Consider the following 288,358-nt stretch of genomic DNA (forward strand, 5'->3'; position numbering starts at 1 on the left):
AGTCTTGGAACACGGTATTTCACAAATTTTAACCTCAGCCATTTGGTAGAGGACATTGATATCTACTACATTCTATTGAAACATGTGATGCAGTTAAAGGGTTAATTTGTTGATGCCATTTCAAATACAAAAAAAAAAAAAAAAAAATTCTAAAGTTATCTTCCTTAGACTCAAACTGATAGCAAATCTCTACAACTTGGTATAAATTTAATTAAACATCTAAAATACAGTTTCCTGATGGAGTGGTGTAGAGGAGGCTTTTCTTAAAAAGAAGATCTGAATGTTCCGTTAATTTGGCCACACTGTGCAGCCCTACTGTCAACTAGCTGAAAAGTTTGAATATGAATTTACATCTACATTTAAAAAAAAATGCTTGAAGTGGCAGGGGGTTAAGAGGGCTGTAGTTATGGGGCCTCAGGGGGAGAAAAGACTGTTTGCTTGTTTTTTGCTTTTTAGCCATGCTAATGCTCTCCAGAAGCATTTACTGAAAAAAAATGTCTGAAGGACCTAAATGACATGTTGAGATGCTGAAGAGCTTCTCTTGTTTATGTCTATGACACATCCCTGGTTCTCAAGACCAGACACCTAAGTGGCTCTACTCTACTCTTTTCTACTCTGCTATTTTACTCTTCCTTTTTAGATATTTACCTCCACCAAGGAGGTTATGTTTTCGGTCACGTTTGTTTGTTTTTCTGTCTATTTGTCAGCAGGATAACTCAAAAGGTTTTGAACAGATTTTGATGACATTGTGTGGAGTGGTTGGAAATGACAAGAGGAACAAGTGGTTAAATTTTAGTGGTGATCCGGATCACGATCCGGATCCAGGAATTTTTTAATGAATTCTTCACCATTGTGGGATAGGGGTAATTTTGACATTCTAGTTTCTAACTCCACAAAAACAAGGCAGAAAGGCTTGAAAAACATTAGGGTGTAACATAGTCAAATGTTCTATCAAACAACAAAGTTTGGTGATGATCGGATCCGGATTCCGGATCTGGTGATCCAGAATATGCAAAAATATAGGAAAAATAGAAAATGTGTCAGAGGTGACAAATGTAGCTGAATCTGTACTGATTCAGTAAGGTGTCATCAGATTTGATGTAGCTTCAAATGTTATGGAGCTAGATCCAGAAGAAAACCGCCATTACCGAAAAATCGTTTTTATACAGTAAGTTTTGAACTAATAAAGACATAAAAGCACACCCGTCGCTACGGGCGGGCCCTAGGGAGCAGTGCCCGCCCACTGATATGCTTGGGCCCGCCCCGGCCCGCCCACCCAAGCCAGATCACAGTCACAGATCTCAAATAAATAGATAAATAAAATCCTAATTTCATTTTATTGTACTTGCTTTGGGTTAAAACGGCCAGTGTTGCATAATCACTAAGACATTAAATATATTAAAACCGTGTGAGTTTGTTGGAAAGTTTGTCTACGTATGTAATCGGGTCAGTGTTGCCTAGCAACAATCAGTTACCGCGTTTATGGGGGAAGTGAAGTGTGAGTTTTTCCAGCAGACAGCAGCTAGTTTTGTGCTTTCCTAAATATGGATATACGTAACTGGTTTAAAACCTCAACATCGGTAACTTCGGATAAACCAACACATGATGCCGTTGGCAAAGAAAACCCTGGATCCATTTCTACCTCCGTGGATCCTGCACTGACACAGGGTGGACGAAAGAGAGGACAGCGCTGGCACTCTACTCAAAGTAGGTCCAAATTATTATTGTGTGTGTGTGTATCAGAGGCGATTGCTCTAAGACTGCAGGGGAAGCTCAGCTTCTCCTAAAATGTCAAAAATAAGTGATCAAATATATACTGTTGTGTGTACATGTCACTGACTAAATATGCGCTACAACGCGCTCAACTTTTGTTCAGAATCACCTTATTACTGGTAACGACGCGGCTTTCCTCTCACTCAAACCCGCAGCTTCACAGTGCTTTAAACAGTGGAGCGTCCACAGACTTCAATAGCGAAGCAAAGACTACAGCGAAACGAGACAAGTCATTGGATAAATGCTGGGCTTTGTCCCGCCCATCGGACGCTCAGCGTGTCTGGGGTCTATGGGGCAGTGGGCGGGCCTCGGCTGGCCCGGACGCTCAGCTTCTGCATGATGATTGGATGATCTGTCTGAGGCGAATGAGCGAATCAGCGATCTTTTGGTGTAAACATCCGTGGGAGCATTTTTTAATTTTCATTCTGTTCTGAGTTGAACCGGAGACTTTCGTAATCCTCTTAGCGGGATTTTCTTTGTTAAAAACGATTAGCGACAAATCGAGCTTCTGTTTCTGGTGGGTTTTTTTTGTAGCTGCTTGTGTTTGGAGACTGACTTCTATCACTCTTTCTGACTTCTATCGCAGTTTCTGTTCCTACCGAGCAGCGGGTGCTGCTGAGCTCCTCCACCGTCACAAAGCGCTCACAGGCGGACACACTTCACACGAGCCTCCCCCCAGTCCCAGCTAGCGAGCTAGCTAGGTAGCAAGCTGCACATAATGGCAGACAATTTGAATGTTGTGGACCAGATTTTGGCAAAGCCATTTGATAATCTTCCTTAACAAAGAAAAACTTAAGAGTTAAACAGCAGGACAGATCAACTCCTCAGATTAATTTGGTGCAAAAGGTGGGAAAAGTAACAGGTCCTTTCAGCTGTCCTGGTATGACAGTGAGCTGGCTGACTGGAAGTGCTGTAACAAATAAAATGTACTGTTTCTTGAAAAGGAACGGAGGGTAGAATTTACGTATAAATAAACCGACACATTTTGTTATGTAGGCCGAAATTGAGCTTCCCCTCCTTGAAAGACAAGCATTCGCCACTCGTGTGAGTGTGTGTGATGGCAATTGGTACTACTGCTACCCCTCTGTTGGTTGCTTTGAAAAGTTTTTTTTTTAAGTTTGAGATGCTGGTTGTCGTCTAATACGTCATGTGCACACTCGGTGGTGGTGGTGGCGGTGTGTGTGTGTGTTGGCAGTTGGTAGCTACCCCTCTATTGTGAGGGATTAGGGCTGCGTGAATAGTAAAAATAAGCAAAAATAAGCTATTAGTAGTGGTGCCCACCTGGTGGATTTCATAAGCCCCCCTTAAGACTGAGATCTGGCAACAGGACTGCATAAAAGTGATTCCAAGTTCTAGTGGTATGTTTTCATGGTCAAGGATGTCAAATATAAAGGAACGAAAAGTGTATGTATCATAGTTTTGGTTGTAACACTGAATTGTTGAATAGATCACTGTGCCAAGGAGGGAATCTCTTTAGGGTCAGTGACCCTATGGCCTTGTTTAGAGAAGTGTTTCATAAATGTTAAAAAAAAATCATATATTTGCACTTTAGTTGAATAATAAAATGAATTTTATCTCTTGTTTTTGTCTATATGCACATGCAATATCAATATCAGTGCTCAGATGACAGTAGCTTCTGGAAAAGGTGCAAGTTGCAATAAACTGTGATGCCAAGCGCTAAGGATACATGCTATCCAGTCACAGCAGATGAAACTTTTTTTACTACTGAGCAAACATCATTGTTAGACTTTTTTTAGGTTCAATGATTCCACGGCGTGTAGATGTTATGGCGTCAGTGACCCCATAGCCTTGGCAGAGGTTTGCACTCTCTGAGTGCTTCTAGTTAGATATACCTTTCAATCAATCAATCAATCAATCAATTTTTTTATATAGCGCCAAATCACACCAAACAGTTGCCCCAAGGCGCTTTATATTGTAAGGCAAGGCCATACAATAATTATGTAAAACCCCAACGGTCAAAACGACCCCCTGTGAGCAAGCACTTGGCTACAGTGGGAAGGAAAAACTCCCTTTTAACAGGAAGAAACCTCCAGCAGAACCAGGCTCAGGGAGGGGCAGTCTTCTGCTGGGACTGGTTGGGGCTGAGGGAGAGAACCAGGAAAAAGACATGCTGTGGAGGGGAGCAGAGATCGATCACTAATGATTAAATGCAGAGTGGTGCATACAGAGCAAAAAGAGAAAGAAACAGTGCATCATGGGAACCCCCCAGCAGTCTACGTCTATAGCAGCATAACTAAGGGATGGTTCAGGGTCACCTGATCCAGCCCTAACTATAAGCTTTAGCAAAAAGGAAAGTTTTAAGCCTAATCTTAAAAGTAGAGAGGGTGTCTGTCTCCCTGATCTGAATTGGGAGCTGGTTCCACAGGAGAGGAGCCTGAAAGCTGAAGGCTCTGCCTCCCATTCTACTCTTACAAACCCTAGGAACTACAAGTAAGCCTGCAGTCTGAGAGCGAAGCGCTCTATTGGGGTGATATGGTACTACGAGGTCCCTAAGATAAGATGGGACCTGATTATTCAAAACCTTATAAGTAAGAAGACGAATTTTAAATTCTATTCTAGAATTAACAGGAAGCCAATGAAGAGAGGCCAATATGGGTGAGATATGCTCTCTCCTTCCAGTCCCCGTCAGTACTCTAGCTGCAGCATTTTGAATTAACTGAAGGCTTTTTAGGGAACTTTTAGGACAACCTGATAATAATGAATTACAATAGTCCAGCCTAGAGGAAATAAATGCATGAATTAGTTTTTCAGCATCACTCTGAGACAAGACCTTTCTAATTTTAGAGATATTGCGTAAATGCAAAAAAGCAGTCCTACATATTTGTTTAATATGCGCTTTGAATGACATATCCTGATCAAAAATGACTCCAAGATTTCTCACAGTATTACTAGAGGTCAGGGTAATGCCATCCAGAGTAAGGATCTGGTTAGACACCATGTTTCTAAGATTTGTGGGGCCAAGTACAATAACTTCAGTTTTATCTGAGTTTAAAAGCAGGAAATTAGAGGTCATCCATGTCTTTATGTCTGTAAGACAATCCTGCAGTTTAGCTAATTGGTGTGTGTCCTCTGGCTTCATGGATAGATAAAGCTGGGTATCATCTGCGTAACAATGAAAATTTAAGCAATACCGTCTAATAATACTGCCTAAGGGAAGCATATATAAAGTGAATAAAATTGGTCCTAGCACAGAACCTTGTGGAACTCCATAATTAACTTTAGTCTGTGAAGAAGATTCCCCATTTACATGAACAAATTGTAATCTATTAGACAAATATGATTCAAACCACCGCAGCGCAGTGCCTTTAATACCTATGGCATGCTCTAATCTCTGTAATAAAATTTTATGGTCAACAGTATCAAAAGCAGCACTGAGGTCTAACAGAACAAGCACAGAGATGAGTCCACTGTCCGAGGCCATAAGAAGATCATTTGTAACCTTCACTAATGCTGTTTCTGTACTATGATGAATTCTAAAACCTGACTGAAACTCTTCAAATAGACCATTCCTCTGCAGATGATCAGTTAGCTGTTTTACAACTACCCTTTCAAGAATTTTTGAGAGAAAAGGAAGGTTGGAGATTGGCCTATAATTAGCTAAGATAGCTGGGTCAAGTGATGGCTTTTTAAGTAATGGTTTAATTACTGCCACCTTAAAAGCCTGTGGTACATAGCCAACTAACAAAGATAGATTGATCATATTTAAGATCGAAGCATTAAATAATGGTAGGGCTTCCTTGAGCAGCCTGGTAGGAATGGGGTCTAATAAACATGTTGATGGTTTGGATGAAGTAACTAATGAAAATAACTCAGACAGAACAATCGGAGAGAAAGAGTCTAACCAAATACCGGCATCACTGAAAGCAGCCAAAGATAACGATACGTCTTTGGGATGGTTATGAGTAATTTTTTCTCTAATAGTTAAAATTTTGTTAGCAAAGAAAGTCATGAAGTCATTACTAGTTAAAGTTAATGGAATACTCAGCTCAATAGAGCTCTGACTCTTTGTCAGCCTGGCTACAGTGCTGAAAAGAAACCTGGGGTTGTTCTTATTTTCTTCAATTAGTGATGAGTAGAAAGATGTCCTAGCTTTACGGAGGGCTTTTTTTATAGAGCAACAGACTCTTTTTCCAGGCTAAGTGAAGATCTTCTAAATTAGTGAGACGCCATTTCCTCTCCAACTTACGGGTTATCTGCTTTAAGCTACGAGTTTGTGAGTTATACCACGGAGTCAGACACTTCTGATTTAAAGCTCTCTTTTTCAGAGGAGCTACAGCATCCAAAGTTGTCTTCAATGAGGATGTAAAACTACTGACGAGATACTCTATCTCCCTTACAGAGTTTAGGTAGCTACTCTGCACTGTGTTGTTATATGGCATCAGAGAACATAAAGGAATCATATCCTTAAACCTAGTTACAGCGCTTTCTGAAAGACTTCTAGTGTAATGAAACTTCTTCCCTACTGCTGGGTAGTCCATCAGAGTAAATGTAAATGTTATTAAGAAATGATCAGACAGAAGGGAGTTTTCAGGGAATACTGTTAAGTCTTCTATTTCCATACCATAAGTCAGAACAAGATCTAAGATATGATTAAAGTGTTGGGTGGACTCATTTACTTTTTGAGCAAAGCCAATAGAGTCTAATAATAGATTAAATGCAGTGTTGAGGCTGTCATTCTCAGCATCTGTGTGGATGTTAAAATCGCCCACTATAATTATCTTATCTGAACTAAGCACTAAGTCAGACAAAAGGTCTGAAAATTCACAGAGAAACTCACAGTAACGACCAGGTGGATGATAGATAATAACAAATAAAACTGGTTTTTGGGACTTCCAATTTGGATGGACAAGACTAAGAGTCAAGCTTTCAAATGAATTAAAGCTCTGTCTGGGTTTTTGATTAATTAATAAGCTGGAATGGAAGATTGCTGCTAATCCTCCGCCCCGGCCCGTGCTACGAGCATTCTGACAGTTAGTGTGACTCGGGGGTGTTGACTCATTTAAACTAACATATTCATCCTGCTGTAACCAGGTTTCTGTTAGGCAGAATAAATCAATATGTTGATCAATTATTATATCATTTACCAACAGGGACTTAGAAGAGAGAGACCTAATGTTTAATAGACCACATTTAACTGTTTTAGTCTGTGGTGCAGTTGAAGGTGCTATATTATTTTTTCTTTTTGAATTTTTATGCTTAAATAGATTTTTGCTGGTTATTGGTGGTCTGGGAGCAGGCACCGTCTCTACGGGGATGGGGTAATGAGGGGATGGCAGGGGGAGAGAAGCTGCAGAGAGGTGTGTAAGACTACAACTCTGCTTCCTGGTCCCAACCCTGGATAGTCACGGTTTGGAGGATTTAAGAAAATTGGCCAGATTTCTAGAAATGAGAGCTGCTCCATCCAAAGTGGGATGGATGCCGTCTCTCCTAACAAGACCAGGTTTTCCCCAGAAGCTTTGCCAATTATCTATGAAGCCCACCTCATTTTTTGGACACCACTCAGACAGCCAGCAATTCAAGGAGAACATGCGGCTAAACATGTCACTCCCGGTCTGATTGGGGAGGGGCCCAGAGAAAACTACAGAGTCCGACATTGTTTTTGCAAAGTTACACACCGATTCAATGTTAATTTTAGTGACCTCCGATTGGCGTAACCGGGTGTCATTACTGCCGACGTGAATTACAATCTTACCAAATTTACGCTTAGCCTTAGCCAGCAGTTTCAAATTTCCTTCAATGTCGCCTGCTCTGGCCCCCGGAAGACAATTGACTATGGTTGCTGGTGTCGCTAACTTCACATTTCTCAAAACAGAGTCGCCAATAACCAGAGTTTGATCCTCGGCGGGTGTGTCGTCGAGTGGGGAAAAACGGTTAGAGATGTGAACGGGTTGGCGGTGTACACGGGGCTTCTGTTTAGGGCTACGCTTCCTCCTCACAGTCACCCAGTCAGCCTGCTTTCCCGGCTGCTCGGGATCTGCCAGGGGGGAACTAACGGCGGCTAAGCTACCTTGGTCCGCACCGACTACAGGGGCCTGGCTAGCTGTAGAATTTTCCACGGTGCGGAGCCGAGTCTCCAATTCGCCCAGCCTGGCCTCCAAAGCTACGAATAAGCTACACTTATTACAAGTACCGTTACTGCTAAAGGAGGCCGAGGAATAACTAAACATTTCACACCCAGAGCAGAAAAGTGCGGGAGAGACAGGAGAAGCCGCCATGCTAAATCGGCTAAGAGCTAGTAGCTACGCTAAGCTAGCGGATTCCTAAAACACGCAAAGTGAATAATGTGTAAATAATTTAGAGGTGATTCAGCAGAAGGAGTGCTTTAGTTAAGGCACGTAAAGATTACACTGGGAAACAAATCGTAATCTAGATAACTAGATCAATCTAACTGCGCAGATTAAACAGCTAACAGATACAGAAAAACACCGCTGTGCTCCGGAACAGGAAGTGATACAATACCGCAGTGAGAGCCAACCACCAGTAGAGGCAAGCAAGAGCAAGTTTGTATACTGGCATAGTTCCACCTTAGAATTGGAATATATAAGATATACCTTACTGAATTTTCATATACATGTTAAATTTGCAATAATAAAAAAAAAAAACTTTTTTCACATTATCATTATGGGGTATTGTTTATAGAATTTTAAGGGAAAAATGAATTTCATCCATTTTGGAATAAGGCGAAATGTGGAAAAAGTGAAGCGCTGTGAATACTCTCTGGATGCACTGTATGCTCTCTAATCTGTCAGTAAGGTAACTTACTTGGAAAAACCCAACATCCACGCATGTCCACAATGATTTGGACCACTGTGATTTCATTTGTTCCTGCTGTGAGAGTAGATTGAGAACCAAACAGGACGTGGTTCAGCTGGAGATTGGTGGCTTTAATTTAAATGTTCATATCCAGTTACCTATGGCTCTAACTGTGTTAAGTTTTACACAGCAGTACAACCATTTAATTTCAGTTGAGAAAACAGTGACACACTTACACCATCAACCAAACCTCTGACCCGAGACTTTATAACAAACAGGAACCAAAAATACAGAAACTGAACTTGGATCCGTTTAATGACAGAAAAGAAAACAGTGACACACTTTCTTATTTTATTTTATTCATTTTTTTTTTAAAGGAGACATTCTTCGATTGTGAGCAGTCTTGAGTTCTTCCTCAGCTGAACTGCGATTGGCTGCTGGTGATGAGCGCGGCGGCGAGCGTTTCAATGAAACGGTGAACATCACTGAAGGAGTTGTAGAGCGGGACCGGAGCGACGCGCAGCACGTTGGGCTCCCGCAGGTCACACTGAACAACAACACAACGGTAGTCAGTGTCAGCGACGAAAACACACACAAAACCCACACGGTGACTTTAAACAATCAGCCTGTCAATCTAACAACCCTTACCAAAAAATAGTACTGATAAGTATATAAAAAGTAAACTAGAAGTATACTTGAAACATACTTGCATATACTACTTTTTGGTAAGGGAAGGAATATTAATAATGATCATGATAACCCCGCCCCCTGCCCAGCTGATTCCAGTTTTATTTTTCACTGACATGAAGAAATAATATTTCCTCAGTGTTTATTTATAATACTGGCTCCCACAAGTGAAAGAGATTTTTCCTTTATTGATCAATCTGTTGATCTTTAGGGTCCCTTCACACACAGTGCGAATTTGGTTGAACTGCGCATTAAGTGCGCATGAAGCAGGAATGCAAACACTGTAATTTCGTAGTTGCTTCCAACACCTTGTACACCTGTTGCTACAACTATTTGCACACACCAGTGGCTGAAAGACAGAGTGTGTGCTGTGCGAGTCCATCGAATCCTCTTGCGGCAGGTGCCGGCCAAATTCCAGGTGACGCACACAAACATCTAACACTGTTCGTTTGGCACTTAGAAAATGTGTGGCCAGTCGCACTGTTAATACGACAACAGTCTGCAAACAATCATTGTCGTACTCGCAGTGAAATTTGTCTAAGTTCCCCACGAGTGTGGCTTTGGTGTGTGCGCTGAACTGACAGGAGGTGTGGCGATGACAGAAGCAGGAGTGGAGATCTGTCATTCTGGACATCCCAGCTGGACAGTACTGTGTTTGGACAGACATGGACTAACAACTGACCACTGTGACGCGCGTGTGTGTGTTTGCTGTCATCAAGTGGACAAAAATAAAAACATATATCACGGCTCGCACATGGACAGGCTGCCCCCAGGTTGAAACGGACAGTCAGATCATAGCACGCAGCAGGCGATCTGACTGTCACGTCACCCACGTGAGCTCTCTTCCACGTGACGCGGTGTCCTGCAATGCACTGTCCACAAGACGTGTCAGCAAGACGCGCGGGAGCCAGCAGGACACACGCCAGCACATGTGGACATGCAGGGGCATTGGACTGGGGGGGTAAAGGGTACTATGTACAAAGGGCCCAGAGCATGGGGGGGGGGGGGGGGCACAAAAAACTGGCATTAAATACATTTTTGTGTTGCATGTTATTAATGTCCATACAATTCATGTTGTAAAAGAATATAATTAGAATGAATGTATAAATGTTGCAAAACATAATTCTGCTCTAACAATAATACTGAAAGATCTCTGAGGGCCCTTCCACCCCTGCACACTTGTACAATGGTTTAGTACAGGCGCACAGGCGACATTCTGCTTCCCCCCTCACACACACACACATCCCAAACGGGATCTCACAGAAAGAGGAGGTGTTTAGTAGAGCTGAAACAACTAATCGATTTAATCGATTATTAAAATAGTTGACAACTAAATTAGTCATCAATTAGTTGTTAAATAACTTTGTTTTACCGCAAATGTTTTTTATCTTCCATATAAATCAACTGTTTCTGCAGCGTGGCTTTGCTTTGAACCTTGAACCAATCGAAGCAGTGATTCGCATATCGAAGCAGTGATTCGCATATCGAAGCAGTGATTCGATCTGGTGCTTTGTTGATTCAGTGTTTTATTTTGCTTAATCTTAATATTTCCCCACTAAAACCCCAAGGAGCATATGTCTGTGAGTAACATTTACCATTTTATGTTAATCTGACCTGTTATGGTCTTCTGAAACAGTTGATAGATCTATTTTATAACTTAAAAATGGGACTGATGCTAACGCGTTAGCATGTCTATGGCGTTTTCAATGTTGAAGTTAGCATTAAGCTGCTGCAGCTGTCAGCACATTTGTTTTCTGTATAATAATTCATGGCTCAGCGTTTGTTGTCGTAAAAGAGTCAAATGTATTACAAATTGTAATATTTTATTCATTTATTTTTATTTATATATCAATAATAATAATAGAAACAACAACAACAATAATAGTAATATAACTATTAATGCCACAATATAGTTTTAGAGAAACTGACAAAAAGAATCTGATAAAACAAAACAGAAAAGATTAAACCAACTAACAATGAACATAAATAAATATAGAAATAACTGTTTCCTGTGAATACCGAGTGACTCTTAAACCGCCACTTCATCCCTGTTTTATTTTTGCTCAAAATGTAAATGAGTCCACCCACCACTTTAATCATACCTTAGATCTTGTTCTGACTTATGGTATGGAAACTGAAGACTTAACAGTATTCCCTGAAAACCCCCTTCTGTCTGATCATTTCCTAATAACATTTACATTTACGTTAATGGACTACCCAGCAGTGGGGAATAAGTTTCATTACAGTAGAAGTCTTTCAGAAACTAGGTTTAAGGATATGATTCCTTCTTTATGTTCTCCAATGCCATATACCAACACAGGATAACACCAACACCTCCCTCAGCCGCAACCAGTCCCAGCAGAAGACTGCCCCTCCCTGAGCCTGGTTCTGCTGGAGGTTTCTTCCTGTTAAAAGGGAGTTTTTCCTTCCCACTGTCGCCAAGTGCTTGCTCACAGGGGGTCGTTTTGACCGTTGGGGTTTTTACGTAATTATTGTATGGCTTTGCCTTACAATATAAAGCGCCTTGGGGCAACTGTTTGTTGTGATTTGGTGCTATATAAATAAAATTGATTTGATTTGATTTATTAAGTTTAATGACAATTTGTTTCGGTCAAACCACATCTAAGTTGTTTTTTTACACAAGAAAAAAAAAAAGCAGTAAACTGCACATTTGTGTCTTTTTTCATGAAAATAATAATCATAATATAACATATTACACTTTCGTCAGGCCTTTAAAATACTTTTGTGGACTCTTGCTGTAATAACTCCCGGTCCCCAATCGGACCGGGAGTGACATGTTTAGCCGCATGTTCTCCTTGAATTGCTGGCTGTCTGAGTGGTGTCCAAAAAATGAGGTGGGCTTCATAGATAGATAGATTGGCAAAGCTTCTGGGGAAAACCTGGTCTTGTTAGGAGAGACGGCATCCATCCCACTTTGGATGAAGCAGCTCTCATTTCTAGAAATCTGGCCAATTTTATTAAACCCTCCAAACCGTGACTATCCAGGGTTGGGACCAGGAAGCAGAGTTGTAGTCTTACACACCTCTCTGCAGCTTCTCTCCCCCTGCCATCCCCCCAATACCCCATCCCCGTAGAGACGGTGCCTGCTCCAAGACCACCAACAACCAGTAAAAATCTATTTAAGCATAAAAATTCAAAAAGAAAAAATAATATAGCACCTTCAACTGCACCACAGACTAAAACAGTTAAATGTGGTCTATTAAACATTAGGTCTCTCTCTTCTAAGTCCCTGTTAGTAAATGATATAATAATTGATCAACATATTGATTTATTCTGCCTTACAGAAACCTGGTTACAGCAGGATGAATATGTTAGTTTAAATGAGTCAACATCCCCGAGTCACACTAACTGTCAGAATGCTCGTAGCACGGGCCGAGGGGGAGGATTAGCAGCAATCTTCCACTCCAGCTTATTAATTAATCAAAAACCCAGACAGCGCTTTAATTCATTTGAAATTGGAGTCATTTTTGATCAGGATATGTTCTTGAATGCGCATATTAAGCAAATATATAGGACTGCTTTTTTACATTTGCGCAGTATCTCTAAAATTAGAAAGGTCTTGTCTCAGAGTGATGCTGAAAAACTAATTCATGCATTTATTTCCTCTAGGCTGGACTATTGTAATTCATTATTATCAGGTTGTCCTAAAAGTTCTCTGAAAAGCCTTCAGTTAATTCAAAATGCTGCAGTTAGAGTACTGACGGGGACTAGAAGGAGAGAGCATATTTCACCCATATTGGCCTCTCTTCATTGGCTTCCTGTTAATTCTAGAACAGAATTTAAAATTATTCTTCTTACTTATAAGGTTTTGAATAATCAGGTCCCATCTTATCTTGTATGCACCACTCTGCATTTAATCATTAGTGATTGATCTCTGCTCTCTTCCACAGCATGTCTTTTTCCTGGTTCTCTCCCTCAGCCCCAACCAGTCCCAGCAGAAGACTGCCCGTCCCTGAGCCTGGTTCTGCTGGAGGTTTCTTCCTGTTAAAAGGGAGTTTTTCCTTCCCACTGTCGCCAAGTGCTTGCTCATAGGGGGTCGTTTTGACCGTTGGGGTTTTTCTGTGATTATTGTATGGCTTTTGCCTTACAATATAAAGCGCCTTGGGGCAACTGTTGTTGTGATTTGGCGCTATATAAATAAAATTGATTTGATTTGATTTAATATGTTGTCGGTGGTTGAGATAGTTGCTGTAGGCATCTAAACCTGATGGAAATCTCTCTGTGGTGTGCCGGTGATGTATGTATGTGCAAAATAAAACAAAACACTACTCCAGGTATGTTTTTGACGAGAATACTACAAGGTGAAACATTGATGTTGTGTGACAAAGGCCTTTTAATAATAACTCACAGAAATAATGGCAAAACTCACATGTAAGAAAAAAAAACCCCCAAAACGATTAATCGAAAAAATAATCGACCGATGAACTGATTAGTAAAATAATCGTTAGCTGCAGCCCTAGTGTTTAGGCTGAAATAAAATATGTCTTTCCTAAAAACTCAAAGTCTGGATTTCAACAAAGAAGAGAAAAAAGGACAGGGAAAGAAAACTAAATGAGGGAAAGCAGCTGCTAACCAAATTCTTTGGTAGAGAGGTGAGCTTGAAAGCTAGTTATTGAGTTGGTCTGGGGGACCAAATTGCACCATTTTGTAGAAAAATGGTGAAATTTGGTGCATTCCTGTGCATTTTAACAGACGGGAATGCACCAAATTGCACCATTTTTCTAGAAAATGGTGCAATTTGGTCCCCCAGACCCCCCAACTCAATATTGCTCCCCCAACTTTAAAAAGGGTTCTAACTCCCAGGTGTGATCTAAGGTATACATGCTTTAGACCTGGTTTGACTACACATTAGAAATTTGGTGTTTGCGTTAATAAAAAAGAACAGTGGGGGGGGGGGGGGGGTCTTCAATATGGCTAGTACCGAGGGCCCAGAATTTGGTGCTATGCCCCTGTGGACATGAATGACAAGTGAACTGCTTCTCATTCATATGATTTCATGACTGTACCTCAGTGACCATGGGGGCCCTAAACCTACCATCCCTGGTTCTCTACTCTACTCTTTTCTACTCTCCTATTTTATGCTTCCTTTTTAGATATTTAGATATACCTTTGTATACTGGCATAGTTCCACCTTAGAACTGGAATATAATATATAAGATATACCTTACTAAATTTTAATGGGTCATCTACAGAGGAACAGACGGCTCATATTTGTATTGCTCGCTTGATGAGAGGGATTTAATACAATACAGTGTTTTATATGGTGTGTCATTTAGATTTTTTTTTTAATACATATGTGCTTCCTGATATGAGGCAGTGTTGAGCTCCTTTTACAGGACAGTGATGGTAGCTTACTTTGATAAAGTTTCTGGCTGCAGTCAGAGCTTTTGGAAGGCATGGGTTCGAATCCTGTGGGTGACATGTATTTTCTTTTCTTTGTTTTCAGCAACTACGCGATCGCATGGACGAACTGTCGCACCAGCATCATGCACGCCTGCCTGTCAGTGCGATGTTTGGTGGTGCATTCATACCAGCTGCTCCGACGGGTGTCGCCCTGGAGTTGTTCATATTGGCAGTATGTGTGAAGGGGCCTTTACAGTTGACTGATTAACCTCCTGAATCCTGATCAGGTTCTGGATATTCTCTTGTGCCGTGTTTTTATTTACTGTGGTCCCATTTTTCACTCCACCTAAAAGTCCTGCACCTCCATGCAAACAGCACCATCACAATTCAATTAAATAGAACTCAAAAAATGTATTTTGTGCATCATAACAGTTACAATGTAACAAATCATTTATTTGACAAAACGTTTTACAAGTGCTGAAAGTGTAAGAAATATTCAGGGGGAAACGTGGCTCCACAGGCAGCAAATTATCTGTTCTCTGTCCGTCTGTCTGTCTCTTCTCTGTCTCTTGTCTTCTACTGTCTGCTGTTCAGTTGAAGAGTTGCTGATTTTTTTTTTACTGTTGGTCTCATCTGAGGCTGTCAAAGTTTCATGTTGCGGTGGAGGAGTGGTGCCAAACCAGCTTCCAGATCCGGAACCCAAATGGAAGGAGAAACAAAAGACTAATATCTGTATTTTAGCTGAAATTGGGTTAATTTTCATATTTAGTGTTTGCTCATGATTAGTTTCTTCAAGTGGTAAAAATCGGAAGACTGATGATAAGTTTTGGCCGCGGACACGTGATGTAATTTTGTGATTTACTTTTCCCTCTGAATAGAAAACATGACTTTTCAAACCCACCAGCAGGTTCCTGGGGTTCAGAGGATTAAAACCGGTTTCAGCAGTTAATCACTTTGACTAAAAACCCCATTTAAAAGCTGCTTAACAGCATTTTAATCCTTCTGTCCTCCCTGTAGAAATGTTTTTAAACCATTTTTTAGTTTCACCACTGAACTGAGATTTTATTCCACTAAAATCATTCTGGGTTGAGTCCAGTGTTGTATAGTAACAAAGTAAAAATAGTTCACTACTGTACTTAAGTATGTTTTGGGAGACTTTGTACTTGAGTTTTTTTAATTCAGCTTACTTTCACTTTTACGTCACTACATTTCCGACCTAATTGCATACTTCTACTCCGATACATTTTCTATGCGCCAGCCGTTACTCGTTACAAAAACACACACACACACACACACACAGAGAGAGAGAGACACCACTGATTACTAGTGACTGCAACGAAGTCAGCCGATTTGTCATGAGGCATGTCCGGTAGGTTTGTTTTTTGCAGTTCCGCACCTTGTTTGTCAGGAAAAATGATAATTTCTCTGCATTGATTACAGACCTGCATGTGGGTCTGTAATCAGCTTTTCTGCGCGCGGCTTTGCTTTGGAACCAATCGAAGCAGTGATTCGGAGATCAAAGTAGTGTTTCAATCTACGATTCGTGGATTCATTGTTTAATTCGCGCTTTAATCCTAATTTTCACACTAAAAACCCTTGAAGAGCATATGTCTGTGAGTAATATTTAATACTTTTATGTTAAAACTGACCTGTTATGGTCTTCTGAGAACAGTTGATGATGTATTTTATAACTTATGACCAATGCTGAACGTTTAGCATGTCTATGGCGTTTTCAATGTTAAAGTTAGCATTAAGCTGTTTCGCATCAACACGTTGTGTGTTTTTTCTGTATAATTAATGGCTCAGCGTTTGTTGTCGTTAAAATAGTCAAATTGTACTTTTTTTAAATTTATTTTATTCATATATTAATAATAGCAAAAAACAATAATAGTCTACTAATAAGACAATAATAGTCAATAATAATAGACTAATAATGTTACAATACAATTTTAGAGAAAAGAGACAAAAATACCTAATGAAACAAAACACAACAGAAAAGATAAAACCATGTAACAATGAAATAAATAAATACATATAGAAATAAATAAGTTTTTCCTGTGAACACCTCGTGAGTAGCCTACTCTTGTTTAGGTTTTGAAACCTTGTTTCTGAAGTGTTTTTGTGTGATGTGCACAATTTTCAGTATTTTGACTATATACTGACCAGTCATTTACAAGCCTAGATAAAACTTTTATTAAAAAATCAGTCCGTTTTGATTATTAAAATTTACTTGTACTTTACTTTCAGGTAGGGGTGGTGGCCAAGTGGTTAATGCACTTGTGTTTCAGTGCGGTAGGTTCCCGGATCGAATCCCACCCTACCACATTTCTCCATGTAATGTGGAGTTGCGTCAGAAGGGTATCCCGGCGTAAAATTTGGTGCCAATTCAACATGCAGATCCACCTTGGATTTGCTGTGGCAACCCCGAGTACAACAAGGGAGCAGCCGAAAGGACTTACTTACTTGTACTTTTACTTTCAATACTTGAGTACATTTTAGTTGTACATTACTTGCCATACTTAAGTACAATAAATACTAGATACTTTAAAGACTTTTGAGTAGCATTTCAATCAGTGACTTGAACTTCTACCAAAGTCATTTTTAAATGGGTATCTGTACTTTTACTTAAGTGCGATTTTCCGGTACGTTATACAACACTGGTTGAGTCCCTTTAAAATGAGTCACAATCACTTTCCCTTAAAGGATCAAAAGATAGCAACTTGGCCACAGTTCAAGACTTATCTTTTATTTTGTCAGTAAATGATTTATATATGATGAAAATCGAATAGTTTTCTGCTGATAACCAACAGACGTCTTTGACAGAGGTTTTTGCCGGCGTTGATTTCAGATTCTGCTTTTACAGATTATTTGTTTTTTTTTTTTTGTACAGAATCTGTTTAAATGTGCAGGTTCTTTGTGCGGTTGATACTTACAGTCACGCCCCCTTTTCTTCAGTCCGGGAAGACTTTCCTGATGGGGATGGAGAAGGACAGTGAGAGCTGGCAGCCCTCTCTGCTGGGGGTCAGACGGGGTCACAATGTGGACGTGGGGTTTGTCCGGTTCGGGCCGGGTCCTCCAGTACTGCTGCTGGATCAGATACTCCAGGTAACCCGTCAGGAGGAGCGACTTCCTGCGTAAAGCCGCCATGCTGGTCTTTTGAAACACCTGTGAGATTGACGGGGATCATCTTTGTGTTTTGGATGCAAAACCAACAAATAAAAATGACCCAAAAGCTGTTACAATGAAAGACAAACTGGCTCTTAGGAGGACTGAGATGTAAAAATTTTGTTGGAGAAAACGTTTGAAAGCACTTTTCCACAAAAAAAGCTCTTTATCTTGAGCTCGCATTCAGATAACAGAGTGAAATATTCAGCAGCCAGAACAACAGTCAGAGCGGCAGGCCAACATGAATGAACACAAATTTTTGTGATGTCATTAAAGTGAGGATGTTCAACAAAAAAGAACAAAAGCTTGGAGGCAGAATTGGAGATGCTCAGAAACTTTAAGAAGTTGAACGTAAGAATCAACAAGTTTCTGCAAATAACGTTTCTCCTCATTTTTTCATGCAGCCGTTGAGGACTGAAAACACGTGGCCTTTGAGCTGCAGTACCTCTAAGCTGGCCTGCCGGGGCACACTAGCAGGATGGGCTGGTTGGACAGTCTGAAGCCGCTCACCATCCCGGCTGCAGCTCCATCACTGAAAACGGACAGAAGATCTGTGAACGACACCGAAACCGATAGCGGTGAAATGTTCTAACATAACGTCAAAACTCTACCAGGAAACATTCTGCCCTCGTCTCACACATTAACACGTCAACTAAAACTACAACCACAAGTCAGAAAAGGCTGCAGCGACATGGGAAAATGCTAATTAAATAAAACAGTGAGACATCCGCTTCCGGTCGTATGGAGTAAGCAGCGCGACAGACCAGCTCCTCGCAAAACTGATAAAAAACTAAAATTTCCAGACCAGATATCGTCAAATGACGTAAGACATAACACTACTGAAGCGAAAATTACTCCCAGGAAAACGGCAGTATACTCAGACGAGTCTAGAAGTCGAGTCACACACCTCCACCGGAGAAAAAAACCCGAAACCAGCTAAAGCTAACGCCACAGGGCTAACAGAGGAAAGCCTGTATCGCCGGGCACTTTACGCACCGAACTGAGAATGGAGTTAAAGCCTACAGGGATACCCATGCAGTCTTGTTATTAACCGAGATGGAAGGATTTGTGAAGAAATACGTGAAGATATCTCATCTTTGCGAGAGACCACCAGGCGGACATTAAAGCTATGCGTGACGAGCTAACCGAGAAAGTGAGAATTATTCCCAACACAAGCGGAAGCGGCAAATACACAGAAGAACGTGGAACAATCTCTCAGCGACACTTCTGACAGGCTTACGGCTCTCGAGAGCTCATACCGGTCACTTGCCGCTGACAGCAAGAAACTGCAGGAAAAGTGGATCGATTTGGAAAACAGAAGTCGCCGGCAGAACATCAGGATATTAAACATTCTGGAGGGTGCTGAAAACAACAAACCGACCGACTTTACGTCCAGGTTCCTCTCTAAAGTTCTGGGTGAAGAAAACTTTAATAGCCCCATTGTTGTTGACCGAGCACACAGAAGCCTTGTCCCAAAACCGCGCAACGATGAACAACCCCGACCCATAATTGCTCGTCTTCACTACTACTCAGACAAAAAAAAATCATGCCGCTGTCCCGGAACAGAGGCAAGCTGCTTTATGAGGAGTCCCAGGTCCACATCTTCCGTGATATGAGCCCAGAGGTAGGACAACAAGCAGTGTTCAATCACATGAAAGCCAAACTACGCAACTTCGGAAACCTGTACCGAATGCTTTTCCTTGCACGGCTCGTGATCACGATGGGCGGTGCCAAAACAACGTTCAACGACCCAAGGGCAGCAGAAAAAACCTGGAGGACAACATGCCATCATCCCGATGAGAGGACGACTGAAAGTTAACAACAACAAAGAGACACTCGTTATGGCTTACGCGGACTGAGTTACAAACTAAGTTGGTTCCACTCCTCCAGCCAATCCAAAGGAGTCGGTATCGGGTTATTTGGTCACTTGACTTTTAGTCAGGATTCTGACATTTTGCTGACTGGCTGAGACACACTGCTCTCTGATTGGTTGTAGCCTTTGTTTGCAACGTAGCACTGCTACCACAGTCTCTGGAGGAGTGGAACCAACTTACGTTTTCGGCGGTTACGCCACAGCCCATCACAGAGCATGGTGTGATAGCCAATAGTGGCCGACGTATCAGATGAACCAATCACAGCCATGTTTTCAAAACATGCTACCAGTCTCTTTGTATAAGAGACTGTGGTACCAGTGCTAAGTTACAAACTTTCTATCAGGTACCCTAAATATGTCAATCAATCAATCAATTTTTTATATAGCGCCAAATCACAACAAACAGTTGCCCCAAGGCGCTTTATATTGTAAGGCAAGGCCATACAATAATTATGTAAACCCCAACGGTCAAAACGACCCCCTGTGAGCAAGCACTTGGCTACAGTGGGAAGGAAAAACTCCCTTTTAACAGGAAGAAACCTCCAGCAGAACCAGGCTCAGGGAGGGGCAGTCTTCTGCTGGGACTGGTTGGGGCTGAGGAGAGAACCAGGAAAAAGACATGCTGTGGAGGGGAGCAGAGATCGATCACTAATGATTAAATGCAGAGTGGTGCATACAGAGCAAAAAGAGAAAGAAACAGTGCATCATGGGAACCCCCCAGCAGTCTACGTCTATAGTAGCATAACTAAGGGATGGTTTAGGGTCACCTGATCCAGCCCTAACTATAAGCTTTAGCAAAAGGAAAGTTTTAAGCCTAATCTTAAAAGTAAGAGGGTGTCTGTCTCCCTGATCTGAATTGGGAGCTGGTTCCACAGGAGAGGAGACTGAAAGCTGAAGGCTCTGCCTCCCATTCTACTCTTACAAACCCTAGGAACTACAAGTAAGCCTGGAGTCTGAGAGCGAAGCGCTCTATTGGGGTGATATGGTACTACGAGGTCCCTAAGATAAGATGGGACCTGATTATTCAAAACCTTATAAGTAAGAAGAAGAATTTTAAATTCTATTCTAGAATTAACAGGAAGCCAATGAAGAGAGGCCAATATGGGTGAGATATGCTCTCTCCTTTTAGTCCCCGTCAGTACTCTAGCTGCAGCATTTTGAATTAACTGAAGGCTTTTTAGGGAACTTTTAGGACAACCTGATAATAATGAATTACAATAGTCCAGCCTAGAGGAATAATTGCATGAATTAGTTTTTCAGCATCACTCTGAGACAAGACCTTTCTGATTTTAGAGATATTGCGTAAATGCAAAAAAGCAGTCCTACATATTTGTTTAATATGCGCTTTGAATGACATATCCTGATCAAAAATGACTCCAAGATTTCTCACAGTATTACTAGAGGTCAGGGTAATGCCATCCAGAGTAAGGATCTGGTTAAACTCAGATTTATCTGAGTTTAAAAGCAGGAAATTAGAGGTCATCCATGTCTTTATGTCTGTAAGACAATCCTGCAGTTTAGCTAATTGGTGTGTGTCCTCTGGCTTCATGGATAGATAAAGCTGGGTATCATCTGCGTAACAATGAATATGTGAATTCATCTTTCTTTTTTATTATTTTATTTTCTTGTTTTATTTATGTATTCCAAAAAAGGGGGATATCCGTTTTATATTAAACATGCGTGAGGACCAAAATATAGTTAAAATGGTCTGGAAAGGAAAAAAAAAAGTTTAGTAGCTTAGTGGTAAGTTAAATGTTCATGGACAAGCACCTCTCTGAGTTTAGACACTTTTTGCTTCGGTTGAAGCACTTTCTCTGTGCTAGTACTGGCAGAGTAGTTAGTTTAGGGGAGCACAGGGAGGGAAGTGAGACGGTAGGGTTCAGGGGTTTTGGTCTTAGTTCATATTTTTTGTCCTGCACTTCTACAGAGTATAACTTTTACTTTGACTGGAGGCTGTCTAAAAATACAAGCTGGAGTACTTTCTTATTTTTCCAACTAAATGATCATGGCTAATGTGTCACCCAAAGGACAGGCAGTGATGGAGCTGGTAAGGATGCCTCCAGGGCGCCTCTCAAGGAAGGTGTTCCGGGCACGTCCATGTGGGAGGAGACCCCGGGGAAGACCCAGGACTAGGTGGAGAGATTATATCTCCACACTGGCCTGGGAACGCCTCGGGATCTCCCAGTCAGAGGTGGTCAGTGTGGCACGGGAAAGGGAAGTCTGGGGTCCCCTGTTGGAGCTGTTGCCCCCACGACCTGCACCCAGAAAAGCAGTTGAAGAAGAGTGATGATGAGGGGCTAATGTGTCAAAAACAAGTGGGCGTCAAAACCTGGTTAAGATTATCTCATGGAATTGCAAAGGTCTCAATAGTGCGATTAAACGTGGGAATATACTGACTCATCTTAAAAATCTAGAAATGGATATTGGGTTTCTACAAGAAACTCACTTGAGAGAGCAAGACCATAAAAGGCTACAGACCAAATGGATTGGTCAAGTGTATCACTCAAATTTCTCAGTAAAAAGTAGAGGTGCAGCTATTGTTATTAGAAAGATGATTCCTTTTATAACATCAAAAGTAGTATCTGACATCATTGTTACAGGCAAGTTGTACAATAAACCTAGCTAGTATATATGCTCCCAATACAGACGACGAGACTTTTATTACTTGTTATTACTGCAATACCTAATATGGACTCTCAGTTGATTATTGGCAGAGATTTCAATCAGGTATTAGACCCTATAATGGATAGATCCTCACAAAAACCATTTACCAAATCTGCTAATGCCATTCACAGATTTATAAATAACTATAAACTGCTCGACCCATTTAGATCCTTGTCTCTCAATACAACAAAATATTCATGTTTCTCGCCAGTTCATCACTCATTTTCTAGAATAGATTTCTTCCTGATAGATTACTCATTTTTAACAAATGTCAGACACTGCGATTATGAAGCAATTGTTTTATCTGACCATAGTCCAATGTCACTCCATTCAGAGTTGGGACATAGCCCACCAACTAAAAAATGGAGGTTTAACAACATGCTGCTATCAGATAGTACAGTAGTAAATGAATTGCAAAATCAAATTAGGATATTTCTCCAGACAAATGATGATCCAGAGATCAAGAGGTCCACCCTGTGGGAAACATATAAAGCATACCTGAGAGGCCAGATCATTTCTCTAAGCTGCCTGAAAAATAAGCAACATAGGCAAAAGCAATCAAAGATCACCCAAGAACTTATAGAAATTGAGATTATGCCATCTCCCCGACCTTATGCGTAGCCAAGGGTGGGCCTGGATGGGCCTGGGCCCGCCCACTTGTCAGCCAGGCCCACCCCATCCAATGAGAAGGCTGAGTTGACATTCGACAGTCACCTGTCGTTGCCTCATTGTATTCCTATGATATGGTATTGCATTAGCACTGAGCGACAATTAATAATTTTGTCAAAAAATCTGGTTCATCTTCTGTGATTTTTATTAATTCATTTTCAGAGTACAGTGGTCCCTCGCGATAACGCAGTTAACGTTTCGCGGCCTCGCAGTTTCGCTGATTTTTTAGTGCAATTTTGCATGCATTTTTTTTTAAACGGCGCATTGTGTTCTGCGTCCTTATCAGGCGGGCCATTTGCGGCACCGGTCGGCATCACCGATTGCTCTCACTGCCTCCGATGCGCTTTCTGCAGGCTCAGTAAATGCAGCTGCAGGCCACCTCCTCCTGTCTGCTGTGCGGAATTGCGCCAAATCTGGCAACAGGTCCAGAGATACGCTCGCTGTTTTGATCCGGATGTTGAGCGCAGACGCAGAGCTCCGTGGCCACCGAGAGAGGACTTGGATTCTTTGCGGGTCCCACATCCGTACCTCCAGGCAGTGAGCGAAGGGAGAGCACGCGCATTGTGTTCTGTGTGTGTCTGTTTATAATCTTCTCGCACAGAAGAAAAAGAGAGTGTTGACACAGGAGAGAAAAGTGAGAAAATGTTAATGCCTGTTTGAGAAAAGTGTGTAGTGAGGGGTTTACAGCCTTAAAACATCTATAATAATTGTAAAAATAGCGCTGACTACTTCGCGGATTTTGTTTATCGCGGGTTATTTTTGAACGTAATCCCGATAAACGAGGGACCACATTTTTCCTCAAATAAATAGTCTTCTGCGGGCCTCCATCACAATGCCAATAACAACATGCACCATCGAACGGCTGTTTTCTACTGTTAATGGATAAAACATCCACCACAACATCCATGTTGACTCACAGACTGAATGCACTTCCCTTGAAAGAAAACTGAGTGAATCGTTGGACTGTGATGACGTGATAAGAGAGTTCAACAAAAACCCCGTCGTCTCCTGCTGGAGCATTAAAAGGATTCATCAAATGTAAGTGTAACCATTAATTACTTTTTCTTCTAAATAGGCCTAATTGTTATTATTATATTGCAACTGCCACGAATCATGTTGGTGTCCGTTCTGATGGTTTTTAATTTGGCCGCCGAGCCAACCTGTTTTCATGTTGCGGATATATTTGAATTTTTTTTTAAAGGACTTTACATGACTAAGCATTGCGTTGCTGCTTGCATTGTCCATGGGGTGCTTGTGTCTGACACTTTGCATCTGTATAACTGTGCACACAGCGTCTCATTTTTGAAACAATGCCTTATTTAAATACCTATTGACGTTTTGGGTTTAGGCCGAGCCAAGTAGGCTACCAGACTTGCACTGAATGTGTGTGTGTGTGTGTGGGCGCTGCACTGCAGCTTGCATTATCCATGAAGAGTACTTGTGTCTGACGTGTCGCGTCTGTGTGCTCACTTTGCCAGTGCTGTAGGCTAAGTGATAACGTTGCTTGCGATGTCCAAACAAGGCACACTTTTTCAAACAGTGTATTATAATACCTACACCTTACCTACAACCCCAAAGGTTGGGCCCGTCTGATTTTTTCTGGGCCCACCCATTTTGTGATTTCTGCCTACGCCCCTGTCCCCGACACCAGATTTATACAAAAAGAATCAGTCTTTACAGACAGAACTCACTATGCACAGTAGAAACAACAAAATTGTTGACACAACTAAAACATAAACATTATGAATATGGAGAAAAAAACGGGTAGACTACTAGCTCAACAAATTAAAGAAGAAGCAACGTCCAGATTACGAACAGATAATGGACAGGTAGCAACAAATCCCGAAATAATAAACAAAACCTTTAGAAATTTCTATTTTTAGCTGTACTCCTCAGAATCAAAAAAATGATCCAGATTTAATAGAACAATTTTTGCAAACCTTCAAATACCCTCTATAAGTTTCGAAAATAAAAAATATTAGACCAGCCAATTTCAGTAGAGGAAGTTAAACAAGCTATCCTGAATATGCAAAATTGTAAATGCCCTGGCCCTGACAGGTACAGCGCTGAATTCTATAAGGCATTTATAGATCAGACTGCCCCTCTTCTCCTAAATGTTTATAATGAGTTACTGACAACAGGTGCTCTGCCCCCAACGCTATATGATGTAAGCATTTCTCTAATCCATAAAACTGGTAAGGATCCACTAAATCCAGGCTCATATAGACTCATAAGTCTGCTGAACATAGATAATGAAATACTAGCAAAAATCTTGGCCATGCGGTTAGAAACAGTCCTTCCAACGGTTGTATCACCAGATCAAACTGGATTTGTTAAAGACAGAGCTATTTTTCAACATCAGGTGACTGTTTAACATTATCTCTACTCAAAGTTCAAATAAAAAAGTGTCAGAAATACTGCTGTCCTTGGATACCAAGGTCAATGCCCCCCCCCCCCCAAAAAAAAGTTGGGACGGGGAAATATAGGGTTTCTAACAGTGTTGTATAAAGTACCGGAAAATCACACTTAAGTAAAAGTACAGATACCCATTAAAAAAATGACTTTGGTCAAGTCACCGATTGAAATGCTACTCAAGTAAAAGTCTTAAAGTATCTAGTATTTATTGTACTTAAGTATGACAAGTAATGTACAACTAAATGTACTCAAGTATTGAAAGTAAAAGTACAAGTAAATGTTAATCAAAAACGGACTGATTTTTTTTTTTATTACAAAGTTTAATCGGCTTGTAAATGACTGGTATATTAGTCAAAATACTGAAAATTGTGCACATCACACAAAAACACTTCAGAAACAATGTTTCAAAACCTAAACGAGTAGGCTACTCACTAGGTGTTCACAGGAAACACATTTATTTCTATATGTATTTATTTATTTTCATTGTTACATGGTTTTATCTTTTCTGTTGTGTTTTGTTTCATTAGGTTCTTTTTGTCTCTTTCTCTAAAATTGTATTGTAACATTATTAGTATATTATTACTGACTATTATTGTCTATTATGTGGACTATTATTGTCGTTGCTATATGAATAAAAATAAATTAAAAAAATTACAATTTGACTGTTTTACGACAACGAACACTGAGCCATTAATTAAACAGAAAACAAATCAACACAAACGTGCTGATGCGAACAGCTTAATGCTAACTTTAACATTGAAAACGCCATAGACATGATAATGTGTTTTTAAGTTATAAAATACATCTATCAACTGTTTCAGAAGACCATAACAGGTCGGTTTAACATAAAAATATTAAATATTACTCACAGACATATGCTCTTCAGGGTTTTAGCGGGAAAAATTAGGATAAAACGAAATTAAACAATGAATCCACGAATCGCGAATCACTGCTTCGATTGGTTCAAGGTTCAAAGCAAAGCCGCGCTGCAGAAAAGCTGATTACAGACCTGCAGCGGGTCTGTAATTAATTTAGAGAAATGATCATTTTCCTGACAAACACCCCCCAAGTGCGCAACTGCAAAAAAGCCTACCAGACATGTCTCATGACAAATCGGCCTGACTTTGTTGCAGTCACTCGTCTCTGGGTGAAAACACCACAACTTTTTTCGTGTGTGTGTGTGTTTTTTTTTTGTAACGAGTAACGGCATCGTGCATAGAAAATGTATCGGAGTACAAGTATGCAATTAAGGTCGGACATGTAGTGAAGTAAAAGTGAAAGTAAGTCTCCCAAAACGTACTTAAGTACAGTAGTGAAGTATTTTTACTTCATTACTATACAACACTGGTTTGTAATGAGGTAAAAATAAATGGCCAACAAATAATTCATGTTATTTCAAACAGGTGATTGTAATCATGATTTGGTATAAAAGCAGCATCCAAGAAACCCTGAGTCTCTGAGGCACAAACATAGACAGAAGATCTCCAGTTTGTCAACAAATGCATGAGAAAATTACAGAAAAAAAACAATGTACCTCTGAGAAAGATTGGAATCAGCGATCTTTTGGTGTAAACATCCGTGGGAGCATTTTTTAATTTTCATTCTGTTCTGAGTTGAACCGGAGACTTTCGTAATCCTCTTAGCGGGATTTTCTTTGTTAAAAACGATTAGCGACAAATCGAGCTTCTGTTCTGGTGGGTTTTTTTGTAGCTGCTTGTGTTTGGAGACTGACTTCTATCACTCTTTCTGACTTCTATCGCAGTTTCTGTCCTACCGAGCAGCGGGTGCTGCTGAGCTCCTCCACCGTCACAAAGCGCTCACAGGCGGACACACTTCACACGAGCCTCCCCCCAGTCCCAGCTAGCGAGCTAGCTAGGTAGCAAGCTGCACATAATGGCAGACAATTTGAATGTTGTGGACCAGATTTTGGCAAAGCCATTTGATAATCTTCCTTAACAAGAAAAACTTAAGAGTTAAACAGCAGGACAGATCAACTCCTCAGATTAATTTGGTGCAAAAGGTGGGAAAAGTAACAGGTCCTTTCAGCTGTCCTGGTATGACAGTGAGCTGGCTGACTGGAAGTGCTGTAACAAATAAAATGTACTGTTTCTTGAAAAGGAACGGAGGGTAGAATTTACGTATAAATAAACCGACACATTTTGTTATGTAGGCCGAAATTGAGCTTCCCCTCCTTGAAAGACAAGCATTCGCCACTCGTGTGAGTGTGTGTGATGGCAATTGGTACTACTGCTACCCCTCTGTTGGTTGCTTTGAAAAGTTTTTTTTTAAGTTTGAGATGCTGGTTGTCGTCTAATACGTCATGTGCACACTCGGTGGTGGTGGTGGCGGTGTGTGTGTGTGTTGGCAGTTGGTAGCTACCCCTCTATTGTGAGGGATTAGGGCTGCGTGAATAGTAAAAATAAGCAAAAATAAGCTATTATAGTGGTGCCCACCTGGTGGATTTCATAAGCCCCCCTTAAGACTGAGATCTGGCAACAGGACTGCATAAAAGTGATTCCAAGTTCTAGTGGTATGTTTTCATGGTCAAGGATGTCAAATATAAAGGAACGAAAAGTGTATGTATCATAGTTTTGGTTGTAACACTGAATTGTTGAATAGATCACTGTGCCAAGGAGGGAATCTCTTAGGGTCAGTGACCCTATGGCCTTGTTTAGAGAAGTGTTTCATAAATGTTAAAAAAAAATCATATATTTGCACTTTAGTTGAATAATAAAATGAATTTTATCTCTTGTTTTTGTCTATATGCACATGCAATATCAATATCAGTGCTCAGATGACAGTAGCTTCTGGAAAAGGTGCAAGTTGCAATAAACATGCCAAGCGCTAAGGATACATGCTATCCAGTCACAGCAGATGAAACTTTTTTTACTACTGAGCAAACATCATTGTTAGACTTTTTTTAGGTTCAATGATTCCACGGCGTGTAGATGTTATGGCGTCAGTGACCCCATAGCCTTGGCAGAGGTTTGCACTCTCTGAGTGCTTCTAGTTAGATATACCTTTCAATCAATCAATCAATCAATCAATTTTTTTATTAGCGCCAAATCACACCAAACAGTTGCCCCAAGGCGCTTTATATTGTAAGGCAAGGCCATACAATAATTATGTAAAACCCCAACGGTCAAAACGACCCCCTGTGAGCAAGCACTTGGCTACAGTGGGAAGGAAAAACTCCCTTTTAACAGGAAGAAACCTCCAGCAGAACCAGGCTCAGGGAGGGCAGTCTTCTGCTGGGACTGGTTGGGGCTGAGGAGAGAACCAGGAAAAAGACATGCTGTGGAGGGGAGCAGAGATCGATCACTAATGATTAAATGCAGAGTGGTGCATACAGAGCAAAAAGAGAAAGAAACAGTGCATCATGGGAACCCCCCAGCAGTCTACGTCTATAGCAGCATAACTAAGGGATGGTTCAGGGTCACCTGATCCAGCCCTAACTATAAGCTTTAGCAAAAAAAGTTTTAAGCCTAATCTTAAAAGTAGAGAGGGTGTCTGTCTCCCTGATCTGAATTGGGAGCTGGTTCCACAGGAGAGGAGCCTGAAAGCTGAAGGCTCTGCCTCCCATTCTACTCTTACAAACCCTAGGAACTACAAGTAAGCCTGCAGTCTGAGAGCGAAGCGCTCTATTGGGGTGATATGGTACTACGAGGTCCCTAAGATAAGATGGGACCTGATTATTCAAACCTTATAAGTAAGAAGACGAATTTTAAATTCTATTCTAGAATTAACAGGAAGCCAATGAAGAGAGGCCAATAGGGTGAGATATGCTCTCTCCTTCCAGTCCCCGTCAGTACTCTAGCTGCAGCATTTGAATTAACTGAAGGCTTTTTAGGGAACTTTTAGGACAACCTGATAATAATTAAACAATAGTCCAGCCTAGAGGAAATAAATGCATGAATTAGTTTTTCAGCATCACTCTGAGACAAGACCTTTCTAATTTTAGAGATATTGCGTAATGCAAAAAAGCAGTCCTACATATTTTTTTAATATGCGCTTGAATGACATATCCTGATCAAAAATGACTCCAAGATTCTCACAGTATTACTAGAGGTCAGGGTAATGCATCCAGAGTAAGGATCTGGTTAGACACCATGTTTCTAAGATTTGTGGGGCCAAGTACAATAACTTCAGTTTTATCTGAGTTTAAAAGCAGGAAATTAGAGGTCATCCATGTCTTTATGTCTGTAGACAATCCTGCAGTTTAGCTAATTGGTGTGTGTCCTCTGGCTTCATGGATAGATAAAGCTGGGTATCATCTGCGTAACAATGAAAATTTAAGCAATACCGTCTAATAATACTGCCTAAGGGAAGCATATATAAAGTGAATAAAATTGGTCCTAGCACAGAACCTTGTGGAACTCCATAATTAACTTTAGTCTGTGAAGAATTCCCCATTTACATGAACAAATTGTAATCTATTAGACAAATATGATTCAAACCACCGCAGCGCAGTGCCTTTAATACCTATGGCATGCTCTAATCTCTGTAATAAATTTTATGGTCAACAGTATCAAAAGCAGCTGAGGTCTAACAGAACAAGCACAGAGATGAGTCCACTGTCCGAGGCCATAAGAAGATCATTTGTAACCTTCACTAATGCTGTTTCTGTACTATGATGAATTCTAAAACCTGACTGAAACTCTTCAAATAGACCATTCCTCTGCAGATGATCAGTTAGCTGTTTTACAAACTACCCTTTCAAGAATTTTTGAGAGAAAAGGAAGGTTGGAGATTGGCCTATAATTAGCTAAGATAGCTGGGTCAAGTGATGGCTTTTTAAGTAATGGTTTAATTACTGCCACCTTAAAAGCCTGTGGTACATAGCCAACTAACAAAGATAGATTGATCATATTTAAGATCGAAGCATTAAATAATGGTAGGGCTTCCTTGAGCAGCCTGGTAGGAATGGGGTCTAATAACATGTTGATGGTTTGGATGAAGTAACTAATGAAAATAACTCAGACAGAACAATCGGAGAGAAAGAGTCTAACCAAATACCGGCATCACTGAAAGCAGCCAAAGATAACGATACGTCTTTGGGATGGTTATGAGTAATTTTTCTCTAATAGTTTTTGTTAGCAAAGAAAGTCATGAAGTCATTACTAGTTAAAGTTAATGGAATACAGCTCAATAGAGCTCTGACTCTTTGTCAGCCTGGCTACAGTGCTGAAAAGAAACCTGGGGTTGTTCTTATTTTCTTCAATTAGTGATGAGTAGAAAGATGTCCTAGCTTTACGGAGGGCTTTTTTTATAGAGCAACAGACTCTTTTTCCAGGCTAAGTGAAGATCTTCTAAATTAGTGAGACGCCATTTCCTCTCAACTTACGGGTTATCTGCTTTAAGCTACGAGTTTGTGAGTTATACCACGGAGTCAGACACTTCTGATTTAAAGCTCTCTTTTCAGAGGAGCTACAGCATCCAAAGTTGTCTCAATGAGGATGTAAAACTACTGACGAGATACTCTATCTCCTACAGAGTTTAGGTAGCTACTCTGCACTGTGTTGTTATATGGCATCAGAGAACATAAAGGAATCATATCCTTAAACCTAGTTACAGCGCTTTCTGAAAGACTTCTAGTGTAATGAAACTTATTCCCTACTGCTGGTAGTCCATCAGAGTAAATGTAAATGTTATTAAGAAATGATCAGACAGAAGGGAGTGTTCAGGGAATACTGTTAAGTCTTCTATTTCCATACCATAAGTCAGAACAAGATCTAAGATTTGATAAAGTGGTGGTGGACCTCATTTACGTTTTTGAGCAAAGCCAATAAGTCTAATAATAGATTAAATGCAGTGTTGAGGCTGTCATTCTCAGCATCTGTGTGGATGTTAAAATCGCCCACCGATAATTATCTTATCTGAGCTAAGCACTAAGTCAGACAAAGGTCTGAAAATTCACAGAGAAAACTCACAGTACCGACCAGTGGACGATAGATAATAACAAATAAAACTGGTTTTTGGGGACTTCCAATTTGGGATGGACAAGACTAAGAGTCAAGCGTTCAATGAATTAAAGCTCTGTCTGGTTTTTGATTATTAATAAGCTGGAATGGAAGATTGCTGCTAATCCTCCGCCGCCGGCCCGTGCTACGAGCATTCTGACAGTTAGTGTGACTCGGGGGTGTTGACTCATTTAAACTAACATATTCATCCTGCTGTAACCAGTTTCTGTAGGCAGAATAATCAATATTTGATCATTATTATATCAGTTACCAACAGGGACTTAGAAGAGAGAGACCTAATGTTTAATAGACCACATTTAACTGTTTTAGTCTGTGGTGCAGTTGAAGGTGCTATATTATTTTTTCTTTTTGAATTTTTATGCTTAAATAGATTTTGCTGGTTATTGGTAGTCTGGGAGCAGGCACCGTCTCTAACGGGGATGGAGGTAATGAGGGGATGGCAGGGGGGGAGAGAAGCTGCAGAGAGGTGTGTAAGACTACAACTCTGCTTCCTGGTCCCAACCCTGGATAGTCACGGTTTGGAGGATTTAAGAAAATTGGCCAGATTTCTAGAAATGAGAGCTGCTCCATCCAAAGTGGGATGGATGCCGTCTCTCCTAACAAGACCAGGTTTTCCACCAGAAGCTTTGCCATTATCTATGAAGCCCACCTGCATTTTTTGGACACCACTCAGACAGCCAGCAATTCAGGAGAACATGCGGCTAACATGTCACTCCCGGTCTGATTGGGAGGGGCCCAGAGAAAACTACAGAGTCCGACATTGTTTTTGCAAAGTTACACACCGATTCAATGTTAATTTTAGTGACCATCCGATTGGCGTAACCGGGTGTCATTACTGCCGACGTTGATTACATCTTACCAAATTTACGCTTAGCCGTAGCCAGCAGTTTCAAATTTCCTTCATGTCGCCTGCTCTGGCCCCCGGAAGACAATTGACTATGGTTGCGGGGTGTCGCTAACTTCACATTTCTCAAAACAGAGTCGCCAATAACCAGAGTTTGATCCTCGGCGGTGTGTCGTCGAGTGGGGAAAAACGGTTAGAGATGTGAACGGGTTGGCGGTGTACAACGGGCTTCTGTTTAGGCTACGCTTCCTCCTCACAGTCCACCCAGGCAGCCTGCTTTCCCGGCTGCTCGGGATCGCCAGGGGGGAACTAACGGCGGCTAAGCTACCTTGGTCCGCACCGACTACAGGGGCCTGGCTAGCTGTAGAATTTTCCACGGTTCGGAGCCGAGTCTCCAATTCGCCCAGCCTGGCCTCCAAAGCTACGAATAAGCTACACTTATTACAAGTACCAGTACTGCTAAGGAGGCCGAGGAATAACTAAACATTTCACAGCCCATAGCAGAAAAGTGCGGGAGAGACAGGGATAAGCCGCCATGCTAAATCGGCTAAGAGCTAGTAGCTACGCTAAGCTAGCGATTCCTAAAAACACGCAAAGTGAATAATGTGTAATAATTTAGAGGTGATTCAGCAGAAGGAGTGCTTTAGTTAAGGCACGTAAAGATTACACTGGAAACAAATCGTAATCTAGATAACTAGATCAATCTAACTGCGCAGATTAAACAGCTAACAGATACAGAAAAACACCGCTGTGCTCCGGAACAGGAAGTGATACAATACCGCAGTGAGAGCCAACCACCAGTAGAGGCAAGCAAGAGCAAGTTTGTATACTGGCATAGTTCCACCTTAGAATTGGAATATAAGATATACCTTACTGAATTTTCATATAGATGTTAAATTTGCAATAATAAAAAAAAAAAAAACTTTTTTCACATTATCATTATGGGTATTGGTTTATAGAATTTTAGGGAAAAAAATGAATTTCACCCATTTGGAATAGGCGAAATGTGGAAAAAGTGAAGCGCTGGTGAATACTCTCTGGATGCACTGTATGCTCTCTAATCTGTCAGTAAGTAACTTACTTGAAAAACCCAACATCCACGCATGTCCACAATGATTTGGACCACTGTGATTCATTTGTTCCTGCTGTGAGAGTAGATTGAGAACCAAACAGGACGTGGTTCAGCTGGAGATTGGTGGCTTTAATTTAAATGTTCATATCCAGTTACCTATGGCTCTAACTGTGTTAAGTTTTACACAGCAGTACAACCATTTAATTTCAGTTGAGAAAACAGTGACACACTTACACCATCAACCAAACCTCTGACCCGAGACTTTATAACAAACAGGAACCAAAAATACAGAAACTGAACTTGGATCCGTTTAATGACAGAAAAGAAAACAGTGACACACTTTCTTATTTTATTTTATCATTTTTTTTTAAAGGAGACATTCTTCGATTGTGAGCAGTCTTGAGTTCTTCCTCAGCTGAACTGCGATTGGCTGCTGGTGATGAGCGCGCGGCGAGCGTTTCGATGAAACGGTGAACATCACTGAAGGAGTTGTAGAGCGGGACCGGAGCGACGCGCAGCACGTTGGGCTCCCGCAGGTCACACTGACAACAACACAACGGTAGTCAGTGTCAGCGACGAAACACACACAAAACCCACACGGTGACTTTAAACAATCAGCCTGTCAATCTAACAACCTTACCAAAAAATAGTACTGATAAGTATATAAAAAGTAAACTAGAAGTATACTTGAAACATACTTGCATATACTACTTTTTGGTAAGGGAAGGAATATTAATAATGATCATGATAACCCCGCCCCCTGCCCTGATTCCAGTTTTATTTTCACTGACATGAAGAAATAATATTTCCTCAGTGTTTATTTATAATACTGGCTCCCACAAGTGAAAGAGATTTTCCTTTATTGATCAATCTGTTGATCTTTAGGGTCCCTTCACACACGTGCGAATTTGGTTGAACTGCGCATTAAGTGCGCATGAAGCAGGAATGCAAACCTGTATTTCGTAGTTGCTTCCAACACCTTGTACACCTGTTGCTACAACTATTTGCACACACCCAGTGGCTGAAAGACAGAGTGTGTGCTGTGCGAGTCCATCGATCCTCTTGCGGCAGGTGCCGGCCATTCCAGGTGACGCACACAACATCTAACACTGTTCGTTGGCACTTAGAAAATGTGTGGCCAGTCCGCACTGTTATAACGACAACAGTCTGCAAACAATCATTGTCGTACTCGCAGTGAAATTTGTCTAAGTTCCCCACGAGTGTGGGCTTTGGTGTGTGCGCTGAACTGACAGGATGTGTGGCGATGACAGAAGCAGGAGTGGAGATCTGTCATTCTGGACATCCCAGCTGGACAGTACTGTGTTTGGACAGACATGGACTAAACTGACCACGTGACGCGCGTGTTGTGTTTGCTGTCATCAAGTGGACAAAATAAAAACATATATCACGGCTCGCACATGGACAGGCTGCCCCAGGTTGAAACGGACAGTCAGATCATAGCACGCAGCAGGCGATCTGACTGTCACGTCACCCACGTGAGCTCTCTTCCACGTGACGCGGTGTCCTGCAATGCACTGTCCACAAGACGTGTCAGCAAGACGCGGGGAGCCAGCAGGACACACGCCAGCACATGTGGACATGCAGGGGCATTGGACTGGGGGGTAAAGGGTACTATGTACAAAGGCCCAGAGCATGGGGGGGGGGGGGGGCACAAAAAACTGGCATTAAATACATTTTTGTGTTGCATGTTATTAATGTCCATACAATTCATGTTGTAAAAGAATATAATTAGAATGAATGTATAAATGTTGCAAACATAATTCTGCTCTACAATATACTGAAAGATCTCTGAGGGCCTTCCACCCCTGCACACTTGTACAATGGTTTAGTACAGGCGCACAGGCGACATTCTGCTTCCCCCCTCACACACACACACATCCCAAACGGGATCTCACAGAAAGAGGAGGTGTTTAGTAGAGCTGAAACAACTAATCGATTTATCGATTATTAAAATAGTTGACAACTAAATTAGTCTCAATTAGTTGTTAAATAACTTTGTTTTACCGCAAATGTTTTTTATCTTCCATATAAATCAACTGTTTCTGCAGCGTGGCTTTGCTTTGAACCTTGAACCAATCGAGCAGTGATTCGCATATCGAAGCACGTGAGTCGCATAGCGAAGCAGTGATTCGATCTGGTGCTTTGTTGATTCATAGGTTTTATTTTGCTTAATCTTAATATTTCCCCACCTAAAACCCCAAGGAGCATATGTCTGTGAGTAACATTTTACCATTTTTATGTTAATCTGACCTGTTATGGTCTTCTGAAACAGTTGATAGATCTATTTTATAACTTAAAAATGGGACTGATGCTAACGCGTTAGCATGTCTATGGCGTTTGCAATGTTGAAGTTAGCATTAAGCTGCTGCGCTGTCAGCACATTTGTTTCTGTATAATAATTCAATGGCTCAGCGGTTGTTGTCGTAAAAGAGTCAAATGTATACAAATTGTAATATTATTATTCATTTATTTTTATTTATATATCAATAATCAATAATAGAAACAACAACAACAATATAGTAATAACTATTAATGCCACAATATAGTTTTAGAGAAACTGACAAAAGAATCTGATAAAACAAAACAGAAAAGATTAAACCAACTAACAATGAACATAAATAAATATAGAAATACTGTTTCCTGTGAATACCGAGTGACTCTTAAACCGCCACTTCATCCCTGTTTTATTTTTGCTCAAAATGTAATGAGGTCCACCCACCCTTTAATCATACCTTAGATCTTGTTCTGACTTATGGTATGGAAACTGAAGACTTAACAGTATTCCCTGAAAACCCCCTTCTGTCTGATCATTTCTAATAACATTTACATTTACGTTAATGGACTACCCAGCAGTGGGGAATAAGTTTCATTACAGTAGAAGTCTTTCAGGAAACTAGGTTTAAGGATATGATTCCTTCTTTATGTTCTCCAATGCCATATACCAACACAGGGGTAACACCAACACCTCCCTCAGCCGCAACCCAGTCCCAGCAGAAGACTGCCCCTCCCTGAGCCTGGTTCTGCTGGAGGTTTCTTCCTGTTAAAGGGGTTTTTCCTTCCCACTGTCGCCAAGTGCTTGCTCACAGGGGTCGTTTTGACCGTTGGGTTTTTACGTAATTATTGTATGGCTTTGCCTTACAATATAAAGCGCCTTGGGGCAACTGTTTGTTGTGATTTGGTGCTATATAAATAAAATTGATTTGATTTGATTTATTAGTTTAATGACAATTTGTTTCGGTCAAACCACATCTAAGTTGTTTTTTTTACACAAGAAAAAAAAAAAGCAGTAAACTGCACATTTGTGTCTTTTTTCATGAAAATAATAATCATAATATAACATATTACACTTTCGTCAGGCCTTTAAAATACTTTTGTGGACTCTTGCTGTAATAACTCCCGGTCCCCAATCGGACCGGGAGTGACATGTTTAGCCGCATGTTCTCCTTGAATTGCTGGCTGTCTGAGTGGTGTCCAAAAATGAGGTGGGCTTCATAGATAGATAGATTGGCAAAGCTTCTGGGAAAACCTGGTCTTGTTAGGAGAGACGGCATCCATCCCACTTTGGATGAAGCAGCTCTCATTTCTAGAAATCTGGCCAATTTTATTAAACCCTCCAAACCGTGACTATCCAGGGTTGGGACCAGGAAGCAGAGTTGTAGTCTTACACACCTCTCTGCAGCTTCTCTCCCCCTGCCATCCCCCCAATACCCCATCCCCGTAGAGACGGTGCCTGCTCCAAGACCACCAACAACCAGGTAAAAATCTATTTAAGCATAAAAATTCAAAAAGAAAAAATAATATAGCACCTTCAACTGCACCACAGACTAAAACAGTTAAATGTGGTCTATTAAACATTAGGTCTCTCTCTTCTAAGTCCCTGTTAGTAAATGATATAATAATTGATCAACATATTGATTTATTCTGCCTTACAGAAACCTGGTTACAGCAGGATGAATATGTAGTTTAAATGAGTCAACATCCCCGAGTCACACTAACTGTCAGAATGCTCGTAGCACGGGCCGAGGGGGAGGATTAGCAGCAATCTTCCACTCCAGCTTATTAATTAATCAAAACCCAGGACAGCGCTTTAATTCATTTGAAATTGGAGTCATTTTTGATCAGGATATGTTCTTGAATGCGCATATTAAGCAAATATATAGGACTGCTTTTTTACATTTGCGCAGTATCTCTAAAATTAGAAAGGTCTTGTCTCAGAGTGATGCTGAAAAACTAATTCATGCATTTATTTCCTCTAGGCTGGACTATTGTAAATTCATTATTATCAGGTTGTCCTAAAAGTTCTCTGAAAAGCCTTCAGTTAATTCAAAATGCTGCAGCTAGAGTACTGACGGGGACTAGAAGGAGAGAGCATATTTCACCCATATTGGCCTCTCTTCATTGGCTTCCTGTTAATTCTAGAACAGAATTTAAAATTATTCTTCTTACTTATAAGGTTTTGAATAATCAGGTCCCATCTTATCTTGTATGCACCACTCTGCATTTAATCATTAGTGATTGATCTCTGCTCTCTTCCACAGCATGTCTTTTTCCTGGTTCTCCTCCCTCAGCCCCAACCAGTCCCAGCAGAAGACTGCCCGTCCCTGAGCCTGGTTCTGCTGGAGGTTTCTTCCTGTTAAAAAGGGAGTTTTTCCTTCCCACTGTCGCCAAGTGCTTGCTCATAGGGGGTCGTTTTGAACCGTTGGGGTTTTTCTGTGATTATTGGATGGCTTTTGCCTTACAATATAAGCGCCTTGGGGCAACTGTTGTTGTGATTTGGCGCTATATAACTAAAATTGATTTGATTTGATTTATATGTTGTCGGTGGTTGAGATAGTTGCTGTAGGCATCTAAAACCTGATGGAAATCTCTCTGTGGTGTGCCGGTGATGTATGTATGTGCAAAATAAAACAAAACACTACTCCAGGTATGTTTTTGACGAGAATACTACAAGGTGAAACATTGATGTTGTGTGACAAAGGCCTTTTAATAATAACTCACAGAAATAATGGCAAAACTCACATGTAAGAAAAAAAAAACCCCCCAAAACGATTAATCGAAAAAATAATCGACCGAGAACTGGATTAGTAAAATAATCGTTAGCTGCAGCCCCTAGTGTTTAGGCTGAAATAAAATATGTCTTTCCTAAAAACTCAAAGGTCTGGATTTCAATCAAGAAGAGAAAAAAGGACAGGGAAAGGAAAACTAAATGAGGGAAAGCAGCTGCTAACCAAATTCTTTGGTAGAGAGGTGAGCTTGAAAGCTAGTTATTGAGTTGGTCTGGGGGACCAAATTGCACCATTTTGTAGAAAAATGGTGAAATTTGGTGCATTCCTGTGCATTTTAACAGACGGGAATGCAACCAATTGCAGCCATTTTTCTAGAAAATGGTGCAATTTGGTCCCCCAGACCCCCCAACTCAATATTGCTCCCCCAACTTAAAAAGGGTTCTAACTCCCAGGTGTGATCTAAGGTATACATGCTTTAGACCTGGTTTGACTACACATTAGAAATTTGGTGTTTGCGTTAATAAAAAAGAACAGTGGGGGGGGGGGGGGGTCTTCAATATGGCTAGTATCCCGAGGCCCAGAATTTGGTGCTATGCCCCTGTGGACATGAATGACAAGTGAACTGCTTCTCATTCATATGATTTCATGACTGTACCTCAGTGACCCATGGGGGCCCTAAACCTACCATCCCTGGTTCTCTACTCTACTCTTTTCTACTCTCCTATTTATGCTTCCTTGTTAGATATTTAGATATACCTTTGTATACTGGCATAGTTCCACCTTAGAACGGAATATAATATATAAGATATACCTTACTAAATTTTAATGGGTCATCTACAGAGGAACAGACGGCTCATATTTGTATTGCTCGCTTGATGAGAGGGATTTAATACAATACAGTGTTTTATATGGTGTGTCATTTAGATTTTTTTTTAATACATATGTGCTTCCTGATATGAGGCAGTGTTGAGCTCCTTTACAGGACAGTGATGGTAGCTTACTTTGATAAAGTTTCTGGCTGCAGTCAGAGCTTTTGGAAGGCATGGGGTTCGAATCCTGTGGGTGACATGTATTTTCTTTTCTTTGTTTTCAGCAACTACGCGATCGCATGGACGAACTGTCGCACCAGCATCATGCACGCCTGCCTGTCAGTGCGATGTTTGGTGGTGCATTCATACCAGCTGCTCCGACGGGTGTCGCCCTGGAGTTGTTCATATTGGCAGTATGTGTGAAGGGGCCTTTACAGTTGACTGATTAACCTCCTGAATCCTGATCAGGTTCTGGATATTCTCTTGTGCCGTGTTTTTATTTACTGTGGTCCCATTTTCACTCCACCTAAAAGTCCTGCACCTCCATGCAAACAGCACCATCACAATTCAATTAAATAGAACTCAAAAAATGTATTTTGTGCATCATAACAGTTACAATGTAACAAATCATTTATTTGACAAAACGTTTTACAAGTGCTGAAACGTGTAAGAAATATTCAGGGGGAAACGTGGCTCCACAGGCAGCAAATTATCTGTTCTCTGTCCGTCTGTCTGTCTCTCTCTGTCTCTTGTCTTCTACTGTCTGCTGTTCAGTTGAAGAGTTGCTGATTTTTTTTTTACTGTTGGTCTCATCTGAGGCTGTCAAAGTTTTCATGTTGCGGTGGAGGAGTGGTGCCAAACCAGCTTCCAGATCCGGAACCCAAATGGAAGGGAGAAACCAAAAGACTAAATATCTGTATTTTAGCTGAAATTGGGTTAATTTTCATATTTAGTGTTTGCTACATGATTAGTTCTTCAAGTGGTAAAAATCTGAAAGACTGATGATAAGTTTTTGCCGCTGACACGTGATGTAATTTTTGTGATTTACTTTTTCCCTCTGAATGAAAACATGACTTTCAAACCCACCAGCAGGTTCTGGGGTTCAGAGGATTAAAACCGGTTTCAGCAGTTAATCACTTTGACTAAAACCCCATTTAAAAGCTGCTTAACAGCATTTTTAATCCTTCTGTCCTCCCTGTAGAAATGTTTAAACCATTTTTTTAGTTTCACCACATGAACTGAGATTTATTCCACTAAAATATTCTGGGTTGAGTCCAGTGTTGTATAGTAACAAAGTAAAAATAGTTCACTACTGTACTTAAGTATGTTTTGGGAGACTTTGTACTTGAGTTTTTTTTAATTCAGCTTACTTTCACTTTTACTTCACTACATTTCCGACCTTAATTGCATACTTCTACTCCGATACATTTTCTATGCGCCATGCCGTTACTCGTTACAAAAACACACACACACACACACACACAGAGAGAGAGAGACACCACTGATTACTAGTGACTGCAACGAAGTCAGGCCGATTTGTCATGAGGCATGTCCGGTAGGTTTTTTTGCAGTTCCGCACTTGTTTGTCAGGAAAATGATAATTTCTCTGCATTGATTACAGACCTGCAGTGGGTCTGTAATCAGCTTTTCTGCAGCGCGGCTTTGCTTTGAACCAATCGAAGCAGTGATTCGGAGATCAAAGTAGTGTTTCAATCTACGATTCGTGGATTCATTATTTAATTTCGCTTTATCCTAATTTTCACACTAAAACCTTGAAGAGCATATGTCTGTGAGTAATATTTAATACTTTTATGTTAAACTGACCTGTTATGGTCTTCTGAAACAGTTGATAGATGTATTTTATAACTTATGACCAATGCTAACGTGTTAGCATGTCTATGGCGTTTTCAATGTTAAAGTTAGCATTAAGCTGTTCGCATCAACACGTTTGTGTTTTTTTTCTGTATAATTAATGGCTCAGCGTTTGTTGTCGTAAAATAGTCAAATTGTAATTTTTTTAAATTTATTTTTATTCATATATTAATAATAGCAACAACAATAATAGTCTACATAATAGACAATAATAGTCAATAATAATAGACTAATAATGTTACAATACAATTTTAGAGAAAGAGACAAAAATAACCTAATGAAACAAAACACAACAGAAAAGATAAAACCATGTAACAATGAAAATAAATAAATACATATAGAAATAAATAAGTGTTTCCTGTGAACACCTAGTGAGTAGCCTACTCTTGTTTAGGTTTTGAAACCTTGTTTCTGAAGTGTTTTTGTGTGATGTGCACAATTTTCAGTATTTTGACTAATACGACCAGTCATTTACAAGCCTAGATAAACTTTTATTAAAAAATCAGTCCGTTTTTGATTATTAAAATTTACTTGTACTTTTACTTTCAGGTAGGGGTGGTGGCCAAGTGGTTAATGCACTTGGTTTCAGTGCGGTAGGTTCCCGGATCGAATCCCACCCCTACCACATTTCTCCATGTAATGTGGAGTTGCGTCAGGAAGGGTATCCGGCGTAAAATTTGTGCCAATTCAACATGCAGATCCACCTTGGATTTGCTGTGGCAACCCCGAGTACAAAACAAGGGAGCAGCCGAAAGGACTTACTTACTTGTACTTTTACTTTCAATACTTGAGTACATTTAGTTGTACATTACTTGCCATACTTAAGTACAATAAATACTAGATACTTTAAGACTTTTGAGTAGCATTTCAATCAGTGACTTGAACTTCTACCAAAGTCATTTTTTAAATGGGTATCTGTACTTTTACTTAAGTGCGATTTTCCGGTACTTTATACAACACTGGTTGAGTCCTTTTAAAATGAGTCACAATCACTTTCCCTTAAAAGACAAAAGAAGCAACTTGCCACAGTTCAAGACTTATCTTTTATTTTGTCAGTAAATGATTTATATATGATGAAAATCGAATAGTTTTCTGCTGATAACCAACAGACGTCTTTTGACAGAGGTTTTTGCCGGCGTTGATTTCTGATCTGCTTTTACAGATTATTTGTTTTTTTTTTTTTTTGGTACAGAATCTGTTTAAATGTGCAGGTTCTTTGTGCGGTTGATACTTACAGTCACGCCCCTTTTCTTCAGTTCCTGGAAGACTTTCCTGATGGGGATGGAGAAGGACAGTGAGAGCTGGCAGCCCCTCTGCTGGGGGTCAGACGGGGTCACAATGTGGACGTGGGGTTTGTCGGTTCGGGCCGGGTCCTCCCAGTACTGCTGCTGGATCAGATACTCCAGGTAACCCGTCAGGAGGAGCGACTTCCTGCGTAAAGCCGCCATGCTGGTCTTTTGAAACACCTGTGAGATTGACGGGGATCATCTTTGTGTTTTGGATGCAAAACCAACAAATAAAAATGACCCAAAAGCGTTACAATGAAAGACAAACTGGCTCTTAGGAGGACTGAGATGTAAAATTTTGTTGGAGAAAACGTTTGAAAGCACTTTTCCACAAAAAAAGCTCTTTATCTGTGAGCTCGCATTCAGATAACAGAGTGAAATATTCAGCAGCCAGAACAACAGTCAGAGCGGCAGGCCAACATGAATGAACACAAATTTTTGTGATGTCATAAAGTGAGGATGTTCAACAAAAAGAACAAAAGCTTGGAGGCAGAATTGGAGATGCTCAGAAACTTTAAGAAGTTGAACGTAAGAATCAACAAGTTTCTGCAAATTAACGTTTCTCTCATTTTTTCATGCAGCCGTTTGAGGACTGAAAACACGTGGCCTTTGAGCTGCAGTACCTCTAAGCTGGCCTGCAGGGGGCACACTAGCAGGATGGGCTGGTTGGACAGTCTGAAGCCGCTCACTCCCGGCTGCAGCTCCATCACTGAAAACGGACAGAAGATCTGTGAACGACACCGAAACCGATAGCGGTGAAATGTTCTAACATAACGTCAAAACTCTACCAGGAACATTCTGCCTCGTCTCACACATTAACAAGTCAACTAAAACTACAACCACAAGTCAGAAAAGGCTGCAGCGACATGGAAAAATGCTAATTAAAATAAAACAGTGAGACATCCGCTTCCGGTCGTATGGAGTAAGCAGCGCGACAGACCAGCTCCTCGCAAAACTGATAAAAACTAAAATTTCCAGACCAGATATCGTCAAATGACGTAAGACATAACACTACTGAAGCGAAAATGACTCCCAGGAAAAACAGGCAGTATACCCAGACGAGTCTAGAAGTCGAGTCACACACCTCCACCGGAGAAAAAACCCGAACCAGCTAAAGCTAACGCCACAGGGCTAACAGAGGAAAGCCTGTTATCGCCGGGCACTTTACGCACCGAACTGAGAATGGAGTTTAAAGCCTACAGGGATACCATGCAGTCTGTTATTAACCGAGATGGAAGGATTTTGTGAAGAAATACGTGAAGATATCTCATCTTTGCGAGAGACCACCAAGGCGGACATTAAAGCTATGCGTGACGAGCTAACCGAGAAAGTTGAGAAATTATTCCCAACACAAGCGGAAGCGGCAAATACACAGAAGAACGTGGAACAATCTCTCAGCGACACTTCTGACAGGCTTACGGCTCTCGAGAGCTCATACCGGTCACTTGCCGCTGACAGCAAGAAACTGCAGGAAAAGTGGATCGATTTGGAAAACAGAAGTCGCCGGCAGAACATCAGGATATTAAACATTCTGGAGGGTGCTGAAAACAACAAACCGACCGACTTTACGTCCAGGTTCCTCTCTAAAGTTCTGGGTGAAGAAAACTTTAATAGCCCCATTGTTGTTGACCGAGCACACAGAAGCCTTGTCCCAAAACCGCGCAACGATGAACAACCCCGACCCATAATTGCTCGTCTTCACTACTACTCAGACAAAGAAAAAATCATGCCGCTGTCCCGGAACAGAGGCAAGCTGCTTTATGAGGAGTCCCAGGTCCACATCTTCCGTGATATGAGCCCAGAGGTAGGACAACAAGCAGTGTTCAATCACATGAAAGCCAAACTACGCAACTTCGGAAACCTGTACCGAATGCTTTTCCTTGCACGGCTCGTGATCACGATGGGCGGTGCCAAAACAACGTTCAACGACCCAAGGGCAGCAGAAAAATACCTGGAGGACAACATGCCATCATCCCGATGAGAGGACGACTGAAAGTTAACAACAACAAAGAGACACTCGTTATGGCTTACGCGGACTGAGTTACAAACTAAGTTGGTTCCACTCCTCCAGCCAATCCAAAGGAGTCGGTATCGGGTTATTTGGTCACTTGACTTTTAGTCAGGATTCTGACATTTTGCTGACTGGCTGAGACACACTGCTCTCTGATTGGTTGTAGCCTTTGTTTGCAACGTAGCACTGCTACCACAGTCTCTGGAGGAGTGGAACCAACTTACGTTTTCGGCGGTTACGCCACAGCCCATCACAGAGCATGGTGTGATAGCCAATAGTGGCCGACGTATCAGATGAACCAATCACAGCCATGTTTTCAAAAACATGCTACCAGTCTCTTTGTATAAGAGACTGTGGTACCAGTGCTAAGTTACAAACTTTCTATCAGGTACCCTAAATATGTCAATCAATCAATCAATTTTTTTATATAGCGCCAAATCACAACAAACAGTTGCCCCAAGGCGCTTTATATTGTAAGGCAAGGCCATACAATAATTATGTAAAACCCCAACGGTCAAAACGACCCCCTGTGAGCAAGCACTTGGCTACAGTGGGAAGGAAAAACTCCCTTTTAACAGGAAGAAACCTCCAGCAGAACCAGGCTCAGGGAGGGGCAGTCTTCTGCTGGGACTGGTTGGGGCTGAGGGAGAGAACCAGGAAAAAGACATGCTGTGGAGGGGAGCAGAGATCGATCACTAATGATTAAATGCAGAGTGGTGCATACAGAGCAAAAAGAGAAAGAAACAGTGCATCATGGGAACCCCCCAGCAGTCTACGTCTATAGTAGCATAACTAAGGGATGGTTTAGGGTCACCTGATCCAGCCCTAACTATAAGCTTTAGCAAAAAGGAAAGTTTTAAGCCTAATCTTAAAAGTAGAGAGGGTGTCTGTCTCCCTGATCTGAATTGGGAGCTGGTTCCACAGGAGAGGAGACTGAAAGCTGAAGGCTCTGCCTCCCATTCTACTCTTACAAACCCTAGGAACTACAAGTAAGCCTGGAGTCTGAGAGCGAAGCGCTCTATTGGGGTGATATGGTACTACGAGGTCCCTAAGATAAGATGGACCTGATTATTCAAAACCTTATAAGTAAGAAGAAGAATTTTAAATTCTATTCTAGAATTAACAGGAAGCCAATGAAGAGAGGCCAATATGGGTGAGATATGCTCTCTCCTTTTAGTCCCCGTCAGTACTCTAGCTGCAGCATTTTGAATTAACTGAAGGCTTTTTAGGGAACTTTTAGGACAACCTGATAATAATGAATTACAATAGTCCAGCCTAGAGGAATAATTGCATGAATTAGTTTTTCAGCATCACTCTGAGACAAGACCTTTCTGATTTTAGAGATATTGCGTAAATGCAAAAAAGCAGTCCTACATATTTGTTTAATATGCACTTTGAATGACATATCCTGATCAAAAATGACTCCAAGATTTCTCACAGTATTACTAGAGGTCAGGGTAATGCCATCCAGAGTAAGGATCTGGTTAAACTCAGATTTATCTGAGTTTAAAAGCAGGAAATTAGAGGTCATCCATGTCTTTATGTCTGTAAGACAATCCTGCAGTTTAGCTAATTGGTGTGTGTCCTCTGGCTTCATGGATAGATAAAGCTGGGTATCATCTGCGTAACAATGAATATGTGAATTCATCTTTCTTTTTTTATTATTTTTATTTTCTTGTTTTATTTATGTATTCCAAAAAAGGGGGATATCCGTTTTATATTAAACATGCGTGAGGACCAAAATATAGTTAAAATGGTCTGGAAAGGAAAAAAAAAAGTTTAGTAGCTTAGTGGTAAGTTAAATGTTCATGGACAAGCACCTCTCTGAGTTTAGACACTTTTTGCTTCGGTTGAAGCACTTTCTCTGTGCTAGTACTGGCAGAGTAGTTAGTTTAGGGGAGCACAGGGAGGGAAGTGAGACGGTAGGGTTCAGGGGTTTTGGTCTTAGTTCATATTTTTTGTCCTGCACTTCTACAGAGTATAACTTTTACTTTGACTGGAGGCTGTCTAAAAATACAAGCTGGAGTACTTTCTTATTTTTCCAACTAAATGATCATGGCTAATGTGTCACCCAAAGGACAGGCAGTGATGGAGCTGGTAAGGATGCCTCCAGGGCGCCTCTCAAGGAAGGTGTTCCGGGCACGTCCATGTGGGAGGAGACCCCGGGGAAGACCCAGGACTAGGTGGAGAGATTATATCTCCACACTGGCCTGGGAACGCCTCGGGATCTCCCAGTCAGAGGTGGTCAGTGTGGCACGGGAAAGGGAAGTCTGGGGTCCCCTGTTGGAGCTGTTGCCCCCACGACCTGCACCCAGAAAAGCAGTTGAAGAAGAGTGATGATGAGGGGCTAATGTGTCAAAAACAAGTGGGCGTCAAAACCTGGTTAAGATTATCTCATGGAATTGCAAAGGTCTCAATAGTGCGATTAAACGTGGGAATATACTGACTCATCTTAAAAATCTAGAAATGGATATTGGGTTTCTACAAGAAACTCACTTGAGAGAGCAAGACCATAAAAGGCTACAGACCAAATGGATTGGTCAAGTGTATCACTCAAATTTCTCAGTAAAAAGTAGAGGTGCAGCTATTGTTATTAGAAAGATGATTCCTTTTATAACATCAAAAGTAGTATCTGACATCATTGTTACAGGCAAGTTGTACAATAAACCTAGCTAGTATATATGCTCCCAATACAGACGACGAGACTTTTATTACTTGTTATTACTGCAATACCTAATATGGACTCTCATCAGTTGATTATTGGCAGAGATTTCAATCAGGTATTAGACCCTATAATGGATAGATCCTCACAAAAACCATTTACCAAATCTGCTAATGCCATTCACAGATTTATAAATAACTATAAACTGCTCGACCCATTTAGATCCTTGTCTCTCAATACAACAAAATATTCATGTTTCTCGCCAGTTCATCACTCATTTCTAGAATAGATTTCTTCCTGATAGATTACTCATTTTTAACAAATGTCAGACACTGCGATTATGAAGCAATTGTTTTATCTGACCATAGTCCAATGTCACTCCATTCAGAGTTGGGACATAGCCCACCAACTAAAAAATGGAGGTTTAACAACATGCTGCTATCAGATAGTACAGTAGTAAATGAATTGCAAAATCAAATTAGGATATTTCTCCAGACAAATGATGATCCAGAGATCAAGAGGTCCACCCTGTGGGAAACATATAAAGCATACCTGAGAGGCCAGATCATTTCTCTAAGCTGCCTGAAAAATAAGCAACATAGGCAAAAGCAATCAAAGATCACCCAAGAACTTATAGAAATTGAGATTATGCCATCTCCCCGACCTTATGCGTAGCCAAGGGTGGGCCTGGATGGGCCTGGGCCCGCCCACTTGTCAGCCAGGCCCACCCCATCCAATGAGAAGGCTGAGTTGACATTCGACAGTCACCTGTCGTTGCCTCATTGTATTCCTATGATATGGTATTGCATTAGCACTGAGCGACAATTAATAAATTTTGTCAAAAAAATCTTGTTCATCTTCTGTGATTTTTATTAATTCATTTTCAGAGTACAGTGGTCCCTCGCGATAACGCAGTTAACGTTTCGCGGCCTCGCAGTTTCGCTGATTTTTTAGTGCAATTTTGCATGCATTTTTTTTTAAACGGCGCATTGTGTTCTGCGTCCTTATCAGGCGGGCCATTTGCGGCACCGGTCGGCATCACCGCGATTGCTCTCACTGCCTCCGATGCGCTTTCTGCAGGCTGAGTAAATGCAGCTGCAGGCCACCTCCTCCTGTCTGCTGTGCGGAATTGCGCCAAATCTGGAAACAGGTCCAGAGATACGCTCGCTGTTTTGATCCGGATGTTGAGCGCAGACGCAGAGCTCCGTGGCCACTGAGAGAGGACTTGGATTCTTTGCGGGTCCCACATCTGTACCTCCGGAGGCAGTGAGCGAAGGGAGAGCACGCGCATTGTGTTCTGTGTGTGTCTGTTTATAATCTTCTCGCACAGAAGAAAAAAGAGAGTGTTGACACAGGAGAGAAAAGTGAGAAAATGTTAATGCCTGTTTGAGAAAAGTGTGTAGTGAGGGGCTTTACAGCCTTAAAACATCTATAAAAATTGTAAACAATAGCGCTGACTACTTCGCGGATTTTGTTTATCGCGGGTTATTTTTGAACGTAATTCCCATGATAAACGAGGGACCACATTTTTCCTCAAATAAATAGTCTTCTGCGGGCCTCCATCACAATGCCAATAACAACATGCACCATCGAACGGCTGTTTTCTACTGTTAATGGGATAAAAACATCCACCACAACATCCATGTTGACTCACAGACTGAATGCACTTTCCCTTGAAAGAAAACTGAGTGAATCGTTGGACTGTGATGACGTGATAAGAGAGTTCAACAAAAACCCCGTCGTCTCCTGCTGGAGCATTAAAAGGATTCATCAAATGTAAGTGTAAATGTAAGACCATTAATTACTTTTTCTTCTAATAGGCCTAATTGTTATTATTATATTGCACTGCCACGAATCATGTTGGTGTCCGTTCTGATGGTTTTTAATTTGGCCGCCGAGTCAACCTGTTTTCATGTTGTGGATATAGTTTGAATTTTTTTTTTAAAGGACTTTACATGACTAAGCATTGCGTTGCTGCTTGCATTGTCCATGGGGTGCTTGTGTCTGACACTTTGCATCTGTATAACTGTGCACACAGCGTCTCATTTTTGAAACAATGCCTTATTTAAATACCTATTGACGTTTTGGGTTTAGGCCGAGCCAAGTAGGCTACCAGACTTGCACTGAATGTGTGTGTGTGTGGGGCGCTGCACTGCAGCTTTCATTATCCATGAAGAGTACTTGTGTCTGACGTGTCGCGTCTGTGTGCTCACTTTGCCAGTGCTGTAGGCTAAGTGATAACGTTGCTTGCGATGTCCAAACAAGGCACACTTTTTCAAACAGTGTATTATAATACCTACACCTTACCTACAACCCCAAAGGTTGGGCCCGTCTGATTTTTTCTGGGCCCACCCATTTTGTGATTTCTGCCTACGCCCCTGTCCCCGACACCAGATTTATACAAAAGAATCAGTCTTTACAGACAGAACTCACTATGCACAGTAGAAACAACAAAATTGTTGACACAACTAAACATAAACATTATGAATATGGAGAAAAAAAACGGGTAGACTACTAGCTCAACAAATTAAAGAAGAAGCAACGTCCAGATTACGAACAGATAATGGACAGGTAGCAACAAATCCCGAAATAATAAACAAAACCTTTAGAAATTTCTATTTTTAGCTGTACTCCTCAGAATCAAAAAAATGATCCAGATTTAATAGAACAATTTTTTGCAAACCTTCAAATACCCTCTATAAGTTTCGAAAATAAAAAATATTAGACCAGCCAATTTCAGTAGAGGAAGTTAAACAAGCTATCCTGAATATGCAAAATTGTAAATGCCCTGGCCCTGACAGGTACAGCGCTGAATTCTATAAGGCATTTATAGATCAGACTGCCCCTCTTCTCCTAAATGTTTATAATGAGTTACTGACAACAGGTGCTCTGCCCCCAACGCTATATGATGTAAGCATTTCTCTAATCCATAAAACTGGTAAGGATCCACTAAATCCAGGCTCATATAGACTCATAAGTCTGCTGAACATAGATAATGAAATACTAGCAAAAATCTTGGCCATGCGGTTAGAAACAGTCCTTCCAACGGTTGTATCACCAGATCAAACTGGATTTGTTAAAGACAGAGCTATTTTTCAACATCAGGTGACTGTTTAACATTATCTCTACTCAAAGTTCAAATAAAAAAGTGTCAGAAATACTGCTGTCCTTGGATACCAAGGTCAATGCCCCCCCCCCCCAAAAAAAAGTTGGGACGGGGAAATATAGGGTTTCTAACAGTGTTGTATAAAGTACCGGAAAATCACACTTAAGTAAAAGTACAGATACCCATTAAAAAAATGACTTGGTCAAGTCACCGATTGAAATGCTACTCAAGTAAAAGTCTTAAAGTATCTAGTATTTATTGTACTTAAGTATGACAAGTAATGTACAACTAAATGTACTCAAGTATTGAAAGTAAAAGTACAAGTAAATGTTAATCAAAAACGGACTGATTTTTTTTTTTATTACAAAGTTTATATCGGCTTGTAAATGACTGGTAGTATTAGTCAAAATACTGAAAATTGTGCACATCACACAAAAACACTTCAGAAACAATGTTTCAAAACCTAAACGAGAGTAGGCTACTCACTAGGTGTTCACAGGAAACACATTTATTTCTATATGTATTTATTTATTTTCATTGTTACATGGTTTTATCTTTTCTGTTGTGTTTTGTTTCATTAGGTTCTTTTTGTCTCTTTCTCTAAAATTGTATTGTAACATTATTAGTATATTATTACTGACTATTATTGTCTATTATGTGGACTATTATTGTCGTTGCTATATGAATAAAAATAAATTAAAAAAATTACAATTTGACTGTTTTACGACAACGAACACTGAGCCATTAATTAAACAGAAAACAAATCAACACAAACGTGCTGATGCGAACAGCTTAATGCTAACTTTAACATTGAAAACGCCATAGACATGATAATGTGTTTTTAAGTTATAAAATACATCTATCAACTGTTTCAGAAGACCATAACAGGTCGGTTTAACATAAAAATATTAAATATTACTCACAGACATATGCTCTTCAGGGTTTTAGCGGGAAAAATTAGGATAAAACGAAATTAAACAATGAATCCACGAATCGCGAATCACTGCTTCGATTGGTTCAAGGTTCAAAGCAAAGCCGCGCTGCAGAAAAGCTGATTACAGACCCGCTGCAGGTCTGTAATTAATTTAGAGAAATGATCATTTTCCTGACAAACACCCCCCAAGTGCGCAACTGCAAAAAAGCCTACCAGACATGTCTCATGACAAATCGGCCTGACTTTGTTGCAGTCACTCGTCTCTGGGTGAAAACACCACAACTTTTTTCGTGTGTGTGTGTGTTTTTTTTTTGTAACGAGTAACGGCATCGTGCATAGAAAATGTATCGGAGTACAAGTATGCAATTAAGGTCGGACATGTAGTGAAGTAAAAGTGAAAGTAAGTCTCCCAAAACGTACTTAAGTACAGTAGTGAAGTATTTTTACTTCATTACTATACAACACTGGTTTGTAATGAGGTAAAAATAAATGGCCAACAAATAATTCATGTTATTTCAAACAGGTGATTGTAATCATGATTTGGTATAAAAGCAGCATCCAAGAAACCCTGAGTCTCTGAGGCACAAACATAGACAGAAGATCTCCAGTTTGTCAACAAATGCATGAGAAAATTACAGAAAAAAACAATGTACCTCTGAGAAAGATTGGAAGAGATTTGCATATTTCTCTCTTCACCTCAAAATATAATTATGGATTTTCAATGCATAAAGGAAAAGGACACAAGCATAAACTGAACACCCGTCATCTCCAATCCCTCATACAGCACAGCATCAAGAACAGTCATTCATCAATAGCTGATATAGCCACATGGGCAAGGAATTACTCTGGAAAACGGTGCACTGCATGACAGAGTTAAATTTACAAATGATAAATGGGCTGCATTTATATAGCAGTTTTCAATCTGCATCAGAAGCTCAAAGCACTTTACAACGATGCCTCACATTCACCCACTCACACAAACACACTCACACACTGATGTCAGGGTGCTGCCATGCAAGGTGTTTACTTCACACTGGGAGCAACTCGGGGATTAAGGGCCTCGTCCAAGGGCCCTTAGTGATTTTCCAGTCTGACTGGCTTTAGAACCGTATTCTCCGGTCTGAAGTCTAACGCTTAACCACGAGACCATCACCTCCCCACAAATGCTAAATAAAACATTACTGTTCAAAAAAAGAACACTTATGTTAAATTTGTCCAGAAGCAGTGTCAACTTCTCTAGACTCAGAGGCATCTAGGTTGGACCATCAGACAGTAGAAACGTGTTTTGTGGTCAGATGCGTCTTTATTTCAGATCTCTTTTGGAATAAATGGATGTTGTTGTGCTCAAGTCCAAAGGCCAGGGTCTGTCACTGTGTCCGGGTCCTTGTCAAAAGTCATTTACAGTCTGTGGTGCAGCATTAATGCAGAAAAATACACTGAGAGCAACATCGGATGTCTTCAAGAGGACATCTTGTCCAGGGACATCCATGCAACAACAAGAAGACAAAGTTAAACTACATTCTGCACAGATTATTAAGACGTGGCTGCAGAAGATGAGGAAGCGGGTACTGGACTGGCCTGCAGTCCTGACAAGTCCACAATAGAGAAGGTGGTGAATTTTGAAAAGAAAATGCAACAACGAGCCTGTTATGTTGAAATTAGACACATGACTAATTTTATAAACAAGAAAAATAAATTACCGTTGGTCATTTGCAAACGGGTTTTTAGGTCGTGTCCCCACCATCCCATCAGTCTGAAACAACCAAAACAGGAAACACAATCAGACATCAAACGTGTTTTGTCCATAGTAAGTCCCTTCGGCTGCTCCCTTGTTTGCACTCGGGGTCGCCACAGCAAATCCAAGTTGGATCTGCATGTTGAATTGGCACAGGTTTTACGCCGGATGCCCTTCCTGACGCAACTCCACATTACATGGAGAAATGTGGCAGGGGTGGGATTTGAACCCGGAGCCTTCTGAACTGAAACCAAGCGCATTAACCACTTGGCCACCACACTATAATGAAGAAAAATGAGGTGAATTTGTGTTTGCAGAAAGTAAAACTGGATTCAAATGTTCACTTTAAGTGTTAAAATGAGAGTAAATTTAACACTCGGGGTGTTAGTGAGCACTCACGATGGTTTGATGGTGTCGTTGTGTTTCTCGTGGATAAACGCTGCAGCGAGACCTCCAGCACCTGAGTTTAAATACTGTGAGGAGACAGTGAAATGTCTCGTGTTTATCCTCACGTTCAGTCTTCAGAGTCAACCATTGTTTTCACAACTGGTCTTTACCGGATCATCTGACCTTGTACGAGCACCAGCAGGTGAAGTCGACCCCCCAGTCGTGCAGCTTTAGCTCCACGTTACCCGCTGCGTGGGCGCAGTCGAAGCCGACGTAACAGCCCTGTGGAACAAACGGGACAGACGTCTCATCATTAGCTACGCCAACGACATCGTCACCAGTGTTTGTACACGAGCAGGACTACAAGAAAATAAAGTCTGACCAAGTCCACCCGAAATCGTGACTGGACAAGACAGAAGTCTGTCCAATCACAACGATGAAGCTTGGATCTCCTTCAGAGTTGTCGTGGTGTTTTGGTGGCTTCCCTCACTTGTGTCGACTGTACTCTGTAAACGTTTTTAGAACTTTTGGTGGCGGCGGCGGCATGTTACCTTTTTGTGTCCTGCCTCAGTGATGGCGGCCATGTCGAACAGCTGACCCGTGTAGTACTGAACTCCGCTGAACATCACCACAGCGATGCAGTCGCCCTCTTTCTCTATGATGCTCAGTATGTCCTCCGTCCTCAAAGTCTCCTCCCCCTGATGGAATAGAACCAGCAGCAGGTCAAAGGTCACATGTGCAGAACCTTGTCACAGGTGAGTTCACCAACAATTACTTCATTTAACTACAGACAGGAACAAATCTGATCTGTGATCTGTTCCACAAACAGACACTAGGTGGTGCTGTTTGTTTGTAACAGGGTTGGTCTGTGGGTTTGGTGGATGTACCGGTCTGGGCGACAGCAGCAACATGCTCTGCTGGGGCTCGAACCCGCGCAGCCGGATCTGAGATTCCACAGCGTACTGAGAAGACAAGAGACAAACTCAGAAAACCACATCATCAACAAACAAACCATGCATATGAGAATGTACAGCACCTTGCAACAATGTACAGACATTCCATTTGTTTTTGCCATTTTAGACACAAAAAGTAATTCAGCCTTCTTTATATTACGAGATATATATATATATATATATATATATATATATATATATATATAATTCTTTATATTATTCGTATAATTTCTAAAATTTTCATTAAACTCAAACTGAAAGCAAATCTCTATAACTTGATAAAAGTTGAATCAAAATATCAAAGCCAAGATGACGGGTTGCATAAGTCATGGCACCATATGGTATAGCAAAAGTAAATCATCCCTTTTACAGCGGGTTTTCTTTAAACAAGTCAGGGGATGGATACATGTACATTTCCAAGTCACTGAGACTGTCTTGGACTTCATTTACATTAATTACTCAGTAATACAAACTATAAGGTGCTCTATAGTAAATCTGTGTGGAGTAGACAGTTCTCAAAACTGAGTGACTGTACAAAAAGGAGATAAAATGAGGGAAGACATGCAGACATATCTGAAAGAATTACATTCCTCTCTGACTGCAACTGGAGAATATGAGAATGGGGCAATTTTTATATTTTGCATCATGTCATGGTGGAGTAGAACAGAGAAGGATTTTGTTTTTTTTTTAAAGCCGACTTGAAAGTTCAGCTCCAGTTTGACGGAGGCACATGGGAGACTCGAGCCTAGATCTGAGCTGTTCCCTCTTTTCCACTCCACTATGAACCTGTACAACAGGTCAGATTTGTCCAGTGCACAATCTATCCAATCACATACACAGACGCCTATAATTCCTTTAGAGTTGTCAGGTGTGTCTTGGTGGCTTCCCTCACTGTTCTCAATTTTGCACGGTCATTAAGACTTTGAGAATGGTTTACTCCACACAGATTTACCACAGAGTACCACACTGTTTGTATTTTTTAACAGATATAAATGAGGTGTGAGACATAGTGAGTGACTTGGAAATGTACATGTATCCATCCCCTGACATGTCAAAAAAAACCTGGCTGTAAAACCTATGAATTATGTGTGTTATACCACAGGGTGCCATTACTTATGAAACCCATCATCTTGGCTTTGATATTTTTACTTAATTTTTATCAAGTTGTAGAGATTTGCTTTCAGTTTAACAGCTGCATGCTAAAATTTATGTTAACTGATTTCATGCTTTGAGAAGAGAACAAAAGAATAATATTTTTTACACTATAATTGCAGAACTCTGTTTGTTTTCAAACAAAAAAGACAGAGTTCACCTTCAGGAGACTTTCTACTAGCTCCAGATCACTCAGAGTGCAACGTCCAGCCAAAGCCGAAATCAAGCTACAGACAAACACCTAAACTTGGAATATTATCAGTTAATACCTGCTGGTAACAGATATACAATTATTTATTATTATTTTCATATAAATATTTTGCAGTTCTTATACATTTTGTATAAGAACTGCAAAAAATACATTTTGACCACGGTGGAGATTTTAAATCAAGACTGAAGACCCACTTTTTTAGACTGTCTTATCATTAATTTTTAATCTGTTTGTGTTTGCTTGTAAATTCTTTTATTCTACTGTGTTTTATCTTTTTATTATGCTTTTCTTGCTTTTAATTTTGATTTTAGATTAATTTGTGTTGTGAATTATGTGAAGCACCTTGGGGCGACTTTGTCGTGATTTGGCGCTATATAAATTAATAAATTTAAATTGATTTTGTTTCAAATCCAGTTTTTTTATAATTTCAAATGTTTTTCTGTATCTCAAACTCGTGTCCTTACAAAAGCTCATGTTCTTACAAATGTAATTTAATAGTCTTTCATAATATTTTATCGATTCCCACCTGTGTCTTTTCTGTGTGGAGTTTGCGTGTTCTCCCCGTGTTTGTGTGGGTTCTCTCCAGGTGCTCCAGCTTCCTTCCTCCCACATCCAGAGACATGCAGGTGAGGTGAATTGTGAACATTAAATTGTCTGTAGGTGTGACTGTGTTTGTTTGTCTGTATGTGACCCTGTGACAGACTGGCATCCTGTCCAGGATGAACCCGCCTCACGCCCTATGACTGCCGGGATAGGCTCCAGCCCCTGTGACCCTTAACTGGAGTAAGAGTTGAAGATGAGTGACAATATTTTCCAATCTGACAAACACTTCTGATGAAACTATAACGGTTCTTTCATTTAAGAGCAGGCCGCCGGTCGCTGGTTAAGGGGAGTAAATATGTTGCAGGCTGAATTTTCAAACTGAAGTTTGTGCTCTTTGTGTGTCTGAGGTGCAGAAACACTGTGTCTGGGTCCAACACCGAAATCAAACGGGCCTCTACAGAACTCTGTTCTGTGTTAAAACACAGACACTTCCAGAATAGTGCAGCACATAACTGAAACAATCCTTCACTTGGTGATACAAGCATCAGATTTGGCATGAATGTTCTTCATATGTCAGTGTTTAAGAAAAAAGTGTGGGTCACTTTAAAATCCAATATGGCAGCCAGGTAGGGGTCAATGAAGAATTACACAGGGGTCAAAATTTTAAAATGCTCCAATCATATTGAAAGCTAGACCACATTATGTGTCTGATCACAAAGATTCCAAAAAAGTATAGTTGGACTATCTATGACTAAATGTTCTGGAGTTATGGGGTAATAAAACAGCAAGAATGGTTACAAAGGTCAATTTCAGTTTGTACAGGAGTCAAAAGTTAAACTTGCTCCAATTTTGGTAAAAGGTGGTGCAAATTATTGGTTGAGCTAATAAGATTAATAAATGGAATAGTTTTGATTGTGTTGAATGCTTGGTTTGCAGAGTAAATGTCAAACAATGTCGACGTCCACTGGATTCTATGTCATGTGACATATGTTACCCTGTAATGTGAGAACTGAGCATGACACACGGTGCAAACTATTCCTTTTTAAAACCCTATTAACTCAACCAATAATTTGCATCACATTTTACAAAGATTGGAGCAACTTTAACTTTTGACCCCTGTACAAACTGAAATTGACCTTTTACCCCATAACATTCAGTCATAGATAGTCCAAACTATACCTTTTTGGAATCTTTGTGATCAGACACATAATGTAGTATAGCTGTCAATATGATTGGAGCATTTTTAAATTTTGACCCCTGTGTAATTCTTCATTGACCCCTACCTGGCCGCCATATTGGGATTTTCAAGTGGCCAGCACTTTTTCTCAAACACTGATTTATGAAGAACATTCATGCCAAATCTGATGCTTGTATCACCAAGTGAACAATTCTGGCCAAAAATCAAACTTATCTGCTCCACTAGAACTGAAGAGTCAGTGGGAGCTGCTACGTACGCTCCCTGATGCTCTGTTTTATTACAGACACCAGATTCAGATGGACGACACTGACCCACGATCACTCAGCAACATTTCACACCAACGTTAGTGCTACATGCGTTGTTTGTTTGTTTTCAATTACATGATGGTAAATGCCAATATGTTGCATCTTAGTTGATCAGTGAAACAATGAACTGTCTGTAGATTGTAAACGTAAGTACAATTAAGTTATAAAAATTATTTCAACCAAGAAAAAAGCTGAAAAGAAATGAAATTAAAATGATGTATTACAGCTGGAAAAAAAAATCATGTAACAAAAGAAGGATTTTGTGGAGCTCTGAGGTCACGACCTCAGAAGGAATATGTGGATTTTCTCACGTGATCGAGGGAAAGCTTTGTCCTCCAGAGAGAATTTTGTGGCGAGCTGCAGTGGGTTTGTAAAAGGAAAGCTGCAAAACAAAGACAGAAAAAAAAAAAAATCTACTCAACATGACGAGTGACAGAAAATAGGAACAGCAGCAGTCAGGCTGAGATGTTTTATAAGTTTTGTTCTTTGCTTTTGAAGTAAAGCTGTCAAATTTTAACTCAAAACTGTTCAATCATGCATCAACTTCTTACAAATTGAGTTCTTACATCAGAAAGACAAATTATATGGATCCCATTTTAAAACAAAATAAAAGACTCACCAGTAAAGGTGCAGATTAACGGTGAGCCCGTTCATTATTGCCACTTCATTTGGTTTTGCACCTGCAAGAAACCAACTCACTGTCTACTTCAAAATTTCTACAATTTCAACATTTATGTTGTTATTGCCAGAAAATAAACATGGTCACCTTTTCAAACTGCAACCAAAAGGATGAAGTAACAAATAGAACACAATAAATTCATTCATTGTAGAAATGAAATTTTAAATTACAATGTGTTTTTTTTAGTGTAATAGCTGTGAGTGTGTGTGTGTGTGTGTGCATGCGCGTGTGCAAATATTTGCTCATTTTGAAATGGATGCCTGCAACACGTTTCTAAAAAGCTGGGACAGTGGTATGTTTCCCACTGTGTTACATCACCTTTCCTTCTAACAACACTCAATAAGCGTTTGGGAACTGAGGACACTAATTGTTGAAGCTTTGTAGGTGGAATTCTTTCCCATTCTTGCTTGATGTACGACTTCAGTTGTTCAACAGTCCGGGGTCTCCGTTGTCGTATTTTGTGCTTCATAATGCGCCACACATTTTCAATGGGCGACAGGTCTGGACTGCAGGCAGGCCAGTCTAGTACCCGCACTCTTTTACTACGAAGCCACGCTGTTGTAACACGTGCAGAATGTGGCTTGATATTGTCTTGCTGAAATAAGCAGGGACGTCCCTGAAAAAGACATTGCTTGGATGGCAGCATGTGTTGCTCCAAAACCTGGATGTACCTTTCAGCATTGATGGTGCCATCACAGATGTGTAAGTTGTCCATGTCATGCGCACTAACACACCCCCATACCATCACAGATGCTGGTACCAATCTGGATGGTCTTTTTCCTCTTTTGTCTGAAGGACACGACGTCCATGATTTCCAAAAACAATTTGAAATGTGGACTCATCAGACCACAGCACACTTTTCCACTTTGCGTCTGTCTATTTCAAATGAGCTTGGGCCCAGAGAAGGCGGCGGCGTTTCTGGATGTTGATGATGTTTGGCTTTCACTTTGCATGGTAGAGTTTTAACTTGGACTTGACCTACTGTATTGAATCACCTGCAAAACAAACACAAATCCTATATTTTTACTTCAAAAGAAAGCTATAAGAATTATTTGTAAGGAAACATATCGTGAGCCAACAAATCCATTGTTTGTCCGTTTGCATATTTTGAAATTTTGGGATTTCATCGATTCTATCATAATACAAATTATGTTCAAATCACAAAATAAACTTCCATACTGTCAGGACGTGAGGTGGCTTGACACAGGTAACAGGTGGAGGCTAATGCAGACTCACAGGCATGGTTGGTTTTGATGGATAAAAGGCTTTATCTGTTACACTTTTAAGGATCCAGTGACCAATTTCATATTTATTTACTTTAAGACTCAATAAAATGTTGTTCAATTTCAATTTAATCGGCTTATGAAGCACCAAATCACAACAAAATCCATCTCAAGGCACCTCACATAGAACAGTTCAACACAAAAAATTAAATAAATAAAAATTATAAAATTCAAATACATAATTAAAACAGAAGTAAAAGAATAAAACAGATAAAAAATAAAAACTATTCACAAGAAAGAGAATAAAAATAGGCTTTAAGTCTTGACTTAAAAATGTCCACGGACTCCGACTGCCACACGGTCGCAGGAAGACCGTTCCACAGAGTGGGTGCACGATAAGAAAAAGCTCTTTGACCTGCTGATATAGAAACCTGTAAAGCCTACTTTTAGTCCACAAAAAATTCACAACAGGTATCGATAAGGGAATCGATAAGGAATCGGATCGATAATGGTATCTATGTCAATAAAATCTTATAAATACCCATCGCTAATAAATACAGGGGCGAATGATGAAGATGAATGTTTTATTTTGTTCATTATATCGATTTATTTTTCATTTTATTAGTGTATTTCCACTAGTGACACACAGTTCTTGTTTCTGTAAAAAATTGCAAAATTTGACACATTCAGTTCTATAAAATTCAGCTTGATGCATCAATACTAGATCTCTATTGTTTGAAATTCAACTGTGGAGGAAATACTAATGATCCTGACTTTAATGTCATTGTGGCAACTCATAATATGTGGACAAAACCCAGTTATGTGATATGCTATGCAGTTGTGTGTACTGTAATAAACTGATTTTGGTGCGATTTTGGAGGTTATAAGAATTTTGTGTTGATTTTAAGGATTTTTCTCACTTGGTTATACAGGTGGACCCTCAAAGGGTGTTGACATGTATGAACTTCTGCCACTACATGTTCAGGACTTGTTTAAAATGAGAGACTCCAGTTATAATTTACGAGGCACACTGTTATTTCAGAAATTCAAAGATACGAACTACCATAAAAAGTCATTGTTTTTCTGTAAAAGGTGTTAACATTTGGAATAATAATAATATAATACATTTATTTATATTTGCACTTTACATTTGTAAACAAATCTCAAAGTGCCACAGAGGTTAAACAAAAAGCATAAAACAATCAAACAACAATAAAAATTAAAACAAGATCAATTAAAAATCAGTTAAAATTAGCAACTCTAATTCATAAGCTTTCTGAATAAAACGTTTTAAGATTGATTTAAACGAGTCACTGACTGTGGCGCCTCAGGTGGATGGGCAGGGCATTCCACAGGTGTGGTGCTGCTGCCTGAAAGGCTCTGTCCCCCATTGTGTGGAGCTTGGTTTTAGGGACCTGGAGGAGGTGACTGTTGTTTGAGCGGAGGCGTCTCATGGGCTCATGGGGGGACAGAAGTTCCTTTAAGGTCCGCTGGTGCAACCGCCGTAGACACACTGATAGGTCAGGAGGCAGATCTTATATTCCACCCTGAACCTAACAGGAAGCCAATGGAGTTTGTTGAGGATGGGAGTAATGTGTTGAATTTTTGGCACCCCATCAGTAGGCCTGGCAGCACAGTTTTGAATGGACTGGAGACGTTGTAAATTTCTGCCAGAGATCCCGATGAGGAGTGCATTACAATAGTCCAGCCCGGAGGAGACAAAGGCCGGGGACCAGCCTCTCAGCATCAGACAACGACCAGGAGGGGCGGAGTTGGAAATGTTCCTAAGATGAAAGAATCCTGTCTTACAGATATGCTGGATATGGATGTCAAATGAAGGTTGGGGTCAAAACGGACTCCCAAGTTTGTAACAGATGTTGATAATGGAATGTTGTGGCCAGAAATGAAAATACTTTGAGGGGGGATGATTTCAGTTGATGTGGAGTGCCAGTGAGAATGGCTTCAGTTTTTGTGCTGTTTAGCTGGAGAAAATTGTCATTCATCCACGCCCTTGTCTCCTCCAGGCAGGCAGTGAGAGTGTGAATGGAAAATGAGGAAGTGTGGTCCAATCTGACATAGAGCTGAGTATCATCAGCATAGCAATAGAAGGATATTCCATGCCTGCTGATGATGTGGCCCAAGGGAGCATATAGATGGAAAATAAGGTTGGTCCACGGGACCGACCCCTGGGGGACCCCACAGGTTGCAATGTGGGGCTTCGACCTGGCTCCCCAAGGGCCACATACTCAGCTCTATTCAGTCAGGTAGGACCGAAACCACTGGAGTGCTGTATCTGAAAGACCAATTAAATGCTGGAGTCGGTGAAGAAGGCTGGTATGGTCTACAGTGTCAAAGGCGGCCGAGAGGTCCAGGAGCAAGAGAAGGGATGGAGAGCCCTGGTCAGAAGCCATGAGCAAATCATTGGTGACCCTGACCAGGGCTGTCTCAGTGCTATGGGCAGAGCGGAACCCTGACTGAAACTTCTCATAGAGGCTGGAAGATTCAGGTGATCATGGATTTGGGTGGAAACAACTTTTTCTATGATTTTGAGATGAATGGAAGATTTGAAATGGGCCGGAAGTTGAAAGTAGTGCAGGGTCGAGAGTAGGTTTTTTTTTAGCAGAGGTTTTATTAAGGCGGTTTTTAAGGGTTTTGTGGCAGATAGCCGGATTGCAGAGAGTGATTTATGATATGTGTGAGGAGAGGGCTCAAGGAGACCACATGGGGATTTAATCAGAGATGAGGGAAATGGATCCAGGTGACAGGTGGAGGGTGTCATCTTACGGATGAGAGCCTCCACCTGTTTCTGTGTGGTGGGAGTGAAATTAGTGAAATTTGGGGGCTGGGGAACCCAGGGGTGGAATTGGGGGCACCAGAGGAGCTGATGAGAGCAACAGATTATATCAATTTTAGATGTGAAAAAATCTAAAATGCATCACCTGTCATTGGTATTGATTTCTTGCACGTGTTTTGGGGGTCTTAACAATTTATTTACAGTGGTGAAAGTTGTCTTGAATACCTGGATTACTGTTTATGATATTGGAGTAGTAATATGAACGAGCTTGGACTGAGGGATTTGGAGTAGGATTTTTTATGTTGCCGGTATGCATCTCTATGGACAGTTAGACCTGAAGCTACATAGCGCCTCTCAAGGACCCTCCCAGCCGCCTTCTGTCTACGCAGTGCACCAGTGTACCACGGAGCAGATTTGGAGAAGGACACAGCTCGTGTTTTAAGGGGAGCATGGACCTCAAGGATTTGACGTAGTCCGGTGTTATAGTAGTCCACAAGTCCATCTGGAGAGCAATTATTAGCAGTTTGAGTGAGATGAGATAGGTCGGATGCCAGTTGTTCTGGATCAGTGTCATTTATTTTCCGAAAATGGATCAAGCGTTTAGCTTTACTGTAATGGTCTTGTAGAGGGAGGTCCAGTGAGATCACCTTGTGGTCAGTAACACCCAGATCATACACATGAAGATTTTTTTATGGTGGAGTTTGCCCGTATAATGTAAAACCAACTGGTACTTTGGTAGGCTTTAAAAGACTCTACAGAAACTATTTGATAGCTCGTTATAGTATGTTAAATTAGATTTATTTATTTTTATTTTGGTGTACTGCTGCTTGTACGTTTTGTGTTTTTGAAATTGTTTTTGAGTGTGTTTTTGAGATCAATTTATATTTGTATTGAGTATATGTATAATTTTTATATACATATGTACAATTTTTATTTTTAATTCTTTGGTTAAAGGAGTAGGCGTCTACAAGCTGTGCTTCTGCCTGCACCCTTTCGCCACATGGGTGCGCTGTTGGACTATTTTCTCTTTTTCTTTGTATGTTTTGTTGATTTGTTTTGGATCCATGTTGTGTGCTGAATAAATTCATTCATTCATTCATTAAATGCTCAAACATTACAAAAAAGAATTTTTAGAAAATAAAATTATTTCATCCATTTTGTAATAAGGCTGTAACATAAAATAAAATGTGCAAACAATGAAGAGCTGTGAATACTTTCCGGATGCAGAGTAACGATTCTGACCCGTTTGTGCTGAAAATATGACACAAAGTATCTCACCGACGACATCAGCCATCAGACCTTCAACAGTATTTTCGGCCCACGCCCACGGGCGCCTTCCTTCCATGTGACCGTAAACGCCGCTGGAAAACAATTAATCTCATCACTTAAGAATAACTGTAATTCTGAATGGGAATAAAATTAACACTGTGGACGTACAGCTTGGCCCACTTATCCAGCTCCTCATCCAAATATTTTCGACTCATCCTGGGTTGGAGACCCAAAGAGTTTCCCACCAGATAGACACATTCCTCGGTGCCGTCGACAAGCGAAAGGTCAGCTACAGAGACAACACACGGAACAATCTGAAACCAGATCACAAAATTAAACCACGTTAATTATGTTTAGTCACTCACCATGTGATGAATCTGCGATTTTCGGGAGGATGAACTCCGCCCTGAGGTGACGCAGTTGGTCGTGTTGGTCGAGGAACGAGGCCACTTCTTTGGAGGTCGGACTGCAGCCTAAAGAAGCTGAAATCTGCTCCAGGGTTTCCCTCACAGTTAAACCCACAAACTGATCCATGACAGTCCGGGTCAGAGGCGGCGACCCTGCAAACATTTCAAATACACAAAAAACACACAAACATCCCATTTGAAATGAGCTATTCTAAAAATGCAATAAAATCTGTAAACCAAACAAACTTCAATTTTATCTGAAGAGGAAAACACACTACATCAGGAAAAGGAACTATGGTAAATGATATGAGGAGGGAGCCTTAAGGCCACTGAGATCGAATGTATTAATGGCACCATTAAAATTAATTGGCTAAGGTCCTCTTAGAGATGAGACAGCCAATGGTTCCACATCCCAAAGCACTCTTCATGAGTTTAGTTGGCATCAACTATCTCCTTAGGTGTGATTTTGATCTTGGAAAAATTCCTATCACTCTGTCTGCTTTTCATAGACAAATTTTATTTCACTGGAAAATGATTTTCAATCAGAACTTCAGCCTCATAACACCCCAGTGTGGAATTGCAGGTATGTGTTACTTAGACATAAAACTTTTTGTCGTTGTTGTTGTTTTTTTTGTTTTTTTTTTTACCCAAACTGGCGCGATGAAGGAATATGGTCTGTGATGCATCTTTTCGATAACTCTGGTATTATTTTATCCTTTGCAGAAATTTCCTCCAACTTTAATATTAATGACAGGAAGCAATACAATAATATAATCCAAGCATTCCTACATGCAATAATTACAAAGTCCAGCATCTTATTTAAATAACAATAACCCGATCCTCTACTTCTGGTAATAAATGGATATATTAAGACATATTATCTAACACTACAATACTGCAAATCTTTGTTAAAGAACTCTATCCATTGTCAACAAACAGAACTTCATTCTACGTTTCTTCTCAAAAGAGGGAGCTGAAAATTTAAGATCCAATTTTTTTTAAATATTGTGTTGCACAAAGGTGATGGAAGTTCATTTTAATTCAATTTTCAATTTACTTAGCTTATAATGCGCCAAATCACAGCAAAAGCTGTCTCAAGGCGCCTTACATGGAGTAATTCAACATAAAATTAATAAATAAATTAAAAATGAATAAAAAAAATTAAAATACATAATTAAAAACAGGAGTAAAGAATAAAACAGAATAAAAAATAAAAACTATTCATAAGAAAGGAATAATTAAAATAGGTTTTCAGTCTTGACTTAAAATTGTCCACGGACTCTGACTGCCTCACGGTTGCAGGATGACTGTTCCACAGGGTGGGTGCAAGATGATGAAAAGGCTCTTTGACCTGCTCACTTCTTCTTCACCCTGGGAACACAGAAGTTCCCGTTACCCTGGGACCGCAAAGCCCGGGCCTGCACATAAAGTTCTACCAGATCATCCAGATAAGATAGTGCCAGTCCATGAATAACTTTATAAGTCAATAACAAAACCTTAAAATCTGCTCTCACAGAGACAGGGAGCCAGTGCAAAGATGCCAAAATGGGTGTGATTATGTTCAGACGTTCTGCTACGTGTCAAACGTCTGGCGGCAGCGTTCTGAACCAGCTGACGACCCCTAATGCTGGATGGCGGTAACCCTGAAAATAAAACCTTACACTAATCTAATCTAGAAGAACAAAAGCATGACATAGGGTCTCAGCATCAGCCATAGACAGGCTGAGGCGGATCCTCACTATATTTGAGATGGAAAAAAGCGTCCTAGTAACCTCCCTAATGTGGAGGTCAAAGACAACTTGGGATCAAAAATTACCCACGGTTCCTCATTTTGTCTGTATGATGTATGACACACAAACCCCAGGCTGAGCGCCAGCTGGTCAATGATGCTGATGTCTCGCCTGGACCAAGAAACCATCATTCAGTCTTATCAAAGTTTAAAGTAGGAAGTTACTAGACATCCACATCTCACTGATAGAAGACACGTCCTCCAGAATTTTATGGGAGTGAGATTTCCCTCAGTTATCGGCACGTACAATGAGTATCATCAGCGTAACAATGAAAGGCCATCCCCCACTAAACTCCACAGTATACGCCCAAGGGGTGCTACATACAGGGAGAACAAGCAAGGGCCTAAAATGGATCCCTGTGGAACCCCAAATCTCATGTCACTAAGGGTAGAGGTAGTGTTATTATACTAGACACATTGAGAACGACTGGACAGATATGACATCAACCACGCAAGGGTACTTCCAGTAATCCCTAAAAGATTCTCCAACCTATCGAGCAAAATATGATGATCCACGGTATCAAAAACATCACTGAGATGCAACAACACACAACCATAGTGGTGTCTGAGTCCATTGCTTGCAGAAGATCATTCACTACTTTAGTGGGCGCTATCTCTGTGGAGTGATATTTCTAAAAGCAGGACTGCAGTGGCTCAAAAAAGATTCTTCTAAGTGAGGTGGTCTATGAGCCTGCCGTGAAACCACCTTTTCCAAAAATTTTGGAACAGAATAATAGATTTGATATCGGCTTGTAATTTTTCAATACACTAGGGTCAAGATTAGATTTCTTAAGTAATGGTTTAATCACTGTGATTTAAAACATTTCGGAACAGATCCAGAGGTCATGACAGATTGATAATTCCAGCACAGTCGACCAAAGCAGTGGGCCAGGGCTCCCTTAAACAGTTTTGTTGGTTAGGATCAAATAAACAAGTCGTGCTTTTGTGTATGATGCCCCGAGTTCGTCAGCATGCCTAATGAAATACTATTAAATTTTGTAAAATCTAGGTAATACTCAGTGGTAGCGCCCCCTCCATAGCAGGTTTTTAATGGCTGGCGCTGCATGCGTGCGAGATCTGTTCCAGCCTATCTCTTCTATTTTCTTCTCAAAATAATCCAAGAAATCCTGCGCTGAAAAGGGACACCGACTAACAGGTGGCTGCCTGTGAATAAGAAATGCTACCGTGTCAAACAAGAACTATGAGTTATGTTTGTTTTTGTTGATCAAATCAGAGTAGTAGGACCGCTTCGTGGCCAGTAGTGCATGCTTATAATATAAAATAGCATCACACCACACAAGGTGGAACATTTCTAATTTGGAACAACGCCATTTCCGTTCCAAACCTCCAGCTTTCTGCCTGAGGTCACGCAAGTAACCAAGGTGACTGTGCCTTAGGAGGGTGTGGCCTCAAAAGAGGAGGCGGAGTCTTATCAAGTGTAGTTTTAAGAGTTAAATTTAAACTATCCGCAAGGCTATCTACTGATTTAGCATTCTCCAGACTCGAAGATAAAATATCAGGTAGTCTGGCCTCACGTTCAGTCATAGTTGAGGGTTTAATATGATGCCGCAGTTGTAGACAAGGTTGTTGTTCCACTAAACGTGGCAGCGTGAATGTAAAACTGATAAGTGAATGGTCAGAGACTGGAGATGCCAGAGGCAAGATGTCAATATTCGTGACAGCAAACCCACGTGCAAGAACCAGATCCAGGATATTTCCGCTAATATGTGTTGGGTCCTGAATGCATTGCTGGAATCCTAAAGCATCCACAATTTGCATAAATGATTTGCTAAGGGGATCAGAAGGGCTTATTTATATAAATGTTAAGTCACCAATAATCAAAATGTTATCTGCACTAGTTGACAAACTAGAGATGAATGCACCAAATTCATCTAAGAAATCAGAATATTGGCCAGGAGGCCTATATACAGTGACAAAATAACATAACTGAGCTCCAGTTTTATGACCTGGCAGTACTTAGCATCACGGGCATAACGGAGTTTCAGATGCTCAAAGGAATTATATTTATGACCCCCAACACTTAATAAAGAAAACCTAAATTTATAAATAAAAGCAACACCCCCGCCTTGCTTCACACCACGAGACACGTGACTAAATGTGTACACCGGTGGACAGGCCTCATTCAGAGGAAGGAGAGCTGTGGGTTTGAGCCAGGTTTCACATAAGCCAATCATATCTAAATGATGATCCATGATTAAATCATTAATCAACAAAGATTTCAAGGACAGTGATCTGATGTTCAGGAGACCCAGACTAAGGACCTCAGTGGGGATGACAGTCTGACTGTTCGGAACCTGGCGAAGCAAGCCCAGGTTCCAAGAGCGCCACTGGCGCACATCAATCTGGCAAAGACGTGGACGGCTGGGTCCTCAGAGCCGACCAGCGGCACCACGCAGGCTTTAACCGGATCTACAAGGCGCCAGGGCAGCACAAATCCCGCCAGAATTCTGTGCACAGCTCGTCCAGATGCCAAACAGTGCTTCAGCTTCACCAGTTGGCCACTTCGTCTCCCGCGGCGATAACTGCGTTTTCGACCGAAAGGCAGCACAAGAGCCCAGCACAGAAAAGCTGGTGTCCAGTCGAGATGAGGTGCGTCGCGCTACTGTGCACACTGCTCTACCCTGGACTTGAAGATCTCACCCGTCAAGATGAGGTGCCTCGCGCAACTGCACATGGGGAGATGATGTAACTTGCTCGATGTGCAACTGCGCATGCGCATTTTGTTCTTTGTTTTTTCTGTCAAAGTTTTTTTTCTTTTATTAATTGTATTCAGTGTATTTATAGCCTAGTAAGAAAAAACAAGGTAACTCCAGGTTAAAAATATTATCATTTTATAGTGAGTAGATTTTATACATTACTACAACCCCTGGCAAAAATGATGGAATCACCGGCCTCGGAGGATGTTCATTCAGTTGTTTAATTTTGTAGAAAAAAAGCAGATCACAGACATGACACAAAACTAAAGTCATTTCAAATGGCAACTTTCTGGCTTTAAGAAACACTATAAGAAATCAAGAAAAAAAGATTGTGGCAGTCAGTAACGGTTACTTTTTTAGACCAAGCAGAGGAAAAAAATATGGAATCACTCAATTCTGAGGAAAAAATTATGGAATCACCCTGTAAATTTTCATCCCCAAAACTAACACCTGCATCATATCAGATCTGCTCATTAGTCTGCATCTAAAAAGGAGAGATCACACCTTGGAGAGCTGTTGCACCAAGTGGACTGACATGAATCATGGCTCCAACACGAGAGATGTCAACTGAAACAAAGGAGAGGATTATCAAACTCTTAAAAGAGGGTAAATCATCACGCAATGTTGCAAAAGATGTTGGTTGTTCACAGTCAGCTGTGTCTAAACTCTGGACCAAATACAAACAACATGGGAAGGTTGTTAAAGGCAAACATACTGGCAGACCAAGGAAGACATCAAAGCGTCAAGACAGAAAACTTAAAGCAATATGTCTCAAAAATCGAAAAATGTACAACAAAACAAATGAGGAACGAATGGGAGGAAACTGGAGTCAACGTCTGTGACCGAACTGTAAGAAACCGCCTAAAGGAAATGGGATTTACATACAGAAAAGCTAAACGAAAGGCATCATTAACACCTAAACAGAAAAAAACAAGGTTACAATGGGCTAAGGAAAAGCAATCGTGGACTGTGGATGACTGGATGAAAGTCATATTCAGTGATGAATCTCGAATCTGCATTGGGCAAGGTGATGATGCTGGAACTTTTGTTTGGTGCCTCTCCAATGAGATTTATAAAGATGACTGCCTGAAGAGAACATGTAAATTTCCACAGTCATTGATGATATGGGGCTGCATGTCAGGTAAAGGCACTGGGGAGATGGCTGTCATTACATCATCAATAAATGCACAAGTTTATGTTGATATTTTGGACACTTTTCTTATCCCATCAATTGAAAGGATGTTTGGGGATGATGAAATCATTTTTAAAGATGATAATGCATCTTGCCATAAAGCAAAAACTGCAAAAACATTCCTTGCAAAAAGACACATAGGGTCAATGTCAATGAGCAGATCTGATTTGATGCAGGTGTTAATTTGGGGGATGAAAATTTACAGGGTGATTCCATAATTTTTTCCTCAGAATTGAGTGATTCCATATTTTTTCCCTCTGCTTGGTCTAAACAAGTAACCGTTACTGACTGCCACAATCTTTTTTCTTGATTTCTTATAGTGTTTCTTAAAGCCAGAAAGTTGCCATTTGAAATGACTTTAGTTTTGTGTCATGTCTGTGATCTGCTTTTTTTCTACAAAATTAAACAACTGAATGAACATCCTCCGAGGCCGGTGATTCCATAATTTTTGCCAGGGGTTGTACATTCGGATGAACAATTTATACATTTACTTGCCCATCAAAATAAGCGAACTTTGTCAAGTAATTTTTTCAGTGCACACATATGCAGTTACCCAAGGAACCTCATCTCGACAGAACACCGGCACCTCTGATAGAAATGGGGGTGGAAAGTTCTGTCCACCCACCGATAACCAAACCGCACCACGAACTGGGGGCTGGAGATCCAGCAGAGTTTGACGATCATACACCCGCAGTGACTCTGATTCAAAAACAGCATATTAAAATTAAAAACAATAAAATAACAAACAGAGTGGAGAGCAGCAGACGAGCAGCCAGACACAACGGCGCCATCTTGGCACTCCCTCCTGAAAATTTTAAAATTCTAAATATGATGCCAATTTGGTTTTGAATTGAACAATTGCTCATTCTGTGATGAAGACATTGAAACCACAGAACATTTGTTTTACGATTGTAAATTTATGAGGGTCTTCTGGGAAGATTTTCATGACTGGCTGTTTCCCCACTTTTCAATTTCTCCATTTTAACAAGAGAGAAAATTCTATTTGGTTTACAGAAAAAATATGCTATACATGACCTGGTAATCAACACGATTATCCTTCTAGCAAAATATTTTATTCATAAAAACAAATTCTTGAAGATAATACTGCAAATGTTTGTATTTCACAAAGAGTTCTGTCTTTATTTCTCTTCCTTAAAGTTAATGAAGAACAAAAATGCTGTGAAACTTCTGGATTTATTTGAGGAACTGAACCTCTTGGAGTTCCCCTATTATTTATTGATTGATTGATTTATTGCCTTCTGTTCAGTCACTGTATTTTGCCAAATGTTTGTAAATTTCTTGTTTGTTGTAAATTCCAATAAAGTTTGATTGGGCGATGCTTCACTCGTATTGAGTTAAATGTTCCCTTTAAAACATCATAGTCATAACTTATGTTGCACTTTGTAGGACAAAATGACATATTCCAAAGTGTTTTAACATCAATAATTACACAAAATTAAAAGCAATACATATGAAAGTACAAAACTAAAAATGCGTGTACAAAATGTTAAATGTTCCAGAAAACTAAAACAGAAAACTTCCATTTTAATTCTCATTTCTATCTCGTGTCACAATCGATATCATTGATCGGTCACCACAGCTGTGAATAAAGTTTTGTCTTCACTCTTTCATCCAGCTATAATAGTGCAGCAGATAACTGAAACAATCGTGCAAATGGTGATACAAGCACTAAAGTTGGTACAAATACTCTTTAGACATTACTCTTTTGAACAAACCGACTGGCCACTTGAATTTTCAATAAGCAGCTAGGTAGGGGTCAACTGAAGAATTACACAGGGGTCAAAATTAAAAAATGCTCAAATCATTTCGAAAGCTACACCACATTATTTGTCTGATCGTAAAGATTCCAAAAAGGTATAGTTTGGACTATCTATGACTGAATGATCAGGAGTTATGGGGTAAAACCAGCAAAAATGGTGAAGGTCAGTTTCAGTTTGTACAGGGGTCAAAAGTTAAAGTTCCTTAAATTTTGGTAAACAGTGATGCAAATTATTGGTTGAGCTAATAGGATTAATAAATGGAATAGTTTTGATTGTGTTGAATGTTTGGTCTCCAAAGTAAAGGTCAAACAAGGTCAACGTCCATTGGATTCTTTGACATGTGACATATGTTACCCCATAACATGATAACTAAGCATGATACATGGTCCAAACTATTCCTTTTTAAAACCCTGTTAACTCAACTAATAATTTGCATCATGTTTTACCAAAACTGAAGGAACTTTAACTTTTGACCCCTGTACAAACTGAAAGTGACCTTTGTCACCATTTTTGCTGTTTTTACCCCATAACTCCAGAAAATTCAGTCATAGATAGTCCAAACTATACCTTTTTGGAATCTCTACGATCAAACAAATAATGTGGTGTAGTTTTCAAAATGATTTGAGCATTTATCATTTTGACCCCTGTGTAATTCTTCAATTGACCCCTACCTGGCCGCATATTGAAAATTCAAGTGGCCAGTCGGTTTGTTCAAAAGAGCAATATCTAAGGAGTATTTGTCCCAATTTTGGTGCTTGTATCACCATTTGCATGATTTTGCTCGAAATATTCTCTTAGCGGCTGCACTATAATAAAAACGTTTTGTCATTTCGTCATAAAAGCGTTTACCCACAGCGGAATTCTTTAACTTCCAGATGAGATGTAGGCTGTCCCAGTGTGTTCCAGGTGGACTTTGACCTGTGTGTAAAGTGTGCCAAAGTTAATTATTGTTCGTCTCTGTGTGCATAGACATTATATGCATAGACGCCTCATGATTTACTGCAACGTAATCCAGCGTCGCCGCCATATTGGATGGGTCTCTTGACTGGAGTCAAAGGAGAGTGAGCAAATATGCCAGTATTTTGCGCTGTTTACGCAATAACCTGCGCAGTATAGAAACAGATTGCGTGGGATTACCTTTCACAAGTAAGATTGAACAATAGTTTTGGTGATTTTACCATTTGTAATATTGTAATATAATAATATAATATTATATAATCCCCTCAGATTGAACAGTGAAGGTGGTTGGAGCAGCAGAGTGTGTGATTCACTAAAACACACAAAGAGAACAAGGTGTCAGTGTGTCCTTCGTCATCCATTTCATTCTGGCGGAGACTGATTCAGAGGATGTGTTACTCAGGGAAAACAGAGAAACCCAATTTGGAATTGAGAACCATCATTTCATGCTTCTGTCATTTGTGGTGTCTGTATTTGACAAAGTAAAGCTGCACCACATCACAAAGTTAACTCCACTGGAGTTACAGAGTGTCAGCACACGGAAAAGAAGCTGTGAAAAACACAGTTGTTTCTCAAGGCTTTTAGCTCTCCAGCCCCAGTCAAAAGACTAACAAGGTAATTTAAGACCCTGGAATGACCTGGAACTTTCTTTTCCTGGCCTTGAAAATAATGTTTATCTGTGTAACAAAACCTGATCAGCGAAGCAGATGAAATTAAACTGATGTTGTGTGTGTGTGTGTGTGTGTGTGTGTGTGTGTGTGTGTGTGTGTGTGTGTGTGTGTGTGTGTGTGTGTGTGTGTGTGTGTGTGTGTGTGTGTGTGTGACTGAAAGAGAGAGAGAGAAATATATTTAAATGAACAATCCAAACTTGTTTCTTTAATAAATTATAAAATTCATTAATTTATACATTTATCTATACCACGTCTTTGTTAAAGAACATAAGACAAAGTCTTTCTGTTGTATGGCTGGGGGGCCTGGCTGCCTTTTTGTTTCTGTCTTTTGTTTTTCCTCCCAGGTGGCTTGCATTTGGGACTGAGTGGCTGTGTTGCTGAGGTTATCAGGACCTCACCCTGATCACCTGCGGCTCGTCAGGACTCACAGCTGAGGTGCATCTATATGGATTGGAACATGGTGGCATTTAAGACTGGAGTATACAGTGTGTATTTGCCAGAGACTCGACCTTGTGACCAGACGGGTGAGATCGTCGTCTCGGGAGCCATCTCATCATCAGTGGATGCAGAGAACGCCCAGGGTTTGATGCACGGTCTGTGAAAGAGGAGGGGGTGAGGTCTCACGCTCGTCAGCACACTTCCTGAGGTACGTTAGATTTTGTGACTAACGTTTATACAGTCAGTAAATGTGGTGTCCCTCACACCTTATTATATTGAGCTGTACGTTAGTCATGTATCGGCTTCCACTGCAGTGGAGTTTTGTGAACTGGATGTTCCATGCCTGCAGGTTGGGAAGCTGATTAGTAATCAAGCCAGGAAGTGTTTGCTGTTTGTACACCTTTAAGTGTTCTCTCTGTGTGTAGAGTGTGGACTCACATAATGGTTCCTTCTTTCACAGACTCGGTTTGTTGCGGCCACCTGGGGGGTGTCGGCGGGGTCCTTGGGTCCGAACAGCTTCTGGCTCCGGACCGTTAGCGCTGCTGGGAGCGCACCACGCCAGACCGCACTTTCTGTTATTTTTTTATCACTGTTATGTATTAAATTCAGTTAGCCTTTGTACCGTGCTCTGCTTATTTCATACTGGGTCCTTCAAACGCTGGTCGGTTCTCCGAGCTGCGTCCGACACATAACACTTTCAGCAGGAAAGTACGTAATTTTAATGTGTGACATCATCCTGTATCGTAACTGAATCTCTGCTGTTTCTAACAAACCAAACTGTGGGAAAATCGGGTAAAAATTTGGGGAGTTATGGATTATTGTACTTGGGGATTCACCTTCCACACTACAAATAAATGCACCGGGGGAGCAATTGGGACCCATCCAAGATGGCGGCCGCGCTGATACGTCAGCTCCGATAGTCAGCGGCAGTCCATGAGGCGTCTACGTATATAATGTCTATGTCTGTTTGGGTTGCCGCGGAGTTATGTCACTTCCGGCGAAGTGGCCAATACGAAGGCGGGAATTCGTACCTCTGCGACTGGCCGCCCGCTGAAAACAGACTCGGGCTGCATTGATTGTTTATTGAAATCAGCTGGTTTTGTTTTGTCTCTAAGTTGTTTCTAACAGCCAGCTGACGGCTGTCACTGCCTGGAACCAAGATTTATGCACCAAGCTGACCTGAAATGAACCACTGTACATTTAATTTACTTTATTGATGAATCTGACCCCTTTGAAAACTGACCAAATTACATGTATTTGTATTGAAGTAGGCAATGTTTTCATCGGCCAAAAATGGCAACCAGAGGGCGCTCGGTGTAAAGTCCCCGGCAACACGTAGGGCTCGGCTGGGTGACGCACGGGTGGAGTGTGCAGTGACGGCACAAACCATTCGGAGAAATGGGGTGTCAGCGTTCGGTGGCGAGTCTGCTGTGGCCGAAAACAGCCGGTGTCCCGACAAGATAAGCTACTTATCGCTTGTATGTGCAGCTCGTCTTGCTGCTCCAACAAGATAGCTCGAAAGATCTGTGGGGATATATCTTGTTTCTTGGTTACTTGAATTTTACCCAAGATTTTGCTTTGTAGGTAGTCCTTGCATTTTCTTTCTTCTTTTTGTTTTGTAATTCTTTCTTTGTAAATATTTCTCTGTATTTTAACAACACTTTTATTGTATGAAAATGTAGAGTGCCTACAAGAAGATGTATGTTTTTCTATATTGTTTTATTGTGTTTTAAAAAATAAATGATGGCCACAAGCTTCAGGAAAGAAGAACCAGGGCTGTGAATCCTCGAGAATGACATGAACTCAACTCATGAATGTCAAGGATGATAAACTATAAACTATTTTGTTTTTATGGTGCCTAAATGTTCCTAACGCAGCTATGCAATGAAACCTTTTAAAATGTGCATTTTACAAACACACACACACACATACATATATATATATATATATATATATATATATATATATGAATGATGACATTGATGAGAAAGGTATTTTTTAAGTTTATCATCCTTGACATTGATGAGGGATTTTACTGCCATAATTTTATTTTGCATTATGCATATTTTACATGGCACTTGGGAAGTATTTTTTGACTGCCCACTCAACCACATCCCCATTTTCTGAATGGTTTGTACCGAAACTGCACACTCAACCCGTGCGTTAGTCTCACCCGACTCAGACAGTCTGTGTCAGCACTCTGATGGTACCAAGTTCCTCTCCTGACTTCCTCTTTCACATTGAAAAAACTTAACAGTCCTTTTAGTCAAACGGACACTAGATGGCAGCAACGCGCCGTCTGTATCGGAGGCCAGCAGGTGTCGCTGTGCAGACGTAGTTAGTGAACCTCACTCCCAACAGCTCAAAAGGATTCTCTGGTCACAAGGCCAGAGCCCTGGGTTTTAGCCTTCTGGTTAGAGAGTCTGACTCCCATGCCGGAGCTCGTGAGTTCGCATCCCGAGGGGAGCGAATGGGCGGAGTCATAACAATACAACACAGAGTGCAGCCGCTACACGTCAACACTTTCTATCATGCTTAATTATCATGTTATGGGGTAACATATGTCACATGTCATAGAATCCAATGGACGTTGACCTTGTTTGACCTTTACTTTGGAGACCAAACATTCAACACAGTCAGAACTATTCCATTTATTAATCCTATTAGCTCAACCAATAATTTGCATCACTTTTTACCAAAAGTGAAGGAACTTTAACTTTTGACCCCTGTACAAACTGAAACTGACCTTCACCATTTTTGCTGGTTTTACCCCATAACTCCTGATCATTCAGTCATAGATAGTCCAAACTATACCTTTTTGGAATCTTTACGATCAGACAAATAATGTGGTGTAGCTTACAAAATGATTTGAGCATTTTTAATTTTGACCCCAGTGTAATTCATTTGACCCCTACCTGACCGACTATTGAAAAGTCAAGTGGCCAGTCGGTTTTTTCAAAAGAGTAATGTTTAAACACTTTATAGGGCAAGTGACTATTTTTGGTAATTTCCATACACTTTGCATTTGGCCCCCCTCCTGTACCTGAGTAAGGCTGAGAAACTAATGGTCCTCATTCAGCCAATCAGAAGGGATCAGCCAATGTCAAAAGTCCCTCCACTGTGAAATTTGACCAATCAGGTGAGACCTGGGGTGTCTCCAACTTTCTCTTTTTTCTGAAGGCCAAAAAAGGCACCCATGTGGCTCGCCTAACTGTACATTTCTGTACAGACCAACAAAACTAATTATGGTAAGTTAATGAAACTCACATATTTTATTGTTAACAAGTTGTGCTAAGTTATGACATGTGTGTTGTTTGTGGAGTACTTGGTGAAATTAGTGAAATTACAGCATGAAAAATGTGGACACCATTTTTGATCATATGCCCGGTTCTCTTAAAAATTAGTGTTAATTACCTTTGTCTGTTTTTAAACATATGCCCGATACGCTGTAGAATTTATAATTACACAATTTTCTTGACAAGAAAGCAATAAATCTATATGCTGCTCAGAAGGATATTAACACCACTTTCACCACCAATGAGAATGAAGTAATGACATTTCTGGTCATCCTAATTTATATGGGTGTAGTTCAGCTCCCATCTATTGAAGATTACTGGGCCATGGAGACCAGGGTTCTTCAAGTTGCCAACCTTATGTCATCAAAGAGGTTCAGACTGCTGAGAAGGGTTATCCACTTCAATGACAACACTCAGATTACTGATACCTGTGACCGTTTCTTCAAAGTCCGGCCACTGTTCAGCTTCCTCACTACTGCCTTCAGGCGCGAGCCACAGACCCCCAAACAGTCTGTAGATGAGGTGATGGTTGCCTACAAAGGGAAGACAGCTGGCAACCTGAGGCAATATATTAAAAATAAGCCAGACAAATGGGGATTTAAGTTGTTTGCTAGGGCCTCTGAGGATGGCTTCATCCATGACAATGTGCTATACCAGGGCAAGACCAGCTTTGATGCCCATGATGTACTCCTGACGAATGAACAAAAAGTCTTGGGTGCCACCAGCCAGATTGTCGCTGTCCTGGCCAGTACCATGTCATCCCCTACCACCACAGCCATTTTTGCTGACAACGTTTTCACCAGCCTGGAGCTAGTGCAGTACCTCTGAGTCCACAATTGCAGGTACACAGGGACAGCCAGGGACAATAGAATCAGAAAGCCTCCACTGAAGTCCATCAACGAGATGGATAAAAAGGCTGTCCCTCATGGTACTTGTGACTACGTTACCAGTGATGATGGAATACTGGCCGTCAGGTGGAAGGACAACAAAACGGTCACTCTGCTGTCAACAGACATGGGGGTGGAGCCAATGTCCTCAGTCATCAGGTACTGCAGTGAGACTAAGATGAAGGAGCCTGTGAGCTGTCCAGCTGTCATCAAGAGTTATAATGCTAACATGGGGGGCAATGATAAATGTGACATGCTTGTACACCTCTGCTGCACCCCCATGAAGTCCAAGAGGTGGTATTTGTGTCTGTTTGCGTACATCCTTGATATCAGTCTCACAAATGCATGGGTTGTATACAGGCGAGACTGTAAGGCCCTTGGAGTGGGAGGCCAGTCTCTGAAAGATTTCAGAATCCAGGTGTTCAGGGGTGCCAGCAGCCAGACACATTACTCATCTAGCTCCAGAAGAAGTTCATTTTCATCTGTTGACAGCCTGACCACCACTGTTGATGTCCCTAGACCTGTCCGGGGACACCGCAGCCACACGCCAAACGAGGCTGTGCGCTTTGATCTGTCCCTCTTCCATACCCCTGTACATGCAAAACGTCAAACATGCAAGTACTGCAGCAGCAAAGGCAACATTATCAGGTCAAATGTGGTCTGCAGGGTCTGCAAGGTTCACCTTTGCATGAACAGTGAGCGTAACTGCTTTATTAGATACCATGACAAACTAGCATAGTGGTGTCTAAGCACAAGTTGACATGTTTCTATTGCAGCAGGAATGTTATATTCTAAAAGTGATGTTCTAATGTTCAAACCTACATGTTCTATTCCCCCTACATGTGTTTTTCTTGTTTTTTTTATATATATACAGTTATTGGATTTTTATTTACCACTTATGGGCAAGGAACCAAATACAGTAACTTCGTTGACCTCAAATTTCTAAAGAATTTGAATTTTTTTTTCAAATGTAATAACAGAAATAAAGTTTGGTTATGGCCTTCAATAACAGTGTGGTGTTGAATTTTTGAATTTCAAAGTATTTCAGTGGGTGCCCTGTAAAGGGCTAAGGAGTATTTGTGCCAACTTTGGTGCTTGTATCACCATTTGCACGACTGTTTCAGTTATTGGCTGCACTATAACAACTTCACAGCAAAGACTTTGTAACCTGTTGTTTACTGTGCGTCTCTAGGTCTTCCTTTGGGCGCATGCGCATTGGTATGTTAATCGTATGCTAATCGCGTGAATGACGTAGTGTGATTGGCTGAGAATTTACCTACCAGGAGAAACATCCTACGAATAAAATACTCGCAGCCGAGCAGTGTTGCCAACTTGGCGAATTTCTCGCTAAATCTGGCGACTTTCCAAACCCTCGTGACGACTTATTTTCTCAAAGGCGACTAGCGACAAATCTAGCTCCTTTTCCTGGCGTCACTGGAGACTTTTCTGGTGTTTGGAGACTCAGATCTAGTCTCTGTTGTCACCGAGCGGAAGCGGGTCTCCTAGAGTTCAGTGCTGCTGCTGTAAACCACAGAGAGCCCTGAGCGGAGGAAATCTACATCAGTGCCTTTATTAGAGAGAGGGGCAACCAAATCAAAATCAAATCAATTTTATTTATATAGCGCCAAATCACAACAAACAGTTGCCGCAAGGCGCTTTATATTGTAAGGCAAGGCCATACAATATTTACGTAAAAACCCCAACGGTCAAAACGACCCCCTGTGAGCAAGCACTTGGCGACAGTGGGAAGGAAAAACTCCCTTTTAACAGGAAGAAACCTCCAGCAGAACCAGGCTCAGGGAGGGGCAGTCTTCTGCTGGGACTGGTTGAGGCTGAGGGAGAGAACCAGGAAAAAGACATGCTGTGGAGGGGAGCAGAGATCAATCACTAATGATTAAATGCAGAGTGGTGCATACATTATATACGCAGATGTCACCCTGCTCAGCGTGCCGCTCTCCACTTTTAGCTTGCCATAAAGTAACGAGAGGCGCTCGTGACAGTATGCGTAGACGCCTCATAACTTGCTGCAACGCAATCCAGCATCGCCATATTGGATGGGTCTCCTCATAAACTCTCGCCAGAGTCAACCAGAGTCAATGGAGAGTGAACAAATTTGTCGGTATTTTGTGCTGTTTACGGTTGCAATAACCGGCACAGTATAGAAACCAGATCGCGTGGGATTATCTTTCACAAATAAGATTGAACAATAATTTTGGTTTTTGTACCATTTGTAGTATTATGTCAATAATATTACAGTATAATATAATAATAATACTAAATTACCGACCAATAAGATTGACATCAGGCCTTTGCAAAGTGATGGAAAGTCTAATTCGTGACAAAATCTTGGACCACATGATCAGAAATAACCGGTTTACAAACTGCCAGCATGGTTTTCTGTGTGGCAGATCCACTTGCACCCATGCTTCTTACAGCCCGAGATTACTGGTCTGAAGCACTTGATGAAGGTTGAGAGTTGACGTAGCCTATCTCGACTTTCAAAAACCTTTTTATTCAGCACCACAGCAGCGTCTCTTGAGGAAGATATCAAGCCACGGCATTACCGGATGTGTTTTAGAATGGATCCAAGCTTTCCTACTGGAACGGTCTCAGCGGGTCGTGGTCCACGGTGCCCCTAAATGGACAGATGTCAGAAGTGGTGTGCCTCAAGTAGAGGTGGGCAGATCGATCCTAATATCGATAATATCAATACCAACGCTGGTATTGATAGTCGCGGGGGGCTGGAGCCAATCCCAGCAGTGATAGAGCGTGAGGCGGGGTTCACCCAGGACAGGACACCAGTCTGTCGCAGGGCCACAAACAGACAAACAAACACAGGCACACCCACACGCACACCTACGGACAATTTACAGATTCCAATCCACCTAACCCGCATGTTTTTGGATGTGGGAGGAAACTGGAGCACCCGGAGGAAACCCACGCAAACACAGGGAGAACATGTAAACTCCACACAGAAAGGCCACGTCTATAAACCCAGAGAATATATTCATGAGAGTTTTAGGCACAATATACAAAGAGTTTAATGCTGTTGTCTGTGTGGAGCCTGATCAGAGCATCTCAGATGCATTTCTTCTGTCATGACTGTACTGAGATTACCCATAATGCACCTGGACACAGCATGTCCACACTAAAACCTTCAAAATTAGTGCATTACTTTAAAACTGAAACATATATCTGATAATTTCACTTTATAAAACTTCAGATGTGACGTTAATTTAAATAACTTGTCTGAAATTAGTTTGGTTAAAATTTTAACCACAAGTTAAAACAGTATGCCTCTGGATGACTTGGAAGATATTGCCAGCATACCAGTATGGGGTTAAAAGAAATTAGTTTTTTTTTTCTTTTCCGTGACCAGTTCTCCTTTGTCTGCAGAGGATAGAACTGCACATCTACTACAAAATATTTAACAGGTAGGTACTCAACTGATTTTAGACTTAATAAATGTTTGTAACTGTTAAGCTTTATTCACCACGCCTGCAAAAATATGTTAGCAGTCTAAAAATTATCAGACCAAAATTTATTGGAAGATAGTTGGTCTAATGATGGTTTTAAAGTTATCTGAAAAGCTAATCCATTAATGAAAACATTAGCTTTGATAATTAGCGGTTAGCAGATTAGCTGAACTGTGCCCACCACTGCACACAAGCCAAGTTCTTCTCAAACAGGTGAGTTTAGGCTCTGGCTGCTGACGTACTTGGATTTTAATCATTGTTTGAATGTTATAGAATTTACATGCAATTTACATTTTTCCCGTAGCCAGGTATCATGATGTTGTGATGACCTTCATCTCAGGCGTTATTACGTTACTATGCTGGTTGGGCAAAGTCAGCTCATTCCTGATGAGATCAACCACAAACATGATCACTGCATCATCAAGCCGGTAGTGTGTTACTGAATCACTGCCATTGCATTCAACATACGGGGAATATTTCTCCACCACATTTTGAACCAATTGGAGAGCCCTAATGCTGGACTGCGGTAAACCAGAAAATAGAACATTGCAGTAGTCCAATCTAGAAGAGACAAATGCATGGATCAGAGTCTCAGCATCAGCCATAGACAGGATGGGACGAATCTTTGCTATATTTCGCAGGTGGAAGAAAGCAGTCCTCATAATATCTCTAATGTAAAGGTCAAAGGACAATTGTCACTTCATTGTTGTATGTGTTGGGGTTGGTGCTTTGGGGATTTGTTATGTTGTTGTATAATTGTTTACAATTCAAAACCCAATAAAAATATTTGAATAATAATAATAAAGGACAATGTGGGATCAAAAATTACAGCAGGTTCCTCACTTTGTCAGTGTGAGGTATGACACACGAGCCGAGGCTAAGCATTAGCCGGTCAAACTGATGCTGATGTCTCACTGGAACAAGAACCATCATTTCGGTCTTGTCCAAGTTTAAAAATAGGAAATTGCTAGACATCCAGCTTCTCACTGATGCAAGGCAATCTTCTCAGGATTTTATGTGGATGAGATTACCAGCAGTTATCTGCATGTAAAACTGAGTATCATCAGCATAGCAGTGAAAGGTAATCCCAGAACGCCGCAATATGTGCCCAAGGGGTGCTATATAAAGGAAGAAAAGCAGGGGGCCTAAGACGGACCTCTGTGGAACCCCAAATTTCATTTCACTAAGGTTAGAGGTAGTGTTATTATACAAAACAGAGTGAGAATGACTGGTCAGGTATGATGTGAACCATGCAAGGGCACTCCCGGTGATCCACGGTATCAAACGCAACACTGAAATCTAACGGCACCAGAACTGTAGTGGTGTCCAAATCCATTGCAAGCAGATCATTCACTACTTTAGTGAGCGCGGTCTCAGTAGAATATGTTCTTAAAGCAGACTGCAGGGGCTCAAAGAGATTATTCTCAGTAAGGTGATCCATGAGCTCCTGTGAAACAACTTTTTCCAGAATTTTATAACAAAATGATAGATTTGACATACATGAGGATTTGACAGGTTTGGACAACTTTCCTATAAAACAAGTTAATTAAGTTTTTGTCTTTGTTTTAAGAAAAGGACCAGTTTGTCAGAAATGTATCATCATGTTGAACTCAGCGGCCAAATGTGCTAAAAGTGACTCGTGCACTGTTTAATAGAACAAAAACAATGTGGTTACAAGATGTTTGAGGCGGCGTTGTTGGCGATCTGTCTGTTGTATGTTCTTGTTTTTCTCGCAGTGAGGGAGGTTGTGTGACATCTGGAAGCGGTCAGCAGGAAGAGCTGAATGTGTGTTGATTCTTCCAGTGGAAACATCAAAGAGAGCAGCGTAAAGGTTTCTCTCCTCAGTCTGACAGCACACAGCTTTCAAAAGCTTCTGCAGGCTCTAATTTGGATGATGATCTGAAAGCTCCCGTGACAGGTTTGAAGACAGTTCTATCACAAATTGAGGTTTTCCTTCACGAGCAGCAAGCGAGGACATGAGTGGAATCTGAACCTGCACAAAACAGGAACTGAGGACAGAAGGACCAGGAACCTTTTCACATCCAAGTTACTTCTTCAGTATTGATGGGACAGGAAGTACTGGTTGGAACGTGGAAGACGATCACCCATCCAGTGGTGATATCCAGAGTCCTCCGGGTCCAGACGGAGAACCACAACTGGACAAGAATGGTCAACTGGCTTTATCCACCAAGCTGGATTAAGATGGCTCTTTGCATTTTGAAGATGATAATAATAATTTTATTTCATGACCCAAGGACACTTTGCAATTAATGATTTATACACAAAATAAATTCATTGTATACAAAACAGGAAGGGGAATAGGAATGAAGAAGGTCAGGCTGGTATGGGGTGGGGTGGGGGGGCGGACAGATTATGAAGACCCTTAAATGTAGGTAGCAGAACTGTCTGTTGAGGAGTGGTGTGATGTGGTCAGTCGGTTTGATACAGGCAAAGAGTCCAGCAGCAGAATTTTGGAGGAGTTGGAGCCATCAAAGACTGTTGTTCGGCAAACCACAGAGAGTGACATTACAGCGATCAATGCAGGAAGTAACCAAAGTGTGAATCAGGAGTTAAGTGTTGCATAGATGAAAAAAGTAGTGCCTACAATATTCTTGATGTGGGGCCAAAAGAAAGAACAGTTTCCAGAAGGACACCAAAGCTTTTGGCTTGAGATGCGAAATAAACCGGGCAACAATCAATGACAACATTGAAACGGAGAATCACACATTTATATGTTGAATTTGAGTAAATTAAGATTTATAAGGAAAACATTTCACAGCAACTTAGTGGTTTGCTTGGGTTGAGGTTGAACTCATTTTCAAGTTTTTTCTTAGTTTTTTGGGGGGGCTCCTGTTCTGTTCGTGGTCACAACATGTTGATTTGACACAGGTTTAACACCACAATCCATGACTAAAGTAACTCCAGCTCTACATGGACAATATGGCACCTGTGACCTTTAGTGTGGGAAGTAAACATGTTAACCACCACGTGTGCCACCGTGCTGCCCAGACTCCGATCAGTGTCACTGTTTCCTCAGAAATGTTCGTACATATTTTTTATGCATATTTTTATTTGTAAAAAAAGTTGATGAATGAGGGTCCTCATGGCTCCCCTCTTAGTGTACGCTGCTAGTGACCTAAGGAGATGTCTGGATGTCTATGGTGCCAGGTCTCTTTGGAGGATCCCTGGGTTCCACTGAAATGGTGCTTTTCTCTGCACATTTTGTCCATGTCGTACATTTCTCTGCACATTTTGTCCATGTCGTGGGTTTCTCTGGACATTTTGTCCATGTCGTGGTTTCTCTGCACATGTTGTCCATGTCGTGGGTTTCTCTGGACATTTTGTCCATGTCGTGCATGTTTCTCTGCACATTTTGTCCATGTCGTGCATGTTTCTCTGCACATTTTGTCCATGTTGTGGGTTTCTCTGCACATTTTGTCCATGTTGTGCGTTTCTCTGCACATTTTGTCCATGTCGTGCGTTTCTCTGCACATTTTGTCCATGTGGTGTGTTTCTCTGCACATTTTGTCCATGTCGAGCGTTTCTCTGCACATTTTGTCCATGTCGTGCGTTTCTCTGCACATTTTGTCCATGTGGTGTGTTTCTCTGCACATTTTGTCCATGTCGTGCATGTTTCTCTGCACATTTTGTCCATGTCGTGTATGTTTCTCTGCACATTTTGTTCATGCGGTACATTTCTCTAGACATGATCCAGCATGCAGGTGCCTCAGTCTTGAGGACCCCAGCAGCTGGAGAAGACCAAGGACAATTTTGTTTACTTTGGAGAGGTGGGTATAGACCGGGGTGGTTGCCATCCATGACCCGTGGCAGTACCTTGGTGTGGTGAGGAGTGGCACCAACATACCTCAAAACTTAGTAACACTAATAATTAAAAATATCTTGTCAGGCTTCAAAATCAAACTTGAAATATTACTTAATTTGCTGAAATTTTGCAGGCGTCTCACTGTTTCCATAGTAACCATTACTTTTGGAGCATCTGCTACATACAGGGGCGTAGCACCAAATTCTGGGCCCTAGGTAGTAGGCATATTGAAGCCCCCCCCCACCCACACACACAGTTATGTTCTTTTTTTATTAACGCAAACACCAAATTTCTAATGTGTAGTCAAACCAGGTCTAAATCATGTATCCCTTAGGGCCCTGTCCCACTGGCATTTAGGAGGATTTGCGGATGGAATGCGCACAAAAGTGGCCTACATCCGCCAAACAACCGCAATAACCATGAAACATTCCTGTATGAGTCGGCTGACATCCGAACACGTCCGTGATCATCCGCAGAGGCACGCATGTCCGCAGCCAGGATTTTTGAGCTGCTCAAAAATCCTGATGCAGATGAGATCCGCATCACTTCCTGAACACATACTGAAAACATACGCAGGACATACACAACCAACGCGCCGCATAAGCGCTGTCATCCGCTGATATCCGCAACCAACGGGTTGGCGCGGCTTGGCGGCGGACCGGGACAGTGTGCAAAACAGATATAACGCGTGCCCAGCACGGCCACATCATGGTCGCAAATGGTATGTCGCGCATGCAGAGAGAGTGGGCACGGATGAGGCGAGTGCATCACGGCTGCTGTGCCCCTCATGGGGGCGCCTCCGCGGTCGCCTTTGCTTCTGTTCCCTGTTATATCCGCTTTTATTCCTCATGTATTCACTGTGCACTACGTGATCCACCCCGGGACATTTGTCATTTCCGCCCACCTTTGTTGCGGACGCTCAGCTTTTGTCTCCTCATTTCATGCGCAAATCCTCCTAAACGCCAGTGGGACAGGGCCCTTAGATCACACCTGGGAGTCAGAACCCTTTTAAAGTTGGGGGAGTAATATTGAGTTGGGGGTCTGGGGGACCAAATTGCAGAAAAAATGGTGCAATTTGGTGCATTCCCGTCTGTTAAAATGCACAGGAATGCACCAGATTGCACCATTTGGTCCCTCAGACCCCCCAACTCAATATAGCTAGCTTTCAAGCTCACCTCTCTTTTCAAAGAATTTGGTTAGCAGCTGCTTTCCCTCATTTAGTTTTCTTTCCCTGTCCTTTTTTTTCTCTTCTTTTTTGAAATCCGGACTTTGAGTTTTTAGGAAAGACATATTTTTATTATTTTACTAATCGGTTCATCGGAAGATTATTTTTTAGATTAACTGTTTTTTTGTTTTTTGTTTTTACTTACATGTGAATTTTGCCATTATTTCTTTAAGTGAGTTATTATTAAAGGCCTTTATCATGCAACATCACTGTTTGAGCTTGTAACAAAGTTATGTTGTCGTCAAAAACATACTTGGAGTAGTGTTTTGTTTTATTTTGCACATACATACATCACCGACACACCACATCAGGTTTCACCCGATTACGAGCATTTTTAGATGCCTACAGCAACTATCTCAACCACTGACAGTCCACAAAATACCTTTTTTAAGACCCGACTAAAGTGTAATATGTGATCTTTAAAAACATATTTTCATGAAAAAAGACACAAATGTGCGGTTTACTGCATTTTATTTTTTTCTTGTGTAAAAACACAGCTTAGATGTGGTTTGACCGAAACAAATTGTCATTAAACTTAAATAAAACAGGGGTGAAGTGGAGGTTTAAGAGTCACTATGTGTTCACAGGAAACAGTTATTTCTATATTTATTTATGTTCATTGTTAGTTGGATTTATCTTTTCTGTTGTGTTTAATCAGGTTCTTTTGTTTCTTTCTCTAAAATTGTATTGTAGCATTAATGGTTATACTATTATGTTGTTGCTATTATACTAATATATAAATAAAAATAAATAAAAAATATTACAATTTGCAATACATTTGACTCAGCACACAAATGTGCTGACAGCTGCAACAGCTTAATGCTAACTTAACATTGAAAACGCCATAGACATGCTAATGCGTTAGCATCAGTCCCGTTTTAAGTTATAAAATACATCTATCAACTGTTTCAGAAGACCATAACAGGTCAGATTAACATAAAAAGGTAAATATTACTCACATACATATGCTCTTTGGGTTTTAGTGGGGAAAAATTAAGATAAAGTGAAATAAAAAATTAAGGAATCAGTACACCAGCAGATCAAAGCACTGCTTCGATCTGCGAATCATTGCTTTGATTGGTTCAAGGTTCAAAGCAAAGCACTGTAGAAACAGTTGATTTATATGGAAGAAATGAAACATTTGCGTAAAACAAAGTTATTTAACAACTAATCGATGACTAAATTAGTTGACAACTATTTGAATAATTGATTAAATCGATTAGTTGTTTCAGCCCTACTAAATACCTCCTCTTTCTGTCAGATCCCATTTGGGATGTGTGTGTGGGGGGCAGAGTGCTGCCTGTGCACCTGGACTAAACCATTGTACAACTGTGCAGGGGTGGAAGGGCCCTCAGAGATCTTTCAATATTATTGTGAGAGCAGAATTATGTTTCGCAATATTTATACATTCATTCTAATTATATTCTTTTACAACATGAATTGTATGGACATTAATGACATGCAACACAAAAATGTATTTAATGCCAGTTTTTGTGGGCCCCCCCCCCATGCTCTGGGCCCTGGGTACACCCCCCCAGTCTGACACCCTGGCTACATGCTTCCTGTGCAACTGTTTGGGATATTCTGCCTGGAGAAAGTTGTCCTAGCTGCCACAGTACCCTTGAGCATGGCTCCTAGTGTCACGCCGACCTTACGATCAGAGTTTGAGAATGTGTCTCTTGCGTTTCTAAGAGATCAAAATCTGCTTTCTTCTCCAATCTGCAGGACAATGAAGAAAAATGGGAAATGAAAACCCATCCTGAATGTTTCTACAAGGCTCTGATCCAAAACCATCAGGTGAACCAAGTGTGAAAGCTGAAAGGGTGACAGTTTGTTCAGGCGCTGAGGAGGATGAAAGGCCGAGAGCTGAACCCCTGCTGGCCGTCTGGCGTCTTATTAATTACTGGGAAAAAACCCTCCGGTTGCCTCATGTTACTGTCCGCTGACTGATGTTCTGCAGCTTTTCTCACTGAAAACCTGCAGAATGACCTGATGCACAGAAAAACAACCATCCATCATTACCTCTGGTACTATCATTAAAACCAGCTCAAAGCTCCCGTGAGGTTCAGGGGATGAACCAGACCCTGATACATGTTGATGTTAGAAAGTCCATCTCCATTAAATCTTTTATGGCTGATCTTAAACAAACATATTTATTGCTGCTGTCTATAATTAATTTTACATTTTTTTTATATTATTTAAATTATAGCTGCTGGTCTGCTTTATTTTCACTTGATGATTCAGTTTTAAATTGTTCTTAAGGAGGTAAAAAATAAATTGTTTTGTTGTTGATGATTTTTATTGTGTAGAACACTTTCTAATTTACTCTACCTGAAACTATGATATAGAAATAAATATTTTGATAACTCATTCATGTTTAAGTAAGTAATTAAGTAAGTAAAGTTCATTACCTTCAAGATAAAATCACCAAGGTACCTGGATGACATGGGATGATTGCGTTCCACACAGCTGGCCTGGCTTGGCTCAAGCTTGACTGGCACACTCCTGACCAATCGGCCAGCTCCCGTTGGAATGCCCCAGCGTGGTCAGCACCTGTATGGGCACAGGCAGCTCCTGGCTCCTCGCCGTGTTGCGCTCTGGGCCACCGCAGTTCTGCACACAACTCCAATCTGATCCAGATTGTGGATTTTTGTGGACATTTGAAAAATGTCATCACTGCAATCTCAGGAATATATACTGAAACTGTACCAGTTTGATCATTTTCTGACCAGAGAAATAACACATTCTGACACTGTAACATAAGAAATACAAACTGTAACATCAGAAATACCAACTGTAACATCAGAAAAAGGAAGCTGAGCCCAAACCCCATTTCAGCAAATCCACTCATCTGGCAATCCTTCTAAACCCACTTACATCAACGGCCTGAACTGAAGCTGACCTGGTCATAATCAGAAACACCAAACCTGGTCTGACAATCCACTGGCCACATCTGGAGATCTGTTGAGAGTCCAACAGAAATGTCAGTATTCAAGAAGCCACAGCCAGTTTACATGATACACACAGAGACAGCGGAATGACATCAGCTGGTGCACGTCCATCTGTGTCCCCTCCAGAACTGGCCGTATTTTCCCAAATCAAAAACCCCTGCTTTAACTCGGATGTCCACAAGCAAATCAGGTATAGACATTTGGATTACAAGTCAGGAAACAGTGAAAAATAAGTGGGCCCTTTAACGAGCTGTGTTAAAACCATCAGAGCAGCTGAAAGGACACATTCACCAAAAAACATGAAGGCTTCTACCGAGACAACAACACGCTCAGTATGTGGCAGGGAATCCAATCAGTCAACAACTACAGGAGAAACCCGGACACGGAGGTCAGAGGCAACACCCTGCCAGACTGTCTTAACAGCTTCGATGTCAGATTTAACAGACCTGAACACAGACTCTCCCACAAAACTCTAACCCCGACGACTCTGGAACATCGAAAAGCCCTTCTGATCTATATTTTGTATTATATTTTAGCTTATGAAAAGACACTTCTAACAGGACTTGACCTGAACATTTTTGCCAAGGTTAAAAATTTGTGGAATTAGAATATTGGTGGAGGTTTGCGCTCTGTGAGTGTGGTGCTCTAATTAGATATTCAATCACAGTTTTAATAACACATGGTTCATCTTCAACTCCCACCCAGAGGTCGCAAGTGCAAATCCACCCTATAGAGGAGGGAGGAGTTTATATATTATGAATATTTAAGTATAAAATATACTGTTGGCTCCTTTATTTTGGGAGATTGTTTTAATCTTACAGAGAGCATTTAACATATTTGTAACTCTTATCTCATTTTCTGTTGTTGGATATCTCTTTGAGTGCTTCTTGCCTTATGATGTCATAAAGATTTATTCTGAGCAGCACTCATTGGTGTCTAGTTTGTTCTGGTTTTGGAGAGAGTTTATTCCAAACACCCTCAATAGATTTTGGGTTTGCAGTTAATCTAAATTTAATTTCTCACATGAGTTAAAAAAAAAAGAATTCTCTGAAAGACAAAGTAACTGGAAGTTGTGAAAATAAATTATGATTTTTTTTAAAACACATTTGCTGGTGAACTGCTTTCAACAAGAAGACAGTAATTTGTGTCACATGATGACTTTGGACACCTGGTTCTGTCTTGTGTTTGCGCCCGAAGTTTGCGAGAAATAAAGATTGGATCAGATCCTCCCACCGAATCGGGACCTTCGGGAATCTGGATCATTTCCTGGTGCTGATGTTTCAGGGTTCCCCTCCCAAAGTCCCACCTACAGGAGGATTTGTTTCCTCTCCTTTCGTTTCTCTTGTTTTTGTGCGCAGGAGAGCCGCAGTCTGCAGCTCAAACCCGAGTCTATGATTTGCAGGTACTTTGGAGATAATCACATTTTAAGACGCTTTCTAATTATTTACTTGTTTGGTTTGTTTGTTTTTTTCTGCAGCCCTTCAACTGGGACCAGACGAGTGAGGCCAGGCCTGCCGCAGAAATGGACTGTTGCGCCTTTGGATTGATGCGCATGGTGCTGCTGTGCGTATGCGCAGATCGGAGCTTTGCGCAACATGGTATGTGGATGTGCAACATGTGCGCGTTTTTGCATTGTTTGAGGAAGTGATCATCCTAAATCCTTTTCAGCTATTTGACTTGTGCAAGGAGGTGTCCAGCGTGCGCGCAGCACGTGGTTCATCTCCAAGACAAAAACCCAACTTTGATCAAAGAGGAAGCAGATGTATGATGCAACCCAGATCATCTCCCCGACGCTTCCAAATCATCAGATAGATGCACAAATAAATATCTTGATGCATGAAATTAGTGCAGAAATTAGAACATTTGGAGTCTTGATGTGGCTGGTGAGGCTGCATTCCTTCAGTCTGCAGGTCCCTGAGTAAAATCACAAGGCTGCACAAAAAAAAAGTTAAATCCATCAACTCAGTATCTCTGCAGTGTGTTGAACTACTGCAATCAGTCAGGGAGACCGGGACAGTTGTAACGCTTGAGCACTTTTAATACAAGCCAATGCTCTTCCTCATGCATGCATAAGATTAGTTCCTGCAACAATCCCAGACATGGCAGCAGGTGGCACACACATATATGGAATATTCAGGGGCGCCGAAAGGGGAGAATAAAGAGAAGGATTCTGGGGGCCCATGATTGACAGAGGCCCCTAATACAATTATAATACTGACAAATAATATGGAGGGTGGCCAGTAAGATTTCTTTCATGGGGCCAAAAATCCCTGGCGGCACCCAGTGCTGTCAAAGTAAAATAAATTTTTATTTGGACATCAAGATGTTTGCATTTTGAGTTATTGTATGAACAAACTGCCTGTTGATTGACTCATTTAACTGTTCAGACGAAAATTTTATATTTTACCCAAATTTAGAGAAAAGGGTGGGGGGTGACATCTGCACATTTTTTACGAGGCATATGAGACTTCGGTCTGTTTTATGAGCTTGTGAATGGGACTCTTTTGCACAATGTCTATGTTTCTAAATCTTGATCTGTTTGAGACTTTACATCGTTTGCAGTGTTACCATGACCAAGATGATTGTATTATTATCACCAATGTTATCATGTTCAGTGGTGGGCACCGTTCCACTAATCCGCTAATTAGCAAACCTAATGTTTTCATTAGCGGATTAGCTTTTCCAGATAACTTTGAAAACCATCAGGGACCAATTAGCTTTCTGATAAATTTAGTCGCGATAACTTTTAGACCGCTAACATATTTTCGCAGGCATAGTGAATAAAGCTTAACAGTTAAAAACATTTGTAGTCTGAAATCAAAGCTTTTAGTGCCTACCTGTTACGTTTTGTGGCAGACAGACAGCTATGAATGGTAAAGCTCTATCCTCTGCAGGCAGAAAAGAGCTGACTACCAGAGAGAAAGGAAGAGGAAGAAAAAAAAAAGATCATTTATCTTCACACCATACAGACCTGCTGGCATATCACTGGAGTCATGCACAAGCACAGTTTTGACTTATGGTTATACATTGTAAACAAACTAATTCCGGACAAGTTACTGAAATTAATGTCACGTCTGTCGTTATACAAAGTGGAAATATCAGCTATACATTTTAGTTTTAAACTAATGCACTAATTTAGAAGGTTTTAGTGTTTTAGACACACATGCCGCAATGCATTATGGGAACATTAGTTTCCTGACGTCAGTGGTTGGTTGGTTGGTATAACCATATACTGAAATGTGTGGTGGGTTTTACAAATAAATCTGTATTTGTAAATATGTCATTTTCTTTTTTCATTTGTAAAAAAAGGCCATTTGAAAACTGAAAATTCTGTTTGCTAAGTGATTCATTACTTTTAGCGAATGTGTGGCCAATGCTGTTCACACTGCCATGAACACCTCCATCTACTGGCCAGTAGATGGCAGCATTTGCCACATGTGTCAGTAGCTGCCACTGAAGTCAATACTGAAAGTTCAGCCCAGTCTTACGTTTTTTTGTTTTCGTGCTCCCGTCATGAAATGATTGAAATTTTCGTGACGGGTTTTTTTAACTCACTATTACTAAACCTACTCCTACCCCCAACACTAACCCTTAGCCATAACCTAACCCTACTCCCTTCCCCAACCCTAACCATAACATCCCGACCCCCTGCTTCACTTTTAATTTCGTGCAGCCATTACGGAATGAATTAGAATGAATTTGTGTGCTTGCGTGATGAAAATGAGGCACTTTTTCGTGACAATATCACAAACCAATAAATTAATGTATATTTTGGTACTACTGTATCACGATCTTGCCGTGAGACTGGGTTGTGAAAGTTATTGGTTTAGCTTTTATGTGTAACTTCCGCTACACTTTTTAGGGATTTATCAGTTTAGCTTTATAAAAGTTAACATTTCAGTTAGCGGAATTAAAGGTATTGAAGCTAACTTTTTGGTTAGCGGTGCCCACCACTTGATGTTAACGTGTCCATTATGACGTGTGCTGCTGCCTTTCTTGGCCAGGTCATCCCTTATAAAAGAGTTTTTCTATCTCAGTGGAATTCTGCCTGGTTAAATAAGGTTAGATATGTTTTCAGTGAAATTCTTTCAGTTCCGTCGACTTTAGTGAACTTTAACACAAATTCAAATCAACACCCAATCACAAATCATCCTTTTATTGGTGGAGTCTGAGGTGACCGGAGTGAGTGTGTGTGTGTGTGTGTGTGTGTGTGGTGTGTGTGTGTGTGGTGTGTGTTGTGTGTGTGTGTGTGTGTGTGTTGGGGGGGGGGGGGGGGGTGGTGTGGGGGTTGTAGTTATTGTTTTTTTTTTTTCCCAGAATAGCAGCAGCTTTATACGAGAGACAGCGACACGCAAGCAGCGCAAAATCGCTCATGGTACAGGGAGGTCCGAAAAACAGGAAGTGCAAATTTTAAGTCCAAAGGGAAACGGGAAATGTCAATGTTGAACACTTCCTGGAGCTACAGTAGAGGATAGTAACCTGTTTTTCATGTTGTTTTTGCACTGGCAATGTTATCCTCTGTAAGGTTTTTGTGTAACTTTATCTCAGTGTTTAATCTCCGTTTTAACAAATGAAAGAAATGAAAAGAGATAGAGGAGATCTCACAGGAATTCAGAGCACAGTCGACACTGAAACAGGAAATGCTAAATGTTGAGCGACATTGAATCTGGGAACGCTAAAGTGAGATGCAGCGTGCACCTTGACAGCACGAGGGTCCGTCAGTGACTATTTAGTGTGTAAATTGCTGAAGTTTTTTTAGCCATGCTAATGCTGCCAGAAGAATTTACTGAAAATAAAGTCTGAAGGACCTAAATGAGATGGTGAGAACCTTTCCAGGCATGTGAGGGAAAATAAAGAAAAGGCTTAAAATGGTGGAGTGTTAAGAGGGCCATAGTTGGGGAGTCTGGGAGGGGAAGCTAAAGGGTTTTGGGCCCTGCTTAGTAATAGTAGACCGGGGTTGACTCCCAGTTCACACGAACGTTTGTGTGGTCGGACCAAATGCATACGGATCTTGGCTAGGGGAGTAACCTGTGTCAGGATGGTGTCCTGCTCAAGGGGATCATAGACTCACATCCGCTACCCGTTACGGGATCCGGAAGATAGGCACAGGTGCCGACAAGCCGGAACTCCAACGGTCAGTTCCCCGAGCTGGGCGACTATTTCCTTATAATCCGTCTCCCTTCTAATACTACTATAATTACTGAGGCACATCTATCAGGTTTACTAAATAGTTTAACTTACACTTGTGGCATTCTGTTCTTATATGTGTGAATAAATACACTGTAAACAACAGTGAAGCCGAATCGACACCTTGCTTCAAGCTCCGCCCACATCATCAGATCAATTCCCTGAAATGTGGCCGCCCACTTAACCCTCAGGGGTCGTGGAATGTCCCTCTGACTTTACATGTGTGGCCTTCAGTCCTGTTGAAGCCGTGAGATCTGACAGGTTCGGCGCTCCTGTATTCGGATGTGTTTTGGTTCCTTCTCTGAGCTGCCGAGTTCGTCTGGTCCCTGATGGGCCCTCCTGAGGGGGAAAAGCATCACGCGCTCCCAACTGAATGTTGTTCCTGAAACAAGCGTGTAGAGTCACTGAACATCTGGACTTCTGAGACCCCGCCGCCTCCTGGGGGTGCGTTCACTCACTAACCCCCTCCTCCCATGTTCTGGAAAGTCAACACTCAAGACAGTTTCGGCAGCAGCCAAAGTCTCTCCCACTGTCTCCGTCCCCTGTAGCGCAGGCTGCTTGGAGACCTGCGACCTCTCAGACGGGGTGCGTGCTGAGTTTGTGTAATCATGAGCGTTTCCTGTCAACGTGACAGCGGCCTGGAAGACCCCTGTTTTAGGTTTTGAGGTCCCTGTAGGAAACTCGACTCCAGTGAAGTTAATGTTAACACAGGTTTCAGTCCACCCAGAGCAGACCTTTGGTCGAGAACGGTGAATCTGTTTTTAAGACCTCGTGGAGCTTTTGAAGGCGTGTTCAGGTGGACAACTCACAGCTGCAGCTCACCACCTGCGTCACGCGCCGCCGGCCTTCAAAGAGTTCGACTCTGTAAATGGAGATAACCCTCTGCGCCCAAAACGCTCCCTGTGCTGGATTAACGTCCTTATCAATGTGACATTTTCAGGAGGAGAGTTGGATAACTCGGATTAGATTTCCTCTCTGTCACTAACGTCTCTCTTTGTCCTCTTGAAGTCCAAAGTATTCTGCATTATAAACACCATCATTTACGTCCACCAAGGATGTAATTAAATCATCTGCGTTTATTTATTTGTCTGTTAGAAGGATTGCTTCAAAACTGCAAAAACTGGGAAGACTCCATTACATTTTGGAGATGATCCGGATTCGGATTGTGGACCAAGATCTCACTATCTGTAAGCTTTGAAGGATTGCATCAAACTACTTCATGGATTCTCACCAAATTTTCACCACAGATAGATATTAGGACATGGAAGACTCCACTGAATTTTGGAGGTGATCCGGATCCAGATTCTGGCTCGGAATTTGTTGGGAGTGATCCAGATCAATATGCAGATTGTGCAGCAGAAAGATACAACATCACAATGTAAGACCAAGATCAGGAAGACACTATTTTGTTTCTGCTTGTGAATTAAATATCAGATTGCAACATCTCGATCAGTCGGATCATTCTGGATTTTCCCAGAGTTATGGCCCGTGATTAACAAACCTAAACACAGCCATTTTCATGAGTTGGTGTCTGCATTCTGAAATCAACTCTTCTGACATTTTTAGATGGAATTTCAGGAAACCTGGTCCAAGTCCTTGAAACATTATCAGAATGTATCAAGCACTGCCAGCGGGGGGATCTTGTGCTCTCAGAGTGCTCTTGTTTGCTTTTTCCTCCTGTCACGTTTTTCTCATATATTTTTTCTCTCACCTGGACAAAGTTCTAGTGGGTTTGTGCCGCGGGTCACCCGTCTGTCGTCGGCGTGTGTAAACATCTTCTTCTCTGAAACCGCTGGACCAATGAAGCCGCCACCTGGTGTGCCTGTTCCAATCCATGAGTACACCAGAGTTTGTTCGAGGTGTTCCAATCCGATTTCAAATTTGGCTGCCATGGAGGCCATCTTGAAATCTCATATTTAGCCATTTATCAGCCATTTATGCAGTAATTGGGCTGCAATTCGCTACATAGGTAGCAATGACCAAGGCTAAAAACATATTTGACATGTTCTGCGATATTTTCAATTTTGACCTTGACCCTGGACTGTGATCACGCCCACTTTTCCAGTTGTCACTTGAAACATCTTCTTCAAAACCACTGAATCAATGGAGCTGATATTTGGTCTTCTTGATGCAAATAGTTTATTTTTTACTAAATTTTAACCAACTAAGTTGTCCATAAGTGCAGAGACACAACTGTAAGTTATTTTTTTTTATATCTTATTTTTGCTAAAAGTTAACTTCTCAAATTAATAAACAGTTGAGACCTTGCACCACATTTGAGCAGCTTTTCTCACCATCTAGTGGACAATGTGAGCATTTCAGGGCTTCTGATACATTTCCTACTTCAAACCCAAAATTCTGTTAAAAAAGACATTTCTAAATGTCAGAAATGTGTGATTTTTTTCCACATTATTTATTTATTTATTTATTTTTGGACATGCTGGGCTGTGACGTCCCAGTATTAATCTATAAAAATTAGATTTTGAGACAGAATTTCTCCTAACAAACACAGCTTAGATTTGTGAATACAATTCATTCATTTTCTTCCGCTTATACGGATCCAGGTCACAGTGGCAGCAGAGCAAGCAGCTCATCACACACTTCCCTATCCTTGGCCAAGGCCTGTATCTCTTCCCAGGGGATCACAAGGTGTTCCCAAGACATCTGGGAAATATAATCCCTCCAGTGTTTCCTGGGTCTTCCCAGTTGGTGCCTGGAAGACCTAAGAGATATCCTCACCAGATACCTGAACCACCTCAAGTGGCTCCTTTCAAGGTGAAGAAGCAGTGGCTCTACTCAGAGTCCTGTCCAGGAGTGTAAGCCCAGATACCTGGCGAAGGAATTTCATTTCTGCTGCTCCACTTGAGCATCCAACCGTGGTGACTGTGCCATCCCATAGAGACGCACCACCTATGGCAAGATGGCCCTATCTGTCAAGAGTAGTCATTTCTGGAACACCATACCATCCACTGTTAGGAATGCCCCACTTTTAGTACTTTTAAAAAACATTTGAAGGGATGGTTGATGTCCACCCAAACCTGCCATCACAGTCAGAAGAACCTTGGACATTGAGGGCTGGGAATGTGATGCAATCTGTGTTGTAGCAGCGTTGCTGAGTGTACTGTGTTTAATATGATTTTATGTGTTTTTTTTATTATTTTATTATGTGCTTTTTGTTTTACTATTTTAGGAATTTGCCTCTACCATCTGGCAGGGGGGCTGACAATGGAAATCAGCCTATGGCTCCAATTGTGTACATTTACATTTTTATTTCTTTTAAAAAGAAAATGTTTATTAATGTATGATGTCCCTCTTAACAAATAAAACTGAAATTGAAAAATTCTTTTGCTCATTACCCAAAGGTCATGACTGTAGGTGAGGAGCGTAAATCGACTGGTAAATTGAGAGTCTCACCTTCCGGTTCAGCTTCTGGAGAAATTATTATTCATTTTACTGGCAGCCACTCAAAACAGATGATGTTCAATAACAGGAAATCTGGATCGCTTTATTGATCCCAGGGAAAGGGAAACACAGGGCTGCAGAATGACACCTAAAAATCACTTCATCTCATCTCATAATGGTAACATTAGCTAAGACTTTGAACACAGAGCTGCTAAAATTCTGAGAGAAGTCAAATAGAATTCAGTTCTGAGTGGCAGCATTCGTTTAGTATTCTGAGTGGTTTAGGGGGGATCAAAATGTGTGTTTGGAGGTGCGACCACGCTGAAAGAACGCATGAAACCAGCTGTTCACAACATCGTCCTGGCCCCACGCTTTGGCTTCTTTTCAGCTGTGCAACCATTTCAAAGTAAGTGTGGATTCATCTGCAGATGTTTTTACATATTAACTAAGTCCACAAACTCCAAACAATAGCAAGCGTGCACAAACAAAAACCGTTAGCATGCAACACACACTGATGAAGGCTCCGCCTACTTCCTGCTGGCACCCCTGCAGCTGAACATCAGTCTAGCCCCCCCGAGTGACAGCATGTCAGCTGCACACGTCATAAGGTTTTTCTGACTAAATGACTCCGTCAGTTCCAGGATGAGCCGACGTCGTCAGGACGGAGACTCCACGTTGATGCACATTCTGCAGCTTCATGGCAACACTAATGAAAAGGAAGTTAAGGCGATATCTCCTCAGATCTAAAAAGTCATGTGATCATTTTCATTGTAAGACCAGAATCATGGATTTAAAAACAAAACTCTTTATCGGTGTGGAAATATCAGGGGTTTTTTTTTTAATTTTTTAATCATTTGAATTCTAAGTGATTTTTCTTTTTTCTTTTTTTAATTTAGACTACCAGCATTTATTGAGTTTGATCAAAGCAAAATAACATTTTAATCTGCTTCACATTAGTTACATTTAAATGGACTGCATTTATATAGCACTTTTCCATCTGCATCAGACGCTCAAAGCGCTTTACAATAATGCCTCACATTCACCCCAATGTGAGGGTGCTGCCATACAAGGTGCTCACTACAAAGGATCTTGTCCACAGCCTTTTAGTGATTTTCCAGTCAGGCTGGATTTGAACCGAGGATCTTTTGGTCTCAAGGCCAACACCTTAACCACTAGACCAGTGATTTTCAACCTTTTTTGAGCCACGGCACCCTTTTTATATTTACAAAATCCTGCGGCACACCACCAACCAAAATAATATTATAATCCTATTACCTCTGGTTTTGCGCAAAACCCAATTATCGCAATAGAAAATCAATAGAGAAAACACCGCATTTCGAAAATCCTCAAGCATTTTGCGCTCTGATCTCAAGTGTTTTTTTTTAGACGTGTCGACACTTTTATTCACAATAATCTGCCACTCTAATATTCACGGAGGGCAGAGGCTGCCTTCAGTGAACCCAGTTGTGAGCAAGAAGGCCCAAGTCTGACCATGGTGACATCAACGGAGGTCAGGCCGCCTTCCCCGCACACCTCCACAGCCAACGCGGTTTCTCCTTCCCCAGAGGAGCCATGCTCCGTGAGCAGCTGAGATTCACGCTGTAGTCAGCAACCCGTAACCATGGAGACGCACAATGCTATGTGCGCAAATATGTCTATTATACTATAGTACAGCGCTTTGCTGCCATCTACTGGAATAAAAGAGCATTACATCATCCGCCACACTATTACAGCACATACACCCGATAATGGTGATATTTGATAATTGCCCACGGCACCCCTGACGATCGATCACGGCACCCCGGTTGAGAATCACTGCACTAGACCATCACCTCCCCATTTGGTAATTTAATGAAACTATGAAAGATTTTAGTTGCTGATTTAGTTTTCTGTCCTTCTGTAACTACACGCGTGGGTTTTCGTCATAGTTATTTATTAGAGGTTGTTGGTTGTCTTTTGGCTCAGGGTCTCACTCTGATGTCCTGGGGGTCACCACAGACGATCCACTACAGCCCTGGACTGGGATCAGTCTCCCAGCCAAGTACTGATCAGACTGGATCAGGTGCACACAAACAGGAGGAGTGCAAATTATCATACTTGATGTGATGATAAAATGTTTATATTTTTAACTTAATAATTATTTGTTGTTTGAAAAAAATGATCAGAAATTGAGCAACTGATTAATTATTCTTTGAGTTGATTGTTTCAGCACAAATTGCCTCCTTATGTTGGAATTTTTCACTGATAAAATAACTAAGTTGTCCATAAATTCAGGGACACAACTGTAAGTTGATTTTTGAGTTTTTATTTTTGTCAAACGTTAACTTCTCAAATGACTAAACAGTCAAGACCTTCCTGCACATTAGAGCAGCTTTTTCGCCATCTAGTGGGTGATTTGAGCATTGCATCGCTTCTGTTACATTTCCTAATTCGTGCATTTCTGTCATTTATAAATGACAGAAATGCATGAGCTTTCAGCAGGCGGAGCTTTGTCCTGCCAGTATTAATGGGTAAAAATGTTGCTTTTGAGGGTTTTACGGTCCTTGAGTTTTAGGACGCAGAAGGTTTTGCCCTACAGACGGGCAGTTGTGAATAAGTGTGTCCATCTGCAGGTGTTTAAGTGGATTTTATTTATGTATTTGTGTGATTTTTATCTATTCCTCATTCTGACCCCGCCCTTCTCATCTTTTTTCCCTGCCATCAGCTCCAGAGTGTTTACCTGGAGGCCACCGGATTTTGCGTAACCCCAACCGCAGTGTTGATTTTGACTCCACTGAGATCCAGAACACGGCCATCCAGGACCTGATCTGCGACCACTCGCTGTCACCGGGCTGGTACCGCTTCTGGATCAACAACAAACCGGCTGAGATGCCGACTGCCTGTGTTGAGGTAACAACACTACCTGATCCATCAGAGTGTTAGGGCACTGTCCCACTGGTGGTTGGCTCTCACTGCGGTATTGTATCACTTCCTGTTCCGGAGCACAGCGGTGTTTTGTTGTATCTGTTAGCTGTTTAATCTGCGCAGTTAGATTGATCTAGTTACCTAGATAACGATTTGTTTCACAGTGTAATCTTCACGTGCCTTAACTAAAGCACTCCCTCTGCTGAATCACCTCTAAATTATTTACACGTTATTCACTTTGCGTGTTTTTAGGAATCCGCTAGCTTAGCGCAGCTACTAGCTCTTAGCCGGTTTAGCATGGCCGCTTCTCCTGTCTCTCCCGCACTTTTCTGCTCTGGGTGTGAAATGTTTAGTTATTCCTCGGCCTCCTTTAGCAGTAACGGTACTTGTAATAAGTGTAGCTTATTCGTAGCTTTGGAGGCCAGGCTGGGCGAATTGGAGACTCGGCTCCGCACCGTGGAAAATTCTACAGCTAGCCAGGCCCCTGTAGTCGGTGCGGACCAAGGTAGCTTAGCCGCCGTTAGTTTCCCTCTGGCAGATCCCGAGCAGCCGGGAAAGCAGGCCGACTGGGTGACTGTGAGGAGGAAGCGTAGCCCTAAACAGAAGCCCCGTGTACACCGCCAACCCGTTCACATTTCTAACCGTTTTTCCCCACTCGGCGACACACCCGCCGAGGAACAAACTCTGGTTATTGGCGACTCTGTTTTGAGAAATGTGAAGTTAGCGACAACAGCAACCATAGTCAATTGTCTTCCGGGGGCCAGAGCAGGCGACATTGAAGGAAATTTGAAACTGCTGGCTAAGGTTAAGCGTAAATTTGGTAAGATTGTAATTCACGTCGGCAGTAATGACACCCGGTTACGCCAATCGGAGGTCACTAAAATTAACATTGAATCGGTGTGTAACTTTGCAAAAACAAACAATTTCTCTGGGCCCCTCCCCAATCGGACCGGGAGTGACATGTTTAGCCGCATGTTCTCCTTGAATTGCTGGCTGTCTGAGTGGTGTCCAAAAAATGAGGTGGGCTTCATAGATAATTGGCAAAGCTTCTGGGGAAAACCTGGTCTTGTTAGGAGAGACGGCATCCATCCCACTTTGGATGGAGCAGCTCTCATTTCTAGAAATCTGGCCAATTTTCTTAAATCCTCCAAACCGTGACTATCCAGGGTTGGGACCAGGAAGCAGAGTTGTAGTCTTACACACCTCTCTGCAGCTTCTCTCCCCCTGCCATCCCCTCATTACCCCATCCCCGTAGAGACGGTGCCTGCTCCCAGACCACCAATAACCAGCAAAAATCTATTTAAGCATAAAATTCAAAAAGAAAAAATAATATAGCACCTTCAACTGCACCACAGACTAAAACAGTTAAATGTGGTCTATTAAACATTAGGTCTCTCTCTTCTAAGTCCCTGTTAGTAAATGATATAATAATTGATCAACATATTGATTTATTCTGCCTTACAGAAACCTGGTTACAGCAGGATGAATATGTTAGTTTAAATGAGTCAACACCCCCGAGTCACACTAACTGCCAGAACGCTCGTAGCACGGGCCGAGGCGGAGGATTAGCAGCAATCTTTCATTCCAGCTTATTAATTAATCAAAAACCCAGACAGAGCTTTAATTCATTTGAAAGCTTGACTCTTAGTCTTGTCCATCCAAATTGGAAGTCCCAAAAAACAGTTTTATTTGTTGTTATCTATCGTCCTCCTGGTCGTTACTGTGAGTTTCTCTGTGAATTTTCAGAACTTTTGTCTGACTTAGTGCTCAGCTCAGATAAGATAATTATAGTGGGCGATTTTAACATCCACACAGATGCTGAGAATGACAGCCTCAACACTGCATTTAATCTATTATTAGACTCAATTGGCTTTGCTCAAAATGTAAATGAGTCCACCCACCACTTTAATCATATCTTAGATCTTGTTCTGACTTATGGTATGGAAATTGAAGACTTAACAGTATTCCCTGAAAACTCCCTTCTGTCTGATCATTTCTTAATAACATTTACATTTACTCTGATGGACTACCCAGCAGTGGGGAATAAGTTTCATTACACTAGAAGTCTTTCAGAAAGCGCTGTAACTAGCTTTAAGGATGTGTTTCCTTCTTTATGTTCTCTAATGCCATATACCAACACAGTGCAGAGTAGCTACCTAAACTCTGTAAGTGAGATAGAGTATCTCGTCAATAGTTTTACATCCTCATTGAAGACAACTTTGGATGCTGTAGCTCCTCTGAAAAAGAGAGCCTTAAATCAGAAGTGCCTGACTCCGTGGTATAACTCACAAACTCGCAGCTTAAAGCAGATAACCCGTAAGTTGGAGAGGAAATGGCGTCTCACTAATTTAGAAGATCTTCACTTAGCCTGGAAAAAGAGTCTGTTGCTCTATAAAAAAAAGCCCTCCGTAAAGCTAGGACATCTTACTACTCATCACTAATTGAAGAAAATAATAACAACCCCAGGTTTCTTTTCAGCACTGTAGCCAGGCTGACAAAGAGTCAGAGCTCTATTGAGCCAAGTATTCCTTTAACTTTAACTAGTAATGACTTCATGACTTTCTTTGCTAATAAAATTTTAACTATTAGAGAAAAAATTACTCATAACCATCCCAAAGACGTATCGTTATCTTTGGCTGCTTTCAGTGATGCCAGTATTTGGTTAGACTCTTTCTCTCAGATTGTTCTGTCTGAGTTATTTTCATTAGTTACTTCATCCAAACCATCAACATGTCTATTAGACCCCATTCCTACCAGGCTGCTCAAGGAAGCCCTACCATTATTTAATGCTTCGATCTTAAATATGATCAATCTATCTTTATTAGTTGGTTATGTACCACAGGCTTTTAAGGTGGCAGTAATTAAACCATTACTTAAAAAGCCATCACTTGACCCAGCTATCTTAGCTAATTATAGGCCAATCTCCAACCTTCCTTTTCTCTCAAAAATTCTTGAAAGGGTAGTTGTTAAACAGCTAACTGATCATCTGCAGAGGAATGGTCTATTTGAAGAGTTTCAGTCAGGTTTTAGAATTCATCATAGTACAGAAACAGCATTAGTGAAGGTTACAAATGATCTTCTTATGGCCTCAGACAGTGGACTCATCTCTGTGCTTGTTCTGTTAGACCTCAGTGCTGCTTTTGATACTGTTGACCATAAAATTTTATTACAGAGATTAGAGCATGCCATAGGTATTAAAGGCACTGCGCTGTGGTGGTTTGAATCATATTTATCTAATAGATTACAATTTGTTCATGTAAATGGGGAATCTTCTTCACAGACTAAGGTTAATTATGGAGTTCCACAAGGTTCTGTGCTAGGACCAATTTTATTCACTTTATACACGCTTCCCTTAGGCAGTATTATTAGACGGCATTGCTTAAATTTTCATTGTTACGCAGATGATACCCAGATTTATCTATCCTTGAAGCCAGAGGACACATACCAATTAGCTAAACTGCAGGATTGTCTTACAGACATAAAGACATGGATGACCTCTAATTTCCTGCTTTTAAACTCAGATAAAACTGAAGTTATTGTACTTGGCCCCACAAATCTTAGAAACATGGTGTCTAACCAGATCCTTACTCTGGATGGCATTACCCTGACCTCTAGTAATACTGTGAGAAATCTTGGAGTCATTTTTGATCAGGATATGTCATTCAAAGCGCATATTAAACAAATATGTAAGACTGCTTTTTTGCATTTATGCAATATCTCTAAAATTAGAAAGGTCTTGTCTCAGAGTGATGCTGAAAAACTAATTCATGCATTTATTTCCTCTAGGCTGGACTATTGTAATTCATTATTATCAGGTTGTCCTAAAAGTTCCCTGAAAAGCCTTCAGTTAATTCAAAATGCTGCAGCTAGAGTACTGACGGGGACTAGAAGGAGAGAGCATATCTCACCCATATTGGCCTCTCTTCATTGGCTTCCTGTTAATTCTAGAATAGAATTTAAAATTCTTCTTCTTACTTATAAGGTTTTGAATAATCAGGTCCCATCTTATCTTAGGGACCTCATAGTACCATATCACCCCAATAGAGCGCTTCGCTCTCAGACTGCAGGCTTACTTGTAGTTCCTAGCGTTTGTAAGAGTAGAATAAGAGGCAGAGCCTTCAGCTTTCAGGCTCCTCTCCTGTGGAACCAGCTCCCAATTCGGATCAGGGAGACAGACACCCTCTCTACTTTTAAGATTAGGCTTAAAACTTTCCTTTTTGCTAAAGCTTATAGTTAGGGCTGGATCAGGTGACCCTGAACCATCCCTTAGTTATGCTGCTATAGACTTAGACTGCTGGGGGGTTCCCATAATGCATTGAGTGTTTCTTTCTCTTTTTGCTCTGTATGCACCACTCTGCATTTAATCATTAGTGATTGATCTCTGCTCCCCTCCACAGCATGTCTTTTTCCCGGTTCTCTCCCTCAGCCCCAACCAGTCCCAGCAGAAGACTGCCCCTCCCTGAGCCTGGTTCTGCTGGAGGTTTCTTCCTGTTAAAAGGGAGTTTTTCCTTCCCACTGTTGCCAAGTGCTTTCTCACAGGGGGTCGTTTTGACCGTTGGGGTTTTTCCGTAATTATTGTATGGCTTTGCCTTACAATATAAAACGTCTTGGGGCAACTGTTTGTTGTGATTTGGCGCTATATAAATAAAATTGATTTTTTTTTTTATTATTATTATTATGAATGCATCGCGCACGTGTTGCGTGTGCACGGCATCTGCATTGCGGTAATAAAAGAAGCGCACTCGGGCCGTCGGCAACACTATTCACACCAACAATACAGCCTCTGGAGCAAGTGCTGGACTTGGACAAGTTGATTGGCGTAAACAAGCAGTGAACAGGGCGAGTGGTGACGTCAGCGGATCGCATCAGAGCGCAGCTCATCTGAACGATAATAACAAGAAGTTAAATCTGTTCAATCTGTTTTTCTCCCTTTATATAGCACCCCTTGGGCACATATTGTGGCGTTTTGGGATTACCTTTCACTGCTATGCAGATGATACTCAGTTATACATGCCGATAACTGCTGGTAATCTCGTTCACATAAAATCCTTAGAAGATTGCCTTGAGAAGTTGGATGTCTAGAAACGTCCTACTTTTAAACTCTGATAAGACTGAAATGATGGTTCTTGGTCCAGTGAGACATCTGCATCAATTTGACCATTTAACGCTCAGCCTCATGTGTCATACATCACACTGACAAAGTGAGGAACCTTGGGGTAATTTTTGATCCTTCGTTGTCCTTTGGCCTCCACATTAGAAATATTACTAGGACTGCTTTCTTCCACCTGCGAAATATAGCAAAGATTCGGCCCATCCTGTCTCTGGCTGATGCTGGTACCCTGATCCATGCATTTATCTCTTATAGATTGGACTACTGCAATGTTCTATTTTCTGGTTTACTGCAGTCCAACATTAGGGCTCTCCAATTGGTTTAAAATGCTGCAGCCAGACTTTTGACACAAAGCAGAAAGTACGACCACATTACACCCATTTTGGCATCCCTTCACTGACTTCCTGTTCCAGTGAGATCAGATTTTAAGGTTCTGCTACTAACCTATAAAATTATTCATGGACTGGCACCTCCCTACCTAGCTGACCTAATTAAACCTTACGTACCAGCCTGGGCTTTATGTTCTCAGGGTGCAGGACTACTTTGTGTCTCTAAGGTGAATAAGAAGCTTTCTCTTATTGTGCCCCTGTTCTGTGGAATGATCTCCCTATGTCAATAAAACAGTCCGATTCTGTGGAGATTTTCAAGTCCAGACTTAAGATGCACTTATTTTCCCTTTCGTATGGCTAGCATACTGGTACAGTTCTGATTCAGTTTTTTCTCTTTGTATAAGGTGCAGCTCCATCCAGAGATGGGTGTTGTATTCGTGTTGGCGATCCTCCTGTCCTGTGCGCCAATAGCATTTCTTGTATATTCGTCCGTGAATTGTTCTGTGAATTGTTCTATAATTTATGTCTGTATCATGGCCCAAGCAGAGGGTCACCCCTTTGAGTCTGGTCTGCTTGAGGTTTCTTCCTCAGAGGGAGTTTTTCCTTACCACTGTTGCTCTGGGGGTTGGTAAGGTTAGACCTTACCTGTGTGAAGCGCTTTGAGGCAACTCTGTTGTGATTTGGTGCTATATAAATGAAAATAAATTGAAATTGAAATTGTTATAAACATAGGAATAAATACTGTAACAGCTGCAGACAAGAAGGAAAAAACACGCAACTGTTTTATCAAGCCTTGACAATGTAAACAAGTCAAATAATTACCTTTTTAGACAGCTCAAAATGCTTTCTGCAGCTTGTTGGCCGTTTGCACGCGTGCACAGCCCAGCTGCAGCTTCCTCTGTGATTCAGGAGGTGATTAGAGCTGTTTTCAACAGCCAATTTGCACAATTAAATGATTTATCCGCCACAAAATAATTATTTTATATACGCAGCATCCAGCGCAGAGCGTGTGGCAGCCAGTAGAACAAAGAACGACGTCCAGCTGTGAACATCGCATCTGATTTGCATCCGCCGCAAATCAGATGCAAAGCAGACGTAATAAAAACGCTTTATTTGTGGCCAATCAACTTATTTTAGTTTGTGATGTGGACATGATGGGCACGCAAAATATCCATTTTACACACTGTGCCAGTTCGCCGCCAAGCCGCAAATCCTGTCAGTTGCGGATATCAGCAGATGACGTTGAATATACAGCGCATAGATTGTGTATGTTTGAGTATGTATGGCGGATGTCATCCGCAGCCAAAATTTTGTGCAGCTCAAAAATCCTGGCAACGGAAAAACGTGCCTCTGTGGATAATTACAGACGTGTGAAGGTGTCAGCCGACTCATACAAGTATGTTTCATACATATTGCGGATGTTAAGCGAATATGAATTTTTTGTGCAATCCATGCGCAAATCCTCCTAAACGCCAGTGGGACCAGGCCCTTATAACGCATGTAGTGAGGAAACGGATCCGATGCATTGCAATTATCATGGCAGCATTACGGCTGTATTATGATGCATCGCGCACGTGTTGCGCGTGCACGGCATCTGCATTACGGTCATAAAAGAAGCGCACTCGAGCCGTCGGCATCACTATTCACACCAACACCACAGCCTCTGGAGCATTTGCTGGACTTGGACAAGTTGATTGGAGTAAAGAAGCAGTGAACAGGGTGAGTGGTGACGTCAGCAGATCACATCAGAGCGCAACTCGTCTGAATGATTATAACAAAAAGTTAGATCTGATATAAACATAGGAATAAACAGTGTAACAGCTGCAGACAAGAAGGAAAAAACATGCAACTGTTTTATCAAGCCTTGACAATGTAAACAAGTCAAATAATTACCTTTTTAGATGGCTCAAAATGCTTTCAGTGCATGGGTCAGTGCACGGGTCAGTCTGTGGCTCAGTGCATGGGTCAGTGCATGGCTCAGTGTGTGGCTCAGTGCAGGGGTCAGTGCACAGGTCAGTGCATGGGTCAGTGTGTGGCTTAGTGTAGATGTCAGTGCTTGGGTCCGTGAAAGGGTCAGTGTATGGGTCAGTGCATGGGTCTGTGTGTGGCTCAGTGCAGGGGTCAGTACAAGGGTCAATGCATAGGTCAGTGCAAGGCTCAGTACATGGCTCAGTGCAAGGGTCAGTGTGCAGGTCAGTGCACTGCTCAGTGCATGACATTGCATGGGTCAGTGTGTGGCTCAGTGCAGGGGTCAGTGCATGGGGCAGTGTGCAGGTCAGTGCACTGCTTAGTGCATGACAATGCATGGGTCAGTGCACAGGTTAGTGCATGGCTCAGTGTGTGGCTCAGTGCAGGGGTCAGTGCACAGGTCAGTGTGTGGCTCAGTGCATGGCTCAGTGCATAGGTCAGTAGTCAGTGTGTAGCTCAGTGCATGGGTCAGTGCAAGGATCAGTGTGTTGGTCAGTGCAAAGATCAGTGTGTGGCTCATTGCATGGCTCAATGTATGGCTCAATGCATAGGTCAGTGGTCAGTGTGTGGCTCAGTGCATAGATCAGTGGTCAGTGCGTGGCTCAGTGCATGGGTCAGTGCAAGGATCAGTGCATGGGACAGTGCAAGGATCAGTGTGTGGGTCAGTGCATGGCTCGGTGCAAGGGTCAGTGTGCAAGTCAGTGCATGGCTCAGTGTATGGGTCAATGCATGGGTCAGTGGTCAGTGTGTGGCTCAGTGCATGGCTCAGTGCATAGGTCAGTGGTCAGTGTGTGGCTCAGTGCATGGCTCAGTGCATAGGTCAGTGGTCAGTGCGTGGCTCAGTGCATGGCTCAGTGCAAGGATCAGTGCATGGGTCACTGCAAGGGTCAGTGTGTGGGTCAGTGCAAGGGTCAGTGTGCAAGTCAGTGCATGGCTCAGTGTATGGGTCAATGCATGTGTCAGTGTGTGGCTCAGTGCATAGGTCATTGCATGGCTCAGTGCAGGGTTCAGTACAAGGGTCAATGCATGGGTCGGTGCATGGCTCAGTGCAAGGGTCAGTGTGCAGGTCAGTGCAATGCTTAGTGCATGACAGTGCATGGGTCAGTGCACGGGTTAATGCATGGCTCAATGTGTGGCTCAGTGCAGGGGTCAGTGCACAGGTCAGTGCATGGGTCAATGTGTGGCTCAGTGCATGGCTCAGTGCATAGGTCAGTGGTTAGTGTGTAGCTCAGTGCATGTGTCAGTGCAAGGGTCAGTGTGCAGGTCAGTCCACTGCTTAGTGCATGACAGTGCATGGGTCAGTGCACGGGTTAATGCATGGCTCAATGTGTGGCTCAGTGCACGGGTTAATGCATGGCTCAATGTGTGGCTCAGTGCACGGGTTAATGCGTGGCTCAATGTGTGGCTCAGTGCAGGGGTCAGTGCACAGGTCAGTGCATGGGTCAATGTGTGGCTCAGTGCATGGCTCAGTGCATAGGTCAGTGGTTAGTATGTAGCTCAGTGCATGTGTCAGTGCAAGGATCAGTGTGTGGGTCAGTGCAAAGATCAGTGTGTGGCTCATTGCATGGCTCAATGCATGGCTCAGTGCATAGGTCAGTGGTCAGTGCGTGGCTCAGTGCATGACTCAGTGCATAGGTCAGTGGTCAGTGCATGGCTCAGTGCATGGGTCAGTGCAAGGGTCAGTGTGTGGGTCAGTGCATGGCTCAGTGCAAGGGTCAGTGTGCAAGTCAGTGCATGGCTCAGTGTATGGGTCAATGCATGGGTCAGTGGTCAGTGTGTGGCTCAGTGCATAGCTCATTGCATGGCTCAGTGCATAGGTCAGTGGTCAGTGTGTGGCTCAGTGCATGGCTCAGTGCATAGGTCAGTGGTCAGTGCGTGGCTCAGTGCATGGGTCAGTGCAAGGATCATTGCAAGGGTCAGTGTGTGGGTCTGTGCATGGCTCAGTGCAAGGGTCAGTGTGTGGGTCAGTGCATGGCTCAGTGCAAGGGTCAGTGTGCAAGTCAGTGCATGGCTCAGTGTATAGATCAATGCATGGGTCAGTGCGTGGCTTAGTGCATAGGTCATTGCATGGCTCAGTGCAGGGGTCAGTACAAGGGTCAATGCATGGGTCAGTGCATGGGTCAGTGCACGGGTCAGTGCTTGGCTCAGTGCATGGGTCAGTGCACAGGTCAGTGCATGGGTCAGTGTGTGGCTTAGTGCAAGGGTCAGTGTATGGCTCACTGCACGGCTCAGTGTAGGGGTCAGTGCTTGGGTCAGTGAAAGGGTCAGTGTATGGGTCAGTGCATGGGTCAGTGTGTGGCTCAGTGCATGAGTCAGTGCACGGGTCGGTGCAGGGGTCAATGCATGGGTCAGTGCACAGGTCAGTGCATGGGTCAGTATGTGGCTTAGTGCAGAGGTCAGTGCATGGGTCAGTGTGTGGGTCAGTGTAGGGGTCAGTGAAAGGGTCAGTGTATGGGTCAGTGCATGGGTCAGTGTGTGGCTCAGTGCACGAGTCAGTGCACAGGTCAGTGCATGGGGCAGTGCGTGGCTCAGTGCAAGGGTCAGTGCATGGGTCACTCTGTGGCTCGGTGCATGGGTCAGTGTGAGGCTCAGTATAGGATTCCGTGCTTGGGTCAGTGAAAGGGTCAGTGCATGGGTCAGTGCGTGGCTCAGTGCACGAGTCAGTGTAGGGGTCAGTGCAAGGATCAGTGTGTGGCTCAGTGCATGGCTCAATGTATGGCTCAATGCATAGGTCAGTGGTCAGTGTGTGGCTCAGTGCATGGCTCAGTGCAAGGATCAGTGCAAGGATCAGTGCAAGGGTCAGTGTGTGGGTCAGTGCATGGCTCAGTGCAAGGGTCAGTGTGCAAGTCAGTGCATGGCTCAGTGTATGGGTCAATGCATGGGTCAGTGGTCAGTGTGTGGCTCAGTGCATGGCTCAGTGCATAGGTCAGTGGTCAGTGTGTGGCTCAGTGCATGGCTCAGTGCATAGGTCAGTGGTCAGTGTGTGGCTCAGTGCATGGGTCAGTGCATGGCTCAGTGCACGGGTCAGTGTGTGGCTCAATGTGTGGCTCAGTGCAGGGGTCAGTGCACAGGTCAGTGCATGGGTCAGTATGTGGCTTAGTGCAGGGGTCAGTGCATGGGTCAGTGTGTGGGTCAGTGTAGGGGTCAGTGAAAGGGTCAGTGTATGGGTCAGTGCATGGGTCAGTGTGTGGCTCAGTGCACGAGTCAGTGCACGGGTCAGTGCATGGGGCAGTGCGTGGCTCAGTGCAAGGGTCAGTGCATGGGTCAGTCTGTGGCTCGGTGCAGGGGTCAGTGCAAGGGTCAGTGCATGGGTCAGTGTGAAGCTCAGTATAGGATTCCGTGCTTGGGTCAGTGAAAGGGTCAGTGCATGGGTCAGTGCGTGGCTCAGTGCACGAGTCAGTGCAGGGGTCAGTGCAAGGATCAGTGCACGAGTCAGTGCACGGGTCGGTGCAGGGGTTAGTACAAGGGTCAATGCATGGGTCAGTGTAAGGGTCAGTGCATGGCTCAGTGCACGGGTCAGTGTGTGGCTCAGTGCAGGGGTCAGTGCACAGGTCAGTGCATGGGTCAGTATGTGGCTTAGTGCAGGGGTCAGTGCATGGGTCAGTGTGTGGGTCAGTGTAGGGGTCAGTGAAAGGGTCAGTGTATGGGTCAGTGCATGGGTCAGTGTGTGGCTCAGTGCACGAGTCAGTGCACGGGTCAGTGCATGGGGCAGTGCGTGGTTCAGTGCAGGGGTCAGTGCATGGGGCAGTGCGTGGTTCAGTGCAGGGGTCAGTGCATGGGTCAGTCTGTGGCTCGGTGCAGGGGTCAGTGCGAGGCTCAGTATAGGATTCCGTGCTTGGGTCAGTGAAAGGGTCAGTGCATGGGTCAGTGCGTGGCTCAGTGCACGAGTCAGTGCAGGGGTCAGTGCAAGGATCAGTGTGTGAGTCAGTGCATGGGTGAGTGCATGGCTCAGTGCATGAGTCAGTGCGTGGCACAGTGTGTGGATCAGTGTGCAGCACACTGTGAGGGTCAGTGTGTGGGTCAATGCGTGGTGCAGTGTGCAGCATAGTGCGCTGGTCAGCGCGCGATGCAGTGGGAGGGTCAGTGCACAGTGCAGTAGGGTGGTCAGTGGCTTTCCATGTATCCACCCAAGCACAAGTCTGCATGTGGGTGTGATGGGTTAAAACTGAGGTCCAGGTGCAGCACGTTCATATCATCTGACACAAGACACCAACAAAAACCGGGTCTAAAGTCCAGTTGGGTATTTAAGTATTGCAAAAGTCAGAAAGCTTCAGCTGGCTGGTTGACGCTGCACAGGGAACCACGAAAGTGAACCCAAAAACTGACAGAAAAAAAAAGTCTGATTGTTAATGTGGAGGTCACTGAACAATTAAGAAGAAAAAAGTAAAATTAAGCTGAAAGGAAACAGATATGGTTTAGTCAACAACCGGTAACAAATTAACCCGCTAACCTGTGACCGGATTCTTTTTTCAGACAATATCTCTTTGACCTGAGAGGGTTCAGGTCACTAAAAACACAAGTTGAACACATATTACTGGATGTTTTGTGTTTTCTTTGTTTGCTTAAGATGATCAGGTGCACAAGTTTTGACCCAAAACTGAAAATTTTTATAAAGTTGAGGTAAAAAGAAAAAACAATAAAAAGCCAGACCACACCTGGTCAGAGTCTTGTGGGCGTTTGTGGACCAGGGTTGGGTTCAGTCTGTTGAAAAATGTTCAAATGCATCATTACGAGATATTCATTCTGCTGTCGTTTATCTGAAGCTGCTCGTCTGTAAAAGCGTCTTAGATAAAACGCGGCGGCGCTCCTCTGCCGCGCTTTAGCTGCACTTTGACCTTCCGCTCAGGTGGAGGGAGACGAAATGCTGCCTGCAGCTAATCCCTGTTTCTGTCGGCGCCCCCTGCAGATGAACCGCTGTGGGACGCAGGCGCCGGTGTGGCTGTCTCTGAAGGACGCCTCCCTGCCGCGGCCCGGCGAGGTCCGCCAGCTCTCTGCCTGCGCCACCTGGCAGTTCTTCCACGGCAGCACAAAGGACTGCTGCCTCTTCCGCATTCCCGTCACGGCGCGGAACTGCGGCGACTTCCTGCTCTACTACCTGCAGCCCACGCAGGGGTGCATGGGATACTGTGCAAAAGGTGAACACGCCAGACAGGTCGACGCCCCGGCGGAATCCAACCCACTTTAACTGTGTTTTCATCTGCTGTGTGCTCTGTTCTCATCTCAGTTTAGGTCAAAGGTCAAGGCAGAGGTCACATTCCAACCTTGGATAATTACCTCCTCTCAGGAGGTCATGTGATCGCCAAAAGCTAATGAACCCATATTTATGAAATCTGGGAAATGGAACCTAAAACGTCAAGTGGAACCTATGCGAAAGTTTCAAATTGCATGGCTCCGCCTCTTTTAGCAGATTCTCCCCCAAAGAAAAATGCCAAATATTTGAGACTCAACAATGAAGTCAGATCACAGTGTGATTCAGTGCAGCTCATATTCTTCACTTTGTGACTTATGACATCTACTTATTAAAATATTTAAAAAGCTTTTAAAAGGTTTGAAACACCTACATAGATAGATAGATAGATAGATAGATAGATAGATAGATAGATAGATATTTTATCTCATTTTTATGCTACACATAAAAATAAAATAAAAAGAAATTTATGCAAATATTTACATATATGCAAATAATAATAATAATATTATTATTATTTTATGCTACACATAAAAAAAAAATTTTGTACGTTCAAAAAAAATCCTTTAAAATTACAAGTTAATAAATAAAAGAATGACTTGATAAAACAAGATTTTAATAAATTTAGGAGATTTTGATAAAATTCTTGTTTAAAGGAACAGTTCACATTCTCTGGTTTGCTGTGAGAAAGAAGCTTTTTAAGAGTTTTAGAACAAATTATAAATGATTTATGATGCAGGGCAGCTTAGAGTCTATATTATACTCTTTACATTTTGATGTAATCTGTGCTTGTTGCACCCAGAAACAAACAAATTTTTAGCTTTAAAGCTTTAAAAAATATATTTCAAAAGAAATTCATAAAAGTTTAGACCTGTAGCTTTCAGTGGATACAGCTAAGAGACATTCTTAAAATAATACTTAAAAATTTATTTATACTTATTTTGTCTTTATTTTTATTTTAAGTTGCTTTTCGTAAAGGATATTATATGTCACGTCACATATTTTGACATAATTTCACTGAGAATATCGGTCAAGATACAAATTTTCTTTGTGTGTGTGCGTGTGTGCAAGTGTGCTTGCGTGTGCGTATGTGTGTGTGTGCGTGTGTGTGCGTGTGTGTATGTATGTGTGTGTGTGTGTGCGCGCGCGTGCGTGTAGGTGTGCGTGCATGTGTGTGCGTGCGTGCGTGTGTGTGTGTGCGTGTGTGCGTGCGTGCGTGTGTGTGCGTGTGAGTGCGTGCGTGTGTGTGTGCGTGCGTGTGTGTGCATGTGTGTGTGATTGGCCGTTTGTGGTTTTATATATATATAATCACGCTGATTGCGTTTTTGAATATGTACGAACACGTCTGACCTGATGTTGCAGTTGTTCCAGATGTGGCGCACGTGCTCTGCCCACCCGGTGAGACCGACGTCAACGGCCGATGTCAAGGTGAGGACCTCAAAATTACAGTGTAAAGTCATTTAACCTTTGACCTTTAAGGGCTAAACTGTCAGGTCCAGAAGCTGATGTGCTTTTGTTGGTGAGGAGAGCCTCACTGAGCTGGACTCCACAGAAGCTGTGATCTTTGTGGAATTGGTATGAGAAGCTGAGTCAGAACTCAGGTCGTCTGGTTTTGGGATGGTCCTGGATCCAGACTAAGATCCAGGTTTAAGGACTTCCTGGACTCCATCAGAAGTGTGTCTCTATGTGGTGAAAGTTTTAAACTTGTAGAGATGTTCACTCATCTCAGCAGTGACATTCATGTCTCCAGATCTTCAACATCTGGGAAGATCTTATGCAGTCAGGAGCTCAAAGGTCAGCCCTGTTTGGTGATGCTGATACTGCACCTTTTGAGGAGAAGGAAGGTCCAGGTCTTCAGGGTCCTGGTACTTCCTGTCTCACTGCATTGTTGTCAGTTTTGGACTCTAACCAGTGACCTCAGGTGATTGCTTTGGAGGATCTTTAGGTTCCTCTTGAATGACTTTGGGTCTGATGAACTAAGTGAGACTGAGTTGAGGACAATCACTGACTCTGAGGGAACATCGTCCATGTGGTGTGTTTCTCTGGATACGATCCAGCTTGCAGATGACTCAGTGTTGAGGACTGCAGTGGCTAGAGAAGGTGAAGGACACGTCCATTCTTCACCTGGCTGCAGCAGGAAGATGATTGCTGGAGAGGTGGGGATGGACCAGTTGTCTACCTGGGTGGTTGCTATCCAGGACCTGTAGTGGTTTGGTGGTGTAGTGGACACAGCACCGTGTGGTGCTGTGGTCCATGCTCCCAGACCTGACCTGACTCATATGGATTGGGTTTAATCCAGCCCAGTCTCACTTTGTGTTTTTTCTCAAATGTTGTACATTTTCATGAGGTCTTCACTCGTCACCCCAAATTCTGTGATACCATCATGGATTTTTTTTTTTCCTGTGATACCATCATGAAAATCTACCATATTTTGTGACGGCATCACAAACTCAGATTAAATCACTTTTCGTGATGCCGTCATGAACTTGGCGTGAGATCAGGTTGGTTTAATGACCGTGTCCGTGTCCATCCTCATCCAGGTCCAAAACCTGTTCCAGGTTCAAAACCCGTTCCTGGAGCAGCTCACTTTTTTTGTTCTTGATCATTTTATTGGTGAATCAGTTTTCTAAACTGTGATGGTTATGTCTCTGAGGACCTGATTAATGGACTAATCCCATCAGATCTCCTTCACTTGTCCTTCACTGTCTTGGTTTCCAGCTGCTGTGCCGTCCTTGTTGTCCCGGCCGGTGATCACTGCTGAGCTGATCAGCCGCAGCGTCCACCTGAGGTGCTCCTTCACCCCGCCGGCATGGACCCAGCGTCTAGGCTACCATGTGGCTTGGGCGCGACACGTTGGCCTCAGCATGAAGACTGAGATCAGGCAGGAATCCACGCTGGAGACCTTCTCGCTGATGGAGATGGACGGCGTTCACTTCAGGCTGGGAGAAACGGTAATTCCTGCCAGACCGGGTGCGGTATTTTAGTGAGCACATGTGCATAATTTTTACCTCTGAGTTCAGACTGTCAGAACAAAAGCAGAGAATCTGAGCGTCGGACTCTGAGGCACGAGGGTGAGTTAAATCAGTACCAGGCCCCAAACGGCGTCTGCACATGCTTTTCATTTAAATATCTTCATTCAGATATTCACCGTGAGTTCCAAGATGCCATCATGAAGTCATTAAAAAAATACACTTTTATTTTACTGGAGCTGGTGTTTGGTACTCTTGCTCAAGGGCACCTTGGCAGGATTGAGACTAATTGAGTTTGAATGAAAAGACAGCAGCTAGTTGGAGCCTCATTGGTTCACATCCCCCACAGAGAGCCAGAAGTAATGGTTGGTAAACGTCAGCTCTTTTATAAAGCCACTGGGGGGCAGCTGGTGGTCGTGCGCGATCCGTCCATGAGGAATGGATGGTGGACATGTCCTCTCGCTGGTGATCGGTCCGTGAGCAGGAGTTAATGGACTTTATTTAATGTGCCACAATCGTGAGAGAACTTGAGGAGGTGAAAGCAAGCTGCAGCCGGCGGTTGCGCACACGATCCATCCATGAGGAGTGGGCGTGGACATGTCCTCTTGCTGGCGATCTGTCCATGAGGAGCTTGGCCGGCCCGCCTCTTCTTCTGTGGTTTTGAAGCTTCACTGCCAGCAGAGTCTAGCAGGATGAATAAAATCTATCAATACAGGTATGTATTAGGCATGTGAATCTCATCACTGACAATGATTCGATACACACCTTGATACACTACCAGCGATACAATACATAAAGCAATACATGACGATACATGGCGATACGATTCACCCCTGTTCCCGATTTGATGTGATTTGATATGTATTTGGGGCAGCACGGTGACTTAGTGGTTAGCACTGTTGCCTCACAGCGAGAAGGTCATGGGTTCAATTCCCGTGGCCTTTCTGTGTGGAGTTTGCATGTTCTCCCCGTGTTTGCGTGGGTTTCCTCCGGGTGCTCCGGTTTCCTCCCACATCCAAAGACATGCGGGTTAGGTGGATTGGAATCTTTAAAATTGTCCTTAGGTGTGCGTGTGGGTGTGTCTGTGTTTGTTTGTCTATTTGTGGCCCTGCGACAGACTGGCGTCCTGTCCTGGGTGTACCCCGCCTCACGCCCTATGATTGCTGGGATAGGCTCCAGCCCCCCGCGACCCTTAATTGGACTAAGCGGTAGTAGATGGATGGATGGATGATATGTATTTGATGGTGATTCAATTCCTCACAATGTGATACGATGCCATTTGGTGCGATACGATTAATGATGGGTATTGATAAGATTTATCAATATCGATGCCATTATCGATTCCGCTTATCAATCCGATTCCTTATTGATTCCCTTATCAATACCTCGTGAATTTTCTGTGAACTAAAAGTAGGCTTTACAGGTTTTCTATGTCAACAACATTTTATTGAGTCTCAAAGTAAATAAATATGAAACTGGTCACTGGATCCTTGATCTCTGGACATAAATAGAAATAAACAAAATCTGTAGTTTTTGACACAAATGTAACCCCGTAGACTCTGAGCTGAGCTCTGCAGCCGGCTGCACGTCAAGATCAATGTTTCATAAAGAACGAAGGACGTCTCATTTTGGGGGGAAAAACAGGTTTGGTCAGTTGTAGTTTATTGTTTGTATTATAATGTTTGGAAAGAGGTGTCATTTGATTTAAACAGTGATTCACTCTGAAGTTATTAATTCTGACTGAAATCTGCACAGCTCTTTGGAGCCCGCAAAACAGAGGATATTATTATTACTATTATTATCATTATTATTGTTGTTGTTGTTGTTATTATTATTTCCTTTACCTGATGGACAACTTCAGTTTATGCACGGCTGGTGCTCACACCAGAGAACCACCGTGTAAAACTCTGGTGTGGAATGTTGGACGTTTCTTGCCCACAACAGGACAAGAGTCCCAGTTCGTGACTTTAATTCACACAAAGCTGACTCACGATTGACATTTTTAAATGGTTTTGAGAGGGGTTAATGAAGACTTGCGGACCTGCCGCTTCTGAAAACCAGCAAAGCTGTGAACAGCGGGTCGAAGCACTGCTTTGTTGCTTCAAGCTTCAAACAGACCTGTCGCAATCGGCAATCAACGTAGAGAATAGAGATCATTTCCTCATAAACACCCTCAAAAACAACGGCCGCTCCGGTGTCCAAAACTGAAGGACCGATAAGGAAATCATTAATCGTTAATCGTTTCTGGCTTCCGTCCGTGGTGCATTCAGTGTGCATCGGAAATAAATCGCTGCAAGCAGGCAGTGATGCAACGCGATTCAACCTCTCAAAATGAAACAATGCACTCGCATCATGCATGTTTGTATCTGGATACTGATTGATATCAATTAATCTCCACATACCTGGTATGTACAGTGGTCCCTCATTTATCGTGGGAGTTACGTTCTAAAAAAAGTTCTAAAAATAACCCGCAATAGGTGAAATCCATGAAGTAGTCAGCGTTATTTTTTACAATTATTGTAGATGTTTTAAGGCTGTAAAACCCCTCACTACACAACTTTATACACTTTTCTCAAACAGGCATTAACATTTTCTCACTTTTCTCTCCTGTATAAACACTCTCAAAGTTCAAACCTTAGTAGAAAAATAAGTCCAGTATTATAGAATGAAACCAAAGATCAAAACCTGTTTTCAGGCCCAAACATTTTTTGAGAAATAAAAATAGAAAGTTTTCCTATAAATAATTATGATGGCTTTTAGAACTAACAAATTTAATTTTAACGATCAACCTACAATGTTGGACACATAAGAAATTATTAATAGTGACTCACCAGTATTTCACAGTTCATCTTCGTCCTGGCGCCGCTCCGCTGTCACGTCTTTTTCCACTGAGTGACACCTCGGTGCAGGTGTCTTTTTCCAAGTGACGAACACAGTTATGGGTAGTTGTTGGTGCTCTTTTTTATTATAAACAGGCACATGCAGAACACAATGCGCATGCTCTTTCTTCGCTCACTGCCTCCGGTGTTACTGTTGTGGGGGACGGATGCGGGCCCCACAAAGAATCCAAGTCATTAAAAAGATACAAACTTCTCTCAGTGGCCACGGAGCTCTGCGGCTGCGGTTACCGAGACCATGCAGCGCTGCGGATTTTTCCACAAGAATTCTATCCTTGCGGGCTGCTGGAGTGCTCTGCATCAAAACAGCGAGCGTAGTCTCTGGACCTGATGCCAGATTTTGGCCGCAACTCAGACAGTGGGGCAGTGTGAGTGGCCCGCTGCAGCGCTTACCGAGCCCACAGACTCAAATCAAATCAAATCAATTTTATTTATATAGCGCCAAATCACAACAAACAGTTGCCCCAAGGCGCTTCATATTGTAAGGCAAAGCCATACAATAATTGCGGAAAAACCCCAACGGTCAAAACGACCCCCTGTGAGCAAGCACTTGGCGACAGTGGGAAGGAAAAACTCCCTTTTAACAGGAAGAAACCTCCAGCAGAACCAGACTCAGGGAGGGGCAGTCTTCTGCTGGGACTGGTTGGGGCTGAGGGAGAGAACCAGGAAAAAGACATGCTGTGGAGGGGAGCAGAGATCAATCACTAATGATTAAATGCAGAGTGGTGCATACAGAGCAAAAAGAGAAAGAAACACTCAGTGCATCATGGGAACCCCCCAGCAGTCTACGTCTATAGCAGCATAACTAAGGGATGGTTCAGGGTCACCTGATCCAGCGCTAACTATACGCTTTAGCAAAAAGGAAAGTTTTAAGCCTAATCTTAAAAGTAGAGAGGGTGTCTGTCTCCCTGATCTGAATTGGGAGCTGGTTCCAGAGGAGAGGAGCCTGAAAGCTGAAGGCTCTGCCTCCCATTCTACTCTTACAAACCCTAGATACTACAAGTAAGCCTGCAGTCTGAGAGCGAAGCGCTCTATTGGGGTGATATGGTACTATGAGGTCCATAAGATAAGATGGGACCTGATTGTTCAAAACCTTATAAGAAGAAGAATTTTAAATTCTATTCTAGAATTAACAGGAAGCCAATGAAGAGAAGCCAATATGGGTGAAATATGCTCTCTCCTTCTAGTCCCTGTCAGTACTCTAGCTGCAGCATTTTGAATTAACTGAAGGCTTTTCAGGGAACTTTTAGGACAACCTGATAATAATGAATTACAATAGTCCAGCCTAGAGGAAATAAATGCATGAATTAGTTTTTCAGCATCACTCTGAGACAAGACCTTTCTAATTTTAGAGATATTGCGCAAATGCAAATAAGCAGTCGTACATATTTGCTTAATATGCACATTGAAGGACATATCCTGATCAAAAATGACTCCAAGATTTCTCACAGTATTACTAGAGGTCAGGGTAATGCCATCCAGAGTAAGGATCTGGTTAGACACCATGTTTCTAAGATTTGTGGGGCCAAGTACAATAACTTCAGTTTTATCTGAGTTTAAAAGCAGGAAATTAGAGGTCATCCATGTCTTTATGTCTGTAAGACAATCCTGCAGTTTAGCTAATTGGTGTGTGTCCTCTGGCTTCATGGATAGATAAATCTGGGTATCATCTGCGTAACAATGAAAATTTAAGCAGTGCTGTCTATTAATACTGCCTAAGGGAAGCATGTATAAAGTGAATAAAATTGGTCCTAGCACAGAACCTTGTGGAACTCCATAATTAACCTTAGTCTGTGAAGAAGATTCCCCATTTACATGAACAAATTGTAATCTATTAGATAAATATGATTCAAACCACCGCAGCGTAGTGCCTTTAATACCTATGGCATGCTCTAATCTCTGTAATAAAATTTTATGGTCAACAGTATCAAAAGCAGCACTGAGGTCTAACAGAACAAGCACAGAGATGAGTCCACTGTCTGAGGCCATAAGAAGATCGTTTACATATCCAGAAACGGTACATAGCCAACTAATAAAGATAGACTGATCATATTTAAGACCGAAGCATTAATTAATGGTAGGGCTTCCTTGAGCAGCCTGGTAGGAATGGGGTCTAATAGACATGTTGATGGTTTGGAGGAAGTAACTAATGAAAATAACTCAGACAGAACAATCGGAGAGAAAGAGTCTAACCAAATACTGGCATCACTGAAAGCAGCCAAAGAGAACGATATGTCTTTGGGATGGTTATGAGTAATTTTTTCTCTAATAGTTAAAATTTTATTAGCAAAGAAAGTCATGAAGTCATTACTAGTTAAAGTTAAAGGAATACTCGGCTCAATAGAGCTCTGACTCTTTGTCAGCCTGGCTACAGTGCTGAAAAGAAACCTGGGGTTGTTCTTATTTTCTTCAATTAGTGATGAGTAGTAAGATGTCCTAGCTTTACGGAGGGCTTTTTTATAGAGCAACAGACTCTTTTTCCAGGCTAAGAGAAGATCTTCTAAATTAGTGAGACGCCATTTCCTCTCCAACTTACGGGTTATCTGCTTTAAGCTGCGCATTTGTTAGTTATACCACGGAGTCAGGCACTTCTGAATTAAGGCTCTCTTTTTCAGAGGAGCTACAGCATCCAAAGTTGTCCTCAAAGAGGATATAAAACTATTGACGAGATAATCTATCTCACTCACAGAGTTTAGGTAGCCACTCTGCCCTGTGTTGGTATATGGCATTGGAGAACATAAAGAAGGAATCATATCCTTAAACCTAGTTACAGCGCTTTCTGAAAGACTTCTACTGTATTGAAACTTATTCCCCACTGCTGGGTAGTCCATCAGAGTAAATGTAAATGTTATTAAGAAATGATCAGACAGAAGGGGGTTTTCAGGGAATACTGTTAAGTCTTCAATTTCCATACCATAAGTCAGAACAAGATCTAAGGCAGGGATGGGCAATCATGTGCCATAAAGGGCCGAGACACTGCAGGTTTTCCGTGCAACCAGTCACCTCAGCAGGTGATTTCATTAATGATCAGGTGTCTCAGCAGGTGATTTCATTGACAACCAGGTGTTTATGTTCAGAGGAGAAGCTCATCAGCAACCCACCTGCTGAGGTGAATGGTTGCATGGAAAACCTGCAGTGTCTCGGCCCTCGATGCCCACCCCTGATCTAAGGTATGATTAAAGTGGTGGGTGGACTCATTTACATTTTGAGCAAAGCCAATTGTGTTGTGTGGGCCGCTGAAGAGGAGGTACTGCTGGCCCACCACCACAAGATGGCGCCCTGCTTGAAGTGCGGGCTTCAAGCACGAGAGGGCGTCGGAGCGACCGGGAGTGACAGCTGTCACTCATCATCCGTACCAGCTGTCACTCATCCACTACTCACCATCACCATAAAGGCCGGACTGCAACTCCACCTCCCCGCCGAGAAATCAGCTATCAAGCAAGGTAACCTTCTCTGCTGTGACTTACTTAATATTGTTCTGTGTGCAGCCGTTGGCCCTGTGGATACAGTCTTCTGCTGGATTGGCGTACAGTGTGGGTTTGCGACATCTTCGCCTCTCACTCCTTCCAGAGAAGCGACTGACAGGAGCTGCACGGGTGTTTCTGTTTCTGGAGGTGGAGGTTCTCCCTCCCGGAGGAACTAAGTACGAAGAGATTACTGGGTGTGTCTTCACACACCCACCACTAACTGTTTCTGTTTCTGCCAGCAGTACCTGGTCTGACAGGTGGAGACGGTGGCCACCTGGGGCTCGGGACTTGGCGGCTCCGGTGTTCTTCAGATCCACTGGCGGTGGAAGCCGTGTGGGATCCGGCTCTTCTTTGGACAGATGTCTTCTATCCTCGAGCCTGCCCACACATCACCTTGTATACAATTGACTGTACTCCTCTAGTTGTTTTTGTCTGTATTCCGTTGTGCAATTCACAATATTAAATTGTTACTTTTTGGCTTATCCATTGTCCATTCATTAACGCCCCCTGTTGTGGGTCCGTGTCACTACACTTTCCCAACAGGATTTCTCGGCCAGCGTCATGGATCCCGAGGGGCGTCAACCATCGCTTGAACAGCCAATGGAAGAGCGAGGTGAACAGGCGTCAGCAGGAGGCGTGTTAGGTGAGCTGCAGCGAATCTTAACCGCTTTCACTGCTCGGTTGGACTTAGTCACTGAGCAGAATGTTATTCTCAATCGGAGGATGGAGGCTCTCACCGCCCGGGTGGAAGCACAGGCTCAGGGCACTGCTGCAGTACCTCCTCCTGCTGACCGGAGGCCTGAATCTGACATTCCGCTGGTCGTTCAACGACCCCCCCCACCATCCCCTGAAGCTTACATAAGCCCTCCGGAGCCGTACGGGGGCTGTGTCGAGACGTGCGCGGACTTCTTAATGCAGTGCTCGCTTGTCTTTTCACAGCGCCCCGTCATGTACGAATCAGACGGCAGCCGGGTGGCTTACGTAATAAATTTGCTTTAGGAGCCGTGAATTCTGCTCCTAACGACGTATACTCGGTTTGTGAGGGAGTTCAAACAGGTTTTTGATCACCCCCATAGAGGCGAATCTGCTTCTAATTTGCTGCTGTCAATCAGACAGGGGCGTCGGAGCGCAGCTGAGTACGCAGTCGACTTCCGCATCGCGGCAGTGAGGTCCGGCTGGAACAACGTTGCGCTCCGTGCCGCCTTTGTAAATGGACTGTCTCCGGTCCTGAAGGAGCATTTACTGAGCATTTACAGAGGAACTGCCCCAAACGGTTAAACCACAACGCCCGCCCTTAGAAACTGGGCTAAGGGTGGGCCATAACACGCACGCGGGGAAACCCCGTAAATCAGCACGCATCCCAGTTACGATCCTGAGCGGGGATCTGACCCTTCACGCCCCAGCACTGGTAGACACGGGGTCGGAAGGGAATCTGCTGGATAGCAGATGGGCAAGGGAAGTCGGGCTCCCTCTAGTGGCTCTATCTTCACCTTTGAAGGTACGGGCACTAGATGGCACCCTTCTTCCACTAATCACACATCAGACACAGCCAGTGACAATGGTTGTGTCTGGAAATCACAGGGAGGAGATTGTGTTTTATGTAACACCTTCTACCTCCCGAGTGATTTTCGGTTTTCCATGGGTGTTAAAACACAATCCCTGGATTGATTGGCCATCTGGGGTTGTGACGCGGTGGAGCGAAACCTGCCACCGGGAGTGTTTAGGATCCTCGGTTCCACCCGGTGTGGCAGCTAAGGAGGAGGTTAAAGTCCCCCCAATCTGATGGCGGTGCCTAAGGAGTACCACGATCTTGCTGACGTCTTCAGCAAAGATCTGGCACTCACGCTGCCCCCGCACCGTCCGTAGGATTGTGCCATTGATTTGATACCGGGCGCTGAGTACCCGTCCAGCAGGCTGTACAACCTCTCACGTCCGGAACGCGAATCAATGGAGACCTACATCCGGGACTCATTAGCTGCCGGGCTGATCCGGAACTCCACCTCCCCGATGGGTGCAGGTTTCTTTTTTGTGGGCAAGAAAGACGGCGGACTCTGTCCATGCATTGATTACAGAGGGCTGAACGAGATCACGGTTCGCAATCAATACCCTTTGCCTCTGTTGGATTCAGTGTTCATGCCCCTGCATGGAGCCCAAATTTTCACGAAACTGGATCTTAGGAATGCATACCACCTGGTTCGGATCCGGAAGGGAGACGAGTGGAAGACGGCATTTAACACCCCGTTAGGTCACTTTGAGTACCTGGTCATGCCATTCAGCCTCACCAATGCGCCCACGACGTTCCAAGCTTTGGTAAATGACGTCTTGCGGGACTTCCTGCATCGGTTTGTCTTCGTATATCTAGACGATATACTCATCTTTTCCCCGGATCCTGAGACCCATGTCCAGCATGTACATCAGGTCCTGCAGCGATTATTGGAGAACCGACTGTTTGTGAAGGGCGAGAAGTGCGAGTTCCACCGTACTTCTTTGTCCTTCCTGGGCTTTATTATCTCCTCCAACTCCATCGCCCCTGATCCGGCCAAGGTTGCGGCGGTGAGAGATTGGCCCCAACCAACAAACCGCAGGAAATTACAGCAATTCCTCGGTTTTGCTCATTTTTACCGGAGGTTCATCAAAGGCTACAGTCAGGTAGTTAGCCCCCTGACAGCCCTGACCTCCACAAAAGTCCCCTTCACCTGGTCAGATCAGTGCGAAGCCGCGTTTAGGGAGTTGAAACGCCGGTTTTCGACTGCGCCAGTTCTGGTGCAGCCCGATCCAAAACGCCAGTTTATAGTCGAAGTGGATGCCTCTGACTCAGGGATAGGAGCCGTGCTATCCCAGAGCGGGGAGTCCGACAAGGTTCTCCACCCATGTGCCTACTTTTCCCGTAGGTTGAACCCGGCTGAAAGGAACTACGACGTCGGCAATCGGGAACTTCTTGCGGTGAAGGAGGCTCTGGAGGAGTGGAGACACCTGTTGGAGGGAGCTTCGGTACCATTCACGGTTTTCATGGACCATCGGAACCTGGAGTACATCCGGACTGCCAAGCGTCTGAACCCCAGGCAAGCCCGCTGGTCACTGTTCTTCGGGCGTTTTGACTTTCAGATCACATACCGCCCCGGGACAAAGAACCAACGGTCTGATGCCCTGTCCCGGGTGCACGAGGAGGAAGTCAGGACTGAGCTGTCAGACCCAATGGAAACCATCATCCCTGAGTCCACTGTCATGGCCACCCTTACCTGGGATGTGGAGAAGACCGTCCGGGAGGCCCTGACACGAAACCCGGACCCGGGGACTGGACCCAAGAACAAGATGTACGTCCCACCAGAGGCCAGGGCTGCAGTCCTCGACTTCTGTCATGGTGCCAAACTCTCCTGCCACCCAGGGGTGCAAAGAACCGTGGCAGTGGTCTGGCAGCGCTTCTGGTGGGTGTCTCTGGAAGCCGACGTCCGGGAGTATGTCCAGGCCTGCACCACCTGCGCCAGGGGCAAGGCCGACCATCACAGGACCCAAGGCCCTCTGCCCGTGCCTCATCGCCCCTGGTCTCACATCGGCCTGGACTTTGTCACGGGCCTCCCGCCATCCCAGGGCATCACCGCCATCCTCACGATAGTGGACCGGTTCTCCAAGGCGGCCCACTTCGTGGCCCTCCCGAAGCTCCCGACGGCCCAGGAGACTGCAGACCTCCTGGTCCACCATGTCGTGCGTCTGCATGGGATTCCATCGGACATTGTCTCTGATCGTGGTCCTCAGTTCTCCTCCCAGGTCTGGAGGAGTTTCTGCAGGGAACTGGGGGGCCACCGTAAGTCTCTCGTCTGGGTATCACCCCCAGACGAACGGGCAGGCAGAGCGGACGAACCAGGAACTGGAGCAGGCCCTCCGCTGCGTGACCTCCGCGCACCCGACGGCCTGGAGTGACCATCTGGCCTGGATCAAGTACGCTCATAATAGCGAAGTTTCATCTGCCACCGGCCTCTCCCCGTTTGAGGTGTGTTTGGGGTACCAGCCCCCATTGTTTCCGCTAGTGGAGGGAGAGGTCGGGGTGCCCTCAGTCCAGGCCCATCTGAGGAAGTGCCGTCGGGCGTGGCGTACCGCCACTCTGCCCTGCTCAGAGCCCGGACAAGGGCTAAGGCCCATGCAGACCGCCGGCATTCCCAGCCCCTGGATACCAGCCCGGGCAGGAGGTTTGGCTATCCACAAAGGACATCCCCCTGCAGGTGGAATCCCAGAAGCTAAAGGACAGGTACATTGGACCATTTACCATACTCAAAGTCCTCAATCCGGCCGCAGTGAAGCTGAAGCTGCCAGCTTCACTGCGGATACACCCCGTTTTTCATGTATCAAGACTCAAGCCCTGCCATACCTCACCACTGTGTGCCCCTGCCCGGATCATCGATGGGGAGCCCGCGTGGACAGTACGCCGGCTCCTGGACGTCCGTCGGAAGGGCCGGGGGTTCCAGTATCTGGTGGATTGGGAGGGTTATGGACCCGAAGAGCGCTCCTGGGTGAAGAGGAGCTTCATCCTGGACCCGGGCCTCCTGGCCGACTTCTACACCCATCACCCGGATAAGCCTGGTCGGGTGCCGGGAGGCGCCCATTGGGGGGGGGGGCCCTGTTGTGTGGGCCGCTGAAGAGGAGGTACTGCTGGCCCACCACCACAAGATGGCGCCCTGCTTGAAGTGCGGGCTTCAAGCACGTGAGGGCGTCGGAGCGACCGGGAGTGACAGCTGTCACTCATCATCCGTACCAGCTGTCACTCATCCACTACTCACCATCACCATAAAGGCTGGACTGCAACTCCACCTCCCCGCCGAGAAATCAGCTACCAAGCAAGGTAACCTTCTCTGCTGTGATTTACTTAATATTGTTCTGTGTGCAGCCGTTTGCCCTGTGGATACAGTCTTCTGCTGGATTGGCGTACAGTGTGGGTTTGCGACATCTTCGCCTCTCACTCCTTCCAGAGAAGTGACTGACAGGAGCTGCACGGGTGTTTCTGTTTCTGGAGGTGGAGGTTCTCCCTCCCGGAGGAACTAAGTACGAAGAGATTACTGGGTGTGTCTTCACACACCCACCACTAACTGTTTCTGTTTCTGCCAGCAGTACCTGGTCTGACAGGTGGAGACGGTGGCCACCTGGGGCTCAGGACTTGGCGGCTCCGGTGTTCTTCAGATCCGCTGGCGGTGGAAGCCGTGTGGGATCCGGCTCTTCTTTGGACAGACGTCTTCTATCCTCAAAGCCTGCCCACACGTCATCTTGTATACAATCTAGTTGTTTTTGTCTGTTATTCCATTGTGCAATTCACAACATTAAATTGTTACTTTTGGCTTATCATTGTCCGTCATTAACGCCCCCTGTTGTGGGTCCGTGTCACTACACCTTCCCAACAAATTGAGTCATAATAATAGATTAAATGCAGTGTTGAGGCTGTCATTCTCAGCATCTGTGTGGATGTTAAAATCGCCCACTATAATTATCTTATCTGAGCTAAGCACTAAGTCAGACAAAAGGTCCGAAAATTCACAGAGAAACTCACAGTAACGACCAGGTGGACGATAGATAACAACAAATAAAATGGTTTTTGGGACTTCCAATTTGGAATGGACAAGACTAAGAGTCAAGCTTTCAAATGAATTAAAGCTCTGTCTGGGTTTTGATTAATTAATAAGCTGGAGTGGAAGATTGCTGCTAATCCTCCACCTCGGCCCCATGCTACGAGCGTTCTGACAGTTAGTGTGACTCGGGGGGTGTTGACTCATTTAAACTAACATATTCATCCTGCTGTAACCAGGTTTCTGTAAGGCAGAATAAATCAATAGTTGATCAATTATATATCATTACACAACTCTGCATTAGCCCGTTGTGAAAGGGGCTTAAACAATGTAAACATTCTCATTTTTTAATTACTTTTTTACTTTGACAAAAGCTATTTTTATTCACTTGTTCATATTGATATTAACATAACAGTTAATTGTATTTAAAATGTTATTTCAACAGTGGGCACTGTTTTTTGTTCATTTTAAAAATGGAAAGCAGTTATATTTGGTCTATTTTTGTATTATTTATTTATTTAGCCTAATCTGAAAACTAGCCGATTTGTAACTTAAAGCAGTGATCGAATCCAAACCGTGTGTTTTGTAATCTGTGACACCCTGAGAATAATAACTTAAGAATTGATTTTTTAGGTGGCTTTACTAAAAGGGACGGGACCAAGTAATTTCTAAAGCTCCCATCCCACATAGCAAGAATGTGCAGGAACCAGGCCAAATATGGTCATAATCCAGATGCAGTTGGGAGGCAAAGAGGCGTGGTCAGCCGTGACAGAATGCAGCCAGACGGCCTCGTGCACACCTGCAGGTTGCAGCCAAACATATTTTAAACAGTCAGATGACACAGACTGCTGTCACACACAACCAACACTGGAGCGGTCACTCACTCACTCACTCACTCACTCACTCACTCACTCACTCACTCACTCACTCACTCACCCAAGCAATCAAATCTTCGCTGTCTTCACAGTCTCATCATTAAACTGACCTCTCATCAGGAAGAGGGTGCGCTTGCAGGAGTGTGTGTGTCTCACATGACGGAGTGTGCATGTGTACGTGCGTAGAACCAGTGATCCAAGCAGCGTGCCAGTGTGTGGCCAGAAGAAATGGTCACTCAGCTGCACGCGTGTGTTCATAATGGGTGAACGAGCCGCTGCGTGTGTAGAACAGGTGATAAACCGGTGAAAAGTCCCTTTAGGTGTTTGATCAGTATATACTTGCCTTGCTAGATGTTATTCGTCCGGCTGGACTCCTGTTGTTGGACTGTACTGGCAGTGCGCCAACTTCCCACATGTGTGAAACATTCTTCAGAAGCTGCCAGCGAACTTTTTCTTCTCTCTTTGTTTTAACTCTTTTTTTTTGTGGCCATTTTACTTGATATGCATCTTACACAACTGTAGTTGGGTTATCGATGTGGGACGACACTTCACATGGGATTTATTGATGCCAGAGATGGATTATGCTTTTGTGAGCTGATCGATGTTGCCAGCACACAGCGCAGCCGGGTGAAAGGGACTTGACAAGCTGTGTGCGCTGTGCTGTGGAACGCGAGGTACCGGAGGTGAGTTTCATGTTTATTTATGTTGTCATGGGCTGGGGAAACATTTCCACATCATACCTGCTACAGACTTAGGAGGTGAACATGTGTTAGAACAGCGACATCCCGTTCAGCTGTGTTACGGGGCGCTGCACCGAGCCTCTGATGTGCACACAGTGCACATACATGTTATTACATATCAACATTTCCTTCACCCTCCCTGGCCGGGGTCCAGTGGAGGTGGACAAACGTGGCACAACATGCCGGCAGGCTTTGCTGTGACCGATCGATCTCAGAGCTCAATCAACCGCGATCACATCATTTCAAATGCTGTTATGATGCTGTCAAAATATGTAGACTGCGATCAGATGACGCAGAAATTGCATATAGACCGGCGTCAGCTGTGTGTCACATGTCGATCCTCCAAGAGTGTTTTGAACATGTGCAACACACTCAGGACAGCCAAGTGAATGGGACCAAGTATGTAGATGCTCACAGACTGCCGTCCGTAGGTCTTCAAACCGCACCTCAAGATTTCCCGACTGAGGCCCGATGTGTCGTTCTGACGCCATTCGGCGTATGCTTTATGGGGGGAGTCCATTTTGCTACATAAACCCGACATTTTCAGGTGAATCTGCTAAAGAGAGCGCAGCTAATACATTTTTCTCGACTTTAATGTTGCGTAAGAGAGATCTGAGTTGTGGGTGGAGCTTTGCACTCTAATGTATCTGTAATTTGTTCGTGAAAATGAGGATTTGCTGCAGTTCTGTCCGAAACGCTGTTTGTTCTAAAGAGAAATATGAAGGTCTGAGAACTGCGGTGTCATGCTGATGGTTTGTCCTCACGCGTCTGTGCACATGTTGTGTTCGTTTTGTCTGTGAAGATCTTTTAGAGGTGATGTTGACAAAATGTTTCTCATTGCAGTTCTCCTGCAGCGTGTCGACTTTCACGGCGAACTCCAGCCACAGCAGATCCGCCGCCAGAGACAGTGAGAACTTCTACGCTGGGCTGAAGGTACACGTCGTCCACATTCTGGAGGTTCTCAGGTTTTTCTAACACACATAAGGAACTCTCAGGCATGTTCAAGACCCCGATAAGCTCTAGAAACATGGACTAAATAAAACCCAACATGGACTGACAGGCTGATTTTCAGACATGTTGGGTAGAAATGTTCTCGAAAAAGTGTCACTGACTTTTTATTTTTCTCCTCAGTTTTCTCCAGACTCACTCCACATCACGGAGAACGCTGAAGTTCACAAGGTCACTGTCCACAGCACAGTTCCCATCGCCTGCTACAACCAGGACCTGGACCAGCGCTGTGGACTCCCTCTGGCTCTGAGTGTTCACGATCCAGGTCGGACCTCCAGAGAAAACTGTGTCCTCGCTGTTCTGCAGGAGGCGGAGTTAAATCCAGACTTGTCCTTTTGTAAAATCAGGGACTTGTGGGTTGATTAAAGTTGACAGAAAGTCTCTTGGGATGTGTTTTGTGCTGCTGTTCTGTTCCGACTCGCCCGCCGCGTGCAGGGAGTCTTTACGGTCGTGCCACCAGCTCTTCGCTGTCTGTTAACGCTGACTCTCCACTGTGTCAATGTCCACAGACAGTCTTGGACTTGAGGCTGCCAACGTGGCGCTCTCTGCCTGCCAGGTGGCACTCCAGCCGACCGCCTGCAGCAACGGCAGCTGTGGTCGAGCGGCGTTCATGGTCGCTGCCGTCACCGACTTCACACGTGATGGGAACCGACCCAGTGTGGTCAGTGTGCTGCCTGGACACCCGGTACCACGACTCTGGAGGAACTACATCCCAGCGTCACTCAAAGTGAGTCAGCTCTGTGGACATTCATGGATCTGCATCCATTATCATCACAATGTCCCACACAGTGATTCCTCAAACACAAAGTGACAAAAGTTCATGATCCAACCAGAAGAACAATGTTCCACCTCACATGGAAGAGAAGCAGTAGGTCTGGACTCAAGTCTTGCAGCGTCCACCACCTTATGGAACCACATTGGGCCCTGATTGGTAACCACTTGGGTCCGTCTACGGGGGCCAGGTGACATGGGGCGTGTCCTTGACTGTGTCCAGTTGCTGGATCAAGATGATAAGACACTTCAGTTGAGTACAGAGCGACAGGAAACGGGCAGCTAGAGACACACACAAGTTCAGGAATGGAACCGGCAACATCCTAATCCACGAGCTTTGGAATAAAATGTGCACTTTGCCAACTCTGTCCATAAAAAGTGATTAAAAAGAAGTTAATTATTGCAAATCATCAAATCTCACTTCTCTGTAGACATTTTGATGACTCGTCCTGCATTCAGGGGTGTTTGCAAGAATTAAGACATATTTGTGGCAGTAAGAAGACATCAGTCCTCTACAGACCCGTCGGGCTGCTGTTAGACCAGATTTGAGTCAAAATATCATGATGATATTGGATCCATTGAGTTCAAACACCAGGGGGCGCCGAACATCATCCCAGATACTGTAGCGTGAGACGGGTAAACGTCTCCCACTCCCTCTGGACGGGACTCCAGTTGGTTACATGGCCTGTTAGGATGTGAGGTTCTGTAAGGGGTCAGAGGCGTGTCTGTGGACATCAGCTGAGGTCTTTTTCAGGAGGTCACCAGTGGGAGGGTCCAGCCATGGTTCTGCAGACTCGCCGACTGACTCCGACTATCTGCTGATCAAATCAGATAGAACTTATGGTGCAACACGTCTCCTGTGCACTGTGTGAGGAATAGGGCTGAATATTGATTCAAACTTCAAGAATCGATTCAATTCTGATTCTTAAGATTCAGATTTGATTATTTCAGTTTGATTTGATTCAATTCTGATCTGATATCGATTTGGGTTAGTGTTAATACAAGTGTTTTTGAGCTGTTACCTGATTGTCTATTTATGCAACATATTAATTCTCCTTCACAAAATTTGGTCCTCAAAAAAAGAAGCCAATAGTGTTTCAGAGAATTATAAATTTAAAAATTTTCCGGGGGATAATGGCCCCGCTCCCCTACAAAACGCAGCAGGAGAACGCGGCTGGGGGAAAGTTCTCCTAAGTTCTCCCACAGTCTACACCAGAGAACCTTCATGTGCTGTTATGAGGAATGAAAAATCTACTGTGTGAAATATAACGGCAGACGGTTCTCTTTTCTTGCCCACAACAACAGTCCCAATCGTCATGATTGACATCTTTAAATGGCTTTGACAGAGGTTGATGAACAAATTGTCGAGACATGATCAGTTTATATTTCCCATTACACACCCTCGGAAAGAGCGTAATGGCCAACTGCAGCGTAATTTTTCAGGCATGCTGGGTAGAAGTATATATATACATAAAAAAAAAAGATCTTTGGATGTATGAATCGATCTGTGGGAATTAAAATGAGAATCGATTTAAAATCAACGAATCGATCTTTTCAACCAGCACCAGTGAGGAACTGACCACCAGGAGACTGACTCGGTCAGTTAGCTATGTGGCTAATGAAAGGTTAGCGTGCTCACAGATAAACAGAACAAACGTCTGGTGGACGTGTTGGAGACGTCGTCCTCTACGTGCCCTTTGTTTCGCCAACCCAAGCAGTTCAGGCGTTACATTCGGGATCCAGACTTGTGTCTTTGTCGTTTTTGTGTACCGGGCTAAACTTTGACCTCTGCCCCCAGGTCACAGTCAAAGATGTTCCCACGTCCATCTGCTACTCGCTGACTGATCCACACGTCATCACTCTGGACGGCAGGTACGTTATGTCTTTACGGGCTGTGTGCAGACGTACAGGACTTTCTGTTGTGACGTTTGTCAAACAGACGTGATTTAATTTGTTGGAGCTTCACTTTGAGACCTTCAAACATCAGAGGAGATGTTTTTACGACCACAAAACGCATCCAAAGCAGATCCTCTGAAAGCCTACATACACCTGAAGTGCATTAAACAGTTTACACAACAGAAGCCCAAAGTGGTCGACAATAATCAAACGCGACTCAAAGGCAGTTTGCTAGAAGTTAAGTATAGAAAGAACAAAGAAAGTCACTAAATGACAAAGTTCAACATGAGAAGTTCCAGTTTTCTGAACACCTCCACTGTTCAGACTTCCTGCTGTGACGCACCGTGGACTCTGTCCTCCACCTGGCACGTCGCGGTGGACAGCGCAGTGCAACTGTTATTGCTCATTTGCATCCAGCAGTTATGGGGTTTTTTGGGTCGAGGCCCCACATCCTTCTGATCACAAATTCCACCAGGAACACAAAAAGAAAAACAAGTCCAAAAAGTGTCCTTTTTTTTTTTAGCTTACTGTTAGCCCCGTGGTTACGTTAGCAACAAACAAGGGCAACAAGCAATTGGCGTTTATTGTGTGATGGGCCTTTCCAGCTTGGGGTTTCATGGCATTACTGTAAAAAAATGGTAAATGGACTGCATTTATATCGCGCTTTTCCATCCGCATCAGACGCTGAAAACGCTTTACAATAATGTCTCAGATTCACCCCAATGTCAGGCTGGTGCAACTAGAGGATTAATGACCTTGCCCAAGGGCCCTTAGTGATTTTCTGGTCAGGCTGGGATTTGAAGTGAGGATCCACTGGTCTCAAGCCAAATCAAATCAAATCAAATTTATTAATTTATATAGCACCAATTCACAATGAAATTATCTCAAGGCGCTTCACACAACATAAAAAAAAAACTGAAATTAAAAATTTAAAACACAATAAAAAGACAACCATAAAAGAATACAAGAATAAAAACACATCATAACACTAATGATAAAACAGGGAAAACAAATGAGTCTTTAAATATGACTTAAAAGTCTCCACAGTATCAGATTGCCGAATGTGTGTCGGGAGATCGTTCCACAGAGCTGGGACACGGTAGGAGAAAGCTCTGTGACCGGCAGACTTTTTATTCACCCTGGGAACACAGAAGTGAGTGCAGGACTTCTGCACTCAGGGTGCACTGGTCTAGTGGTTAAGCCCAACGCTTAACCACTAGACCATCACCTCCCCTGCAATGGAAGATGTTTAATGATTACAAATTGATTATGCTGGACTATTTAACGGAACCAAAGTGTGATTGATTTGTTTCTGTAAAACGTGTCACAGTGGCGCTCTCCTGTTTCACTAGTTAGCTTGCTAATGTCTGGTTACCAGCAAGATGTCCTGTAAATCACCTCAGATGTTTTATCTGGTTACAAAAACAACATTTTTACATTTAAAAGTATTTGTTTCTCACCAACCTTAACAAAATATAAAGACATAATACCAAACATGTTAGATTTGAACAGAATTACAGCCGTCTGGGGGCTTATTCTGCCATCTTGGGTTATTTTGTTTGAGAAACTAACCAACGTACATCACACCGCTCAACAAAAATATAAATGCAACACTTTTGGTTTTGCTCCCATTTTGTATGAGATGAACTCAAAGATCTAAAACTTTTTCCACATACACAATATCACCATTCCCTCAAATATTGTTCACAAACCAGTCTAAATCTGTGATAGTGAGCACTTCTCCTTTGCTGAGATAATCCATCCCACCTCACAGGTGTGCCATATCAAGATGCTGATTAGACACCATGATTAGTGCACAGGTGTGCCTTAGACTGCCCACAATAAAAGGCCACTCTGAAAGGTGCAGTTTTATCACACAGCACAATGCACAGATGTCGCAAGATTTGAGGGAGCGTGCAATTGGCATGCTGACAGCAGGAATGTCAACCAGAGCTGTTGCTCGTGTATTGAATGTTCATTTCTCTACCATAAGCCGTCTCCAAAGGCGTTTCAGAGAATTTGGCAGTACATCCAACCAGCCTCACAACCGCAGACCACGTGTAACCACACCAGCCCAGGACCTCCACATCCAGCATGTTCACCTCCAAGATCGTCTGAGACCAGCCACTCGGACAGCTGCTGAAACAATCGGTTTGCATAACCAAAGAATTTCTGCACAAACTGTCAGAAACCGTCTCAGGGAAGCTCATCTGCATGCTCGTCGTCCTCATCGGGGTCTCGACCTGACTCCAGTTCATCGTCGTAACCGACTTGAGTGGGCAAATGCTCACATTCGCTGGCGTTTGGCACATTGGAGAGGTGTTCTCTTCACAGATGAATCCCGGTTCACACTGTTCAGGGCAGATGGCAGACAGCGTGTGTGGCATCGTCGTGTGGGTGAGCGGTTTTCTGATGTCAGTGTTGTGGATCGAGTGGCCCATGGTGGCGGTGGGGTTATGGTATGGGCAGGCGTCTGTTATGGACGAAGAACACAGGTGCATTTTATTGATGGCATTTTGAATGCACAGAGATACTGTGACGAGATCCTGAGGCCCACTGTTGTGCCATACATCCAAGAACATCACCTCATGTTGCAGCAGGATAATGCACGGCCCCATGTTGCAAGGATCTGTACACAATTCTTGGAAGCTGAAAATGTCCCAGTAGTTGCATGGCCGGCATACTCACCGGACATGTCACCCATTGAGCATGTTTGGGATGCTCTGGACCGGCGTATACGACAGCATGTACCAGTTCCTGCCAATATCCAGCAACTTCGCACAGCCATTGAGGAGGAGTGGACCAACATTCCACAGGCCACAATTGACAACCTGATCAACTCTATGTGAAGGAGATGTGTTGCACTGCATGAGGCAAATGGTGGTCACACCAGATACTGACTGGTATCCCCCCCCCCCCCCCCCAAAAAAAAACCAAAACTGCACCTTTCAGAGTGGCCTTTTATTGTGGGCAGTCTAAGGCACACCTGTGCACTAATCATGGTGTTTAATCAGCATCTTAATATGGCACACCTGTGAGGTGGGATGGATTATCTCAGCAAAGGAGAAGTGCTCACTATCACAGATTTAGACTGGTTTGTGAACAATATTTGAGGGAAATGGTGATATTGTGTATGTGGAAAAAGTTTTAGATCTTTGAGTTCATCTCATACAAAATGGGAGCAAAACCAAAAGTGTTGCGTTTATATTTTTGTTGAGTGTATTTTGGCTCCGCCTAGGTGGCGGAAACCTAGCTTGTGGCTGTCAATCACCCACTCTGACTGAAAATGAACGGCAGCTGGTCGCTTTGCTGCTGTTTCCAGGTAATGTGTCCACAGGGTGACCGCACTGCAGCACAAAAAAAAATTTAATAAAACTAGAGCACCGCGCTCACAAAGTGTAAACCTCCGCCAACACTAGTTTCCAATTCTGCATATTTTTACCTTGGAAAAAATTTTCAAAGTCAAAGTCCTGTTAGAAGTGTATTTTCATAAGCTAAAATATAATACAAAATATAGATCAGAAGAGCTTTTCAATGTTAAAATCAAATATCCGCTAAAGCCGTAATGCAGATCAAACTTGATATATATAATGCAAAACGTACACCAAATGGGCTTTTCAATATCAAATTCAAATGTCCACAAAATCCACAATTTGGATCAGATCCGGATCAAACTTTATCAGGTGATAGTGAGTGTCAGTCTGCTCCTTTACTTTCAAATATGAGAGTGATTGGGGCACATTTGATTAAGACATAATGTAAAAAATACATTAAATGGGGTTTTCAATGTTAAATTTAAATGGCCACAAAATCTGTAATCTGGATCAGATCTGGATCAAACTTTGACAGACGATAAAAGATACCATCCTACATAACACTATCAAATATGAAAGAGATTTAATCTTTTTTTTTTGACAGTTATAAATTTTAAAAAAATAATTCAATGTTAAAGGTTCCAATTTTCCAAAGATTTTTCCTGACTTTGACCTTTGACCCATGACCTTGAAAATTTAATCAGTTCTTGCCTATCAGGATATGAATCTTCAGTACAAATTTCATAACAATCCCCATCCAGCATATATATATATATATATATATATATATATATATATATATATATATATATATATATATATATATATATATATATATATATATATATATATATATATATATATATATATATATATATATATATATATCAGGAGTCGGGTTCATGATTAAGAGTGCCATAGCACATAGGTTACACAGTTTGCCAGTTGGACATTCTGACCGACTCATGTCACTCCAGCTCCCCATCAACAACAAGGATTTTGCCACTATTGTTAGTGTGTATGCCCCAACCATGCAGGCCGACATCGGAGTTAAGGAGGCTTTCTATAGCGATCTGTACAACCTTCTACAGCGCGTTGACACCCAGGACAAGCTCCTCATCATGGGAGATTTCAACGCCAGAGTGGGCCGCGACTCTGATGTATGGAAGGACGTGCTAGGGAAACATGGCATCGGCAACTGTAACGACAATGGCCGCCTGCTGCTGGAGTTCTGCTCTGCACATGTCTTGACGATCACCAACAGCCTGTTCCAACAGAAAGAGAGATTCAAAGCAACCTGGAGACACCCATGCTCCAAACACTGGCATCTTCTGGACTACGTTCTGACACGACAGCATGATAGAAGAGACGTACTACATACCAGGGTGATGCCTAGCGCAGATTGCTATACGGATCATCACTTGGTCCGTTCCAAGATTGCTTTCACTTTCAAGCCCCCTCCTAAGAAGAAAGGCCCACAGTTTAAGAAGCTACAAGTCCACAAGCTGCAAGACATAGACACAAAAATGGAGTTCCAGGCCAAACTAGAGGCGAGACTGGGTGGAGAAGAAGGCCTGCCTGACGACCCTGAACAACAGTGGAGGAGATTAAACACCATCCTTCAGGAGACGGCAGCAGAAGTAGTGGGCTTCTCAGCCAGGAAAAATAAAGCCTGGTTTGATGAGTCTGATGCACAGATCCAGGAACTACTAGAAAAGAAACGTGCATGCCACAAGACTCTTTTAGCTAAACCTGATGACCACTCTGCCAAGACAGCTTACAGAAATGCCTGCTCCACACTGCAAAGCAAGCTCCGCATACTGCAGAACGACTGGTGGCTAGCTTTTGCGGAGAAGACACAACAACATGCCGATGCCGGAGACATGCGCTCCTTTTATGAAGCCCTTAAGACCATCCATGGGCCAGCACATCAAGTGCAAGCACCCCTGCGCTCCTCAGATGGCTCCACCCTTCTGACGGACAAGGAAACCATTATGCAGCATTGGTCAGAACATTTTGAAAACCTCTTCAGTGACAAGCGCAGTGTGCAAGAGTCATCAATCAAGAAGATTCCCCAGGTGGAGGTGAAATGGGAACTTGATGACCCCCCAACACTTGAAGAGATCCGAAAGGCCACCACGCAGCTGAATCCAGGGAAGTCTCCTGGCATAGATGGCATCCCAGCAGAGGTGTACCAAAATGGAGGCGAGGCAGTCCTCGACAAGCTTCAGATCCTCTTCTCCAGTTGCTGGGAAAAGGAAGTGGTTCCACATGACCTTCGGGATGTGGTCATTGTCTCCCTGTACAAGAACAAGGGCGACAAGTCCGACTGTTCTAATTACCGGGGCATCACTCTCCTCTCAATAGCATGTAAGATTTTGGCTCGAGTGCTGCTCAACAGGCTTACCCCTACCATAGTGCATGAAAATACTCCCGAGAGTCAGTGCGGATTTCTGGCCAACAGGGGAACCACCGACATGATCTTCGTCCTGAGACAGATCCAGGAGAAGTGCAGAGAACAGAACATGGCCCTTTATGCAGCCTTCATAGACCTAACCAAGGCTTTTGACACAGTCAGTTGTGAGGGTTTGTGGAAGATTCCTGCACGCCTTGGCTGCCCTCCAAAGCTCCTCACCATCATCCGCCAGCTGCATGAAGGCCAGATGGGACAAGTGAAGTACAACGGGACTCTGTCCGGCAGCTTCCCCATCTCAAATGGCATCAAACAAGGTTGCATCCTCGCACCCACTCTGTTCTCCATCTTCTTCAGCATGATGCTTCGTGAGGCCAAAGAAGACTTGACAGACGGCATCTATATCCGCTGATGACGTGAATGACTCTCCTGATGACGTCGTCAAGGGAGCCATCAAGGAAGGCTTCCATCCCATCATTAGGAGAATGCTAACTAGAGCACAATAGGTGCTAATTAGAGCTATTGTTTAGTCACTAGCATATAGCAGTCGGCCTCTCGGTAGGAGGGGTCTGGTTAGGTTAAAAACTCCAGCTTTTGTTGGCTTCTGGTTTATTCTTCTCTACAAGAGTCAAGACAGAAGTCAGACTACCAGAGCAAGAATTTTAGCTGAGGAAGCTTCTGTGATTTGAAGCGAAACGTCCTCACGTCAAGCAACCCAGTCCAGTCGAAGATTCAAGCTTCTCTACTATGGAAACCACCTGGACAACTGTGAGCCTACACAGAAATATCTCGGTAGTGTTATCTCAAACGATGCATCTGTTGCCAAGGACCTAGACAGTCGCCTTGCCAAGGCCAGCAGTTCTTTTGGTCGACTCTCAAAGGAAGTCTGGCAGAATCATGCACTGCGCCTTTCCACAAAAGTGCAGGTCTACAGAGCCATTGTGGTCCCTACCCTCCTGTATGGAGCGGAAACCTGGGTTCTGTATCGCCAGCAGATCAGATTACTGGAATGCTTTCATCAGCATTGTCTCCGAAACATCTTCGGGATCAAGTGGCAGGACTACGTCTCAAATGAGGACATCCTTACCAGAGCCAAATTGCCCAGCATGGAGTCTATTATACTCAAACAACAGCTTCGTTGGGCAGGTCACGTAGCCAGGATGGATGATACACGCATGCCGAAATTAATTCTCTTTGGCGAGCTCAAGGAAGGGAGACAAAACCAAGGGGCCCCCAAAAAGCACTATAAGGACCAGCTGAAGAAACAGCTCTCCCTTGCAGGCATTCAGCATCAGTCATGGCAGCATCTAGCTACAGATAGACTCAGCTGGCGTTCCAGCATCAAATCCGCCAGCCTGACGTTTGAGGCAGAAAGAAGTGAGGCCTCACGCCAGAAGCGTCAAAGACAGAAAGAGCGGGCAGCAGCACAAGCCCAGCCTACTCAAGTGTAACAGGTCTTGTGCATCCTGTATCAGACTTTTCAGCCACCAGAGGGCTTATAGAAAATAAACTAAAAAAAAAAAAAAAAAAAAGGCCTTCCTGAGCGGCTCCGTGCTGTCGCGCGAAATCCTCCGCACGTCTTTCATTACAAAATCTCCTGTAACAGTGGAATGTGCCGCAAAAGTGCTATGTCCAGCTCTGTTGCCATTTCTGTGGTAGACACATGATGTCCCGGATCAACACAGCGTTCAGTTTAGAAATGATCTGGTCGATCCAGCCTGTCGAATGGCCGCTCGGCGCGCCACGCACCCTCCGCCGCTGTGGGCCGTCTTTAAAAATGTTTTAACAGTCCATAATCCGCGTGACGCTGACAGAATCTTCACCGATATCCAACTGAATCTATCGAATAGTTTCCAACTGCCTGTCTCTAACAGTTTCTGAAAAAAATTTCATGGAGCAAAGCGGCAGTCTCTCAGCAAGTTCTCAGACAAAAGAAATCCGACGGGAGGGGTGGACCAGTGCTCCCTCAAAGCCTGCCCACAGTTGAATGACTCAACCGACAGGCGTGGAAAAACTCACGCATGCGCACGAAGGTTCAAGCTTGGCTGATGTAATCACACGTGATTCAAATCCATATAGTTTTTGAAAAAAATAAAAAGGTACGATACTTTTTGGACAGACCTCGTATGTATTAAACGTTTGTCCATAAATGTCCAAGATCAAGATGATCATTTTGTTGAACCCACTACAATTCTGATTGCATGTGAGTTAAATGAAAAAAAAAACTAAATTCTGATTCTTTTTTTTTTTTCCATTTATTTATTTATTTAGTTATTTATTTATGTATTTATTTTGCAGGTATTATGAAAACCACCAGACCGGCACCTTTGTTCTATACCGGAGTCTGGCCCGGGACTTTGAAGTCCACTCCCGGCAGTGGGACTGTGGCAGCCATGACCACGCTGTCACCTGCAACTGTGGCGTTGCGGCACGAGACGGGAACGATGTCACCGTTTTGGACATGTGCAACAGCCAGCCACAAGAAACAAAGCCCCGTCTCACCCTGAAGGACCTCGAGGACGGAGATGGCACCAGGAACAGGGTCAGGGTGCTGGAAACCCATCAGGGGAAGAAGGTCACTGTAGGTATCCCATCATTTTGTCACTGCCACAAGTTCGTAGCTGGTTCCCAGAGAGTGCCAGTGGACTGGTTTAATGTAGGACCCGCACCCGGTCGTGGTTCGAGGAATCTAGGATCCGTCAGCTGCATGAATGTTGGGTTCTTTCAGGTTCTAGGTTTGAAGAAGTGTGTTAATGAGCTGCTGGATGTGACTCTCTTCCTGTAGCTGATCTTTCCCTCCGGGGCCTTTGTTAGGGCCGATGTCAGCGACTGGGGGATGAGCCTGTCATCCGCGCGCCCAGTGTCGACTACGGCAGCACGCAGGGTCTCTGCGGCACCTTCGATCACAACATCAACAACGATTTCCTCGGCGCTGACGGCAGATCCTTCCACGCAGACAACCTGCATCACTTCATAGAGGACTGGAGGTCAGTCAGCAACGACACGTCCGCATGTTCGAGTCACCGTAACGTTCAGCGAACATATGAGAAATTCAAACTCGACACCGATACCCAGGAGAACACTCGATAGTCAATACTATGTTTAACACCATGTGGAGCGGGGGAGGGGGGGGGCCAAGCAAATTAAGAGGTATTTTAAAAATAAAGATTAGAACAATACGAACAATAACAATAAATATGGCAACATAGTTAAGTTACCTGACTGAGTGAAAAGCAGCCTGAATAACACTAATAATTGTTGTTGTTTTATTTGTGTCTGTGCTTTGTGTTTGTTTGTTTGTTAGGCTCCCTCCTGGTGAGAGTTTATTTGATGCCACGCCTCCTAAAACCGCTCAGGTGGTCCGGAGGCCGTTCTGTCGGTGCCGAGCGGGATACAGTACTCATCACCATGGCGACAGAGGGAATAAGAACATGTATGCCACGGAGTCATCCTGCGTCACGTATGAAGATGTTGATGACACATCTGTGTTTCCTTCTACTGACACAACTCTGGAACACAGCAGGGGTCCAGGGCAAACGTTCAGGGTCCTGGACATGTCTGCATTCAGCGCTCCTCCTCTGGAGACAACAGATGAACATGATGAGGACTATGATGATGATCATGATGATGATGATGATGATGATGAACTGGACAGTGACTTCAGGGACTTTCTGTCCACTGGCAGATCAAGGCAACAGACATTGTTTGAATTTAAACCTGTCTTCACTTCACAAAGCCTCAGTCAGACTGATCTGGAGAATTTTGCCTACTTCTTCCCAGAGGATCATCTTGCAGAAAGCCGACCTGAGGTCCGTCCCAGGTGGCCCACTCCAAGTGGTCTGACATCAGCCACAGCTCTGGAGGTGTGCCATTTAGCTCTGGCCAACTCCACTGTTGGGGCATCGTGCCGGGAGTTGCTGGGGCGCCGTCTGGATGAAGCTGTGGATCTCTGCACCCTGGACCTGCAGCTGAAGGATGACCTGGGCTGGGAGAAGGCGCTGCTGCCGTACCTGGAGAACGAATGTGAACGGAGGCTGTTGGAAAACCGGACCCAGCGAGTCCTCGGAGTGTCTGGTGAAGCACGACCAGGGCAGGTGGTGATGGCACTGCGATGTCCCAACTTCTGCAGTGGGAATGGGCGGTGCACAGAGTGGGGCTGCCGGTGCCACCCGGGGTTCAGCCTCTACGACTGCAGCCGGCCCATCAGTGAGTGTCCCGAGTGGGATCATGACAGTCTTAGAAAGTGAAACAATTATTGGTTCATCCATTCATCTGTCTAATTTTTGGGGTGGTGATCATCTATTCACTTCAAGATTCAAACAACTTTATTGATCCCTAAAAGGGCAAGTCATCTTCACACCCAATTACCTCAAACAAAATTACAGCAATTAATCCACAGTTATTACTAGTTGAACATAATAATGGCACACATCAGAATTAAACAACCGCACATATACATTTGATTTGTTTATTGCACACTAAGCTTTGAAACAGTCCGTCATCCGAATTGAGGCAATGAGTGTGTAGGGGCTGCAGCAGCATTTCCACCGCGCAGCTGATCTCGGAGGGAGTGGCAGAGTGGAGGCTGGGGGGAAGTAGAAACACAGGGGAGGGGGTAGGGGTGGGGAGCGTGCGTCATCTGTGCAGATGAGTTCATGTCAGTCTCTGTACGTGTATGCGTAGAGTCTGGAGTGGCCTTGACAACCACAGACTGTAGGGGAGGGCAAATGAAGGGGAGCCAGATGCTTCACCAAGGCCTTTGAAAATTCTTCTGGAGGAAAACAAACGGGGCAGTTTAACCTTTGGTAGCTGATAAGGCTGCCATGTTTGGGTTAAGCAGAGAAGCACAGAGTTCCAATATGGCCTCTCTTTAACTGTCCAGATCCAACTGTGAATATTCACTGGTCTCCAACATCAGTTCTTTTGCAAGGCAGACATTTGCTCTGAAATGATTTCCAATTTGCGTTTAAGTTCAAGAGTTAACGTGGTCTGAGATTGTACCCCCTTGCCCACTTCATTAATCATGACGGACAGGTATGGGGTATGGCTTTGGTAGCAGCCGTCTTGCCAATTTTCCGGTAGGTCAGGGCAGCGCCTCATCAGCAAAAGCCCTCCTGCCATAAAAGCAAATAAGAATAAATCCTCAACATCTTCCATGGAAAGTGGTGCCAAGCACGCGACGCGCCACTTCTCCCAGGCGTCGAGAACATAGCCCGCAGGATAGGTTCCATCTGTGCAGATTAACCCATTTACCATTTGGGTTAATCTTTTACAACATGAAACCAGAGAAAGTTGTGACAGTAAATTATAAAAACAAACAACACTGATTCTTAAAATTTACTTTGACTTTTGTTTTATTGCAGACAGTATGAACTCAAGATGTTTTGTGGTCAACTTCAATTCAATTGTGTAAATACATCCATTGTATTTAAGTTCTGCAGCACTCTGAAGCACAGCCTGTCCAGGAGTGTCGGACCAGATACCCGACGCAGGAAACTCATTCCCGTCGCTTGTATCTGTGACCTTTTGGTCATAACCATAGGTGAGGATAGCATGAGGAGCTCGAGTCTCTGGGATGGACTCAGAGTACAGCCGCTGCTTCTTCGTAACAGAGGTGATTTAGGTATCTGGTGAGGATGCCCCCTGGTGGTCTCTCTGGGGAGGTCTTCCAGACATGTCCAACTGGGAGAGAAAACTCACGTAATAAAACTTTCACCTCTCTTGTGGTTTTGAGTTTGGAGATGTTTAAGATGTTCGAAGATAGTCGATGTGCTGCTGTGGTAGACTGTTTATGTTCAGTGTTGCCACAGTTACCTTGAAACATTACTTTATTAGTTACTTTTTTAGTTACTTTACACAGTTACTTTATTAGCAGCTGCCGACAACTTGTAACTAATAAGTAATGTAACTAATAAGGTAACTAGTAATCTAACTTGGTTAAACTTAAGATGAGTAATCGGCATAGTAACTAATAGATATTCAATCTTAAAAATAAACAAGTTAGTTTACTAGTTACTTTATTAGTTACATTCGGCAAGTTGTCCACAGCTGCTCTTGAAGTAACTGTATAAAGTAACTGTATCAACCAATCAATCAATTTTATTTATATAGCGCCAAATCACAACAAACAGTTGCCCCAAGGCGCTTTATATTGTAAGGCAAAAGCCCTAGAATAATTACGTAAAAACCCCAACGGTCAAAACGACCCCCTGTGAGCAAGCACTTGGCGACAGTGGGAAGGAAAAACTCCCTTTTAACAGGAAGAAACCTCCAGCAGAACCAGGCCCAGGGAGGGGCAGTCTTCTGCTGGGACTGGTTGGGGCTGAGGGAGAGAACCAGGAAAAAGACATGCTGTGGAGGGGAGCAGAGATCAATCACTAATGATTAAATGCAGAGCGGTGCATACAGAGCAAAAGAGAAAGAAACACTCAGTGCATCATGGGAACCCCCCAGCAGTCTAAGTCTATAGCAGCATAACTAAGGGATGGTTCAGGGTCACCTGATCCAGCCCTAACTATAAGCTTTAGCAAAAAGGAAAGTTTTAAGCCTAATCTTAAAAGTAGAGAGGGTGTCTGTCTCCTGATCTGAATTGGGAGCTGGTTCCACAGGAGAGGAGCCTGAAAGCTGAAGGCTCTGCCTCCCATTCTACTCTTACAAACCCTAGGAACTACAAGTAAGCCTGTAGTCTGAGAGCGAAGCGCTCTATTGGGTGATATGGTACTATGAGGTCCCTAAGATAAGATGGGACCTGATTATTCAAAACCTTATAAGTAAGAAGAAGAATTTTAAATTCTATTCTAGAATTAACAGGAAGCCAATGAAGAGAGGCCAATATGGGTGAGATATGCTCTCTCCTTCTAGTCCCTGTCAGTACTCTAGCTGCCGCATTTTGAATTAAATGAAGGCTTTTCAGGAACTTTTAGGACAACCTGATAATAATGAATTACAATAGTCCAGCCTAGAGGAAATAAATGCATGAATTAGTTTTTCAGCATCACTCTGAGACAAGACCTTTCTAATTTTAGAGATATTGCGTAAATGCAAAAAAGCAGTCCTACATATTTGTTTAATATGCGCATTGAATGACATATCCTGATCAAAATGACTCCAAGATTTCTCACAGTATTACTAGAGGTCAGGGTAATGCCATCCAGAGTAAGGATCTGGTTAGACACCATGTTTCTAAGATTTGTGGGGCCAAGTACAATAACTTCAGTTTATCTGAGTTTAAAGCAGGAAATTAGAGGTCATCCATGTCTTTATGTCTGTAAGACAATCCTGCAGTTTAGCTAATTGGTGTGTGTCCTCTGGCTTCATGGATAGATAAAGCTGGGTATCATCTGCGTAACAATGAAATTTAAGCAATGCCGTCTAATAATACTGCCTAAGGGAAGCACGTATAAAGTGAATAAAATTGGTCCTAGCACAGAACCTTGTGAACTCCATAATTAACCTTAGTCTGTGAAGAAGATTCCCCATTTACATGAACAAATTGTAATCTATTAGATAAATATGATTCAAACCACTGCAGCGCAGTGCCTTTAATACCTATGGCATGCTCTAATCTCTGTAATAAAATTTTATGGTCAACAGTATCAAAAGCAGCACTGAGGTCTAACAGAACAAGCACAGAGATGAGTCCACTTTCTGAGGCCATAAGAAGATCATTCGTAACCTTCACTAATGCTGTTTCTGTACTATGATGAATTCTAAAACCTGACTGAAACTCTTCAAATAGACCATTCCTCTGCAGATGATCAGTTAGCTGTTTACAACTATCCTTTCAAGAATTTTTGAGAGAAAAGGAAGGTTGGAGATTGGCCTATAATTAGCTAAGATAGCTGGGTCAAGTGATGGCTTTTTAAGTAATGGTTTAATTACTGCCACCTTAAAAGCCTGTGGTACATAGCCAACTAATAAAGATAGATGATCATATTTAAGATCGAAGCATAAATAATGGTAGGGCTTCCTTGAGCAGCCTGGTAGGAATGGGGTCTAATAGACATGTTGATGGTTTGGATGAAGTAACTAATGAAAATAACCTCAGACAGAACAATCGGAGAGAAAGAGTCTAACCAAATACCGGCATCACTGAATGCAGCCAAAGATAACGATACGTCTTTGGGTATGGTTTATGAGTAATTTTTTCTGTAATAGTTAAAATTTTATTAGCAAAGAAAGTCATGAAGTCAGTATAGTTAAAGTTAAAGGAATACTCGGCTCAATAGAGCTCTGACTCTTTGTCAGCCTGGCTACAGGTGCTGAAAAGAAACACCTGGGGTTGTTCTTATTTTCTTCAATTAGTGATGAGTAGTAAGATGTCCTAGCTTTACGGAGGGCTTTTTTTTTTATAGAGAAACAGACTCTTTTTCCAGGCTAAGTGAAGATCTTCTAAATTAGTGAGATGCCATTTCCTCTCCAACTTACGGGTTATCTGCTTTAAGCTGCGAGTTTGTGAGTATACCCACAGAGTCAGGCACTTCTGATTTAAAGCTCTCTTTTTCAGAGGACGCTACAGCATCCAAAGTTGTCTTCAATGAGGATGTAAACTACTGACGAGATACTCCATCTCACTACAGAGTTTAGGTAGCTACTCTGCACTGTGTTGGTATATGGCATTAGAGAACTAAAGAAGGAATCATATCCTTAAACCTAGTTACAGTGCTTTCTGAAGACTTCTAGTGTAATGAAACTTATTCCCCACTGCTGGGTAGTCCATCAGAGTAAATGTAATGTTATTAAGAAATGATCAGACAGAAGGGAGCTTTCAGGGAATACTGTTAAATCTTCAATTTCCATACATAAGTCAACAAGATCTAAGATATGATTAAAGTGGTGGGTGGACTCATTTACATTTTGAGCAAAGCCAATTGAGTCTAATAATAGATTAAATGCAGTGTTGAGGCTGTCATTCTCAGCATCTGTGTGGATGTTAAAATCGGCCACTATAATTATCTTATCTGAGCTAAGCACTAAGTCAGACAAAAGGTCTGAAAATTCACAGAGAAACTCACAGTAACGACCAGGTGGACGATAGATAATAACAAATAAAACTGGTTTTTGGGACTTCCATTTGGATGGACAAGACTAAGAGTCAAGCTTTCAAATGAATTAAAGCTCTGTCTGGGTTTTTGATTAATAATAAGCTGGAATGGAAGATTGCTGCTAATCCTCCGCCTCGGCCCGTGCTACGAGCATTCTGGCAGTTAGTGTGACTTGGGGGTGTTGACTCATTTAACTAACATATTCATCCTGCTGTAACCAGGGTTTCTGCTAAGGCAGAATAAATCAATATGTTGATCAATTATTATATCATTTACTAACAGGACTTACGAATAGAGAGACCTAATGTTTAATAGACCACATTAACTGTTTTAGTCTGTGGTGCAGTTGAAGGTGCTATATTATTTTTCTTTTTGAATTTTTATGCTTAAATAGATTTTTGCTGGTTATTGGTGGTCTGGGAGCAGGCACCGTCTCTACGGGGATGGGGTAATGAGGGGATGGCAGGGGAGAGAAGCTGCAGAGAGGTGTGTAAGACTACAACTCTGCTTCCTGGTCCCAACCCTGGATAGTCACGGTGGTTTGGAGGATTTAAGAAAATTGGCCAGATTTCTAGAAATGAGAGCTGCTCCATCCAAAGTTGGATGGATGCCGTCTCTCCAAACAAGACAGGTTTTCCCCAGAAGCTTTGCCAATTATCTATGAGCCCACCTCATTTTTGGACACCACTCAGACAGCCAGCAATTCAAGGAGAACATGCGGCCTTAAACATGTCACTCCCGGTCCGATTGGGAGGGGCCCAGAGAAAACTACAGAGTCCGACATTGTTTTGGCACAAGTTACACACCGATTCAATGTTAATTTAGTGACCTCCAATTGGCGTAACCGGTGTCATTACTGCCGACGTGAATTACAGTCTTACCAAATTTACGCTTACACTTAGCCAGCAGTTTCAATTTCCTTCAATGTTGCCTGCTCTGGCCCCCGGAAGACATTTGACTATGGTTGCTGGTGTCGCTAACTTCACATTTCTCAAAACAGAGTCGCAATAACCAGAGTTTGATCCTCGGGGGTGTGTCGCGAGTTGGGGAAAAACAGTTAGAAATGTGAACGGGTTGGCGGTGTACACGGGGCTTCTGTTTAGGGCTACGCTTCCTCCTCACAGTCACCCAGTCAGCCTGCTTTCCCGGCTGCTCGGGATCTGCCAGAGGGAAACTAACGGCAGCTAAGCTACCTTGGTCCGCACCGACTACAGGGGCCTGGCTAGCTGTAGAATTTTCCACGGTGCGGAGCCGAGTCTCCAATTCGCCCAGCCTGGCCTCCAAAGCTACGAATAATCTACACTTATTACAAGTACCATTACTGCTAAAGGAGGCCGAGGAATAACTAAACATTTCACACCCAGAGCAGAAAAGTGCGGGAGAGACGGAGAAGCCACCATGCTAAACCGGCTAAGAGCTAGTAGCTGCGCTAAGCTAGCGGATTCCTAAAAACACACAGTGAATAATGTGTAAATAATTTAGAGGTGATTCAGCAGAGGGAGTGCTTTAGTTAAGGCACGTGAAGATTACACTGTGAAACAAATCGTTATCTAGTTAACTAGCTCAATCTAACTGCGCAGATTAAACCAGCTAACAGATACAACAAAACACCGCTGTGCTCCGGAACAGGAAGTGATACAATACCGCGGTGAGAGCCAACCACCAGTAGAGGCAAGTATAAAATGTAACTATAAAGTAACTTTATAAAGTTACTGTGGCAACACCGTTTACGTTTGACATACTTTCGTAAGCCGATGTAATTGATTAGGTCAATGCAACGGTTCAGCCCTAAAGTGGAAATAACACCTAATTGCTTACATTTTGGAAGGACAATCTGCAAAGTTTCCACAATGAACTTGGGTGGAAATAATTCATGATTACTACATAATGACAGCTGTCACCTGATTGGTCTTGAATTTTTAAAATAAATTAAACGGTGTCGCATTTTTGAGATTTCTAAATTTGCAAAGGAGGGATGTGGACTATATAGGGAGAGGGATGTTGAGGATGGAGCCACCAGGCAGGAGGAGCAGAGGAAGGACAAAGGGGAGGTTTATGGATGTGCTGAGGGAGGACATGCAGGTGGTTGGTGAGACAGAGGAAGATACAGAGGACATGGTGAAATGGAGACACGTGGTCTGCAGTGGCGCCCCCTAATGGTAGCAGCTGAAAGAAGAACAAAAAATGTTCAGTATTTTGACTGGCTGGAGAAATTAACGTTGTCTTGTGGTTCTTGATAGGCCAGCCAGCAAAGCTGACAGATCTGGAGAACAGTGGACTGTGTGACCTCCGAGTCTTTGACTGCCGCAGGGTTCGAGGTCTTCGGTCTTGGTTTCATTGACCTCACCCAACCTCAGCTGTCATGCTACAAGACTGAAGGTGAGCCATGGCAAGGTCAAAGGTCAGGACATTTCTATAACTGATGACTGAAGTGTTTTTAGAAGAATTATTGACACAATAGAAATTGAACTGCTTTGGGTTTTACTGAAGTCGTTTACATTCAGACCAGTTACATCTTGACAGTGATGGTTATCTTGTTTGGGTCTTAAGGTCCATACTGATCAAAGTTCTTAATCAGACAAACACAATTTTTTTCTTTAATCTGTCTCCACAGTATGTGAATGGAATTTGGGTTCCAGCAGAGAAACAAAGGACTAAGCCTCGTACCTGAGCTCCAAGGCTTTGGACTGCAGCGTTCCACCCCTGAGCAACACGGCCATCCACACCGAAGACTTCACAATGGACGATAAACCTACGCACGGTGGGAGATCACGGTAATGCCCCTGCAGCGCATTTTAATCTGTGTTGATGTCCACAAGATCATTGGACACCTCAGACAAGCGCCAGATAACGTTCAACAATACTGTATTTTTCGGAGTTGAAGTCACACCTGTCAAAAAATGCCTCTTGAAATAAGTTGCACCTTTTTCTGCATAGGAACTCGATTTTGAACACAGCATTTTTAAAACAGAAAGGACCTCATTAGCATATGTGCACACCACAGCCTGCGCTGTTACTTAACATAAGACTTAAATTCCAAAATAAGAAGATGGACCAAATAAATGTGTTGGACAACTTATTGGGTGTTATTTGACACAGTTTGAACAAAAGGAATCATCAGATGGACACATATGGAGAGCTGAAGAGAATTTTTTTTTTTTTTTTTCCAGGAAGCCCCCAGCCTGTGGTTGTGTGCCAAAAGGACTTTTAAATTCCAAAAATAAGCAAGATGGGCCATTAAACATGCACTGGACAATATTTAGGAAGCTATTTGATGCAGATTGAACATGGATTTGCTGAGCCACAGTTTTGCAAACACAATAAATATGAGAACTTTTTTTGTACTGTACTTTTATTATTTATTTTGTACAGTGTGATTCCTGGGAAAGTCCTGAAAATAGTTAATAATAATTATAACAATAATGATAATAATAAATGCCCCGTGCCCTAATTGGATGTAAGTGGGTAGAGAGGATGGATGGCTGGCTGGATGGATGGATGGTAGGATAGATAATAAATAATTGATAATAATTGACGTTTGTGATATTTTCGGTACTTAAGTCGCAAGGACCTCTTGAACTATGTAGCTAATCTGAATTTATTTCTCGGAAATATCGTAATTATCCCAGAATCCCCCACAGACGGCCCAAATGCAAAGATATTTGTTTTCATTGTTTGTCAGACAGGAAACACAGTTGAAAAATTAAACTGTGCACCAGAAGCCAGTCTAAGTCCTCCCCTTCCTGTTCCAGGTGGGACAATACGGTTCCCTGCTCAGTCACGCCAAAGTGTTGACGATCTACGATGGTGTTGTCAGGTCTGTGAAGCATCAACGCTCAGGACTTTGTAAGTCCAAGAATGTAAGAAACACATCTGCAAACCCAAACTATGTAAATGCTAACTGTCGAACTGAAACCTGGCAACAAGTTTCACCACATTCCACGCATGCAGAAACTTCAGGGTGTCACTGGATGGAAGCCTGGATCCTAGTTCTGGAAAACCAAGACCCTCCAAATACTGACTGAGATATAATTCACAAAGTTTCACATTGAGAAATGCTTTACTGACCCCCTGGTTGGTTGGATGAAGACTGACATGCTGCAGTTCTGATGGTTGGTTGTGAATCAGAGGTGGTTGTTGTTCGTTGTTTGCGCTGTCTGTCCTCTAAACCTCCTCCTTGTGCCACTCACATGGACGGCGTGTGCGTTGTGTGTTACTGCTGATTGTACGTGGAGATCAGTGGCATTTAAAAGTGTTTTTTTAGGTGTAAACCAGAAGCACTTCCTGTGGGCGTTGGTCTTGCTGCTTCCTGGTCTGTGTTTTATCAACTTGGTCTTTTTTTCTTTTTTTTTTACATTTTTTATCATGGATTTTGGAGTTTGTGAGCGTCCTGGTGCTTTTCAGCCTCTCACACAGACGGCGTGGCGTGTGCGCCATGTGACAGGCAGCTGTGACCAGTGAAGTTGAGCGCCAGTTGTTTTGAAGATGACCAAAACTTTTGTCGGACCCTGACGAGTGCCCAAACTATTTGGCGTGTTTGTGGTGGACAGGGACACGTGTTGCTCATGATACATTAAAAGGACTCCGGGACTCTGTCCTGGAGGCAAAAATCTGTTTTCTGAAGCATTCACAGCAACTGAAAGCTTCCCAGAATGCCCCTGGGCACTGAGGAATTGTGTGCTCTGAGAGATGAAACAGGTCCGGAAATGATCTGTTGATCAACTGGAAGAGTTTTTAATATTAACAAGCAAAAAAACACTCAGTCTCACAACATGTCGTGATTCAGCAGCACTAAATACATTAAACTATTGGTTTGTGATATTGTCACAAAATGTGCAAAGTGTTTGTACAGGGAGCACAAATTACAATACGATACGATACGATAGATATGATATGATACGATGCAATACGATAGATATGATACGATACAATGCAATACGATAGATATGATACGATATGATGCAATACGATATGATACGATACGATACATATGCTACAATATGATACAATATGCTACAATATGATACAATACATACTGTGTGAAAGTGTAGGAACACGGACCCACAACAGGGGCGCAAATGAACGGACAATGAAGGAAGTCAATAACAACACTTTACTGTTGTGAAAAAACACAACCAACACGGCGAATGTGAAATTTAACAGTCAGTCAATTACAAGGGTGACGTGTGGGCAGGCTCAAAGATAAGAGACGTCCGTCCAAAGCAGAACCGGAACCACACGATTTCCTCCGCCACCGAACCCCGGGAATACTGGAGCCGCCAAGTCCCGACACCCAGGTGGCCACTGCCTCCGCTTGTCGGATCTGGTACTGCTGGCGAGGAACAAAAACAGTTAGATGTGGGTGCGTGTGCACCAGCAACATGTATGGTGGGAATGCCACCTCCACCTCTCGTCGAAAAAAGAAACAGAATATCTGCTGTCCAACACACACAAGCAATAGATATTCCTGTCAGAGAATCAACACAGTCAGCTGAGATCGTTACCTCCTTGGTAGAGCGATATCTCAGCAGAGAAGTGGAGATGACGTCTTGCAGATATACCGCTGCGGATCAGATGATTGGTAACAGCTGTCGTAGGTGACAGCTGTCACCCCGGCTGCTCCTGTGAGATGCAGCGCCCTCTGGTGCCTGGAGCCCGCACTCCAGGCAGGGTGCCCTCTGGTGGTGGTGGGCCAGCAGTACCTCCTCTTCAGCGGCCCACACAACAGGACCCCCCCCTCAATGGGCGCCTCCTGGCGCCCGACCAGCTTGTCCGGGTGGCGGCGGTAGAAATCGGCCAGGAGGGCCGGGTCCAGGATGAAGCTCCTCTTCACCCAGGAGCGTTCTTCGGGGCCGTACCCCTCCCAGTCCACCAAATACTGGAAGCCCCGGCCCATCCTTCGGACATCCAAAGCCGGCGCACAGTCCAAGCCGGCTCGCCATCGATGATCCGGGCAGGAGGTGGTGCCGGACCGGAGTACAGAGGGGTGAAGTGTGATGTGGCTTAAGTCGGGACACATGGAAAACGGGATGGATCCGCAGTGAGGCCGGAAGCTGAAGCCTCACTGCCGCTGGACTGATGACCTTGAGGATCTTAAACGGACGATATACCGATCCTGCAATTTAGGGGAGACCACTGGAGGGGAATGTCCTTAGTTGACAACCACACTTCCTGCCCTGGCCGATATGTAGGGGCGGGGTCCGCCGACGGTCTGCATGGGCCTTCGTCCTCATCCGGGCCCTCAGCAAAGCAGAACGGGCGGCACGCCACACCCGACGGCCTTCTGCAGGTGGGCCTGGACCGAGGGCCACACGACCTCTCCCTCAACCACCGGAAACAAAGGAGGCTGGTACCCCAGACACACCTCGAAAGGGGAGAGGCCGGTGGCTGACGACACCTGGCGTTATGGGCATACTCGATCCAGGCCAAATGAGTACTCCAGGCCGCCGGGTGCGCGGCCGTCACAACACAGGGCCTGTTCCACCTCCTGATTGGCCCGTTCTGCTTGCCGTTGGTCTGGGGATGATACCCGGATGAGAGACTCACCGTGGCCCCAGTTCCCGGCAGAAGCTCCTCCGACTTGCGAGGAGAACTGGGACCGCGATCGGAGACAATGTCTGTTGGAATCCCATGCAGCCGGACGACGTGGTGGACCAGGAGGTCCGCTGTCTCCTGGCTGTCGGGAGCTTCGGGAGGGCCACGAAGTGGGCCGCCTTGGAGAATCGGTCCACTATCGTGAGGATGGTGGTGTTGCCCTGGGACGGCGGGAGGCCCGTGACAAAATCCAGGCCGATGTGGGACCAGGGGCGATGAGGCACGGGCAGCGGCTGGAGCAGTCCCGAAGCCCTGCGATGATCAGCCTTGCCCTGGCGCAGGTGGTGCAGGCCTGGATATAATCCCGGACGTCGGCCTCTAGGGACGCCCCCAGAAGCGCTGCCGGACAACTGCCACGGTTCTTCGCACCCCTGGATGACAGAGAGCTTACAGCCGTGACAGAAGTCCAGGACTGCAGCCCTAGCCTCTGGTGGGACGTAAGTCTGTTCTTCGGCCCAGTTCCGGGTCCGGGCTTCGTGCCAGGGCCTCCCGGACGGTTCTCTCTACGTCCCAGGTGAGGGTGGCCACAATAGTGGACTCTGGGATGATGGGTTCCGGTGGATCCGACAACTCCGCTTTGACTTCATCTTCATGTACCCGGGACAAGGCATCCGATCTCTGGTTTTTGGTCCCGGGACGGTAGGTGATCCGGAAGTCAAAACGGCCGAAGAACAGTGACCAGCGGGCTTGCCTGGGGTTCAGCCCGCTTGGCGGTCCTGATATCCTCCAGGTTCCGGTGGTCAGTGAAAACCGTGAATGGCGGACGTTCCCTCCAACAGAGTCTCCACTCTTCAAGAGCCTCTTTCCACCGCAAGGAGTTCTCGATTACCGATGTCATAGTTCCGTTCGGCCGGGGTCAACCTGCGGGAAAAAGGCACACGGTGAAGGACCTTATCGGTCTTCCCGCTCTGGGAAAGCACAGCTCCTATCCCTGAGTCCGAGGCGTCCACTTCAACCACTAACTGGCGACTAGGATCGGGCTGCACCAGAACGGGTGCAGACGAGAAGCGCCGTTTCAACTCCTTGAACGCGGCATCGCAACGATCCGACCAGGTGAAGGGGACTTTGGTGAGGTCAGGGCTGTCAGGGGGCTAACTACCTGACTGTAGCCCTTAATGAACCTCCTGTAGAAATTAGCAAAGCCGAGGAACTGTTGCAGCTTCCTACGGCTGGTGGGTTGGGGCCAGTCTCTCACCGCCGCGACCTTGGCCGGATCAGGAGCGACGGAGTTAGGGGAGATGATAAACCCCAGGAAGGACAAAGAAGTGTGGTGGAACTCGCACTTCTCGCCCTTCACAAACAGCCGGTTCTCCTTACAACCGCTGCAGGACCTGACGTACATGCCGGACATGAGTCTCAGGATCCGGAAAAAGATGAGTATATCGTCCAGATATACGAAGACGAATCGGTGCAGGAAATCCCACAAGACATCATTAACCAATGCTTGGAACGTCGCGGGGGTTTGTAAGACCGAACGGCATGACCAGGTACTCAAAATGACCTAAGGGGGTGTTAAATGCCGTCTTCCACTCGTCTCCCTTCCGGATCCGAACCAGGTGATACGCATTTCTAAGATCTAGCTTAGTGAACATTTGGGCTCCATGCAGGGGAGTGAATACTGAATCCAATAAGGGCAATGGGTATCGGTTACGAACCATGATTTCGTTCAGCCCCCTGTAATCAATGCATGGACGTAGTCCGCCATCCTTTTTCCCCACAAAAAAGAAACCTGCACCCATCGGGGAGGTGGAATTCCGGATCAACCCGGCAGCTAGAAGTCCCGGATGTAGGTCTCCATTGATTCGCGCTCAGGTCGTGAGAGGTTGTACAGCCTGCTGGACGGGAACTCAACGCCTGGAACCAAATCAATGGCACAATCGTACGGGCGGTGCGGGGGAAGGGTGAGCGCCAGATCCTTGCTGAACACGTCCACAAGGTCATGGTACTCCACCGGCACTGTCCCGAGATTGGGCGGGACTCTGACCTCCTCCTTAGCCTGGGAACCGGGAGGAACCGAGGAACCTAAACATACCCGATGGCAGGTCTCGCTCCACTGAACACACTACCCCGGACGGCCAATCAATCCAGGGATTGTGTTTTAAATCCAGGGGAACCCTAGAATCACGCGGGAGGTGGCAGGAGTCACAAAAAACTCGATCTCCTCCCGGTGGTTCCCTGACACCACCAGAGTTACTGGAGGTGTCTTATGTGTGATTAAAGGGAGTAGGGAGCCATCTAGTGCCCGTACTTGCACAGGTGAAGTAAGTGCCACCAGAGGGAGCCCTGCCTGCCTGGCCCATTTGCTGTCTAGCAAATTCCCTTCTGAGCCCGTGTCCACCAGTGCTGGGGCCTGAAGGGTTAAATCCTCATAAAGGATTGTAACCGGGAGTCGTGTGGCAATATGGGTGTGTCCCACGTGAATGTCTTGGCCCACCCCTAGCCCAGTTTCTAGGGGCGGGCGTTGGTTGTTTAACCGCTCGGGGCAGTCCCTCACTTGATGCTCTATCGAGCCACAAACAAAGCACGCTCCGCGGACCAGCCTCCTCTGTCTATCCGGTGGTTTAAATGTGGCCCTGCTCATGTCCATAGCTTCATCAGCAGGGGGAGCTGTAACCACACGGAGCGTAGAGGCCGTGGAGCGTGGGGAGGGCGGAGCTCGGTTGGAACCGGAAGGGAGAGGGACGGCGCGTGCCCGGCCACGCCCTTCGTCTCGTTCCCGACGGCGTTCTTCTAACCGATTGTCTAATCGTATAACCAGATCAATAAGCCCGTCTAAATCCCGCGGTTCATCCTTAGCCACCAGGAGCTCCTTCAGGACCAACGACAGTCCGTTTACGAAGGCGGCACGGAGGGCAGTGCTATTCCAGCCGGACCTCGCCGCCGCGATGCGGAAGTCGACTGCATAAGCAGCTGCGCTTCGGCGCCCCTGTCTCATTGACAGCAGCACGGCTGAAGCAGTCTCTCCTCTATTTGGGTGATCAAACACTGTTCTGAACTCCCCAAACCCATCATATGTCTGAAGGAGCCATGAATTTTGCTCCCAGAGCGCTGTAGCCCAAGCGCGTGCCTTACCGCGAAGCAGATTAATCACATAAGCTACCTTACTAGCATCAGTCGCGTACATGACGGGACGTTGTGCGAAGACGAGCGAACACTGCATAAGAAAGTCCGCGCACGTCTCCACACAACCCCCGTACGGCTCTGGAGGGCTTATGTATGCTTCAGGGGAAGGTGGGAGGGGTCGTTGAACGACCTGTGGATTGTCAACGTTGCGCACAGGATCGACAGGAGGGAGAGCCGCAGCAGCGCCCTGAGGGCGCGCTTCCACCTGAGCGGCGAGAGATATCCTGTTGTGAAAGTGTAGGAACACGGACCCACAACAGGGGCGCAAATGAACGGACAATGAAGGAAGTCAAATAACAACACTTTACTGTTGTGAAAAAACACAACCAACACGGCGAATGTGAAATTTAACAGTCAGTCAATTACAAGGGTGACGTGTGGGCAGGCTCAAAGATAAGAGACGTCCGTCCAAAGCAGAACCGGAACCACACGATTTCCTCCGCCACCGAACCCCGGGAATACTGGAGCTGCCAAGTCCCGAACACCCAGGTGGCCACTGCCTCCGCTTGTCGGATCTGGTACTGCTGGCAAGGAACAAAAACAGTTAGATGTGGGTGCGTGTGCACCCAGCAACACATATGGTGGGAATGCCACCTCCACCTCTCGTCGAAAAAAGAAACAGAATATCTGCTGTCCAACACACACAAGCAATAGATATTCTTGTCAGAGAATCAACACAGTCAGCTGAGATCGTTACCTCCTTGGTAGAGCGATATCTCGGCAGAGAAGTGGAGATGACGTCTTGCAGATATACCGCTGCGGATCAGATGATTGGTAACAGCTGTCGTAGGTGACAGCTGTCACCCCGGCTGCTCCTGTGAGATGGCAGCGCCCTCTGGTGCCTGGAGCCCGCACTCCAGCCAGGGTGCCCTCTGGTGGTGGTGGGCCAGCAGTACCTCCTCTTCAGCGGCCCACACAACAGATACGATACAATACAATATATGATACAATATACAATACGATACGATATGATACAATATGACGATACGATATGATACAATATGATATGATACGATACGATACGATACAATATGATACGATGCGATACGATACGATAGATATGATACAATACGATACAATATGATACGATACAATATGATACGATGCGATACGATACGATAGATATGATACAATACGATACAATATGATACATACGATACAATATGATACGATACGATACGATATACTTTATTATCCCAAAAAGGGAAATTCATCTTGGACTCATATACTGCATACAATGCACGATAAAAACATTAAAGAAAAAACACAATAAAAACAATAAAATCCATAAAAACAATAAAAACCCCATCCAATATAACACCCCACATAAATATGACACAACAAACCTACAATTTAACAGACAATCCCCCCCCCCCATATTGCACACTTCCCCTAACCATAAACACCATGGAGCGTCACACAATTCTGCTGCCTTACGCAATCTTATTCAGAAGTCTGATACACGTCGGCACAAGTGACTTTTTAAAAGGTTCATCCTTAATTTTGGAACTCTGTGAGGAGTCGGTCAATATCCTCTGAACTCAAATGAGAATACCCTGCTCATACAAAGACTGCAGGTCCTGGTTCTCCTTCCATCCCGTCACCTTCATATCAGTGTGGATCAGATGACTGAGTTTGGTTTGTAATTGCACAGTGAGTTACCAAATCACACTGATATACCAAACCTTATCAAGCTCTCCAAGACAGCTTGGTAGAATAAACATAATTCTCTGGTCCACACCAAAAACTCTGAGCCTGCGTTAAAAGTATAGTCTCTGCTGGATTCGAGGACACAGACTATCCACATGGACCTTCCAGCTAAAAGTATTATCCAAATCAATTCTGAGGTACTTGTAAGAGCAAACCTGGCTTATACGTGTGTTGTGCGTAACCACCACACTGTGGTCTCCTACAGACACAGGGTCCAAGACCAGGGCCGGCCCAAGCCTTTATGGGGCCTTAAGCAGAATTTCATTTTGGGCCCCCCTACCATCACCTCAGCACCAGATGCCTCATTATTCCATAGGCTACACTGTTATGTGTGTAATGTACCCACAATCATTAGCATTATTTGTAATTATCTTACATCATACAGGTGTCATTCTTGTTTTTAACCTTAAAAGGGTAGCAAACTCATAAATCGTTTTAATTAACTTCTACATACACAGTGATGTGTAAGTATGGCTCATAATTTAACTATTTGAAAGTAACATCAGGCAGGAGACTGCATTTATAGTAAACACGTTAGTTTAATTTCTTTCAGATGTGCAATGGTGTGCAAAATGTTCAATATCCAAATACAAAATAGAATCAAATGACATTCACATTATCTTACAGAAAAATAAAGTTGTAATCAAAATTAAATACTTAAATAATAAATAGAATACTTAAATAATCTACAAAATGAACATAGAAATCCACAACATGGGGGCTATTGCTTTAACTTTGGCCTGTAAACCATTGAGAGCTGAGCTACTTTTCCCCACCTTTTGCACCAAATTAATCTGAGGAGTTGATCTGTCCTGCTGTTTAACTCTAAGTTTTTCTTCGTTAAGGAAGATTATCAAATGGCTTCGCCAAAATCCGGTCCACAACATTCAAATTGCCATTATGTGCAGCTTGCTACCTACCTAGCTAGCTTGCTAACTGGGACTGGCGGGAGGCTCGTGTGAAGTGTGTCCGCCTGTGAGCGCTTTGTGACGGTGGAGGAGCTCAGCAGCACCCGCTGCTCGGTAGCGACAGAAACTGCGATAGAAGTCAGAGTGATAGAAGTCAGTCTCCAAACACAAGCAGCCACAAAAAAAACCACCAGAAATAGAAGCTTGATTTGTCGCTAGTCGTTTTTAACAAAGAAAATCCCGCTAAGAGGATTACGAAAGTCTCCGGTTCAACTCAGAACAGAATGAAAATTAAAAATGCTCCCACGGATGTTTACACCAAAAGATCGCTGATTCGCTCATTCGCCTCAGACAGATCATCCAATCATCATGCAGAAGCTGAGCGTCACGGCCAGCCGAGGCCCGCCCACTGCCCCATAGACCCCAGACACGCTGAGCGTCCGATGGGCGGGACAAAGCCCAGCATTTATCCAATGACTCGTCTCGTTTCGCTGCAGTCTTTGTGTCGCTATTGAAATCTGTGGACTGTTTAAAGCACTGTGAAGCTGCGGGTTTGAGTGAGAGGAAAGCCGTGTCGTTACCAGTGATAAGAAGCAGATTCTGAACAAAAGTTGAGCGCGTTGTAACGCATATTTAGGCAATGACATGTACACACAACAGTATATATTTGATCACTTATTTTTTGACATTTTAGGGGAAGCTGAGCTTCCCCTGCAGTCGCCTCTGACTTTAAGACACCTAAAGCACTTTACACTAAACGAACGGAGCATTTCGCAAATAATGACAACAAAAATTGTAATATTGGACATGCAAACCTACCTTTGTCTTGTTGTTTTTTCTCGTCTTCCAACTTCTTCTTTTTTCTTTTCTCCGCTCCAGAGGGATAATTTCTTTTCTGAGACATGACTTGCACTCATTTCATTCCTCACGATTAGTCATCGACCACCTGACCCAAGCGGTGCGTCTAAATTCGTCCAACGGAGGCAGCAGCCAACAGGAGGCATCAATTAACCTAGTATTGGTATTTTCTCAAAATGAATTTATTTTTTTCGGGTGTAATACAGTTTCGTTTAAATTATTCAATATTATTTTAATTTCATGTATATATTTACTTTTTTATCACAACGTCTCAGTGCTCTCGGGGCCCCCTGGTGGCGTGGAGGCCCTAAGCGACCGTGTAGTTGGCGTATGCCTTGGGCCGGCTATGTCCAAGACCATGTACTTAGTCTTAGAGACATTTAAAATGAGATGGTTGGTGTCACACCACTGAATGAAATTCTCTATTTCTGAGTGATAAGTCGGTGTACCTGTGTCTTTGTCCAATAGGCTCAAGATGGCTGTATCATCCGAAAATTTAAAAACATCATTTCATGGATGAATATGTGAGTATTCATTTGTGTACAGTGTGAAGAGAAGTGGTGAGCAAACACAGCCCTGTGGAGCCCCCGTGCTGATGGTTCTCACCTCTGAGAGAGTTATTGACTCTTACACACTGACTACAATTGGTTAAAAAGAGAAGTACCATTTGATTAAAAATGTAAGTAAGTAAATTTTTTATATAGCGCCTTTCACAGACATAAGTCACAAAGCGCTTCACAGGTTAAAATACCATAAAAATAATAAAACATACATAAAACAAAGGACAAGGTTAAGATTGGTCAGTTCTGAAAAGCCTTATTAAAGAGAAGAGTCTTCAAATGCTTCTTAAAAGTCTCAGCACATTCCAGGGAACGCAGGAAAAGTGGCAGTTCGTTCCAGAGACGAGGAGCTGTGGCTTTAAAAGATCTGTCACCTCGGGTTTTAAAGCAGGTTCTTGGAACCATCAGCAGGTTCTGGCCTGAAGACCTGAGACTACGGGCAGAGGTATAAGGCTGAATCAGATCTTTAATATATCCGGGAGCCTGACCATGAAGGGCTCGGAACGTCAGGACCAAGATTTTGAAAGTGAGTCTAGACTCAACTGGGAGCCAATGGAGAGACTTTAGGACAGGGGTAATATGAGCTCTCCTGTTTGTACGAGTCAACAGCCTCGCAGCAGAGTTTTGGACGTATTGTAGCCGGTTAAGGTCTTTTCTACTAAGGCAGGTAAACAGGCTGTTACAGTAGTCCAATCGTGAGGAGATAAGGCGTGGATGATTGTCTCCAGCTCATGGCAAGATACCACCTGTCGCAGCTTGGCGATATTCCGCAAGTGAAAAAAACAATTTCTAATTAATTTATTACAATGCTCAGAAAGAGACATTACTTCATCAAAGATAACTCAGAGATTCCGCAGACTTGTCTTAACTGACGAGCCCAAGTCACCCAGCTGCTGCTTGATGCCGGGAATGGCATCATCAGGGGCAACAAGTGTCTCAGTTTTCTCGGAGTTCAATTGAAGGCTATTTCCATTCAGCCACTGCTTCACCTGTGACAGACAGTTCATTAAAGAGTTCAGTTTCCCAAGTTCCGTAGTTTTAAAAGAGTATAGTTGTATGTCATCAGCATACAGATGATAGGACACATCACTGAAACGCTGAATTATCTGCCCAAGGGGAAGAATATATAAAAGAAACAAGAGTGGCCCCAGCACCGAGCCTTGTGATGCCACACTGCAATGAGCTGACTCAGACCTAACATGGTTTACTGAAACGCTAAAACTCCTGTTTGTCAAATAGGAGGTAAACCATTTCAGCACGAAATACGATAAATTAAAATGACATAAAAACTGTTTGAGGAACCGACCTTAATCATTTTGATTCAAACAAGGGGAATTGTTCACAGTCAATCATTCTACATGTGTATCTGTCCTGAACACAGCAGCTAGACCTCCGTTTTTTTTTTCCATTTATTTATTTATTTAGTTATTTTTATGTATTTATTTTGCAGGTATTATGAAAACCACCAGACCGGCACCTTTGTTCTATACCGGAGTCTGGCCCGGGACTTTGAAGTCCACTCCCGGCAGTGGGACTGTGGCAGCCATGACCACGCTGTCACCTGCAACTGTGGCGTTGCGGCACGAGACGGGAACGATGTCACCGTTTTGGACATGTGCAACAGCCAGCCACAAGAAACAAAGCCCCGTCTCACCCTGAAGGACCTCGAGGACGGAGATGGCACCAGGAACAGGTCAGGTGCTGGAAACCCATCAGGGGAAGAAGGTCACTGTAGGTATCCCATCATTTTGTCACTGCCACAAGTTCGTAGCTGGTTCCCAGAGAGTGCCAGTGGACTGGTTTAATGTAGGACCCGCACCCGGTCGTGGTTCGAGGAATCTAGGATCCGTCAGCTGCATGAATGTTGGGTTCTTTCAGGTTCTAGGTTTGAAGAAGGTGTTAATGAGCTGCTGGATGTGACTCTCTTCCTGTAGCTGATCTTTCCCTCCGGGGCCTTTGTTAGGGCCGATGTCAGCGACTGGGGTGAGCCTGTCCATCCGCGCCCAGTGTCGACTACGGCAGCACGCAGGGTCTCTGCGGCACCTTCGATCACCATCAACAACGATTTCCTCGGCGCTGACGGCAGATCCTTCCACGCAGACAACCTGCATCACTTCATAGAGGACTGGAGGCAGTCAGCAACGACACGTCCGCATGTTCGAGTCACCGTAACGTTCAGCGAACATATGAGAAATTCAAACTCGACACCGATACCCAGGAGAACACTCGATAGTCAATACTATGTTTAACACCATGTGGAGCGGGGGAGGGGGGGGGCCAAGCAAATTAAGAGGTATTTTAAAAATAAAGATTAGAACAATACGAACAATAACAATAATATGGCAACATAGTTAAGTTACCTGACTGAGTGAAAAGCAGCCTGATAACACTAATAATTGTTGTTGTATTTGTGTCTGTGCTTTGTGTTGTTGTTGTTGGCTCCTCCCTGGTGAGAGTTTATTTGATGCCACGCCTCCTAAAACCGCTCAGGTGGTCCGGAGGCCGTTCTGTCGGTGCCGAGCGGGATACAGTACTCATCACCATGGCGACAGAGGGAATAAGACATGTATGCCACGGAGTCATCCTGCGTCACGTATGAAGATGTTGATGACACATCTGTGTTTCCTTCTACTGACACAACTCTGGAACACGCAGGGGTCCAGGCAACGTTCAGGGTCCTGGACATGTCTGCATTCAGCGCTCCTCCTCTGGAGACAACAGATGAACATGATGAGGACTATGATGATGATCATGATGATGATGATGATGATGATGAACTGGACAGTGACTTCAGGGACTTTCTGTCCACTGGCAGATCAAGGCAACAGACATTGTTTGAATTTAAACCTGTCTTCACTTCACAAAGCCTCAGTCAGACTGATCTGGAGAATTTTGCCTACTTCTTCCAGAGGATCATCTTGCAGAAAGCCGACCTGAGGTCCGTCCCAGGTGGCCCACTCCAAGTGGTCTGACATCAGCCACAGCTCTGGAGGTGTGCCATTTAGCTCTGGCCAACTCCACTGTTGGGGCATCGTGCCGGGAGTTGCTGGGGCGCCGTCTGGATGAAGCTGTGGATCTCTGCACCCTGGACCTGCAGCTGAAGGATGACCTGGGGGGAGAAGGCGCTGCTGCCGTACCTGGAGAACGAATGTGAACGGAGGCTGTTGGAAAACCGGACCCAGCGAGTCCTCGGAGTGTCTGGTGAAGCACGACCAGGGCAGGTGGTGATGGCACTGCGATGTCCCAACTTCTGCAGTGGGATGGGCGGTGCACAGAGTGGGGCTGCCGGTGCCACCCGGGGTTCAGCCTCTACGACTGCAGCCGGCCCATCAGTGAGTGTCCCGAGTGGGATCATGACAGTCTTAGAAAGTGAAACAATTATTGGTTCATCCATTCATCTGTCTAATTTTGGGGTGGTGATCATCTATTCACTTCAAGATTCAAACAACTTTATTGATCCCTAAAAGGGCAAGTCATCTTCACACCCAATTACCTCAAACAAAATTACAGCAATTAATCCACAGTTATTACTAGTTGAACATAATAATGGCACACATCAGAATTAAAAAACCGCACATATACATTTGATTTGTTTATGCACACTAAGCTTTGAAACAGTCCGTCATCCGAATTGAGGCAATGAGTGTGTAGGGGCTGCAGCAGCATTTCCACCGCGCAGCTGATCTCGGAGGGAGTGGCAGAGTGGAGGCTGGGGGAAGTAGAAACACAGGGGAGGGGGTAGGGGTGGGGAGCGTGCGTCATCTGTGCAGATGAGTTCATGTCAGTCTCTGTACGTGTATGCGTAGAGTCTGGAGTGGCCTTGACAACCACAGACTGTAGGGGAGGGCAAATGAAGGGGAGCCAGATGCTTCACCAAGGCCTTTGAAAATTCTTCTGGAGGAAAACAAACGGGGCAGTTTAACCTTTGGTAGCTGATAAGGCTGCCATGTTTGGGTTAAGCAGAGAAGCACAGAGTTCCAATATGGCCTCTCTTTAACTGTCCAGATCCAACTGTGAATATTCACTGGTCTCCAACATCAGTTCTTTTGCAAGGCAGACATTGCTCTGAAATGATTTCCAATTTGCGTTTAAGTTCAAGAGTTAACGTGGTCTGAGATTGTACCCCTTGCCCACTTCATTAATCATGACGGACAGGTATGGGGTTATGGCTTTGGTAGCCGTCTGCCAATTTTCCGGTAGGTCAGGGCAGCGCCTCATCAGCAAAAGCCCTCCTGCCATAAAAGCAAATAAGAATAAATCCTCAACATCTTCCATGGAAAGTGGTGCCAAGCACGCGACGCGCACTTCTCCCAGGCGTCGAGAACATAGCCCGCAGGATAGGTTCCATCTGTGCAGATTAACCCATTTACCATTTGGGTTAATCTTTTACAACATGAAACCAGAGAAAGTTGTGACAGTAAATTATAAAAACAAACAACACTGATTCTTAAAATTTACTTTGACTTTGTTGTATTGCAGACAGTATGAACTCAAGATGTTTTGTGGTCAACTTCAATTCAATTGTGTAAATACATCCATTGTATTTAAGTTCTGCAGCACTCTGAAGCACAGCCGTCCAGGAGTGTCGGACCAGATACCCGACGCAGGAAACTCATTCCCGTCGCTTGTATCTGTGACCTTTTGGTCTAACCATAGGTGAGGATAGCATGAGGAGCTCGAGTCTCTGGGATGGACTCAGAGTACAGCCGCTGCTTCTTCGTAACAGAGGTGATTTAGGTATCTGGTGAGGATGCCCCTGGTGGTCTCTCTGGGGAGGTCTTCCAGACATGTCCAACTGGGAGAGAAAACTCACGTAATAAAACTTTCACCTCTCTTGTGGTTTTGAGTTTGGAGATGTTTAAGATGTTCGAAGATAGTCGATGTGCTGCTGTGGTAGACTGTTATGTTCAGTGTTGCCACAGTTACCTTGAAACATTACTTTATTACTTTTTTAGTTACTTTACACAGTTACTTTATTAGCAGCTGCGACAACTTGTAACTAATAAGTAATGTAACTAATAAGGTAACGTAATCTAACTTGGTTAAACTTAAGATTGAGTAATCGGCATAGTAACTAATAGATATTCAATCTTAAAAATAAACAAGTTAGTTTACTAGTTACTTTATTAGTTACATTCGGCAAGTTGTCCACAGCTGCTCTTGAAGTAACTGTATAAAGTAACTGTCAACCAATCAATCAATTTTATTTATATAGCGCCAAATCACAACAAACAGTTGCCCCAAGGCGCTTTATATTGTAAGGCAAAAGCCCTAGAATAATTACGTAAAAACCCCAACGGTCAAAACGACCCCCCTGTGAGCAAGCACTTGGCGACAGTGGGAAGGAAAAACTCCCTTTAACAGGAGAAACCTCCAGCAGAACCAGCCAGGGAGGGGCAGTCTTCTGCGGGACGGTTGGGGCTGAGGAGAGAACCAGGAAAAAGACATGCTGTGGAGGGGAGCAGAGATCAATCACTAATGATTAAATGCAGAGCGGTGCATACAGAGCAAAAGAGAAGAAACTCAGTGCATCATGGGAACCCCCCAGCAGTCTAAGTCTATAGCGCATAACTAAGGGATGGTTCAGGGACTGATCCAGCCCTAACTATAAGCTTTAGCAAAAAGGAAAGTTTTAAGCTAATCTTAAAAAGTAGAGAGGGTGTCTGTCTCCTGATCTGAATTGGGAGCTGGTTCCACAGGAGAGGAGTGAAGCTGAAGGCTCTGCCTCCCATTCTACTCTACAAACCCTAGGAACTACAAGTAAGCCTGTAGTCTGAGAGCGAAGCGCTCTTGGGGTGATATGGTACTATGAGGTCCCTAAGATAAGATGGGACCTGATTATTCAAAACTATAAGTAAGAAGAAGAATTTTAAATTCTATTCTAGAATTAACAGGAAGCCAATGAAGAGAGGCCAATATGGGTGAGATATGCTCTTCCTTCTAGTCCCTGTCAGTACTCTAGCTGCAGCATTTTGAATTACTGAAGGCTTTTCAGGGAACTTTTAGGACAACCTGATAATAATGAATTACAATCGTCCAGCCTAGAGGAAATAAAGCATGAATATTTTCAGCATCACTCTGAGACAGACCTTTCTAATTTAGGATATTGGTAAATGCAAAAAAGCACGTCCTACATATTGTTTAATATGCGCATTGAATGACATACTATGATCAAAATGACTCCAAGATTTCTCCAGTATTACTAGAGGTCAGGGTATGCCATCCAGAGTAAGGATCTGGTTAGACCCATGTTTCTAAGATTTTGGGGCCAAGTACAAATAACTTCAGTTTTATCTGAGTTTAAAAGCAGGAAGTAAGGTCATCCATGTCTTTATGTCTGTAGACAATCCTGCAGTTTAGCTAATTGGTGTGTCCTCTGGCTTCATGGATAATAAGCTGGGTATCATCTGCGTAACAATGAAAATTTAAGCAATGCCGTCTAATACTGCCTAAGGGAAGCACGTATAAGAGTGAATAAAATTGGTCCTAGCACAGAAACCTTGTGGAACTCCATAATTAACCTTAGTCTGTGAAGAGATTCCCCATTTACATGAACAAATTGTAATCTATTAGATAATATGATTCAAACCACTGCAGCGCAGTCCTTTAATACTATGGCATGCTCTAATCTCTGTAATAAATTTTATGGTCAACAGTATCAAAAGCAGCACTGAGGTCTAACAGAACAAGCACAGAGATGAGTCCACTTTCTGAGGCCATAAGAATCATTAGTAACCTTCACTAATGCTGTTTCTGTACTGATGAATTCTAAACTGACTGACTCTTCAAATAGACCATTCCTCTGCAGATCAGTTGTTTTACAACTATCCTTTCAAGAATTTGAGAGAAAAGGATTGGAGATTGGCCTATAATTAGCTAAGATAGCTGGGTCAATGATGCTTTTTAAGTAATGGTTTAATTACTGCCACCTTAAACCTGTGGTACATAGCCAACTAATAAAGATAGAGATCTATTTAAGCGAAGCATTAAATAATGGTAGGGCTTCCTTGAGCAGCCTGGTAGGAATGGGGTCTAATAGACATGTTGATGTTTGGATGAAGTAACTAATGAAAATAACTCAGACAGAACAATCGGAGAGAAAGAGTCTAACCAAATACCGGCATCACTGAATGCAGCCAAAGATAACGATACGTCTTTGGGATGGTTATGAGTAATTTTTTCTGTAATAGTTAAAATTTTATTAGCAAAGAAAGTCATGAAGTCAGTACTAGTTAAAGTTAAAGGAATACTCGGCTCAATAGAGCTCTGACTCTTTGTCAGCCTGGCTACAGTGCTGAAAAGAAACCTGGGGTTGTTCTTATTTCTTCAATTAGTGATGAGTATAAGATGTCCTAGCTTTACGGAGGGCTTTTTTTTTTATAGAGAAACAGACTCTTTTTCCAGGCTAAGTGAAGATCTTCTAAATTAGTGAGATGCCATTTCCTCTCCAACTTACGGGTTTCTGCTTTAAGCTGCGAGTTTGTGAGTTATACCACAGAGTCAGGCACTTCTGATTTAAAGCTCTCTTTTTCAGAGGAGCTACAGCATCCAAAGTTGTCTTCAATGAGATTAAAACTACTGACGAGATACTCCATCTCACTTACAGAGTTTAGGTAGCTACTCTGCACTGTGTTGGTATATGGCATTAGAGAACATAAGAAGGAATCATATCCTTAACCTAGTTACAGTGCTTTCTGAAAGACTTCTAGTGTAATGAAACTTATTCCCCACTGCTGGGTAGTCCATCAGAGTAAATGTAAATGTTATTAAGAAATGATCAGACAGAAGGGAGCTTTCAGGGAATACTGTTAAATCTTCAATTTCCATACCATAAGTCAACAAGATCTAAGATATGATTAAAGTGGTGGGTGGACTCATTTACATTTTGAGCAAAGCCAATTGAGTCTAATAATAGATTAAATGCAGTGTTGAGGCTGTCATTCTCAGCATCTGTGTGGATGTTAAAATCGGCCACTATAATTATCTTATCTGAGCTAAGCACTAAGTCAGACAAAAGGTCTGAAAATTCACAGAGAAACTCACAGTAACGACCAGGTGGACGATAGATAATAACAAATAAAACTGGTTTTTGGGACTTCCAATTTGGATGGACAAGACTAAGAGTCAAGCTTTCAAATGAATTAAAGCTCTGTCTGGGTTTTTGATTAATTAATAAGCTGGAATGGAAGATTGCTGCTAATCCTCCGCCTCGGCCCGTGCTACGAGCATTCTGGCAGTTAGTGACTTGGGGGTGTTGACTCATTTAAACTAACATATTCATCCTGCTGTAACCAGGTTTCTGTAAGGCAGAATAAATCAATATGTTGATCAATTATTATATCATTTACTAACAGGGACTTAGAATAGAGACCTAATGTTTAATAGACACATTTAACTGTTTTAGTCTGTGGTGCAGTTGAAGGTGCTATATTATTTTTTCTTTTTGAATTTTTATGCTTAAATAGATTTTGCTGGTTATTGGTGGTCTGGGAGCAGGCACCGTCTCTACGGGGATGGGGTAATGAGGGGATGGCAGGGGGAGAGAAGCTGCAGAGAGGTGTGTAAGACTACAACTCTGCTTCCTGGTCCCAACCCTGGATAGTCACGGTTTGGAGGATTTAAGAAAATTGGCCAGATTTCTAGAAATGAGAGCTGCTCCATCCAAAGTGGATGGATGCCGTCTCTCCCAACAAGACCAGGTTTTCCCAGAAGCTTTGCCAATTATCTATGAAGCCCACCTCATTTTTTGGACACCACTCAGACAGCCAGCATCAAGGAGAACATGCGGCTAAACATGTCACTCCCGGTCCGATTGGGGAGGGGCCCAGAGAAAACTACAGAGTCCGACATTGTTTTGGCAAAGTTACACACCGATTCAATGTTAATTTTAGTGACCTCCAATTGGCGTAACCGGGTGTCATTACTGCCGACGTGAATTACAGTCTTACCAAATTTACGCTTACACTTAGCCAGCAGTTTCAAATTTCCTTCAATGTTGCCTGCTCTGGCCCCCGGAAGACATTTGACTATGGTTGCTGGTGTCGCTAACTTCCATTTCTCAAACAGAGTCGCCAATAACCAGAGTTTGATCCTCGGCGGGTGTGTCGTCGAGTGGGGAAAACAGTTAGAAATGTGAACGGGTTGGCGGTGTACACGGGGCTTCTGTTTAGGGCTACGCTTCCTCCTCACAGTCACCCAGTCAGCCTGCTTTCCCGGCTGCTCGGGATCTGCCAGAGGGAAACTAACGGCAGCTAAGCTACCTTGGTCCGCACCGACTACAGGGGCCTGGCTAGCTGTAGAATTTTCCACGGTGCGGAGCCGAGTCTCCAATTCGCCCAGCCTGGCCTCCAAAGCTACGAATAATCTACACTTATTACAAGTACCATTACTGCTAAAGGAGGCCGAGGAATAACTAAACATTTCACACCCAGAGCAGAAAAGTGCGGGAGACAGGAGAAGCCACCATGCTAAACCGGCTAAGAGCTAGTAGCTGCGCTAAGCTAGCGGATTCCTAAAAACACAGTGAATAATGTGTAAATAATTTAGAGGTGATTCAGCAGAGGCTTTAGTTAAGGCACGTGAAGATTACACTGTGAAACAAATCGTTATCTAGTTAACTAGCTCAATCTAACTGCGCAGATTAAACAGCTAACAGATACAACAAAACCGCTGTGCTCCGGAACAGGAAGTGATACAATACCGCGGTGAGAGCCAACCACCAGTAGAGGCAAGTATAAAATGTAACTATAAAGTAACTTTATAAGTTACTGTGGCAACACCGTTTACGTTTGACATACTTTCGTAGCCGATGTAATTGATTAGGTCAATGCAACGGTTCAGCCCTAAAGTGGAAATTAACACCTAATTGCTTACATTTTGGAAGGAAATCTGCAAAGTTTCCACAATGAACTTGGGGTGGAAATAATTCATTGATTAATACATAATGACAGCTGTCACCTGATTGGCTTGAATTTTTAAAATAAATTAAACGGTGTCGCCATTTTTGAGATTTCTAAAATTTGCAAAGGAGGGATGGACTATATAGGGAGAGGGATGTTGAGGATGGAGCCACCAGGCAGGAGGAGCAGAGGAAGGACAAAGGGGAGGTTTATGGATGTGCTGAGGGGGACATGCAGGTGGTTGGTGAGACAGAGGAAGATACAGAGGACATGGTGAAATGGAGACACGTGGTCTGCAGTGGCGCCCCCTAATGGTAGCAGCTGAAAGAAGAACAAAAATGTTCAGTATTTTGACTGGCTGAGAAATTAACGTTGTCTTGTGGTTCTTGATAGGCCAGCCAGCAAAGCTGACAGATCTGGAGAACAGTGGACTGTGTGACCTCCGAGTCTTTGACTGCCGCAGGGTTCGAGTCTTCGGTCTTGGTTTCATTGACTCACCCAACCTCAGCTGTCATGCTACAAGACTGAAGGTGAGCCATGGCAAGGTCAAAGGTCAGGACATTTCTATAACTGATGACTGAAGTGTTTTTAGAAGAATTATTGACACAATAGAAATTGAACTGCTTTGGGTTTTACTGAAGTCGTTTACATTCAGACCAGTTACATCTTTGACAGTGATGGTTCTTGTTTGGGTCTTAAGGTCCATACTGATCAAAGTTCTTAATCAGACAAACACAATTTTTTTCTTTAATCTGTCTCCACAGTATGTGAATGGAATTTGGGTTCCAGCAGAGAAACAAAGGACTAAAGCCTCGTACCTGAGCTCCAAGGCTTTGGACTGCAGCGTTCCACCCCTGAGCAACACGGCCATCCACACCGAAGACTTCACAATGGACGATAAACCCTACGCACGGTGGGAGATCACGGTAATGCTGCAGCGCATTTTAATCTGTGTTTGATGTCCACAAGATCATTGGACACCTCAGACAAGCGCCAGATAACGTTCAACAATACTGTATTTTTCGGAGTTGAAGTCACACCTGTCAAAAAATGCCTCTTGAAAATAAGTTGCACCTTTTTCTGCATAAGGAACTCGATTTTGAACACAGCATTTTAAAACAGAAAGGACCTCATTAGCATATGTGCACACCACAGCCTGCGCTGTTACTTAACATAAAGACTTAAATTCCAAAACTAAGAAAGATGGACAAATAAATGTGTTGGACAACTTATTGGGTGTTATTTGACACAGTTTGAACAAAAGGAATCATCAGATGGACACATATGGAGAGCTGAAGAGAATTTTTTTTTTTTTTTTCCAGGAAGCCCCCAGCCTGTGGTGTGTGCCAAAAGGACTTTTAAATTCCAAAAATAAGCAAGATGGGCCATTAAACATGCACTGGACAATATTTAGGAAGCTATTTGATGCAGATGAACATGGATTGCTGAGCCACAGTTTTGCAAACACAATAAAATATGAGAACTTTTTTGTACTGTACTTTTATTATTTATTTTGTACAGTGTGATTCCTGGGAAAGTCCTGAAAATAGTTAATAATAATTATAACAATAATGATAATAATAAATGACCCGTGGCCCTTAATTGGAGTAAGTGGGTAGAGAGGATGGATGATGGCTGGATGGATGGATGGATGGATAGATAATAAATAATTGATATAATGAAGTTGTGATTTTTCGGTACTTAAGTCGCAGGACCTCTTGAACTATGTAGTAATCTGAATTTATTTTCGGAAAATCGTAATTATCCAGAATCCCCACAGACGGCACAAATGCAAGATATTTGTTTTCATTGTTTGTCAGACAGGAAACACAGTTTGAAAATTAAACTGTGCACCCAGAAGCCAGTCTAAGTCCTCCCCTTCCTGTTCCAGGTGACCAATGACGGTTCCCTGTACAGTCACGCCAAAGTGTTGACGATCTACGATGGTGTTTGTCAGGTCTGTGAAGCATCACGCTCAGGACTTTGTAAGTCCAAGGTAAGAAACACATCTGCAAACCCAAACTATGTAAATGCTAACTGTCGAACTGAAACCTGGCAACAAGTTTCACACATTCACGCAGCAGAAAACTTCAGGGTGTCACTGGATGGAAGCCTGGATCCTAGTCTGGAAAACCAAGACCCTCCAAATACTGACTGAGATATTAATTCACAAAGTTTCACATTGAGAAATGCTTTACTGACCCTGGTGGTTGGATGAAGACTGACATGCTGCAGTTCTGACTGGTTGGTTGTGAATCAGAGGTGGTTTGTTGTTCGTTGTTTGCGCTGTCTGTCCTCTAAACCTCCTCCTTGTGCCACTCACATGGACGGCGTGTGCGTTGTGTGTTACTGCTGATTGTACGTGGAGATCAGTGGCATTTAAAAGTGTTTTTTAGGTGTAAACCAAAGCACTTCCTGTGGGCGTGGTCTGCTGCTTCCTGGTCGTGTTTTATCAACTTGGTCTTTTTTTCTTTTTTTTTTACATTTTTTATCATGGATTGGAGTTTGTGAGCGTCCTGGTGCTTTTCAGCCTCTCACACAGACGGCGTGGCGTGTGCGCGGCATGTGACAGGCAGCTGTGACCAGTGAAGTTGAGCGCCAGTTGTTTTGAAGATGACCAAAACTTTTGTCGGACCCTGACGAGTGCCCAAACTATTTGGCGTGTTTGTGGTGGACAGGGACACGTGTTGCTCATGATACATTAAAAGGACTCCGGGACTCTGTCCTGGAGGCAAAAATCTGTTTTCTGAAGCATTCACAGCAACTGAAAGCTTCCCAGAATGCCCCTGGGCACTGAGGAATTGTGTGCTCTGAGAGATGAAACAGGTCCGGAAATGATCTGTTGATCAACTGGAAGAGTTTTTAATATTAACAAGCAAAAAAACACTCAGTCTCACAACATGTCGTGATTCAGCAGCACTAAATACATTAAACTATTGGTTTGTGATATTGTCACAAAATGTGCAAAGTGTTTGTACAGGGAGCACAAATTACAATACGATACGATACGATAGATATGATATGATACGATGCAATACGATAGATATGATACGATACAATGCAATACGATAGATATGATACGATATGATGCAATACGATATGATACGATACGATACATATGCTACAATATGATACAATATGCTACAATATGATACAATACATACTGTGTGAAAGTGTAGGAACACGGACCCACAACAGGGGCGCAAATGAACGGACAATGAAGGAAGTCAATAACAACACTTTACTGTTGTGAAAAAACACAACCAACACGGCGAATGTGAAATTTAACAGTCAGTCAATTACAAGGGTGACGTGTGGGCAGGCTCAAAGATAAGAGACGTCCGTCCAAAGCAGAACCGGAACCACACGATTTCCTCCGCCACCGAACCCCGGGAATACTGGAGCCGCCAAGTCCCGACACCCAGGTGGCCACTGCCTCCGCTTGTCGGATCTGGTACTGCTGGCGAGGAACAAAAACAGTTAGATGTGGGTGCGTGTGCACCAGCAACATGTATGGTGGGAATGCCACCTCCACCTCTCGTCGAAAAAAGAAACAGAATATCTGCTGTCCAACACACACAAGCAATAGATATTCCTGTCAGAGAATCAACACAGTCAGCTGAGATCGTTACCTCCTTGGTAGAGCGATATCTCAGCAGAGAAGTGGAGATGACGTCTTGCAGATATACCGCTGCGGATCAGATGATTGGTAACAGCTGTCGTAGGTGACAGCTGTCACCCCGGCTGCTCCTGTGAGATGCAGCGCCCTCTGGTGCCTGGAGCCCGCACTCCAGGCAGGGTGCCCTCTGGTGGTGGTGGGCCAGCAGTACCTCCTCTTCAGCGGCCCACACAACAGGACCCCCCCCTCAATGGGCGCCTCCTGGCGCCCGACCAGCTTGTCCGGGTGGCGGCGGTAGAAATCGGCCAGGAGGGCCGGGTCCAGGATGAAGCTCCTCTTCACCCAGGAGCGTTCTTCGGGGCCGTACCCCTCCCAGTCCACCAAATACTGGAAGCCCCGGCCCATCCTTCGGACATCCAAAGCCGGCGCACAGTCCAAGCCGGCTCGCCATCGATGATCCGGGCAGGAGGTGGTGCCGGACCGGAGTACAGAGGGGTGAAGTGTGATGTGGCTTAAGTCGGGACACATGGAAAACGGGATGGATCCGCAGTGAGGCCGGAAGCTGAAGCCTCACTGCCGCTGGACTGATGACCTTGAGGATCTTAAACGGACGATATACCGATCCTGCAATTTAGGGGAGACCACTGGAGGGGAATGTCCTTAGTTGACAACCACACTTCCTGCCCTGGCCGATATGTAGGGGCGGGGTCCGCCGACGGTCTGCATGGGCCTTCGTCCTCATCCGGGCCCTCAGCAAAGCAGAACGGGCGGCACGCCACACCCGACGGCCTTCTGCAGGTGGGCCTGGACCGAGGGCCACACGACCTCTCCCTCAACCACCGGAAACAAAGGAGGCTGGTACCCCAGACACACCTCGAAAGGGGAGAGGCCGGTGGCTGACGACACCTGGCGTTATGGGCATACTCGATCCAGGCCAAATGAGTACTCCAGGCCGCCGGGTGCGCGGCCGTCACAACACAGGGCCTGTTCCACCTCCTGATTGGCCCGTTCTGCTTGCCGTTGGTCTGGGGATGATACCCGGATGAGAGACTCACCGTGGCCCCAGTTCCCGGCAGAAGCTCCTCCGACTTGCGAGGAGAACTGGGACCGCGATCGGAGACAATGTCTGTTGGAATCCCATGCAGCCGGACGACGTGGTGGACCAGGAGGTCCGCTGTCTCCTGGCTGTCGGGAGCTTCGGGAGGGCCACGAAGTGGGCCGCCTTGGAGAATCGGTCCACTATCGTGAGGATGGTGGTGTTGCCCTGGGACGGCGGGAGGCCCGTGACAAAATCCAGGCCGATGTGGGACCAGGGGCGATGAGGCACGGGCAGCGGCTGGAGCAGTCCCGAAGCCCTGCGATGATCAGCCTTGCCCTGGCGCAGGTGGTGCAGGCCTGGATATAATCCCGGACGTCGGCCTCTAGGGACGCCCCCAGAAGCGCTGCCGGACAACTGCCACGGTTCTTCGCACCCCTGGATGACAGAGAGCTTACAGCCGTGACAGAAGTCCAGGACTGCAGCCCTAGCCTCTGGTGGGACGTAAGTCTGTTCTTCGGCCCAGTTCCGGGTCCGGGCTTCGTGCCAGGGCCTCCCGGACGGTTCTCTCTACGTCCCAGGTGAGGGTGGCCACAATAGTGGACTCTGGGATGATGGGTTCCGGTGGATCCGACAACTCCGCTTTGACTTCATCTTCATGTACCCGGGACAAGGCATCCGATCTCTGGTTTTTGGTCCCGGGACGGTAGGTGATCCGGAAGTCAAAACGGCCGAAGAACAGTGACCAGCGGGCTTGCCTGGGGTTCAGCCCGCTTGGCGGTCCTGATATCCTCCAGGTTCCGGTGGTCAGTGAAAACCGTGAATGGCGGACGTTCCCTCCAACAGAGTCTCCACTCTTCAAGAGCCTCTTTCCACCGCAAGGAGTTCTCGATTACCGATGTCATAGTTCCGTTCGGCCGGGGTCAACCTGCGGGAAAAAGGCACACGGTGAAGGACCTTATCGGTCTTCCCGCTCTGGGAAAGCACAGCTCCTATCCCTGAGTCCGAGGCGTCCACTTCAACCACTAACTGGCGACTAGGATCGGGCTGCACCAGAACGGGTGCAGACGAGAAGCGCCGTTTCAACTCCTTGAACGCGGCATCGCAACGATCCGACCAGGTGAAGGGGACTTTGGTGAGGTCAGGGCTGTCAGGGGGCTAACTACCTGACTGTAGCCCTTAATGAACCTCCTGTAGAAATTAGCAAAGCCGAGGAACTGTTGCAGCTTCCTACGGCTGGTGGGTTGGGGCCAGTCTCTCACCGCCGCGACCTTGGCCGGATCAGGAGCGACGGAGTTAGGGGAGATGATAAACCCCAGGAAGGACAAAGAAGTGTGGTGGAACTCGCACTTCTCGCCCTTCACAAACAGCCGGTTCTCTTACAACCGCTGCAGGACCTGACGTACATGCCGGACATGAGTCTCAGGATCCGGAGAAAAGATGAGTATATCGTCCAGATATACGAAGACGAATCGGTGCAGGAAGGAATCCCACAAGACATCATTAACCAATGCTTGGAACGTCGCGGGGGCGTTTGTAAGATCCCCGAACGGCATGACCAGGTACTCAAAATGACCTAAGGGGGTGTTAAATGCCGTCTTCCACTCGTCTCCCTTCCGGATCCGAACCAGGTGATACGCATTTCTAAGATCTAGCTTAGTGAACATTTGGGCTCCATGCAGGGGAGTGAATACTGAATCCAATAAGGGCAATGGGTATCGGTTACGACCATGATTTCGTTCAGCCCCCTGTAATCAATGCATGGCCGTAGTCCGCCATCCTTTTTCCCCACAAAAAGAAACCTGCACCCATCGGGGAGGTGGAATTCCGGATCAACCCGGCAGATAGGAGTCCCGGATGTAGGTCTCCATTGATTCGCGCTCAGGTCGTGAGAGGTTGTACAGCCTGCTGGACGGGAACTCAACGCCTGGAACCAAATCAATGGCACAATCGTCACGGGCGGTGCGGGGGAAGGGTGAGCGCCCAGATCCTTGCTGAACACGTCCACAAGGTCATGGTACTCCACCGGCACTGTCCCGAGATTGGGAGGGACTCTGACCTCCTCCTTAGCCTGGGAACCGGGAGGAACCGAGGAACCTAAACATACCCGATGGCAGGTCTCGCTCCACTGAACCATACCCCGGACGGCCAATCAATCCAGGGATTGTGTTTTAACATCCAGGGAACCCTAGAATCACGCGGGACGGTGGCAGGAGTCACAAAAAACTCGATCTCCTCCCGGTGGTTCCCTGACACCACCAGAGTTACTGGAGGTGTCTATGTGTGATTAAAGGGAGTAGGGAGCCATCTAGTGCCCCGTACTTGCACAGGTGAAGTAAGTGCCACCAGAGGAGCCCTGCCTGCTGGCCCATTGCTGTCTAGCCAAATTCCCTTCTGAGACCGTGTCCACCAGTGCTGGGCCTGAAGGGTTAAATCCTCATAAAGGATTGTAACCGGGAGTCGTGTGGCAATATGGGTGTGTCCCACGTGAAGTCTTGGCCCACCCCTAGCCCAGTTTCTAGGGGCGGGCGTTGGTTGTTTAACCGCTCGGGGCAGTCCCTCACTTGATGCTCTATCGAGCCACAAACAAAGCACGCTCCGCGGACCAGCCTCCTCTGTCTATCCGGTGGTTTAAATGTGGCCCTGCTCATGTCCATCGCTTCATCAGCAGGGGGAGCTGTAACCACACGGAGCGTAGAGGCCGTGTGAGCGTGGGGAGGGCGGAGCTCGGTGGAACGGAAGGGAGAGGGACGGCGCGTGCCCGGCCACGCCCTTCGTCTCGTTCCCGACGGCGTTCTTCTAACCGATTGTCTAATCGTATAACCAGATCAATAAGCCCGTCTAAATCCCGCGGTTCATCCTTAGCCACCAGGAGCTCCTTCAGGACCAACGGACAGTCCGTTTACGAAGGCGGCACGGAGGGCAGTGCTATTCCAGCCGGACCTCGCCGCCGCGATGCGGAAGTCGACTGCATAAGCAGCTGCGCTTCGGCGCCCCCTGTCTCATTGACAGCAGCACGGCTGAAGCAGTCTCTCCTCTATTTGGGTGATCAAACACTGTTCTGAACTCCCTCACAAACCCATCATATGTCTGAAGGAGCCATGAATTTTGCTCCCAGAGCGCTGTAGCCCAAGCGCGTGCCTTACCGCGAAGCAGATTAATCACATAAGCTACCTTACTAGCATCAGTCGCGTACATGACGGGAAGTTGTGCGGAAGACGAGCGAACACTGCATAAGAAAGTCCTGCGCACGTCTCCACACAACCCCCGTACGGCTCTGGAGGGCTTATGTATGCTTCAGGGGAAGGTGGGAGGGGTCGTTGAACGACCTGTGGATTGTCAACGTTGCGCACAGGATCGACAGGAGGGAGAGCCGCAGCAGCGCCCTGAGGGCGCGCTTCCACCTGAGCGGCGAGAGATATCCTGTTGTGAAAGTGTAGGAACACGGACCCACAACAGGGGCGCAAATGAACGGACAATGAAGGAAGTCATAATAACAACACTTTACTGTTGTGAAAAAACACAACAACACGGCGAATGTGAAATTTTAACAGTCAGTCAATTACAAGGGTGACGTGTGGGCAGGCTCAAAGATAAGAGACGTCCGTCCAAAGCAGAACCGGAACCACACGATTTCCTCCGCCACGAACCCCGGGAATACTGGAGCTGCCAAGTCCCGAACACCCAGGTGGCCACTGCCTCCGCTGTCGGATCTGGTACTGCTGGCAAGGAACCAAAACAGTTAGATGTGGGTGCGTGTGCACCCCAGCAACACATATGGTGGGCATGCCACCTCCACCTCTCGTCGAAAAAGAAACAGAATATCTGCTGTCCAACACACACAAGCAATAGATATTCTTGTCAGAGAATCAACACAGTCAGCTGAGATCGTTACCTCCTTGGTAGAGCGATATCTCGGCAGAGAAGTGGAGATGACGTCTTGCAGATATACCGCCTGCGGATCAGATGATTGGTAACAGCTGTCGTAGGTGACAGCTGTCACCCCGGCTGCTCCTGTGAGATGGCAGCGCCCTCTGGTTGCCTGGAGCCCGCACTCCAGCCAGGGTGCCCTCTGGTGGTGGTTGGCCAGCAGTACCTCCTCTTCAGCGGCCCACACAACAGATACGATACAATACAATATATGATACAATATACAATACGATACGATATGATACAATATGACGATACGATATGATACAATATGATATGATACGATACGATACGATACAATATGATACGATGCGATACGATACGATAGATATGATACAATACGATACAATATGATACGATACAATATGATACGATGCGATACGATACGATAGATATGATACAATACGATACAATATGATACATACGATACAATATGATACGATACGATACGATATACTTTATTATCCCAAAAAGGGAAATTCATCTTGGACTCATATACTGCATACAATGCACGATAAAAACATTAAAGAAAAAACACAATAAAAACAATAAAATCCATAAAAACAATAAAAACCCCATCCAATATAACACCCCACATAAATATGACACAACAAACCTACAATTTAACAGACAATCCCCCCCCCCCATATTGCACACTTCCCCTAACCATAAACACCATGGAGCGTCACACAATTCTGCTGCCTTACGCAATCTATCAGAAGTCTGATACACGTCGGCACAAGTGACTTTTTAAAAGGTTCATCCTTAATTTTGGAACTCTGTGAGGAGTCGGTCAATATCCTCTGAACTCAAATGAGAATACCCTGCTCATACAAAGACTGCAGGTCCTGGTTCTCCTTCCATCCCGTCACCTTCATATCAGTGTGGATCAGATGACTGAGTTTGGTTTGTAATTGCACAGTGAGTTACCAAATCACACTGATATACCAAACCTTATCAAGCTCTCCAAGACAGCTTGGTAGAATATAAACATAATTCTCTGGTCCCCACCAAAAACTCTGAGCCTGCGTTTAAAGTATAGTCTCTGCTGGATTCGAGGACACAGACTATCCACATGGACCTTCCAGCTAAAAGTATTATCCAAATCAATTCTGAGGTACTTGTAAGAGCAAACCTGGCTTATACGTGTGTTGTGCGTAACCACCACACTGTGGTCTCCTACAGACACAGGGTCCAAGACCAGGGCCGGCCCAAGCCTTTATGGGGCCTTAAGCAGAATTTCATTTTGGGCCCCCCTACCATCACCTCAGCACCAGATGCCTCATTATTCCATAGGCTACACTGTTATGTGTGTAATGTACCCACAATCATTAGCATTATTTGTAATTATCTTACATCATACAGGTGTCATTCTTGTTTTTAACCTTAAAAGGGTAGCAAACTCATAAATACGTTTTAATTAACTTCTACATACACAGTGATGTGTAAGTATGGCTCATTAATTTTAACTATTGAAAGTAACATCAGCAGGCAGGAGACTGCATTATAGTAAACACGTTAGTTTAATTTCTTTCAGATGTGCAATGGTGTGCAAAATGTTCAATATCCAAATACAAAATAGAATCAAATGACATTCACATTATCTTACAGAAAAATAAAGTTGTAATCAAAATTAAATACTTAAATAATAAATAGAATACTTAAATAATCTACAAAATGAACATAGAAATCCACAACATGGGGGGCTATTGCTTTAACTTTGGCCTGTAAACCATTGAGAGCTGAGCTACTTTTCCCCACCTTTTGCACCAAATTAATCTGAGGAGTTGATCTGTCCTGCTGTTTAACTCTAAGTTTTTCTTCGTTAAGGAAGATTATCAAATGGCTTCGCCAAAATCCGGTCCACAACATTCAAATTGCCATTATGTGCAGCTTGCTACCTACCTAGCTAGCTTGCTAACTGGGACTGGCGGGAGGCTCGTGTGAAGTGTGTCCGCCTGTGAGCGCTTTGTGACGGTGGAGGAGCTCAGCAGCACCCGCTGCTCGGTAGCGACAGAAACTGCGATAGAAGTCAGAGTGATAGAAGTCAGTCTCCAAACACAAGCAGCCACAAAAAAACCACCAGAAATAGAAGCTTGATTTGTCGCTAGTCGTTTTTAACAAAGAAAATCCCGCTAAGAGGATTACGAAAGTCTCCGGTTCAACTCAGAACAGAATGAAAATTAAAAAATGCTCCCACGGATGTTTACACCAAAAGATCGCTGATTCGCTCATTCGCCTCAGACAGATCATCCAATCATCATGCAGAAGCTGAGCGTCACGGCCAGCCGAGGCCCGCCCACTGCCCCATAGACCCCAGACACGCTGAGCGTCCGATGGGCGGGACAAAGCCCAGCATTTATCCAATGACTCGTCTCGTTTCGCTGCAGTCTTTTGTGTCGCTATTGAAATCTTGTGGACTGTTTTAAAGCACTGTGAAGCTGCGGGTTTGAGTGAGAGGAAAGCCCGTGTCGTTACCAGTGATAAGAAGCAGATTCTGAACAAAAGTTGAGCGCGTTGTAACGCATATTTAGGCAATGACATGTACACACAAACAGTATATATTTGATCACTTATTTTTTGACATTTTAGGGGAAGCTGAGCTTCCCCTGCAGTCGCCTCTGACTTTAAGACACCTAAAGCACTTACACTAAACGAACGGAGCATTTCGCAATAATGACAACAAAAATTGTAATATTGGACATGCAAACCTACCTTTGTCTTGTTGTTTTTCTCGTCTTCCAACTTCTTCTTTTTTCTTTTCTCCGCTCCAGAGGGATAATTTCTTTTCTGAGACATGACTTGCACTCATTTCATTCCTCACGACTTAGTCATCGACCACCTGACCCAAGCGGTGCGTCTAAATTCGTCCAACGGATGGCAGCAGCCAACAGGAGGCATCAATTAACCTAGTATTGGTATTTTCTCAAAATGAATTTATTTTTTTCGGGTTGTAATACAGTTTCGTTTAAATTATTCAATATTATTTTAATTTCATGTATATATTTACTTTTTTATCACAAGTCTCAGTGCTCTCGGGGCCCCCTGGTGGCGTGGAGGCCCTAAGCGACCGTTGTAGTTGGCGTATGCCTTGGGCCGGCTATGTCCAAGACCATGTACTTAGTCTTAGAGACATTTAAAATGAGATGGTTGGTGTCACACCACTGAATGAAATTCTCTATTTCTGAGTGATAAGTCGGTGTACCTGTGTCTTTGTCCAATAGGCTCAAGATGGCTGTATCATCCGAAAATTTAAAAACATCATTTCATGGATGAATATGTGAGTATTCATTTGTGTACAGTGTGAAGAGAAGTGGTGAGCAAACACAGCCCTGTGGAGCCCCCGTGCTGATGGTTCTCACCTCTGAGAGAGTTATTGACTCTTACACACTGACTACAATTGGTTAAAAGAGAAGTACCATTTGATTAAAATGTAAGTAAGTAAGTAAATTTTATTTATATAGCGCCTTTCACAGACATAAGTCACAAAGCGCTTCACAGGTTAAAATACCATAAAAATAATAAAACATACATAAAACAAAGGACAAGGTTAAGAATTGGTCAGTTCTGAAAAACCTTATTAAAGAGAAGAGTCTTCAAATGCTTCTTAAAAGTCTCAGCACATTCCAGGGAACGCAGGAAAAGTGGCAGTTCGATCCAGAGACGAGGAGCTGTGGCTTTAAAAGATCTGTCACCTCGGGTTTTAAAGCAGGTTCTTGGAACCATCAGCAGGTTCTGACCTGAAGACCTGAGACTACGGGCAGAGGTATAAGGCTGAATCAGATCTTTAATATATCCGGGAGCCTGACCATGAAGGGCTCGGAACGTCAGGACCAAGATTTTGAAAGTGAGTCTAGACTCAACTGGGAGCCAATGGAGAGACTTTAGGACAGGGGTAATATGAGCTCTCCTGTTTGTACGAGTCAACAGCCTCGCAGCAGAGTTTTGGACGTACTGTAGCCGGTTAAGGTCTTTTCTACTAAGGCAGGTAAACAGGCTGTTACAGTAGTCCAATCGTGAGGAGATAAAGGCGTGGATGATTATCTCAAGCTCATGGCAAGATACCACCTGTCGCAGCTTGGCGATATTCCGCAAGTGAAAAAAACAATTTCTAATTAATTTATTACAATGCTCAGAAAGAGACATTACTTCATCAAAGATAACTCAGAGATTCCGCAGACTTGTCTTAACTGACGAGCCCAAGTCACCCAGCTGCTGCTTGATGCCGGGAATGGCATCATCAGGGGCAACAAGTGTCTCAGTTTTCTCGGAGTTCAATTGAAGGCTATTTCCATTCAGCCACTGCTTCACCTGTGACAGACAGTTCATTAAAGAGTTCAGTTTCTCAAGTTCCGTAGTTTTAAAAGAGCAGTATAGTTGTATGTCATCAGCATACAGATGATAGGACACATCATTGAAACGCTGAATTATCTGCCCAAGGGGAAGAATATATAAAAGAAACAAGAGTGGCCCCAGCACCGAGCCTTGTGATATGCCACACTGCAAATGAGCTGACTCAGACCTAACATGGTTTACTGAAACGCTAAAACTCCTGTTTGTCAAATAGGAGGTAAACCATTTCAGCACGAAATACGATAAATTAAAATGACATAAAAACTGTTTGAGGAACCGACCTTAATCATTTGTGATTCAAACAAGGGGAATTGTTCACAGTCAATCATTCTACATGTGTATCTGTCCTGAAACACAGCAGCTAGACCTCCGCCTCTTCGACCGGGGTGGGCTTCCCAAGAGCACTGCAGCCCACAGGGCGCAGTTCATTCAGGTGAAAGACTTCTCCATCTTTCTGCCAAGTCTCTGTAAGGAACATAAAATCCAGCCTTTCCCTGGTTTCCGGCTCGGTAGAGCGCAGTGGGATTGGTCGCAACCAGTTCCCATGGTCACGTGACGCCCAGCTGTTACGCCAGGTCAGCTGTTGCTCTGTTGTTGGTGCCGGCGTCGGAGACCTGGAAGGATCATGTCGGCGAGTAGTAAGTCCACCCTGCCTCCAGCGCTGTTGCAGGGTTATGTTATTGGCCCTGAGGAGCGGCAGCAGTGCGGTCGCGACATTATCTGCGCATCCCCGGAGAGGAACAGTCCACAGCCACCTGTGGCCTCGATGAAAGCGAGAGAAGCCGGCCAAACGCGCTCCACTCCTGAGCTTCACCTGGACCCCAGCCCTGCAGCCTCATCTCTTGGCCCTCTTCCCAGGACCACCTGGAGACCTCAACAGAAACAAATATTTTGAGGAAGTAAGCCAGCACCCGAATGGAGGGGGGAAAGTTTGATGTAGCTTTCCCAGGTGTTGTATCAACGCTCCATTGACTCTTTGATGTTAAAAAGAGCATTTTGATCATAAACCCGGATGGCATAGGCACAATTACAGGGAACGAGGGCGAGCAGAACGGCATACAGTGTCGAGATTAACACAAGAAGTTGGCAAAAAAGCAGACGAGCAGCGGCGTGGCCATACACAGGCACCATCCATGGCGCCTGTATATGGCCAAATGGATTCACATTCAACTGCTTCAGTTTCTCAAGAAGCAGATGACGCTGGATTGTGTTAAAAACTGAACTGAAATTGACAAATAAATTACGTGCATACGCTTGAGTCCTCCAAGTGTGTGAAAATGGGGTTGGTAATACTGGCGATGGCATCATCAGTCGCCCTCCTGGGCCTGTGTCTGACCCCGAGCTTCAGCTCAGCCACCATGTACTTTTTAAGACATTTCATGACTGTTGACGTCAAAGCCACTGGCCTAAAGTCAATATTTTCTGTTGGGCAGTTCTTCTTGGCTATTGGCAATATAATTGATTTTTTTCCAGATGATGGCTACTGTATGCAGGTCCACTGACTTCTGAAAATTACGTGGAGAAATTAGAATAAAAAATTTATTTTCATACATTCCGTGACAGCTGCACAAAATTAAAAGTGATGTGGGGGAGGGGGTCTGGTGGAGTTATGGTTAGGGTTGGGGGTAGGGGTTAGGGTTAGTACAACCCCAATTCCAGTGAAATTGGGACGTTGTGTGAAATGTAAATAAAACAGAATACAAATCCTCTAACCTATATTCAATTGAATACACCACAAAGACAAGATATTTAATGTTCACACTGATAAACTTTATTGTTTTTGTGCAAATATTTGCTCATTTTGAAATGGATGCCTGCAACACGTTTCAAAAAAGCTGGGACAGTGGTATGTTTACCACTGTGTTACATCACCTTTCCTTCTAACAACACTCAATAAGTGTTTGGGAACTGAGGACACTCATGATTGGGTATAAAAGGAGCATCCCCAAAAGTCTCAGCCATTGACAAACAAAGATGGGGTGAGGATCACCACTTTGTGAACAACTATGTGAAAAAATAGTCCAACAGTTTACAAACAATGTTTCTCAACGTTCAATTGCAAGGAATTTAGGGATTCCATCATCTACAGTCCATAATATAATCATAAGATTCAGAGAATCTGGAGAACTTTCTACACGTAAGCAGCAAGGCCGAACACCAACATTGAATGCACCTGACCTTTGATCCCTCAGGTGGCACTGCATTAAAAACCGACATCATTGTGTAAAGGATCTTACCACATGGGCTCAGGAACACTACAGAAAACCATTGTCAGTTAACACAGTTTGTCGCTACATCTACAAGTGCAAGTTAAAACTCTACCATGCAAAGTGAAAGCCAAACATCAACAACATCTAGAAACACCGCCGCCTTCTCTGGGCCCGAGCTCATTTGAAATGGACAGACGCAAAGTGGAAAAGTGTGCTGTGGTCTGATGAGTCTCCACATTTCAAATTGTTTTTGGAAATCATGGACGTCGTGTAGGGGGTTGTGTGTGTGTGGGGAGGAGGCATTGTTTCATACATACATACACTGCGATCACTACCGTAAGATATTAAAGCTCAGACAGAACAAACTGTGTAAAGAACATGAGCTCCCTTCGGGCTGGTGGACGTGGTCACTTCCTGCTTCGTGCTCGATGCTTCCGGAGGAACGTGCAGCAACAAACACATGCAGCTATAAAAACGTTTCCAGCAGAATGATTTTTCTAAGCTGCTTCAGTTTTTTCCTCTCTCTGGTCCAGGAGCGGACATGTCGGATCGACGGAATGTGTTTGGCAGAAGGAGATTCGAACCCCAGCAGCTCCTGTCTCCTCTGTGACCCGGACACCTCCTTGGTCACCTGGTCTCTCAACAAAGGTGCTGCTTTCTGACTCCTCTGTACCGTGACGGATCCATGCCGCTGCTTTACAAACCGAGCATCTTCTCCTACAAATCACTGTTTAAAATCAGAGCTAAAGTGTAATTAATGAACACAAACGCTCGGACGCGTCTGGTTTGTGGCGCCGTGAGGTAAAACTACAACAGACGTGTAAGTTTTCGTTGTGTTTCTTGGTTGTTTGTTTTCAGCCAATGAGCCGCCTGTCTTTCACCGACCGCAAGACGACCTGCAGACATTCGAGGGTGAGAACTTTGTCTTCCAGTTCGCTGCATCAGACCCTGAGGGATCGGCCATCCTCTTCCAGCTGGAGGCGGGGCCACCGGGGGCGGTCCTCTCCCCCGCCGGCCTCCTCATCTGGAGCGTCCCGACACTTCCTGGGGAGGAGGAGGGACGACGGGAACAACGCACCTTCCGTTTTACACTCTCAGATGAGTGCAACGCTCGGAGCAGCGTCGCTGTGGAGGTGGAGTCAGGAAGAAGAAAAGAGGAGGAGATGAAAGGATGGACAACAAAATAAAAAGAAAGAAGGAAATTTTGAAAAAGGTGCAACTTGTATAAGCAAAAACAGGAAACAAAATTGGAACTGGCGCAGCATCATGCAATCTTCAAACTCACCACTAGATGACACTAAACACAGTAACTTCAAGTCCTCAAAAAACAACTGTTAAATCTGATTCTCATTTTTTTAATCCTTTCATCTCTCATCAAATGCTGACAAGTTTTTATTCTAATGTAATTGTAATTAATGCTGCTGTTTAAGAACACGGCTCCTCTTCTCCGCCTGTGATGCAGGTCACCGTGGTGCCGTGTGGCTGCAGCGCCGGCGGCACGTGCGTGACTGATGTCAACTTCCCAGCGGGCAGCGGGAAGTACCTGTGTGTGTGTCCTGACAGACGGCACGGCGACCTCTGTGACCTGGAAGTAGATGAATGTCTGTCGCGTCCATGCAAAGCCGGCGTGTGCGTCGACACGGCCGGCGGCTACAGGTGTGAGTGTCCACCAGGGCGGAAAGGTAAGAGGCAATTTTAGCGAGTCGTATGCTAAAACATTTTACGAGGTCTATTAGAAAAGAAACCGACAGTTTTATAAAAAAAAACCTATATGGATTTGAATCACGTGCGATTACACCAGACATGCTTGAACCCTCGTGCGCATGCGTGAGTTTTTTCACGCGTGTCAGTGACGTCATTCGTCTGTGGGCAGGCTTTGAGTGAGCACTGGTCCCGCCCTCTCTGCTGAAATCCTTTGCCTGAGACGCTGCTGGAGACGGCGCGCGTTGCTTTATCAAAATTTTTTCAGGACCTGTGAGGGATATCCGAGTGGACACTTCGAGAAATTCAGCTGGTTTTCAGTGAAAAATTTAACGGCTGATGAGAGATTGTGGAGTTTCTTTCGCTTTAAGGACAGCTCACAAAGCGGATCGGCGTGGCGCGGTCGGAGGTGGCGTCCGTCTGGCTGTTTCGAGCTGAAAACATCCTAATTTAAGGCTCTGTTCACCCAGGACGTCGTCAGAGAACAGAGAAGTTTCAGAAAAAGTCGGCATGAGGAGTTTATGCGGACATTCCACTGTTAAAGGAGATTTTGTAATGAAAGAACGTGCGGGCAAATTCGCCGAGTCGTTTCCGTGACGACGCCGCAAATCCGTCTGCGCCGCGACAGGAAAAACACCTCCGTGTTGAAAACCATTTGTAAAATTCAGGCGGCTTTTGATGTCTTTCAACAAGTGAGTATCTGAGAAATTGTTTAACAGCTGGGCATGTTCCAACTTGTCCGTTAAGGTTTCCAATGGAGGTGTTTTTCCTGTCGCGACCCCCCGCGGTCGGGTCCGGCCCGACATGCGACATGCGAATCTGCCCGCACGTTCTTTCATTATAAAATCTCCTTTAACAGTGGAATGTCTGCATAAACTCCTCATGCCGACCTCTTCTGAAATTTCTCTGTTCTCTGACGACGACCTGGGTGAACAGAGCCTGAAATGTGAAAGTTTTCAGCTTGAAACAGCGAGACGACGCCGCCTCAGAGCGCAGATCGCTGTCAGGCAACGTGGGCCGTCCTTAAAGCGACACTTACAGACCAAAATCTCTCATCAGCCGTTAAAACTTTTACCGAAAACCAGCTGAATTTATCGAATGGTGTCCACTCAGTTGTGCCTTACAATTTTTGAAAAAATTTTGATCAACCAAAGCAGCAGTCTCTGAGCCATTCCTAAACAATGAAAAAAATGACGAGAGGGTGGGCCACTCCTCACTCAAAGACTGCCCACAGGCGAATGACGTAACCGACAGGCGTGAAAAAACTCTCGCATGCCCACGAGGGTTCAAGCATGTCTGATGTAATCACAAATTTTTTGGGCCAACATGATGACTTTGCGTTACTGTTACCTAATTACCATGGTTCAGGCCAGCTAGATTTGTGAGGGTAAAAAATGAAAAGTAGGTCCCTTCAGCTGCTCCCTTGTTTGCACTCAGGGTCGCCACAGCAAATCTGAGATGGATCTGCATGTTGAATCGGCACAGGTTTTACACCGGATGCAACTCCACATTATTTGGAGAAATGCGACAGGGCTGGGGTTTGAACTAGGAACCTTCCGTACTGAAACCAAGCACACTAACCACTTGGCCACCACCCGCTGCCCTGTAAGGGTAAATGTAACACACTGAGGTAATGTCCGTGAGCCATTCAAACATATTTGTTATGATTACAAGTTACTTAATTTATTAAGGTAGTTACAACTACTTTTAAAATAGTACAGTTACATGTCAATGTAACTTTGCTGTGTTGGATCAGCACAATTTATGCAGATCCATCTTGGATTTGCTGTGGCGACCCTGAGTGCAAACAACTGTTTGCACTCAAACTTACTGTTTTTTTGTTGTTGTTGTTGTTACATTTACCCTTACAAATCTAGTTGGTCTGACCCATGGTCATTAAGTAACAGTAACGCAAATTCATCATGTTGAGCCAACAAATTTATATTTAGGTCACTCAGCAAAATTGTTTCTGGCTACTTTAACGCATTTTACTTGGGTGGAAAAACTTTCCATAATTTTATTATGTTCACTGACCAAGTTAGATTTTAGGTCGGTGCATGTTATGTTAAAACTACATGATTTTGACCATAAAACTTGATTTTATATCATAGAAGCTACATGTTAGACTTAGGTTCATGTAAAATAAAAACAACACCACCCATGTTGTTTTTTTTTAGTGCACACACACACACACACACACACACACACACTGGAGCTGGAAGCTGTCACTCCCTGTTCATCTTCTCGTCTGAACTATATCACTGAATCACATAAACGAGATTTGGTCGGATCTCTGGTTTGATGAATGGATTATACGTATAACAGCCTTTTTTTTTGTCTTTGCTGTAAAAACTTTCCCTGAAACATTTCTTCTTGTAACAACATTCTGACCTTATGAGTGCAGCTTCTGTTGGGTTCTGTTGGGCCGATGGCCGTTATACGACTACAGCTGCAGAACATTTAACACACCGAAGGTTTACAGTCATACGTGATCCCACCAGGTGGACTGTGTCTGGAAGATATTGATGAATGTGAGATGAAGCCCTGCTTTCCTGGAGTTCAGTGTTTCAACACCTTCGGCTCCTACAGCTGCAGCCCCTGCCCCAAAGGCATGCTGGGAAATGGGACAGCGTGTAGTGGTAAGCGTGCATGTCGGCAGAAATCTTTTAAATCCTGTTGCTTGTTTACATGTTCAGTCAATCAAAACATATTTCAAAAACTCAACAAGGGACATTTGTTCAGTTTATCCAGAAAACAGGATCTTCAATCTTCTGTGTTTAGTTCCAGTTATAAGAACACTGAAGATCTGATCTGAACTTGATGCTGTATTTTTGTCTTTGTGCAGCAAAACCACAAGATGTTCCAGCATTAGTTCACTAAACTTAATGCTGGAACCTCTGAGAGAGATCGATCCAAGATCCTGGATTTAATTATCACTATTTTCATCGCTTTTGTTCAGTTACCATAATTTCCTGAGTATAAATTACCGTTTTGTTTTACTATTTAGGGAGTTCCTGTAGTTTATACTCCAATTGTTGTTGCAATAATAATAATAAAAATATTATTATGGTTTTGCCAAGAATCAAATTACTAAACAAATCAAATAATATAAAATTATATTAATAATAAGAGTAAAAACATTAAATTAATAGTATTATTAAAGTATAAAAGACAACAATAGTCCAAATTGCATCAAATAACATCCAGTGTGTTGTCCATTGCTATATTTTTGGAATTTAACAGTCCTTATGTTACACACCACCAGCTGAGGGCTTCCTGCATAAATCCACTGTTAACGTCTCCATGTTGTGGCGAGACAGCAATCTGTGCGTATTTTTGGAATTTAAAAGTCCTTAAGTTAAGTAACAGCACAGGCTGGGGTGTGCACATGTGTTTTGCTGAGTTCCTGTCCTTGTTTAACTTGCCCAGAGGGACATGCTGTGTTATGATTGAGCTCCACTTGCAATAAAAAAAAGTGCAACTTATGCACTTTTTTTTTTTTTTGGTCTTCACAGTGCATTTTTTTTCCTTTTTCTTTTTTCTTTTTTGACACCTGTAACTTATAGTGTGGAAAATATAGAACTCTGCACAATTTCCGAAGTTTGTACAATCCTTGAGATGTTGTTTATGTTGGATTTCCATCTGTGATGTTTGTCCTGTGTCTTTCTTCTTACAGCTGTGATCAGGCCGCTCACTGACTCTCCCACATCTGTTCCTCATACGGACGTCCAAAAGATTCCAGATGTTCCGCTGCACTCACCAGGAATTAAAACAGAGACTTTCCCAAAGACTTTAAGTGGGAACTCCCTGCAGATGAGAGCTGAGGAGGCAAAAAAAATTCCAAGAACAGACCCAGATGGATCAGAAACACAGACCAACACTTGGAGGAACATTCCAAGAAATAGTCTGGGACGGACTATATCAGAGACTAACAAGAGCGTCTCATGGACTAAACAAACGCTGAACGATGATTTGAGAAAAGAAATAGATCCAAACTATTCCCAGGCCAACACAGACACTTCCAAGAACATATCAGGAACTACACAGATCCAAATCACCTCTAACCCGCCCAGTGAAACGGCTGCCAGGACGTCCGGTGAAGATCAGCCTCCTGCTGGTGAGCATGTTTACCGCCGACTCCGCCCACTCCATCATTTAGGACGTCCCCAGGAAAAATAAAAAGCTCTTAGTTTTACATCGATCATGTTTAATTATACGTTTTTGAACTCAAGATCATCCTGTTGCTTCTTGTTCACTTTTTAGAGGTCAAATACAACAAGAAATGGCTTTAACGCTCTGTGAGTTACAAAATCAAATGAAGCCGTGCGCGTCAAAGTTGATGCTTCAGCATCGGTGGATAAATCCAGATCCACATCAAGCCCAAGGTCTCAGTCCTGCCTTTGACCCAGAGCAACAAGATCAAAACTAACAGAAGATAAATTCAAGAAACATAATCAATTAAAAGAAGCACAGTGGCTTAGTGGTTAGCACTGTTGTCTCACAGCAAGAAGGTCATGGATTTGATTCCCACCTGTGGCCTTTCTGTGTGGAGTTTGCATGTTCTGTGTCTGTGTGGGTTCCCTCCGGGTGCTCCGGTGTCGCAAACTGAACGGTCCGCCCCTAAGAATTGGTCCGCCCTGCCTCCACTGTGCATGCGTCATTTTGGAGCTCAGAAGCTCATCTGAGACGGACTCTCTTCACCCAAAGCGATCAAATGGATTAATGGGATTATTAACCATCAGATGATGAAGATAAAACCTCTTAAATCATCTTCAGTTTTAACCAGAAACGAGACGACACTCTGTGACGCTTTGAAATGACAAACGCGCAGAGAACGCATCAGCTAGCAGCTCGTGTAGCCACAGCACTCTGATCATTTCCTTCGTCTTTTATGATGAAATAAGACTGAGTTTATGTGGAAATGATTGTTGTACAAAAGCTTCAGATATCTGTCACTGAGACAGATGATGACTGGAGGCAGTTTGAAGCAGAAACGAGGTGATAATCAGTGAACCGCGGCTGACGACGCATGCGCAGTGAAGGCAGGACGGAATGATTTTTACGGGGGGGACGTTCAGTCGGAGACACAGTCTTCCTCTCATGTCCAAAGACATGCAGGTTAGTTGGACTGAAAACTTTAAATTGTCCGTAGGTGTGAATGTGTTTGTTTGTGACAGACTGGTGTCCTGTCCAGGGTGAACCCGCCTCACGACCCTGTGACTGCTGGGATAGGCTCCAGCCCCCGACCCATAATTGGAGTAAGCGGGTATAGAAAACAGTGGATGGATGGATGATGGATAATCAATTAAACACACTCACTCACTCATCTTCAACCACTTATTAGGTCACAGATAAATGAAATACAGTTTTACTTAATTAATTACCTCCGCCAAGGAGGTTATGTTTTCGGTCGCGTTTGTTTGTTTGTTTGTTTTTCAGCAGGATAACTCAAAACGTTTTGAACGGATTTTGATGAAATTTTGTGGAGTGGTTGGAAATGACAAGAGGAACAAGTGATTAAATTTTAGTGCTGATCCGGATCACGATCCGGATCCCGATGGTAACACATTAGCATCTCTATGGCATTTTCAATGTTAAAAGTTAGCATTAAGCAGTTGCAGCTGTCATCACGTTCGGGTGCATTTGTTTTCAAATTGTAATATTTCTTAAATTTATTTTTGTTTATATATTAATAATCTAATGATTATTATATACAATTTTAGAGAAAGAGACAAAAAGAAATAGATCACTGTGCCAAGGAGGGAATCTCTTTAGGGTCAGTGACCCTATGGCCTTGTTTAGAGAAGTGTTTCATAAATGTTAAAAAAATCATATATTTGCAGTTTAGTTGAATAATAAATTGAATTTTGTCTCTTATTTGTTTTTGTCTATAAGCACATGCAATATCAATATCAGTGCTCAGATGACAGTAGCTTCTGGGAAAGGTGCAAGTTGCAATAAACTGTGATGCCAAGCGCTAAGGATACATGCTATCCAGTCATTCTGCTATCCATGGCGTCAGTGACCCCATGGCCTTGGCGGAGGTTTGCACTCTCTGAGTGCTTCTAGTTCATTGTTTAATCCATAACATATGAGTATTATATGAGTAATAATCAAAGAATATTAACAAAAGTTCCCAAACCCCTAAAAAAAAGGTCACAGTTGCTGTTTATATATAATCTGTTTATATATAGCCTATGTGGGCGGAGTCAGTCAGTCATGCGACCTTTCAGTTGTGATCAACATAACTTCAGTTGATTGTCACCAAAGTCGATATATGTAATATGCACAGTGACCCCAAGTAGCCAATTGACTTGGGGGGTCAAAAGGTCAAAGATCACTGTCACTGGAGCGTACTTTGTCAAAATCTTGTGAGGACAATAACTTCTTTTTAAACTGCTCCATTGTGACCAAACTCAGTATGTGCGTTCAATATACTGACTCCAAGAAGCCTTTTGATTTTGAGGTCAAAGATCAAAATAAGTGAACTGTACTTTGTCAAAGCCTTCGGCAGAAAATTGTTACGTGTAAGTTTATTGTTGTCCAGGGAAACATGGTTTAGTGCAGGCTTTGTATTTGTTTTGTGATGAGTTATTTCAAAATTAGTTCCAAATTCCATCCAAGGTCAGAGGTCAGGCTCAAGAGCACTTCAGATGATAAGTGACCGCAGTTTATGTTTGCAGGTTCTGGTCGTTCTGGTGTTCTGAACGGGTCAGCTACATGTGCCAGTCGGCCCTGTTTCCCCGGGGTTCTGTGCATTGACCGTAGGCCACCACACGTTGGCTACGCCTGTGGCCACTGCCCGCCTGGTCTCTATGGCAACGGACGCATCTGCACAAAGAACACCAAAGCAGGTAACATTTGTTTCTTTTTAGCTTTTGAAAATATGTTTGACATCAGATGGCGAAATATGGAGTGATTCTGTCGTCTTGTAGCAAATGGCTGTGGTCAGGTGTCTTATTGTCATTTTAAAGCATTTTTAAAAAGAAAAATTAAAAGAATTATTGGAAATTTTTCAAGCTCTGCCCCTTCCTGTAGATGGGTACAAAAAGAGCCAAACCTTTGGAGTACTGCCATAATACATGTTAAATGACTAGTTGGATTTGTGACATATAAAAGTAAATCGTCTGCATACAGAGCAACCCTGTGTTCTGTACTCCCATGAGTCACACCCTGGAACAAGGAAGAGGTTCTGAGACTAACTGATAGTGGCTCTGTTGCTAAAGCAAAAAGTAAAGGGGAGAGGGGACAACCTTGATGTGTACTGTGAGACAGAGTAAAATAGTTGCATTTTATATTATTGGTACAGACAGAAGCTAGGGGGGAAGTATACAAGAGATGAATCCAAGAAATAAATGTACTGCCAAAAGCAAATTTCTTCAGGACTGTGAAAAGGTACTCCCATTCTACTCTATCAAATGCTTTTTCAGCATCCAATGAAATTACCACTTCAGGGAGATTACTATGGTGTTTGAAGTACAGTATATTAAAGAAGGAATGCCTTCCTTTGATACAACCAGTCTGTTCATTTAATATAATAGAAGGGAGGATTCCGTCTATATGGGACGCTAATAGTTTGGCCAAAATTTCATATCCACATGAAGGAGGTTAATAAGTAGGAAGTGGGATCTTTTCCATCCTTGAACAGTAATGAAATGGAGGTCTGTCTCAGCATTGTGAGGAGAGGACCCTGTTCAAATGATTCCTCAAAAAACTGACAAAAGTAACGGGGCTAATTTCATGTGAAACTTCTTATAAAAATCAGAAGGGAATCCATCAGGGCCAGGGGATTTGCCTGACTGTAACAAGTTAATCAAGAATAAAACTTCTAGATTAAGGGGAGCATCAACTTCTATTGCTGTAAAAGTATCAACTGCAAGGATTTCTAGGTCATCAAGGAATTGGTACATATACTTTCAGAGTTGGGAGGAATCTCTGATGTGTAAAGAGTGGCATAAAATGTGATGTTTTTGTTTCTCTGATGTCTTTTTTGGTCTGACGTAAAGTTGTAGATAAATCAGAATGTCTGGATCTGTTGAGCTGCAGAATATTGTTTTTGACTCTTTGCCCGGTTGTAACAGCAGATTTCCTGATGTTTTCTCAGGAGCAGAGAAGCTCCGTTAAATCCCTTTACTGTGTATCATATTTGTCCAGAACCACAACAACACACAGATCAGCAGATATTTGTCTGGATGAACTTTGCTAAACTAGGAAACTAACAAAACATCAACTCAAACTCTCAAAGAAATATTCAACTCACAGACAACCCCCAGTATCCGACCCAGTAATTTTGGCCAACATTGAACTGATACTGATCCGAAATACCAGATAGGTGCAAGCTTTCACTGCGGTTGGCCAAATCAAGAACACCCTCTGGGAGGGAGATTTCACAAGATTACATACAGAGAGAAGAAAATTCAGAGACAGAACTGGTCCAGATTTGAAACATCACCAAATCTAGCTACATTTCCTGGCATCACTCGAGACTTTCTGGTGTTTAGCGACTCAAAAGTGAAAGCACGTATTGATCTAGTCTCTGTTCTCACCGAGCTGCAGCCTGCAGCTGCAAAGCCACAGAGCCCAAAGCGCTGAGCGGAGGGATATCTACAATCCTCTGTGTTCAAACACGCACGCGCGATGCCTCCGCGGCTGTTCCCACATTGAATGGCAAACCTGAGTGACTCGGACTCGTTCAGCCGACTCACCTCGTTTGCTGTGCTGTGATTAATTAGTCTCCAGACTTTGAGAAGCCCTAGCTGGCCTTGAGAAGTTATTTTATTTTGAGGCGTGATAGCCAATTTTAATGGCAAAATAAATAAGGAAACCAAGAATCACTTTTTTTGTCTCTCCCACAATGTTTTTTTTTCAAAACTGTATTTCAACAAATACATTAACAGTAAACGAACAAAGGACGAGGCCACAATAATACTCACAGTATTTTCATTATGAATAGAAAGAGATAGAAAAAATTAAATACATTGTACAAAAACAAAAGTAAAGGCATTCTTTAACATTAATTCTTTTCAAAAAATTCCTTATAGAGTGTGACAGTTTTATGATATTTGGGAGAGTCTATAAGCTTAATACTGCTTATATATTGTTCAGATTCAGCCTGAAGTCTGTGTAAATTCCTTTTCAATATTCTGCATTTTTGAATATGGAATTTATTAAACAATATTAAAAACGTTGATAATGTGTTTAATGATCTCTCCCACGTTTTTATTCCTCCATCTGTTATGATGTCGTAATATGCAAATTAGCTGATGACATCATTTAGCGACTTCTGGCGATGTTCAGGACAGCCAATAGCTACGTTTCTTACTGAGGAGTTGGCAACACCTGATGGATGGAGACGGACGTGTTCTGGCTGATGCTGGAACTGGTTCCTGAGTTCCATTTAGAACCACAGACAAAAGCCGTCAGATTAATTCTTGTGTTTATGGCGACATTTTCTCTTCATATTTAAATCCTTCTAAACACGCAGAGACCCCGTGCATGTGTCCTGAGTCCAAACTGCACGTGCACACAAGCCAATGGCAGAATTGTCCAATAACACGCAGGAAATGACAACCTCTAAAACAGAACTACTTAATTTAAATCCCCAAATACTCGGCTGCATCTCAACTTACCAGAACTGATGATGTCATTTCCTGTCGTTTCACAGCATCCAGTCATCTTCCTCAGCAACAGTCCGTGAGCAAACCCAGCCAGCCCTCACACAGCAGCAACAACAGAGTCTCCCAGCTCCACCTGCCTGTCGTTCCCGCTCGCCACGGTATCAAGCATCTGTCCTCGCCCGTCACCAGACGGAACCGGGGCGGTGAGCTGCACCAGGCTTCAGGAAAGGAAGACTCAAGTGGGAGGAGAGACGCTTTTACTGTCGCTTCAAGAAATGGTCCCAAAACATCAGTCACTGACCTCCATCTAAAAACAAACACAGCCAAGTCCAGTACCAAGGAGGACTCCACCACGAGCTTCAGCAGCTCCCGCGAGGTGAGGGCTCCTCACGTGACTGCTCCAAAGACAGTGGTGGGCACAGCTAACCAAAAACTTAGCTTCGATTAGCACTAATCTGCTAACTGAAAAGTTAACTTTTATAACATTACACCGATAAACTCCTAAAAAAAATTAGCAGAAGTTACAACTAACTACTAACTTCCAGTATTGACTTGACACACTATCAGCAACTTAACACAGCAGAAGCTTCTGAGTAAATTAAATGCAGCACTTATGTCTTTAAACACCCTGTCAGCTGCTGCAAAGACAGCTGACTTATCTTTCATGGTGGCAGTGTAGATAAAACATAAGGCACTTTCACTTATGGTTTCATTTATAAACAGAATCATTCCAGACAGTTTATCAACACATTAACAGCAACTCTGTCATTTTTACAAAGTGAAAATATCTCACTTTTAAAGTAATGAAGAAGAAAGAAGAAAGAAGGTTTGAGTGTTAAACCGACACAAGCGCCAAATGCATTATGGGAAATCAGGCTCATTTTATTCCCCCCCATCAAAACACATAGAACACTGCCATCTAAAGGATGCAGCCAACATGCTGAGCCACACTTCACAAACAGAATGTTCAGTTTTGCAGGTGCTTTTTTTTTTTTTGTTTGTTTTTTTTTTTTTTTTTACAAATGGAAAAAAATTACATATCTACAAAATACACATCTATTTGTAAAAACCAACACACAAGTTACAAATCGGAAATTTGTGTTTGTGGATCACAAAACGCGTGCAAATCAAGGACTATTTGTAGATTACCCTCTTTGCATTTTCAGGTATTAGTGAGACAAATTTAAGTGTCTTTTCACTTAAAAAAGTAAAGGTTTGCATGTACGCGCTGTCTTTTAAAGCAGATAGACTGTCGATCATAATGCATAGCAGCAATGCATTATGGGGGTTCAGGTTTGTTTGTTTTTTATTATTATTATTGTAATACATGTTAGTTTAAGAGTGTTGTTAGTGTTATAGATTTGTTGTCTTTTTATAGTTCAAGGAATGTAGTTAGTTTGGTGAAGAGTTATGTTGTGACCATGAGTGAAAACGACTTTGCGATTTACCTCTTCTGCCACTGTCTGAGCTGCTGTATGTTAAAAGTAAATGACGTCGTTCTCGCCCGCCTCCTTCTGCTGGGGAGGGCAGAGCTCCTTACAGCAGCCTGGCTGTTGCAAAACATTTGACAGAACAGAATTAATGCTTAGTTTTAGGGTTTACGAAACATTTTTGACTGTTCAGTTTTACTCACTGTGCCAACAAAGAAATGTTAGTGGAACTAAATTTAACGGAAGCTAATTAATCCACTGATAGTTTTAAAAATTGTCTGATAAGATCATCCGCTAATGAAAAAGTTAGCTTTGCTAATTAGCGGTTAGTGGATTAGCGGACCTGTGCCCACCACTGTCCAAAGGTGAGTCCAACATTTCTCCCAGGACGCGTTCTTGAAGCAGCAAATGTTCTCTTTAGCAGCACTGAGACGGTTTCTACCACAGAAACATCAGCCTGTCTGCTCTGCAGGCCATTAAGGAAAGCTGGGCTGGATGAAGAGCGAACTCACACTCGGATCTGTGCCCAGATGTTTGTTCTCAGCTCTGAAGGAGTGGATCCATATCTGCAGTCATTTTCGATCACATAGCTTCAAATGTTCTGTTTCCTTGTGGCTTGTTTGGCGCGACTGCTTATGCCCAATGCAGCGCAGGTGGTCTGAACACCTTTCATTCAGACACAAACAGACGTGTCCTGTCCCACTGACTTTATTTTTTATCTGCACACAGTGCAGTGAACTTCACAGACGTTATGTGTGAGACAAAGCAGGTGATTCAAAGACACACAATGTGTTTCCCAAATGCTTCTTTGCATGGCTTCACGCTTCAGATAAAAGCAGGAAGCTCATTTTACACAGACACATAAGTTCACATGGGATTAATATAACCTCAGGTCATTTTCATGGGTCGTTTTACAGAAAGTAAAAGGGGCGGGACTAGTGGTACGGATGCACACAATCTGTGGAACTGACTGAAATGGTTCATTGTGATTCGGACATGACCAAAAAAAAAAAAAAAACTGAAAAACTTACTGAAGAAGTAACACTTACTTCACTAAACCCTGTCCCATCTGAATAAATTATGCAATAAAGGATTCTTCAGTCAATCATACTGCACGCATGATAAGACTTTCATGGAGGCTGCAGATACTGAGGAAATATCTTGTGGCTGTGCTCACTGATTGCAGGAACCAGACCCGTTTTTAACCAAAATGTTGCTGAATGAATTGAAGACTGTATTATCCAAGTAGTAATAATAATATTAATAGTAATTGTTAAATTACAGCAGGCCAGAGCACTCAGATGAACTGTGGGGGAAACGGGCTTGGGTCTGGTCCAGGGTGCATCGTGTCAGTACACTCTAAGTCTGTGATGCCAGTTTGAATTCTGAAGACACAAATTAGTGTTATAGCTCCCCTCAGTCCATAAAAGGTCAAAAGGTTCCAGCTTTTTCATGATGTTGTAACTAACGATTGTTTTAAACTTAGTCTGTCTCTTGCTAAATTGTTTACAAACATGTCATTTTGACGCAGTTCCAGAACAAACCAACAGTCAGGATGAAAAAATCTGAGTAACTGCTAAGAAAGTAAACATGTTCCATCCTTCCAGATCTTCCAGCTGTTCCACGGAGAAGTGAAAGGTTCTGTGCCTCATAACAAAGTAACTCCACCCATTTCTCAGCACGAAACCCACCCACAACTCAACCACATGATGCCCACCCGGGTCAAACCTTGGACCGCTCCTCAACCAGACCGGCCACTGACAGCAGCACTAACCGCGGTGTCCTACTTGCTGTCCGAGTCAGAATTCTCTGCAGATGGCGATGAGGTGGAACCTGGACTCCCAGAGCTGCCATCATTGATACCGGGGTTGACCCTCACAATGCCGGGCAGACCCGCCCACAGCACCAGCACCTCACTCCGCAGAGCTGGTCCACCACAGAGGATCAGGCCGGTGTTGTCCTGTGCTGACAGGCCGTGCTTCCCCGGTGTCCAGTGTGAGCCAGCACCGGATGGGGGCTTCCATTGTGGGAGGTGCCCTGTTGGATATATCGGACACGGACAAACATGTCGAGGTACGGTGCCACACCGCCGAACTCACCGTCTCCACACAAGGACTCACGAATCAACTCATCCTATTTTCTAGAAATCACAGTATCTGATATTAGGTATCAGTCTGATCCTGACCACATAGCCATTTTTCCAAAGTTAGCTTAGCTAGTTAGCAAACAGTTGACTTTTATATGACTTAATGGGTCTTGTTTTCAGTATTCTGGTTAGTTAATTGGGTCATGTCAGACTGTTCCCCAGGATGTTTCAGGTATGGGAGCATGTTCCAGCGTTGTGCATCACTACATTGACCAAGCCAGGGAACTGCTCAAGATCCTGGATGACAACCACCCAGGCAGACAACCAGTCCATTCCCACTTCCCAAAATTAGCCCTCCACCTGTTGCAGCCAGGTGAAACATGAGCGTGTCCTTGATCTTCTCCAGCTGCTGGGGTCCTCAACACTCAGGCACCTGCACGCTGGATCACAAACAGAAAAAAGCACCACATGGACAAAACGTGCGAGCTGATGTTCCCTCCTCATCCCAGTTTCACCAAGTAACCACTTGTTTGACACAAAGTCATTCCAGCGGGATCCAAGCATCCTCCCAATGCACCTGGTACCAACCAGTTTTCATTGCATGTCACTGGGTTAGAGACCAAGTCTGACAACCAGACAGTAAGACCGGGAGCACCAGGACGCTGTTCTTCTACAAAGGTATTGGTATCAACATACACCTCTGTCCAGTGACCTCATGACTCCATAAGCTCCTCCCAGGCGTCTCTCGCTCTGATGGGTTCATTTCATGACAAAATACCCATGAATAAAGGACCGAATAAACCCAACATCTCTGTGTGTCTCCACACTGAAATAGAGACAAATACTTGGATGTGTCTCAAATGGGTTTCTGTTCTGCATTTTAAACTGAAGAATTTAAAGATAGGGCCCTAATCAATTTCACACTGATAACACAATTACCGCAGTAAACTCTTGTTTGTTTGTTTGTTTATGCAAATGTATAAAATCTCCTTTGATGGAAGCAAGCGGTGCACTTGCTTCCAAAGCAGAAGGTTCCTGGTTCAAAACCCATTCTCTATGTAATGGGTAGTTATGTCAGGAAGGCCATCTGGTGTAAAACTTGTGCCAAATCAGTATGCAGGTACACATCAGTTCTGAGTGAACGAGTGACAAACTGACGGAACATTTAATAAAGTGATCAGACAGAAATAATGTCGCTGTGGTTCAACTTGTTAGCACAGATGCTAACAGTGTTAGCCACAGTAAGTAGCTCAGTCGTTCTGCTGCACAGGGAAACGGAAAAAAAACCGTGGAGGCGGGGACTCGTGCAGTGCAAAGTGATGTGCACACCAACCATTACGTACATCAATATTCAGACAATAATTAATCATTTAATAATTACCAGTTTGCTAATAATTAAATGTTTTGTCAACACACAAAAACCAGATCTGATAATTAGACTGTATTAACATGTTTGTGGCGCCCCCTGTCTGTGTCTCAAGCTGTTTGCAAGCATCCATGTGGGAGGAACATGGCTTGCGCGGCGCCCAACACGTGCCGCTGCAAACCAGGTTACACGGGAAACAACTGTCAGACAGGTGACGCGTGTCAGCTCACAAGAGCACATTTTGTATTCCACTTTCTCCTTCTTTATTCAGACGTTCTGAATTTGATTCTTTTCCTTTTTGTTTGTGTTTCCATATTAGCGATGTGCGAGCCGCCTTGTGTGAACGGTGGCGTTTGTGTGGCTCCGACCGTGTGTCAGTGCCCCCGAGGTTTCCACGGAGAAACCTGTCAGGAAGGTGAAGCTTGTTGTTGTATATGAGTGTTGTATGGGTGTCTAATAAATTCAAAATTAAATTCAATATATATATATATATATATATATATATATATATATATATATATATATATATATATATGAGGTCTGTGAGAAAAGAAACTGACCTTTTTATTTTTTTTAAAAACTATATGGACTCGAATCACGTGCGATTACGTCAGCCAAGCTTGAACCTTCGTGCGCATGCGTGAGTTTTTTCACACCTGTCGGTTGCGTCATTCGCCTGTGAGCAGGCTTTGTGTGAGCACTGGTCCACCCCTCTTGTAGGATTTTTATTGCAAATAAATGTCTGAACGATTTGGAGCTTTGCTGCATCAATTTTTTCCAGAAACTATGAGAGACCTCCAGGTGGACACCATTCGGAAAATTCAAATGGCTTTGAGGGACGGTTTTATGGGGATTACACAGATTAAGGAGTGCTCCAGCCGGTTTAAAGACCGCCCACAGCTGCTGAGAGCGCACCGCACTCCGAGCGCCGATCGACAGGCTGAAACAACCAGATCATTTCCAACGTGAAGGCTTTGTTGATCCGGGACGTCATCTGACTTACACAAAAATGGCAGGAGATGTGGACATCAGTACTTTTTCGGCACATTCCACTGTTACAGGAGTTTTTTTCATGGAAAGAAAAGCGGCACGGATGCACCACCGTGCATCCATGGCGTGGCACAAAACCAACTCCGTGTTGGTCTCACAGGACGGCTTTCAGACGGCTGTCGGTGGGTTTTCAGTCGTGTGACTAACCCAGAAAATGTAGAACATGTCAGAACATGTCCTGTGAGGCTTCATCACGGCGTTGCTTTGCGCCATGCGGCTCCACCGCGACGCGCGGAATTCCTTCGCACATCTGCTGAAAAAGTACTGATGTCCATGTCTTCCGCAATTCCTGTGCTAGTCAGAGGACGTCCCGGATAAAACACAGCGTCCAGTTTGGAAATGAACGGCACATTCCACTGTTACAGGAGTTTTTGTCATGGAAAGAGGAGCGGAGGAACTCCGCGTGTCGTGATGAAGCCTCACAGGACATGTTCTGGCATGTCCAGGCTCATCCACAATTTCTTGGTTAGTCACACGACTGAAAACCCACCGACAGCCGTCTCAAAGTCGTCCTGTGAGACCAACACGGAGGTGGTTTTGTGCCGCGCCATGAGAGGCACAGTGGCGCATCCGTCCGCTTTTCTTTCCATGAAAAAAACTCCTGTAACAGTAGAATGTGCCGAAAAAGTACTGATGTCCACGTCTCCTGCCATTTTTGTGGAAGTCAGACGACGTCCCGGATCAACAAAGCCTTCACGTTGGAAATGATCTGGTTGTTTCAGCCTGTCGATCGGCGCTTGGAGCACGGCGCGCTCTGAGACGCTGTGGGCGGTCTTTAAACCGGCTGGATCACTCCTTAATCTGTGTAATCCCCATAAAATTGTCCCTGAAAGCCATATGAATTTTCTGAACGGTGTCCACCTGGAGGTCTCTCATAGTTTCTGGAAAAAATTGATGCAGCAAAGCTCCAAATCGTTCAGACATTTATTTGCAATAAAAATCCGACGAGAGGGGTGGACCAGTGCTCACACAAAGCCTGCCCACAGGCGAATGACGCAACCGACAGGCGTGAAAAAACTCACGCATGCACACGAAGGTTCAAGCTTGGCTGATGCAATCACAGGTGATTCAAATCTGTATGGTTTTTGAAAAAAATAAAAAGGTCGGATACTTTACTAACAGACCTCGTATATATAAAATGGTAAATGGACTGCAAAAAAAAAGCTTCACGGGTTACGGATGTAGAAAACATTTTCAAACAGATTCTGATTTTATTGTGAAAGAATTAACATTTTTGTTTAATCAATTCTTGTCATTTTCACTGTAATTGTTGGTGAATTCATTTGATTTTAGTTTTGTTTAACATTTTCTTTGTTTGTCATTACGTTCTGCAGCTCTGTGCAGCTCGCCGTGTGAGAATGGCGGCGTCTGTGTGGGACGCCAGTCGTGTTTGTGTCCTTACGGGTTTGTTGGACCTCACTGTGAAACCAGTAAGTTTAATAATTATTATTAGTTTAATTTTCAAATTTATTTATGAACAATTAATATCAGACACAACAATAAAATGTTGTATTGATACTGAAAATGTGAATTTGAGTGCAGACAGGCACAATATTAAAAAATTTATATTTATGTTTTGGAAGCTTCTTTTTTTTACTTTGTTTTATTTTCAGGCTGTAACAAAACAAAATTCAGATTATTTCAGCTTTGAGTTCGATCAAAGATGCCCAGGGGCAGATCTAGCTTCAGGTGAAGGGGGGAGGGGGGTGTGACTGGGGTGTGCCAAAGCTACGCCCTTACTAAGCGAGTCCAGGGGCATGTAAATATCAATGTCCATTGTTCAGTGTTGTTTGCTAATACATGTAGCTTCGCTAAAAATATAAATCCTATCAACGTTCGCTTTTGGCACTGTTCATCCTTGACCCAAAATACATAAATATACCAAACAGCAAATGTCAGCTCTGCACACTTTGTGCGTGATTAAAATTGCATGTACGCACACACAGCTGTTTGTCTTTTCTGCATTCTGTTGTAAACAGGTGCTTTTTATTTGGCAAACAGAGACTGTGAGAGAGGACATTCAAACCAATACATATTTCATTCATGGTGCCAACATGACACTTAAGTCACCCATGGTAACAGAAACATAACACTTAACTAAACTGACTAAACCAGTTGAACTACAAAAACACAATAAATCAATAACACTAACAACACTGTTAAACTAACATGAACCACAATAGCACCATTTAAAACCTCAAAACCTGTTGTATCAACTTTCCATTGTCGCAGCGTTCATCCTTGGCCCAAAATACATAAGCATACCAAATGGCAAATGTCACCTCTCCCTGGTTTTGCCATGATCAAAGCCACGCACACATACACAGAGGCTGCTTGGCTATTATAATATAGATACAAACAGTATGACACTCTATGGTAAATATGCGTGGAGCAGATGGTCACTCAAAAACTGAGTGACGAGTGAGGAAAGACACCCAGACCACCCAGGAGACATTATAGGCTTCTTTGGCTGTGATTGGAGAAATTGTGCACAGTGCATGATTTGCTTTTTGTATCCCCAGTTACACAGCTTCATGATGAAGTGGCACAGAGGAGGATCCTCCAAACAAAATTGGACGGAGGATCCAATTTTGAGCCTGTTTGTCTTCTAGTTATCAGTCGGATATCAAGTACAATGCAAATGACAAATTGCGCACAGCAGAGGTAACCAATGTTTTGTGAAAATTATCTGAAAAAGAATTCAGAAACCCAGGAAGTTTAAAAAAAAAAACCTGACAACACCGCAAAAAAACCCCAAAAACTTTGATTCAAGTCCATGAACTAAACACATCCTCCTGACATTTGATAACATCTCATTTATCATATGAAAAGTCACTTCTAACAGGACTTTGACCTTGAAAAACAAATGTGGTGCTGTAATTATAAATTTAACTTTTTTTTAATCCGGGTGTAAACAAAAATACTTAGGAAAAAAGTTTGTCATGAATGAAAGATATTGTAGCTCAAATACATAAACGGCGACAAACGGAACCCAAATAAACTTTAAATATTGTTTTTAAAGTGGGAGAATATTTAGAATTTTTTTCCATGAAAAATATTTCACTTTCATGAATTAAATATTGAAAAATAGCAAATATAATCAAATTCCAGCAGATTATTTAGGCTTTTTTTTTTTTGACAGGCTGGAAGTAGTCCGGTGTAGTAAATATACTGAAATATGATCATTTCTCCACAATTTTATGACTTTATAGTTTTGATCGCTCTAATAAACTGACATTCATGACCTGCAATATCGGAGATGTCCATGTTTGAGCAACAAAACCTTTAGGTTGCAGGTTTGTTCCACAGTCGGACCTGTGGGTTGGATTTTTGTGGGGTTCTCCCTAAACACCAGGTGGCATTTTTATGTTTGTTTGTGTGTTTGTTTGTTTGTTTGCTTATAGTGGTTTGCACTCGTCACTGTCATCACGGAGGTCAGTGCGTGGCTCCAGATGAGTGTGAGTGTCCACCGGGCTGGACCGGACCATCCTGTCAGACAGGTCAGTGCCCGTCCAACCAGAACCCCCAAAAAACATGACCCAAAGCAGCCTGCAGGGGGCGATGTATGTGTGCATTCAGTGCTTTTATTAATGGGTGTCATGTCTCACACACACACATGCACACTCCTGCACACTAACAGGAAGTTGTGTGTTGCTGAATTTGACACACGTGTTGAACAAGTTGAGGAAACGACTGCAATAAGTTTTAACAATCACAAAAAAAAAAATCTCTGAAGGCACTGCTGTTTGTTTGCATAAACAGGAAGTGCATGATGTGCCAAACATCAAATTCGTCTTCACAGGTTTCGCCTCTTTATATATATATATATATATATATATATATATATATATATATATATATATATATATATATATATATATATATATATATATATATATATATATATATATATATATATATATATATATATCAGCCATCGTGCTCTAAAAAATAATAGAAAAACAAGGCAGAATAGAAACACTAATATGGCACCAGCGCCCCCTGCAGGCTACCTGTGCATGCTGTGAGTTGTCTGTGTTGGACATTTGTGTCTCTTGTCTTTCTGCAGCCGTTTGTTCTCCTGTTTGTCTGAACGGAGGTTTGTGTGTTCGGCCAAATACCTGCGAGTGTCCTCGAGGATTCTACGGCGCACGGTGTCAGAACGGTAACTCTGCGTCTTCGCCGTCTCTAAATCGGTCAGACAGCGTGCACGCTGGACGTTAAAAGCGTTTGTCTGCTCTCTGGTGCAGCCATGTGCAGTCCTTCCTGTAAGAACGGCGGCCTGTGCCGGAGGAACAACGTCTGTGCCTGCCTGCAGGGATACACGGGGACACGCTGCCAGAAAAGTCTGTCTCTGTCCTCAGTCTGTCTTTAATTCCTGTTTGCCCCCCTCGTCCTCTGTGGTCTCTGCTGTTTATTACATAGCTTGAAGCAGTGAAGCTCAACTCTCTACTCAATAACAGTGTCGCCGTGAGGCAGAGGTCCTGTAAAATAAAGCAGTGCTGACTTATGGTTTTTATTTTATAAATAAAATTAATACTGATAGAATAACTCCATTAATGTCAGCTCTGTCTTATATCTTTTAATTTTAAATAATGCACTAATTCTGAAGTTTTGTAACAAACACAGATGCCAAAGGGATTATGGGTAAAATGTGCCTCCGCTAACACTGACTGGTTGACTCACTCATTCTATGTAAAAACCAAAACAAAGCTATGTTGTAAACCGGGGTCAAAATAAATAGAACACCGCCATCTGTCTACTGGTGCCCAGACGCTCAGTACTTAGGGCGAATACTGCCATGAACACTACTGGCCAGTAGATGGCAGTAGAGACCATGAAAACTTGCCAAAACCAAATTCCAAATAATCTGTGTGTGCTGCATTTAAGATGCATGGAATTTAATAAACGCAAATTGAATTTCAGACATCAACGACAATTTCAGACAATAAACGCACATTGAATTTCAGACAGTGTTTGACATAAGCAGCATTCTAAAGAGCAAAGAGGAATCAATTGCAATGATTCCAACTGAAAATAGTGGAGAAGCAACCTGGGCTTCTTCTGGCATTTTTACATAAAACAAACACAATAACAACATCTATAAACCCAGAGAATATATTCACAAGAGTTTTAGGCACAATATACAAAGAGTTTAATGCTGTTGTCTGTGTGGAGCCTGATCAGAGCGTCTCAAATGTGTTTCTTCTGTCGTGAATGTACTGAGATTACCCATAATGCACCTGGACACAGCATGTCCACAATAAAACCTTCAAAATTAGTGCATTACTTTAAAACTAAAACATGTATCTGATATTTTCACTTTATAAAACTTCAGACGTGACATTAATTTAAATAACTTGCCCGAAATTAGTTTGGTTAAATTTTTAACCATAAGTTAAAACTGTATGCCTCTGGATGACTTGGGTGATATTGCCAGCATAGTATGGCGTCAAAAGAAATGAGTGTTTTTCTTTTTTGTGACCAGTTCTCCTTTGTCTGAAGAGGATAGAGCGGTATCTTCTGAGACCTGGGGCCTGTACTACAAAGCGGGGTTACGTCCTTACTCAGATATAACCCAGGGGCAACCTCTTAAACTGGGGTTGACAAAACCTGGTTTCCTCAAGTGGTGTTAATCGGTACTACAACGCTGATTAAGATGTTGATTTGTTGAACCTGTGTTAACCTAACTGGAGTTTGTGCGCGTTCACATAAAAGGGGCGGGTTGCAGCACACGTCACCATTTTTCAATGATGGCGCGGTCACCTTACTTTACCGAAGAAGAATGCACGATTATTATGCGGAGGTACGAGGAATTTAAATTAATGTTAAGGGAGAAATCGAACACATCGTCTGCCAATAAAGCAAGACAGGCTTGTTGGCAACGTATTGCTGATCGGGTAAATGCGTACGTACAATTCAATTGTTCCCCAAATCTGTTACAGATGATTAACCTGTGGAATGTCTAATATGTGTAAAAAAAATGACCTTTCATTAATTACGCCCAGATGCAACACGATTCAGAAGTGGCCATAGGCCTACTAATAAATTTTAGGTTAATTTAATGTTTCCTAAATAGGCTACCTTGACTGTATGATTGCTATTCCTAATCCTGTCAATATTTCAGATGTAATAGCAGTGCAAAACGCACCTGGCAGCAGGTGAAGATGAAATATAAAAACGTCCTTCAGAACGGTAGGTTTATATTCATAGCTTGATAAGCCCCACTTCGCCTAATTAATGGACATCCATTAGAACTATTTTGATATTAGTAATTACCCGCGATTGCATGAAACCCTTCTTTGATTTGCAATGCAGATAAATATCCAGGGAAAACGACAAATGCATCCAACAGTTTAGATAGAGCAAGTACTACCTTGTGAATCATACGACATACAGTATTCTTGCTCAGATGTTCAGCATCACCGATGGAATACATAAATTGTCCACTGGCAAAATAGGCACAAGGCACATTATCTGCCCGATCGTCGGGGCATTGCTACACTGTAAAAAATGACTTGTTTTTACAGGAAAACGCTGGCAGCTGTGGTTACCAGGGAATTCCTGTAAAACATACAGCAGCACAGTAGATAACATTACAGACATAATATGTATATGGATTTACAGTGAATGAACCACGGCTGACTCACATTAAAAGAACTGTTAAATCTACAAACAAGAGCTCTCTTTTTTTGTACATTTAGCTGCTGCATTTTTTACAGGAATTCCCTGGTAACCACAGCTGCCAGCGTTTTCCTGTAAAAACAAGTCATTTTTTACAGTGTAGCAATGCCCCGACGATCGGGCAGATAATGTGCCTTGTGCCTATTGAACCTTCATGCGCATGCGTGAGTTTTTCCACGCCTGTCGGTGACGTCATTCGCCTGTGAGCACGCCTTGTGGGAGGAGTGGTCCAGCCCCCTCATCTGATTTTCATTGTCTGAGAAGTTGCTGAGAGACTGGCGCTGTGCTTCATCAAAATTTTTTCAAAAACTGTGAGGCACATCCGAGCGGAGACCATTCGAGAAATTCAGCTGGTTTTCGGTGAAAATTTTAACGGCTGATGAGAGATTTTGGATTGTTTCTATCGCTGTCCCAAGTTAGGTAATATTTTGAAAAGAATTAGATGAAAGCTCTTGGAGTCAGTGAGCTAATGTGAAAACTCCGCAGTGATGGACACGGTGGCGGTCCACGAAAACCATAATATACCTCACTGACTCATCGTTTGTGGGCATAAATAGTACCACTGCATTCCTCATCATTAAAAATGTAGGATTAGGCACCGGGATCAAGACCCTTGGTGGTCTAGAGTCTGAGCTGTTAATAAAACAACAATGCGTGGCAGCCATCTTGGAAAATGGCTGCCACTATGATGCCCCTATAGTAAAAAAATTATCTTTAGGGTGTGCTCGAACACTGTGCGAAATTTCATGTTTTTATAACCAAAGTCATGATTCATCTACATATCTGCTCCGCTACTGAGCAAATATCTTGAGATGATTAACTTTTGGAGCAGCTAGCACAAAGGTCAAGGTCAAAGGACAACAAAAACGTGGTGTGGAAAACACCTGCAACATCTCCATGACTAGTAGAGCCAGAGAGATAATCAAAGGTTGTATTGATCACCAAAATATTTGTGATTGATTGGTATAAGTGGTGTCATGATGATGTCATAAAAGGAAGTCGTGTTCAGCCCTCTGACCCATCTGTTGTTGTTGTTGTTGTTGATGGTCCAGGCGTGTGCGAGCCCATGTGCATGAACGGCGGGAGGTGTGTTGAGCCCAACGTTTGCGACTGCCCGTCGGGTTGGCAGGGAAAGCGATGCGACAAACGTAAGTGTGTTTTGGAGGGTTAGAAGCTGAACTTTGACTGACTGAAAACTGTTTTCGTGACATTTTATCATATTTGATCTTCAAAACAAATCGAGGGAAACAAAGTGTAAAACAGCATCACCAAGATCTGCTTTCCCGCCCCAAGTCCTAAATGTGACAAAGTAAATCTGTTCTGGGGCTGTAGTGGATTTGGTTTGTGCTGTTTGAACGTTGCCGTGTGTTTCCTCCCAGCCAGCTGTCTGCAGAAATGTCTGAACGGAGGAGAATGTGTCGGGCCCAACATCTGTCACTGCACCGTCGGCTGGGGAGGCGCGCTGTGTCAGAGCCGTGAGTATCCTCTAACACACAAAAACACACACTGACCGCTTTCAGCACCGTTACAGACTGACTGCTACCTGCAGTACACACACACATACACACACACACACACACACATTCTCAATGAAGAACTACCAGCACTGGCTTTGCCACATTTTCTGCCCTCCATTGTTGTTGTGGCAGTTTAAGCAAATATGGCAACCTGGTGATATTTAATATTTAAAAAACAAAAAAAACAAAGCTCATTAAAGTCACAGGAATAGAGCAGCTGTTCCACATGGATCCACGGAATGAGATCTGACCCATTAGAGGATCAGGAAAACATTTGCTGGGATAAATGTGAGTTGATCCATGCGTCTTTGTCCCTTATTTGATCCAAGCATCTTTGTCCCTTATTTGATCCAAGCGTCTTTGTCCCTTATTTGATCCAAGCGTCTTTGTCCCTTATTTGATCCAAGCATCTTTGTCCCTTATTTGATCCAAGCATCTTTGTCCCTTATTTGATCCAAGCGTCTTTGTCCCTTATTTGATCCAAGCGTCTTTGTCCCTTATTTGATCCAAGCATCTTTGTCCCTTATTTGATCCATGCGTCTTTGTCCCTTATTTGATCCAAGCATCTTTGTCCCTTATTTGATCCAAGCATCTTTGTCCCTTATTTGATCCAAGCATCTTTGTCCCTTATTTGATCCAAGCGTCTTTGTCCCTTATTTGATCCAAGCGCCTTTGTCCCTTATTTGATCCATGCGTCTTTGTCCCTTATTTGATCCAAGCATCTTTGTCCCTTATTTGATCCAAGCATCTTTGTCTCTGATTTACAGAATAAAGACATAAACTTACAGACATAAAGACATTGATGACCTCTAATTTCCTGCTTTTAAACTCAGATAAAACTGAAGTTATTGTACTTGGCCCCACAAATCTTAGAAACATGGTGTCTAATCAATTCAATCAATCAATTTTTTTTTTATATAGCGCCAAATCACAACAAACAGTTGCCCCAAGGCGCTTTATATTGTAAGGCAAGGCCATACAATAATGATGTAAAACCCCAACGGTCAAGACGACCCCCTGTGAGCAAGCACTTGGCTACAGTGGGAAGGAAAAACTCCCTTTTAACAGGAAGAAACCTCCAGCAGAACCAGGCTCAGGGAGGGGCAGTCTTCTGCTGGGACTGGTTGGGGCTGAGGGAGAGAACCAGGAAAAAGACATGCTGTGGAGGGGAGCAGAGATCGATCACTAATGATTAAATGCAGAGTGGTGCATACAGAGCAAAAGAGAAAGAAACAGTGCATCATGGGAACCCCCCAGCAGTCTACGTCTATAGCAGCATAACTAAGGGATGGTTCAGGGTCACCTGATCCAGCCCTAACTATAAGCTTTAGCAAAAAGGAAAGTTTTAAGCCTAATCTTAAAAGTAGAGAGGGTGTCTGTCTCCCTGATCTGAATTGGGAGCTGGTTCCACAGGAGAGGAGCCTGAAAGCTGAAGGCTCTGCCTCCCATTCTACTCTTACAAACCCTAGGAACTACAAGTAAGCCTGCAGTCTGAGAGCGAAGCGCTCTATTGGGGTGATATGGTACTACGAGGTCCCTAAGATAAGATGGGACCTGATTATTCAAAACCTTATAAGTAAGAAGAAGAATTTTAAATTCTATTCTAGAATTAACAGGAAGCCAATGAAGAGAGGCCAATATGGGTGAGATATGCTCTCTCCTTCTAGTCCCCGTCAGTACTCTAGCTGCAGCATTTTGAATTAACTGAAGGCTTTTTAGGGAACTTTTAGGACAACCTGATAATAATGAACTACAATAGTCCAGCCTAGAGGAAATAAATGCATGAATTAGTTTTTCAGCATCACTCTGAGACAAGACCTTTCTGATTTTAGAGATATTGCGTAAATGCAAAAAAGCAGTCCTACATATTTGTTTAATATGCGCTTTGAATGACATATCCTGATCAAAAATGACTCCAAGATTTCTCACAGTATTACTAGAGGTCAGGGTAATGCCATCCACAGTAAGGATCTGGTTAGACACCATGTTTCTAAGATTTGTGGGGCCAAGTACAATAACTTCAGTTTTATCTGAGTTTAAAAGCAGGAAATTAGAGGTCATCCATGTCTTTATGTCTGTAAGACAATCCTGCAGTTTAGCTAATTGGTGTGTGTCGTCTGGCTTCATGGATAGATAAAGCTGGGTATCATCTGCGTAACAATGAAAATTTAAGCCATACCGTCTAATAATACTGCCTAAGGGAAGCATATATAAAGTGAATAAAATTGGTCCTAGCACAGAACCTTGTGGAACTCCATAATTAACTTTAGTCTGTGAAGAAGATTCCCCATTTACATGAACAAATTGTAATCTATTAGACAAATATGATTCAAACCACCGCAGCGCAGTGCCTTTAATACCTATGGTATGCTCTAATCTCTGTAATAAAATTTTATGGTCAACAGTATCAAAAGCAGCACTGAGGTCTAACAGAACAAGCACAGAGATGAGTCCACTGTCCGAGGCCATAAGAAGATCATTTGTAACCTTCACTAATGCTGTTTCTGTACTATGATGAATTCTAAAACCTGACTGAAACTCTTCAAATAGACCATTCCTCTGCAGATGATCAGTTAGCTGTTTTACAACTACCCTTTCAAGAATTTTTGAGAGAAAAGGAAGGTTGGAGATTGGCCTATAATTAGCTAAGATAGCTGGGTCAAGTGATGGCTTTTTAAGTAATGGTTTAATTACTGCCACCTTAAAAGCCTGTGGTACATAGCCAACTAACAAAGATAGATTGATCATATTTAAGATCGAAGCATTAAATAATGGTAGGGCTTCCTTGAGCAGCCTGGTAGGAATGGGGTCTAATAAACATGTTGATGGTTTGGATGAAGTAACTAATGAAAATAACTCAGACAGAACAATCGGAGAGAAAGAGTCTAACCAAATACCGGCATCACTGAAAGCAGCCAAAGATAACGATACGTCTTTGGGATGGTTATGAGTAATTTTTTCTCTAATAGTTAAAATTTTGTTAGCAAAGAAAGTCATGAACTCATTACTAGTTAAAGTTAATGGAATACTCAGCTCAATAGAGCTCTGACTCTTTGTCAGCCTGGCTACAGTGCTGAAAAGAAACCTGGGGTTGTTCTTATTTTCTTCAATTAGTGATGAGTAGAAAGATGTCCTAGCTTTACGGAGGGATTTTTTATAGAGCAACAGACTCTTTTTCCAGGCTAAGTGAAGATCTTCTAAATTAGTGAGACGCCATTTCCTCTCCAACTTACGGGTTATCTGCTTTAAGCTACGAGTTTGAGAGTTATACCATGGAGTCAGACACTTCTGATTTAAAGCTCTCTTTTTCAGAGGAGCTACAGCATCCAAAGCTGTCTTCAATGAGGATGTAAAACTATTGATGAGATACTCTATCTCCCTTACAGAGTTTAGGTAGCTACTCTGCACTGTGTTGTTATATGGCATTAGAGAACATAAAGAAGGAATCATATCCTTAAACCTAGTTACAGCGCTTTCTGAAAGACTTCTAGTGTAATGAAACTTATTCCCTACTGCTGGGTAGTCCATCAGAGTAAATGTAAATGTTATTAAAAATGATCAGACAGAAGGGAGTTTTCAGGGAATACTGTTAAGTCTTCTATTTCCATACCATAAGTCAGAACAAGATCTAAGATATGATTAAAGTGGTGGGTGGACTCATTTACTTTTTGAGCAAAGCCAATAGAGTCTAATAATAGATTAAATGCAGTGTTGAGGCTGTCATTCTCAGCATCTGTGTGGATGTTAAAATCGCCCACTATAATTATCTTATCTGAGCTAAGCACTAAGTCAGACAAAAGGTCTGAAAATTCACAGAGAAACTCACAGTAACGACCAGGTGGACGATAGATAATAACAAATAAAACTGGTTTTTGGGACTTCCAATTTGGATGGACAAGACTAAGAGACAAGCTTTCAAATGAATTAAAGCTCTGTCTGGGTTTTGATTAATTAATAAGCTGGAATGGAAGATTGCTGCTAATCCACCGCCCCGGCCCGTGCTACGAGCATTCTGACAGTTAGTGTGACTCGGGGGTGTTGACTCATTTAAACTAACATATTCATCCTGCTGTAACCAGGTTTCTGTTAGGCAGAATAAATCAATATGTTGATCAATTATTATATCATTTACCAACAGGGACTTAGAAGAGAGAGACCTAATGTTTAATAGACCACATTTAACTGTTTTAGTCTGTGGTGCAGTTGAAGGTGCTATATTATTTTTTCTTTTTGAATTTTTATGCTTAAATAGACTTTTGCTGGTTATTGGTAGTCTGGGAGCAGGCACCGTCTCTACGGGGATGGGGTAATGAGGGGATGGCAGGGGGAGAGAAGCTGCAGAGAGGTGTGTAAGACTACAACTCTGTTTCCTGGTCCCAACCCTGGATAGTCACGGTTTGGAGGATTTAAGAAAATTAGCCAGATTTCTAGAAATGAGAGCTGCTCCATCCAAAGTGGGATGGATGCCGTCTCTCCTAACAAGACCAGGTTTTCCCCAGAAGCTTTGCCAATTATCTATGAAGCCCACCTCATTTTTTGGACACCACTCAGACAGCCAGCAATTCAAGGAGAACATGCGGCTAAACATGTCACTCCCGGTCTGATTGGGGAGGGGCCCAGAGAAAACTACAGAGTCCAACATTGTTTTTGCAAAGTTACACACCGATTTAATGTTAATTTTAGTGACCTCCGATTGGCGTAACCGGGTGTCATTACTGCCGACGTGAATTACAATCTTACCAAATTTACGCTTAGCCTTAGCCAGCAGTTTCAAATTTCCTTCAATGTCGCCTGCTCTGGCCCCCGGAAGACAATTGACTATGGTTGCTGGTGTCGCTAACTTCACATTTCTCAAAACAGAGTCGCCAATAACCAGAGTTTGATCCTCGGCGGGTGTGTCGCCGAGTGGGGAAAAACGGTTAGAGATGTGAACGGGTTGGCGGTGTACACGGGGCTTCTGTTTAGGGCTACGCTTCCTCCTCACAGTCACCCAGTCAGCCTGCTTTCCCGGCTGCTCGGGATCTGCCAGGGGGGAACTAACGGCGGCTAAGCTACCTTGGTCCGCACCGACTACAGGGGCCTGGCTAGCTGTAGAATTTTCCACGGTGCGGAGCCGAGTCTCCAATTCGCCCAGCCTGGCCTCCAAAGCTACGAATAAGCTACACTTATTACAAGTACCATTACTGCTAAAGGAGGCCGAGGAATAACTAAACATTTCACACCCAGAGCAGAAAAGTGCGGGAGAGACAGGAGAAGCCGCCATGCTAAATCGGCTAAGAGCTAGTAGCTACGCTAAGCTAGCGGATTCCTAAAAACACGCAAAGTGAATAATGTGTAAATAATTTAGAGGTGATTCAGCAGAAGGAGTGCTTTAGTTAAGGCACGTAAAGATTACACTGGGAAACAAATCGTAATCTAGATAACTAGATCAATCTAACTGCGCAGATTAAACAGCTAACAGATACAGAAAAACACCGCTGTGCTCCGGAACAGGAAGTGATACAATACCGCAGTGAGAGCCAACCACCAGTAGAGGCCTTACAACCCCGATCAACCAGATCCTTACTCTGGATGGCATTACCCTGACCTCTAGTAATACTGTGAGAAATCTTGGAGTCATTTTTGATCAGGATATGTCATTCAAAGCGCATATTAAACAAATATGTAGGACTGCTTTTTTGCATTTGCACAATATCTCTAAAATTAGAAAGGTCTTGTCTCAGAGTGATGCTGAAAAACTAATTCATGCATTTATTTCCTCTAGGCTGGACTATTGTAATTCATTATTATCAGGTTGTCCTAAAAGTTCCCTGAAAAGTCTTCAGTGAATTCAAAATGCTGCAGCTAGAGTACTGACAGGGACTAGAAGGAGAGAGCATATCTCACCCATATTGGCCTCTCTTCATTGGCTTCCTGTTAATTCCAGAATAGAATTTAAAATTCTTCTTCTTACTTATAAGGTTTTGAATAATCAGGTCCCATCTTATCTTAGGGACCTCGTAGTACCATATCACCCCAATAGAGCGCTTCGCTCTCAGACTGCAGGCTTACTTGTAGTTCCTAGGGTTTGTAAGAGTAGAATGAGAGGCAGAGCCTTCAGCTTTCAGGCTCCTCTCCTGTGGAACCAGCTCCCAATTCAGATCAGGGAGACAGACACCCTCTCTACTTTTAAGATTAGGCGTAAAACTTTCCTTTTTGCTAAAGCTTATAGTTAGGGCTGGATCAGGTGACCCTGAACCATCCCTTAGTTATGCTGCTATAGACTTAGACTGCTGGGGGGTTCCCATGATGCACTGAGTGTTTCTTTCTCTTTTTGCTCTGTATGCACCACTCTGCATTTAATCATTAGTGATCGATCTCTGCTCCCCTCCACAGCATGTCTTTTTCCTGGTTCTCTCCATCAGCCCCAGCCAGTCCCAGCAGAAGACTGCCCCTCCCTGAGCCTGGTTCTGCTGGAGGTTTCTTCCTGTTAAAAGGGAGTTTTTCCTTCCCACTGTCGCCAAGTGCTTGCTCACAGGGGGTCGTTTTGACCGTTGGGGTTTTACATAATTATTGTATGGCCTTGCCTTACAATATAAAGCGCCTTGGGGCAACTGTTTGTTGTGATTTGGCGCTATATAAATAAAATTGATTTGATTTGATTTGATTTGATCCAGGCGTCTTTGTCCCTTATTTGATCCAGGCATCTTTGTCTCTGATTTGATCCAGGCGTCTTTGTCCCTTATTTGATCCAGCTGTCTTTGTCCTTTATTTGATCCATGCGTCTTTGTCTTTTATTTGATCCAGGCGTCTTTGTCTCTGATTTGATCCAGGCGTCTTTGTCTCTGATTTGATCCATGCGTCTTTGTCTCTCATTTGATCCATGCGTCTTTGTCTCTCATTTGATCCAGGCGTCTTTGTCTCACATTTGATCCAGGCGTCTTTGTCTCTGATTTGATCCATGCGTCTTTGTCTCTGATTTGATCCATGCGTCTTTGTCACTTATTTGATCCAGGCGTCTTTGTCTCTGATTTGATCCAGACGTCTTTGTCTCTGATTTGATCCCGGCATCTTTGTCTCTGATTTGATCCATGCGTCTTTGTCTCTTATTTGATCCAGGCATCTTTGTCTCTGATTTGATCCAGGCGTCTTTGTCTGTTATTTGATCCAGGCGTCTTTGTCTTTGATTTGATTCAGGCATCTTTGACTCTTATTTGATCCAGGCATCTTTGTCTCTTATTTCATCCATGCGTCTTTGTCCCTTATTTGATCCAGGCGTCTTTGTCTCTGATTTGATTCAGGCGTCTTTGTCTCTGATTTGATTCAGGCGTCTTTGTCTCTTATTTGATCCAGGCATCTTTGTCTCTGATTTGATCCAGGTGTCTTTGTCTCTGATTTGATGCAGGCCTCTTTGTCTCTGATTTGATCCATGCGTCTTTGTCTCTTATTTGATCGAGGCATCTTTGTCTCTTATTTGATCCATGCGTCTTTGTCTCTGATTTGATTCAGGCATCTTTGTCTCTTATTTGATCCAGGCATCTTTGTCTCTTATTTGATCCAGGCATCTTTGTCCCTTATTTGATCCAGGTGTCTTTGTCACTTATTTGATCCAGGCGTCTTTGTCTCTGATTTGATCCAGGCATCTCTGTCCCTTATTTGATCCAGCTGTCTTTGTCCCTTATTTGATCCAGGCGTCTTTGTCTCTTATTTGATCCAGGCGTCTTTGTCTCTGATTTGATCCATGCGTCTTTGTCTCTGATTTGATCCAGGCGTCTTTGTTCCTTATTTGATCCATGCACCTTTGGCCCTTATTTGATCCAGGCATCTTTGTCCCTTATTTGATCCATGCGTCTTTGTCTCTGATTTCATCCAGACGTCTTTGTCCCTTATTTGATCCATGCCTCTTTGTCTCTGATTTGATCCAGCTGTTTTTGTCCCTTATTTGATCCAGCTGTCTTTGTCCTTTATTTGATCCATGCGTCTTTGTCTTTTATTTGATCCAGGCGTCTTTGTCTCTGATTTGATCCAGGCGTCTTTGTCTCTGATTTGATCCATGCGTCTTTGTCTCTCATTTGATCCATGCGTCTTTGTCTCTCATTTGATCCAGGCGTCTTTGTCTCACATTTGATCCAGGCGTCTTTGTCTCTGATTTGATCCATGCGTCTTTGTCACTTATTTGATCCAGGCGTCTTTGTCTCTGATTTGATCCAGACGTCTTTGTCTCTGATTTGATCCCGGCATCTTTGTCTCTGATTTGATCCATGCGTCTTTGTCTCTTATTTGATCCAGGCATCTTTGTCTCTGATTTGATCCAGGCGTCTTTGTCTGTTATTTGATCCAGGCGTCTTTGTCTTTGATTTGATTCAGGCATCTTTGACTCTTATTTGATCCAGGCATCTTTGTCTCTTATTTCATCCATGCGTCTTTGTCCCTTATTTGATCCAGGCGTCTTTGTCTCTGATTTGATTCAGGCGTCTTTGTCTCTGATTTGATTCAGGCGTCTTTGTCTCTTATTTGATCCAGGCATCTTTGTCTCTGATTTGATCCAGGTGTCTTTGTCTCTGATTTGATGCAGGCCTCTTTGTCTCTGATTTGATCCATGCGTCTTTGTCTCTTATTTGATCAAGGCATCTTTGTCTCTTATTTGATCCATGCGTCTTTGTCTCTGATTTGATTCAGGCATCTTTGTCTCTTATTTGATCCAGGCATCTTTGTCTCTTATTTGATCCAGGCATCTTTGTCCCTTATTTGATCCAGGTGTCTTTGTCACTTATTTGATCCAGGCGTCTTTGTCTCTGATTTGATCCAGGCATCTCTGTCCCTTATTTGATCCAGCTGTCTTTGTCCCTTATTTGATCCAGGCGTCTTTGTCTCTTATTTGATCCAGGCGTCTTTGTCTCTGATTTGATCCATGCGTCTTTGTCTCTGATTTGATCCAGGCGTCTTTGTTCCTTATTTGATCCATGCACCTTTGGCCCTTATTTGATCCAGGCATCTTTGTCCCTTATTTGATCCATGCGTCTTTGTCTCTGATTTCATCCAGACGTCTTTGTCCCTTATTTGATCCATGCCTCTTTGTCTCTGATTTGATCCAGCTGTTTTTGTCCCTTATTTGATCCATGCGTCTTTGTCTCTGATTTGATCCATGCGTCTTTGTCTCTTATTTGATCCAGGCGTCTTTGTCTCTCATTTGATTCAGGTGTCTTTGTCTCTGATTTGATCCAGGCGTCTTTGTCTCTCATTTGATCCAGGCATCTTTGTCTCTGATTTGATCCAGGCATCTTTGTCTCTTATTTGATCCAGGCATCTTTGTCTCTGATTTGATCCAGGCATCTTTGTCTCTGATTTGATCCAGGCATCTTTGTCTCTTATTTGATCCAGGCGTCTTTGTCTCTCATTTGATCCAGGCATCTTTGTCTCTGATTTGATCCAGGCATCTTTGTCTCTTATTTGATCCAGGCATCTTTGTCTCTGATTTGATTCAGGCGTCTTTGTCTCTGATTTGATCCAGGTGTCTTTGTCTCTGATTTGATCCAGGCCTCTTTGTCACTTATTTGATCCAGGCGTCTTTGTCTCTGATTTGATTCAGGCGTCTTTGTCTCTTATTTGATCCAGGCGTCTTTGTCTCTGATTTGATCGATGCGTCTTTGTCTCTTATTTTATCGAGGCATCTTTGTCTCTGATTTGATCCAGGCGTCTTTGTCTCTTATTTGATGCAGGCGTCTTTGTCTCTTATTTGATCCATGCATCTTTGTCTCTGATTTGATCCAGGCCTCTTTGTCCCTTATTTGATCCATGCGTCTTTGTCTCTTATTTGAACGAGGCGTCTTTTTCTCTTATTTGATCCTGGCGTCTTTGTCTCTGATTTGATCCAGGCATCTTTGACTCTTATTTGATCCAGCTGTCTTTGTCCCTTATTTGATCCAGCTGTCTTTGTCCCTTATTTGATCCATGTGTCTTTGTCACTTATTTGATCCAGGCGTCTTTGTCTCTTATTTGATCCAGGCGACTTTGTCTCTGATTTCATCCAGGCGTCTTTGTCCCTTATTTGATCCAGCTGTCTTTGTCTTTTATTTGATACAGGCATCTTTGTCTCTGATTTGATCCATGCGTCTTTGTCTCTTATTTGATCCAGGCATCTTTGTCTCTGATTTGATCGATGCGTCTTTCTCTCTTATTTGATCAAGGCATCTTTGTCTCTGATTTGATCCATGCGTCTTTGTCTCTTATTTGATCCAGGCATCTTTGTCTCTGATTTGATCCAGGCGTCTTTGTCTGTTATTTGATCCAGGCGTCTTTGTCTTTGATTTGATTCAGGCATCTTTGACTCTTATTTGATCCAGGCATCTTTGTCTCTTATTTCATCCATGCGTCTTTGTCCCTTATTTGATCCAGGCGTCTTTGTCTCTGATTTGATTCAGGCGTCTTTGTCTCTGATTTGATTCAGGCGTCTTTGTCTCTTATTTGATCCAGGCATCTTTGTCTCTGATTTGATCCAGGTGTCTTTGTCTCTGATTTGATGCAGGCCTCTTTGTCTCTGATTTGATCCATGCGTCTTTGTCTCTTATTTGATCGAGGCATCTTTGTCTCTTATTTGATCCATGCGTCTTTGTCTCTGATTTGATTCAGGCATCTTTGTCTCTTATTTGATCCAGGCATCTTTGTCTCTTATTTGATCCAGGCATCTTTGTCCCTTATTTGATCCAGGTGTCTTTGTCACTTATTTGATCCAGGCGTCTTTGTCTCTGATTTGATCCAGGCATCTCTGTCCCTTATTTGATCCAGCTGTCTTTGTCCCTTATTTGATCCAGGCGTCTTTGTCTCTTATTTGATCCAGGCGTCTTTGTCTCTGATTTGATCCATGCGTCTTTGTCTCTGATTTGATCCAGGCGTCTTTGTTCCTTATTTGATCCATGCACCTTTGGCCCTTATTTGATCCAGGCATCTTTGTCCCTTATTTGATCCATGCGTCTTTGTCTCTGATTTCATCCAGACGTCTTTGTCCCTTATTTGATCCATGCCTCTTTGTCTCTGATTTGATCCAGCTGTTTTTGTCCCTTATTTGATCCAGCTGTCTTTGTCCTTTATTTGATCCATGCGTCTTTGTCTTTTATTTGATCCAGGCGTCTTTGTCTCTGATTTGATCCAGGCGTCTTTGTCTCTGATTTGATCCATGCGTCTTTGTCTCTCATTTGATCCATGCGTCTTTGTCTCTCATTTGATCCAGGCGTCTTTGTCTCACATTTGATCCAGGCGTCTTTGTCTCTGATTTGATCCATGCGTCTTTGTCACTTATTTGATCCAGGCGTCTTTGTCTCTGATTTGATCCAGACGTCTTTGTCTCTGATTTGATCCCGGCATCTTTGTCTCTGATTTGATCCATGCGTCTTTGTCTCTTATTTGATCCAGGCATCTTTGTCTCTGATTTGATCCAGGCGTCTTTGTCTGTTATTTGATCCAGGCGTCTTTGTCTTTGATTTGATTCAGGCATCTTTGACTCTTATTTGATCCAGGCATCTTTGTCTCTTATTTCATCCATGCGTCTTTGTCCCTTATTTGATCCAGGCGTCTTTGTCTCTGATTTGATTCAGGCGTCTTTGTCTCTGATTTGATTCAGGCGTCTTTGTCTCTTATTTGATCCAGGCATCTTTGTCTCTGATTTGATCCAGGTGTCTTTGTCTCTGATTTGATGCAGGCCTCTTTGTCTCTGATTTGATCCATGCGTCTTTGTCTCTTATTTGATCAAGGCATCTTTGTCTCTTATTTGATCCATGCGTCTTTGTCTCTGATTTGATTCAGGCATCTTTGTCTCTTATTTGATCCAGGCATCTTTGTCTCTTATTTGATCCAGGCATCTTTGTCCCTTATTTGATCCAGGTGTCTTTGTCACTTATTTGATCCAGGCGTCTTTGTCTCTGATTTGATCCAGGCATCTCTGTCCCTTATTTGATCCAGCTGTCTTTGTCCCTTATTTGATCCAGGCGTCTTTGTCTCTTATTTGATCCAGGCGTCTTTGTCTCTGATTTGATCCATGCGTCTTTGTCTCTGATTTGATCCAGGCGTCTTTGTTCCTTATTTGATCCATGCACCTTTGGCCCTTATTTGATCCAGGCATCTTTGTCCCTTATTTGATCCATGCGTCTTTGTCTCTGATTTCATCCAGACGTCTTTGTCCCTTATTTGATCCATGCCTCTTTGTCTCTGATTTGATCCAGCTGTTTTTGTCCCTTATTTGATCCATGCGTCTTTGTCTCTGATTTGATCCATGCGTCTTTGTCTCTTATTTGATCCAGGCGTCTTTGTCTCTCATTTGATTCAGGTGTCTTTGTCTCTGATTTGATCCAGGCGTCTTTGTCTCTCATTTGATCCAGGCATCTTTGTCTCTGATTTGATCCAGGCATCTTTGTCTCTTATTTGATCCAGGCATCTTTGTCTCTGATTTGATCCAGGCATCTTTGTCTCTGATTTGATCCAGGCATCTTTGTCTCTTATTTGATCCAGGCGTCTTTGTCTCTCATTTGATCCAGGCATCTTTGTCTCTGATTTGATCCAGGCATCTTTGTCTCTTATTTGATCCAGGCATCTTTGTCTCTGATTTGATTCAGGCGTCTTTGTCTCTGATTTGATCCAGGTGTCTTTGTCTCTGATTTGATCCAGGCCTCTTTGTCACTTATTTGATCCAGGCGTCTTTGTCTCTGATTTGATTCAGGCGTCTTTGTCTCTTATTTGATCCAGGCGTCTTTGTCTCTGATTTGATCGATGCGTCTTTGTCTCTTATTTTATCGAGGCATCTTTGTCTCTGATTTGATCCAGGCGTCTTTGTCTCTTATTTGATGCAGGCGTCTTTGTCTCTTATTTGATCCATGCATCTTTGTCTCTGATTTGATCCAGGCCTCTTTGTCCCTTATTTGATCCATGCGTCTTTGTCTCTTATTTGAACGAGGCGTCTTTTTCTCTTATTTGATCCTGGCGTCTTTGTCTCTGATTTGATCCAGGCATCTTTGACTCTTATTTGATCCAGCTGTCTTTGTCCCTTATTTGATCCAGCTGTCTTTGTCCCTTATTTGATCCATGTGTCTTTGTCACTTATTTGATCCAGGCGTCTTTGTCTCTTATTTGATCCAGGCGACTTTGTCTCTGATTTCATCCAGGCGTCTTTGTCCCTTATTTGATCCAGCTGTCTTTGTCTTTTATTTGATACAGGCATCTTTGTCTCTGATTTGATCCATGCGTCTTTGTCTCTTATTTGATCCAGGCATCTTTGTCTCTGATTTGATCGATGCGTCTTTCTCTCTTATTTGATCAAGGCATCTTTGTCTCTGATTTGATCCAGACATCTTTGTCTCTTATTTGATCCAGGCATCTTTGTCTCTGATTTGATTCAGGCGTCTTTGTCTCTGATTTGATCCAGGTGTCTTTGTCTCTGATTTGATCCAGGCCTCTTTGTCTCTGATTTGATCCAGGCCTCTTTGTCTCTGATTTGATCCATGCGTCTTTGTCACTTATTTGATCCAGGCGTCTTTGTCTCTGATTTGATTCAGGCGTCTTTGTCTCTTATTTGATCCAGGCGTCTTTGTCTCTTATTTGATCCATGCATCTTTGTCCCTTATTTGATCCATGCGTCTTTGTCCCTTATTTGATCCAGCTGTCTTTGTCCCTTATTTGATCTAGGCGTCTTTGTCTCTTATTTGATCTAGGCGTCTTTGTCTCTGATTTGATCCAGGTGTCTTTGTCCCTTATTTGATCCATGCGTCTTTGTCACTTATTTGATCCAGGCGTCTTTGTCTCTTATTTGATCCAGGGGTCTTTGTCTCTGATTTGATCCAGGCGTCTTTGTCCCTTATTTGATCCAGCTGTCTTTGTCTTTTATTTGATCCAGGCGTCTTTGTCCCTTATATGATCCTTGCGTCTTTGTCTCTGATTTGATCCAGCTGTCTTTGTCCCTTATTTGATCCATGTGTCTTTGTCTGTGATTTGATCCATGCATCTTTGTCTCTTATTTGATCCAGGCGTCTTTGTCTCTCATTTGATCCAGACGTCTTTGTCTCTGATTTGATCCAGGCATCTTTGTCTCTGATTTGATCCATGCGTCTTTGTCTCTTATTTGATCCAGGCATCTTTGTCTCTGATTTGATCGATGCGTCTCTGTCTCTTATTTGATCCAGGCATCTTTGTCTCTGATTTGATCCAGGCATCTTTGTCTCTTATTTGATCCAGGCGTCTTTGTCTCTGATTTGATCCAGGCCTCTTTGTCTCTGATTTGATCCAGGCGTCTTTGTCTCTTATTTGATCCAGGCGTCTTTGTCTCTGATTTGATTCAGGCGTCTTTGTCTCTTATTTGATACATGCATCTTTGTCTCTGATTTGATCCAGGCGTCTTTGTCTCTTATTTGATCCAGGCGTCTTTGTCTCTGATTCGATCCAGGTGTCTTTGTCCCTTATTTGATCCAGCCGTCTTTGTCTTTTATTTGATCCAGTCATCTTTGTCTCTTATTTGATCCATGCATCTTTGTCTCTGATTTCATCCAGGTGTCTTTGTCTCTTATTTGATCCAGGCCTCTTTGTCTCTGATTTGATCCATGCTTCTTTGTCACTTATTTGATACGAGGCATCTTTGTCTCTTATTTGATCCAGGTGTCTTTCACTCTGATTTGATTCAGGCGTCTTTGTCTCTTATTTGATCCATGCGTCTTTGTCCCTTATTTGATCCAGCTGTCTTTGTCCCTTATTTGATCCATGCATCTTTGTCTCTTATTTGAGCCAGGCATCTTTGTCTCTGATTTGATCCAGGCGTCTTTGTCCCTTATTTGATCCATGCGTCTTTGTCACTTATTTGATCCAGGCGTCTTTGTCTCTGATTTGATCCAGGCGTCTTTGTCCCTTATTTGATCCATTTGTCTTTGTCACTTATTTGATCCAGGCGTCTTTGTCTGTCTTTGTCTTTGATCGATGCGTCTTTCTCTCTTATTTGATCAAGGCATCTTTGTCTTTTATTTGATCCAGGCGTCTTTGTCCCTTATTTGATCCATGCGTCTTTGTCACTTATTTGATCCAGGCGTCTTTGTCTCTGATTTGATTCAGGCGTCTTCGTCTCTTATTTGATCCATGCGTCTTTGTCTCTTATTTGATCCATGCGTCTTTGTCCCTTATTTGATCCAGCTGTCTTTGTGCCTTATTTGATCCAGGCGTCTTTGTCTCTGATTTGATCCAGATGTCTTTGTCCCTTATTTGATCCATGCGCCTTTGTCACTTATTTGATCCAGGCGTCTTTGTCTCTTATTTGATCCATGCGCCTTTGTCACTTATTTGATCCAGGCGTCTTTGTCTCTTATTTGATCCAGGCGCCTTTGTCACTTATTTGATCCAGGCGTCTTTGTCTCTGATTTGATCCAGGCGTCTTTGTCTCTGATTTGATCCAGGCGTCTTTGTCTCTGATTTGATCCAGGCGTCTTTGTCTCTGATTTGATCCAGGCGTCTTTGTCCCTTATTTGATCCATGCATCTTTGTCACTTATTTGATCCAGGCATCTTTGTCTCTTATTTGATCCAGGCGTCTTTGTCTCTGATTTGATCCAGGCGTCTTTGTCCCTTATTTGATCCAGCTGTCTTTGTCTTTTATTTGATCCAGGCGTCTTTGTCCCTTATTTGATCCATGCATCTTTGTTTTTTATTTGATCCATGCGTCTTTGTCTCTTATTTGATCCAGGCATCTTTGTCTTTGATTTGATCGATGCGTCTTTGTCTCTTATTTGATCAAGGCATCTTTGTCTCTGATTTGATCCAGGCATCTTTGTCCCTTATTTGATCCATGCGTCTTTGTCTCTGATTTGATCCAGCTGTCTTTGTCTCTTATTTGATCCAGCTGTCTTTGTCCCTTATTTGATCCATGCGTCTTTGTCTCTTATTTGATCCATGCGTCTTTGTCTCTGATTTGATCCAGGGGTCTTTGTCCCTTATTTGATCCAGGCTTCTTTGTCTCTTATTTGATCCAGGCTTCTTTGTCTCTTATTTGATCCAGGCGTCTTTGTCTCTGATTTGATCCAGGCGTCTTTGTCTCTGATTTGATCCAGGCGTCTTTGTCTCTTATTTGATCCAGACGTCTTTGTCTCTGATTTGATCCAGGCGTCTTTGTCCCTTATTTGATCCAGGCGTCTTTGTCCCTTATTTGATGCATGCGTCTTTGGCCCTTATTTGATCCAGGCGTCTTTGGCCCTTATTTGATCCAGGCGTCTTTGTCTCTGATTTGATCCAGGCTTCTTTGTCCCTTATTTGATCCATGCATCTTTGTCCCTTATTTGATCCAGGCGTCTTTGTCTCTGATTTGAACCAGGCGTCTTTGTCTTTTATTTGATCCATGCATCTTTGTCTCTTATTTGATCCAGGCATCTTTGTCTCTGATTTGATCGATGCGTCTTTGTCTCTTATTTGATCAAGGCGTCTTTGTCTCTGATTTGATCCAGGTGTCTTTGTCTCTTATTTGATCCATGCATCTTTGTCTCTGATTTGATCCAGGCGTCTTTGTCCCTTATTTGATCCATGTGTCTTTGTCTCTGATTTGATCCAGCTGTCTTTGTCCCTTATTTGATCCATGCGTCTTTGTCTCTGATTTGATGCATGTGTCTTTGTCTCTTATTTGATCCAGGCGTCTTTGTCTCTCATTTGATCCAGGCGTCTTTGTCTCTGATTTCATCCATGCGTCTTTGTCTCTTATTTGATCCAGGCGTCTTTGTCCCTTATTTGATCCATGCGTCTTTGTCTCTTATTTGATCCAGGCGTCTTTGTCTTTTATTTGATCCAGGCGTCTGTCTCTGATTTGATCCATGCATCTTTGTCTCTTTTTTGATCCAGGCATCTTTGTCTCTTATTTGATCCAGGCGTCTTTGTCTCTTATTTGATCCAGGCATCTTTGTCCCTTATTTAATCCATGCGTCTTTGTCTCTGATTTGATCCAGTCGTCTTTGTCTCTTATTTGATCCAGGCGTCTTTGTCTCTGATTTGATTCAGGAGTCTTTGTCTCTTATTTGATCCAGGCGTCTTTGTCTCTGATTTGATCCAGGCATCTTTGTCTCTTATTTGATTCAGGCGTCTTTGTCTCTTATTTGATCCAGGCATCTTTGTCTCTTATTTGATCCAGGCGTCTTTGTCCCTTTGTGTTTTGTTTCAGCTCACTGTGAACAGAAATGTCTGTACGGCAGCCGCTGTGTTCGGCCCAACGTGTGTGCCTGCCGGGGAGGATCTTCAGCCTCACTCTGCTCCAGGAGGGTAAGAACAGATTTTTGCACCACAAACACACATCAGGGTTGCACTGGACTCCCCTGAAATCTGATTGGACACAGATGACTGACATGTCATCTGTGTCCAATCAATACACGAGCTGTTGCTCGTGTATTGAATGTTCATGTCTCTACCATAAGCCGTCTCCAAAGGCGTTTCAGAGAATTTGGCAGTACATCCAACCAGCCTCACAACTGCAGACCACGTGTAACCACACCAGCCCAGGACCTCCACATCCAGCATGTTCACCTCCAAGATCGTCTGAGACCAGCCACTCGGACAGCTGCTGAAACCATTGGTTTGCATAACCAAAGAATTTCTGCACAAACTGTCAGAAACCGTCTCAGGGAAGCTCATCTGCATGCTCGTCGTCCTCATCGGGGTCTCGACCTGACTCCAGTTCGTCGTCCTAACCGACTTGAGTGGGCAAATGCTCACATTCGCTGGCGTTTGCCATGTTGGAGAGGTGTTCTCTTCAACTCTATGCGAAGGAGATGTGTTGCACTGCATGAGGCAAATGGTGGTCACACCAGATACTGACTGGTATCCCCCCCAAATAAAACAAAACTGCACCTTTCAGAGTGGCCTTTTATTGTGGGCAGTCTAAGGCACACCTGTGCACTAATCATGGTGTCTAATCAGCATCTTGATATGGCACACCTGTGAGGTGGGATGGATTATCTTAGCAAAGGAGAAGTGCTCACTATCACAGATTTAGACTGGTTTGTGAACAATATTTGAGGGAAATGGTGATATTGTGTATGTGGAAAAAGTTTTAGATCTTTGAGTTCATCTCATACAAAATGGGAGCAAAACCAAAAGTGTTGCGTTTATATTTTTGTTGAGTGTATGCGTGTGTCCAGTCATTTTTAAACGAGCAGGCAGCTGTTGATTAAATAACCTCTTAATTTTGCTCTCTAGTGGCACCATATGCATTTCACTTAAAAATACACATGCCACAGAGTGTTTCTCAAGTGTACTCAAAAGTATTGGAACACTTGGCATTTCACACACACTTCTGAAGAAAACTGGCAATAAAACTGATTCTTTACAGATATCAAGTTTTAGAGATTTGCTTTGAGTCTGAGTTTGAGGAAGATAATTTTAGAAATTTTTATTCTTTATATTTTTGTATTTCTTGTATTTGAAGTGGCATAAACAAATTAAAATGTGTGAAATTCTAAGTGTTCCAATACTTTTGGAGGGCACAGTATCCTAACCTTATAATGAGTGCAAAATGAGTGTGGGATTATTACTGTTTTGTTTAAGAATGTTGAATTTTCACTGTTGCTGCACTTTGTGTCAAATCATAGTCATATCGTATATCGTATTGATATGACAATATTGAGATACGATAATTTGCAACCTGGTCTCACGACAAGTCGTGATTCAGCAGCATGAAATATACATTAATCTATTGGTTTGTGATATTGTGACGAAAAGCGCCTCATTTTCGTCACGGCAGCACAAATTCATTCTCATTCATTCTGTGACGGCTGCACGAAATTAAAAGTGAAGCGCGGGGGGGGGGGTAAGGTTAGGGTCGGGGGTAGGATTAGGGTTAGGAATAGTGAGTTAATAAAACCCTGTCACGAAAATTTGACTCATTTCGTCATGGGAGCACGAAAAAAATGTGAGACTGGGCTGTAATTTGGCCATAATGTGCAGCCCTACTGTCAACTAGCTGAAAACCTTGAATATTAATTTACATCTACACTTAAAAAATGCTTAAAGTGGCAGGGGGTTAAGGGGGCTGTAATTAGGGGGGTCTGGGGGCTCCTCCCCCCCATAAGCTGAAAGGCAAAAAAAAGAAAAATGTTTAAAAAGGTGGGGCATCTGGGGGGATACTTCTGTCTTGACTCTTGTAGAAAAGAATGACAAGACAGAAGTCAGATGACCACAGCAAGAATTTTAGCTAAGGAAGCTTCTGTGATTTGAAGCGAAACATCCTTGCGTCAAGCAACCCAGTCCAGTCGAAGATTCAAGCTTCTCTACTCGCAAGAACCATTTTACTGAAAAAAGGGTGAGGGACCTAAAGCCCCCATCACACATAGCAAGAATGTGCCGAAAGCATGCCCGATACGGCAAATATTGCCATAATCCGACACAGTCAGGAGGAAAAAAGGGGTGGTCTGCAGTGTCAGAGCAAAGACAGACTGCCTCGTCCATACCTGTCAGACTGCATCCAAGAGCACATGTAAACGACAGACTGCTGTCAGACGGCCATGTATGCATGGCGCAAGTGCGCTCTGCTAGTTATCACTCAGCTGTGTGTGTGTGTGTGTGTGTGTGTGTGTGTGTGTGTGTGTGTGTGTGTGTGTGTGTGTGTGTGTGTGTGTGTGTGTGTGTGTGTGTGTGTGTGTGTATAACGCTGCGTGGGCCACTAAGCGCACGAGCGGGGCACAAGTGTACGAGGGCTGTCCGTAAAGTATAGGTCCTTTTTATTTTTTTCAAAAACTATATGGATTTCATTCATATGTTTTTACGTCAGACATGCTTGCACCCTCGTGCGCATGCGTGAGTTTTTCCACGCCTGTCGGTGACGTCATTCGCCTGTGAGCACTCCTTGTGGGAGGAGTCGTCCAGCCCCTCGTCGGAATTCCTTTGTATGAGAAGTTGCTGAGAGACTGGCGCTTTGTTTGATCAAAATTTTTTCTAAACCTGTGAGACACATCGAAGTGGACATGGTTCGAAAAATTAAGCTGGTTTTCAATGAAAATTTTAACAGCTGATGAGAGATTTTGAGGTGATTCTGTCGCTTTAAGGACTTTTCACGGTGCAAGACGTCGCGCAGCGCTCTCAGGCGGCGTCATCAGCCTGTTTCAAGCTTAAAACCTCCACATTTCAGGCTCTATTAATCCAGGACGTCGTGAGAGAACAGAGAAGTTTCAGAAGAATTCGGTTTCAGCATTTTATCCGGATATTCCACTGTTAAAGGATATTTTTTTAATGAAAGACGTGCGGACGGGTCCGCGCGTCGGGACGCAGCTGACGCGGCGCGGCAGCACAGGAAAAACACCTCCGTGTTGATAACCATTTGTTAAAATCCAGTTGGCTTTTGATGGCTTTCAGTGGAGTGAGTATATGAGAAATTGTTTATCAGCTGGAGATGTTCCAACTTGTCCTCAAGGCTTCCAACAGAGGTGGTTTTCCTGTGGCGGAGCGTCGCGGCGGCTGCGAGCCGACGCTGCAATCCGCCCGCACGTCTTTCATTAAAAAAATCTCCTTTAACAGTGGAATATCCGGATAAAATACTGAAACCGACTTCTTCTGAAACTTCTCTGTTCTCTCACGACGTCCTGGATCAACAGAGCCTGAAATGTGGAGGTTTTAAGCTTGAAACAGGCTGATGACGCCGCCTGAGAGCGCTGCGCGACGTCTCGCACCGTGAAAAGTCCTTAAAGCGACAGAATCACCTCAAAATCTCTCATCAGCTGTTAAAATTTTCACTGAAGACCAGCTTAATTTTTCGAACCATGTCCACTTCGATGTGTCTCACAGGTTTAGAAAAAAGTTTGATCAAACAAAGCGCCAGTCTCTCAGCAATTTCTCAGACAAAGGAATTCCGACGAGGGGCTGGACGACTCCTCCCACAAGGAGTGCTCACAGGCGAATGACGTCACCGACAGGCATGGAAAAACTCACGCATGCGCACGAGGGTGCAAGCATGTCTGACGTAAAAACATATGAATGAAATCCATATAGTTTTTGAAAAAAATAAAAAGGACCTATACTTTACGGACAGCCCTCGTATACATGCGCACGCCTGCCACTGGACAGCTTTGCTCCAAAGTTTGCTGGCAGTTGGGCCATGCAGTCCATCAGCCGGAGTGCCTTTCCAGGGAACTTTCTGGTTTCTTGTTTGCCCACTTCAGGAGCACAACGCAACTCTGGACACCGCGATGGTTGGATTATCACATGGAATTAATTTTTTTCTTTTGGGTGAGAGGATTTTAACCACAGGCTGCTGTCCCGGTTTCATGTCCACATCCACGCTGTGACACACTCCTGGACTGCTGTTGGAGGTGAGATTCATGTTTATTAATGCTGTCATGGCCTGGCACAACAGTTCCATGTCATATCTCCTACAGAGTTAGAAGGTGATCATATATTACAGCGTCAGATCTGTTCAGCTCCGAGTCTGAGGTGTGCAGTGACGCGTTACTGCGCACCACAGAGAGGCGCAGCTGCCTGTGTTATATACAGTTATGATGGAGACAATATTCACATTATTTACGTCGCCCATGGGAAGGAATGAACAAATGTCTGTACTGTAAGGTCTATTGTGGATATAACAGCCTGTTCAGATTTTCGACGGTGTGCACGCATTAGCGCACAGAGCTTTCGGTTTGATAGCTGTTCACATTCACTGTACATGATAATTCATAATTATTATCATGATGAAGCGTGCCACATACATTTCAACAGTTCCTTTGCGCTCGGGTGAGGGTGGGGGGTGGACAGTATTATACGTGGCACGTGCAGGTCATACCGGCAGGCTTTGCGGTACCAGATCTATCTCGAGGTTCCCTCATATGCGCTCAAATAATTTCAGATCCTGTTTTGACGCCATTGGAATATGTAAATTGCGGTCAGATGGTCCTCAGACTGCACATGGACTGCCATCAGATAGGTGACCCATCACTCGGAGAGTTTTGAACATGTGCATCACATTCGGAGTCCGATTTTGACCAACTTCCGCAGATGGCTGTCAGTCTTGAGAGACTAGATTTTCTGTTGAGTATAGGTCCAAGTAGTGCTCTACCAAACGTGCCATTTGCTTGTCTTTGTCAGTAATGATCTCTCCTGTCTTTGCTTTAAGGGATGCGCTCTTATTAACTGGCTTGCCAGTTGCTTGTTTGATGCCCTCATATATCTTCCAGATGTTGCCAGTGGCTGATGCTAGCTGGATGCATTCTGACAACATGAGCCAGTATTTGTTTGCACAGCGGCGTGAAGTTCGCTGGGCTTCATGTCGGGCAGCTTTTAATGCTTGTAAGTTCTGCCTGCTGGGGTTTTTCTTGTAGGTAAGTAGTGCTTTAAGTTTCGTGACCATGACAGCTTCCAATACAGAAATGTGTGAGTTGAACCAATCTGTGTTCTTACGCTCCTTCTTTCCGTAGGTCTGCACAGCTGCACTATGGATGATTTTGCTCAGTGACTCCCACCTGTGCTCTACGTCCTGCGGTTGGACATTATTCAGAGTTTCTTTGAAGCATTCTAAAAACTCCTGGTTTTTGTCTGGTAGAGAGGTCTTGCTGACATCGATTCTTTGCTGGCCTTTCTTTTTCGTAGGGTGCAACGTCTTGGATCTTTATCCTAGAGCCAATAAGAGAGTGATCAGTATCACAGTCTGCACTGTGGTATGCTCTTGTGTTGCAGACACTGTTTAGCTGACCAGTAGCATTACGAAGATCCTTCCCACTGTCAAAGGCAACCCGTGGTGTCCCGCTGTACGTCAGTTTAGCAGGGACTTATCACCCGTAAACTGCTGTCTTCCAGTTTGTTACTCACCCCCAGGAATGGGGGGGTGGGGCTGGAGTGGCCCCTCCAGAGCGCTAGCATGGGCAGGTTTATGGAGAACCTGTGCTGCCCAAGAATACAATAGCACCCCCCTCTCGGCCGCTCCTACATGCTCCAAGGGAACGCAAGGCGTGACACTTGGCAGTGGTGTGGCTGCAGGAGTTGCCGGAAAGACATCAGAGTTTGACAGCCAACCGCCTTACATACCCCACTCTGGATTTTCTGTCTGGGTTTACTCCCATAACATTTCCCAGGATTGGGTATAGCCGCAAGGCAGCGGAGGTTTTTGAATCAGGGTTTACCTTCCCCTAGACGGACTGCCATCCAAGGCTGATGAGCTCCATCCACTCGTGCTATTTGGTCATAGCTGGGGGTCTGGTTTGCAGGCATTAGGGCATGTCCACACACCGGTGGGCCGTGCATGCCATGCGTCTGGGGGCCACACCTCCTCCGAGCTCCCTGCAGTTTAGCCTGGGGCCTTACGGTACCCAGTTTCCGCCTGTAGCCGCGAGGAGGCATTGCATAGGACTTGCTGTGGAGAGGCTGTGTGCTGGCAGGAGAGACGTCGCACTCGGCTCTCTTTTCGCAGTGCTGCAAGCAGCTCCGCTAGCCAGGGGTGAGGGCTGAAACCGAGAGCTGGCAAGCACACTAATGCTAGGCCTGCACACACACTAAACACATCACACAGCCATTTACAGACAAACATTAATTTTCAGAATATTTTGGACACTGATATTGATTCTGGACATTCAGGCAGGCTCGCCTGTGTGTGAACAGAGAACTACAAAAAAAAATATATATATTAAAATTATATATTAAAATAAAGTTTAATAAATATTAAATACAAAGAAAAAACACTTGTTCTTTTGATTTTTGTTTTCACTTTTCAATTTTAAAACCTTGTGCTCTTATTTTTGCAGCTTCCGATCACTCAAGGCTGACATCACTTTAACGTCTGCAGCTCGCCGAACACGTGGATCTCAGAGAAAATCAATAAAACTTTTGGATGATCCACAGCCGTAACAAGAACTTCTTCCAAAACTCAAACCTGGACACAGTTTCTGCACTTGAATTCTTCAAACATCAGGAATTTATTTATTTTTTAAACCTTATCTTTTATTCTTTTAGAGACCAAGTAGAGCTGGGCCTCACTCAAAAGGTTAAAGGTCACCACCGTGCAACAAAAGCATCATTGTCACGACTGTTATTGTCGGTATGTTCACGAAGATTAAAATAAGAAATGGAAGAAAAAAGCAGAAAATCAAACTTCCAACAACCAAGAGTTAGTTTGGTTATGATCCTCATCGTGTTAAACCGCTTTGAGCTTCTCTCATCTGAACCAATTATTCACCTTTAATGTCAGTCATTAAAAAATATCTCTGGCATATTAAAATATGACAATCACAACAGCAGATTTTCCACAAATTCCCAAAACATGAAAAGATAAAAACCAATATGAGGTTTAAAATAGCTACAAAAAAAAACTACCAGAAAGGGGTTGTTGTTGTTGTTGTTGTTGTTGTTTACTCAAACAGCACATTTCTGGTACAAATTGTAGAAAGCAGACATTCCAAAATTTCAGAATGCTACAGGTGATTTTCAAATCTGAAATCCTTCACAATTTAGAGTTACACAGAAGATGTGATTCCAGATAAATAAATAATAACTATGTCAGATACACAAGGAGTAACAATTTCAATCTCATGACTTTATTTTTTTATTACATTTATAAAATAATCAAATATTTTGGGGTAATTTTAAACAAAAGTTAAAAGCAGAAATTTAAAATTATAAATTAATTTAAAATTTTAATAAAATACTTTTATTTTAACAATCTCAAAGTCCACTTGCAGTACCCTACTGGCCCACCAGGGGGTTGCAGCCTACACTTTGGGATTGATTTCTTGTTTTTTGTTTGTTTCTTTTCTTTTCTTTCTTAAATTTCTGGTCAGACTCTTAGAAGACAAGCAGATGTGATGTGTGCGATAAATTACCACTACAGACATGGAATAATATCACCAACAGCCTGTGTGGTAAATATTAAACATCTTAATTAGAAATGATTTCTTGTGTTTGATCATTTAATATTTTAAACCTGTCAGATGTTTCTACGATATCATAATCTTATCGTATATATTCTCCACAGTACGTTTTTGTTTTTAAAGATCATTTGTAATAATTATTTTAACATAAATGTCTGATTTTTACCTTCTTAAGCAAAATGTTATTTGCTGGTGTTTCATACATTCTGTTTTGTTTGTGTTTTGTTTTTTAATTGTCAGTTTGATTTTTTACAGCACAAAACCAAACACCTGTGTGTGTATTTATTTATTTGGTCGTTTAAAAAAAATTGGCACATATTTTGTTGTATATTTCTTGATCACTTCATAATCAACATTATTTCTTGTTAAAGGTTTGTTTGTTTGTTTTGTAAGAAAACAAATGTTATGATGGAATTTTGTATCCTCTGATTTTCTACAAAAATTATTTTGTTTTTTCAAAATGAAGCTCTGAGATTAAAGACTATTTTATCTAAAATGTTACATTCTTTTATTCATATACCAGAGCATCATTCACAAGAGCCGACAGCCGTTAAAAATGTTATTTGAGCATTTAATTTTTATAAGTATATTTCTGTCTATTGCTGTCATTTTTCACAAAACCAATTTTCAGTTTAATTTTTCAATTTATTTGGTTTATATAGCGCCAAATCACATCAAGTTGCCTCAAGGTGCTTGACACAGGTAAGGTCTAAGTAACCTTACCAACCCCTGGAGCACGCACACAGGTGACAGTGGTAAGGAAACACTCCCTCTGATGATACTGAGGAAGAAACCTGAAGCAGACCAGACTCAAAGGGACTCAAAGACATTACTGATGTCTGCTGTACGATCGTTCCACCCGGACAGAAGAACAGGTCAAGAAGCCCGAAAATTCCCATGACATTCACGCACATGATGGACGTATGTAAACCTCTGACCACAACTGGAGATTGTTGATCCCGTTCTTCGCTATTCTCAGCACACAGTACGGGGGCACCAATCCAACAACAGAAGGGTGTTTGGTTCTAGATTTCCATCAGACCCAGAAAAACAAGCTAAATGATCTAACAATCTAACTTTGACCTGTTACCCCAGTATAGTGACTTTTTGAAAACTTGATGTCACCTGAGCAATTCTGGAATCCATCTACATCTGTGTGCTTACTCTGATGGACATCAAGTGGAAAAAAAAAAATTAATTAACCTTTGACTCCAATTTTTGCCAAAGGAAACCCTTTAGAGCAGTTCTAGAGTTGACCATCATCCACATATCAAAATTGGAATTTAGTGGAAATCGGCTAAAGGACCTGGAAAGATGAGGAGAACAAACAGACCCCAGTCATCATGACCTTTGCCAAATCAAAGCCTTTTGGGGTAGTTCTGGGGTCGCTGGGTCACTGGGTGCTGGAAGAACAGGAGCACAGACAAACATCGCCGTCCATATCTCACACTTTCATGTTACCAGGTACCGTTTTAATGAAAGTTGGACATTGAAGCTGCTGTGAACCTTTCGTAAACATAGTGGGCATGCTGTGTTCACAGATATTTATATCCACCCCAAAGATGGCACTGAGTCAGGTGCACTGTCTGCGTTTACACGTCCATCATGTGGGTACGGCGCAGGACGGGTCGGGCTGGTACACCTGGACTGTTCACTCAATGGAGGCTGAGCACCAGCAGCCAACTTATCAGCCGCCCTGGAGGTCACACAGCAGTTAAAGGGCCACGCGTTCGGAACGGATGAAACACAAATTCAACCACCAGCGTACGCGCTTGTGCACGTACAGACCGTGCACTGACTGTAGCTTTTTTGGTATCTGTGCGAAAAAATATGGGTCAAGAATCAGACATTATCTGTGCAAAAAAAAAACAAAAAAAGTGGGTCTAAAGTCAGATGATACCAGTGTGAAAAAATATTGGTCTAAAATCCAATGGTATCCGCGAAAAAATATTGGTCTAAAATCATATGGTATCGACGTTAAAAAAAATTCTGGTATAAAATCAGATGTATCAATGTGAAAAAATATTGGTCTAAAATCCGATGGTATCTTTGAAAAAATATTGGTCTAAAATCATATGGTATCAACATAACAAAAATTCTGGTATAAAATCAGATGTATCAATGTGAAAAAAAAATTTGTCTAAAATCAGATGGTGTCAATGTGAAAAAATACTGGTCTAAAATCCGATGGTATCTGTGAAAAAATATTGGTCTAAAATCATATGGTACTGACGTAAAAAAAATTCTAGTATAAAATCAGATGTATCAATGTGAAAAAATACTGGTCTAAAATCAGATGGTTTCAATGTGAAAAAATATTGGTCTAAAATCCGATGGTATCTGTGAAAAAATATTGGTATCAACGTAAAAAAAAATTCTGGTAAAAAAAAAGCAGATGTATCAATGTGAAAAAGTATTGGTCTAAAATGAGGTGGTATCAATGTGAAAAAATATTGGTCTTAAATCCAATGGTATCTGTGAAAAAATATTAGTCTAAAATCATATGGTATCGATGTAAAAAAAAATTCTGGTATAAAATCAGACGGTATCAATGTGAAAAAAATACTGGTCTAAAATCAGATGGTATCAATGTGAAAAAAATACTGGTCTAAAATCAGACGGTATCGATGTGAACAAAACATACTAGTCTAAAATCAGATGGCATCGATGTGAAAGAATATTGGTCTAAAATCAGACAATGTAAAAAAAATATGGGTCTAAAATCAGATGGTATCAATGTTAAAAAATATCGGTCTAAATTCAGATGATGTAAAAAAAATACCGGTCTAAAATCCGAGGGTATCTGTGAAAAAATATTGGTCCAAAATCATATGGTATCAATGTAAAAAAAAAATCTGGTATAAAATCAGATGTATCAATGTAAAAAAATATATTGGTCTAAAATCAGATATCTCTGTGAAAAAATTCTGGTCTAAAATGAGATGTTATCTCTGTCAAAAAAAATGTTGGTACAAAATCAGATGGTACGATGTGAAAAATATTGGTCTAAAATCAGCTATTATCTCTGTGAAAAAATTTTGGTCCAAAATCAGATGGTATCAATGTGAAAAAATATTGGTCTAAAATCAGACGGTATCAATGTGAAAAAAATACTGGTCAAAAATCAGATGGTATCAACATGAACAAAAAATACTAGTCTAAAATCAGATGGTATCGATGTGAAAGAATATTGGTCTAAAATCCGATGGTATCTGTGAAAAAATATTGGTCTAAAATCATATGGTACTGACGTAAAAAAAATTCTAGTATAAAATCAGATGTATCAATGTGAAAAAATACTGGTCTAAAATCAGATGGTTTCAATGTGAAAAAATATTGGTCTAAAATCCGATGGTATCTGTGAAAAAATTTTGGTCCAAAATCAGATGGTATCAATGTGAAAAAATATTGGTCTAAAATCAGACGGTATCAATGTGAAAAAAATACTGGTCAAAAATCAGATGGTATCAACATGAACAAAAAATACTAGTCTAAAATCAGATGGTATCGATGTGAAAGAATATTGGTCTAAAATCCGATGGTATCTGTGAAAAAATATTGGTCTAAAATCATATGGTACTGACGTAAAAAAAATTCTAGTATAAAATCAGATGTATCAATGTGAAAAAATACTGGTCTAAAATCAGATGGTTTCAATGTGAAAAAATATTGGTCTAAAATCCGATGGTATCTGTGAAAAAATATTGGTATCAACGTAAAAAAAAATTCTGATAAAAAAAAAGCAGATGTATCAATGTGGAAAAGTATTGGTCTAAAATGAGGTGGTATCAATGTGAAAAAATATTGGTCTAAAATCCAATGGTATCTGTGAAAAAATATTAGTCTAAAATCATATGGTATCGATGTAAAAAAAAATTCTGGTATAAAATCAGACGGTATCAATGTGAAAAAAATACTGGTCTAAAATCAGATGGTATCAATGTGAAAAAAATACTGGTCTAAAATCAGACGGTATCGATGTGAACAAAACATACTAGTCTAAAATCAGATGGCATCGATGTGAAAGAATATTGGTCTAAAATCAGACAATGTAAAAAAAATATGGGTCTAAAATCAGATGGTATCAATGTTAAAAAATATCGGTCTAAATTCAGATGATGTAAAAAAAATACCGGTCTAAAATCCGAGGGTATCTGTGAAAAAATATTGGTCCAAAATCATATGGTATCAATGTAAAAAAAAAATCTGGTATAAAATCAGATGTATCAATGTAAAAAAATATATTGGTCTAAAATCAGATATCTCTGTGAAAAAATTCTGGTCTAAAATGAGATGTTATCTCTGTCAAAAAAAATGTTGGTACAAAATCAGATGGTACGATGTGAAAAATATTGGTCTAAAATCAGCTATTATCTCTGTGAAAAAATTTTGGTCCAAAATCAGATGGTATCAATGTGAAAAAATATTGGTCTAAAATCAGACGGTATCAATGTGAAAAAAATACTGGTCAAAAATCAGATGGTATCAACATGAACAAAAAATACTAGTCTAAAATCAGATGGTATCGATGTGAAAGAATATTGGTCTAAAATCCGATGGTATCTGTGAAAAAATATTGGTCTAAAATCATATGGTACTGACGTAAAAAAAATTCTAGTATAAAATCAGATGTATCAATGTGAAAAAATACTGGTCTAAAATCAGATGGTTTCAATGTGAAAAAATATTGGTCTAAAATCCGATGGTATCTGTGAAAAAATTTTGGTCCAAAATCAGATGGTATCAATGTGAAAAAATATTGGTCTAAAATCAGACGGTATCAATGTGAAAAAAATACTGGTCAAAAATCAGATGGTATCAACATGAACAAAAAATACTAGTCTAAAATCAGATGGTATCGATGTGAAAGAATATTGGTCTAAAATCCGATGGTATCTGTGAAAAAATATTGGTCTAAAATCATATGGTACTGACGTAAAAAAAATTCTAGTATAAAATCAGATGTATCAATGTGAAAAAATACTGGTCTAAAATCAGATGGTTTCAATGTGAAAAAATATTGGTCTAAAATCCGATGGTATCTGTGAAAAAATATTGGTATCAACGTAAAAAAAAATTCTGATAAAAAAAAAGCAGATGTATCAATGTGGAAAAGTATTGGTCTAAAATGAGGTGGTATCAATGTGAAAAAATATTGGTCTAAAATCCAATGGTATCTGTGAAAAAATATTAGTCTAAAATCATATGGTATCGATGTAAAAAAAATTCTGGTATAAAATCAGACGGTATCAATGTGAAAAAAATACTGGTCTAAAATCAGATGGTATCAATGTGAAAAAAAATACTGGTCTAAAATCAGACGGTATCGATGTGAACAAAACATACTAGTCTAAAATCAGATGGCATCGATGTGAAAGAATATTGGTCTAAAATCAGACAATGTAAAAAAAAATATGGGTCTAAAATCAGATGGTATCAATGTTAAAAAATATCGGTCTAAATTCAGATGATGTAAAAAAAATACCGGTCTAAAATCCGAGGGTATCTGTGAAAAAATATTGGTCCAAAATCATATGGTATCAATGTAAAAAAAAAATCTGGTATAAAATCAGATGTATCAATGTAAAAAAATATATTGGTCTAAAATCAGATATCTCTGTGAAAAAATTCTGGTCTAAAATGAGATGTTATCTCTGTCAAAAAAAATGTTGGTACAAAATCAGATGGTACGATGTGAAAAATATTGGTCTAAAATCAGATATTATCTCTGTGAAAAAATTTTGGTCCAAAATCAGATGGTATCAATGTGAAAAAATATTGGTCTAAAATCAGACGGTATCAATGTGAAAAAAATACTGGTCAAAAATCAGATGGTATCAACATGAACAAAAAATACTAGTCTAAAATCAGATGGTATCGATGTGAAAGAATATTGGTCTAAAATCTGATGGTATCTGTGAAAAAATATTGGTCTAAAATCATATGGTATTGACATAAAAAAAAATTCTAGTATAAAATTAGATGTATCAATGCAAAAAAAATATTGGTCTAAAATCAGATGGTGTCAATGTGAAAAAATATTGGTCTAAAATCCGATGGTATCTGTGAAAAAATACTGGTCAAAAATCAGATGGTATCAACATGAACAAAAAATACTAGTCTAAAATCAGATGGTATCGATGTGAAAGAATATTGGTCTAAAATCTGATGGTATCTGTGAAAAAATATTGGTCTAAAATCATATGGTATTGACATAAAAAAAAATTCTAGTATAAAATTAGATGTATCAATGCAAAAAAATATTGGTCTAAAATCAGATGGTGTCAATGTGAAAAAATATTGGTCTAAAATCCGATGGTATCTGTGAAAAAATATTGGTCTAAAATCCGATGGTATCTGTGAAAAAATATTGGTCTAAAATCATATGGTATCAACGTAAAAAAAATTCTGGTATAAAATTAGATGTATCAATGTGAATAAATATTGGTCTAAAATCAGATGGTATCAATGTAAAAAAAAAATTCTGGTAAAAAAAGCAGATATATCAATGTGAAAAAGTATTGGTCTAAAATGAGGTGGTATCAATGTGAAAAAATACTGGTCTAAAATCCGATGGTATCTGTGAAAAAATATTAGTCTAAAATCGTATGGTATCGACGTAAAAAAAATTGGGGTATAAAATCAGACGGTATCAATGTGAAAAAAAATTACTGGTCTAAAATCAGATGGTATCAATATAAAAAAAATTACTGGTCTAAAATCAGATGGTATCAATGTGAAAAAAATACTGGTCTAAAATCAGATGGCATCGATGTGAACAAAAAATACTAGTCTAAAATCAGATGGCATCGATGTGAAAGAATATTGGTCTAAAATCAGATGATGCAAAAAAAAAAATACGGGTCTAAAATCCGATGGTATCTGTGAAACAATATTAGTCTAAAATCGTATGGTATCGACGTAAAAAAAAATTGGGGTATAAAATCAGACGGTATCAATGTGAAAAAAAAATTACTGGTCTAAAATCAGATGGTATCAATGTAAAAAAAATTACTGGTCTAAAATCAGATGGTATCAATGTGAAAAAAATACCGGTCTAAAATCAGACGGTATCCACGTGAACAAAAAACACTAGTCTAAAATCAGATGGCATCGATGTGAAAGAATATTGGTCTAAAATCAGATGATGCAAAAAAAAAAAATACGGGTCTAAAATCAGATGGTATCGATGTGAAATAATATCGGCCTAAAATGAGACGGTATTGGTGCGGACAGACTCGAGCAGCATATCGGTGGAGTCTAATTTAAAGACCCACAGCAAGTGTCCCCTCCTCCTCCCCCTGCAGATTCCACCTGTCTTCCCTTTTCCGTGGAGGTCCTGGCGACCCCCGCGGAGAGGAAAGCAGTCGTCATTCATGAGAAATTGTATGCAGCGCAAACCCCCTCGGTCACCGGATCGGCGGCAGCTGCTCGGGCCCCCGGTGCTATTTTCACCCTCAGGATAAAGTGATGTGTCGCCGCCCGCACGCCCGCGCCGCCACGCGCACAGCACCAGTCACAGCATGAAGTCCAGCAGCGCGCAGCCCGGTGGTTTCTCCGACCGGGACGCGGCGGACAGCAGCGACACGTCGCACGGCTGCAGCCCGCCGCCGCCGCCGGAGGAAGAGGCGGAGAGCGGCGGTGGCGGCGGAGGAGGAGGAGGCGCGCCGAGGCGGAGGCGGCGGCGGAGGCGAAGCAGCGGCGGAGACGCGCGTGCGTCCGGCGCCAGCAAACAGAGGCAGGCGGCGAACGCGCGTGAGCGGGACCGGACGCACAGCGTGAACACGGCGTTCACGGCGCTGCGCACGCTCATTCCCACCGAGCCCGCCGACAGGAAGCTCTCAAAGATCGAGACTCTGCGTCTGGCCGCCAGCTACATCTCCCACCTGGCCAACGTGCTCCTGCTGCAGGAGGAGCAGGAGGAGGAGGAGGAGGAGGAGAGCCGCGACGGGCAGCCGTGCCTCCGCTACCGGAGCGCCGTGCACGGGCCGGCCGCGCGCAGCGCGCCCCCGCTGCGCCCCATCTGCACCTTCTGCCTCAGCAACCAGAGGAGGCTGGTGAGCAAACAAACAAACAAACAATTTCAGTGAGCAAAAGATTAAAATCATCCCCTTTAAAAACGTCACACCAAAACATTTAAAGACTTTCCAACATGAGTCACATTAAAACGTCATCAATCACACCTCGGGATATTTGCATTTTCTATCACATATTATTGAAAAGAAAACATAGAGGCAGTAAGGAAAACTCAAACTGCATTTTCCCCAAAAGTTAATAATGTAGTTATTCATGGATCCTGATATCTCTGTAATAAGCATTTGGCGAATATTAACCACGTGTCCCTCCGGCTATTGATTCTAATTCATGCCATAGACTCCCACATATTTATCTAATAGATTACAATTTGTTCATGTAAATGGGGAATCTTCTTCACAGACTAAGGTTAATTATGGAGTTCCACAAGGTTCTGTGCTAGAACCAATTTTATTCACTTTATACATGCTTCCCTTAGGCAGTATTATTAGACGGTATTGCTTAAATTTTCATTGTTATGCAGATGATACCCAGCTTTATCTATCCATGAAGCCAGAGGACACACACCAATTAGTTAAACTGCAGGATTGTCTTACAGACATAAAGACATGGATGACCTCTAATTTCCTGCTTTTAAACTCAGATAAAACTGAAGTTATTGTACTTGGCCCCACAAATCTTAGAAACATGGTGTCTAACCAGATCCTTACTCTGGATGGCATTACCCTGACCTCTAGTAATACTGTGAGAAATCTTGGAGTCATTTTTGATCAGGATATGTCATTCAATGCGCATATTAAACAAATATGTAGGACTGCTTTTTTGCATTTACACAATATCTCTAAAATTACAAAGGTCTTGTCTCAGAGTGATGCTGAAAAACTAATTCATGCATTTATTTCCTCTAGGCTGGACTATTGTAATTCATTATTATCAGGTTGTCCTAAAAGTTCCTTGAAAAGCCTTCAGTTAATTCAAAATGCTGCAGCTAGAGTACTGACGGGGACTAGAAGGAGAGAGCATATCTCACCCATATTGGCCTCTCTTCATTGGCTTCCTGTTAATTCTAGAATAGAATTTAAAATGCTTCTTCTTACTTATAAGGTTTTGAATAATCAGGTCCCATCTTATCTTAGGGACCTCATAGTACCATATCACCCCAATAGAGCGCTTCGCTCTCAGACTGCAGGCTTACTTGTAGTTCCTAGGGTTTTTAAGAGTAGAATGGGAGGCAGAGCCTTCAGCTTTCAGGCTCCTCTCCTCTGGAACCAGCTCCCAATTCAGATCAGGGAGACAGACACCCTCTCTACTTTTAAGATTAGGCTTAAAACTTCCCTTTTTGCTAAAGCTTATAGTTAGGGCTGGATCAGGTGACCCTGAACCATCCCGTAGTTATGCTGCTATAGACTTAGACTGCTGGGGGGTTCCCATGATGCACTGAGTGTTTCTTTCTCTTTTTGCTCTGTATGCACCACTCTGCATTTAATCATTAGTGATCGATCTCTGCTCCCCTCCACAGCATGTCTTTTTCCTGGTTCTCTCCCTCAACCCCAACCAGTCCCAGCAGAAGACTGCCCCTCCCTGAGCCTGGTTCTGCTGGAGGTTTCTTCCTGTTAAAAGGGAGTTTTTCCTTCCCACTGTCGCCAAGTGCTTGCTCACAGGGGGTCGTTTTGACCGTTGGGGTTTTACATAATTATTGTATGGCCTTGCCTTACAATATAAAGCGATTTGGCGCTATATAAATGAAATTAATTTGATTTGATTTGACGATTAATGCCATCCCAAACTAAAAAATAACATCAAACCTGATTTGCTCCTGTGTGCTCCCACTGGTGCTGTGTGCACTCTGTGCACGAGTAACATTACTGCAAAAAGTATCTGGTTACAACTGTCTTCTGCTGAAGACTGCAGACACCTTTCATGGAGTTGTTGTTGTTCATTCGGCTGCTCCCGGTTTTGTTCGGGGTCGCCACAGCGGATACAACCAGATCCGCATTGGTAATTGGCACAAGTTTTACGCTGGATGCCCTTCCTGACGCAACTCCAGATATGAAGGGAGTGAAAAAAGAAAAAGTCTTGTTCTCCTCGTCAGAGAATCAAATTCCAGTGTCCCACATAACAGGCCGGAATACTTACCATGATACTAACGAGGTGCTAGCAACAAGCACAGAGTCACAGAACATTAATTATAAGCATATAGCCCCATGATTTAGGGTAATCACTTCAAATTTATCCAGAGATTTGATAACAAAAACACACACAGACACAGCTGCCCGCTCCAGTTATTGAAAGCACTCTGCTCCAAAACAGAAAATAATCTGCTTTGTATTTTCATTTTTGCCTTTAATTGTAACTTGGCATCAGAATGACTGCACAACCTAAACTGCATTCAAGCAGAAACTATTTATTTCAAGATGCAGGATCAAAATAAAAACCAAAGCTGCCTGTAAAATTAAAGTCAACGACTCAGTTTTCCTCGATCTGCACAAATAACACTTTTGTAGGTCAGGTTTTTGTGTTCATTTTAAAAAACGTCATGATCGGTCACTACAAGCTACAACACGATAACACAGATCACACTCTGCACGGCCCAATTAGGTATCCAGTTTTTTTTTTTTTTCCTAAGCCACTAAAAGAAATCGGCAGTGGGAGATCTGCTTAACCTGAGAGGACTGCAACATAAGTTCTACCTGTTATTTGTTTCCTGAATTAGATTTTATTCACTGTATGTTAACTAAACAACAACTGATGCTAAAAAAAAAAAGGTAATACTTACCATAACCTGTGTCACCGAGCCAAACGGCACACTGGGTCAAGGTCAAAGTAAGGCGCCAGGTCTTTGTAAAAATAACGTGCAAAAGTATCCCAGTCTGTGGTCCCTGGTGGCCACAATCAGAATTTCAAGGTGTCCAACACTGAACTTGTCTGAGGTGTTTGTGTACCAAGTTTTAATTGTGTACACATCGACCACACACACACACACAGTCGAGCAGTTCCTAAACCTGCTCTGCCTTTGACGACACAACATCCATCCTCAGTTAACAACCTGACCAGAACCATCCATTGGTTTGGGGTGGAATTGCTGGTAAACCTTTACACAAGTGCCCACAGCGAAGGACAACATGGCTCAATGGACCAGTTTAACCATGATGTCAGCATCTGTGACTTTCCCATCAACCACCCATTCAGGCTACGGAGAATTAGTCAACATGGCAGCATAAGTGTGGAAGCATAAGAAATCAGTTACATCACACTAAAAGAAGTCACATGGCCAAACTATGTCAATCATCTTTTAGAATCTTTTATTCTAAGCCTGTCAAGTTTTGACAAAAGTTTGTAGTTTGTTTTTGAATGAAGTTTGAGATTTAAAATCAGAATTAGACCAAAGTAGCTATTTAAAATGGGGAAAAAACTAGCACTGGATGACCAGCGAGGTGTCACGATAGCCAGTGAACAGATTACAGACCCAATGAGGAGTCAGACCACATAGCTTTTAGGAGTTTCTGGTGAGGCTAAATTACAAAAACTGTGTATATACTGGTGTATCATCAGCATAAAGCATGATGATAGTCTGTCATTTAGCCAAACAGTAGTTTGTGGGGATTAAAAAGCAGAAGTCCAAAGACGGAACCTTGAAGAACGCCTTAAAATTGTTTGGTTTCCAGTTTGAGCCAGCCAACAGAAGACCCGGAAACTTGTATCATTTAAATATGTAAAAGGGTCATTAATTACATTCAGTTTCCATGTGTACAACGTACAAATAACTGATGCTTACAAATGGAATGCGGATCTCTTTACTGATGGTGACGTTACAGAAATCACACAGAACACAAATTTTTGAAGCAGGTTGAAAGAATCAGCAAGATCCTCGAACTGAGGCCATGCCTGCTCCAGTCTCCAAGTACATATGGAATTGTATCACGAAGGACATCCAGTGTAAAACTTGTGCCAAATTAACAGGCAGTTCCATTCTGGATACACGGTGATGTCCCTGAGCAAATCGGGAGAATCCAAAATATTTTCCCTGAAAAATGAGGTTAGTGTCAGATGTGTGAAGGAGTGGAACAGAGCGGGACAGAGCAGATCGAACTAGGCTGAACCGAAGTTGTAGGTTTCTCCAGGATGAACATGATGAGTGTGTTTTGGTTTGATCTAAACATGAGTTTCTTTGTGTCAACAGGTCAGAGACGGCGGGAAGCACGGGGCTGCTGTGTGAAGTGTGTCAACGAGTCCACCTTCATGTTGTTTACACGTGGTCCAGAAATCCACGCGGCAGGACTTTGTACATAAATCTATTTATTTTTGGAACTGACACTGAAAAGCACTTTCTGTTCACGTTTGTCTGCTCCTGATCTTGTGTTTTGGTTGAACTGCAACCTGAGCTCCTGGAGCAAGTTGCTCCTGACGGGCTTATTTTAGTATCACGCCTTCTATTAACCCCCCACGTCATGTTTGACTCCACACCAGACAAAAAAAAATCATTGACCACTGCAGCGGGTGCTGTCAGTTGAAAGAACGTCGCCTTAAACGCAGCATCAGTGTCTGTCCACCTTAAAAGGATGAGAACCAACATCAACAAAGACTCCAGGACATTAAAATGATGAAGTCAAACTTAGTTTTTTTTGATCTGTCAGAAGAGTGAAGGCTGCGAAGTGAAGGAGTTCAAGTACCTTGGGGTCTTGTTCACGAGTGAGGGGATGATGGAGCGTGAGATTGACTAGAGAATCGGTGCAGCAGGGACGGTGTTACATTTGCTCTGCTGTACTGTTGTGACGAAAAGGGAGCTGAACCAAAAGGTGAAGCTCTCGATCTACTGGTCAATCTTCGTTCCTACTCTCACCTATGGTCATGAGCGTTGGGTCACGACCGAAAGAACTAGATCGTGGGTACAAGCAGTTGAAATGGGCTTCCTCAGGAGGGTGGCTGGTGTCTCCCTTAGAGATACGGTGAGATGTTTGGTCATCCGTGGGGAGCTCGGAGTAGAGTCGCTGCTCCTTCACATTGAAAGGAGCCAGCTGAGGTGGTTCGGGCATCTGGTAAGGATGCCTCCTGGGCGCCTCCCTAGGGAAGTGTTCCAGGCACGTCTACCTGGGAGGAGACCCTGGGGAAGACCCAGGACTAGGTGGAGAGATTATATTTCCACACTGACCTGGGAACGCCTCGGGATCCCCCAGTCAGAGGTGGTCAGTGTGGCCCAGGAAAGGGAAGTCTGTTGCCCCTGTGGTCCTTCCCATCCTTGGGTCACACCTGTGTTTTGGATTCGTGTCCTGGAAACACGTGTTTGTCCACATCTAACGCCTGCAGTGTTTTTACTCCATCAACTGAGACAAATGAAATGTTAAGATTAGAGCTTCTGGGTGACATGGATGACTTCGTCTGGATTTCAAACATGACCACAGGGCTCGTGTCTGTGCAATTATCAAAGCTGGCGGCACCACCTTGTGGTGGTTGGTGTAATTGCAGGTGGTTGAAAGTTGGTATTATAATAAAGTTTTGCTATTTGGAAAGTTGTGCACCGGTCCCGGTGTCTGGATCCATTGGACCTTGAGCAGATATGGGTGAGGGGACACCCAAGGTGAAAACAAGTGCGTGTGCGTGCGTGTGCGTGCGTGCGTGCGTGTGTGTGTGTGTGTGTGTGTGTGTGTGTGTGTGTGTGTGTGTGTGTGTGTGTGTGTGTGTGTGTGTGTGTGTGTGTGTGTGTGTCACATTTTATCCCCAGGACACACAAAAAGTCGCCCAGTAATGGAAATTGTTTCAAACCTTTGATGGGAAACGTTACAAACACTACATTTCTGTGCATGTGAAGGTGGAACATAACATGCACATAAAGTGCATATTGTTACCTTATGCAATAATTTGAACTTTGTGACCCGGATGTGTTTGTAAGAATCAGACTGGGAAATGTTGCACACTACCTCCAACATGTTTTAAGGCCACGCACAGAAAGAAGGTCTACCTCGAAGTCACGTGTGACGTTACTGTGTAGCTGAAGTACTTGAATACGTCTGTGTCCTTTGCACATTGAAATACTGAGAGACTGCTGGATCATTAATTTTGTACAATAAAACTAAGCTTCTTACTGGTTTGTCCTCTTGAGTATCTGATTTTCAAGTAATCCTTCAACCACAGGAACTTTAAAATAATTCTGATGAGAGTTTCAACAACCAGATCAAACTGATCCTCTCAGGTGTCTCTGGATCTCAAAGGCCGAGGACCCAGATCCACGAAGATCACTGCTGAGATACACGAATGTCTAGAAGTCCAACACGTTCACCACAAACGGCAACACTGCTGATGGCTGATCGAGGACCACCATGAACCCAGACAGAGTCCTTCAGCTCTTCAGGTTCTGCAGTCACGATCGTACGGGTCAGACGTCACATCACTTTGCATGAATGTGAGGGGATGAGGTGTCGTTTCAGAGAAACACAGCACTTTGAGATCACTACAAACAACTGAGGGTCACTAGACCTCAGATAGATTCCTCCAAAACACCTCGTGAGGACATTAGCCACATTCCCTTTGGCTCACCAGGTTTGTCAGTGTGTCTGCAAGTCCTCCAGTCAGATTACATAAACACCTGTGTGAATAATAAAAAAAAAAAAAAAAGAAAGACCAAGTTTAACCAGATTAAGTCAGAGTTTGAGCTTTAGGGAAGCTTCCAGTCTGTGGTCAGGTCATAAACGTGGCACCTCCATATACCACACAGTTCTGCATGAACCTTCACCGTCTTCCCACCAGAACATGATAAATCTCCATAGAACAGAAATGTCACATCCAAGGATTCCAGTTTGTACACTTGAACCAGGATCAATCAACTCATCACCCCCAACTTTTTGCCAAGGACCACCAAGTCATTTTCACCAGTTACCAGATCCTTCAGTACCAGCAGTGTGTCACTGAAATCAAGCATTATAAGACTTGTGAAGTTTTCAATTAGAGTGAATCTGCAAATAAAAAGTCTTTCTCCCTGAGACGCCGCTCACTGCAGACTGAGATGACAAAGCAGCCGCCCAGGTTTAGTCTCATTTAGTGGACTGAGTCAATTCACAGCAACAAATGCCACTTCCTAGGTCTATGGTCTAGTGGTTAAGGTGATGGGCTTGAGTCCAGAAGATCATGGGTTCAAATCCCCGCCTGCCTGGAAAATCACTAAGGGCCCTTGGGCACGTTCTTTAATCCCCTATTGCTCCCGGTGTGTAGTGAGCGCCTTGTATGGCAGCACCCTGACATCGGGGTGAATGTGAGGCATAATTGTAAAGTGCTTTGAACGTCTGATGCAGATGGAAAAGCGCTATATAAATGCAGTCCATTTACCATTTCCTCAGTGTAAAGACGGAGACGTCGGTCCACTGGTGCTGTACTTATGCCGATTCTGTAGCCTGAAGCAGATGAGAGTCGGGATGGGACACTGGCAGCCACAAGAAGGAACTGAAAACAACTCTACAAATTCATAGTCCAACAACTTATCCCACTGTGTGTGTGTGTGTGTGTGTGTGTGTGTGTGTGTGTGTGTGTGTGTGTGTGTGTGTGTGTGTGTGTGTGTGTGTGTGTGTGTGTGTGTGTGTGTGTGTCTGTAATTTTTATTGTAGGTTCACTTCAACTGTGAGAGACAGAATCTAAAAAAAAAATCCAGAAAATCACATTGTATGATTTTTAAATAATTAATTTGCGGAGGGTTCCGGGAACCACATGACCAAGATGGTGACTTAGCACTGTGGCTCCGACACCGTGTTCTTGTTTTTATGAACAAAACCCTTATTAACTGCCAACTTTCACTTTACACGCTGCGTGGGGGTCATGTCAAAGACAACGTCCATGAAACAGTGCGATCTTTTCACCCGCGGACGCAAAACGAGTACCAGAACAACCCCGACAAATCTCCAGGATAGCACGGATGCTAATGCTACTACTAACACGGAGTGTGCTAATATGGCTAGCATCGAAGATGTACTGTCAGAACTAAAGTCAATGTGCTCAGACTTTGGAGGAAGACTCGGTGGTATTGATCAAAGATTGAGCAATATGTCATCCGCCCTCACAACATTAGAGAGTAACCTAACACAGACAATACAAGACGTCTCTGCAAACACGACTCGCATTGAACAGGCCGAAGCCCGCATAGCCACATCCGAAACTAAACAGGAGGAAGCCGACACAACTCTACAAACTGCTGTTAAGCGCATTGCTTCCCTGGAGGCTAAATTGGAGGACGTGGAAAATCGTGGAAGACGTAAAAATCTCTGTGTGTTTGGAATACGTGAAGGAGTCGAGGGGAATAGTAGACTTATCGACTATATTACTGAGATGCTACCGAAATGGCTGGGCCTGACGCACCGTTCATTTACATTGGAACGAGCCCACCGCACACCAGCAACAGCCAGACCAGGCCAGAACAGAGCCGTTCTGATCCGGTTTCTAAACTTACAAGAGAGAGAGTTTGTTTACTGAGAAGCAAGAAAACAACAAATCTTGCACGATGGCCAGAGGATCACGTTTGCACAAGACTTCTCGGCCGAAACAGCCCGGACAAGAAAGAACTTTCAACCCGTCATCAAGAACTTCATCGACATTAACGCTTTCCGTGGGTTTCAATACAATCCATGCAGGATTAGAATTCTCCATGACAGTAAGATCCACCTTTTTTCCACACCGAAGGAAGCAGAGGAATTCTACAGGCAACTTCAAGGTTCCACGGAGAACACTGGTGGCGTTTGAACTGAAACGTGGTAATATGTGGATCAAGAATTTCCTGATATAAAACAAACATTTCTAAGCAGGTGATACCTGATAAATACAGGGTGTGTTTTTGTTTTGTTTTGTTTTTCTTATGTCTATATTTTCATTTAAAATATTTTTTGTTTATTTACTAAGCTAAGCTTCAGTAACTCAAGGTTATAGTTGGCAGTTATAATTTGGATATCAATAGCAATATATACAGTATACTGTTATTTTTACGTCTTCCATTGTTATACTTATTTCAAGGGGGTTAAGAGACATTAGAACTAACATGGTGTTGGGGTGTCGATGTTGGAACAAGGGAGAAAGGTCATGTTGGTTAGCTTCTCCCCAGTATTGTGGATCGGCATCCTGGGGAACTTCAGTGTTCAAAGGGGTGGGGTTCTCATTCCACTGGATGGAATACCAGGGGTGGGTAAGGGGAAGTTTAAAATATGTTCTGGGTTCAATGTGTGTGTATATATGTGCATGAATGAGTATGACTGTGTAAATCAATCAATCAATTTTCAATCAATTTTTTTATATAGCGCCAAATCACAACAAACAGTTGCCCCAAGGCGCTTTATATTGTAAGGCAAGGCCATACAATAATGGTTTAATTACTGCCACCTTAAAAGCCTGTGGTACATAGCCAACTAACAAAGATAGATTGATCATATTTAAGATCGAAGCATTAAATAATGGTAGGGCTTCCTTGAGCAGCCTGGTAGGAATGGGGTCTAATAAACATGTTGATGGTTTGGAGGAAGTAACTAATGAAAATAACTCAGACAGAACAATCGGAGAGAAAGAGTCTAACCAAATACCGGCATCACTGAAAGCAGCCAAAGATAACGATACGTCTTTGGGATGGTTATGAGTAATTTTTTCTCTAATAGTTAAAATTTTGTTAGCAAAGAAAGTCATGAAGTCATTACTAGTTAAAGTTAATGGAATACTCAGCTCAATAGAGCTCTGACTCTTTGTCAGCCTGGCTACAGTGCTGAAAAGAAACCTGGGGTTGTTTTTATTTTCTTCAATTAGTGATGAGTAGAAAGATGTCCTAGCTTTACGGAGGGCTTTTTTATAGAGCAACAGACTCTTTTTCCAGGCTAAGTGAAGATCTTCTAAATTAGTGAGACGCCATTTCCTCTCCAACTTACGGGTTATCTGCTTTAAGCTACGAGTTTGTGAGTTATACCACGGAGTCAGGCACTTCTGATTTAAAGCTCTCTTTTTTAGAGGTGCTACAGCATCCAAAGTTGTCTTCAATGAGGATGTAAAACTATTGATGAGATACTCTATCTCACTTACAGAGTTTAGGTAGCTACTCTGCACTGTGTTGGTATATGGCATTAGAGAACATAAAGAAGGAATCATATCCTTAAACCTAGTTACAGCGCTTTCTGAAAGACTTCTAGTGTAATGAAACTTATTCCCCACTGCTGGGTAGTCCATCAGAGTAAATGTAAATGTTATTAAAAAATGATCAGACAGAAGGGAGTTTTCAGGGAATACTGTTAAGTCTTCTATTTCCATACCATAAGTCAGAACAAGATCTAAGATATGATTAAAGTGGTGGGTGGACTCATTTACTTTTTGAGCAAAGCCAATAGAGTCTAATAATAGATTAAATGCAGTGTTGAGGCTGTCATTCTCAGCATCTGTGTGGATGTTAAAATCGCCCACTATAATTATCTTATCTGAGCTAAGCACTAAGTCAGACAAAAGGTCTGAAAATTCACAGAGAAACTCACAGTAACGACCAGGTGGACGATAGATAATAACAAATAAAACTGGTTTTTGGGACTTCCAATTTGGATGGACAAGACTAAGAGTCAAGCTTTCAAATGAATTAAAGCTCTGTCTGGGTTTTTGATTAATTAATAAGCTGGAATGGAAGATTGCTGCTAATCCTCCGCCCCGGCCCGTGCTACGAGCATTCTGACAGTTAGTGTGACTCGGGGGTGTTGACTCATTTAAAGTAACATATTCATCCTGCTGTAACCAGGTTTCTGTTAGGCAGAATAAATCAATATGTTGATCAATTATTATATCATTTACCAACAGGGACTTAGAAGAGAGAGACCTAATGTTTAATAGACCACATTTAACTGTTTTAGTCTGTGGTGCAGTTGAAGGTGCTATATTATTTTTTCTTTTTGAATTTTTATGCTTAAATAGATTTTTGCTGGTTAAATGTGCACTTTATCAAGGAAAGAGGTATGGTGATTTTTGGTCCTAATCTTGTTTATCATAAATCACTAAATGGAAAGTAAAAAAGAATATATTGATGCTCTTATTACAAGCTGGAATGTCAGGGGAATGAGAAAATTAATTAAAGTGAAAAAAATATTGAATAGAATAAAGTTGTTAAAATCTAAAATTATTTACCTACAAGAATCACACCTGACTATGCAAGATATCAAAATACTAACCAATAGATGGCCTGGCCAAGTGTTTCATGCGTGCTTCACTAGTCATGCCAGAGGGGTTTTAATTTTGATCCATAAATCAATACCATTTCAGAAATCCAAGGTCATTATTGATCCAGGAGGAAGATATATTATATTACAAGGTACTATATTCTCTCAAAAGATGAATCTTATAAATATTTATGGCCCCAACTATGACTCCCCATCCTTTTTTGAAAATCTTTTTCTTAATATTTCCACTTCAGATGGAATGTGTATCATGGGGGGAGACTTTAATTGCACTCTCAACCCAGTCTTAGACCGTTCATCCCAAAGTGATAGCACACATATGAAAACCAGGAAGATACTTCATAACTATATGAAAGATCTAAAACTATGGAGGATTAGAAATCCAAATAGTATTCAATATTCCTGTTTTTCAGGCAGCTGTAAAAGCCACTCGCGCATTGATTATTTTTTAACATCCGTAGATTTGGAGCCACAAGTGAAAGAGTGTTGGTATAATAGCATTGTACTGAGTGATCACGCGCCGGTTTCTGTTAAGATACAATTGGGTAAAATAGTGTATAGTCCAAAAAGATGGAGATTACAGACCTTCTTGTTACAAGATGAAGTATTCGTAAAATTTGTAGAAAAATGTATAGATAATTATTTTGACTGTAATAAAGAAGAAACATCCGCTAGTATTAGATGGGAAGCTTTTAAAGCCTATATACGAGGTGAAATAATAAGTTTCATAGGGACTAGAAATAAAAAATATAACATGGAGATTAAATTAATGGAACAACAAATTAAAACTTTAGAAAATGAATTTTATAACACTAATGACCTAGACAAACTGCAAAATTTAAGAATTATGAGAACTAAATATGATAAACTAACAACTGAAAAGTAGCAAAAAGTTTAATGTGGGCGAAGCAAGCATATTACGACCAGGGAGAAAAAGCAAGTGTTAGCCTGGAGGATAAAAAAAATGCAATCAGACAGAGCAATTCTTAGTATAAAAACAAACTTGGGTGATCTAACTTGTGACCCTCTAGAAATAAACGATAGCTTTAGGACATTTTATGAACATTTGTATAAATCAGAATGTAACGTGAACGAAGAAATCCAAAACAACTTCCTGGATAAATTACAATTTCCAAAACTGTCAGAGGAAGATAATGAAATATTGGACAGGACATTGACAACTACTGATATAAAAGAAGCAATAGGAAGTTTGAACAGCGGCAGAGCACCGGGGCCAGATGGACTACCGGTAGAATTCTATAAGATGTTCAAAGATAAAGTAGCCCAGCCACTCTTAGACATGTTTAAAGAATCATACAAAATTGGGACCCTCCCAGACACCCTAAGATTAGCAACTATCATCCTCATTTTAAAACCTAACAAACCACAAACAGATTGTGCATCATATAGGGGAATAAGTCTCATGGGATGCGATTTGAAAATATTGTGCAAAGTGCTCTCCAAAAGACTAGAAAGGTGTGTACCCAAATTGATATTGGATGATCAACAAGGATTCGTTCAACAGAGACAAGGCTATCATAATATCAGACGTGTGTTAAATGTATTATATGAGAAACATGATGCTCGTGATACAGCAATATTGTCAGTAGATGCACGTCAAGCGTTTGATAGGATAGAATGGCACTATCTGTTGAAACTACTCCCAAGATATGGAATGGGGGAAAACTTCATCAAATGGATTAAATTGTTATATACAAACCCCACTGCCCAAGTTTTAACTAACAATAACCTTTCCAGACCATTTCATTTACAACATTCCACTAGACAAGGGTGCCCCCTGTCACCAATTCTTTTCATACTAGCTATGGAACCCCTGGCTATAGCGGTGAGAGCCCAGGTAGGACTCTCGGGAGTCAACATTGGTGGTAGAAATCATTTGATATCCTTATTTGCGGATGACATAATATTCTTTTTAACAGACTTAAAGAACACTATTCCTAACCTGATGAACCTGCTTGAGAAATTTGGCGAATTTTCCGGATATAAAATCAATAATAGTAAATCAGTACTACTGTTTCTTAATGATGAGGACAGGAAATCCCCTCCAATAAAAACCAAATTCGCTATCACTACAGATGGGTTCAAGTATCTGGGAGTCCAAATCACCCCAGATATAGATAAAATTGTCACTATAAATTATGATCCCTTGGTAGATGAGGTCACAGAAACACTTGGTCGCTGGTCAAGTTTACCTATTTCTATGATAGGACGCATTAATATAATAAAGATGTCAATTTTACCAAAATTTTTATATTATTTTCAAACACTTCCTTTGCCACTACCTCGATCATTTTTTGATAAATTGAACAAAATATTCAGTGAATTCATATGGAACAAGAGGAAAGCAAGACTTCGGTTCAAGCTACTTTATTTACCTTATGAAAGAGGGGGCCTTCAGTTTCCAAACCTTCAGTGGTATTATATGGCAGCACAATTAACATCAGCATTGCACTATTTCAGTACAGGCACTCCTCCAGCTTGGGTATCCATCGAGCAACAATCAATCCCAAATTTACCAATAAACAACTATCTATATTCATCTGATATAAAACTACTTAAAAAACAAACAAAAAATCCATTTCTAAAAAACACAGTAACTGTATGGTACAATGCTCATAAACTTGTCAAAAACCCTATAACAATATCTCGTTTCTCACCTATATGGAACAATAACCAGTTCATACCAGGTAGGATGGATGGAGGATTCAAATTATGGAAAGACAAAGGCATTCAGACAATCAAGGACCTATATGTAGATGGAAAACTGCTTACATTCAATGAATTGTGTGAAAAATTTCAAATCCCCAAAAAGCACTTTTTTAAATATTTACAAATAAGAAATTTCATATCATCAAAATATAGAGAAAGTACGAATATCCCCTGTCTATCAACAATTGAAGAAATTACTATAAAACACCAGAAAGGGAAAGGTCTATTATCAAAATTTTACAACCTGCTCATGGTCCATTCTAAAGATTCAACACTAAATAAATTGAATGCTTGGAGGAATGACTTGCATGAAGATATAAGTGAAACTGAATGGAACGAAGCATGTTTAAGAGCACAGAAACAAACAATAAATACAAGACTTAAACTACTTCAATACAAATGGCTAACAAGGACATATATAACTCCTGAAATACTTCACCATATCTCTAATAATATTCCCGACACTTGTAATAAATGTGGTAACTTTAAAGGAACTCTTGTACACTGTCTTTGGGAATGCGCGACAATTCAACTTTTTTGGAAAAATGTAATTCAACGCTTAATGGAAATATTTAATATAAACATTCCACTTTGTGCAAAATTATGTATATTGGGAATATATCCTGATGGCCTATTGAAAAAAAACCAAGTGAAACTATTGGATTTTGGACTTTTACAAGCTAGAAGAGTTATTGCGCTGAATTGGAAGAATATTGAAGCCCCTTCCCCAAGACAGTGGATTAAGGAACTTTCAGAATGTATAGGTCTTGAAAGACTGACATATATAGTCAAGGGTAAACGAAAAGATTTTGTTAAATTGTGGGAACCATATTTGAATATTATATCTATGAAATAGGAAATACAGAAGTCATCTCTACATTATTATTATTATGCATTTTCCTTTTTGTTACTGCTGAATAGTGATATTTGAGTGGATTGTGATAAATTGCGCAATGTAAGGTTTATATGTGCACAAGTATGGATGTGTATGTGTGTGTGTGTGTGTGTGTGTGTGTGAAATGTACTGTTCTTCTTGTATATTGACATGTTCATATTGTCAATTATTCATATTGTTATATCTTTGCAAGAAAATTTAATAAAAATACTGGACAAAAAAAATAATTAATTTGCATTTTATTGCATAAAATAAGTATTTGATCACCTACCAATCAGCAAGAATTCTGTCTCTCACAGACCTGTTAATGTTTCTTTAAGAAGCCCTCTTATTCTGCACTCTTTACCTGTATTAATTGCACCTGTTTGAACTTGTTACCTGTATAAAGGACACCTGTTCACACACTCAATCAATCACACTCCAACCTGTCCACCATAGCCAAGACCAAAGAGCTGTGTAAGGACACCAGGGACAAAACTGTAGACCTGCACAAGGCTGGGATGGACTACAGGACAACAGGCAAGCAGCTTGGTAGAAGACAACAACTGTTATGATTATTTATTAGAAAGTGGAAGAAACACAAGATGACTGTCAATCTCCCTCGGTCTGGGATTCCATGCAAGATCTCACTTTGTGGGGTAAGAATGATTCTGAGAAAGCTCAGAACTACACAGGAGGACCTGGTCAATGACCTGAGGGGAGCTGGGACCACAGTCACAAAGATTACATTAGTAACACATGATGCTGTCATGGTTTAAAATCCTGCAGGGCAGCAAGGTCCCCCTGCTCAAGCCAGCACATGTCCAGGCCCGTTTGAAGTTCACCAGTGACCATCTGGATGATCCAGAGGAGGCATGGGAGAAGGTCATGTGGTCAGATGCGACCAGAATAGAGCTTTTTGGAATCAACTCCACTTACCATGTTTAGAGGATAAGAACAACCCCAAGAAAACCATCCCAACCGTGAAGTATGGGGGTGGAAACATCATACTCTGGGGGTGCTCTTCTGCAAAGGGGACAGGACGACTGCACCGTATTGAAGGGAGGATGGATGGGGTCATGTATTGCGAGATTTTGGCAAACAACCTCTTTCCCTCAGTAAGAGCATTGAAGATGGGTCATGGCTGGGTCTTCCAGCATGACAATGACCCCAAACACACAGCCAGGGCAACTAAGGAGGGGCTCCATAAGAAGCATTTCAAGGTCCTGGAGTGGCCTGGCCAGTCTCCAGACCTGAACTCAATAGAAAATCTTTGGAGGGAGCTGAAACTCCAAACCTGAAAGATCTAGAGAAGATCTGTATGGAGTAGTGGACCAAAATCTCTGCTGCAGTGTGTGAAAACTTGGCCAAGAACTACAGGAAACGTTTGACCTCTGTAAGGGCAGACAAATGTTTCTGTACCAGTTGTTAAGCTCTGTTTTTCTAGGGGGTCAAATACTTAGATTCTGTCTCTCACAGTTGAAGTGAACCTACGATAAAAATTACAGACCTCTACATTCTTTGTGGGATTGGAAAACCTGCAAAACTGACAGGGGGTCAAATACTTATTTTCCCCCACTGTATATATATATATAGAAGGAGAGAGCATATCTCACCCATATTGGCCTCTCTTCATTGGCTTCCTGTTAATTCTAGAATAGAATTTAAAATTCTTCTTCTTACTTATAAGGTTTTGAATAATCAGGTCCCATCTTATCTTAGGGACCTCATAGTACCATATCACCCCAGTAGAGCGCTTCGCTCTCAGACTGCAGGCTTACTTGTAGTTCCTAGGGTTTGTAAGAGTAGAATGGGAGGCAGAGCCTTCAGCTTTCAGGCTCCTCTCCTGTGGAACCAGCTCCCAATTCAGATCAGGGAGACAGACACCCTCTCTACTTTTAAGATTAGGCTTAAAACTTTCCTTTTTGCTAAAGCTTATAGTTAGGGCTGGATCAGGTGACCCTGAACCATCCCTTAGTTATGCTGCTATAGACGTAGACTGCTGGGGGGTTCCCATGATGCACTGTTTCTTTCTCTTTTTGCTCTGTATGTACCACTCTGCATTTAATCATTAGTGATTGATCTCTGCTCCCCTCCACAGCATATCTTTTTCCTGGTTCTCTCCCTCAGCCCCAACCAGTCCCAGCAGAAGACTGCCCCTCCCTGAGCCTGGTTCTGCTGGAGGTTTCTTCCTGTTAAAAGGGAGTTTTTCCTTCCCACTGTAGCCAAGTGCTTGCTCACAGGGGGTCGTTTTGACCGTTGGGGTTTTACATAATTATTGTATGGCCTTGCCTTACAATATAAAGCGCCTTGGGGCAACTGTTTGTTGTGATTTGGCGCTATATAAATAAAATTGATTGATTGATTGATATATATATATATATATATATATATATATATATATAGTGCATCCACTATTCATAGCACTTTTTCCACATTTTTTATGTTACATCCTTATTAAAAAATGGACGAAGAAATCAAATGTACGTAAGTATTCACAGCCTTTGCTCAACACTTTGTTGATGCACCTTTGGCAGCAATTACAGCCTCAAGTCAGCCTCATATACCTGCATGCCTTAACCCAGCCACTACACCATGCTCTAGAGGTGGGCGCCACTACTGAGGTATTACTTAGATTTACAGAATCTGATAGTATCTCTCTTGGCGTGCTTACGAAACTTGTAACATCTCAAAAAGTACAACCTGCTTATTTGATCCTACAAACTGTTTAAGGACCTGTGGTCCACTCTTGGGCCGAGTGTGCTTAAAATTATTAATCTTAGCCTCCGGAACTGTTCCTAAAAGTTTCAAATCTGCAGTGATTAAACTGTCACTTAAGAAATCTAATCTTGACCCTAGTACAAAGAACAAAAAATAGGCTGATATCAAATCTCTCATTTTGTTCTAAAATTCTGGAAAAAGTGGTTTCACGGCAGCTCGTAGACTATCTTACTGAGAATAATCTCTTTGAGCCACTGCAGTCTGCTTTTAGAAAATATCATTCCACAGAGACGGCTCTGACTAACGTGGTGAACGATCTTCTGCTTGCAATAAATTCGGACATCACTACGGTTCTGTTGCTGTTAGATCTCAGTGCTGCGTTTGATACCGTGGATCATCATATTCTACTTGATAGCCTGGAGAATTATTTTGGGATTACTGGGAGTGCCCTTGCATGGTTGACGTCATGCCTGACCAGTCGTTCTCACTGAGTTTTGTACAATAACACTACCTCTAACCTTAGTGACATGAAATTTGGGGTTCCACAGGGGTCCGACTTAGGCCCACTGCTTTTCTCCTTTTATATAGCACCCGTTGGGCACATTTTGCAGCATTTGGGGTTACTTTTCACTGCTATGCTAATGATACTCAGTTATACATGCCGATAACTGCTGGTAATCTTATACAAATAAAATCCTTAGAAGATTGCCTTGCATCAGTGAAAAGATGGATGTCTAGCAACTTCCTATTTTAGAATCTGATAAGACTGAAATGATGGTTCTTGGTCCAGTGAGACATCGGCATCAATTTGACCATCTAACGCTTATCCTCGGCTTGTATGTCATCCATCACACTAAAAAGTGAGGATCCTTGGGGTAATTGTTGATCCTATATTGTCCTTTGACCTCCACATTAGAAATTTACGAGGACTGCTTTCTTCCACCTGCGAAATGTAGTGAAGATTCATCCCATCCTGTCTATGGCTGATGCTGAGACCCATTTCCTGGCAAGAAATCTTAGCCTAAGAATGAGCCAGCAGGTGTCTGAGAGCGAGTCTGAGCAAGAAGGAGACTGAAACTCCTGTCTCAGTGAGGAGGCCAGGTTGACCCCGCTAGGTATACCGTGGTCCCGTAAGAGCTGTGATTGGTTGTCACAGAAACGGAAGGGGAAATAAAAAAAAAATAAATAAATGCACTCTGCACTCCAACATATGAATGAACAGTAAAAATCAACCAATCATATAACTGCATTAAGAAATGCGTAATCGTGAAAATAATTTAATGTCTCGATGAAGATACTTGGAGCGATCACTGGGCCAGTCACTAAACCTGTAAATTCTTGTGCTGCAATGCATTACGGGAGTTCTGGGTTTTGGGGTATTATATGTTGCTATTGTGGTTCATGTTTAACAATGTCATTGATTTATTGTGGTCTTTTAGTGAAACTTAGGGCTAGTGGCTGATGATCACCTTAGTATTTGTTTTTCTTGTTTAATGCTGACAAATTACACTGTATTTGTTGTCTTTCTGATGCCTGATTCAATTTTTTTTTTTCTCTCTGTTTGAGGTGCAGCTCTGTCCAGAGATGGGTGTGGTATCTGTTCCAGAAACCATCCTGTGCACCAGCAATATTTCCTGTATATTTGTTTTGTGAATTGTTCTGTAATTTGTGCCTGTATCATGGCCCAAAAGGAGGGTTACCCCTTTGAGTCTGGTCTGCTTGACGTTTCTTCCTCAGAGGGAGTTTTTTCTTACCACAGTCACTTGTGTTCTTGCGCTGGGGGTTAGTAAAGTTAGACCTTACTTGTGTGAAGCGCCTTGAGGCAACTTTGTTGTGATTTGGTGCTATATAAATGAAAATAAATTTAAGTTGAATTGAGTCTTCTTGAATATGATGCCACAAGCTTGGTGCACCTATCTTTGGGCAGTTTGGTCCATTCTTCTTTGCAGCACCTCTCAAGCTCCATCAGGGTACTCAACCATTTTCAGATCTCTCCAGAGATGTTCAATCAGATTCAGGTCTGGGCTCTGGCTGGTCCACTCAAGGACATTCACAGAGTTGTCCTGAAGCCACTCCTTTGATATCTTGGCTGTGTGCTGAAGCCTTGGTCTCACCGAATAATAAGCCATTAATAATGAGCCACGCATAGGTGTGTAGTGATTTGAAGAATGACCCACGTTTTCATCTATCACATATCCACTACTAAAGGTGCCTCTATGTACCCCACGTGCCATGTAGCAGCCTTGACTGACCAGTCATTAGAGCCTCCAATGGCTCGTATCAGCCACGCTAAGCCACATATGAGCCACACAGTACCCTGTACGTTTTGAACATCTTGAAATTAGCGCCACACTCAGAAATGAGCCTTGTTAGCTGAGAAATGAGCCTTGTTAACTGAAGATAATGCGCCTAAGAGCCTCTCAGAGCCACTATTCTCCCACGATAGTTGAATAAACCCTTGACAGGGTTTTTCTCTATATTGTCAATATATGTATTATCAAATATTAATGTCTTCACTTTGATGTACTCTCTGTAATCGTGTCTTTGATTCTGTTCTCTATTTTTCATATATACACATATGCATGTGTGAAAGTTCATGTACCATTATTCTTTTAAATAATTACTTAGTGTCAAAAGCAATCATGTACGCTGAATGGTTCAAGTGATTATTAAGACTGTCAAACGAGAAAAGTGAGCAGATGATCTTTGACCATTCAATGCGCAGATTGTTTTGCCAGAATGTCAGACTGGTTGGCTAGGGTCATGTTTGGCTAATCGCAGATGTGTACTTTTGATTAATGGTTCAGCCTTGAAGAAGAGCACTGTAACTGGAACACGGTTCAAGGGCTGGACATTGTTATGGAAAGCTTAGGAGACTGAGGGCTCAAAAGCCATAACAGTTTTCATATCAATGTGAGACCAGACTTTGTGTCTTTCCATTGTTTTGTGATATTGTCACTCCTATATGCTGTATGTAACGATATTCAATAAAAAGGAGGCAAATGGGCGGGACCTTTAGGACGGACGACAGTTCTTTCTGAAGGGGCTTCTCGTTGGTCCTCTCCTGTACAGGACAAAGAAATTCAGTGTCTCTTGCGTGATCATTTCTGTGTGACAGTTGTTCTTTTCAGGTCTAACTCTGAACAACTCTGACATCTTGGTCCTTCGAGCCGGATGCCAACAGACCGGAAACTTGTCGGCCCGTGACGGAGAACGCCTGTGGAGTCTGCGGCCGCAGCGCGGGAACCAGTTCCTGCAGACCCCTTTCTGGGGGACGGGTCTCCTCCCTAATGGGTCCACGCTTACCGGGGTGAAGACATACGGACTTCAGCAGTGGTGACAGAGTGTGATCACGGGTGAGACTGTTTTTCTTTACGTGCACGTGTGCGCGTGTGGCTGGGACCACCGCGGAGGAAAAAAACTCCTGTAATGTCTTTCTTGGTTCGTCTCTTGGCTTAAACACTGTAAGGTGTGAGGCTAAGGCCTGGCTGTAAAGCGTTAAATTTTACTCTCTGAGAAAAGTCAGGTGGCGCAGTGGTTAAAGACCATCTGTTACGGAGCCGCGTGCTCGCGCTGCATTTCCCGCTGTGTCAGACACCTGATGTGGCTGTGGGCTCCAGATCCAGCAGCAGTAACAATTGGCAATTAATAAAGCAAGAGACAACCGAAGACCACTTTCGGGTCCAGAATAGCGCGTAAAAAACTGTACAGTGTTAGGTCGGTGAAACCTTCGGTGGGCGAACTGTAAAATTCTGATGAATATTATATAAATATATTATATAAATTCTGATATAAAACCGGTTGGAGCAGAAGCGTGATAACATCTGAAGCGCAGCGGTGTGAATGTGTTTGTGTGAATGTGTGTGTTTTTATGACTGAGGACGTGTGCAACTGAATCGCGGGGGGCCTGTCACCAGTTTTAACCCACTGGCAGAAATGAAGCCCTGTCTGTGAAGTAGGTTGTCAGCGTTCTACACGCACCACACCTGTTTGTGAACCTAAGAGTCTGGAAAGAAGCCCTAAGCAAGGTCACCCACCTCTCAGAGGTCAAAGTGGTGACACTTTTCAGACTGATCGGTGACCAAACAGTGAAAAAAGAACAGCCTGTTCGTTTAGATCTCCCTATGAGATAACCCCACGAACGGCTGAAATGAGTAACTGCTGTTGTTCTCACAGTAAACATGACACACAGTCAAATGATGTTAGATACATGGAGACAAAAGATCAGCATCACCTGAACACTTAAAAATGTGGTGAGAGACAGTTAACTTCTCGGGAAAATTACAGTTAAACTCCACAACAAAGTCATTTGATACCATAAAAGAGAACACCAGTGATTTTACAAAAAGGCAAGAGAGATGTGGAGTGAAAAGTACACCAGACCAGGCTTTTGTACCAAACACAGCAGTTTTTAAACCTGCCGGAGCAGTCATAATGATGTGTGAGGAAGAAGTGTATTTTGGAGGAAAGGGCAAAGGTCAGTGCTGCAGAGCGGCCAGAGGTAAAGCCCGTGGGCATGAGATAAAGAGGAAATTGACATGTTGGAAGTGTGGGAAGAATGGACACTTTGCGTGTGAATGTACACACTCGCAAAGATAAGGAGTTCTTCATTTTCAACGTGAATTTTGTTTATGTACATAAGGTTGCAGAACTTTTTTTTTTCTAGCAGATTATAGTTGTCAGTTTTTCCTTACTTTTGTTCTGTTGTCGCTATATAGACAGATTGTGTGTAATTATTGTGAATTGTTTTAGATAAAACTGTCAAGGTCACAGTTGTTGGCGCTCCAACATTTTAAAGTGTGGAGTTAAGATACTGAGAAATAAGTGCACATGAATCAATTTTATACATGTATATGAGTGTGAGTTGGAGTCCAGGGTAAAAGATAAGAGTATTTTAAGGGAGAATTCTGAAATAGATCTGTTGATGAAATAGAACTTTTCAGCTTGGTTTGATGATAACTCAAAGACAATAAATACTATCGTCTTCTTACTTTCCATATTGAATGATCATGTAACTGGGATGAAGTGGTTAAAATATGGTTGATTTTTGTACACTGGATAAGGTGTAAAGTTGGTTAGTTTCGCCTACTTAACAGATTTTAAGGAAAGCTGATCCAAGATTATATTTCAGTAGAGTGATTAATGATTAGATTTATTGTTGTGTGATATATTTTTGTGTGTTGTTAGTTTGAAATTTGTGTGAGGTGATTCTTTTCTGTCTGGGAGAAAAGAAGAAAATTCAGATTGACTGTTTCAATTGAACATTGCAGTATTTGGCCAATCTTGCCTCAGTAATCACAAATGAGCTACTGTGGAACTGACCACTTAGATCAATGAGTTCCAGCAGGTATCCATGAACTTGCTGGAAACAGGCTCATCTAGGCAATGAAGACTTTGGGTTATAAAACATTTCTATGAATCAGTTCCCCAGTATACATATTAAATACTGCTAAAAGATTGAAAATTTGTGATTGACTGATCCACTAATTTTTTGATGGCACATAACAGACAGAAGGGAGCAGTGGTTGTGGTAGATTCTCTGAGGACTATTAAAAACTGATTGTGAGACTGTGATTGCATACCCGGTTCTTGACCTCACCAGCCTGACAGAAGGTTGGTGAAAGAGAGAGAGAAAAAAAGTCTCCTATCAGTCCACGGTAATTAACAGTTCCGTTGAGTTCTACGTGTCTACATGTGTGTATAATATGTTGCGTGTAATGTAACACAGGTCTTCTTTGGACCTGTGGATGTTTTTTTTGGGTTTTTATTTGAGAAGAGTTGGGTTATTTTGCTTGTTTGTTGTAGCAGTTGTGGTATTCTGTCCTGGTCTGGGGTGATGGAGGAGCGTGTGCACACACAGCTGCTGAGGGAAGCTCCAAATGCTCACTTCCTCCTCCTCCTCCTCGCCGCTCCACACCCCCACAACTTGAGGGAGGATTTCAGAAACACGGCAGCAATGTTTTGTTGTGCTTTAAACACATGACATACAGTTGTTTTACATGTAATTGATACTAGTGTTTTAAACGTGTTTGTTACTGTTACACTTAGAGAGATCTTGTTTTGTTTGATTTAATCAATTCCAGCTTTAATGTTGTTTTCTATTACGTTGCATTGACGTTACCAAATACATTCAGTGTTCTATTTCTTGAACAGTGATTTGTTTGGGATCAAAGTGTAATTTATCACTCCGGCCGAAGAGCAGAGCAGAAGGTTGTACAGTGTGTGAGACAGTAAGACTATGTTGATTATTGTAACATGTTTGTTGAGCTCCTGTTAGACACATTAATGTTGGTGAGGGTGAATTGACAGCAATGTAGAAGCAACATTTAATGAGAACTCAATATTTTGATCATCCTGTGTTGTGACTGAACTAATGTGAACTCTTAAGCGATGTAACTAACCCCTGCTGCAAACCAAACAAGAAGCTGCAGGCTTTCAAAAAGCATTGATGACCAATGAAGTGCTTATTAATTATTTTTTGATACATGCAGATTAAGTTAGGCCTTAAAGGATAGAGATTGTTGGACAACTTTTCACATGATTATTGTCCATCCTGACCCAAAGTTATTCCTGCGAACCAAACATTGTTCATGTATCAGATTCTGTCATTATTTCTATTTATTGTTGGTGTTTAAGAATTGATTAATCCAACCAGATCTATTCTGGGATAAATTGCTAAAAGATATTTCAATTCACTTTCATGATCCTGCATGTTTGATGTTCTGTGCAATTAAAGCTGTTTTGACATGACACCTCTTAATGGGTGTTCCCCCACCCCTTGGAAACCCCTGCCCAGTATGGAAGGCTGTGAGCCCATGACGGGTAAGATCCCATCTTAAACCCTGGGACAACCTAAGGCAGGCCCAGTCACGATTACTCCACCTTGTCTCTGTGACGCTCTGACTCACTAGGACATGGGGGGATGGCACTGGGGTACTGTGGTGGGGTCAAATTTGCCCGTATGCCTACATGGTAGGCAGTGTATTGATCTAATTGGAGTATTGGATCATTGTCAGGAACTGAATTGTCATATTAAGATCAGCCTGCACATATTAATCAATGTTAATCAATGCTTATCATTCATCCAATCAATCAATTTTGAAATGGTTGGACTGGTTAATAATCATTTTGTGACATTTGAATTTCAGGCATATGCAAAACATTACTGCGGAGCATGTTTAGTCTGTGAGAAGCACAATTCACAGGGTAATGAGACCAAAACGAGGGAAATTTCCAACACCTCAATACCCGTTTCAAATGGATTTTATTGAATGAACCAATGTGAAGGGAAAAAATATTGCCTAGTATCGATTGAAGCATATAGCAAATGGGTAGAGGTGTTCCCTGTTAGACATGCAGATGCTCTAACAGTGGCAAAGTTACTTTGTAGAGACATAATTCCAAGACATGGACTACCTGAAACAATGTACAGTGATAATGGTACACATTTTGTAAATAAAATCACCCAACATTTGACAGAACATTTGAAAATAAATGCAAAAACAGATTGTGCTTACCATCCTCAAAGTGCAGGTTTAGTGGAAAGAACAAATAGGACAATTAAAAATAAGCTCAGAAAATGTATGGAGGAAACAGATAAAAACTGGGTTTATTGTTCGGATTTGGTGAAACTGTACGTGCATATAAAACCCAGCTCAGACTGGCCTTACGCCATTCGAAATTTTGTATGGCAGGCCCTACAGAATACCAGATTTACAGAAGATAGCTGGGCTTGATAGTGAGGATGAGGGATTAGTTGATTATATGAGACGAGTATTGTCCCATAAGAATGTTATACATTCTAACACGATACCAGACTCTCCTATTTCTGTGCAGGGCCCTGAGGGTCAGATCCAGATTGGCGACTGGGTGCTGATAAAGACTACCGTATTTTCCGGACTATAAGTCGCACTTTTTTACATGTTTTGGCCGGGGGTGCGACCTATACTCCGGTGCGACTTATAAATGAAAAATATACTGGTAGGATCTCAATTAATTTACTGTAACAAAACAATTTTACGTGACAGAGTCAATCTATGTTTTAAAATGGCCACCAGAAAAGGAAATGCAATGCATCATGGGCACTGTAGTATGGTGGCCGTCCTATAGGTTATGCTGGTCGCGATAACCAATCAGAGAACAGAATGTTGGACGCGTATTCCTCACCTCACCCACAGCGTGAGAAGCTGACGAATACGGTGCTTGCTGTTATTCCAGCATGGCGAACAAAACAGCTTCAACCCTTGGATATCAGTGTGAGCAGAGTGTTTAAGTTGACGCTGAGAGCTGCGTGGGAGCACCGGGTGAGCGACGGCGGAGGATTAGTGTGTGCACTTGGAAGGAGCTGGCGTTGATGATTGTGAAAAGCGTTTGAAGCAGACAAACATGGTGTTTATTCCGGGACGGCTAACAAAACAGCTTCAACCCTTGGATATCAGTGTGAGCAGAGTTGACGCTGAGAGCTACATGGGAGCACTGAGCGACGGCGGAGGATTAGCGTCTGCACTTGGAAGGAGCTGTATCGACACCGCTGGGTGGTCATGAGCTGCGCAGGTAGGCGCTGCATGGTTCGGCTCGCAATGTGGTCCGCAAAATACAAACATATCCGTAGGTAAAATGCAGCTCACGAGAGGGCACTCGAGGCTTGTGTGACTGTTCCTGCGACTTCTGACTACCATAGAAAAATAAAAATTTTAACGTTACTGATAACTTAACAAGACAACGGAGAAGGCCCGAAAAAATGCCACCAAAAAGAAAATCATACTCTGCAGATTACAAGTTAAGACTGGTTAAATATGCATCCGAAAACGGTAGCCGTCACAATATTATCATCTGAACTTTTCATGTTAACATACCTGTATGTCCATGGGACTTATAGTCCAGTGCAACTTATTTATGGTTTATTTTTCTTTATAATGGATAAAGTGGCGGGTGCGACTTATACTCCGGTGCGACTTATAGTCCGGAAAATACGGTATTAAGAGGAAGAACTGGTCATCTCCGAGGTGGGAAGGTCCATTCCAAGTGCTGCTAACAACCCCCACTACAGTGAAAATTGCAGAGAGGTCATCTTGGGTGCATCTATCCCACTGTAAAAGACAAAGATACCTGAAAGATCCCAAACAAGACAAGGGGAGCGACGTGTAACAGTGTCGGCTGATGGCCTATAGGCCCAGCAACAGCTGGAAGCGCATCATAACAGAGACAGAGAGTGACCAGGAATGAACAAAGACAAAGACCAGAGGTTGAAGCAGGTGCCAGGGTCCTGAATCAGACGAGTAACCAGTTGTGACCGAGGGAAGGCCTGTCAACTTGAACCAGGATAAGAAGCAGACGTACTACAAGCTTGAAATAAGAGCACTGATGTGACCAGACCAGGAGAAATAAGCAGACGAAACTGCATCTTTGCGAATGGGAGACAAGACAATCCTGTTCTATTCCTGTGCACCTGTGTTTGAAGAAAACATCAAGAACAGGGCACAGGACAGAGTACATGACACATTATTTTAATTCCACTTGCAACATGTTTTACACATACTGATGATAGTACAGATTTATGCACTACAGCTGAAGGGAACTAACATAAAAAGAGTTTCAGATGCCCTCAGTCCCTTGCTGAACAGAACTGAGACTGTGAACTGTCACCTTCAGGCCCTAAGCCCAGACAAACTGAACCTTTTGAACTGTCACCAAAGAAAGAAGACATCTTCAAGACCAGAACTGTTGTCTCTCTCTGTCCCTAGGGGAAAAAAAAGAGAAAACCTCATGACAGGGGGAGTGAGAGAGGCATATCAACAGGTTGTTCAAAATACTGTTTTAGCTACGGAGAGCTTTGCTGCCAGAGCAGGCTGCAAATTATGCACCCTGATGATGTTTTTGACAATTATTGCTGTGATTGTGGCGTTTACTGTGTGGTGGTATGAAAAAATATATGAACCACGTTACAATTCAGACCAGAAGGAAGGGATACATTTATTCAAATTTGGTGACAAGCATCTTTACTAACTATATGCATGTGTCTTCTCAAAAACAGCAGAAAAACTTTGCAATAACAGATTATTGTACAACGCAACCTGCTTAATGATAGTCAGTATAGGTTAAGATGCAATAGAAGTGATTAATAAACACAGAGTTTGTGTCGTTTGTGGAGTTCCTCAGGGTTCTGTGTTGGCACCAAAGTTAGAAGTTATGCATATTGTGCATATCAATAATTATACTATATATATATATATATATATATATATATTATTATTATTATTATTATTATTATTATTATTGTTATTATTACTCCCCCTCTAGCTGCCACCTTATCGTGGTGGGGGAGTTTGCGTACCCGGATGATCCTAGGAGCTATGTTGTCGGGGGCTTTGTGCTCCCTGTAGGGTCTCCCAAGGAAAACAGGTCCTAGGTGACGGGTCAGACTAAGGGCAGTTCAGAACCTCCATGACCAGTAAAAGATCAAGGACCGAGACGTCGCCCGGTATGGCGGAGCCAGGGTCCCACCCTGGAGCCAGGCCTGAGGTTGGGGCACGCGCAAGAGTGCCTGGTGGTCGGGCCTTAGCCCATGGGGCCCGGCCGGGCTCAGCCCGAAAGAGTGACGTGGGCCCGCCCTCCTGTGGGTTCACCACCTGCAGAGGGGGCCATGGGGGTCGGGTGCAGAGAGGATTGGGTGGCGGTCAAGGGCGGGTGGCCCGGCGGCCCGGTCCATGCTCACAGCCCCTGGCTGTTGGGACGTGGAATGTCACCTCGCTGGGGGGGAAGGAGCCTGAGCTTGTGCGGGAGGTTGAGAGATACCGACTAGAGATAGTCGGGCTCACCTCCACGCACAGCTTGGGCTCTGGTACCCAACTCCTGGAGGGGGGCTAGACACTTCATTTTTCTGGCGTCGCACACGGGGAGAGGCGGAGAGCTGGGGTCGCATTGCTTATTGCTCCCCAGCTCAGTCGCCAAGTGTTGGAGTTCACTCCGGTGAATGAGAGGGTCCTGTCCCTACGCTTTCGGGTCGGGGACAGGTCTCTCACCATTGCAGTGCAGAGTACCCGACCTTCCTGGAGTCCCTGGGAGGGGTACTAGATAGCGCTCAACTGGGGACTCCATTGTTCTCCTGGGGGATTTCAACGCCCACGTGGGCGACGACAGTGAGACCTGGAGGGGGGTGATCGGGAAGCACGGCCTCCCCGATCTGAACCTGAGTGGTGTTCAGTTGTTGGACTTCTGTGTTAGTCACAGGTTGTCCATCATGAACACCATGTTCGAGCACAAGGGTGTCCATAAGTGCACATGGCACCAGGACTCCTGAGCCGGAGGTGGATAACCGACTTTGTAGTGGTATCATCTGACCTTCGGCCACGTGTCTCGGACACTCGAGTGAAGAGAGGGGCTGAGCTGTCGACTGATCAATCAATCAATCAATCAATCAATTTTTTTTATATAGCGCCAAATCACAACAAACAGTTGCCCCAAGGCGCTTTATATTGTAAGGCAAGGCCATACAATAATTATGTAAACACCCAACGGTCAAAACGACCCCCTGTGAGCAAGCACTTGGCTACAGTGGGAAGGAAAAACTCCCTTTTAACAGGAAGAAACCGTCCAAGCAGAACCAGCTCAGGGAGGGCAGTCTTCTGCTGGGACTGGTGGGGCGGAGGGAGAGAACCAGGAAAAGACAAGCTGTGGAGGGGAGCAGAGATCAATCACTAATGATTAAATGCAGAGTGGTGCATACAGAGCAAAAAGAGAAAGAAACAGTGCATCATGGGAACCCCCAGCAGTCTACGTCTATAGCAGCATAACTAAGGGATGGTTCAGGGTCACCTGATCCAGCCCTAACTATAAGCTTTAGCAAAAAGGAAAGTTTTAAGCCTAATCTTAAAAGTAGAGAGGGTGTCTGTCTCCCTGATCTGAATTGGGAGCTGGTTCCACAGGAGAGGAGCCTGAAAGCTGAAGGCTCTGCCTCCCATTCTACTCTTACAAACCCTAGGAACTACAAGTAAGCCTGCAGTCTGAGAGCGAAGCGCTCTATTGGGGTGATATGGTACTACGAGGTCCCTAAGATAAGATGGGACCTGATTATTCAAAACCTTATAAGTAAGAAGAAGAATTTTAAATTCTATTCTAGAATTAACAGGAAGCCAATGAAGAGAGGCCAATATGGGTGAGATATGCTCTCTCCTTCTAGTCCCCGTCAGTACTCTAGCTGCAGCATTTTGAATTAACTGAAGGCTTTTTAGGGAACTTTTAGGACAACCTGATAATAATGAATTACAATAGTCCAGCCTAGAGGAAATAAATGCATGAATTAGTTTTTCAGCATCACTCTGAGACAAGACCTTTCTGATTTTAGAGATATTGCGTAAATGCAAAAAAGCAGTCCTACATATTTGTTTAATATACGCTTTGAATGACATATCCTGATCAAAAATGACTCCAAGATTTCTCACAGTATTACTAGAGGTCAGGGTAATGCTATCCAGAGTAAGGATCTGGTTAGACACCATGTTTCTAAGATTTGTGGGGCCAAGTACAATAACTTCAGTTTTATCTGAGTTTAAAAGCAGGAAATTAGAGGTCATCCATGTCTTTATGTCTGTAAGACAATCCTGCAGTTTAGCTAATTGGTGTGTGTCCTCTGGCTTCATGGATAGATAAAGCTGGGTATCATCTGCGTAACAATGAAAATTTAAGCAATACCGTCTAATAATACTGCCTAAGGGAAGCATGTATAAAGTGAATAAAATTGGTCCTAGCACAGAACCTTGTGGAACTCCATAATTAACTTTAGTCTGTGAAGAAGATTCCCCATTTACATGAACAAATTGTAATCTATTAGACAAATATGATTCAAACCACCGCAGCGCAGTGCCTTTAATACCTATGGCATGCTCTAATCTCTGTAATAAAATTTTATGGTCAACAGTATCAAAAGCAGCACTGAGGTCTAACAGAACAAGCACAGAGATGAGTCCACTGTCCGAGGCCATAAGAAGATCATTTGTAACCTTCACTAATGCTGTTTCTGTACTATGATGAATTCTAAAACCTGACTGAAACTCTTCAAATAGACCATTCCTCTGCAGATGATCAGTTAGCTGTTTTACAACTACCCTTTCAAGAATTTTTGAGAGAAAAGGAAGGTTGGAGATTGGCCTATAATTAGCTAAGATAGCTGGGTCAAGTGATGGCTTTTTAAGTAATGGTTTAATTACTGCCACCTTAAAAGCCTGTGGTACATAGCCAACTAACAAAGATAGATTGATCATATTTAAGATCGAAGCATTAAATAATGGTAGCGCTTCCTTGAGCAGCCTGGTAGGAATGGGGTCTAATAAACATGTTGATGGTTTGGATGAAGTAACTAATGAAAATAACTCAGAACAATCGGAGAGAAAGAGTCTAACCAAATACCGGCATCACTGAAAGCAGCCAAAGATAACGATACGTCTTTGAGATGGTTATGAGTAATTTTTTCTCTAATAGTTAAAATTTTGTTAGCAAAGAAAGTCATGAAGTCATTACTAGTTAAAATTAATGGAATACTGAGCTCAATAGAGCTCTGACTCTTTGTCAGCCTGGCTACAGTGCTGAAAAGAAACCTGGGATTGTTCTTATTTTCTTCAATTAGTGATGAGTAGAAAGATGTCCTAGCTTTACGGAGGGCTTTTTCATAGAGCAACAGACTCTTTTTCCAGGCTAAGTGAAGATCTTCTAAATTAGTGAGACGCCATTTCCTCTCCAACTTACGGGTTATCTGCTTTAAGCTACGAGTTTGTGAGTTATACCACGGAGTCAGGCACTTCTGATTTAAAGCTCTCTTTTTTAGAGGAGCTACAGCATCCAAAGTTGTCTTCAATGAGGATGTAAAACTATTGATGAGATACTCTATCTCACTTACAGAGTTTAGGTAGCTACTCTGCACTGTGTTGGTATATGGCATTAGAGAACATAAAGAAGGAATCATATCCTTAAACCTAGTTACAGCGCTTTCTGAAAGACTTCTAGTGTAATGAAACTTATTCCCCACTGCTGGGTAGTCCATCAGAGTAAATGTAAATGTTATTAAGAAATGATCAGACAGAAGGGAGTTTTCAGGGAATACTGTTAAGTCTTCTATTTCCATACCATAAGTCAGAACAAGATCTAAGATATGATTAAAGTGGTGGGTGGACTCATTTACTTTTTGAGCAAAGCCAATAGAGTCTAATAATAGATTAAATGCAGTGTTGAGGCTGTCATTCTCAGCATCTGTGTGGATGTTAAAATTGCCCACTATAATTATCTGAGCTAAGCACTAAGTCAGACAAAAGGTCTGAAAATTCACAGAGAAACTCACAGTAACGACCAGGTGGACGATAGATAATAACAAATAAACTGGTTTTTGGGACTTCCAATTTGGATGGACAAGACTAAGAGTCAAGCTTTCAAATGAATTAAAGCTCTGTCTGGGTTTTTGATTAATTAATAAGCTGGAATGGAAGATTGCTGCTAATCCTCCGCCCCGGCCCGTGCTACGAGCATTCTGACAGTTAGTGTGACTCGGGGGTGTTGACTCATTTAAACTAACATATTCATCCTGCTGTAACCAGGTTTCTGTAAGGCAGAATAAATCAATATGTTGATCAATTATTATATCATTTACCAACAGGGACTTAGAAGAGAGAGACCTAATGTTTAATAGACCACATTTAACTGTTTTAGTCTGTGGTGCAGTTGAAGGTGCTATATTATTTTTTCTTTTTGAATTTTTGATCACCACCTGGTGGTGAGTTGGATCCGCTGGGAGGGTAGGAAGCCGGTCAGGAGTACTTCGAGGATCTCCTCAATCCTATCGTCACGTCTTCCGAAGAGGAAGCAGAGACTGGGGACTCAGAGACAGACTCATCCATTACCCAGGCCGAAGTCACCGAGGTGGTTAGAAAGCTCCTCGGTGGCAAGGCCCCTGGGGTGGATGAAATCCGTCCTGAGTACCTTAAGTCTCTGGATGTTGTGGGGCTGTCTTGGCTGACACGCCTCTGCAACATCATGTGGCGATCAGGGACAGTGCCTCTGGATTGGCAGACCAGGGTGGTGGTCCCTCTGTTTAAGAAGGGGGACCGGAGGGTGTGTTCCAACTATAGGGGGATCACACTGCTCAGCCTCCCCGGTAAGGTCTATTCCAGAGTACTGGAGAGGAGAATTTGACCGATGGTCGAACCTCGGATTCAGGAGGAGCAGTGTGGTTTTCGTCCTGGTCGCGGCACACTGGACCAGCTCTACACGCTCCATCGGGTGCTCGAGGGTTCATGGGAGTTCACCCAACCAGTCCACATGTGTTTTGTGGATCTGGAGAAAGCGTTCGACCGTGTCCCTCAGGGTGCCCTGTGGGGAGTGCTCCGGGAGTACGGGGTCCGGGGTCCTTTGCTAAGGGCTATCCGGTCCCTGTACGACCGCAGCAGGAGCTTGGTTCGCATTGCCAGTAGTAAGTCAAACCTGTTTCCAGTGCACGTTGGCCTCCACCAGGGCTGCCCTTTGTCACCGGTTCTGTTCATTATTTTTATGGACAGAATTTCTAGGCGCAGCCAGGGTGTAGAGGGGGTCTGGTTTGGGAACCACAGAATCTCGTCTCTGCTGTTTGCAGACGATGTGGTTCTGTTGGCTTCGTCAAATCAGGACCTTCAGCGTGCACTGGGGCGGTTTGCAGCCGAGTGTGAAGCGTCCGGGATGAAAATCAGCACCTCCAAATCCGAGGCCATGGTTCTCAACCAGAAAAAGGTGCTTTGCCCTCTTCAGGTCGGTGGAGTGTCCTTGCCTCAAGTGGAGGAGTTTAAGTATCTCGGGGTCTTGTTCACGAGTGAGGGACGGATGGAATGTGAGATCGATAGACGGATCGGTGCAGCATCTGCAGTGATGCGGTCGCTGTATCGGACCGTCGTGGTGAAGAGAGAGCTGAGTAGGGGGGCAAAGCTCTCGATTTACCGATCGATCTACGTTCTGATCCTCACCTATGGTCATGAGATTTGGCTCATGACCGAAAGAACAAGATCGCGAGTACAAACGGCCAAGATGAGTTTCCTCTGCAGGGTGGCTGGGTGCTCCCTTAGAAATAGGGTGAGGAGCTCGGTCACTCGGGAGGAGCTCGGAGTCGAGCCGCTGCTCCTCCACGTCGAAAGGAGTCAGTTGAGGTGGCTCGGGCATCTTTTCCGGATGCCCCCTGGACGCCTCGCTGGAGAGGTGTTCCGGGCACGTCCCACTGGGAGAAGACCCCGGGGAAGACCCAGGACACGCTGGAGGGATTACCTCTCTTGGCTGGCTTGGGAACACCTTGGGGTTCCCCCGGAGGAGCTGGGGGAGGTGTGTGTGGATCGGGAGGTCTGGGCGGCTTTGCTTGAGCTGCTGCCCTCGCGACCCGACTCCGGATAAAGCGGAAGAAAATGGATGGATGGATATTATTATTATTATATAAATATTATATATCAATGATTTATGTAAAGTCTCAGATCTGTTTAGAGTGAATTTGCAGATGATACGAACTTATTTTGTTCAGGAGATAATTTGTAACGATTATTAGATGATCTGGGATCGAAGATGATACAGTTGAAGAGTTGGTTCAATTCGATATGAACAAACTGTCACTAAGTTGGTCTAAAAAACTAAAATAATGTTATTTGGAAACTGTAAAAAGGATGAACAAATACAGTTAAACATACAGGGAGTAAATGTAGAACCTGTCAGAGAGAACAAGTCGTTAGGGGTGGTCATCAATGTCAGAATCAACTAGACAGCACATATCCAGCATAGTCAAGAGAAAGCATTACATACTCTGTGTTGCACACTGATTGCGCCTTACTTGACTTACGGTGCTGAAATATAGGGCAATAACTACAACACTGCAGTACAACCATTATTCAACCTTAGAGAGAGAAAAAAAAGAAAGAGGATTAAGAATAATTCATAATGCAAGTTATCGGGATCATACCAATCCACTGTTTATTAAATCAAAGATTTTAAAACTCCACGACATGATTTAATTTAAGACTGTTCGATTGATGTATGAAGTAAAACATAAGCAAGTACCTTTCAGAATTCAAGGATACTTTATGCAAAGAGAAGGAATAGGGATTTGTATCATTTTAAAGTTGCGGGCGCAAGGATGACCAGGAAATGCTTCTATGTCTCTGTTTGTGGCCTAAACAATTGGAATAAGCTACCTGAGAAACTCCAATAATGTCCAAATATCAGTTTAAATATTTATACAAAGAAATGGTGTTCAACGGGTATGTATCTGATGGAAACCACTGAATTGACTTACTACGTGTTATGATTTGTTGTATGATTCCTCTTGCTTGATCAATGGCTCAACGTATGATTTCCACCACAGTTGATGGCTTATTGCTGGACCATTACTATGTTGTGTTATTGCTATCGGAGACTGAATTATGTCACCCCGTCCCGACAGGGAAAACTGGTGGTTAAGTACACCATAATTTTTTGATATTTCTACAATGATAATGTTAGGCATGTAGATATTAAATTTGATAAACAGGGGGGAAGAATGACAGGGTTTTTCTCTATATTGTCAATATATGTATTATGAAATATTAATGTATTCACTTTGATGTACTCTGTAATCATGTCTTTGATTCTGTTCTCTATTTTTCATATATACGTACGAGGTCTATTAGAAAAGTATCCGACCTTATTATTTTTTCAAAAACCGTATGGATTTGAATCACGTGTGATTACATCAGACATGCTTGAACCCTCGTGGGCATGCGAGAGTTTTTTCACGCCTGTCGGTTACGTCATTCGCCTGTGGGCAGTCTTTGAGTGAGGAGTCGTCCACACACTCGTCGATTTTTTTCATTGTTTAGGAATGGCTCAGAGACTGTTGCTTTGTTTGATAAAAAAATTTTCAAAACTGTAAGGCACAACTGAGTGGACACCATTCAATAAATTCAGCTGGTTTTCGGTAAAAATTTTAACGGCTGATGAGAGATTTTGGTCTGGTAGTGTCGCTTTAAGGACGGTCCACGGCGCCTGACGGTGATCTGCGCTTCGAGGCGGCAGCGTCTCGCCGTTTCAAGTTGAAAACTTCCACATTTCAGGCTCTGTTGACGCAGTAAGTCGTCAGAGAACAGAGAACTTTCAGAAGAAGTCGGCATGAGGAGTTTATTCGGACATTCCATTGTTAACGGTCATTTTGTAATGAAAGAACGTGCGGGCAGAGTCGCATGTCGGGCCGGACCCGACCGCGGGGGGTCGCGGCAGGAAAAAACACCTCCGTTGGAAATCTTAACGGGCAAGTTGGAACATGCCCAAGCTGTTAAACAATTTCTCAGTTACTCACTTGTTGAAAGCCATCAAAAGCCGCCTGAATTTTACAAATGGTCTTCAACACGGAGGTGTTTTTCTGGTCGCGGCGCACACAGATTTGCGTCGTCGTCACGGAAACGACTCGGCGAATTTGCGCGCATGTTCTTTCATTACAAAATGACCTTTAACAGTGGAATGTCCACATAAATTCCTCATGCCGGCCTCTTCTGAATCTTCTCTGTTCTCTCACGACGTCCTGGGTCAACAGAACCTTAAATAAGGATGATTTCAGCTCGAAACAGCCAGACAACGTCGCCTGGGAGCGCTGCGCGACGTCCCGCTCCGTGGGAAGTCCTTACACCGACAGAAACACCCCATAATCTCTCATCAGCCGTTAAACTTTTCACAGAAAACCATCTTAATTTCTCGAATAGTGTCCACTCGGATATTCCTCACAGGTCCAGAAAAAATTTTGATAAAGCAACGCGCGCCGTCTCGAGCAGCGTGTGAAACAAAGGAATTCAGCCGAGAGGGCGGGACCACATCTCACTCAAGGCCTGCCCACAGGGAAATGACGTCACCGACACGCGTGAAAAAACTCACGCATGCGCACGAGGGTTCAAGCATAATTGGTGTAATCGCATGTCATTCAAATCCATATAGTTAAAAAAATAAATAAAAGGGTCGGTTTATTATCTAAGAGACCTCGTATATGCATGTGTGAAAGTTCATGTACCATTATTCTTTTAAATAATTACTTAGTGTCAAAAGCAATCATACGCTGAATGGTTCAAGTGATCATTAAGACTGTCAAACGAGAAAAGTGAGCAGATGATCTTTGACCATTCAATGTGCAGATTGTTCTGCCAGAATGTCAAGATTGGTTGGCTAGGGTCATGTTTAGCTAATCGCAGATGTGTACTTTTGATTAATGGTTCAGCCTTGAAGAAGAGCATTGTAACTGGAACACGGTTCAAGGGCTGGACATTGTTATGGAAAGCTTAAGCCATAACAGTTTTCATATCAATGTGAGACTAGACTTTGTGTCCATTGTTTTGTGATATTGTCACTCCTATATGCTGTATGTAACGATATTCAATAAAAAGGAGAGGCAAATGGGTGGGACCTTTAGGACGGACAGTTCTTTCTGAAGGAGCTTCTCATTGGTCCTCTCCTGTACAGGACAAAAATTCAGTGTCTCTTGCGTGATCATTTGTGTGTAAACAGTTGCTCTTTTCAGGTCCAACTCTGAACAACTCTGACAACCCTCTAGCACCAAAAAAAAAAACAACAAAAAAAAAACATGCTGTGTGGCTCATTATTTGGTGGGACCAGGGCTTCAAGGTCATTGTCCTGCTGAAAGATGAACCGTCGCCCCAGTCTGACGTCGAGCACTCAGTCTCCCAGTTCCTGCCACTGAAAAACATCCCCACAGCATGATGCTGCCACCACCATGCTTCACTGTAGGGATGGTCCCTGGTTTCCTCAAAACATGACGCTAAAAAGTTCAATCTTTGTCTCATCAGACCATTATTTTGTTTCTCATGGTCTAAGAGTCCTTCAGGTGTCTTTTGTCAAACTCGAGGTGGGCTGCCATGTGCCTTTTACCAAGGAGTGGCTTCCCTCTGGACACTACCATACAGGCCTGATTGGTGGATTGCTGCAGAGATAGCTGTCCTTCTGGTAGATTCTCTCTCCACATTGCCCGATCACTCAGTTTAGACGGGCGAATAGCTCTAGGAAGAGTCTTGGTGGATCTGTGCCTGACTCCGTGGTATAACTCACAAACTCGTAGCTTAAAGCAGATAACCCGTAAGTTGGAGAGGAAATGGCGTCTCACTAATTTAGAAGATCTTCACTTAGCCTGGAAAAAGAGTCTGTTGCTCTATAAAAAAGCCCTCGGTAAAGCTAGGACATCTTTCTACTCATCACTAATTGAAGAAAATAAGAACAATCCCAGGTTTCTTTTCAGCACTGTAGCCAGGCTGACAAAGAGTCAGAGCTCTATTGAGCTGAGTATTCCATTAACTTTAACTAGTAATGACTTCATGACTTTCTTTGCTAACAAAATTTTAACTATTAGAGAAAAAATTACTCATAACCATCTCAAAGACGTATCGTTATCTTTGGCTGCTTTCAGTGATGCCGGTATTTGGTTAGACTCTTTCTCTCCGATTGTTCTGAGTTATTTTCATTAGTTACTTCATCCAAACCATCAACATGTTTATTAGACCCCATTCCTACCAGGCTGCTCAAGGAAGCCCTACCATTATTTAATGCTTCGATCTTAAATATGATCAATCTATCTTTGTTAGTTGGCTATGTACCACAGGCTTTTAAGGTGGCAGTAATTAAACCATTACTTAAAAAGCCATCACTTGACCCAGCTATCTTAGCTAATTATAGGCCAATCTCCAACCTTCCTTTTCTCTCAAAAATTCTTGAAAGGGTAGTTGTAAACCAGCTAACTGATCATCTGCAGAGGAATGGTCTATTTGAAGAGTTTCAGTCAGGTTTTAGAATTCATCATAGTACAGAAACAGCGTTAGTGAAGGTTACAAATGATCTTCTTATGGCCTCGGACAGTGGACTCATCTCTGTGCTTGTTCTGTTAGACCTCAGTGCTGCTTTTGATACAGTTGACCATAAAATTTTATTACAGAGATTAGAGCATGCCATAGGTATTAAAGGCACTGCGCTGCGGTGGTTTGAATCATATTTGTCTAATAGATTACAATTTGTTCATGTAAATGGGGAATCTTCTTCACAGACTAAAGTTAATTATGGAGTTCCACAAGGTTCTGTGCTAGGACCAATTTTATTCACTTTATACATGCTTCCCTTAGGCAGTATTATTAGACGGTATTGCTTAAGTTTTCATTGTTACGCAGATGATACCCAGCTTTATCTATCCTTGAAGCCAGAGGACACACACCAATTAGCTAAACTGCAGGATTGTCTTACAGACATAAAGACATGGATGACCTCTAATTTCCTGCTTTTAAACTCAGATAAAACTGAAGTTATTGTACTTGGCCCCACAAATCTTAGAAACATGGTGTCTAACCAGATCCTTACTCTGGATGGCATTACCCTGACCTCTAGTAATACTGTGAGAAATCTTGGAGTCATTTTTGATCAGGATATGTCATTCAATGCGCATATTAAACAAATATGTAGGACTGCTTTTTTGCATTTACGCAATATCTCTAAAATTAGGTCTTGTCTCAGAGTGATGCTGAAAAACTAATTCATGCATTTATTTCCTCTAGGCTGGACTATTGTAATTCATTATTATCAGGTTGTCCTAAAAGTTCCCTGAAAGCCTTCAGTTAATTCAAAATGCTGCAGCTAGAGTACTGACGGGGACTAGAAGGAGAGAGCATATCTCACCCATATTGGCCTCTCTTCATTGGCTTCCTGTTAATTCTAGAATAGAATTTAAAATTCTTCTTCTTACTTATAAGGTTTTGAATAATCAGGTCCCATCTTATCTTAGGGACCTCATAGTACCATATCACCCCAATAGAGCGCTTCGCTCTCAGACTGCAGGCTTACTTGTAGTTCCTAGGGTTTGTAAGAGTAGAATGGGAGGCAGAGCCTTCAGCTTTCAGGCTCCTCTCCTGTGGAACCAGCTCCCAATTCAGATCAGGGAGACAGACACCCTCTCTACTTTTAAGATTAGGCTTAAAACTTTCCTTTTTGCTAAAGCTTATAGTTAGGGCTGGATCAGGTGACCCTGAACCATCCCTTAGTTATGCTGCTATAGACGTAGACTGCTGGGGGGTTCCCATGATGCACTGTTTCTTTCTCTTTTTGCTCTGTATGTACCACTCTGCATTTAATCATTAGTGATCGATCTCTGCTCCCCTCCACAGCATGTCTTTTTCCTGGTTCTCTCCCTCAGCCCCAACCAGTCCCAGCAGAAGACTGCCCCTCCCTGAGCCTGGTTCTGCTGGAGGTTTCTTCCTGTTAAAAGGGAGTTTTTCCTTCCCACTGTAGCCAAGTGCTTGCTCACAGGGGGTCGTTTTGACCGTTGGGGTTTTACATAATTATTGTATGGCCTTGCCTTACAATATAAAGCGCCTTGGGGCAACTGTTTGTTGTGATTTGACGCTATATAAAAAAATTGATTGATCTGAATTTCTTGCATTTACACATGATGGAGGCCACTGAGCTCATTGGGACCTTCAAAGCGGCAGAAATGTTTCTGTGCCCTTCCCCTGATTTGTGCCTCCAGACAATCCTGTCTGAGGTCTACAGACAATTCCTTTGACTTCATGCTTGGTTTGTGCTCTGTCAACTGTGGGACCTTATATGTAGACAGGTGTGTGTTTCCAAATCAAGTCCAGTCAACTGAATTTACCCCAGGTGAACTCCAATTAAGCTGTAGAAACATTTCAAGGATGATCAGTGGAAACAGGAGGCACCTGAGCATAATTTTGATCTTCATGGCAAAGACTGAATACTTATGTATGTGTGATTTCTTGAATTTGAAGAAAAAAAAAAAATCTCAAAACTGTTTATGTTGTCATCATGGGGTTTTGTGTGTAGAATTTTGAGGGGAAAAAAATCATCCATTTTGGAATAAGGCTGTAACATAAAATGTGGAAAAAGTGCAGTGCTGTGAATACTTTCTGGATGCACTATGTATGCATAAATAATTTAAAAATGTAATTTCTTTAAGTTTTAATGCCAAACGACTTCACGAATTTCTGTACAAGAAATTTTTCTTAATTATTTTTTCACATGATTTCTGATTGTAAAATAAAGAGAAACCAGAAGGGACATTTCGATAATCTTTATTTCATAAAAAAGTCAAATTGGTTTGTAACAGATTAAAGAAAGTATAGAAACCAATCATCAGTTGGCTGGCGAGGCATCTTACAGGGGGCGTGTCTTCTCGCAGACTGAGCGGCGTAACCGTGACACGCGATACAGGTGTACCCAAAAGTTAAAGAAAACAGACTTAAGACCAAAAATTAACCGGGCAAAATTAAAATGTCAAAAACAAGGTGAAGGGGGGAGGGGAAGGGGAGAGGAAAGTCAAGGGAAAAAAAAAAAAAAAAAAAAAAACTCAAAATGTCCAACATTTTCGCAGTCACGTGCCAAAAAAGGCAAATTAAATTCCTGGTTCAGATTGGAACGAGCAGCAGCCGTCGTCGTCGTCACACGGAATGTTTGGTGTCCAAATTACAGACGGCATAATGACAGTAATAATGAAAATAATGGCGGCGAGTTTGTGGTGAGCCGACACCTGAACGCGTCACAAGGACGGACTCAGCCCTTTAAAAACGTTGATTTAAATAACTGGAGCGGTGGCAGGATGTTTGGAGGGTGAAGTAACAGGACGTAGAAGACAAAAAAAAAAAAAGGAAGTCTGCTCGCATGGTGGTGGAGGTTCTAGTCCGTCTCCTCATCGTCTGATTCCGACTCTGCAGAGGAGAAAAAGAGGCTGATTTAGAAACACGTCAATCAATATTTCGCCCAGCTGACTACAGTCAGATTAGGAAGAACATTTAATATTTACATTTGATTCCTGTGAAGCGAGGCATGCATGAACAGCACTTCAACATAAAAACTCAGTTATCTACACAAACTGTTTAGGGTAACTTCCTGCAGAGTGCCCGCCACAATAAAAGCACTTTGTGAAGGCAATGATGAAACAAGCAGGTCCACACATCAACTCCATTTAGAGTTTGACAAAGTACGTCCTTTTGTCGACATACTGAGGTTTAAAGAGATTAACACGCAAGAACAAAGTCCTGAAAGCTGCAGCAAAACGACAACAGTTGGTTTCAAACGCTGCATTTGGCTTCTGGTGTTGTTAATGTGACCAGAGTCAAATGAACGAAGCTGACAAATCTAAAGTCCATCACAGAGGAGATTAAGACCAAAAAAAAAAGCACCCTAAGAGAATGCAGACACGTTCAGCTGCAGTCCACCGCGTCTCAACGCAATTCTGGAGGCGTCAAATTTCAAATCAATCAATCATTTTTGTTTTATATAGCGCCAAATCCAACAAACAGTTGCCCCAAGGCGCTTTATATTGTAGAGGCAAGGCCATACAATAATTATGTAAAACCCCAACGGTCAAACGACCCCCTGGGAGCAAGCACTTGGCTACAGTGGAAGGAACAACTCCCTTTAAACAGAAGAAACCTCCAGCAGAACCAGGCTCAGGGAGGGGCAGTCTTCTGCTGGGACTGGTTGGGGCTGAGGGGAGAGAACCAGGAAAGACATGCTGTGGAGGGGAGCAGAGATCGATCACTAATGATTAAATGCAGAGTGGTACATACAGACCAAAAAGAGAAAGAAAGAAAGTGCATCATGGGAACCCCCCAGCAGTCTACGTCTATAGCAGCATAACTAAGGGATGGTTCAGGGTCACCTGATCCAGCCCTAACTATAAGCTTTAGCAAAAAGGAAAGTTTTAAGCCTAATCTTAAAAGTAGAGAGGGTGTCTGTCTCCCTGATCTGAATTGGGAGCTGGTTCCACAGGAGAGGAGCCTGAAAGCTGAAGGCTCTGCCTCCCATTCTACTCTTACAAACCCTAGGAACTACAAGTAAGCCTGCAGTCTGAGAGCGAAGCGCTCTATTGGGGTGATATGGTACTACGAGGTCCCTAAGATAAGATGGGACCTGATTATTCAAAACCTTATAAGTAAGAAGAAGAATTTTAAATTCTATTCTAGAATTAACAGGAAGCCAATGAAGAGAGGCCAATATGGGTGAGATATGCTCTCTCCTTCTAGTCCCCGTCAGTTACTCTAGCTGCAGCATTTTGAATTAACTGAAGGCTTTTTAGGGAACTTTAGGACAACCTGATAATAATGAATTACAATAGTCCAGCCTAGAGAAAATAAATGCATGAATTAGTTTTTCAGCATCACTCTGAGACAAGACCTTTCTAATTTTAGAGATATTGCGTAAATGCAAAAAAGCAGTCCTACATATTTGTTTAATATGCGCTTTGAATGACATATCCTGATCAAAAATGACTCCAAGATTTTTCAACAGTATTACTAGAGGTCAGGGGGTATGCCAAATGGACAGAGCTTTGTGGCACAAACATTTTATCATCAGCTTCTGCTTTTGATACATTTCTACAGAAATCCTGGAATATAAAAAGCACTGACAGCACAGCAGGAAACGAGAGGGGAGAGCAGAACCTGAGCAGCACGTGAAGCCATTATAACGGCAAGCGACTTTACCTTCCTCAGCGTTCTTCAGCCACTCGACGAATTTCTTCATCTGTTCGAGGAAGACGCTCTTCCCTTTGGCGAGGTGGGCTTCACCGTACCACTTCAGTATCGCCTCCTCGCTCAACACATCCGCTGTGGACGGAAAGAGGAAAAAAAAAAAAAGTCAAAGCAGGAAGGTGACAATTTTTTCTTTGTTTC

General features: G+C 42.9%; 4 protein-coding genes across 5 annotated transcripts in view; 2 read left to right on the forward strand and 2 right to left on the reverse strand.

Moving 5' to 3' along the window:
• Positions 1-8,915: 8,915 nt before the first annotated feature.
• Positions 8,916-72,288, reverse strand: kynu (kynureninase). Its single transcript, XM_034179080.1, is given in 15 exon segments — positions 8,916-9,094; positions 42,225-42,455; positions 42,899-42,984; positions 52,689-52,741; positions 53,123-53,196; positions 53,294-53,392; positions 53,662-53,808; positions 53,998-54,066; positions 54,068-54,072; positions 57,784-57,854; positions 58,092-58,152; positions 63,447-63,529; positions 63,606-63,726; positions 63,803-63,997; positions 72,177-72,288. Coding segments are annotated over 14 exon segments (1,401 nt in total). The 5' UTR covers positions 63,972-63,997; positions 72,177-72,288; the 3' UTR covers positions 8,916-8,962.
• An 18,239-nt stretch (positions 72,289-90,527) lies between these two features.
• Positions 90,528-236,541, forward strand: LOC117517945 (von Willebrand factor D and EGF domain-containing protein-like). The gene is given in 34 exon segments (XM_034179073.1): positions 90,528-90,645; positions 100,341-100,525; positions 112,854-113,082; positions 114,498-114,563; positions 115,854-116,086; positions 130,476-130,565; positions 130,764-130,905; positions 131,150-131,367; positions 133,210-133,283; positions 141,333-141,615; positions 141,820-141,880; positions 141,883-142,021; positions 142,339-143,240; positions 172,124-172,260; positions 172,495-172,656; positions 173,622-173,726; positions 187,412-187,526; positions 187,737-188,011; positions 188,341-188,560; positions 191,081-191,218; positions 192,256-192,696; positions 195,263-195,433; positions 198,244-198,572; positions 201,234-201,699; positions 203,194-203,289; positions 203,398-203,493; positions 205,463-205,558; positions 207,533-207,628; positions 208,198-208,293; positions 208,379-208,474; positions 211,865-211,960; positions 212,192-212,287; positions 229,472-229,569; positions 236,025-236,541. Coding segments are annotated over 34 exon segments (6,144 nt in total). The 5' UTR covers positions 90,528-90,569; the 3' UTR covers positions 236,046-236,541.
• An 8,104-nt stretch (positions 236,542-244,645) lies between these two features.
• On the forward strand, positions 244,646-249,689 carry si:ch211-246m6.4 (transcription factor 15). The gene is made up of 2 exons (XM_034182222.1): positions 244,646-245,203; positions 249,361-249,689. The coding sequence occupies exons 1-2, from the start codon at positions 244,670-244,672 to the stop codon at positions 249,394-249,396; spliced, it is 570 nt and encodes a 189-aa protein (XP_034038113.1). The 5' UTR covers positions 244,646-244,669; the 3' UTR covers positions 249,397-249,689.
• Positions 249,690-285,741: 36,052 nt separating this feature from the next.
• bzw1a (basic leucine zipper and W2 domains 1a) overlaps positions 285,742-288,358 on the reverse strand; it is a 19,202-nt gene continuing 16,585 nt past the window's right edge. For both annotated transcript variants that reach the window (XM_034179087.1, XM_034179093.1), the window contains 2 exons: positions 288,170-288,292; positions 285,742-286,390 (listed from right to left, as the gene is read on the reverse strand). In XM_034179087.1, coding sequence (XP_034034978.1) covers positions 286,359-286,390; positions 288,170-288,292 — 155 coding nt within the window. In that variant the 3' untranslated portion in view covers positions 285,742-286,358. The remainder of the gene's footprint in view (positions 286,391-288,169; positions 288,293-288,358) is intronic.

This window comes from Thalassophryne amazonica, chromosome 1, assembly GCF_902500255.1.
Source record: "Thalassophryne amazonica chromosome 1, fThaAma1.1, whole genome shotgun sequence".
In the NCBI taxonomy this organism is placed as follows: Eukaryota; Metazoa; Chordata; class Actinopteri; order Batrachoidiformes; family Batrachoididae; genus Thalassophryne; species Thalassophryne amazonica.

Coding starts and splice junctions, on each gene's coding strand:
- si:ch211-246m6.4 (XM_034182222.1), top strand. CDS start 244,670: ATGAAGTCCAGCAGCGCGCAGCCCGGTGGTTTCTCCGACCGGGACGCG. Junction 245,204..249,360: donor TCAGCAACCAGAGGAGGCTG/GTGAGCAAACAA, acceptor TTGTGTCAACAG/GTCAGAGACGGCGGGAAGCA.